We start from the raw sequence: 259,031 nt of genomic DNA on the forward strand, positions 1-259,031 counted from the left end.
CTTAGCACAGTGACTGACAAAGAAAATAGGCCAGGTGCCGGTGGCTCACGCCTGTAATCCTAGCTCCTCAGGAGGCTAAGATCTGAGAATCACGGTTCAAAGCCAGCTCAGGCAGGAAACTCTGTGAGATTATCTCCAGTTTACCACTAGAAAACCAGAAGTGGCACTGTGGCTCAAGGTAGAGCACCTGCCTTGAGCTGAAGAGCTGAGGGACAGTGCCCAGGCCCAGAGTTCAAGCCTCATGACCAGGAAAAAAAAAAAAAAAAAAGAGGAGGCTGGGAATGTGGCTTAGTGGTAGAGTGCTTGCCTAGCAAGCATGAAGCCCTCAGTACCACATAAACAGAAAAAGCCCAAAGTAGCTCTGTGGTAGAGTGCTAACCTTGAGCAAAAGAAGCTCAGGGTCAGACCATGAGTTCAAGCAGTTCAAACTGGCAAGAAAAAAAAAAAGAACATAGAAAAAAGTATATTACCCTTTTTCTGCTGAAGAGTGAGATTGTAATTAAAACATGATTTTGGAATTTTAAGCTACTGGAATCTTCTATTCAATAACCTGTCCTGGTTTCTCTAGTGAATCATCCAAGGTATCAAAACAGTTCTTGGTTTAGCTAGGTGCTGGTGGCTCATAATCTTAAGCTACTCAGAAGGCTGAAATCTAAGGACTTTGGTCCAAAGCCAGCCCAAGCAGGAAAGTCAGTGAGACTCTTATCTCCAATGAGCCACTCCCAGAGTGGAGTGGTGGTTCAAAGTAGTAGAGCACTACCCTTGGGCGCAAAAAGCTTAGGGACAGTACCCAGGCCCCAAGATCAAGCTTCAGGACTGGCACATGTACACACATGCATATACACATGTGTATGCATCCATGCACACACACTGTTTCTGGGGTGTGGTTTGGATTTACTGCTTCTATTTAGGTTGTGTCTTCATGAGTCAGTGATGGTAATGGAAATGCTTTGCACAAGCTGTGAGGACCATGCATGGACGCGGGACTTAGAGCTGTGGATGTGTCTTCGCAGCCAGATTAGAGCAAGCTAGTTCAGGGAGGCACCTTGCGCTGGTTACAAACAAGGGCTCGGAGCTGCCCAGCTGGTCTTGATTAAAACATCTGAATGCTGGATAACCTTAGCCTGCTGACTTAACCTCATAAATCTTAGTTTTCAACTTTGTAAATGGGGAGTAATTAAGGTGCTTATTCCTGGAGCTTGTTGAGCCAATTAAAGGAAATAATCAATGAAAGATACACCGCTCATGCTCAGCCCATGAGAAGCTCTCAATTAATTTTACTGCAATATCTATTCCAAATATTTTTTCTAAGGGATTCCTGTTCTGAAAAGAAAGTTCTAGATTTGGGAAAACCTCTTTCCTAGAGCTAACTTGTTCTGATCACCACCCTTCCCTGAGAACTTCCCACACCTTAGTCTCAGTCCTTCATGGTAACAATCCACCAGAAGCACATGGAAATTACATGAAATAAATGCACAGTAGCATTTTATTTACCACTAGGATGATTAAAAAGATGTCACATGTATAACAAATATTTCTTGGCTTTCCCCATTTCTTTGCATTATCAGTCAGGGAAATTAACAGAATGACATTCAGTTATCATTTTATATTACTTCCTTACTGAAAATTGTTCAGTGGCTTACTTCTGTCTATTGACCAGTTTCACCTGGAGCCTAGAAAAGATCAATTCAACTTACTGGTGCATCAAATTTGGTACCTAATTTTCAGCTATGTTAACCACGTGTCTACAAAAGAAAAATAGTATGTTGGGAAGATCATCAGATATATTTGACTTTATATTTGGCCCTGAGAATTTAGAGTACCATGCTTGTCATGTTATATAACATATTTATGAGTCATTTTCTGAGAAAATTCCTTTTTTTATTTTCAATCTAATAATGAAGATATATACATTCTGGATATTATAAGAAAGTTTTTTTAAAGTATTAACACATATTTACAAATATGTTGAAAGGAAGGCAGGCTCAAAATGATAGGGAGATGTTGGAAGAGAAGAAAGACGTGCACGCGCGTGCGTGTGCGTGTGTGTGTGTGTGCGCGCGCGCGCGCGCGCATGCGCTACTCTCAGATCAAGCAATTAATTTCCTGGCTGATAAGGCTGTATTTTTTTTTGTGGGTCGTGGGGCCTTAACTCTGGGCCTGGGCACTGTCTTTCAGTTCTTCAGCTCAAGGCTAGCACTCTACCACTGTGGTTAGCACTATTTCTGGCTTTTTCTGCTTATGTGATACTGAGGAATCGAACCCAGGGTCTCTTGCATGCAAGGCAAGCACTCTACCACTGAGTCACCTTCCCAGTCCCTGTTTTGTTTCTTATTTTTTGGAGGTATTATTGTTTTTAAAGCTGGAGGAGTTATGCATGGTTGCTCATAAGCTCAGGTTTTCTTCCAAGCAACCACTGCTACAACAGGTTCAAACTGTATAGAGCCAGGGCAGAGCAACAGCCACTCAATATTGAGAAACAGGATCCTTAAAGTATATGATACAAGAGGGCTTTGTTGTTGTTTTGTTTTGTTTTCTTTTTTATAGTGTACCATTTGCAGTTATTTCTTTTGTCTTTCGTTTTTTTTTCTCCTCTAATTTATTCCCTATGGTCACTGTTTCTAATTTCCGTGCCCTATGTCTTGTATATAAGCTTATCTGATTTGGGGAAGCGAAGGGGAATCACAGAAATGGCAGGACAAAGGGCAAACCAATGCAATAGTGCTACTCACTAGACACTGTGCTGGAAATGAACTTTACAACTTGAGGGGGATGGGGAGTGAAAGTGGGAGGCAACAACGGAGGAGGTAACACCGTAGAAAAAGAAATGTACTCATAGCCTTACTTATGTAACATAACCCCTTTGCATATCATCCTTACAATAAAATAAAATTTTAAGAAAAAACACGTCTTCCGGACCCATCTGCCTCTTCCCAGACACAGGTGGTAACATCTGAAGACAGGCATCTTTGATTGTGGGGATCAGGGCAGTTGTTTTGGGGTAGAAACCAGGGGTACTGCTCACCACTGCCAGGGCACAGCCTGACAACCAAGGAGGAGCTGCTTCAAATGTCAGAAGTAATGGAAGGCACCATCTAATAGGGTTTCCCTATTGCTTTGGAATTTTCACTGCAGCCCAAGGTGGGGCCAGGCGGTCCTTTGTAAAGAGGAGCTACTAGATATGTCCACCAAGAACTTGTGATAGTAGATGAGGTGGATGACTAGAATCTCCAGAAGGGACAAAGCCCAAGGACATGGCCCCTCAAGACAAGGGGGCCCTGCAGCTAGAGGCTGTAGCATGGCAAACATGAGTTCCTGAGAGCATTCGCCCACCACACCTGGTTCTCTGTGCTACAAGATTTTCATGGGGCATCATGAACAATTTGCCACCTCTCCCCTTCTTTGAAGGCCTAATTCCCTAGTGGATAGAAGAAAGGAAGACCGCCAAAGAGAAAAGAAGGGAAAGAAGGCAGAAGAAAAGTCATAGATTTGACCACTCACTTTGGGCGGGACTGGATCTTTTTAATGACCAAAAGGTGCTGTATTGAGGTTCTCCCTAGGTACTGATAACAGTAAAGAATGGAAATATCATAGAACTGGTTTGAAGGCCGTGGCTGAATGACAGTCTTGGAATGCTTCAGCAAACTGGGGTCCCAAGCAGTCCTCTCCTTGGCTTTGCCTTCTTTGACCACCAGCATGGTGACACCATTCCCATTCCCCAATCCTCCATCACCATCATCCCCAAAGCATCAGCTCCAATGACTGCTTTTGCCTTTAAGATAAGCCCAGATAGCTAGGTCAAGGTAGAGCCAAGGTAGCTAGGTCCCCTTTATCGCTTTCTTCACATGTTTCCAGCACAGTCACATCAGCCAGCAGAGCTATTTCCCAAATGACCTGCTATCTGTGTTTGCTCAGCCCTCCTTCTCTGTCTGGCATCTTCATTAGCGGCAATCTAGTCAGGTTCTACTCATCCTTTGAGGCTATCCGTATTGCCACAGCTCTATGGAACTGTTCCTGATCTTTCCATTCCTGTTCCTGATCTTTCCATTCCTGATCTGTCCATTCCATTTTCTCATTATCTTGTGGCTCCATTTGAACACATGGGTGAGTTACAGCCATAACTAGTTACATATTCTATCAACTGAATTGTAAAGTCCTTGAGAACAGAGATCATGTTTGACACAACTGCTTCCACAAGGACTCTGAGAGTGCCTAGCCCAACGTTGGGCATTCAGTAAATATTTAGAACAGTTAATATGGCTGATCTCATCCTCAACAGTCGGAAGCCCACAGCAAGCCCAGGAGCTCCACTGTGGAACCAAGAGCCAGAAAAACCAGACTATTAACAGAAGATCAAAGGTTTCCCCTTGCCTGCTAAATTACTTTTCATGAGTATGACAGGCCGCCACTGAAGAAGTAAAAGCATGTTCTTTGTCTTCAGGGAGTTTATACATTTTTTTAAAAAAATGCACAAGGATGAAGAACAACAGAAAGCTTAATAAAAGCTAATGACACTTCAGTTTATAAAGCGCACCAAAAAATCTGGGATTATAATCTGGACTTGAGGGAGTAGGTGGGGAGATGTGGTTCTCTATTCCCTTGCTTTTGATGGACACATGGTCTTTGTACATATTTATAAGGCACCCATTCCAAAGATGAAGAAACAAAGACTGTGGAGATCCCATGCTGGTTCCAGAACACACATGGGGGTCAGTATGAGGACTCGGCTACTCTCCAAGCAGCTGCAGAACAAGTCCCCCAGAAGGCAGAGACCTCTGCCTTTCTGTTCTATGCCCCAGGAAGCCTTGCCACCCAACAAACTGTTCTATACCAGCAGCAAATAGAAAATAATAGGGAAGTGTGTTTTGTTTTTTAAAATCATCATGGAACTTGAACAAACCAAGCAGCCAACATTTCCTTCAGGAGTTCCCCCTGCATTACCCCCCTCCCCCACCGGATGTTTTCTTTGGCTAGTTCTCTTTTAGGTTTTGTCTAAAGAGCTAGTGTAGAGGCCACCTAAGGAAAAAAATGATCACCGGGTTCTATATTAAAAACACATTAAATGACAACAACTAGAATAGCTCCCATGCCATCCAAATTCACATATCATTCCAATCTACCCAGACTCACCGTTTGCCAGGTCCTGGGCTTCTGCTTTTACATTCTCAGCTTTCTTTCCTACATTATTTCACATAGTCGCAGCTGAATGGGATTTGACTGTTTTCAAAAATCAAATGCCCCCCCCCCTTCACGGGGGATAATTTGCCACCACCTCTGTAATTTAAACTGGTAAGGGTCTGTGGGGGTCTTCCCTCCTCCCTTCCCCCAATGATCTCAAGGCTCTAAGCAATAAACCAATCATGCCATTCTGCCAGGAGAAAGAGTTGGGCCCCTTATAGGATTAATTTAGGGCGTTCCTGGGAGGAGAGAAGTGGGGAGTGCAAAGGAAAGCTCAAACCCTCTTTTTTCCCCTTAGGAAGCAAGGAAGGCCAAGCTGGGGAAAGGGTCTCTGCTAGCTTGTGGAGTAGAGTTGGAGACCCAAGCTCCCCAGCCAGGAAAGAACAGTTTTCACCCTCCCCCTTGGAAAACTCCATGGAAATGTCTCCCGTGACGGTTTTGGAGCACACAGCCATCTCTGACCACAGACCACAGAGGAACTGGCCCAGGGCCCAGGTTCCCCAGGGGAGGCTCCTCGGGTTGTGCAGCTGTGGAAGGGATGTTTGCAACCCGCCTACCTTCAGCTGGACCCTTAGGACGGGAAGATTGTTAGACACGGGCGCCCTCTGCTGCCAGCTTCGATCATCACACTCCCTTTCCTAGGGGAAAAAGCCATCTTGCAGAAGCCTGGGAGGTAACACCCAACCCTGGCCAGATATTCCTGAAAAGAAAACCACACTATGAATGTGTATCTTAAACTCTAGGGAAATGGACTCCAAAGAGGAACCACCCTAGCGTGTGTGTGTGTGGGGGGGAGTGTGGAGACGTGTGGAGATTGCTTAGAAATAAAGGTCTAGGTTGGGAAAGAATGGTCTCATGATGAAGGGGTCACAGACATGTGCCTGGTCAACGCTACATTCATAGACAAACTAAGGCCACGCAGGGCCACTCCCTACAAGGCCAGTGCCCACTAAATTACAGTACTTCCCAATGCAGCCCTGACAATCAGGGCTACCTCTGTTTCAGAAGTAGGCTTTAGGATATTTTTTTTGAGGGCAGTTGAATGTCAGTTTTCAATAATAGGATTCTATGGTTGGGAAATGTCCGGTTGTCTTTGCTTTTCCCTGCAAAGAGGAGGAGTGGCTTATGTAGCTCAGCATAGAAAAGTGTGAGCTCAGCCCTTGCCGAGTTTGGGAAGCCAGATGCAGACATTCCAAGCAGGCTGAAGTCAGTCCCAGTGCACAGGGGAGGCAGCACTCACATCAGGTGCTAGTGCGAAGAGCAGAAGCTGGGGTGAGGGGGGTCCAGGGTCCCCCCACTGACATGCAGTGGCCAGGTTTGGGTAGGCTCCTTGGACCTCACTGAATCAATAATGTCTTTAGAAATGTCTGTTCAGGACAGTTCATGGAAGCAGGGGACACTTGAGCTCCAGGCATTGGTTCTAGAGAAAACAGATCCTATTTCTTCAAAAGCCTAGAATCTGAAGGCTAAACCACCCAGTTTAAACCAAGTGCCTGCTATGAGTTTAGTGCTGATAAATGATGCATTTATAAACAATTGAGTTTATCATCTTCAGTGAACAGCAAAAAACATCCAAGAAACACCTCTTTATTATTCCTTTTCTTTGCTATTTCAGATTTAAATCTCTCCACTTCTTATATTTTTCCTAGAAAGTTCCAAAGATGTACCCTCTGTATCTCTACAGATAATAACCACAGAAATGATATATCATTACTTTCTATGTGTTTAATTTTTTTAAATTTTTGTCAGTCATGGGGCTTGAACTCTGGGCCTGGGCACTGTCCCTCAGCTCTTCAGCTCAAGGCACTGAGCCACAGTGGCACTTCTAGTTTTCTGGTGGGTACCTGGCAATAAGAGTCTCACAGACTTACCTGCCCTGGCTGGCTTTGAACCATGATCCTCAGATCTCAGCCTCCTGAGTAGCTAGGATTACAGGCGTGAGCTACTGGCACTCGGCTAATTTAAAAACTAATTTTAATTGCTTCCTTATTTATTTTACTCAGCTCTAGGCTTTTGAGAGCCATCAGTGAAATTCATGTAACCCTAGCCCAATCTTATTTATTGCTATGCAGTATTCCAGTTACACATAGGTGGCTTACAATTATTTGCCTCATAGGCATTCTTGCTGATCTCCTTCTTTTCCTATAGGGGCGCTCTCACTCTCTCACTGGTTCATATACTCAGAAGTAGGGCTTGCCTGTCACATAATCACACACTCAATTTCAATACTTCCACACTCCCTTCCAGGTTGATTACACCTGTACATACTCCACCACCAATGCAAGTGCCATTTCTGCACATCCCTTTTAGTCCTTTGTGTTGTCTGAGTGTTGGACTTTATCAGTGAGCTGCATATATATGACTTCTTTTCCACCCTTCAACTTCATATATGGAATTTCTAACTCCTGGGTGGTAGTTTAGGAGGTGGGGGTTGGGGGTATCGAGGTGATTAGTGGCCTTGGAAGACCTCTGTATTCATGAATGGACTTAGTGTTCTTATAAAAGAGACTTCACAGAGATTCCCCAGCCCTTCAGCAATATTGGGAGACAACAAGATGATAATCAGTGAGCCAGGATACGGACCCTTGTCAGACACCAAAGCTGCTAGTGCTTTGATCTTGGACTTCCAGCCTCCCAAACCATGAAAATGAACTTCTGTTATATGTAAACCACCAAGTGTGCATATTCTGGTACAACAGCCAGAACAAACTGAGATGCTAACCGTCTTTGGTTCACTTTTTCTATGGTGTTTCTTGACCTTTTCTTATGAATTGGCAGGGATATAATAAACATTTTATACACTACACCTTTGGAAACTATAGATGTTATGAGTAATTTCTCCCAATCGAATGCTACCTATTATCTTAAGCAAAATCTCCCATTTTAATGTGGCCAAATCCATCCATACCTCACTTTGTGGAATCTTGGAGGCATCTTTGTTATTCCCACAGCCCACAATCATTTCCTCATTAACATAGCCACAGTCCCAAGGAGCCTAGAGGTGATAAAAAGTCTGTTTGGTAAGACAGCGTGGGCTGGAGAATATAAGAGGCCATCCTACCTCCTTTCTTCCCTGGGTTAAAGATATCCAGGTCCTGCTGGGAGCTGGTGGCTCATGCCTATAATCCTAGCTACTCAGGAGATCTGGAGATCATGGTTCAAAGCCAACCCAGGCAGGAAAGTCCGTGAGACTCTTATCTCCAATTAACCACCAGAAAACCAGAAATGGCGCTGTGGCTCAAGTGGTAGAATGTGCTAGCCTTGAGCTAAAGAGTTGAGAGACAGTGCCCAGGCCCAGAGTTCAAGCCCCATGACAATATATATCCAGGTCCTGTTCAGGTTGACTGACTCACCCATGCCTTTCCAGGTGGAGGAGCTGGAGAATGGAGGCTTTGGTGGCAGGAATGGTCCTATTAGAGCCTCCTCCCAGGGCTCCTGGAAGCACCTTGTTCACTGAACTTCAGCCCATGCAGGGCCTCACAGCTGCCCTGGCCTTTACTCATCACCTTGGCCATGGGGGAACCATGGCAGAGTGACTAGCCCTTCTTCCAGTCTCACCAGCCAGCCCAGCCCATCTCCACCCTGAGGAGGAGTGAGATGTCAAATCAGAGAGAAGCCGAAGGGTTTCATGACTATTATCTCCAGCAGACAAGTAAAAGTCCTTTGTGTTTGTGCTGAAATGAGAATAAAGGCTAGGAAAGAAAATTACAACTCTTTATCAGCAGCACTTAATTATACAAAGGGATATCCTTGCCATTGTTCCAGGCATGTATATAATGTACTCAATCAAATTTACCTTCTCTATTACTCTTTTTTAGCTCCTTCCTTCCTACTCTTTTAACAGCACTTGGGGGGGGTTATTATGCTATTTTCACACACATATATAATGTACTTCAGTTACATTCACCCCATATCAGCCAGTTTGTTCCTCCCTTTCCCATAGTCCCCCTTTTAAGGTTATGCCAAGATTTTCTTAGGTTTAAACATAGCAAAAACAGGAGATGTTTATCCTTCCTTCTTTTCTTCCTTCCTTCTCTTTCTTCCTCCTATCCTCCTTCCCTCCTTCCATTTCTTCCTTCCTTCCTGGAAGTTTTAGCAAAGATATGTTTCAGTATGACAGGATAAAATAAGGAGAGATGGAAAAAGGAGAACTATGTCCTGCTCCCATGCAGGAAATGGGAGTTAAAGACTCTGATATTTATCTTTCTGAGCTTGGCTTATATCAGTCATCCTGAGGATCTCTTGTCCCATCCATTTTCTTGCAAACCACATAGTTTCATTCTCCTTTATGACCAAATAGTAGTCCCTTGTATAGATATACTACATTTTTAAATCCATTCATCAACTGATGGGCACTACCATTGCTTGGCTCTTGTGAATAGTTCTGCAATAAGCATGGATGTGCAAATATTTCCAGTAGTTGTTTTCATTCAATAATTTCAATAGCTTCTTTCGACAAGAGCAACATCTTAGGTTGGGAACTTGCTCATAGTATCAAGAAATGGAGCCAGACATTAAACCCAGTCTCTTAAGCCTAGATCTTATTTCTCCTCTGGCACCAAACACTGTGAGTACTTCTGCTCTCTCCTTCACAACTCAAAGACCCACAGGATACTGCTGCTTCAGTGCATACTGCTTACATCTGCTTGCGCCAACCGCTAAGTTCCTATGGGTCCACAGAACACAGAAACCTGTCAAAGCTGCATTGAGAGGCAGTGAAATAAGTGCTTTCCAAGTATGCCCTGAGACACTCAGCCTCATTGCCATACTCTCTCAGCCTCTGCTCTGAAAGGAGCAGAGTAGTAGAGATTCAATTTAGGAAAGCTTAGGAAAGACAAGAGCGAACTACCTTACAACACTGAAAAACCCAAAGGCAGAGAGCCAGTTCCAGGGACAGCAGGGCCAGAGGCTCAGACAGTGCCTGCAGAAAAACTCTTGCTACCTCCTGGGGCTGCCCTTGTGTCTGTCAGAAACATTCCTGGCAAACTTGCCCCCAGATGACTACCATGAGGGCTAAGTTGGCACCTTGACAAGCTATTCACCCCCACCCAATAGAAGACCTCCCCTCTCTTCCCATGTCCCCGCAGAAATCCTGGAGCAGGTATTCCCAAGCTCTAATTGATTGAAACAGGACCCCAAGATACTGTAAACCACAGTAGCTCTGAATTGATCACATGGGCTGAGACCTGGAAGGAATGGTTTCCTGAAAGGAAAACTGAGCTGAGGTCACCTGAACAGACAGGAATGGATCTGGAAGACAAAACAAAACAACGCAAAAAAAAAGCACAAACCCAAGATGTCAATGAAGTTGGTAAGTTGAGCATTCGGTCACGCATGTACATTTTCTCCCTCACACCACAGCCCTCCAGGTGACCTGTGCTGGCACACACATGGCAGGCCGGGCAGCAGGCCCAGCCCTGCCTTACACATCACCTCATTTCATCCTCACGGAATTTTCTGGGAGAGGGAGACTGCTATGATCCCATTTTAATGGTGAGGGCATGAAAGCTCGGAGAAGTTGTTTAACTTAATTAGCTGTTTAATTTAATTCAAGGTCAGATAGCTAGTCACGGCCAGAAAGCCAAACTCAAACTAAAAAATGCCTACACTTAAATCACATACTTGTAACCACTGTTCTTTATTAGAAAGACGATAGCTAATCCCAGGAAAGAAAGAGTGCCTTTGTGCTGCAGATAATACAGTATAAGTCCTTTGCTCTCTCTCTCTCCCCCAGCCCCACTGTTGGAGAAGCCCACTCTTTTATTGCTTCTGATTTCTTTCTTGAAATTCCTCTTCACGCACAGACGTGTCTTGCTTTTTGAAGCCAGCTGACCACCCACTCACCGTGATGAGGAGACAGCTATTTTCAGAGTTTGTCCACAGCCGGAGATGCTGTGGACATTATTTGTTGTTCAGCTAATGAAGGATCTGATATTCTCCTCCAAGTTTGCCCGATTCCAAAACTGGCCAAACCACTTTCGTTCAAACTTTCCAAGCAATTTCATCCCTGGGGTGGAAACAGAGCATGGAATGATTTGGAGCAAAAGGACAATTTTTGGACAATTATAAGTGAGTGAAAACAGGAGGTTATAATGAAAGTTGTCTTTCAGCCCTTAACTTTAGCATTTTGTAAGCAAGAGTTCTGTCTCTCAGGTTTTGGTGGTGGGAACGTAATGCCGGGCGGTTGTCTGGAATGGCTTCTAGATGCTCCCTAATTAGAAACAGCCACGCTGACTCAGGGGCCCAGTGGTTGGATTCCAGATCACCACTTCACACAAGAAAAGGGGGTGGGAGGAACGCTGGAAGTGTGTAAAAGTAAAAAGTGAACAAAATATTTCAGAGGTGTTGTTTAAAGCAACTCGTATTGTGACTCCTTTCAAAATTGCGTTGTTGGATGGCTCCTATTAATTCCTATATGAAGAATGATCTGGAAGAAAAGGTAAAATTTTTTTAAAGTAATAAGGAGAAGACCAAATCTCTTATTTAGAGCATGTGGTCAATGGAAGGAGACAGTGTGGTTTAGTCGTAAGTCAGGTGACACAAGTAGGAAGTTAATTTGTCTGCAAATACTGTATTTGGAAACGTGGTCCAGGATGAGATCTGTCATCTTTCAATTTCCTCAATGAGGGTTAAATGCTGGAAAACACCCAGCCATGGTCTGTGACTTAGACACAGGCTTCCTGGAGACAGATAAATGCTTTCAGGGTGTTCCTTTCTCGTCAGTGATTTCTCACTATAGGCACACATGTACACTGAATGGAATTGTGTGGGCAGTGTGCTGCTATGGAATATAGCAGAGGCAAGAGCAGAAGGCATTGGCGGAAATAGGAAAGGCACCCACAGCGCTGACCGGGGCTGGACTCGATGGACAAGGACAGCATTTCCACTCTGCATTCAACTGTCACATCAACTGCGGAACATACAGCTGCCTCCAGAGCAGATGAAGCCAGGTGGCAGGTGGGGTTCAGACTCCTGGGGTTCAGACTCCTGGTCTTCTTTATTCATGGAGCTCATCTTGAGAGGGCTTGGGATACCATTTGACACCTCAGTCTGATCGCTAGGGGCTGAAGCTACTGCTCAGATCAAAGCGGAAGCATCTGGCCTGGGGCTGTCCCATATCTTAAACACAGGCTCTAAACACCAAGAAGCATTGTGATGGAAGGATGGAGTTGTGGAGCTGGGGGCTCCATACATGAATCCCAGTGCCTCAGCCACACTCTCGTTCCTGCACCTATGGAGCTCACTGCCAGACACACCCATTCACAGAAGAGGCCAGAAAGACCAGCCACTGACCTTAGACAAAGGCTCTAAAGCTCAACATTAGGTAGGTCTTTGGAGACGTTCAAGAAACTCAGGCTACCAAGCATCTAGTCTATCAATGTAGGCAAGATAAAGACCCTGTGAAAATCTATGCCAAGCTCCAGTACAATAAAAGCATAAAGGATGATTCCATTTCTGAACAAAATAAAAAGATCTTTATGTGGTGTGTATAAGTGTGTAGCAAAAAGATGACACACAATGTTAACCCAGAGGACAAGGCTCAAGTGTAATATTACAGTTTGTGTCGGGTAAAAGTTATATATTACCTCTGAAATTCTTTAATCGGTATTGTCACCTTGTGTGTGTGTGTGTGTGTGTGTGTGTGTGTGTGTGTGTGTGTGTGTGTGTGTGTGAACAGTCATGGTCACTTAATACTAGTACCTTCTGAGAACTCCATCCTTGGGCCTTTTGGTTGTGGTGACACCACAGAGTATAGTTACACATGCCTGGTGTGATGGCTGGCCACACATCAAGAATGCGGTATGTAACCAGTTGTTCCTAGGGCCATGATGAACAAAATAACACTGCATTAAACCAAGCACAAGAGAACATGATACACTCAAGAGACACAGTAAACACATAGTAATATTAGGCTGCTGACAACATAATGTGCATACTGTTTTACAGTAAATGTTTTTAAGTAGATGGACTATATACTAAAATATCAATAAGCTGGATGACTGTGGCTCATGCCAGTAATCCTAGCTACTTAGGAAGCTGAGATCTGAGGATTTTTTGGTTGGAAGCCAACCTAGGCAGAGAAGTCTTTCTAATTTACCACCAAAATGCCAGAAGTGGAGGTATGACTCAAGTGGTGAAGTACTAGCCTTGCGCAAACAAGCCAAGTGAGAAATGAGGCCCTGAGTTCAAGCTCCACTATAGCTCCCCACACACAAATTAATAAATGAGTACAGTATAGTAAACCAGTAGCATGGTGATCTATTATCAAGTATTATGGCTGGCATAACTGCTTTACAATACTTTCATGTGCTAGTCTGAACAGTCACTATAGCTGTCACACCAGCACCCATACAATGATGTGCTAATGCATCACTCCGCAATACTGCCTGGCTATGAAGTCACTTGGCAATGGGAATTTTCTGTTCTGTTGTAATCTTATAGGATCATCATTGTGCACGTCGTCCATTGTGGCCTGAAACTTCCACATGCAACTCATTACTACATAAATAATACTTGTTTATTTTCCAGCATCCTCGTGAGGACAAGGACTATTTGGTGGTTGTCAAGTACTAGGGCTACTATTTTGTTTGCCATTATTTTTTTTCTGCAAAATCTAAAATGAAAAATGTCTGGCACAGAGTAAGTGTCCAATAAATGTTTGTTGATTAAATGAATGAATTATTTATGAAATGAAAAATCAGAAAGATGTATGTGAGCCAAACCAAGGACTTCAGTCTCTGGAGCAGAGCTAAGTACTTATTATATGAATTTAAATGAAATAGTTTAATGCATAAGAGTTGATGCCTACTCTTAAATATTTTATAATCCAGACATCCACACTTCAAAACACACTATGAAAGATGTTAGGAAGAGATATTGCAGCCAGGCATGGCAGTTTACACCTGTAATCCCAGCTTCTTCAAACACATAGAGATAGGAGGACTATGGTCTGAGACAGGCCCAGGTAAAAAAAAGCATGAGACTCTATCTGAACAATAACTACAGCAAAAATGAGCTGGCAATATGGAAAATGATACGAATGCTTGCCTAGCAAGCACAAGGCCCCGAGCTCAATCCCTAATACTGCAAAAAAAGAAAGAAGGAAAGGAAGGAAGAAAGAGAGAGAGGGGACGGAGGGAGGAGGGAAAGAAAAGGAAAATGAAAAAAAAAAAAAAAGACATAAGCAAAGGCTGAAGTAGCCCAGAAAAGGAAACCTTTAGTTTCCACAATAGGTAATCAGGGCTGGCTTCTTGGAGAAAGTGGGGCTTGAATAATTCTTCAAAGATGATGTGTTGATGCTTGGGGCTGTCATGGACAAATCACCACCATCTTGGTGACTGATAGCAACGGAGATGTCTTATAATTCTGGAAGCCAGACATCCCCAGGTGTTGGCAGGGCTGTGCTAGTGTCCTACAACAAAACCCAGGGGACAATCCATTCCTTACCTCTTAGAAGAACATCTGGAGGCTGCCAACAATCCTGGGCTTGGCCCATCACTCCAGACTCTGCCTCTAATGTCATAGGCCTCCTCAGTGTATATCTGTCCCTGCTCCTGCTCTCTTTTGTGCAGATACAGTAAGGGCATTTGATCCCACAATGGTCATCCAGGGTCAGCTTCTCCTCTTTGGATCTCTATCTTAGCCACCTCATTTGCCATGTAAAATCATATTCACAGGCTCTAGGGATTTGGAAATGAATAGTACTTACAGGAGCATTTCTTTCTAGCACAGTGGGAGAGGATTATGATGTGTGGAGAAGTGACCAGTGCTCTAGGTGAAGAGAAGAATATATGCTGTGCAGTAGGGTGAGGGAAATTCTGCCTATATGAAAGGACTGATGGACAGTTCCTTTGGTGTAAAGTGAGATTCTTAAAACTGAGAAATGGAAGCTGGATGCTGGTAGTTCACGCCCATAATCCTAGCTATTCAGGAGGCTGAGATCTGAGGATCAGGGTTCAAAACCTGTTGCAGCAGAAGTGTCTTCAAGACTCTCTCTCCCATTAGTTACCAAAATGCCAGAAGCGAGGGGGTGGCTCAAGAGGTAGAATGACAGGTGTACACCATAAACAAAAGCCAAGTGAGTGCTCAGTGCCCAGAGTTTAAGTCTTATACAGGCACCAAGAAAAAAGACACCAAGTTCTAATACATGCTACAACATAGATGAACCTTGCCAATGTTATGTTAAGTGAAAAGTCAGATAAATTAGGACTCCACATGTACGAAACATCTAGCATAGGACAACTCACAGAATCACAACGTAGGTGAGAGGTTACTAAGACTGGGGAAAGTGGAAAATGAGGAGTTAAACTTCTGTTTGGAGAGATCAAGTTTTGGAAATGGATGGGGGGGGGTGACATAGCCTTGTGGCTATAGTTAGTGCTACTAGATTAAACATGGAAATATTCTATATATACATATAGGTATATATGCACGTGTGTATGAGTATATTTACTGTAATAAAAAAAAGAAAGGAGGAAGCCAAGTGCTGGTGGCTCACATCTGTAATCTTAGCTACTCAGGAGTCTGAGATCTGAGGATCAAGGTTTAAAGCCAGCTTGGGCAGACAAACCTGAGTGACTCTTACCTCTTCTTATGTCCCATTCCCAAGGGATGGTCTGTGGCCAATAGCTAGCTGATACCTGAACTTTTTTGCTTCAACTTGCAACCACACCATATGAGTATCCCAGCTCCAGAACTTCCCACATGCCTGGCAGAGGCCTCCATTCCTACCACACGTGGGTCAATATCTCTTTGCTGGCTCATCCTATCTTCTTTCCTTCCTCACAGGTCTGTCTTCCAAGAGCAGTTCTGGGTAAACTTTGTGCAACAACTTTTTCTGTTCAAAGTCTGTCTCCAGGGAACTCCATCTGCAATAGAAAAATTTGAAATTTCATCTCTCCCTCTCTCTCCCTCTCTTTTAAATTTAGGAGTGACGGTTGTTTGTTTTTAAGTTTAAACACTAACTTAGGAAGATCATCTTGATCCATATTATCAGGATGTTTAGGGCTGAGTTTTGCACCAGATTGCAGGCACATTTTTTTAATGTTTAGTCTCTTGGTACAACCGCTCCTCTCCTATTTCTCTCCTTTATCCCAACAGCTTCAATATCTGCCTCTTAGCTTCCTTCTTTCTCTTAGTGGTTTAGTGGATAATTCTCTCATTTAGTTTTATTTTGCAATTGTTTTTTGAAAGCTAGAAAGATTTAGAAAGTAGGTAAATGAGACGGTAAAAGGGGTTACAGTTACCTGAGCAAGGTAAAAACATAGCTTCTTCAATGCTTCTCAGATCCTTTCCCCAAGGCTGTGGCCATGGTTTGTGGCATGAGGTCTGCATGCACATTTGGACATCCCTGACCTTGTGCAGCTCAGAGCAGGAGATAGCTGCAGGAGGACCACCATGCCATTGCGAGGAGCAATGATAGCCCATACCTGGGTGTTATGTTCCTTGGGGCCCTACAGAGAATGATGGCCCTGCAGCCACCTCCCCAGATACTGCTTGGGATTCACAGAGCTCAGTGTGGAGCAAGCGAGGTCTTTCATTTGAACAGCCCCACACTGAAGACAAAAATGAGTTTCAGCTTTGATGGCCTTAATTAGATGGCTAATTTGCTTCATGTTTCCATGAGACTCCTAGAAACCGGAATGTGCTTACCAACCAGAGCGGCTGCATGCCCTGCCCTCTGCCGTGGAGTCTGTCACTAGAGCCAGGCAAGGACCCAGCAGCCTGGGACCCAGCACACCAACCAAGAGGCCGCCCTGGGTTCTGCCAAGAAGCTGGTGGAAAGCTGTCAGCCTCTGCCAATTCCCTGGCACCGTTGCAGTTTCTCAACCAACCAAGCCCAAGGCTAATGCCACAGATGTCAGCATCTGAAGGGTCCAGAGGATCTAGAGCAACAAGAGGCAGCTTTGGAGGCAGGCTGGCTTGTTCTTTGTGGCCAAAAAGTGTTGCCTGGTTGCGTGGCCTGCAATAGTGGGGAGCATGAGGATCATCTGGGCGAAGACATTTCTTGGCCTGAGAGAGAGACACAGACAGAGAGAGACAGAACTTATAAAGATGGCATCAGTCAAAGGGTAGGCATGGAGTCCCTCAGAATCCTCTGCCCCCTGGCACCCCTGACTTGAGTGGCCACTGGAGTCCTGGCAGAGAGGCCTTTCGTGCACTTCTCCAGAAAGCTAAGCTGGAACCCAGGAATGGCTAAAACTCCTTGGTGAAAGCAGAGCAGGGATGTGCTCTGATCGCTGTGTCAAGAGGAGGCAGTCCGAGCATGACCTATCTTAGTGACGCCCAGGTTGCTTGTGCTTCAGCTCCCGTCAAGAGCTGAAGGCCGCCTATCCCCCGGATCAGAACCTCTGAGGTCAAGGGACACTCAGCTTTTTAAAGCTCCCCAGGTGATACTAATGTGCAAACAGCACTGAAATCCAAAAGTGCTTATTTGATATCTGGGAGGTAGGCCCAGAAAGGTGACTCATCAAGACTGGCCCAGCCAAGCTGGAACCCAACTCTTCCAAGAGCCAGTCCAATCTGACACCTCTCAGAATGACTGTTGGGCTTCCCTGGGCTTGGCTGCCCATCCTATCGTCCCTCCCGACCTCTCTCAGTCACACACCCTCTAATCTTCCACATGTCCCTGGTATGCCTGATCTCCAACCTGCTTTTTAAGGAAAAAGTATGAATATCTCTCTGACTTTTCCCCTTAAATCATAAAACCTATGATGCCATAGACCTCCATAAATAAAAAACCAAGCTACCACAGTTCCTGAACAGGGGTGGTGAGCCCCACAGGGTCTGAAGGAACATGAACATCAAAAGCAGAAGTCCTGTAGCTGAGGAGGTGGGAGGGAAGGGATGGTAGGGGAAAAACAAAGGAGGAGGCAACAGTGCTGGATAAGAAATGTACTCATTCCCTTGCTCATGTAATTGTAACCCCCTTGTAAAGTATTTTCACAATAAAAAACTTACGTTAAAAAAAGCAAAAGTCATCATAATGTAGTAGAGAGGAGAGGAAATCTACTCTGGAATGAATCAGGCAAGTCAGCTTTGAAGTTGTTTTGTTTTTGGTCCCCAATGTCTGAATCTTGACCTTGCTGAACCTGTCTTCTTTCTTACCCATCAGCATTTGCAGGAGTAATCACACAGGTCAATGGATGGAAGAGCACATGCCTTCCTACTGTCTGTAGGATGTTATAGATCTGCTGTCATCGGGATAGGCTACATTTGCTGATATAACAATCCCAATGTGTGAAATAAGGCTTTATTCTCCCCTACACTACGTACTCAATGAGAAAATAGAAGGAGGGATGTTGTTAATAATAGATATTCTGAAGAATCTTGTATGGCCATCTCAACATTAAGCTTTAGGTTTGCAGTAACAGGAAGGAAAGTGGACCCAAATAATCATATGCTACTTCTAAAATATTCTCCCCAACAGGTAACATTGTATTTGCATTTCACTGGCCAGAGGAAGTCACAGAAATACATGTCACTTTGAGGGAAGGTATTCAGAAGAGAATCAGATACTAGTCATGCATGTGGCTTTATCATCCATGTGGCAGAAAAGATGCTACTACATGAAAACTAGAGCCCAGATTCTCATTCCCCACATTATAGCTCCTCAAGGACACCTATGCATTGCATGGACTATTCTGTCTTCTGAGTCATTTGCTTCTCTTCTGGGCAAACACTGAAAAGACACATTTTTTCCATGGGTTACAGAAATGTCTGAGCAAATACAATGCAATTGCACTGTCAAACCTTCCAGTTCAGGAACTGCTCCTTTGTCAGGGCTCATAACTCCTGTCATATTTCTCAGTGGCTTATGCTTATCAGAAATAGTACTTCCTCTGTAAACAATGGAATTTGAGATATGACTTACAGAAGATATATTACTCTTCATTACATGCTTTGGACTGGGGGTGGGGGAAGTGTAAGTTTGCATCCTGAATCCCTGTGTGTTCATTAGCAAAGAACTCCTCCTTCAGTCAACCTCCTCTGAACATATTTTCACAATTTCTGCTAGGAGAACCCTGAATTTTGGGGGTATCTTAGCTCTGTCTCAGCTGCTCAAAACTCTTGTCTATTATAATTAAATCAAAGAACTAGGTAGGAAGAGAAGGAGATCAGCAACTACACCCCTCCTGTATTGCATAAAACTCTTAGGAATCAAAAACATACTCAGAAGTTCTTTTGATAGCTAGATGTATATCTATATCTATATCTATCTATTTATCTATCTCTATATATCTATAACTATAGAGATAGAAGATATAGATTATATATATTTATATAAGTATAAATATAGGTATCGATATAGATGTAGATAGATATAGATATATATTATACTATGTATAATTACATTCATACCATTTTTTTGCCAGGCTCATACTATTCATACCATATAAGCCATGTTGTGTTCTAGACTTTGGGATTAGGCAATGAGTAAAATTATTCTTGATCTCATGGAGTTGATGTTCTAGGGAAGGAATAGAAAAGCAAAGGAACCCATAGAAAGGAAATTCTGTTGCTTTTTTTTTGGGGGGGTGTCCGGTCGTGGGGCCTGAACTCTGGGCCTGGGCACTGTCCCTCAGCTCTTCAGCTCAAGTGGTAGGCTAGTGCTCTACCACTTGAGCCACAGCGCCACTTCCAGCTTTTTCTTTTTGCTTATGTGTTACTAAGGAATCGAACCCAGGGCCTCAGGCATGCAAGGCAAGCGCTCTACCACTGAGCCACCTTCCCAGCCCCTAGAAAGGAAATTCTATACATGATGAGGAACAAATACAAGGTAAGGGAGGAAAGGAGGCCCTGTGCTGGGGAAGGAAGCTTACCATTTTAGATATAGTGGTCAGGAGAGACTTTTCTGAGCAGAGCCACACTTGTGTGTGTGTGTGTGTGTGTGTGTGTGTGTGTGTGTGTGTGTGTGTGTGTGTGTGTGTTCGCATGCGCACATGCACACACAAGCAATGCCCACAGAAGGACAGTTTATAACTCCATTACGTCTTGTGCAGTTTGATTGGTACATACTTTGGGATGTTGAGGTCAGAATGTCACACTGACAGAGGTAACAGCCAGGAGTAAAAGCTTTTTCTGAGCCTCCTGTTTTTCTTACCTTCTGCTAAGGCAGGAAGTAGTGGCTGATCCTGAGTACTTGGTGAGGGAGCAGAGGGGAGGGAGTGGATTAAAAACCACGTTAAAATTAGCCTGCTTAGCTCTATAAGGGGTAAAAATCTCTGTAAGAAGTGGCTAGTTCTTTTAACTTTATTTGTTGTAGCAATCTCCATGTGTTCTTATAATGTTTGATTCTTCAAACAAGAATATTATACTAGATTTATTTAGTCATTTTTTCTGGTGCCTGAGCTTGAACTCAGAGCTATGTGTGCTCACTGTTGTGGGCTTTCCTGTCTGGGCTGACTTTGAACTGCAGTACTCCAGATTTCAGCCTCCTAAGTAGTTAGATTACAGGTGTGAGCCACTACTGTAGTGTGATCTCAGGATTTCACTTTTGCTTGGCTTGTTTCCTCTGCTGGTTCTCTACCACTTGGGCGGCACCTCCAGCCCTACGCTTTGTTTTTAAGTTTATATCTACCTCGCTGATATATCTTGTAGAAGTAATTATGTGCTATCAGTGAAAGCAATGTGATAATAAAAGATCCTCTCCCTTTTAGGAATACCTTGTGGGAACACTGAGGATAGTAAGTGGGGAGCTCTGGATCACTTGCAGAAAGAAAGAGCAGCCCTGAAGAGGAATAAGAGTTCAGAAAACAAACCTGTTTTGCCCATGTCTTCCTCTGCTCACTGCGCACCATCACCCTGGTAAATGTTTTTCTTGGCATTCCAGGGTAGTAGGTCACATTAGAGCCTTTTCTTTCAAATATTCTTCTGACATCAAAGTGGGAAGGGATGTAAGGGAAAAAGAAATAAATTGGGGAGGATTCTGCCTGTTTCATAACTGCTTTCATGTCCAGGATACGCAGGAATGCTGGGGTGGGCACAGACTCTGTTTCCTCCCCCAGTTTACGGAAGGGTGGTGGGTGGGAGTGTGGTGTCCAAAGGCAGAGAACGATCTGGACAGATAGCAGGGCAGTGTTCTGCACAAAAGCAAGAGTCAAGGGCAAGATTTTTCAAGTTGACATAGTGTGGTGGATAACACAGGGCTTAGATGGAGCAATAAAACATAGACCCTGGCGGGAGGAGACTGACAAGATGGGCAGGACACCAAGAGACAGGAACGAGGGCTCCTTTGCTGATGCATGAGTTTGGAGAGGATTCATTTTTTCCTGATGTCCAGGCTTCCTTACCTAACATCTCTGCATATGCCCTGCTTCTTACCTCTCAGGTCTTCAAGTGTAGTTTATCCTACATCCATGCAGCAACGAGTGAACTAAAGAATCCAAAGCAGTTTTTATGTTCCTAATTTGTCCCTCAAACATCAGTTAAGAATCTGATGGAAGAGTAAGCATGGGCCTGTGAGAGAGAGTGCAAAAAGGCTTAGGTAGTACAGTGTTTGGATGCACCAGAAATGTTCAGAGAGGAAGCATGTGCAGGGGACACCCTTGGAGGAAGCTCCACAGGAATCCAGCTGAGACTAGGCAGAGGAAGGAATTCTTAGCAGAGGAAGGTATTCATGGTGGGGTGAACAGCTAGGTGATACTAGCTGTCTTTTTACTGGATAAGCCTGAGATGACCCAGGGCACACAGGGTCAAATAAATTGGACTTTTAGGATTTTCCCCTAATGCTTCCGTTTATTTTCTCACATGAATTGTTAATGTTCTTCACAGTATGACTTGGCAGTATGCCTCCAAAATCTTCATGATAAGCTAATTGCTTTGTCTAGCATTTCTTGCATTGATGTAATCTCGGGGCTGACCAATGCTAGTGACCAAGTTGTGTGTACCAGGCATGCCCAAAGCTATGTATGTATGCTATTCTATTTTGTTCTCACAACTAAGATGATATTATTATCATCATGAATATGTGTGAGAACAGTGAGACCTAGAAAAATTTAGTAAAGTTGACTAAAAATTATATTCAACAAGTGTTATAGTCAGGATTTCAATCCAGCGATCAAGAGTTTATCGCCCTCTTCAGAGATGTGTATAATGACTTATACATAAAGATTGATCAAGCCAGAGGTGGTTCATTAATGTGAAATATTATGAAGACATAAAAATGATGCTGAAAGTCACTTTAATGTCATGGTAATTATTTAAATTAGGCTAAGTAAAAATAAGTGTTATTAACCTGGTAACTCACATCTGTAATCCTAGGTACTCAGGAGACTGCTATCTGGGGAACATGGTACAAAGCCAGCTGGGGAAGAAATGTCTGTGAGACTCTTATTTCCAGTTAACTAGCAAAAAATCAGAAGTGGAGATGTGGCTCAAGGGGTAGAGCACTAGCCTTGAGAAGAAAGAGCCAAGCAAGAGCACAGGCTCTGGATACAAGCCCCAGTGTGTGCACATGCACGCACGCACGTGTGTGCGCACAAATGTGCGTGCGCACACACACACACACACAGTTATAACATATTGCATATGATGTAAGCCCAATTTTATGAAAAAAATATGACAGTGGATGAGTGCTAACATAATTAAATGTATTTATAATGTGTTAATATTAGGATTGTGGGTATTTTTCTTACTAATGTATCCTATAGTTTCAAAATTACCTTTTAAAATTTCCCTGTAATCCTAGATACTCTGAATATTGTGATTGGAAGCCAATCTGGGCAGGAAAAGACCATGAGACTCTTACCTCTAATTAACCACCAAAAAGCCACAAGTAGAGCTGTGGCTTAAGTGGTAGAGCTCTAGCCTTTAGCAAAAAGCAAACAAAAACCCCTCAGGGATAGTGCACAGGACCTGAGTTCAAGCCCTAGTAGTGGCAGAGAGGTGGGGGTGGGGGGGAGGAAGAAGAAGAAGAAGAAAAAGGAGGAGGAAGAGGAGAAGGAAAAGGAACAGGAGGAGGAGGAAGAGGGGGAGGGGGAGTAAGAGGAGGAGGAGGGCCGGGCGCTGGTGGCTCACGCCTGTAATCCTAGCTACTCAGGAGGCTGAGATCTGAGGATCACGGTTCAAAGCTAGCCCGGGCAGGAGAGACTGTGAGACTCCTATCTCCAATAAAACCACCAGAAAACCGGAAGTGGCGCTGTAGCTCAAGTGGTAGAGCGCTCGCCTTGAGCTGAAGAGCTAAGGGACAACACCCAGGCCCAGAGTTCAAGCCCCACGACCGACAAAAAAAAAAAAAAAAAAAAAAAGAAAAAGAGGAGGAGGAGGAGGTGGAGGAGGAAATTGATTTTTTTAACTAAGAAAACAACAACAAATTTCATGCCAGGGTATGGTGCTTCATACCTGTAATTCTAGCTACTTAGGAGGCTGAAATCTGAGGATCTCAGTTCCAAACCATCTGGAGCAGAAAAGTCCCTTAAGATTCTAATTTCCAATTAACCAGGAAAAAAAAATCATTAAGTGAAGAGTGTGTGATGTCCTGAGTTCAAGCCCCAGTACTGGTACACACGCTCATGTGCACACACACACACACCTCATAAAACAACTTGCTTTTTATTATGAAAATTCATATCTTGTTAGAAAATTTGGAAACTACTGTGAAGTAGAAGTAAGGAAATCGTTACCCTAATTCTACTTGTCAGCTAACCTGGGGAATAACTACCAACAATCTTGGCATCTTTTCTTTTAGTCTTTGATTTGTGCATCATCTGTTTAATAGTTTATTCAATAAAGTTGTGCTCAGGTTTACATGGGATCTCTGTTGCTTCAGTGACAATTAGGAGCAAGAAATCGTTTCTTGTTAATTGTCTTTGTAAATTGACTGGGAAGTAGTCTGTGAAGGCCGATGAGCGTTCCTCTCTCATTATTAGGTTTGCAGCCTGTAGTTCAGTGCCTGGCCCATTATAAATGCTCAATAAATACTTGTTGAATGACTAAGTGTATGGGGGAAGGGAGGGAGCGGCTCTGAAGTTTTGTGTCATCTGAGCACAAGTTTCGTATTGGAGTAGGGCTGGAGAGCAGGCCACTGAGACTTGGCAGGCAAGATGGGGGGCCATGGGGGAGGACCTTAATGCTCACAGTTAGAAATTGAGATTTGACATATGAGGCCCATGGGACTCTGGGGTCTTCCAAGGGAGGAGGGGATGTGACAAGATCAAAACTGTGGAACGGAAACTCGATTCTGGCAGCAGAGCCGGTGGATAGGGGATGGGGAGGAGGGGGGGCTGGGGGAAGGGAGGTTGCAGCCCTCAGGGATGAGGCCAAAGGCTGCGAGGTGGAGAGAGGGCCCTAGCTAGTTCCAGCCAAAAGACTTGGGCTAATCCTTGCCTGGGGAAGCTGGACTGGGGCTGGGAATGAACACAGCCAGGGGAAGAGGTACCTCTGAGCTCGGCTTCCAGGGACAGCGCTGGCCAAGAGAGGCAAAGGAGAGCGTGAAGGCGAAGACAATGGACGGGGAGGGGGAGGCGCCGCAGGGTGCCAGCCGTCCCGGGGAACCGAGTTGCAGCATCCCCCCTTCCCCCATCGCTCTTGGCTTCTCGGTTGCCTGGGTGTACAGAGGAACAAATTTGTGGTGTGGAAGGATTCCAAGCCAGTCATCGATCATCCACCATGAATACTCACCCGGCACTCAGCACACACTTCGGCAGCCTCACCCTGTCCAAGGGAGACTTCTGGCCACCGCCCAGGGATCTGCCCAAGGTGACTTGCCAGATTCTCCCTTGAACTTTGCTCTCTTCCTTTGCTCTCTTTTCAGTTTCTTCTTGATTCAGAAAAAGCAACAACAACCAGTTCTCGGCTCCCTCCCTTCCCAGGCCCCCGTCCTGCCTTGTGGTTTGGCAGCCAGAGTGCCTAGGCAGTCCCAGAGAAGATTATCTAACGCAGCGTGCTCTGGGCTGCGTGTCCGGCCGGCCAGGCGTGGTCTGCCGCCAGGGCCCTGCGCCTGCGGGCCAGGCCCGGCTTGCTGGGGCTGCGGGAGCGCGGAGGAGCCTTCCTGGGTGCAAACCCACCTCTGGATTGTGGAGCCTCAGTTTCCTCATCTGTAGCATGTGAGCTTCCAAGCCTGTCTTTACTTTTTTTCTTTTCCTTTCTTTTTTGTCGGCCGTGGGGCCTGAACTCTGGGCCTGGGCGCTGTCCCTCAGCTCTTCAGCTCAAGGATAGCGCTCTACCACTTGAGCCACAGCACCACTTCTGGCTTTTTCTGCTTATGTGGTGCTGAGGAATGGAACCCAGGGCCTCAGGCATGCAGGGCAAACATTCTACCACTGAGCCACCTTCCCAGCCCCGCAAGCCCTTCTTCTATACTTGTTTGTTATCTGACTTGTATACAGAAGCACTTAAATGCTTAATAAATACAGTATTTAATGTTCATGAAGTATTCACATTTATATTAGCAGTACTAATTTTTAGCCTACTAATTTGTATTAGCATACTCGGGTATTTCCTTTAAAGATAATCTAGGAAACACAACTAGTGGTTTGCTTTTTCATGTTTAAAATGCTAGGCAATTGAAATAAGGGACTTGGCAAGACTTCTTCCACTTGAGCCATGCACCCTAATCATTTCGCTTTTGGATTTTTTTTTTCAGATACAGTCTTATATTTTTGCCATCCCCCACCACAGCAATCTTCCTGCCTCTTTCTCCTAAATACCTGGGATTATAAGCATGTCTCATCACTGGGATTACCCTGAGAATGGCCTTGATTGTTCCTACATCTTAAAATGCTTTTATGATGGCATGATGCCCAATGCAGCAGGGTTTATCTACTGAAAATAAAATAAAATTATAATATTACGTTTTAAAAAGTAATATATACAGCATGATGGGGGAGAGGCCATCAAAAGTAGAAAATTCCAAGGAAAGGGATTCACAACCAACTTCTGAAGGCACAGGCACAGTTCAAGGATGCTGGGACCACTTCCTTAGAGCGCCTCCTTCTGTGCAGCTTTGGAATGACTGGGAAACACTGCTGACTAGGGGGCAATTCAGATGCATTGTCCTGTGCTCCCACAGTACCTGTGTCTAGAAGCTTCCATTGCACTGTCCTACTTTCTTGGCTGTTCCTCTCCAAAACTCCTCATTTCACAGTCAATAATGGCTTAATTGCAACAGCTTAGGCAACCTTGCAGCTCATTGGTCAGCACCATTCAGGGGCATAAAAAGGGATGGATGGATGACCACTGGACTACTGATGGCCAGGTGAACACAACCAGAGGCTACTGTGGGGGAAGGGGTTTTCTGAAGGTCAAAGTGGCCGGTGGTTGAGGTAAGAGGGTATTTTATCTCAATAGTTAGCTCTCCTTCCTTCTGTCCCAACACATAGGATGGCTGGGAAATCCCAGCACCTTAAGTACTACCAAGGTGAGAATTTGCTAGTGCAAAGGAAGCAAGTGTCAAGAATACTAACAGTATTAACAGTTACCTTGGGATGGACTTACCTTGTGATGGATTTGGCTGACTTCATTTTGGAAGGTGATTAACATATGAGAATTGGTGAAATATGGTTTCAATTCCTCTGCCTTGGGACTGATGGCAGTCACCCATGACAGCTCTAAAGGGAGCTTGGGGACTCCATCAGATGATTACAGCCCAAGGGATCAAGCATAACGGCAGAACACAAAAGCCCCATCGATACTTCATGTAACTGGGAAATCCACTGGGATCCAACTCCCACAGCTGGATTTTCTTATCTTTAAAAGCAAAACTACCATGTTTGGCCTTTGCCAAATAGGTACTTATAAAATTTCCCATAGGGAGCTTGCAGAAAGAACAAGCCAGGTTTTTGATCTGTGGGTTTCAACCCTCCAGATAATTGACAGCTAGGCAGAAAGGAGCAAGATGGTGTCACCTCCCTCTCTGGTAGTCAGTTCTGAAGATAGACATGTCCATAGTTGAGACAGGGATCTTTAGAGGGAGCTAGCCTATTTGTTCAATAGAAACATCAATTTTCAAGTAACATGAACTTGGAACGAGCTATTAAAATATTTTAAATTTTGAAACACATAGGGAATCAGTTCCTGTCAAACCTCAAATTGATACATTTCTCTTGTATTAAAATATTTTCTGATGGTAATATATATATATATATAAAGTAAATAGAGAAGAAAAATAATTCACTTAAGTCACACTACCAAAAGTTTAACCATTGTTAACTTTGTGTGACCTCCATCATACGCAAGTGTTGGAAGGACAAGCAGCCTCATGAAGTCTAAATACTAGATTTCGTCTGTGCTTTTTAAGGACTGGGATAATTTGAGTGTCCACAGTGGAGTGAGTGAGGCAGATTCTGTCTCTGGCCTCATCTGGGCCATCTGCAAAGGTAAAGCAGGCTTGAGGGCAACAGCCATTTGTCGTAAGAAGCCACAGTTACATCTTACATTCTGTTCCTTAAGGGGACTGGCGTTTGAAAAGGGGTGATAACCCCTTGAAAACACTGACATGCACATATGGGAATCCTGTGCATATGGGTGTACATGGGGATCAAGAGACAGCTGGTCCTCTCAGTACCCATGACTGGACTTATCTTCACTGCTGGGCAGAGATTCTGGGAAGATGAGCTGGAAATCTCGGCTGGTGATTGGAGATGGAACTCACTCCAGAACCCTGTAAAACACCTAGGCTTAGCTGGGTCTAGGCAAATGTGAAAGATAAGTTCCTATGACAGAAATATTCCCCAAGTGGATGTGTTTTAGGCATAGGGTCTTCCCCAGGACTGAAGTATTGCTGAAATGTGTGGCCAGTGTGACAGGTTTGTCTTCTGTGGCTGCTTTGGAGATGCACTACCCATGAAAGAACAATGGAGACCACTTAGTAAATGGGAATGATGGCAGAGAGCTGCTTGAAAAGCTACTCACTGACACCGGGAGGAAAACCATCAGTCTTGGTTAGGAATGTATCGCATGCCAAGCGTGGACTAGACACAAAGGAGTTTGTTTAGGGCTTGATTAGGACATTTCCCCCAGCAGTTGCAGCCTTTGTATCCCTCCTGCTGTTCAATGTGAATGATTCGGAAAGAACCATGGTGACCTGCAAAGAGTTCACTTGTTCCACTCATGGTCCCTGGTTGACTGCTGATGGATTTTTTATGTCTGAGTGGATGGAAGAGGCTCATTTACACCTGAAACATGCAGATCATCTGCCCTGTCTTGTCTCAGCTCTGCCCACAGACACAGACTTGGTGTATGTCTCCTGCTTGAAGACTGGGTATCAGTTGGTGCTAGGTGAATGCAGAGGGTCTATCGCATTTGGAACCAAAGACCAGGTAGAAATGTTCCCATTTGAAATTTACCTGCCCATTGAACACAATAAAAAAAATGCAATTTTATAAGTGAGCACAAAGTCACGGAAAGATTGATTAAACTCTTTGGCATTTTAGAGATGCCCTTGGCACAGAGTTAAGTGTGCCAGAGTTGTAACTCAAAGCTTGAAGCAGCTTCTACAATAACATAGGTTATCCACAAATGTAGGCCAGATAATGAGTTTGTGAAAACTCAAACAGGAACTTTTATGGTACAGGGCTAGCTTAGAGCTGTCCTGTATTACTGAATTGTTCCCAATAGAACCCTGATGTTATCAGTGGTCCCAGGGAGCCCCCACATCGAAAGCTCTGTGTTGGATTATTTAATTTCTCTTTCCTCTTGGTCACCTCTGTCTTTTCCTGTCATCTCCTTTGGTCAACAGTCTACTCATCTAAGTTACCATTTCTACCTCTCTGGCCATGGCTCTCTTGTTCTCAGTCTTCTACACTTTCCTCATTGTTGTATTCTCTGTGCGTCAGTGTCTTAAATAATAATGTCATATAGCTGATAATATTGTTATGCGGATTCTATAAGTAAGCCATGTTGGAGTAGGACCTGTCATACAGTAGGTCCTCATTGAATACTAGTCGCTCATGCTATTGCTATAACTATTGATATCATTTTATTCTTATATTTCCCCCCTTGTTCTTTGTGACCTCAATACTGGCACTTCTATTCTTATAGACATTAGGAAGTCAGTCACACTTTTTCTTTTTTGGTTAGCAAAATAACAGACTCTCAGCAAATTTCCTGCTTTTGGCTATTTTTGGCTATTTTCATTGCTGCTGAGACCTAAAGGACTCTTTGATTACTTCTGGTTTGTGGCTTTTCTTGGCACTGGAATTGAATGAAATTGAATTGTGATATTGAGTGCCTGAGTACCAGCTAAGAAGCGTACCCCTGAATTTGAAAGTAATGAAACTGTAGTCCATTAAAAATTGTGATTATCTGGCCTTCCCAGCCATTTGCTTTTTGTCTTATTTCCAATCCATCTGCATTAGTGAGGTATTTTGTATATATTAAGGATATTGAGTTTGTAAGCATGTATATTCCCATCTTTGTTTGTGTTAGTAAGAATAGAACAAGAATGTTTGCAATTGTAATGAAATTATGACCATGAACTTTGTTGAGAGTCAATGGCCATGCTGAGTGGGAAGACGTCATTTGGAGGCTGTTTGCTTCTTGCATCTTGCCTTTGATGCAAGTCACTGCCCCGCAGAGAGCAGGTGTTTGCCTCTTACTGTGAGGCAAAAGTTCTCTCTATCAGAGGATCCTTCATGCATTTACTCACCTCTTTGCTATTTATTCCGTTTTGCACTTACTGATGAGCTACTATGGGCATCTTGGCAGTTATAACAACCAAATGGACTTTGTGTTCTAGCAGAGAAAATAAAACCAACCTTTAAATGGCCAAAGAATAAATTTGATGGAAGCTAAAGCATGAAGAAAATACTGGGTGAGAAGAAAGAGAATGAATGGAGGTAAAGTGTTCTGGCTTCTTTAGGAAGGCACTAGAACGTCTTTCATAAGGCAGTAATGGAATGAAACTCAAAGAAGTAAAGGCATGAGACGCAATGGTGTCCAAGGGAAATGAGACAGACTGAAGGGAAGTGAGAGCAATGGAGATCGGTGGCACACATCTGTGGTCTAAGCAAAGTCTGAGGATGGCAGTTTGAGGCCAGTTCAGGAAAAGTTAGCTGGAGATCCCATTTGGAAAAGCAAAAACAAAAGGACTGGGGGCATGGATCAGGTGGTAAAGCACTTGCATGAGCCCCTGTGTTCAATCTCCAGAACCATCAAGAAAGAAAGAACATACTAAAGAAAGGAAGAAAACACACCCACATTTTTTTAAAATAAGAGCAGGGTAGGCGCTGGATTTGGAGCTTGGATTTGGAATAGTGAATGTTCCACATGAAATTAAACAATGTGTTTATATTCTGAAGAGCTTACCTTTAAAACAGTCCCAGACCAAACCTGGCACTGGTGGCTTACACCTTTAATCTTAGTTACTTAGAAGGCTGAGATCTGAGGATCAGGGTTTAAAGCTAGCCAGGGCAGAAAAGTACCTGTGAGACTATCTCCAATTAACCACTTTAAAACTGGAAGTACAGCTGTGGTTCAAAGTAGCAGAGCTCTAGCCTTGAACAAAGGAGTCCAGAGACAGTGCCCAGGCCCTGAGTTCAAGCCCCACAACTGACCAAACTCCCCCCGCCCTCCAAAAAAAAAAACCAGTCCCAGACAGGGAAGAAGGTTGTGTTTTGTTTGTTAACTCCAACTGGGTTAAGGTGGCTGCTTGGTGTTCATGTGGAGCAGCAATCTGTTGAGCTATTCAGGAGCAGGAGTGAGAGAGAGCAAAAGAGAGAGAGAGAGAGAGAGAGAGAGGAGGGAAGGGAGGGAGAAATTAGGAGGAGAGAGGAAGAAGGAGTAAAAGAGAGCATGAGAATGCACACGAAAGCTGTAGGACAAAATAATTTATATGGAGATTTCCAAAAGTCGTTATGCTTGCTGACCCAGGAACAAGAATCTGGGAGAGAAGACTCTGCAGTTTTTCCTTAGCTCTGTGTCCACTCACTTTGATTCAGCTTCCTACATACCCACACTGTCTGCTTTGACAGCTAGAAAAAAGTAGGGTACTTGAGAACTACAATCATTCCCTTCAAGTTTCTTGGGAACGGGACTAAAACATAGAAATTGAGTCACATTGTTTATTAGAAACCAAAATAAATTATTGAATCAGGAATCTATACTTAAGTCATCCAGGGCTGGATTGTGTATACCCAGACACACACCATTGTCCTAAGCTTCCAATAGATCTGACAATGGTCGACCAGTTGGCTATTCTGCTCCAGCGCCCTCCAGCCTAACATGTGTTGGGAGAGTGGGCCTCGATGGTTTCTTCAGTGTAGGTTCTGTGTCTTTCTGTAATACTATGAAGTATTTGTTCCATGTGAATAGCCCCCATCCTTACCCCATCCATCAAATTCATACAATCACTTCCCTGGCAGCTCTTGAGAAACCAAAGTTTGATATCCTTCCAAGAGAATGATGACTGATGTGGGGTCATGCAGTTCAGGACCCATATGGAAAAAGCTGAATAAAAAAAAAGTCAAAAAGAAGAGACAGGCAAAGATGTCTGTTTAACCTCACAGGAGTATGGTCTGAGCATGGGAAGATTTAGGTAAAGCTGCTGCTCACACACTTGGACATCTTGGCAAGAGCGGCCTCATGTCTTTGCAGGTATTGGCCACCAGGGGGCACTCAAGAGCACACTGGTGTCCCAGTGTCCTGATAATCTTGGTCCATGGCATTTGGGGAGAGAAAAGACAAAGACTTCATTAACAGGAATTCCAGTAAAATTATTTAGGATTGTCTGCCCAGGTTGTGTTTCCTTCCTGTCACACCATTCAGGAAACACAGTCAGGGGGAGGACAGGGAAGAGAAGGCTGGCAGAGACTGAGGAGCTGCATGGCTTGGTTTAGACACATCCTCTCCTTGCTCCTCAGTCTCTGCCAGCCTTCTCTTCCCTGTCCTCCCCCTGACTGCACTGTCCAAATCTGCCATGGAATATTTTTCACCAGGTTCAGCTGCCAGGAAGGTAACTTCTGTGCCCACGTCTTCATGTTCAGATCCTCAGAGTTAAGAGATACCTGCCTGACCAGAAACATTTTCAAAAAGGTCTGTAAGTCTCACTCCTACTCAACAGGCCATCATTTTTTCTGGTGTCCTTTGCCTGGTCCAACAAGAGTTGGCAGGCGGAATAAAGAAGAATGTGTGCTAGGGAGGGAGAAAACCAGCGGGTCAATAGTGTTCACCATCCCACAGTGCATTCATGAAGCTTGAGTGACCTGGTCAGAGGCCTCAAGAGTGTGGTACCCATTCATCAGCTCCATTCATGTGTAGATGTGCACTAAGCATCTGTAGACTGAGCTGTCAGAGGGCCTGTGAGCTATTAATCCTAATTAAAATCTCCTTCATTTTAGATCTGAGAAGTTCTCTAGGAGTTATTTATTCCGCTAGGAAACAGAAGCTTTCCTGGTGACTTGGACAGAGACAGTTGAATTACTGGGACAGAATGCTGTAAAACAAGGTAACTGATAATGTAGGGAATCCTGGTCCCACAATATGGATCTCAGGTGTTCCTCAAAGGCACCCGTGACATAGGTTTGGCTCCCAGCTTGGTGCTATTGGGGGGTCACGGAGACTTAGACAGGTAAGAACTTAAGTCATTGGAGACATGTCTGGTAAGGAGATGGCTAGAGAGGGAGACTCTCCTCAAAGGGAACTCTTTCCTTTAACAGTCTTTCATTTCTGGTCATGAAGTGAACAGTTTTGCCCCACAATCTGTTCCTAACATGATGGCCTGCCCCTCCCCCACAAGGCCAATGCAAAGAAGTCAGTTGGTCAAGGACAGAAACTTCCAAAATTCCTAGCCAAAATACACCTTTTCTCACTATGAATTGATTTATCTAACCTGACCAACACAATGATGTCCCTACCAATGCAGCAATTGTGGGAGGTCCTCCCACCTCTTAGGGCTGGGAGGACAAAGGAAGGAGGTTGGAATGGTGAAGATTACAGGCTTGGAAGTGAAGTCTTGGGACCCAGATCTCTGGACAAAGAGGAAGCCATCTGGTATGAGTGTCTCTGATATGGGTATATGGAGCTTGCTCTGCTCACATGGATTCAGTTGCTGTCAGGGGAATGGGTCATTAATTCTAAGGTGAAGAACATGCCCGGATATTGCTCAGAGCAATAGGTAGAAGTAAGATGGTCCAAAGAAGCAAACTTCTAGGAAAAGGGAAATCCCTTTGTCCACCCTGATGTTGCAGATCCTACCACAGAGTTACATTGTAAAGTAGGGGTGTGGTTTGCAGAATGCAGGCATAGAATTATAAGGCAGACTACAGAAGAACAAGTCAGAGATGGAAGCGTAACAACTGGTACTGTGTGCTTGGCTTGAACAGCAGAAAGGAGTTCAGGAGTAGACAAGAAGAAGGTCTCAACCAGTAGCTTTTCCTTTCCTTTTGTTTTTAAAAATGCTATCGCTTTAAGAATAACAGAATAAGATGGCTTTGTTCTTCATCAAACTGGAGAAAGCTGGGGGGGGGGGAGGAGGCTGCAAAGCACTCAGGTCTGCAGGCAGCCCTCCAAAGCAGGAAGGCCACCAGAAAACTACAAACAGGACAGCGGCTGCCCTCTTGTGGACACCTGTGGTTCTACAGGGTGGTTATGCCCTGCCACAGGCAGGTGATGGTTGGCCTATTCATGTGCCCTTCTTGAACTCCTGGAAGGACCAGAAGAGAAAGGTCAGTTTGGTCCTCAGGCAGATGATGGAGCTCTTAGAGCTGGTTCATGGCCTGAAGAAGCCATGGCCCTTCCTGCAAAAAAAAGAATGAAATTCTCATTGCTGAATCCTATTTGGCCAGTTACAGACACCTAAAGCAGAGAAGAGAATCCATCTCATAACCTTGGAATAGCCTATGGAACAGAGTTTGGCTTTTTTATTTTTCTGTAAAGGACCAGTCATTAGATATTTTAGGCTCTTGGCTGCATAATTCCATCTACTCTGCTCTGTAGATCAATGGCAGCTCTAGACTGTAGATAAATAGAATATGATTATTTTTTGTACTACAAATGCTAACATTTACATTTTAAATAATTCTCACATGTCATGAAGTATTATCTTTTGATTTTTAAACATCGTGAGTGTGCAGGGTGTTCAGAAAGAGGCTACAGGCTGGAGTGGCCTAGAGCTGTGGTTGAATGACCCTGACTGACAGCTGTTCTTAGGTAAGCCCATGGTGATTGGCAACCATAAGACAGCTTCTCTGCTTCCCTGCCAAGCCCTGTGAATTGCACATGCACACACAGAATCTGGCTCTCTAGAGTCTGTGGAAGCTCCTGGCACTAAGTTTTACCTTTTTCTCTCACTGTTCAGAGAACCTGTGTTAACCAATTTGAGGTGGAAACAAATCTGAGTTTCATCAATAGTAGGGAAATAGATATAATTCCTCACTGATGAGAGAAATCCCTCCTAGAAGTCTTTAAGGTGCACCCGCTCTGCAATACCCTAAAAATAAGACCAGTTTAATTTTTTTACGTGACTTTTTATTGTGCACAATTTCTGAGGAACGCAATTAGCTTTTAAAAACAAGCTGCGTTGAATGTGTGGTCCTACGTGTCTCATAGACAGACCTGCAAGCTGGTAATTTAAATGGAGAGGATGAATATGAGGAGTTTGAAGGTTTTAACATATATGTATGTATGATTTTATTGTTATTGTTAAGGTTTTGTACAGAGGGGCTATCATTTCAGAAGGCAGGTAATGAGTATATTTCTTCTTTTTTTTGACAATACCACCCCTTCATTTTCCCTGCTGTCTAACTGGAAGATGGTGTTATCTTTTGGTTTATAAAGGGGGGATGTAAAGGGCTTATACTTACGCTTGCTCAGAGGTGGATAATAAACGGCAGAGTAGGGGGCATACCTCGGAACCCAGAACCAGGTACATATTATATTGGAGAGAATGGGGCTGAGAAGCACCCCTCTTTACTCCCCGATTTTGTACCCTATCTCTCTTGGCCTTTCACTTCCTCTTTCCCAGTCTGACACCAGGGCCTGACTCTCTCCAGGCTGAGGACACAAAGCTGTTAGGACAGAGACCTATGTAGTTTTTTTTTTTTTAGGGAAATCTGCAAATACTGTGTCATACCTGCTGACCAGCCTCTGAAGTGGGTCAACAACCAAGCCAAACCAAACAGAAGAGGTACCAATGGCCTGAGGGTCGACTGACAAAGAGAAGGAAGACTGCAGGCTGCAGGTATAGGACCTGCACCCAAGCACAGAGCTACATCTGGGAAGCGGCAGCAGAGTGGCCCTGGTGAGGGTAGAGTGCTGAGTGATTGGACAATAGGAGAGAGGAGACGGGAGATGAGGCTAAAATGTTATTTGGGGTTAGTTGTACAGAAAAAAAAAGTATTGGACACAGGGATTTATTGGTCCCTGGCTTGGATGTCTGCACCACCTGGGATCAGCTTATTGGTCCACCTGGAATCAGCTTTTCATGACTACCCCTTTCTTCTGTTTTGCGATCTGTCTATCCAAGGAAGGACAGGAGGCAAAGGCCGGGCCCTTTCATTAATGCCCTGTGGTGTAAGGAGGTAAGAAGTATCTTTCTTTGATACCCGGGGAAGCAGATGCGGCCTGGGCCTGGGAAGAAGGATGAACTGTGGAAGTAACTCTGATAGTGGTGCTCTCCCCCCACACCCAGATGTTCAAGGAGTCTCTGGCTGAACTCTGGGCCACACCCATCCCTGTTCCTGGCAAGCGCAGGAGGCACAATGTTTTCACTACCCAGCCTGTACCCATACTGGTCCAGCCCCCTGGAGAGGGGCTGGGCTGCCCGGTGTGGGTCGGGCACTTGCAGGTGGGCACCCCGTTGCTTGCCGCCCGGGGCTTCAGGGAGGGTTGATCACTGGAACTTGGCAGTTGTACACAGGGCAGAGCAGTTCTCAGCTCACATTCAGGGTGGACCTCACTCCACTTGCATATGAAATCAATGAGATAATGGATGTGAAAACATTTGGAAATGTCACCAAGCTTCTTAACTGCACCCACTGGATCTTTGCATCTTCTTACTCCTGTGATCCCACATCTGACACTGTCCTGCCATTCCTAGCCGGGTTTCATGGTGCCTTTTCCTTCTTCCTCTGCTCCTAACTAAGCTGTCTCATATGCAATGCCTCAATTTTGCTTCTAATGTTCTTGTTGTGAATTTCTTTTAAAACAGGGCCAGTGTATGTAGCCCAGCTAGCAATGAACTAGAGATTCCTCTGTCTCAGCCTCTCAAATGCTGGGATTATACGTATGTCACAAAGTTCTCAAACGCTAGGTGGTCTAACTTATACTAGAGTAAGTTTATCTCTTCTACTTCTTCCTTTGACATCATCAGTCTCTGACACTATACTCATGGTTCTTTTTACTTTTATTTTTCCAACCTAAAATTTCCAATTGCTTTTTCTTGTCTCCAGAACAATAAACTCCATTGTCTGGTTGTTGTACTTCCTTATGTCTGTAGCCATCCTGTAGCTCACTCAACCATTCCATCTGCCTGGACATTTTACCTCTACCACACTTCTGACCATTTTCCTCTTTGAAATTTAAGGTTCCAAAAGGTTATAGATAAATTATTGATGCTAAAAAGGGAGAAATGAAATCATGTAGTGTGGTGTGTGTGTGTGTGTGTGTGTGTGTGTGTGTGTGTGTGTGTGTGTGTGTGTGTGTGTGTGTGTGTGTGTGTGTGTGTGTGTGTGTGTGTGTGTGTGTATGCTGTTCTTGGGGCTTGAACTCATGGCCTGAGTTTAAGCTTTTATGTTCAAGTGCTCTACCACTTGAGCCACAGCTCCACTTCTGGATTTTTGTTGGTTAACTGGAGATAAAAGTCTCAGGGAATTTCCTGCCTGAGCTGGCTTTAGACCATGTTCCTCAGATCTCAGTCTCTTGAGTAGCTAGGAATACAGGCACGAGCCAATGGCTAAATCATATTTTTTTATATGATATTGAGGTTTGAACTTAGAACCTTGCATTTACTAGGCAGGTGCTCTACCACTTGAGCCACACACCCCCAGCCCTGAAATGGAATTACATTTCAGATGCAGCAAAGAATGAAGGTTTTAAATGCTATTAATATGCTCAGGAAAAAAATATACAGGTTTTACAAGGTCCTATGTGGGGACTGGGGTGGAGGCCTGAGTAGGACTCAGTTTATATCCATGCAGGCCCAGAAATCTAGAGCTATGAGAAAAAGGGGTACTTTCCCCCCTTCCTTTCTTCTTTTCTCTTTCCTTCCTTCTTTACTACCTCCCTTCCTCTTTCCCCCCATCTCTCTCTCTCTCTCTCACACACACACACATAAACATACACAGGCCCAGAAATCTAGAACTGTGGGGCTAAGGGTCTTCCCCCACCCCTCATTGTTTTGTGCTAGTAGCATGGCTTGAACTCAGGGCCTTATACTTTGCTTAGCTTTTGTGCTCAAGGCTAGTGCTCTACCCTGTGTACCATACCTCCATGTCTACCTTTTTGTTGGCTAATGGGAGATTAAAGTCTTTTGGATTTGTTTTCCTCAGTTGGCTTCAATCTGAGATCTTCAGATCTCAACCTCTTGAGTTGCTAGAATTACAGGCATGAACGATCAGCCCCTGGTTGGGGACTCTTCTTCTTTTTTTTTTTTAATTTGTTCATTCAAATTCAGTTACAGCTCCAATATCTGTAGACTATTTCCCTTTTTTTTTAAATGTAATTACCAGGAAGCTCAGAGGCAAATTTGATACTGTGGCTGAGTACCTTGCTTAGTTAAAATATTCTCTATCACAGGGACCAATTATGTGCACAGAACTATGTTAGATAAAAAATTGTTTAACTCCTAGTTCCCATCCTCAGAAAGAACTCAGTTATATCTTCATTATCCACTTAAATCTATTCTTCATTTTGTAGTTCTGTGGATTTGTTGCATATATTGTTAGCTTTATGCTTACTAAAATTCTTCTTAAAAAGAGATGAGATGTAGTCAGTATGTCAATTAAAAATATTTGAATGCTGTTAATGAGGTCATAGATGGAATGTCCATTATTGCAAAATGTATTTGTGTTCTTTTATTACAGACTATCTCCTGAAGGCTACTAGATATGGTCATTATGTTACAGGGCTTTATTTTATTTTATTTGTGTTTCACCTTGTAAACATACAGTGACATTTAACCTTGATCAGTATTCAAATGTCACTCTCAGGTTATGATTAGTGGTGTGGGGGAGAAGGCGGTGATTTGCATTTCTGCTCCTAGAATGTAACTTTAATTAAAAAATTCAATATCGGTAGTATTTATCTCAAATCCTATTTGGAAACCAGATGAGATGTATTGTCTATATAAATGAACCACTGAGTAGCATAGCCATCAGAGGAATGTGAGTATGTGTTCACAGGAAGGGTCTCCATGATCCCCCGCAGAGCAGAACCTCTAGTCTCAAGGCAAAAAGGAAGAGAAATAAGGAAAGGGCTGAGCTCCATAAATTGCTTCAAGCTCCATAAATTGCGTGCACCCAATGACCTAAAGACCTCCCGGTAGGCCCCAATTTTTTTTAAAAACTTATAATTTTATTGTTATTATAAAGGTGTTGTACAGAGGGGTTACCATTTCATAAGTCAGATAATGAGTATTTCTTTTTTTTCTTGGACAATGTCACACCCTCCTTTGCTTTCCACAAGTTTTCCCCCCCTTCTATCCCTTCGGACAGATTACATAGGTCATTTTCCACATAGTGTCTACTGAATAGCATGATTGAATTTGTTTACCCTCCCTCCAGGCCCTATCTTTTAAAGGTTCTACCAATAATGACTGTAAGCAAAATCTTCACCCCATGAGTCTTGGGGGGATATTATAGATTCAAACTACAGCAGCTGCTTTACCCCATCAGTGGACACCTCAGCTACTCAAAAGGCTTTAGCCAGGAAGCCACAGCTACGCCACTGGACTTTGTGTCCGGGGATACTGCCTCATCCACTTGGCACATTCACTTTGCAGTAACTGAGGTGTGGCAGGTACGTCAGGCCCTGGAGCTAACAGACCTTAACTGTTCCAGATCTTTCCTCAATGAATCAGGGCCTGGGGATGTCATTCTTTGTGTTTCTCCTTTTTCTGCAGTTATTTCCAGATTTCTGGTGTGAAGATTCAGGTGTGGAAGCCAAAGGCAGTGTCTGTCATTCAGAAGTAATGAGTTCATGTAGGATGGCAGGATACCTGAACTATGGGAATTCCTTATAAGAACATGGGGTGTTTTATTTAAAAAAAATAATACGAATAATAAAATCTCAGGTTACTAATGGAAATTAGAGCCAGACAAGATACCACCTTACTTAGTGCCAGTGACTATTTTCATTTCAGTTTAGTTTAATTCAAGATACATTCTCTTATGTCCAACTGCTGGGTACGAGGACTACAAATTTAAATAGCACATGATCCTGGAGGAGCTACTGCCCCATCGGATAATATAATGACGATGGTCTCAGTCAAAATGCCTTAAATTCTTACTATGTCCTGTCACTGTTTTAGGAATTTTGTATGCCATTCCATTAACTGCCCCCTCCCCTCCACACTACTGCAAGTTTCCTCAATTACTAAATTTGGGAAATTGAAGCTCATCAAGATTAAGAAACTTGCCTAAGACCATTGCAAGTGACAGAATCAAGGACTAGTTCCTGGTCAGCTTGACCCCAGGGCCCATCCTCTTAACCTCCTGCAGTGTCTCCAGCACTGGCCCTCCCAGTCTCAGTGATACACATAGTGACAACTGCTGCTGTTAGACACATGGACTCTGAATGCTGGCATCGTTCCTGTTTGCACACTGGAGGCCAGCAAAGCCAGAGTGATCTCCTTTAATATCTATACCCTCCTTTTCGTGGGAAGGTTAGAGGGAAGTATGGAAGGCATGTGAATATTAAGTTGACCAGATTAAGAGATATTTCATATCCAACATCTCTATTAACTGCCACCACAACTCTCCAGGGATATCTTCTCCCTTTCCTTGTACAGATAAGGAGACTGAAACATGGAGAAGTTAAATAATTTGAGGTTAAAAAGCTTACCAGTAGCAGGCTGGTGTTTGACCTCAGGCCTCTCTGCTTCCAAAGCCCACTTCTGCGCTTTCTAGTGTACCACATTCTACTACAGTAGACACGTTGTCAAAGCATTCTCTATTTGAAGGGAACAGATAAATGTTCAGCAGATCTCTTTGGTGTGTGAGGCGTTGCGCTGCTCACAGGAGAATTGTAGGAGACTCTGATCTGGGTGCTTTTCTTAAAGCACTCATGGTCCAGCAGGAAGAGAGAGTGGGAATGTAGATCATTCTATTATAAGTTTCCTGAACAATGGCGCTTTAAATGGCACCTTTGTGTTGCTTTTTTTTTTTTTTTTTTTTTTTTTTTTTTTTTTTTTTTGCATAGGGCTGTTCCTTGCTGTTCTGGAAGAAGAATCTCATGAATGTTAGGAAAGTATTTCACATTTTCTTTGCCTGGTTTCCTTCCTATTCCAGAGGCTGATTTAGGATATTCCCTTTTCATCTCAAAGTTTTGAGGCAGCTGTTCCTCCAGCTCCATTAACAGACCTGAATGTTAGCACAAGACCTAGGGATTCATGGGAAAGTAATGAGAGGTGAGGGGAGAGCACAGTTCAAGGGTGTCCTCCTTCCCCTCCCCAGGCTCTGGCTGCCCCCCATTACAGCATTGCTGTCTCTGTCTAGGCAGCAATGTTTCTGTTTCTTTTCCTCTTCCTTGAAATGCACATTGACATTTTTTAACAAATAACACAATTTTCCCTTTGTGTTTCCCTTAATAAAATACAGAAATGAGAGCAAGAAAAGGAAAGTAAAAAAATATGTTCCTGTCATCTTCACTCTATAGTAGGACATCTGTCTCCCCCCCCCCCCGTGCCCCTCCTCCCTCTCAATGAACATTGGTCTCTGACTCCTCCAACATCATTCCTCTCTCCAAAGCTAAGCCACAAAGATTCACCAGTCTGGTACTTTTATTTCTTTATTTCTTACCTTAAATGGGTAACTCTACAGCCAATCTACAAGTCTCAGCTCATCTACAATTCACTGTCTGAAGACAGATTATTGCAAAGTACCACAATAGGATGAGGAGAAAATCCCATGTGAAGAAGTACCCTCAGGTTACAAGGTCCCTGCACAGAGAGCCTGGTGAATAGTCCTTCACTGCTCCTTGTCTCCAGTGAGAGCTGCTTCCAGATCACCCTGGAAAGGGTGGGATTTAGAATGTCTCCCAGAGGCTCAGGTGTTGATTGCTCAGTTGCTCAGACCACAGTGCTCAGACCACCAGAGTTAAATCTCATCAGTGGCTTGACGGTTAATGAATGGGCATAGCTTAATGGGAGTTTAGAAGCATGATCTAATTAGAGGAAGTAGGTCACTAAGGCCTGATGTAGAAGCATCCTCTCCTCCTCTTCCTCCTTATCCTATCCTTCTCTAGCCTCCCTTCTGTTACCATGAGGTGAGCAGCTTTGCTCAGTATATCATGGTATGATATACTGTCTTACCATAGGCCCAGAAATAGTAAGGGTCAGCAACCATATATGGAAGCCTTTGCAACTGTGAGCCAACACAAACCTTTCGCTTTTTCTATTGTTTTTCCTCAGGTATTTTGTTATAGCAACAGCTGCCTCCCTGCCCCCCCCCAAAAAAACCAACCCTCAAACAGACCCTACATTTCTTCCTAAGGGCACATTGCTAGGCCAAGACAGAATCCCTGGGTCTCTTGGAATCTGCCTGAAGTGGCAATATTCCCTGTGTTTAAGATGCTGCCCATGCCTTAGAAGGGATAATTGTAGGTTTCACACTAAGATCCAAACACCAATTGTACAGTAACTCCAACTTTATGATGATACAATGTGGCAAAGATATGCCATACTAGTACTCTGTAATACAGAAAAGGACTCATGAGGTTTTTCTATGAGACTCGGCTTAGCTAGAAAGAGGACAAGACAGTGAGGGCAGCTCTGCCTTCATCTGAAGGTGTTTGGGAGCAGGTTTTCACTTTCTGAATCACTAGCCCCAGATGAATCCAGGCCTGCCTTGAGGGCAGGTCTATGTAAACAAATTGTGACCCACCACAAAACCAAACCATTGGACCAGATGAGCTTACCCATCACCTCCAACTCTGAAAGTATAAATTTTGTGTGTGTGTCCTTTCTGAAGCCTGTCTACCTCCCACAATTTCTCAGAAAGTATTTTTTATTTTTTACTGTCAAGGTAATGTACAAACAGGTTACAGTTACATAAGGTACTAAGTACGTTTTTGTCAAACTTGGTACCCATTCCTTCATTTTTCTCCCACTTTCCCTCCCTCCATCAGAAAATATTTTTAAAGGCAAATATAGCCTATCTTTCATAAAGGCTTCTGATAGTGGCTCTGTGGCATCTTGTTCTCTCATTAAAAAGGCAAACATCACTATTGGAACTTAAAATGGGAAGTCAGAAGGTGTGATCAGAATGTTCTCCCTGTCCATCCACCATCCATCCAAGTCTGTGAGGTAGCTACAATTGAATTGATGCAGTCCTGGGGTAGGAGGGAGATACATGATTCCCAATTCATAGGGAGAAGCCAAATGTTCAATCAAGATGTTGTACCTTTATTGGTCAACATACAAAACTTAGATCCATCAGTGAAGACTATACCTAGCCAGCTGCTGGTCAGCATACTCCAAGGATCTGCTGGTGCTATTAGACCCACTGTTATGTTGATTTTCACAATGCTTAGGCTCAGGGGACCTTGCAGACTGAATAGCACAACAGCCCTTTTACTCCAAAGAGGAAGATGTGTGTGTGTGTGTGTGTGTGTGTGTGTGTGTGTGTGTGTGTGTGTGTGTGTGTGTGTGCTGGTCCTGGGGCTTGAACTCAGGGCCTAGTTACTGTCCCTGAGCTTTTGTGCTCAAAACTAGAAAGTCTACCTTTTGAGCCACACTTCCACTTTTGCCTTTTTGGTGGTTAATAGGAGATAAGTGTCTGATGGACTTTCTTGCCCCAGCTGGCTTTGAACCTCAATTCTCAGATCTCAGCCTTCTGAATACCTAGATTACAGGTTTGAGCCACCATGGATGGTGCCTGGATAAACAGGAGGTTTTGATTCCTGGGAACAGGGCCTTCAGCACTTCCTCTCTCTCCTGAGAGGTCCACTCACCCTTGGCCAAATGAATTCTACTGCCAATCACTTCTCTGTGCCTGATTCTGCACTAAGATGGTAGGGCTTGTCATAGTCCTTACCCTTAAGTTCCCAAGCCTGATGGGAGAAGACAGTCCCAACACAAACTTGTGTAATCTATATTAATCAAGCTGCCTTCCACATGCAAAAACTGTTGGGAAGAGTCTGGTCTCAGATCACTCAGATCAAATGAGACTCTATTAATTTTTGAAGTATACACACACACATCTGCTAGGTAAATATATTTCTTATGTTCAAGGCTTTTAGTGAAACTAAAAGTCTGTTGGCCACTTAAAAGTATTCCTTATGGTTGGATTTTCTCTGCTCATTCTTTTGCTCTCTGTCAAACTTCTATTTTTTTCCCCATCCTGTCTATCTGGGGGGTGGCAGAGAAGACAAAGGCCAGGCCTTGGGAGATATGCCACTAGCACCTGAGTAACATCAGAAAAATCTCCCACATGTCCTACGCCTCACAGATTCATCTGGAACAATGGATAAAACTATTTGCTCTGCCTGCCTGCCTCACAGGTTTGTTGTAAAGATCAAGCAAAATCACACATGTGAAACTATCCTGAAAAGAATAAAGCAGCATTCAAATCTACGGCATTAAACGATGCTCTTCTCCCCTTACTTTTCTCAAGTTGTGCTCTGAGTTTGTGCCTATTGGTGGAAAGCACTTATAATGGTAGGAGGGAGTCATTGCTCCCAAAGCACACTGGAGCAATTTGCTGCCCGTGTGTTTTCTTTAAAATTAGGACGTAGTCCTGTCCTTAGAAAAATGGAAAACCCTTGCTTCAGGAAATCTCCTCGGCCTGGATTCACCTGGCCAGCAGGCCTGCCAGTTCCGACTCAATGTTCAGAGTTCAGTGTAGTTACCGAGAAGGTCCCAGGGAATTGAATTGGGCCTTTTTAGAGTATTCAGATGTCAGCATGATACGCAGCCCGTTTCCTTCACTAGTAATAAGGAGCCAATAATTGTAAAGATTGAATGAGTTAACTTGTATAACCAAAGCTGGCACAGAGTTAGTCAGTGCTATGATCGATTTATCGAACCACCTGGGGTCAGGCACTTCTTGGAATTCAGAGTTCTGTGAACCCCGTTCCTGCTCCTGGAGAGACAGAAGCTGGCATTATCAGCTCAAGTTAGGAGAGTACTGGGAGTTAGCATTTCACTCCCCCCTCCGGTCCCTGCGCTTCCCCCCCCCCCCAACTTCTTCCCCTTAGCTAAATTTCTCCTCATTGCTATTGTCAGTTTACGGTCTAGGGATGGGATCCTACCTAGTCTCTCTGGAGAGTCTGATTCAAGATGCTGCCGTGGGTCTTGTTAGAGCCGCACATCCCATCAGTGAACTGGCTACGTTCGGGGCGAAACGGTGAACAGGTTTTGGAACCTAAAGGAAGTTGGGACGTTGCAGGAACCCTTGAGTGATGAGGGAAGGTCTGAGTCATTAGAGCTGCGGGGATTTGGGGTGGGGAGGTGGGATGCGCATAATTACCGACGCTGCCCAGGTGAAGACTGGCGCGGAGTGACCGCTTGCAGTCGGGAGTAGAGAGCGACCCCGTTTGCAGCCAGCCCCGCGGCGCGCGGTCCAGGCGGCGGGCGCGCAGATCTCCGCGAACTCTCAGGCGCGGCTCCCCAAGGTACCAGCTCCACTCGGCCGGGAGGAAAGTTCGTGTGCCCCGGAGGTCACAGCAGCAGAGGGGCGCACCAGGCGGCGGCCACGAGGTGGGCTGAGCAGCCACACTGGGAAACCCAGCACCTCGGCCCCGCCACGGGACGCGCTCCCAGTCCCCCGCCCTGCGCACCCCACCCCCTTCGCTCTGCGGCGCACGCAGCCCTGCGGCCCCTGTCAGAAACCGCGGGATCCGCCTCGGAGAAGCAGAGCCGACTTGCACCCAGGACCCCAGGCCTCTGTCTTCCCGAACTGCCAGCCTCGGAGTTGCATCCGGCCTTCCCCTCTCCCCGCACAGCAAAGCGGGCTGGCCGGACGTCCCGAGCAGGCCACGTCCCGGCCCGGCCCCTGCGCGCTGAGGAGTGGAACCGGGGGGCCGGCGTTCACTCCTGCTCTCTCCCCAGCGCGCCAGAATCGGGGCTTCTGCTGGGGTTTGCAGCCGCGGGGGTGACGCCTTCCTCCGCCGGAGCTTCCCGCGGCAGCCCGCAACTTCCCTCTGCTCCGGAGCCGGGGAGCTGGCTCGCCCATCAGGTAAGGAAGGCTGCGGGCTCCTAAGCTCCGGCTCGGGCGGGCGTGTTTTTTTGAAAGTTGATTTGAAATGCATCCAAGAGTGAGCCGGGCCAGTCGCGGCTCCTCCCCGAGGCGACTTCTTTGCTCCTGCAGACATTCCCGGCCCTGGCCGACCCGCGCGAGGACCTCCCCGCGCGCCCCGCACGCCCACTCCCGCGCGCCCCCCGGCAGCGCGCGCGCCAGCACGACGGAAGCGGGCGGGACGTCCCTCCGCTTCATTACTCTGCCTCTTTCCCAGCCCAGGCAGGTGAGGGGCCGTGACACGGGGTGACCGGGACCTCGGGGTATGTCCTGGTGTGCTTGGGCCCAGACAGGCGGGGAAGAGCACCCCCTCTTGTTTTAAAATTGTTTTTATTGCTGTCGTACCCAGTAGCTGAGTCCCAGATGAGACATCCCCAGGGCCCACATTACTACAGGTTGGGCGGAGTCGATCTCAGGATGGGAAACTTGCGGACAGGCAGGGTGGGGGTGGCGGGGGGAGGAGGGAGGCCTAGGTACTTAACGCGTTGACTTCAAGTGAAATCAGATCAGTCAGAGCAGTGCGCTGTGTGACTCGTCTCTCCCCTCCCGCCCCGTGTTTCTCTAGGCGGGACTCGATCCTCCCGGTTCATTCGGGTCACCCTGGACACTTCCTTCGTCCTTTCCCAGGAGTGAGGCCCCCGGAGAGCGCCGAGTCCCTTCGGACACGGAAGTCAGGCGCATCCTTCCCTCTCCTCTACAGGTCCTCCTGGCTCGGTCCGAACATGCTGGACGGCCTGAAGATGGAGGAGAACTTCCAAAGCGCCATCGAAACCTCAGCCTCCTTCTCCTCGTTGCTGGGTGAGTGATGAGGCCCTGTGCCCTGGGGCGCACTCCAGGCCCAGACAGCTCTGGAAACCCTGACAGCGACCGGGGAGCTAGCCTCCCGCGCCCCGTGCACCGCACTCCTAGTCTGTCGGTGTCCGTCAGTCCTCTTGAGTCGTCCCTGTCTAGACAAAACCAGTAAGCCTCCCTCAGGCTTCACAAGCCGGGCATCGAATTCCCTAAAGCCGCGAGGGGCGGGCAAGCGTGTTCGCCGGCGCTTGAGTGGCAAGTGATTAAAAACTACCCAGGGCTGGATTTTTTAATCACGGAGCTGATCGACGGCTCATAAATGCCACCCGTTTCTCTGCGGCCTCAGCGCAAGTACCCGAGGCCTGGAGCACCCAAGTTCGAGGCGGTTTCTTGCCCCCACCAACTCTAACCCCCTTTCCAGTCTTGGGCAAGGCCGAGGGACTTCTTTTTCCGGGCGGGTGGGCAGCGCAACGCGGGGATTAGGCAGCCCTGCGGGGCACTCGCCCAGGCTTTAATTAACTGAAGCCGGATCCTGGGTTCCGCGGGTCCTTTCCACCCAGGACCTTCTCGCCCAAGCGGAGCAACGCCGAGTCCACAGACCCCAAGAATACAGGTCTTTCTGAAAATCAGTGTAGACATTCTTGTTAGAGATCTTACCCACTTTACTCTTAGTCCTTTTCAGATTTGAATAAAAGGTGTGCTGCTTTCTTTTCTTTCTTTCTTTCTTTCTTTCTTTCTTTCTTTCTTTCTTTCTTTCTTTCTTTCTTTCTTTCTTTCTCCCTCTCTCTTTTTTCTTTCTTTGAGAAACTTTTCGTTTTGTCATCTAAGCCCCTCTCCCCTTTACTTCCCTTGAAACCGCTACAGCGGATTGAAGGCAAGGGATGAGACGCTTGCACTGGAGTAACCAAATCCAGAGAAAAATTCCCACCCCCCATCCCCCAAACGAAATCACGCACTCTGTGCTCGGCTTTTCAGCCTCGGTTCCTAGAGTGTCCAGACACCCCCACCCCCCCCACCCCCCGTCCAGCTTCCGAAGAGTAGGCGGGCCAGAGCCCGCACTGCACCGGCTGATAGCGGGTTCGGACTGAAGTCTACAAGGCTGGCGTAGCGTTTTGCCCTGTGTGCGGCCCGGCCTACATCCGCTCAAACGCCTGGAGGCATGGTCTGGGATACCGACCAACCCAGAAAACAAACAGAACTTTAAAATTGAGAACCATCTCGCTGCTTTACCCAGCCCTTCCAGCCTCTTTCCTAAAACGATTCAGGGGAAACAGAGTATCGCAGGGACACGGACGAGGGCCAGTCCTTTGGGACACCGCGCTCAAGCGTGTGATCGTGGGAACGAGGACTTCTTTAAATAGTTATGAAATGTGCCAACAAAGGCAACCAGGCGTCATCCATGAAAAAAAATGGACGCTTAGATCTGCAAACTAAAGGGGCAAAAAAAAAAAATACATAAAGGCCCAAGGGTAGGATGGAGCGGGTTCCCCGAGGTTGGTGAGTAGTTCGGGGAGATCTTTCTCCGCGCACCGCTATTGGGGGCGCGTACCCAGGCCTTAGCATCGAGTACCCAGTGCTCAGTGTCTCCTTGGCGCTGCGATTTTAAATTCCGTCTGTTTTGACACTTCTTAATTATGAAAAGCCCATCTGCGATTTGCACGCAAGCCAAAAGATAGTTTGGGTTCATTGGTTTAACCAATACTGCGTTTGCCCAGGGTGAGACTTTACCCATGGGACTTTTTAGGAAAAGAGAAAATTTCAAGTTTCCCTCTTAAAAAAATGAAAACAAAACAGTATGATTGTGTTTTATCAAAGAAAAACGCAGACCTGGTTTTTGCTCGTTCTGTTTTTAAACGTTTTTTCGTTCGTTTTAAACAGCGTTTTGCTGCGTAATTGGAACGTAATAAACTCAGAAACGCCCTTTTATTTGCAACCTTAATTTTACAGAATGTAAATCCGCTTGCGCTCATACTTCACTATATTTGATAACAAAATGCCACCCGATGATTTCTGCCTCCTCCTCTAGAATTTAAATTTCCCTATACAGTCCCTGTTTATGAGAAAACGTCACCACTTATTTCTGTCACTTGGTTTGATTCCCCCTCCCCCTCCCCTCAGGACTGATGATGGCTGGTGTCAGGGTGCTTCTTCCTGGGGTGGAGGGTCCCCTGGAAATCGATGGGTGTGGAGCGATCGCAAGCGGGTTTGACAGGGTTGACCTGCGCCAGCGGCTCACTGGCGTCTGTCTGTTGCGGCTGCAGGCAGAACAGTGAGCGCAAAGTCTGTCTGCGAGGGCTGTCAGCGGGTCATCTCCGACCGGTTCCTACTTCGGCTCAACGACAGCTTCTGGCACGAACAGTGTGTGCAATGTGCTTCCTGCAAGGAGCCCCTGGAGACCACCTGCTTCTACCGGGACAAAAAGCTCTACTGCAAGTATGACTACGAGAAGTAAGTGGCCGCGCTGCTGGTGCGCTCCCTTGCCCCCCGCGCGCACTGGCCTCGGTGTGCTCTGGGGACTTTTCTTCCTTCATCCGCATCCTCTTCTGGAAGGCGTAGAAGGTACCCACCCGGAAGCCCACGGACTCTGGTTCACCCGGGGGTGGGTCTTCCGCACTTTCCCCAGGCGGTCGGCTTCTGCGCCTTTGCGCACTACCACAACCAGAAGCGCGCGGGAAATTATTTCTTTCTTGATTTCGTCCCCAGTTTTAGTCTTCCCAGTCCCCTTCCCTAAACCTGGCCATTCCCAGGGACCACTCTCTGTGGGCCTGTGACGTCCTCCGAGCTTGGTGCCTGTCCTCTGGGCTGTCAGTGACCACTGGGCTGTCAGTGACCGATGTGGCTTTTTTGGTTCCCATACAATTTTACCCAGGTGTGTTGAGCATTTCTCGTGCGCGTGCATGGGCTATGAGGTTGGATGGAGCCACGGTTTATGTTTCCTGCTTGGGTTTGTACACTGGCGACAGATTGGGCTTGGAAATGGAACTGCTGCTGCTCCAAGTTGGCACACAGTGTATGGCCTTTTCTCTTCCAGTATGCTTGGCTTTTGATAAGCCCTCCAGTGAAGGAGTTAGGGGGCCAGAAATTGGGGCCTGACTTGAAAGCCGTCCTTTCGTTCCTTTCCTAAAGATATCCTCACTTAAGTCTAGTCTTGAGTATGCTTTTTGCTACACAGCAGGTTCGATTCTCTTCCTGTCAGCCCGAATGTTCTGTTTTCTGGGAGAGTTGGGCGGCAAGTATTTAAGCGACTGGTTTATTTTGAAGCTAGATTTCTGTAATTCCCAAGTGAATGTGAGTTTTCCTTATTTTTGCTGGGCTGGGCAGACCTGGAGGAGCTCAGGGAAGTAAGGAGAATCAATTACTTTCCCTCAGGAAAGTGGCTAACTTAGGAGCATTAGCTTCACAGTACTGTGGAGGGTTTGGGGAGAGAAAAGTGGTACAAAAGAGTGCTCTGTCTCTGTACATTAAAACTGGTATTTATATTGACTGTGTGGGTGTATGCATCTGAGAATGCTGCATTGGTCATTGGTGAATAAAGTGGACAGCACTATTTGAAGCTAATCCAAAAAGGGGTTGATGTGCCTAAAAATGTAGTTTCCATGATGTTTTTAAAACAAAATGAAAGGGGACGTACTGGAGAGGACTAAGCACCACACTAAGAAATGCCAGCGATATCTTGGTGGTCATGTTGTCTGAGCTGACAAGCTGTGGATAAACGGACCAAATGATTAGACTTAGTAAACACACACACAACACACACACACACACACACACACACACACACACACACACACACACACACTGCTAGTCCATGTTTCCTTATCTTAGAACAGGACACATATTTGTTGTTTTAAAAAATAAATTTTCACAACCTTATGCATACTCAGTTTTAGATGAGTTGACCAATACAGAACTATACCAAAAAATGAACATCCTGACCATTGCAGGAAATGACCCTTATGATTAACATTTGGAAACATGTTTGTCTCTGTTCTGGGTTTTTGTTTATGGCCACAAATGTCTGAGTAAAAAGTAACAATTTTTAGGAAATTAAGCAGATTTGGTCTACACAATTTTAAGTATTACCTTGAGTTAAATGGTCTGGTTGATTGCTTGTCCTCATCCTCCCCTCCTCCTGCTCTCTTTCTTGATTTTGGTATTGTATGGATCCAATCTTTATCTTTCTGTTTATAGATTACTGAAATGTCCACATCCTTCAGGCACAACACTAGCACATTTCAAAAGTATTGGAGCTTAAGAGAGGATTTGGGTTGTGAATTTCTATTCTGTTTGTTAAAAAAAAAAATCAGGAATCAAAGAAGGCTTAAGGGTCAACACAGCTGTCTGGCCAGTCAAATCTTCTTTAAGGAAGTCAGGCTGTGTCAAGAGGAGAAGAAACAGTTGTTGTAAAGTACTTAACACCACAATGTGCCTTCCATTTCAGCCCTCCAGGTTTGGTGGGGTTTGGGCTTATTAGCTGGTGAGGGTCAGTTCTCCCCTCACAAAGCTATTTCTGCAAAGAGAAAATTGCAGGGATCAACTTGCCAGCTGTTGGCCAGAACCAAGGAGATTTTGCAGAGGAGGGGTGTGTGTGAGCTGTATGTATTGTTCAGAGAGGTGTTGGTAGAACCATGAAGGTTTTTAATTTAAAAATATCTATTGAAACACAGATATTTACAATCAATATGCTGTGCTCTTTAGTTTCTAGTGTGTTCTCAGTATTGGTCAGCTCAAGGGTTGCATTTTAGATTCATGTATTCTTTTTTTTTTCTCCCCAAATCCTCTGTTCCACATTTCAAACATACTCTTAGAACAAAGCATATACATATATATATATATATATATATATACCATATATATATATATATATATATATATCTGAAACTCTTGATGCTATTATTCTGTAGAATACTTATGGTAGGAGAAAGTGAATTGATGATTTAAAAAAGTAGGCTTAAGGACAATTTCTTTATTCAAGACACTGGACAAAGTAAGGGAAAAAATGGCCAGAAGAATCTCCCAGCCTGCCTTCAGGAGGCTTATAGCCTAAAACTTTCCATCTGTAATCCTTACTATCAAGAATTCCTTGAAAACTTGCACACCTGAAGTGCAGGACTAGATATTGATCAGAAACTGTTTGGAATGACCAGATATTTATCACTCAGGATAGAACTCTTATTTGGAGAGTTGTACTGAAAGAATTAGAGAACACTTTCTATTATATTAGTAAACATGACTTTGCTTTTTCCTTGCTTTTTTGGGTGGAGTTGTGGTCCCTTAAAAATTGAGATGCAGAGAAGGTAAATTGTGGAACATTTCATAAGGGAATGTTCAGGCAGTACTTTTTCTTCAAAAGTCATGAAGTTCAAATGTTGTTTCCACATGCCTAAGTACAATGCAACAGTAACACACATTCATGAAGTTGGGGTTGTCCTGCTTATTTAGCCACTTGTATGCATCCATGGCTGATGGGGAGATTTTTGTCTTTGAATTATTAGCTGTGAATACCTTGGGTCAGGCAGCCCCTTAAAAGGTGAAAATACCATTCTGTCCAATAGTGGTTACACTTTCCTTGAGTCAAACACCAACTTTTTTTTTTAAACCAAATTGTTAAACCAAAAATTTCTAATTAAAAAAACTGAAATGACGATGTTTATTTAGGTACAGCCATTGATTTGAAATGTCAGGATATTTTACTCTTTGTCCCTAATACTTTGACACCTCGAGGAATACTTGATCTTCTGACTTCCCCCAAAAAGAAATAAGCGACTAAGGTCCGGATGTAAATACTGATTTATGAACATTCCAAAATGAGCAATTTTGTAGCTCAGGAGATGTCCTCAAATAAAAGTAACTAGTTAGACATTGATCAAGCTGTGTTCTGTGATATCAAACATTAGGGATACCTAATGTGTAGATTTTTATAGACTGGATCCAATTGTCTTCAAGGGTCCTGAAAGCTAGCAGACAGCCCACATATTTTCCAGCCTAGAAGATTTCTATTTATATAACTGTTGTTGCTGATTTAACTGAGTCCTCTATGATCTGGTTAGTTTGGAGTTTTCCCTGAATTTGTTCCAAACAAATGCTGTAGTTGGACTTCAGTCAGAGACAGAAGAGACTGCTGAATAACGGGAATGTGGTAATACAATAGATAATTAAGCCTTCTGGAAGGGATCCCACATTTAAATCAAGTTTATATTGTTTCTTTCATGTGCCTGGCGGCTTGTTGGGTCAGGAGGGGCCCTCTCCCTTCACATATGAAGTTTATCATTATCCCTGGGATTGTTCTAGACACCCTAGGAGCAGTGTGGGATAGTTCTGCTGTCATCAGGACTGTTCTCACAGCATCATAACTCCCCACATGTCAGCAAATCGCAGGCCTTGGGAATCCTTCTCTCAGAGGGTCAGTTGGTGTTCTCTTCCCTTCTTTTTGGAGCAGACTGATTTCTAAGGAAAGGGACTGAAATGGGGGAAAGTGGATATGATCACACTTAAAGAGATTTTTTTTTTGTATCTTTCTTTTGATCTGCTGATTGGCAGCCCTGAGACAAGAAAACGACTTAGGTAATGCTGTCTATTAGGACCAGTAATGAACTAATTCTGCATTTTATCAAGGGTAGTATAGGAGGAGGTGGTGGTGGTGGTGGTGGTGGTGGTGGTGGTGGTGTGTGTGTGTGTGTAGGAGGGGTTAGTTTGATTTTATACTGTGACATTACTTGGGCATGCAGTTCCTCATAAAAGGAGCCCCTAGATGAAATTAGAGGCAATTGTTAGATTTTTTTTCTCTCTACTTTAACTTTTGTTGGCCCCAATCCTGGCACAATAAAATTTAAGAAATATAAAAATCAAACACAGCTAGGTAATAAATTGATGTCTGCGTTAAATTACAGGGGCTTAGCCTGAAATTAGCAGTCTAAGGGCTGTGGCTATGTTTACCCAGGCGGACTTATCTTATTTATTTATTTTTCTGTTTTAATTTTCAAGGGTGGTTGAAAACATTCCCTGCTCAGAGGTGTTTTCTCTTTGTATAAGTATCCAACCTTGGACATGACTTTCTTGGAATCTAGGAGTTTTTGAAAAATAGATAGCAGGAGTTGATGCCAGTAGTATTTTGGGAATTAGAATACTAGATATGAACATTGCCCTAAGAACAGAGAAAGGTTATGGGGTTATTTTGGTCTTTAACTAATTGGGACATAATTTAAAGAGTTAACTTACCTAGTCTGGTTTTAGGTTCTGAACAATCCTAGTGCTTGTCTTTTCTAACTGGCTAGAAAATAGCTTTTGATATTCTGATTTCAGAGACAAGAACTATCTGGTTAGGTTGTTATTTATCTTGTATTAATGAAAAGACGGTTACTAATTTCAGAGAGGTCTTTTCACTGTTTAAATTATGAGAAAGTTTTTGAGGATAATGAGCAGGAACTATTTCTCTAGTAAGTACAACTTTGATTATTAAATCATTAGCCAATTATCTTCATTTTCATCACCATCATCATCATCATCATCAGCCAATGAAATTACTTGGGTTTTAAAACTTAGAATATATAAGACTTTAAACTATTCATTACAGGACCAGAAATTGCAAAGCATCTTAGAGTAAATGTGTATTAATAAAATGTGGTTGTTGAATGTTACCAATGCCAAAATAGCTGATGACAAAGTACAGTTGTACAATACTGGGAAATAAATTATGGAAGAAATTATGGAAGAATAGCTACAGGAGAAAGATTTAAAAATCATTTCTGCCTAAGCTATAAAATCTTAGTTGTATTTTACTGATGTTTGCTTTTTATTATTTTTCAATAAACTCTTTGGGATCTAGATTTTTAAATTCTCTTTCACATCTTTAGAGAGGGGTTCTGAGACAAGCCACTTCAGGGTGAGATGAAGAGACTAAGGCACCCTGGGGGGTGGGGAGAGTCTCTCTTACTCCTTCTACAGAGCAGAAAGGTTTCTTTGTGTGAAGGGTGTCTTATACCATCATGCCTGCAACTTTTCCTTGGGAACAACTGATGTGTTTTTCTGAAGTTAATTGGGGACTTAGAACAGTGTGGTTGCCAGGTACATTTGCAGATTTGGTTTGGGGAAGTTGGTAATTTTGTAGGAAAGATTCTGGAACAAATATCACAAGGGATGGAGAAAAGATCCCCTTGTGTCCCTTCCAGTGGTATATTTTCCGTTCATCATGGAAAGATAATCTGTCCTGGGGCTCCTTAGGTTTTACATTTTCTCCTTAGTCTCTTAACTGGCATGACATGGGCATTTAGTGTATTTATCACAATTAAAATTAGTCATGTTATCTCTGGCCGCTGCTGACTGCAGCTTTGTGTCTCTTTGTTATATCTTAAATGAAACCTAAATCAACCATCTTGCAAGCATCTTCCAAATGTCAGATTGTTATTTTAGTAAAGCACAATGATCCGTCTCTATATTTTTAACCAAGGTGAAATTAATAAAATCACCATGGCCCTGGCATTAATTAGCAGGAGGATTAGAGCAGTAGCGGCTAAAAAGGAGGTGTAAACACTGTAATCTTGCTACATGTTTGTTTTCACACTACTGAAAATAAATAAAATGAGACTTAGGAAAAGGATTAAGTTTCTTTTGGCATTAGATAGCAGATGCTATTGGAATGCAGCAGAAGTACTGAAGTATTAATGAAGATATTATATAAGGAATAAAAACAAACCTCTGTCTCTTTGCTACCTTATAGGAATAACTTGGTCTCCTCACTAGTAGTAGCCCCTGTCTGCATAGTTAAAAAAGGATTTTAAAAAAAATCTCCCCTTGTGCTGTTCTTATCAGTGGTGAGTAAGGCCCACCAAATCATCTGTAGAGCTTGTCACCTGGCTGGCATGCACAGATAACCTAGAATTTAACATCGTTAGGCTCTCCATTATTGCATCCAAAATGTCATAACAACTAAAAATACAAAGTAGACTGTGCTTTTCCTAGTCCTGCAACTGAAGTCACACGGAAGTCTCTTCTAGCCTTTCAAGATTCCAGTTTGGGGATACTATTTTTGGATAACAGCAAATATGTCTGGCTCTCCTGACTCCCTAGGCCTCCAGGCTTCCTCTACACTATTAGATAAGTGTGTTGTCATATAACAGATGAGTCCTGATAGGTGTCTGGCCATTATGGATTGGAATGTGTTTGTTTGACCTTCCTAATAAACTCTGTCCATATAAAAAATGGACTCTATGCTGTATTGGACTTCACATCTAGCCCTATCCTACTCTGCCTTCCCCCAATCCCCTTTTCCCCATGGAACTCTATTAAATAACGTGACTCGTATGCATCTTATCGACTGCCTCTTCTTCATCCTTGGTTATTCTTGTGATCTGTTAGTATGGTCTCCATTTCCATACATGGAGGGACCTTTTGGATACACAAAATAATAGTTCTGCCACATGACCATCAAATTGTGGTGTGGGGCCCAGCTCAATGGTTGGCAAAGGACATTAGTCGCAGAGTTGCATGATTCTGTGATCATTACTCTTTGGTGACTGTTATTGGACCTTTGGAAACCTCTGAGTATGCTGGCACCCTGGTAGAGGCAGGGTTATATCTTACTACTAAAAGGGGATGTCTTTTGGTGCACCAGAGAAATACCTGAGTCTGGTGCTGTCACAAGTCCATGGGAAGAAGGAGGTGTGTGGTGAGTATTCTGACAGGCTATTATATAATTGCCTTACCCACTCTCACCCTTTGCGGCTTCCCTGGATATAGCATTTCTCCATCCTGGAAGGACCCATCTCGTATCTCTTGAGTGCCAGTTCTGCTGCAGGAGGGACTAGTGCCCTTTGGAGCAATATCCTGTCTACATTCCTCTCTACCCCTGCAGTTACATGCAGCTACTCCTTGACTCACAACTGGATTGACTCCTCCCTATCAAGCCTCAGGAGTCTTTAAAAGGATTTTTCAAAACAAAACAAAACAAAACACCCCCTCCTGAACTCCAGATTAGCCTCTTAAGCTCATTAAAGTTCCTTTAAATACCAAAATGTTGGGCTCCTGGGGACTATCCCCCCAAACCATATTTTCATTCTTAACATTGTTGTCATTCACTGTGCAGCAGATTAGGCCCAATCCCTCTGGACCCAAGAAGCAGCCCCCCACCTCCTCTCTGCAGGAGGGTCCCAATATGTCTTTGTTTCAGCATCTAGGATAGCCTGAGGCTGAGTAGGAGCTGATGCCAGCTTGGGCTAGGCCTGTCAGCTTCAGAGTAGAGAAGTGGACATCTCTCCTCAGGATGGGGCCCAGAGTGGAGAAAGGTGTAGCTTTTGCAGTTGCTCTGGAGCTCTACAGCTATTGAATCTCAGTCACTGGACAGAACTAGGAATGGGCTTGGATTTATAGAACTCAGGATGGCTTTGGGGGCCCTTTTATCTGGGATGGGCAACAACACCGGAGCTCAATGTTAGTGTGTGCCTGGTCCATCCCTGATCAGAGGTGGATTATGCCGGTTCTCCTCTCCCTTATTTCATGGCATCTACCTCCTCTTTGAGCCTTCCTCCCCTAATGCTGGCTCTTGGGGAGAGTTTTCTGGTTTTGACAGTGGAACAAATCCTTTTTAACATAACCATCTAGAGTTCCCTCCCCTGCTGCTGGCCTCCCCTCTACTTTCTCCTCCTGGTGCTCTTCCTCATGTGGTCTCAGGAGGTCTCTTTGTGCATGTGTCCCCTATAATGACAGCTTCCATCTTCCCAGGGATTCAGACACAGCTCTTCAGTGCCAGGAGACCCTTTCCCTGCCTCTCTGGCTGGAAGTTGTGCTCCATTGCATCACTGGCTTTCTAATTCATTGTTGGATCTCAGCTGAGCTATGCCTTCTTACTTGTCTTGTGCTCTAAACCCATCTTGTGACCTTTTGCATTCCAAGTTGTTCAGTGCCCAGACTAGAGCCTCATTCTGAATAGCTGTCAGATTGGAGAAAATGTTGTGATATAATTCACCCTGGTGTGTGTGGGGGTATGTGCATGGCAAGGAGCTGTTCTTCTGAAGAGACTTCTTAATTGGAAGGGTATTCAGTCAAAAGAATGATCATCTTATTGTCAAATTTTAAAACCCTAGAATAGGTAGAGGGGATAATTTTGGGGTCTTCTTTGATTGCCTGTATGTGAGGTTAGCTGTGAGTTTTCACCTACTCCCTTTCTTACAGGTTTTAATTTCTTTGTGTTTAATTATTGGTTAGGGTCTTTTATTTCAGAAATCTATAGCCATAGGTGCAAGAGGATGGACAGATGAGTATGAATGGTTTGGGCATTAAATGACTCTGTATAACTGAAAAAGATAGTTTGAAACATGTGTCTTCTTGTCAAGGGATATGTAAATGACAATGTTCTTATCAATACAAAGGAGAAAACACTGATATGATATGATATGATATGATATGATAGCATAAGGGTTTTGTAAGATAGCAAGCATAAAAAGCCTAAGTAAAAATAAAGAAGATAAATGAATTAAAAACTAAATGGGAAATGTGGGGTACTAGAGAGGATTGGGTTTTATTTTACTGTTTTTTCCCCTTAAATATGAGCAAAAGCCTAAATGCATTCTTGGGAGTATGTAATCCATAGACACATAGACTCAGGGGTCAATGTGTATATGGTCAAATTTTTGCTGTGCTGCTTATTAGCTGTGTTTGCTTGGGTAGGTTCTCTTCTTATTTCGTATCTGTTTTTTCTCCTTTGGAAAGGGGATAATCATAATTGCAACCTGCTTGGGTCATTTTGGGTTGGTATTGTAAAACTTGTAGATCCAGTAAGACTGACAGAAAATGCCACATTAGTTATTATGAAAAAAAAACAGCAAAGGAGAAGTTTATGGTTTTCTTCTCTGCATTTGATAGCAGAGGAAATTGAGGCTCAGAGAATTTAAGAACTTGCCCAAGGTCATGCTGCTAGTAAAGAATGAAGCTGAAATACTCTCCTCAGCCCCTGACCACTGGTTCAATGGCCATTCCACTAAATCACACCATCTGCTGCTTGAATTTTGGTGTTCACACCCCAGTGAGATCACAATTCTCAGTTTATCCTGTTGAACAAGCTCTTGGAAAACAAGTCCCCACCTGCTGGATTCTTGAGCTATCAGGCAGCCTTCCCAAGGGCAGCTGTTCCGTTGTAAAGGAAATTTTGTAGGATTTGGGAATTGCCTAAGTGTTTGTATGTGTGTAAAAGCTGCTGGTATAAACTCATCACTCCTCATCAAACTTGCCCATCCCATTCTCTCCAATCATTCCATCTGTGCTAGCCCCATTGTTCATCTTCCTGTGCCTTACCTGTCTACCCCTCCCCCAAGAATAGTAAGAGACAAACAGCATATATTTGCCTTCCCTTCATCTTCTCAGGCTTTGTTATCAGGGACTCTTATCCTGTGAGCTGGACTTCACATTTGGCAACAGACTGTTAAAAGATCAGATCCAGAGCCTTCCAGACATAGCTTCCATTGGGACCGGCAGCAGCTGTCCATCTATTGCTTGGTTAACTCCCTTTCCAAGTTTCCTTCTGAACTGTGCTGTATTTGCAAACAAGTCCCAGCCTCAACTAGAGAAGATTCCCCTGGGTTCCATGTGAGGCTGTTTTCCAGAACTGACGACACTTTCCCCTTCTCTCTTACAGGATGGCACTTGGCCTGGCTGGATTGAAATGGTTCTAGAACCTTTTCTCTCTCCTCCCTCTCTCTTTCTCTCTCTCTTCCTCTCTCTCTCTAGTTAAATATTTTGTATTGTAATCTTTTCTCATCATTGCAAACATGTTGCCCTTTTAAAACTAGTCTACTTTTAGAGAGATGAAGTGTATGAAGTGTATTTCAGAATGTAATCTGGTTCAACTTTTGTTTAATACAACTAGAGATTTCAGGTAACACATGGACAGTTGGAATGCATTTTACTTAGTTGATATAGATTTCTCAAATTTAGTATTAAATTGACCCTTAACAATGGGCTCATTAATTGTCATCAATTTTAATCAACAAATAGACATGAAATTCTTATATATGTCAGATGTTTAAAAAAATGAATGAAACAAAGCATTGCTGGATGTATTAGCGATCTAAGATTCTGTTCTGAAATTCCAAGTTTTAGATGCTTAAAAAAGCAAAACTGTTCAAAGAGAGGCAGGGACAGAGGGACAGAGAAACATCTTATGCAGGCATTTTGCTATTGGGGTCACTTAGATCATAAACTATGAGGGAAGGTTTTTTTTTTTGTCAGTTGTGGGGCTTGAACTCAGGACCTGGGCACTGTCTCTGAGCTTTTTTTTTGGGGGGGTCCGGTCGTGGGGCCTGAACTCTGGGCCTGGACGCTGTCCCTCAGCTCTTCAGCTCAAGGCTAGCATTCTACCACTTGAGCCACAGCACCACTTCTGGTTTTTTTCTTTTTGCTTATGTGGTGCTGAGGAATCGAACCCAGGGCCTCATGCATGCAAGGCAAGCGCTCTACCTCTGAGCCACCTTCCCAGCCCCTCTCTGAGCTCTTTTGCTCAAGGATAGTGCTCTACCACTTTGAGCTACAGTGCCACTTCCAGTTTTCTGGTGGTTGATCGAAGATAAGAGTATTCCTGACTTTCCTTCCTGGGCAGGCTTTGAACCTCAGTCCTCAAATCTCAGCCTCCTAAGTAGATAGGCTTATGAACCATTGGTGCACAGCTGTTTTGTTTTTAATTTCAAGCATTTTGCACAGTGTGTGATCCAAGAGGCACCCAGTAAAGACTTGTTAAATAAATTCAGAAATGGCTTGCTTGGAGTTGTTGAAGAACATCATCTAATGGGTGACAGATTAGCTGGATCTTGGAGAATGGATGGGAATGTAGGCAGGGGAGAGACTTTCAAGTAGATAAAGAAAAATGTACAATGGAGTCTTGGAAAGGAAGTGTGGTGGCCCCTGGGGCCACTTGTCACAGAAATGGTGGTGTTCATGGCACGGTAGTCTGGTTGTGGACTACAGTGTAATGCCAACCAGTGAGGTACACGTTGTATACCATGTGGACTTCAATCACATCCTGTTTATTACTGTAGAACCATCAGGGGTTTCTCAGCAATGGAAGAATATGACCATTGTTTCTCATAGTCGCAATTCTGGTAGCAAACTGGGGCACCAATGGGAGCCTGGGTAAAGGCTAAGCAGAGGCAGTAATCAGACAGTTGCTACTATAGGCTTTGGGAGATTATAATAAAGATGTGAATTAAGATGGAGACATTGGGACTAGAGAGACTAGAAATGATCTAGAAAATATTCCTGACATAAGTTGAACTTAATGACTTTGGGGAGAGGGAGGATTTGAAGATGATCTAGCAGGGGTAGGGTGACAGTCTTAGCAAGCTATACCTCATACAGGAATTCAAGAAATGGAGCAGAAATTTGGGACAAGCAGAGCTAGAAAATGAGAATAAATGTGCACGTGCTGAGTTCACTGGCGAGATGCTCAGGGGGACTGTCCAGGAGGTAGCTGTGAAAGAACATCTGGGAACTAACCTGGATTCAACTCTTTAGGCTACATTATTACAAAAAATATGTAAAGGAGAGAATACCCAAGGTGTTAGTAATACACTGAGAAGATGGTCAAGGATGGAGCTTTGGGAGAGCATTAGCATTCAAAGCCAGGAAAAAACAAATGTTACAGAATGACAGAAGCATGAGAAGACACAAGGGGAGTGGGGCTCTGGAAACATGTTGAGGGGGGCGGGAATTTTCAAGATTGGCAGCTTCATTGCCTTTGGAATTGTAAGGCAACCATTGGCAATCTTATAAAGACTAGTTTTATTAAAGGTACAGGGAGTTGGGACAGGATTCTATCATGAAAAATAGGTCAAGATAAGAGGGAGTGATGGTGGCCAATTTGGAAGGATGAAGATAGATAGCATTTGGGGTGGAGACAGGGAAAAAGGGAAAGTATTTTAGGATTCGGTCATTTGTGTCTACCTGATGGTTAGAGCGAGTTTAGCTAGGAAAAGGGAGGAGGTTGAAGATCGAGTATAGGTGTACACCTACTCAACAGGGAAGTCATTTAGGAAAGGACACAGAGTCTGATCTAGCTTTAATCTTTCCCAACCATTTATTGCCCTTGTTCTCTTGTGGCTATTGTAGCTCCTCAGTCTTTCCTAAGGCCACTCCGGTTCATGTCCTGGGAATGGGAGCAGTAAGGACCCAGCCTGTTTTGTTTCCATCTTCAGATAGTCTGTCTGTGTAACAGCACCTTGTCTGTCTTCTCTCATTTCTGCTCCTAATCCATGCAGAAATCTATGTATTCAAAGGTATACCAATGTGTGGACAATTTCTCAGGACAAGTCTTAGACCAGGCCAGGAACTACTAGTCAACCATGTTTCACTAAAGAGACCATCCACACTGAAGAGTGTTTTCTCTGGCGCTTGAAATATCTCTTAAGACAAAGGAGTTCAAGATTTGGATATCATCCTCTTGTTGGTTACAAAATGGTGGCTGAATCTCTCACTATCTACTGTTTTATAGTTTGGTCAATTTGCTTGTTGTGGTAATCTTCCTTTGGTTGCTATCACAAAGTATTTGAAACTGGGAACTCTATAGAAAAAGAGGTTTATTGAGATAATAGTAATAGAGATTGAAAGTGCACAGTCGGTTGATTCCCCGTTGGTGTCTGGTGATGGCAGTACAGTGGTGGAAACCTGTGCAGAAGATCATATACTGAGATGAAGCCAGAGGGATTCAGAGGCCAGGCTTGCTCTCTTGATTACACCTTGCTTTTGTGGGAATTAACTACCTCCCTCCCCCACAAGAACCAAATTCATTGCTTCCAGGGGAAGTGCCCACATGCCTTAATTGCCTCCCACTAGATCTTACTTCTTAAGGGTCCAACCATTCTAAACATCCCTTTACTGAGGACCAAGCTGCAGCATTCCCTTTGGGGATCACATGCCAACCAGATGTAAATGATGACAGTTTGTTCATAAGCTTACTTTCTCAGACTGAGGGGTTGGGCGGGGGGTAGAGTGACATTGTAGACGACAGTGTGTTTTCAGAATCCTTGGGGCTTTAATCCTGTCTTTGTCCCTTTGTGGGCTGGGTTGGCCTGGGCAAATCACTTAGCCTCTTTGAGCTCATTCCATTTGCCAAAGTGCTTGAGCACTCTGAGGTGTGGAGTGTGATCACGAACGGTGTGACTTGTGCAGTGCAGTCGTACATGGTAGATAGAAGTTCTTCCTTATGTCTAGGCAGTAGATTTCATTATTATGTAGGGAAGTAGAGGAGACAAGGTTATAAGGGGCCAGACCTCTTAGCTCAGAAAGGAATTAAACTGAACTTGGTGTTGCCAAAGAAGCTGAATATTTTCCAATGGCTCTGCCTCTGTGGCCAGTAAATTCAGTGGAAAATATATTAGTGATGGGTTATTTGATATCATAGACATCCAGCTGATTCATGGAATGAACTTTTCTACTTGTCAACTGGTAGTTAGGGCTTAGTTTAGTAGTGCTAGAAGGGGCATTTGGGCGGAGAACTGTAATACAAATTGTAATACTTAGTGATGTATTATTTTCCAATTTCCCTGTTGACAGTTAAAGAGCAAGGGCCAAATGGAATGCACTCTTTTAAATGGCAACACGGACTCAGTGGGATTGTTGGAAAGCCATTAGTAGCCAAACCTAGTTAATATCAGCTCAGGTAAATGCTCTCCACCACTGGCTCCTTTCCCCAACTCAATTATTAAAGGATTAAAAGACTTCCCCAATGAACTCCCTTAAAAATTTAATGACATTCAGTCTTGCAGAGGTCAAACTATTATGGTGAAGTGATTTCAGCTTTGCCCTGACCTTGCTGGTTAATCAGAGACGAAAGAGGTTCTGAAGCTCATATTACCTGTAATAGGGTCAGACTATCAATAAAACCACTTGCTGTGGAATCCAGGGAACTCAGGTTCTTGATTTTACCAGGTCGTGCAAACTTCTAGTAGAAAAATAGAGGGGAGGGTATGTCTTACTTCAAGCCTTTTAATCAGTGTGTGTCGGTCTAGATGGTACTCTGTCGTCCTTAGAACTGGAAGGTTCTGTGTCCAGATCTTGCTTTGATGTTGTAGCTGTATGTAAGAGTCACTCAGACCTTAGCAGTCACTTCAAGGCTCCTTGGATATGCAGCATGTATTTCAGTTGTTTCATTGCATAAGCATATACAAATGTGGTCACGAACTTGGGGCTCTCTGTTCTCTGGCGTGACAGAGGATGTTTATGTGAGATCAGTAAGGAAAAAAGCTGGGATGCAACCTGTGGCTAGGGAACCAAGTCAACTCCTCTTGGTTTCCATGGGAACCAACCCAGGTTCTTAGATCCACCAGCTCCAAGGGATTAGTAACTGAGCCAGTCACTCTCAAACAAGTCAAGGACAAGTAAGTCTCAAGTCTCAAGGACAGCTGTGCACACTGGTGCTCTGCAAATCTAAGTGAGTAGTGGAAAGACGCAGTGAAGGATGAGGGTGTTATGGCACACCAACCGGTACCATCTTTCTAGACTGGTGTCCACAGATAAGCATGAGCCATTATTCCCAGCTTTAATTTTGAAATAGGGTCTCACTAAGTCTTTTTTATTTCCCCTCATGGTTTAGCCTTGAAGCTAGATCCTCCTACTCTGTATTGATTCTTACTCCTGTGCTCTCCATTTCCCTGTAACATCTATGTAGTTCTTCTGTCCCCAGACCACCAATTACCTCCAGCATATGACTTAGCTTCCTTCGCTAGCATGTCAGTATATTGTCTCTATTGACAAACTCCGTGAGTGCAGGACCATTGTTGGGTTCATGTTGGGCTATTGGTATTAGTGCAAGGCCTTGAAGAACTGAGTAGAGGAGGAATGGAAAACAAGCTCTGTAGGATGATTCCAGGATGTTTCATGTGAGTCCGTTGTATGGCAATGGCCATGCTGCTGTGTTGGCATGAATGCAGCAAGGCTACAGGGGACACTGAGACTCTTTGGGCAGTGGGCAAGATGATAGTTTACTTGTCATTTGTATTATTTATTCTTTGTAGAACTTCCATAGAAGCCACAGAAAGGAGGGGAAAAAGTGAAGTGAAAAATCGCTCATTGCTAATAGGTACTCTCTGTGGAAGTGTATTTTAAATTTGGGTTTTGCTTTAGCAAAACCCAAGTGTTATGTGTTTGTGTATATATGTGTGTGTCCATCTGGAAAGAGAGGATACATAGATTTTTTTTTATTAGAACTCAGGAGTTGCTTGTGATCCCCACATGGTTAAGAAGTAGTGATCTGGAAGATGCAGAACACATGAAATATGAGGCAAATCCTTACATGGAGATAATAACATTGTGAGATTAAAAGGCAGGAAGACTCACCAACAGCCCTTGTCTGTTACTTCCCCCCTCCCTTCCCATTCACACATGGGTTCATATTCCAACTCTGACAAAATTCAAATAATCTAGCTTCTTATTTCTAAAGGTCAGGAACTATCTCTTTACATAGCTTTGTAGGGATTATAGGATATCTGTGTTTATAAAGTACCTAGTGAAGATCATCAACAAATGGTAGCTAACTATTATTATTTTTGTGCTGGTACTAGTGCTTGAACTTGGCCTGGGTGTTGTCCTTTAGTTTTTTTTGCTCAGTGTTGGCTGGTACGCTATCACTTGAGCCATAGCTACTTTTCTAGTCTTTTGGTGGTGAACTGGAGATAAAGGTCTTACAAATTTTTCTGTTCGGGCTGATTTTGAATCATGATTCTCAGATCTGACTCCTGAATAGTGAGGATTACAGGTGTGAGCCACTGGTGCAAAAATGGTAGCTAATTATGCTAAGTATTTATTTACTAATGTTTAGCAATATTAGCCTATTGCAGACTATTGCCCACATGGGGGACATTATTCTCTTGGCAATGGTTTGTTTCTTTCATTACATTGAAACCTCAGCAGTATGAAATTCTCAGTGGATATACCTAATATTTTAAAAGGATATATAAGCAGGTAGATTGCTTTGTAAAGTAACACCACACAATCAAATTCAAGATAGAAAAATCAAGAGATACTTGGTTTGAGAGCCAGGAACTTTAACACAGATGGAATTTACTCATTTTGGTTGGTTTATAGGAACTGACAAACCTCAGCTATAATCATGCAGTATTTATCTCTTACATGGATCTTAAACTGAAAGTTAATAAGCAGATTTGTTAAGTGGGCTTATGTTTCCTCTTGTTAACTAAATTGTAATCACTTGTTGATAACTGAAGGTTGAAATAAGTTGTACTGTCTTGGTTGTAGCTGTTGGGAAGAAATGGAGCATTTAAGTTTCACAAATGTGTAAACTTTCTAGGTGGGTTACAGAAGATCCTCAGTCTCCATGGGGATATAGTTCAAGGAGACTGCCGATAGGGAAAACCCATGAGTGCTCAGGCTGCATAGAGTTCAGTGCTCTAGAATTACTCAAATTTACCCATGTCACATGTACAGGAGGTCTGAGCAGCCATAAGGTGCACATGAAGCAGGCTGTCAAACACCAGCTCTCATTTCAGGCTCTTTATCTTGCACACTGTAGATATTTGATTCATTTTGTTTCACATAATGCCACCCAACCTCTGTCAGGCATGCCACCTTTCAACAAGTTGAAAAATTTCACTTTGTCACTTTAGTTGAGTATATTTGATGCTCTTTTGGGCTTGGTGGGGGGATTACTATAACACTTACCTTGCTTTGGAGTACACCGCTTGCTTGGGGAAGCGTAGCTCACAAAACTAAGGGCAGGAAAACACTGAGTCGATCACACAATGATTTAAACGCAATTGATGATAACTCAGGACTGACTGAGGGGTTCCCCATCAGCGGAGACACGAGCTCATACCTGCAATTCTAGCGACTCAGGAAACTGAGATCTGAGGCTCAAGGTTTGAAGTCAGCCTGGGCAGAAAAGCCCATGAGTCTCCTATCTCTAGCTAATTATTTACCGAAAAGGTAGAAGCAGTTCTGTGGTTCAAGTGGTAGAATATTAGCTTTGAGGACAGCACCCAGGCCCTGAGTTGAAAAACCTGGTAGTGCCCAAAAGATTCATAAAGACTGTGAAATTTCTCTGGATTCTTTGTTATTTAAATTAATTAGCTCATTAATTAGTTTATTTATTTTGTTTGTTAAAGCTATGTGTAATGAAGCCATAAGACAGGTTTATTGGAAAGATCTTGTCTCTCTCAGAAGGCACACATAGGGTAAGTTCTTTCATCAAAACCACAGAGTGGCTCACTTGGCACTATGTTAGATATGAACTATACAACTTATGTGAGAGGAGGGCTGGGGCAGGGCAGAGTGGGGGAGCGGAGAGAAAATGAGGGAAGAGGCCACACTGTTCAAAAAGAAAACTCCTCATCATCTGACTTACATAACTGTAACCCCTCTGTAATCACCTTTACAATAAAAATAGTAAATAAATTAAAAAAATTAAACAATTTCAATAAAATGCAACCTGTGCCCTAAAAAACAGAAAAAGATCACAGTGTGGGTCTAATTAGTCCATTTAGATAATTTGGTGAATGGATGTACACCCTGATTTTTGTTTCTATATTTTTTTTTTTATGCCAGTCCTGGGCTTGAATTCAGGGTCTGGGTCCTATCTCTGAGCTTCTTTTGCTTGAAGTGAGTGCTGTACTACTTGAGCCACAACACAACCTCTGGCTTTTTCTGAATAGTTTGTTGGAGGTAAGAGTCTCACAGTCTTACCTGCCTTATGCTGGTGTCGAACTGTGGTCCTTAGATCTCAGTTTCCCGAATAGCTAGGATTACAAGTGTAAGCTACCAATGCCAGCTGCATCCCAATTTTTAAATGTTCCAGTCAAATCATTCATTATGTATTTTCTCTTCTAGGAGAGAGTCCAAAGTCTTTTTAAAGTATTGACTACAGTTCTCTAAGTTGTTCTAGGATTCACTTTGAACGTACAATGCAAATTAGGAGCGATCTTTATTGAGTGCCTAAAAGAAAGAAAAGTCAAATTTTGGATACACAATGTAAATTTTTGTTCATAATTCACATCCAGTTTTCTGTCTTCTCGGTTCAGAATCCACAGTAGTTTTCAAAAAAAAGCTTCCGTCCAGATGGGAACATCTAAGTAGTAAAATCTCTCAACCAAAGAATGGAGTGCCAGTGATTCAGTCCAGGTAAAAAAACTCACAACCTGTGGAAGGAATTGGCCTTGGGGTGTGCTGTAGGATGGGATTGCCTTCTTGGCCAGGCACAGAGGCAATGCTGGACCTCCTAGGACCAGCCTGCCCTGTGTAGTCTGTGGCCCCCAGACCCAGTGGCCAATACTGGGCATGCCTGGAGGGGGTTATGCTCCTTTCAGAAGATCAAGAGAAGACCTGGCTGCAACACTGCCTTGTCTTAGACATGCTGGGTACTAGGAAAGAAGAGGGAACTTCTCTTTTCAAGACCAGGACAGCTTCAGCATAAACGGATTTAACTTAAGCATCCCTGCTGTGCTCAGCTTTCCCCATAGCTAGTCATGCAATCTCATGTTTTTTGGGTCTTGATTAATGACAGGTTTTTGGAACTGAGATCTGTGTTTGTTTCCTGGACCTATTATTTATCAATTATGTGATTGTGTGTGTGTGTGTGCTCACGCGTGTGCACTCATGCACATTTACATAATCATTTCTGGCTTTAAGAACTATGAAATTTTGTTTTGGTAGTGATGGTGCGTAAAAATAAAGCATGTAGCTGGGCGTGGTAATGTAGTTCTGAAATTCCAGTTCTGAAATTCCAGGAGGCAGAAACAGTAGAATTGGAATTCTTCACCAGTCTGGCCCCAAAACATGCTAGGTATTATAGTACATACCTATAATTCCAGATAAGAGGATTGTGATCTGAGATCCTCCTGGGTAAACTGAAAAACCACTAAAGGCAAAAGGACAAGGGATGTGACTTGGGTGGGTACAGTGATTTCTTAACAAGTGTAAAGCCCTGATTTCAATCCCCAGTAGTTAAAAAAAATATTTTTTAAAAGAGAAAAACTAGAGCCGGGAGCTGGTGGCTCACACCTGTAATCCTAGCTACTCAGGAGGTTGAGATCTGAGGATCACGGTTCAAGTCAGCCTGGGCAAAGAAAGTCCGTGAGACTCTTATCTCCAATAAATCACTAGAAAACCAGAAGTGGCGCTGTGGCTCAAGCCGTAGAGTGCTCGCCTTGAGCTGAAGAGCTGAGGGACAGCGCCCAAGCCTAGAGTTCAAGCCCCACAACCGACCCCTCCCCCCCCCCCAAAAAAAAAAAAGAGAAAAACTAGAACAGATAATTATTGTAACGGAGAAAATTTATTTTGCATTTGATTTTATGAAGAAGAGATGGATACTTCCTGAAAATGAAAGGAGGATCACAATGAGAAACCAGTGCTAGGACTGAGTCTAACAGTAGAAGTACAAATAGAGAAGAGAGGGCAATCCAGGCAGGGAGGAGAAAAGAAGGCCTGAGGGTCTGAGGAAACTGGTTCATGGAGTCATCACTGTGGTTTTTTACTAGAGATAGGAATTGAGCCTCAAAGAGAGGAGAGTTGATGGTCCCAGTGTCTCATGGTTTTGAAGTGGTGAGGGTGGGAATCAGGCCAGGCTTTTTAGTGGCAAGCTAGTGCTCTCTGTACTGTGTCACAGCTGCTTTGTCTCTCAGGCAAAGCCCCAGAGAAGCTGTCTATTCCAGTCAATAGGCTATGTGGAAAGGTCATGCCAGTCCTTTCCAAAAAAAAGAAAATGCAAGCAGTTCAGGGACAGCTCTGGTGTTGATCAGATAGGTTTAAGTCACTCTTCAACACAGTGACCCCCAAACTCCATATGATTATTTGACAGGATGAATGTTGAGTAAGAAACAAAATAATCAGTGATGACTTAGAAAATAGCCTTTCTAAAGTTTCTTCTGGGTTTAGGCACATACAGATTTCACCATTAATTAGTGTGATTATAGCCTGAGTGTAAAAATATTTATATATTATATTATGTATGTAGCTATGTGTACATACTCATCTCCACATGGAATCACTGGATTTTAGAGATGTAGGGAATGTCATATATTATATATACATATAGTATACCATTAAAAAATGAGAAATATACTACTTGATTTCTACTCTTTAATTTTGGAAGTACAGGTAGTACGGAACTGAAGTCTTGCTTTAAAAATCCATTGTAACAACCTCTATTTTAAGTTTCTAGTCTGTTAACATTTAATGTAATCATTGATATAGCCGGACTTAGGTCTACCGTTTTGCTATCTTTTTTTCTGTTTGTATACTTTGTTTTTGATTCTGTTTCTCCTTTTATACCTTCTCTTCATTAATGGATTTTTAACTTACTGTCTTTTTTTTTCTTTTTTTACTATACCTCTTTATAGAGTGTTGCATTATTTTTAGTAACTGTTCCCACGATTACAATATATATTAATTACTTGTGTATATCTAGCATTCATGTCTTACCACACATAAGACTGAATACTTCATTCTTACTGAACGTATTTATCTTTTTATCCTTGAGCATGCTTATTATTGATGCTTTGAAATCCAACATGGAGGGGATTGGGAGGAGAGGGAAAGAGGGAGAACAATGAGGGAGGGGTTAGCAAGTTAGACAAGAAATGTACTCACTACTTTACTTATGTAACTGTAACCCCTCTGTACATCACCTAGACAATAAAATTAAAAAAAAAATCTAACGTAGGTCATTTTCGGGTTGACCTTGGTTGCTAACCTTTTCTCTTGAGTATGGATCTCATTAATGATTACTGATTAGATCTTGGGAATAATGCAGTATGAATAACATGAATTTGCATATTCCTGAAAAGACTATTTGGATTTTATCCTTTTAAAGTTCCAATGGTTAGTTAACGTTCCTTAACTCATCTGCAGACTGCCTTCCTGTGGTGGGCTGCTCGAATCTCAGTCCATTCCTTTGGTTCTTAATTGGGCAGCTTGGAGTTTACCCAGCGTGTGTGTGGCTCAGCAGTCAGCTAGATATACCCAGGATTTGGGGCAAAGTTTATACCCATGATTTGGGGCCTCGCCTCTCTGGGTCTTTCCCCTCACTTTCTAGGTGTTGTAGTGTCCAAATTCTGTCCTCTTGTTTCTTCCAGTCACTAAGGCTTTCATCTCAGTTTCTTGGTTCATGAGATTAAAGGCTGTGAAAATGGAAAATCACAAATTCTAATCCTATCTTCCATCACTATCATCTTTCCTTTAGGCATCTGTCCACAATGTTCACATAGCTGTATTTTGTCTGGAGTTATAGTTATCTGGGAGAGAGAGGGCTGGTCTCATACAGGCTTAGTCAGCCACTACTGGGGAAACTGTTTCTAAGGTTCACTCAGAAACTGGGAGAGCTTCTTACTAACCTCTTAAGCCCCAGATCTTCATCTGTGAAATAGGGATAATATCTACCTTATTGAGATGGTTGGGAAATGAATTATAGGTAGAATTTAGAATTGTTTCTGGCACGGAGTAATTGTCTTCCATTAGCTGTTGTTACTAGAACTATGAGTTCTATATTCTCATTTTGCATATTTGGATGTTACTAAAACCCTAGTCCCTAGTGAGACCATCAGAAACTCTTTACATGTATGAAACAAATCAGTTGGTGTTGGAGATAGCCAGGCCCATTAGTAACCTTTCTGGTTGTTTCATGTGTTATAACTCTGTAAAGTAGTTTGTGTACCATGGTTTTTGATTTCTTGGGAGATGGATGAGAGGGCAATTTGTCAGGTTTTACTAGTAGCTGATTTTTTTCTTTTTGAAATTCTTTTATTTCCTGCTCCTTTTACAATCCTTTATTCACTTGCCTCATGATAAAGCTTTTATTTGTGTGGTAGGGAAGGGGAGGCACTTGGGTTTTTTTTCCCCTGCATGTGGGCACTTTGTTCAGTTTTCCTTTCCAGTGTAGGGACAAATGTTTAATTGCACTCTCTTCATACCCAAGCCTTGGTGGGTGCCCTTGGCTGAATAGCTTTTGGGGGTTGTTGTCATGTGTTATCTCCTGCTTACAGATTGTTAGTCCATGTTCTGTTGCTGAAACAAACTTGATGAAGCAGAGTTTTACTTAGCTTACAGTTTTGAATGTTGATCACTATGTGTGGTTGGCAGCTTCTGCTTGGCTCTGAGGAGCGCCTTGTGACTGATGGCATCATGGTAGAAGAACATGGGTGGGAGGGAATGATTACACAACAAGAAAGCCAGAGGGTGCAGAAGTCAGGCAGAGTCTTTTCTAATAACCCACACTTGCAGGAACTATATGAGGTCCCAGGAGAACTACATTAAAGATTTTCAGAAGGCAGCACCCCCAATGACCAAATTACCTTGCATTATATCCTCCTCTTAAAGGTTCCATCATTTTTTTTATGGGAGCCAAGCTTCCAACACAGAAGCCATTGAAGGGGGACAAACCACATTTTCATCATAGCAGACACCAAGTATTTCAATATTTTGCATAACAGCTCTGGATGACCCACTAGTGCTCAGCTCTGTGTTCTCTCTCAATAGAGAAGCAGGCTTTTCCCGGATGTAACTTGGTGTAGTCATGAACATTATTTTGTATTTTGAGATCTGTGCCCCCAGAGATAAAAATACCTTCTTTCTTGACAATTTGATGATCTCTGGAAGCCTTACTCTTTGCATGTAGAATAAGATCCTTAGCTAAGATTGGAGACTCAAGACAGTGAGGGACTAGGACATGTTGTTCAGGAGGAAACCCAGAGCTCACTGGAAAGCTGTGATTGTCTCATGTTTTATTCTAGTTGTGTTTCTGTGAGTATGACTGAGTTGAATGGGGATGGATGGTTCCCTTGATCCACTTCTCTGAGTCCCATTTACACTGCTGTTGCCTCTAGCAGGATAGCAGCTGTCATGGGCACAGGTGTACGGGTGCCAAGGTAGCCCCACTGAGCGAATCACTTACTTGGATTTTTGCCAGTATTCTGGGCAGGTACCAGGAAGGACTTGCAGGTGTATAGAAGAACTGCAATAGAATAACTGGAGCTTGCTTCTCAGACCTGTAGGACTTGTGTTGGTCATGCTTGTACCTCCGGGTTCTCTTTCCCCATGTGGATGTAGCACTGGGAGACAACGTTCATGCCCAGGGACAAAATGAGAAGTGTGAACATCCCTGTGACCTGCCTCAGTCACAGGCCAAGAGACTTGCTGGAGCTAGGCTGCGATCTAAATGAGTGGACACCGTCCTCAGCATGAGCACATACTTGGCCCATAAGCAGCTGATCAAAATATAGAGGTTTCTGTGGGGAAACGGAGAAAGAGCTAAATAAGGATGCAGCGTGGTGCTTTTGTGAGTTTTTTCTTTCTCCCGGTTTGTCTTAGTTTTTCTTCCTTCCGTCTCCTTTCTGCTCTCATCACTCTCCCCTCCCCCCTTCCCCTGTTCCAACCCTAGAGACAGCATGCAGCTACGCACTGCCCCAGTTTACCTCTTAGATGGAAGGAAATATTTTCCCATTAGTGTTCCTTGTTGGACTCTGTAAGAAGAGGTGGGGACTAGGGCAGCTTTAGTCTCTCTCTACCTCTGAGAATTCCCCAGGAAAGGCCTCTTGGTGAGAAGGATTTACAATTGAGACAATGCTGCTTTCACAGCTCTTAATTACACTTGACTCCTTCTGAAGCCTCCTGCTGGCAGTAGCTACCTTGTTGAAAAGGGACTGGATATGGGCGGAGAGTGTGTGAGACTCTCCCTCCCCAGCTGGACAGTGTGTCCAGACCCTGATTAACTCCACAGTCTGGTCTCACTAAGAAGGAAGTTCTTAGCTACAGAACTTCATGTCTGATAGAGTTTTTCTTGTGGGTTCTGTGTTCTGATTTGGGGTTCAGGACTTGAATTTTAGTAGCCCAGCCCTTGCCTCTTGGTGGTTCTATATAGTAGGGGCCAACAGGATCATGGCCCAGCTGCTTGTTGTCAGGGTTAGGATGACCTAGGGAAGACTCTGGGAGTCCATATCTGCAGCAGTAGCCCCTAGAAATACTACCTAGGGCTATGGTTGGTTCTGCAATATGTGCTATGGTAAAGTTAGGTTGGACTGGATCTCCTCTCCTTTTGCCACACCTCTGTGGACCTTTCCTTTCCTCTCTCCTCCATGCTTTTCCTTCTTGTAAACAGAAGTTCCCCATGTTTCAGCAGGCTCTCCGAGGAGAGTGACTTTTGTATGCCAAATCTACCAAGACCATCTTGTTTTCTCAGCTGCCCATTGAGGAACACTGAAGGTAACTGAGTTGACCAGCTAGTGTATTGACTACTCTGTGTAATATAGTAAAATTAGCAGCATCCTGGACTTCATCTACTTCACCTGCTAGTCGTGACCTTAGTCATGACAACTGAAATTCATAGACATTGCTAGATCTCCTTGTTCCTGAATGGGGGAGGTGGGAGTGGGTGGGTAAAAAAATCCCTTCAGTTGAGACCTACTGGGGCTTAGTGACACTAATCACTAAGATAATAACTGCAAGAAAACTGGGCAGGTTTCAGGGATATAAGTGAGTTTTATACTTACAGTGTTGATAGCAAATGGATGAGGAGGAATGGGGGCAACTGGGGAAGAAAAAGATGCAGACACTTGTATATAGAAGCAGTGCTGGAGATCAAAAGGCCAGGACTTTCATCTCAGGGTTCTTTGACTACCTGGTTCAGCCAGATGACTTCATTGGGCCTCAGTTTCTCCATCTATTACATGGGAATTTGGCCTACATGGAACATGAAACTCTGCTGCCTTGTGATTCCTTCCTCCTTGTTTAATAGCATTGAAAAGTTCTAAAAGGCCAGTCTGCATAGACTGAGTGATCCTTTTAAAGGGAAAGCATGCAGGAGAGAGGAACATGCTTGCTGGGACTGTGGAAAGAGGTTATGGTTAATATCATCTTCAATTGTAGTATTCCTAGCTGATCTTGGAGAATGGAGAACCACCCCTTGCCTGGAGGATTCAGAAAATGCCCAGCCTCAGAAGCCATGGTATAGAAATGGATCTCCCTGCCAGTTCTAGCAGGTCCAAAATCCGAATATCTTCCCTCTCATCTCATCTGCCCATCCCTCTCCTCCCTCCTTTCAGTTTCTTTACTCATTATTCTACCCCCCCCCACCTCCTCCAGCCTATTGGAAAGAGCTGGGAGGCTGGTGATGGATTTGACTGAACAGTGTGTAATATAAAAGGGCAGAGCTGAGCCTGAAGGGACCGGGGGCTGCACAAGCTCCAATATTGCTTCCTCCAACAGGGCAGAGCTGGGGAGTCCCACTGGGATTACTCACACAATATTACTGCCACTGGTGAGGGTGGGGGGGAGGGGGAGGCAGACAGGCAGGGATGGGGGGTAGGGGAATCAAGGGGAGGGTCTTTAAGATAGCTGCAGATGAGGCCAAACATCAGAACAACAATAATAAGGACAACCTTTTAATAATAGTAAAAATAGCAATAATTGTGTTTTCCAGGTTTATTAACTTTGGGAAGTCTGGTTTATTAACTCTCCTGGCTTATTAACTTTGAGAAGTCTTTGCTTGCTGCTGCAGATGCCTGAGGCTTGCTGGTGTGTTTGAGTTTATCAGTCTCAGGCTCTCAAAGAGAAAGAGGGGCACCAGAGAGAGGGGAGGAGGAGGCACGGTGATATTTGAAGTAATTAGACTTTATTGAAATCAAATGCACAGGCAAGAAATGGTAATTAACTGGGGGTAGAGGATGCTCTGTTCTCGCCTATCCAAGGACTGTGGGGCTGTCACAGATAATCCTTGTCGTGGGGCACTGGATAGCTTGTGTAAAGGCAGTATTGGAAAGAATATATGTGTATTTTACATAGAGTTCTGAATCAAACAATACATGAAAGCAGGCAGAGCTGTTTACATCTAGTTTTCATTGCTGTAAAATACACAAGGCAGAAAAATTAAAAAAAAAAGAGTTAACTCCAAATTGTAGTTCCATCTCCAAACTAGTACAGATAATCCAAGTATGAATAAGAAGGAAAAAAAAGCCCCTCACTATACATGACTAGGGAGAGAGCTTTTGGTAAGAATTATAGTGAAGAGCAGGATCTTAAGGGTAAATTTTATTCTTTTTGAAACTGATTTCATGGTATTGGGATTAAGAATCTGGTATATGGAGTTGTTTTTAGTTCTTTTGGAGGCTATATAGTGGCCTTGCAAGGGTTTTTGATGGCTCTGGGGGGTACACTTAGAGGAAATGATTCTTTCATTATGATTCTGGTGTAGAAGGCACCTAAGTATTTCTCTTACATTAAACTTACTTAATATCTGCTATAGTTCAGTACAAAGACAAATTCTGGATTAAATGTGTGATGTTGGCAGCCCAAGAGTTCTGGTTTGGCTTTATCAAAACCTGGATGTAATATACCCTTTCAACCCTTTCCATCTCAGTTTCTTCCTTTGTTAAAAAAAAAGGAAATGGACAAATTGTGTCTTGATATAGGGTTTGATACAAAATTGGTATGGAGGATGAAATTTGGGTAACAGCTGTAGACCTTGTAGGGCTATAGGCTATTTTGTTATGGTAATTATTTATTGCTGTTTTATGACTAGAAGGCACTACCATTCTGCAGCTACATTCTCTTTTTTTTGTCCTTGCATCTCTGGTGGTTTTGTTTCACGTCTGCCCTCTCCGAGCTGGACGGTAAAGAGCTGCTCTGTCAACATTGACACAGGGATTGCTCTGTGTCTGGATGTATTCAGTCAAGTAATTTCACTTGCAGCTTCTTTTGTCAGTGCTTTGAGACTCATGGCCAAAATGTACTGCGGACACGCAAAGGCTCTCCTGTATTATAGGGATTTACTTCTAATTAGGAGAAAATCTTAAAGTTGAGGATGGGGCCTCTCTCATCATAGAGATGCTCTGAGACTTCTGGAAGGAGGCTTTGACCAGAGCTTGGGGTTGAGATGTGCAGTCCAGGCCTTATAAAACTCTGCCCCAGGCAGACATTAGTTTTCTTTTTTGGCGGGTTCATTACCTTCTGTAAGTGGTCTGTTCGTGAAGGGCATAAGAAAACACCCCATCACCCCAACTATCCAACATCCATTGTACAAAATCTCCTGAATGCCTGCCATGTACTACCAGTGTCAGACTTTAACCAACAATTGCTGTGGTATTCATTTTGGGATGTTGATGTGATGTGGCTGCATGTAGGCTAGAAAATGGAGTGTGTGAAAGAAGTTCAGTCTGTCTTTGGAAGTAAGATGAAAAAAAGATATCAGTAAGTGCATTTAATGTGTACTTCCCATTCATTAAGGCTTTTTATCGGTTCCGCAGGTGTCTGATGTACTGCAGTTGGCCCTACAGGGTAATAAAAAAAAAAAAAACAGGTAAAGGCACAGATGGGAAAGCACTGAGAACAGTGGCTTCCATGTATGCAAAAGTGATGGAGTGTGAACTAAACGTGCCAGGGCTTGGCCTGTAGGAGCAAAGAAGTCTCTACAATGGGCTGAAAAGTCGATGAGGGAAGATCAGCTGAGTTCAGGCTAACAGGCAGGAGGAAGTTGTCAGAGACCAATGTTGTATTGGGGTTGTGGCAGCACAGAGGTGTCTTTCTTTGGCATCTAGTGTTTAACATTGTAAGGGCATGTCTTCTTCCTTCTCCTTCTCTTCCTTCACCTCCTTCACTTTCTTCTTTTTGTGTGTGCCAGTAGTGGGGCTTGAACTCAGGTTCTCTTGGTCTGTTTAGTTTTTCTTCTCAAGGTTGGTGCTCTACTACTTGAGCCACAGCTCCATTTGGGGCTTTTTTTGCTGGTTTATTGGGGATAAGAGACTCAGGGACTTTTCTACCTGGGCCCTCTTCAAACTTGGATCCTGAGTTCTCGGCCTCCTGAGTAGCTCCAATTACTTGAGCCACCAGTTCCAAGCCAGTGACATCTTCATACATACATAGAAAAATGGTAAGATCAAACCAGTTTTATGGGTAGATAATTGATACCTCTGAGAAAATAAGTGAGCTGACTGCCAGTTAGGTGCAGTGGTGCAGGTGGTAAGACCCTGGCATGCAGTATGTCTGTGGCATCTAAAGTCCCAAAGCCTAAGAACGCTGGTATTCCACAATTTTTATTTTATTTTTTAGGTCCAGTCGTGGGGCTTGTACTGTGGACCTGGGCGCTGTCCCTCAGCTCTTCCTAGTGCTCTGCCACTTGAGCCATAGTGTCACTTCTGGCTTTTTTCTTTTTTGCTTATGTGGTGCTGAGGAATCGAACCCAGGGCCTCAGGCATGCAAGGCAAGCGCTCTACCACTGAGCCACCTTCCCAGCCCAGGACACTGGTATTCACAGCAACACGGTTCCCCATGAGCTTAGTGCTTTGTAGTTTACAAAACATTCCACATATTTTACACGTTTTATTATTAGAAATGACCAGTAAGGTGGACTCACTCTTGTACAAGCTGAAGTTTTAATACGTATGTTTATTCATTGAATTTTGATAACCTGTTTTAATGAAGCTTGGAGAAGTTGATTTACCTAATGTAAGGTAATTCAGGAGTAATTCCTGGCTGGGGACTAAGGCTGGATCTTTTTAGTCTGGAGACATGTTCTGTGGTAGAGAAGTAAAGTAGGTATTCCAGGTGATAGGAACATGTTTAAAGGAAACAGGTTTGGAATGAACAAATTGTGTCAGGATCTAACAGTGTACTGGATCTGGAAATGATTAAAAATGAATTGACAAGTCAGGAAGGAGAAGGGTGAGAACAAGAGTTTTAAAGAATCTAAGTGGTAAAGAACCATGGTGGGTTCTTGTTTTTAATATTGTATATACATTTACCTGAATTAGGGAAGAAATGGAGAACAACAAAATGGTGAGACAAAGGACAAAGGCAACAGTAATACTTACAATATTTTGGAAATGAACTGTACAACAAAATGGTGAGACAAAGGACAAAGGCAACAGTAATACTTACAATATTTTGGAAATGAACTGTACAACTTGGAGGGGGATGGGAGGAGGGAACGTGGGAGAAAAGTGAGGGAGGGGGTGGCAAGTTCGATAAGAAGTATACTCGCTACTTTATGCATGTAACTGTAACCCCTCTGCAATCACCTTGACAATAAAATTTTTAAAAATGAAAAAAATTATTCAGGTAAAAGACATATAACATTGAAAGTCAGCCTTTTAACCATTTCAAAGTACAGAACGCAGTGGCCTTTGAAGCCTTAAGCTTCTAGTAGTTGTATCATGGACTGGCATTTTTTGTGTGGTTGGGGGTTTGAACTCAGGACTTGTGTGCTTTCATATTTTTAATGGTTGAATAATAGCCTGAGTAGGCATATGCTGCATTTCGTTATTTATCAGTTGATGGACATTTGACTTGTTTCCATCTTTATACTATTGTGAACAATGCTGTTAGGAACATTTTTATACAAATTTGATTTGAAACTTGTTTTCAGTTCTCTTGAGTATATAACTAGGGGTGGGGTTGATTGGTTATATTTAATCAATACTTAATTTTGGGCTGAGAGGGTACTTGGGATTGAGCTCAGAGCTCTATGCTTCCTAGATAAACAATTTACCAGTGGATCCATGCCATAGTTCTTTTCTTTTCTCTTTTCTTCCTTTTTTCTTTTTTTTGGGGGAGTGCTATTTTTCAGATAAAGTCTCATGTTTTTGCCTGATCTGGCCTCAGGCTGCAATCCTCTTACCTCTATCTCTCAAAAAGCTGGGATTACAGGCATGAATCTCCATGACTGGCCAGATTGACTTCTTGAGGAGCTTTTAGCTAGTTTTGTATAGCAGCCACACCATTGTTTATTCCCACTGGCAGGGTCTCTCCAGCCTCAGGGACACTTACTTTCCCTATTTGGATTAAAGTGTTTGTCTGGGTTTTGATTTGCATTTCTCTATTGATGTTGAACTTGTTTTCATATTCTTATACACATTTGTGTTGCAACCTTTGAGGAAAAGTCTATTCAAGTTTTTTGCCTCGTTTCTCTTCCTTATTACCTTTCTGTGATTGAATTGTGAGAATTATTTATATATTCTGGATATTAGAACCTTATTGGTTCTATGATTTATATATTTTCTCCCATTTTGCTTTTTGCTTCTGTCATGTGTGCGTGTGTACACACACACACATACACACACACACACACACACACACACACACACACACACACACACACACACACACACACACACACACACACACACACACGTGTGCCGGTACTGGGGCTGACCTCAGGACCTGAGCACTGTCTTTTAGCTTTTTCACTCAAGGCTTGAAGTCTACCACTCGAACCATACCTCCATTTTCAACTTTTTGTGATTTTAATTGGAAATGAGTCTCGTGAACTTTTCCTGCTTGGTCTGGCTTCAAACCATAATCCTCAGATCTCAGCTTCCTGAGTAACGATTTTACACATGAGCCACTGATGCCGGGCTGGGTCTATGCCTAGGCTAAGGTGGGCTGAGATCCTCTTACCTAATGCTTCTCTGTGTTGCACAGAGTAAAAGGATTCACAACACTTTACCCAACCCCTGTAGCTAGCATAACAGATGCATACCACCATGTGTAGCCATTAGTTGAGAGTCTAACTTTTTTTTTGTCGGTTGTGGTGCTTAAACTCTGGGTCTGGGTGCTGTCCCTCAGCTCAGAGCACCACTTCTGGCTTTTTCTACTTAGTGGTGCTGAGGAATCGAACCCAGGGCCTCATGCATGCAAGGCAAGCACTCTACCACTGAGCCACCATCTCAGCCTGAGAGTCTAACTTTAAATGCCACAAGAATTGTATTGCTACTTTCATGAAGTTTTTTTTTTTTTGGGTGGGTCTGGAGGTTGAACTCAGGACTTTTAGGTATGATGTTGCCCATAGGTTTAAGGTTGGCATTCTTCATTGTGTTAGGACTTACTGTATTACCATGCAGGAGTGTTGGCATGGGCGTATATGCAAGAAAGGGAGGGAAAAAGAAGAAATACAGGAGAAATGGGAAGAGAACAGGGAGAAGGATGTATGTGTGGGGGAGGGTGGACAAGAAGCGGGACAGGAGTGGGATCTCAGCTCAGAGATTTGAAGCTTCAAATAACAGGAAAACCCAATTAACCAGGTTTCATCAGAAAGAATGTTTTCCCCACACTACAGGAGTCTGGCTATAGGCATTACAGAGATAGTAGGTGGCTCCTTAGTGCCATCAAGAATCCAAGATCTTTTGTTACTTCTTCCTAGACCTAGCATGTAGGCCTCTTTCCATCTAGCCACCAGACTTCTGCTCAAACCTCATAATCATAGTCCAGGTGGGGAGAAGTAAAAAAAGTCAAGGGTAATAAGGTCCCAGAATTATACTAGCTGAGTTATGTTTTCATTAGAAAGCTTTTCTGGAAGGTACCCAGAGGCTTCCACTTCCATCTCAATGGGTCGAACCAGCAAACTCTTTTTTTTTTTTTTTTTTTTTTTTTGTCGGTCGTGGTGCTTGAACTCTGGGCCTGAGCGCTGTCCCTCAGCTCTTCAGCTCAAGGCGAGCACTCTACCACTTGAGCTACGGCGCCACTTCCGATTTTCTGGTAGTTTATTGGAGATAGGAGTCTCACGGTCTCTCCTGCCCGGGCTGGCTTTGAACCGTGATCCTCAGATCTCAGCCTCCTGAGTAGCTAGGATTACAGGCGTGAGCCACCAGCACCCGGCTGAACCAGCAAACTCTTAACCATGGACTATGGGGGTAGGAGAAGGATGTGTGTTCAACTTTGAGCAGCTACCATGACTTACAAACAAATGACTTGGAGACCCCAGAGAAGAGAAGTAATCTAACACCTTTCCAATGATCTGAACTCGAAGTCCACTTGTTTGGTTCTGAGTTCTCTTTGCTCACTGCCAGCCATGAGATGAACAAGTCATCCTTGTTCATGGAGTGAAATCTGTCTTAGCTCCTTGTCAGGCTTTTGTAAAGTGTGAGGAAATGAGATCCTGAAGATAAGCTTATTTTTATTCCTTTCTGTTTTCATTTTTGTAGGAGCACAATTTGTTTTTGGTTAATGAGTAAATGTCTCTTTCTGATTTTTATGGTGTTATGATTACATTATTTTTGCCTGAACAGAACCCTTAAGGTGAACAGGATGTCAAAGGAAGGTAGCAAGGTTGGCTGGTAGCTGGTAGCCATGCCTTTGAAAGGACTTGAAATAGAGTGCTGAGAGGAACAAGCCAGAAATTCACCTCCCTTTGTCTCCAACTAAGGATAAGAAAGGGACAGAACATGTAACAAAGTCATGTAGTACTCCTCCCCTCACACCCCCCCAGTGTTTGGCTTCCTTCTCTGCCTTAAGGAAAGAAAAGTGACTTGCTTCCAAGTCCTGAATCATGTTGCTTTTGTGGCAACTATTAATTGCTTCCTGAATTTATACAGCATAAATAAAATAGGTTGCCAGGCAGTGAATTACCCAGTGGATAAATGGTGGGTCATTAATGTAGCCTTGACCCTAAACCCAAAGGATGACGTGAGATCCGAGGAGCTCTCAAGAAATTTACCAGAACCTATTTCGGCTGGAGGCGATGTATTTTAAATCCCTCTGTAATGCAGTGAGGGGAATCAAATTAGATAATAGTTTGCAGAAATCTTCTGGGCCCACAGCCTTACTCAGAAGGATTTTGTCCTATATTAGCATGCTCTTACATTCCGGAGCTGTACCTGTGTGACAGAGGTACCCAGCAGGGCTTTATCTTTCCACCAAATAGCAAGAGCCTGAACTAACAAATGTGAAATCTGTTTTGTGTGGCATGCTCTGTGCCTCTGTATTTTTTTGTAGTAGTACTTTTTGTGTTAATACCTTACTTTGAGGCCCAAGATTCTAATAGCAAAGAAAGGGTAAATTCAGAATGAGAACTGTCCATCCTACCATCTCCTTTGTCAAAAGTATCATTGGAAGAGTTGTTGAAGAGTTGGAGTATTAGTTGTGTTTGTGGATTGTTGCATTGCTGTTGGCTTTGGGGAAAAAAGCTGAGAATTGGAACTATGTGGGGTTTCATTGCTCTGTTGTCTTCAGTCTGGACTGCATAAATTTAGAGCAGTGACCTCAGATGAAGAGAGCAATTACTGGCTGCAGGTTTGCTGTAACATGGCAGCAAAATATGGCATGTGGTGGTCCAGGACTCACACATGTATGAAGGACATCATACTTTCTTCTTGAGTCATTTACAGTGAACAATTCCATAAATAATCCTATCAGGCCACATTTCTTCCTCTCCAGTCCATCCTTCTGTCACTGCCCCTTCCTTTTACCCTCTTTCTCTCCCTCCTCCCCCTCTGTCCTTTTTTTCTCTCTACCTGTTTCTTCATCTCTCCCTTCCTTCCCTCCCTTATTCACACTGAACCGGGTCCTGAACATGACAGTACATATACTAGGATGGAAACGTTTGATTTGCTAAAGCCCAGTGCATGTTGGGACACAGGTGGGGAGAAGATGACACCATAGAATGACAGCTTCTGGGCTTAGATTTTGCTTAGAGTCCTCATTCCTTTCTCCCTTTTTCTCTTGTGCTATAAGCAAGACTGTGTTATCTCCATGGTCAGCTTCATGTGTGTAACTCGATGTTAGTTGGGGTCCCACCTGATGCACATACATACAAACAAGGGTACATTAATGATAAAGATTCCTTCCTGGCTCCCCCTCTCCACTCTTACCTCAGTACCTGCAAAGGCTCCCCTTCCCCTAACTGCTTCTGTGGTTCTCCCTTTCTCTCTTGCCCAGCCCCTCCTTATAGTATTTTCTACCTGAGGAGGTCACAGGACTTCCTGCCAAGGGTGCCTGCCATGAAGTCCACTAGTATGATGATACCAAGACTAAGTGAGTGATGCCAGTGTCACTGTGGCTGCTAGTCCCCAGTGACCAGAGTGCAGGCTCTGCATGAAGCTGGGTGTGGTGCTCTGTCTCCTCCCCTCAGCAGCCATACTGTGCTCTTTAATCTGCCTCACTCATCTCCCTACCAGCCCCAATCAGAAACCGCTCATGAGGCCAGAAGAGCAGATGATGTGTGACTCCTCCACTGCCTAGTGCCCGTCCACCTGCCTATCCTTCAGACCCATGTATATTCTCTCCTACACACATACACACATAGTTAAACATACGCAAGATGGAGTATCACCAAGGATGCCTCCTTTTATCAGAGAAATGTGATGCTCTCATGCCCACAGACTGTAGGTCAAGGTTATCTGTTTACTAAGAGCAGATTGTGTCTCTGAGCAGTACTACAGGAGGCCCACAGGAGCAGGCCCAGGTTTCTACTACTGGAGCAACAGGTGTCTAACTCTCCACCCCCTGACCTCCGTCAGTATCTGAAATACTACTCCAGTGAATAAGCTCTTTAGGTCTTTGAGCATTTCAGGTTGAGAACCCTTGGTATAGAGAAGGGCCCATCCTAAACCCTTTTTTAGCAGCATCTTGGTGAGCATCAACTCTGAGCTGGTGGGAGTGGAAGAATTGGGTGGGTCACTAGTAACAGAAGATGGGCCTTTTCAAAGCTTCCTTAATGGTTTTGAGGTGTCCTCCTCTGTCTAGGTGGTGCTCTCCACATTATCATCTGAATGTTAGGACTGAAAAGCTCCTCACTCTACACACTAACAAACAGTCATAAGGAAAGGCTTTGCTTGTTACAGTATTGGATAAAGGACCAAATACAACACAACTGGGGTAATTTTCACATTGCTGACTCCTTAGCTACAAGTAGTTTATTCTAACTGTCTTCCTTAATGCCATTTATAGCAGTTAGCATATAGTTCAAAGACAGTAGAGTATTCAAAGTACAAAGTTGGGCTTAAGATTTCTGAACTTCCTGTGCTGATGTTCCTGGAGTTTTCAAACAAGGTTGGAGTGAGTGGGTTGAGATGAAAGGAAGCAGATCTAGTCCTGATCACCTTTGGCTAGTGGGGATGCTGGGAGAGGAGATGTAGGAAAGGTGTATGTGGCTAGCCTAGAGAAAGTTATGGGAGAGTTGTGGTGTGGGTTGTGATGCTGCATCCTCTGAACATAACACTTTGGTTTACTAATACAGTTTTGTGTTGTTTTATTTTGTAGTGCTAGGATTGAACCTAGTGCCTTGTACATGTTAGGCAAGCACTCTTATTGAATTGAACTACAATCCCAGTTCCCCCTTTATTTCTTTTGAGATAACGTCTCTCTGTAAGTTCAGGCTAGCTTCAAACTCTTTATGTAACCTTGAATTTGGAATTTTCCCATCTCTGCCTCCCCATATTATAGGCAGGCACCACCAAATTCAGCACTAATATGGAGAGAGGTAGAGAAAAGAATGGAAAGAAAAGATAAGGAAAGGGAACAGGACCTGGTTAAAGCAGAATTGACTGACAAGACAGACAAGGACAGTCAAGAGAGACAAAGAAGAAGCTCCAGACGGTCCTTCCCTTGCAAGGTATTGCTCCTAATAGGGGGATGGTGACAGATAAACAAACCACATAGCCAGTCTTCCTAGAGCCTTTGAGGAAGTTGACATTCTGGGTTCTACTTGGGGATGAGATTGGGTAGTGTGCACAGTCAGTGTTCCTAACTGATGTCCAGTGGACACCATCAACTCTTAGCTGCTACCTGTACCCTTAGTGACTTTGTTAATAAATAGAGACATATATTGGGCTACTAAAGGAATAGAATGCTGCTATTTTTTTTTTCTATCGCGAGAAGGAAAACTCTGGAGCATGGAAGACTTGTAGGTCTGGAGAAAAGTGAGAGACAAGAAAAAAATAAGAGGAATCTAGAGTGAGGTGTAAAAAAGAAAGAATATATATATATATATATATATATATATATATATATATAGAGAGAGAGAGAGAGAGAGAGAGAGAGAGAGAGAGAGAGAGAGAGAGAGAGAGAGAGAGAGAGAGAGAGAAAGGGTTTTTTTTTGGTAAGGGAAAAGATAGACGAAATGAAATGAATAAAAAGAGAAGCTAAGTCTCAAAGAAGGAAAAAGATCAACAAGTTGAAGGGCCAAAGCCAGGAAGGGACCAGTCTCTCAGTGGGGCACCCTGCTCCTCTGTCAGAATTTTAAGAGAGTATGACTTAGGAAAATGGTGCCATAGAACTCAAGTTATCCTACCTACCCTGAAACTACCCAGTTATAAAAGCAGAGTGGCTCAAGCCATTGTGGATCATCCTGGGAAATGAGGTTCCTAGAAGCTAGTAGCCATGTCATGCTCCTGTTTTGTCCTGGAGAAGTCTGAAAGTTGGACTGTGTTCTCTGCTCCCCACAAAGGCATCTCCCACTCAGATGCTGAGATGACAGCTATTTCTCAAGGAGGTGTCAGATTGCGGAGATGTTTGCTGCCTGGCCCCTCTCTTGTTTTCTCCTAATATTCTTTCATATGGCTATGGGGTAAGGTCTGGCCCCTGCTCTCTCCATCATTAGCACCTCTTCCTTCATTCCTGCAGCTACTCAGTTTAGCCCTGACTTCTGCCAGTAGCTTGGAGATAGTAACCAAGGGTGCTGCTTAATTCATCCTCAGAGACTAGCAGGATGATCTTGAGATTTTCCTAACACATTCCTTCCAGCTTCTTTCAGAATAGGTGAGGCTTTGATGTACATGCCTGTAAGACCCAGTGCTTGCTTGTCCAGTGGTTTCTCTTTGTTTGGCCAGTAAGAGGCACTGAAAGCTGAGGGAGGAGAATGAGGGTAGATATTTATTCACCTGGCTTCTTCTCTATGTGGTCTCTAAGTGTTGGTTTTGTCCTCTCACTAGAAGCCTTAGTTGCTGTCCTGTGTCTTTGTGTAGATGCTCTGGGCTCTGGTGACTGCTTCCTTCCTTCCTTGGCCCTTGTGGGCCTAGTGGTAGAAGCAGTCCCCTGAAGTTCCTAGTCCTGAGGACCAGTCCATTCTTTGTTACTTTACTTACATTTTGCCCGTACCTTAAAAAGCTTAGATATTATATAATTCCAATAATAATGACAACTGCCAGACAGACAGACAGACAGACAGACAAACAGATAGATAGATAGATGTCATTCACTTCTGAGTGGTTCATGACACTGGCTTGTTCTGAATGAAAATATCATAGTGGGCTGGGGCAGAAACAGAAGAGGTGAGTCTTCAGAGTTGAGTATCTGCATATTTATGATGTAAAATAGGTAGGCCATGAAACTGAGTATTAGGGTCAGCTTCTTGGTTTAATATTCTACCAACCCCCTCTTAAAATCCTTAATAATTTTATGTAACTATAAATTATAATCCTAGCTGGGTGTTGGTGGTTTAAGCCCTGTAATCCTAGCTAGTAGGAGGCTGAAATCTGAGGATTGCCATTCAAAGCCAGCCTAGGCAGAAAAGTCCTTGAGATCCTTACTCCAATTAATCACCCCCCCCCTCAAAATGCCAGAAGTGAATCTGTAGGTCGAGTGACAGAGCACTAATCTCAAACTGAAAAAGCTCAAGGACAGTGCCCACGCCCTCAGTTCAAGCACAGGAATGGAAAAAATAAAATAAAATTATCATTCGTATTTTGAACAAGGGGCTCTGTGTCTTTACTTTGCTATGGGGCTCTGCATTTATAATTTCAGGCAGATTCTGCTGGAACAAACTCTATGAGCTGTGGGTTCTGTATTGTTTCCAGTTAGCACAGGCTGAGCTGAGTGTGACAAACTTAGCCAGTAATGGGATGTAATGTTGACTAGAATGCTACTTCAGGAAAATCTTTTCCCCCCTCATCTTCAGCCTGCTTGTGAGCTACATGCTATTTCAACTATAGTAAGTTGCTCCTTCCAAAAAGTCTAATATAATTTCCTGTTATTTATTGCCACCAAAACCCAGCCCAAACATTAGTGGCTTGAAACAACCACAGCCACTTGTTTGCTAATGAAGCTACACTTTGGGCAGAGCTCAGCAAGCTTGGGCTTATTGTTCAATATAGTATCAGTGTGTGTGTGGGGTTCTATGAGAGAAGGAGGCTCGGTGTCCATGATGGCCCATTCACATAGCTGGGAGATTGGTCCTGGCCCTTTACCACAGCCATTAGTGGAGGATGGGAGGAGGGGACACATAATTGTTCCCTCTTCATGTGAATTTCTACACATGGAGGGTTGCTTGTGCTTCCTAACAGTATGGAGGCTAGATTCTATGTGTGGATGTTCTCAGAGACACAAGGTGGAAGCTGTTAGTCTATTTTATGCCTGGTCTGAAAAACAAGTACAGTGTTACTTCCACTGTCCCGGCCCTTTCCTTCCCTTCCCTTGCCTTCCCTTCCCTTCCCTTCCCTTCCCTTCCCTTCCCTTCCCTTCCCTTCCCTTCCCTTCCCTTCCCTTCCCTTGCCTTCCCTTGCCTTCCCTTGCCTTCCCTTCCCTGCCCTTCCCTCCCCATGGGAGAAGAACATACAAAAGAAACAAAAAAAATCACATAGTACATTATAAGTACATTAAAAAACAATAGCAAGAAAGATAAAACCACGTGTGGCCCTATCTTGGGGTTCATTTCGCTTAGCATCATAAAAGAAAGCAAATTCTGTTGATTCAAATGATTAGTTATTAGGATTCCATCACCTCTGTGGATAAGATTCTTAAGATAAATCTTAAACTCCTTGGATTTCGAGCTAAAGGAGGTAGAAAAATCAGGATAGAAGCAGAACCCCAGTTTTGGGAATGTTGTGGTAGGTACTGTCATAGTGACAGCTGTTTTCTGTAAAGTTCTTTTGTTGTCCTGGGAATGATCACATCAGCCCAAGGTTGTTATACGAGTCATAATTAAATGCACTGTACTTTCTCAAGGCTAACTCCACACAGCGTCCCTCCAGTGCAAATATGTGAACACTTGTGGGTAAATAGAGAACTGGCTTGGAATACCTGCATTTACTTTCCAATGCACCCCTCAGTGAGCTACCCCTCACACATTCATTCTCTGGCCTGACACAAATACCTGTACATCTCCCCCAATCTTTGCAAAGAAAAGAAAGACCAAAAATATAGGGGCAGGGAGAAGGCAAGAGGGGAGAAAGAAGGCAGCATTTGTACCTCAACTCTATTGGGTATTAAGATTCCTGTATTAAATTCTCACTCTGCTTGAAGACCAAATTGCTTTGGTTACCATTTGGAAAATGCAATGATGTCCAGCTATGCAGGGTAATTCCCTTATTTTGACAGTTCATTCTATCTTGGGTGTCCTATACCTTTGGATTGAGTCAGTCCTAACTTTATAATGTTGTATCTGGTGACATTCTGTTAAGAATGCAAGGAGGCCCAGATGTAGCTCAGTGATAGACTGCTTATCTACTATGTATGAGGCCCTGGCTTTATCCCCAGCTCTGGGGAAAGCAATCTAAGACAACAAGGAGAATGGGAAAAGAAGATATTTCTTATTTTCTTATCCTTCTTATTTTATACTTTGATGTCATATCATCCCATCCAGGAAGAGAGCTTGAGAGGAAGGAATAGAAAAGGGGGTGGAAAGAGATTGAATGTGGGTCAGAGGGGAGGTATCATTGTTATCCATTACTGAAACCAATACACATTCATATTGTACAAAGCTAGGAAGAGTTCGGATAGGTTGTCAAGTACCCTGGCTTTCAAGGAACTATAAGACCACCACTGTGGGGGACAAGAATTCAGAGAGCTCTGAAGTGTGAAATGAAGTAGAGTTACTAATCTTGAGTTACAAGATTCAAACTGTGCCTGTCATTTGTTAGCATTTGAGAACCAGGTAATGTTTTGTGCTCCCAAGGTGTCTTCATCCACCTTTATTATGGGGATTGAACTCAGGGCCTGGATATGTTGTCCCTTAGCTTTTTTTGCTCAAGGTTAGCACTCTACCTTTTGATCTACTCTACTTCTGGCTTTTTGCAGGTTAGCAATAAGAGTCTCACAGATATTTTTACTTGGGCTGGCTTTGAGCTCACAACTTTCAGATCTCAGCCTCTTGAGTAGCTAGGATTACAGAAATTAGCCACTGGTGCTGGCTTATTGTTTTTTTTTAAGTGGGGAGAATGTTGTATCACAAGGTGGTTGTGAATGTCTAGAAAATGGCATGGAGCAAATGACTGAGTTAAGTGGTTAAGCATCTCTCCCATTTTTGTTTTCTTCAAAACACGTCTTTACCCTGGGACTTAGCATGGTAATTTCTTTTCTAGAGGTCATAGGTCATAAAGGCTGTGATTGTCTGGCACAGACTTCGAACTTGAGGCATAGAGGTGATGGTTTTCTTGTGTTGTTAGGCACATGGAGGATTTACTGTTCTTTTTGATCACCCAGCAATAATGGTCCTTAGTGTTCAGCAGCTATTGAGAACCATGGGGACTGTAGATGAATCCAAGCATACACATCAAGCTGAACCTGCAGGGAAAGTTTGGGCAGAACTCATCTGGAGGTGGAGGGGCAAGGCTTCTTCCAGGAAAAGGGGAAGAAGATACTCCACAGACAGCAGCTGCTGTTGCTGGATCAGAGGCAGAAGGCCTTGGGAAGGTCACAGGGTGCCCTTGCATCTTCCATCTCCCATCTCTGGCAGGAGGTAACAAATGAGCTGACAGTCTGCCCTGTAGCCCTTCCCCCCTCTCCCCAAGACTTCCTTGGTTTTGCCATTGGGAGCTCTTGCTAGGCAGAGGTGCCTTCACTGCCAGGTTTTTGTTATTAAAGTTGATCCCATGTATCAGAAAATGGAAAGCAAGCCTTGGAAATCAGCATCCAAGTGGGATTCCAGGCTAGCTGTGGAGGAGCTTGTGCCAAGGGCTGGGGGTGGGGAGTGTGCGCAAGCTCCTCGCTCAGCATCCAGGAGCGAGCCCTCAGCATCATTCACTCTGTCAGGGCACCTCGGTGGTAATCACTTCCAAATGGTGGTGGGTGGGAAGGGGGCTCCCCTCCAATCACCCAAGGAATGTCTGGACTCAAGGCGGAAAGGGAGGTTTTCCATAAGTATCTCCCCTTTCCAAGGGGACCAATAACAGAATACAAGATACCCAGGAGCCTCTGTTAGCATCATCTATAATAATATCTATGTCAACAAGACGTAGTGGGACTGACAGTAATCAGGGTGGTGTCAGGTCCCATTGGCTGACCCAGGAGGTACTTTCAGGATACCCAAATGATGTATATCACCTCTCCAGGTGTTTTCTGAGGTAGAAACTGAGAGAGTGTGCACATGGGCTCAAATTCTGCTCTGAATTGATGGACAGGCAGAGTGAATCACTTCCTTATACACACAAGCGGCCCAAGCTGCCAGACACAGTGTAGGAGAATAAAAATGATCAGACCAGGGACCAATCTAACACCATCTCTCACTTGTGCAATTTTTACCAAGTCAGCAAACTCTTCCAAGTGACAAGTCTTAGCTGCAGAATAGGGCTTATAATGTCTTATTTTCAGAATTATTATTAAGTCTAAGTGATATTACTTTATATTTAAGCAATCAGTACAGTTTTTAAAAATTGTATTGAAAGAGCTTAAGTAGCCAGGCAAGCTGATTCAAACCTGTAATTCTAATCTCTTGGGAGGTAGAGATTGGAGGGTTGTTGATTCAGGCCATCTCAACCAATTGCAGCATGTGATGGCATATGCCTACTAGCCCCAGAGACAGGGAAAGCACAAACAAGTAGGTCATGCTGGGCATAAACTGAGGTCAGCTGGACATATAGTGAGCACCTATCTCTTTTTTGTATATTTCTTAAATAAGTTTTTTATTGTGAAAATACTGTACAGAGGGGTTACAATCACATGAGCAAGAAAATGAGTACATTTCTTATCAAGCATTGTTGCCTCCTTCGTTTTCCTCCTACCATCCCTTCCCTCCCATCTCTACAACTACAATCCCTTCACCCCCTGCCCCCACCTAAATTGTAAAGTTTGTTTTTCAATGTAGCGTCTTGTACATCTCATTGTACACTGATTCCACCTGTATCCCTATTTAAACAATTTGTTTTTTTCCTTCCGCACCCCAAATTATATCAACATCAAATACAGTGAAAACGTGTTATACCATGGGGGAGGACATACAGAGCAACAAAAAATCACGTGGTACCTTATAAATACATTAGAAACAATAGCAAGAAAGAAAAAAAACTACTTGTGTCCTTATCTTGGGGTTCATTTTCCTTATCATCTTATCTGACCATTTCTGCTTGTCTCAGACATATACTAGTTATTGCAAATAAGGGAAACCATGGGACCTATGTTTCTTTGCTCCTGGCTTGCTCCACTTAATATAATTTTTTCCAAATCTTTCCATTTCCTCACAATTGGGGCAATTCTTTCTGATGGAGGAATAGAATTCCATTGTGTATATATACCACATTTTCTCGATCATTCACCTACTGAGGGGCATCTGAGTTGGTTCCCATATCTTAGCTATGGTAAATAATGCTGCAATAAACATAGTTGTGCTGGTAGCTTTAGTATGGTCTTGTTTGTGATCATTGGGTAAATGCCCAAAAGTGGGATTGCTGGGTCATAGGGGAGCTCTATGTGGAGTCTTTTGAGGAACCTCCATACTGCTTTCCAAAGTGGTTGAACAAGTTTACACTCCCACCAACAATGCGGTAAGGTTCCCTTCTGTCCACGTCCCCTCCAGCATCTGCTGTTATTAAAGTTCTTGATTATGGCCATTCTAACTGGGGTGAGGTGGTTGTTTTGATTTGCATTTCTTTTATGGCTAGAGAGGTTGAGCATTTCTTCATGTGTCTATTGGCCATTCTTATTTCCTCTTAAGAGAATTTTCTCTTTAAGTCTTTAGCCCACTTATTTATTGGTCGGTTGTTTCTTTGAAGATTTGTTATTAAGGGATTTAAATTTTAGAGTTCCAAGTATATTTTAGATATGAGACCCTTGTCCATTGTATGGCTAGTGAAGATCTTCTCCCAGTCTGTGGGCTTTCTATTGATTTTGCTAGTAATGTCCTTTGCCATGCAGAAGCTCTGCAACTTCATGCAATCCCATTTGTCCAACGTTTCTTTGATTTGTTGTGTTTCTGGTCTCTATTAAGAAAATTTCGGCCTGTGCCAAGGAGACTTAGGGTTTCTCCTATTCTTTCCTGTAATGTTTTCAAGGTGTCTGCTTTGACTCCGAGGTCTATGACCCATTTGGAGTTGATTCTGGTGCAGGTTGATATATAAGGATCTAGCTTTAATTTTCTACAAGTGATTAGCCAATTTTGCCAGCACCATTTACTGAAGAGACTGTCTTCCATTCTATTTTTTTAGTGAGCACCTATCTCTAAGGCTAACCAATGCTGAAAGCAGTTAGTGCTGTGGCTGAAGTAGTATAGCACTTGCTTTGCAAGCATGAGGACCTAAATTCAAGAGGTGGGGGAGGAGGAAGGGAGATATACTTGGGTATCTTCACTTGGTCTTCTTGATGGCTTTTAGCTACTACCAAATACTTTTGCAGAATGACACATAAACATCAAATTTAAGCTTATATTGGGATTTTTGGAATTTAGATTTTACCTGTCTCTTAGTGCAACTCTTATTGTTTCCAATTGGGGATAAGGAACCTGAGTCTGGCAAAATGGTGTGATTGGTCACATGACTCATATATAGAGGGTTTTGACCCCATCCTCAGCATTCTGATTCTCCTCCTTGCTGTCTGGTTCTCAGAGGGCTTATTCTCTATTCCTTTGGATCTCGAGTGTGCAGCAACAGGTCATGTACTACCCTCATGTACCATGGCTGCATTGATAGCAGTGATGCATCTGCTAATAATTTTTTTTTTTTACAAAATTGTTATTTTTTCCTAAATAGCTATGGGAGAGTAGCATTTGCAATCATGGCTAGTGGCTTTTACAGCCTTTGTGTTAAAAGTCAATAAATTTTAAATGTATGGTTGCCCAGAAACTATTTTTGTTTAAATCCTGAATCCCATTTCCAGTTCAAATACAGATATTTGAATGAGGGTTGAGTTAACTCCTTTCTCCTTCCCCCTGTGGGTTTCTTTTGGTGGGACTTTTCTGGAGGTATGTGCTGAATGCCTGGATCCTGCTGACCTAGATTAAGGTGGCTGTCTGCATGTAGGTTTGTGTGGATCATTTGCTAGGTCTTGAAATCTGGATGTTATAGGTGAATCTGTGGACATCACGTGCACACATGTAACACATATAATAGCACACACACATCTATGGAGCATGCACAGTGTTTCTTCCATGAGGTCTTGAAGTCTGGATGTTATAGGTGAATCTGTGGATATTGTGTGCACACATGCAGCACACATAACAGCATACACACATCTATGGGGCATGCACAGAGTTTCTTCCATGCAGCATGATCTTGGGCACAGGCCCATTTGTAGCCAGTCACTCAAGTTGTACTGTGGCCTTGGGCTTGCTCAAATCAGCCCATTCTCCTTCACCTAGCATCTTAGCAATCTAGATTTACTGTGGGATGTCACACCACAGGACACTTTGATGTATTTGGTTGGTAGATACTTTTAAGAACCATGTCTTTTTGGAACTGGATTTGGTAAAGTTTGGGTGGACAGAGTTCAGGAAGGCTAATGATATAAAATAAATTGACTTTTTTCCACACAGGAGTTTTTCTCTTTCTTTGTCTCTTGCTTTCTCTTCTCTTTCTTCTCTCTTTCTTCCCACCTCCAGAGCTGTGCTCTGGCAGTCCTTCCTGTGTTGATCAGCAGAATGAGTTTCCTGCCATTTGTTTCGCTGTCATTTCTGGAACATGAAGGGAAGTTTGGCTTGCTTTGCCCATACCGCCTGATTCCCTTGCATGAAGCCACAGGGAGTTCTCATTACCAACGTCCATATGCACAGACACAGCATCTGTCTTCTGCCCGAGAGGACAGGCAGAGTAGCTGCCAGCAAGCTCAGGGCTGAACCTTGTCTCCTGCTGACCACTTCACTCTGAGTGCTGCCTGGGCAGGGGGAGGAGGAAGCTAGCATGGCAGTAAGGGCTGGAGTGGAAAAAAAAAGCCTATTGGTGGTAAGGAGTCGGGCAGAATCATCCATATCACCAGCCAGCTCATCTCTGAATGTGTGTTACTGTTGGTAGGTTTCAGCACCCCTCTACATTTGGGAAGATGCCATCACTCTGATGTAGGTGAATGGAGAAAAACAAGAGGATAGTGTTTGCTTTTAGCAGAGTGTATTGGTTAGCTTTGCCACAGGAATGCTGTGTAACAAAGCATTCTAAAACACAGGGGCCTAAAAACCTAGCATGTTTTCTTATTCATGGGTCTCTGCATTGGCAGATGCAACTCTAGTTCAGGATCACCTGGAGTTGGCTCCAGGCTTCATCTGAATTCAGGTCCATTGTCTTGGAGAATGAGAGAAGCTAAACCCTGCACTCACATATAAATTTTGCGACCTTAACAAATCACATGTAAATCCCAATGTCAGTGGAGGAGAGACATGTACATCAAAGGGAAAAGGATGGAAGGCAGTGAATGTTTAATGATTAAGTACAACTCTAAGTTACCCATCTGAAAATCTCATGAACCCAAGTTCTGAAGACTGACTGAGCAAGTGGAAGAAGATGCTTGAAGGAGTAAAGGATGTCTGATGGATGGGTATGAGTTTAGGAATCCTGGTGCAGGCAGGCCTTGAGAGTGAGGAGAAAATGGGCTTTCTCTGTGTATAACTCTGGGTGAGACTGCTGTTCTGATTTTTCTTTGCTGTGGCAAAGTTGGCTAGCCTCTGCCTACAGATACGTCATAAGGAACATTTATATAGAAATTCCCCTTCCCAGTAGATTCTTGTCTCAGACTGAATGGAGAAACTTATTTTCAAGGGGGGTGGGCTTGGTCTAGTAGGCCCTCCCAGACTTAAGTTTAGAGGTTTTTTTGGTCATATTTTCCTTCATTAGTTTTCTAAAACATTACAGCCAAAATTGTCCATCCTTTTCTTTTCCCCTACTGTTCTTGGCTGAGTTATGAATTTCTAGTAGAGGGGATCTGTCTCCAGGGCTCTGTCACTGCTGGGTGCCAATGAATTGTTGTTGATCAGAGCCCATTACTCAGACATTGTGCTGTTCAGCTAAGTCCCCCTTCCTAGGACCAATCCAACCATGTTTGTCTTACCTTCCTTTACCTGGATTTCCTTTTACAAACACATCCTAGGTACTAGGTGCTTGGATTCTCTCCCCACCCCTCTCCTGTCCCATTTTACTGAAGGACATAGAAACAGTATAGTGATCAATATAATGCAAGGTGTACAGATGATAACTAGAGCCTGAGATTACAACCAGCCTGCTGGTAAATAAGCAAAACAGGTAGATGGCCAGTATCCAGAAGGAGGTAATACCAGAGCAGAGCTGGCAAATACTGATGAGAGGACTTTTCAGGCTGGTGGGGAAGCATGAACAAAGACATCTGGGAGGAAATGTTGTCATGTTTCTGATTATAGCAATGGAGACAGGCCAGGTGGAGAAGGCCAGCAGGAGCAGATCATAGAGATGCTTGCATGTCATGGAGGAGCTTGGATCTGGGGATCTTTGGAAAGTCTGAAGCAGAGGAATGACACAGTAATATGCACTGTATTCATGTAAGAGCATTAACCATGTACAGTTAATTCTTAATTATCTAGGTTGAAGGTGTAGAAATGAGGTATAGAGCCAATAACAAACAATAATTTTCAGATGAGTCCTTTATGCTTCTGATTACCAAATTTAGAGAAGATACATGTTGAGTGAATCTCTGAACAGGAAATGCATTATTATTATTATTATTACTATATCATCCTCATCATTATCATCATGATGTTTGTTTTGGGGATATGTAGGCTAGCCACAAACTCAAGATCTTCTGGTGTGGGCCTCTCAAATGCTGGAATGACAGGCCTAAAACACCATGATTAACCTAGGAACTGTATTGTTTTATAAAGTAATTGAGAGAACTCTTGTGGTTATTGAGTTCCTTTTACTTTCTGAGCCTGCACTATAATCTTGGAAGGCAATGCCATTTTGGAAGGCAGAGGCTAAACTTTATATGACATTTGCCCTTAGCCCAGCATGTACCCTGCACTTCCTGATTGCATAAGGTGGGTTTCTATTGTTCACATTTTACAGATGAGGAAACTGAGGTATGGAAAGATTAAATAAGAAGTGTCCCAGTCTGACTCTCCTAGTAAAGAGTAGAGGCTGGCTTTCCCAACTCCATTCTCAGTACCTCCAGAATGAATTTCAGCCAGTATGTGAAACAGTGATACCCCCCCTCCCCGGGCCCAGGGTCTATGCGCTTGGGATCAAAGGTGTGATATGCTTTAGATTTTAAGAAAGCAACCTGTTGACAGGGATGATCCCACCTCTAAATTAGACATACCACATCCCATGTATAAGATAAAGGAAAGCTGTGTGCTCTATGGCTACTGCCTTAAAGCCCATCCCAAGCTCCACAGCTTGGGCCAAGGTTATTTTCAAATGATAATTCATAGGGCAGAGAGCTCTTAAAGGTCCACAGGGATTGCAAATGCAGGAAGTGGCTTCTTGTCTTGTCTTAGTCCTACCTTGGCCCCTTACATTCCTGTGCAATACCTACTTCCAATCATGCTCTGGCTCCTCAGGGCCCAGAGGGCTGGAGGTCTGAGTGAAGAATGGCCGCCTGCTGGCCTAGGCAACGTCTGCAAGGAACAAGTCATTGGGCTGCTGAAGCCAAGTCCGTGATCAGCTCCATCCCAGGAGGGCCAGCAGTTTGTGGTTTCTTGGCCACTCTTCCAGCTGAGGAATGTGCTTCCCTCTTTCCATCTGTCTTGCACTTTTGTAAATTTTCACAAGGATCCATGAACAACCCAAAGCACCAGAATGGGTACAAGCTTAGCCAACCATTAAAGCATCCCCAGCTCCTCTCCCCTACCCCCCAGCACGTTTGGAATAAGTTAGATGCCACCTGTGAGCCATAAAGGAAGTGATCACCTTTGTGGATGAAACCAGCAGGGATGACATGGCTGATGGAAAGTTTTGATTTTTGTTTTCTTTATCCTCTCCTTTGATACCAGGAGCTGCCAGGTCCGGATTTACCTTCACATTCGGGAGCTTCTTAGAGTTCTCTGTTTCATGTCATAATTTTGGCACAGAAGGAATGTTCTCAGTAGCTTAACAGTCCTGGTTTGAGACCAAGATGCATGGATGGAAATTATACATTTTCCTTTTCTTTAAAGCTCTTAAGTCTCCAGAGTTTTATTGTGATTATTAGTACGATACCCCTTCAAAGAAGACTTGAGACAATTTACAGTAAGAACAAAGAAACAATAACATGATTAAAGCCAGAATAAAATAATGAGAGTAACATAATCAGGGCAGTGTCCAACAAGAAATGTTCTTAAAAACACAAGTGCCGGCCACTGGTGTCTCTTGCTTGTAACCCTAGCTACTTAGGAGTCTGAGGATCTCAGTTTGAAGCCAGTCTGGGCAGAAAAGTCTGGGGGATTCTCATATTAACCATCCAAAAGCTGAAAGTGGAGATATGGCTCAAATGGTGGAACACTGGCCTTGAGCAAAAAAGTAGGAGAACAGTATCCAGGCTCTGAGTTCAAATACCAGTAAGGGCATCAAAAACAAAACAAAACAAAAACAAAAACTCATACAAGCTAAGATATTGAAACACATGAAGTCAAACTCAGCATTCTAGAATTCAGGGGGAAAGCCATCATACTGACTTATAGGGAGTTCAATTTAGAGCACCTTCATATGTATCTGACTGCCCTTTACATTTTTCACTAAGAAGGGAGAGTCATAGTGATGATTTTCTCAAAGTCTTTGGGCAACTTCTCCAAAATTCAGTGATGCCACTGTGTCTGTCATCTTCACCATGGTCAGGTAAAGTGGAAAACAGATAATTTTTTAAAGGGAGGGGCAGAAAATCCTGAGGACACAGACCTAGAATGTCATTATTAAGGGCAAACAGTGGGGGGACAGGTTTAGACAGCTGCATCATTAGGACACCATGGAACTTTCTCTTCTTTCTTTCATAGTGTAGAGGGAGAGAAAATGTGAAGGATAGAAGAGGACCCAGTTCTGTGTTGTCCCAGCTGTTTGAATATCTGTCTGTATATGTGTTTTAGTAAAGTATAGACCTTGGAGTTCCTCTCTGTGTCACATGACATGGGATATATATTTGTCTATGTCCCCCTTTGCACTGCAGTGTTCTGTGATTGGAACCCTCTCTCCTAACTTCACTAAGAGTCTGAACTTAAGTGGAACCAAGTAAGCTAAGTCATCTCACAAAGATGTGGCTCCCCTTGAAAAAGTATAAGTGGCTTTCCAGGGATTAAATAATTTGGCAATGGCTGGAAAAAGAAACAAGAAAGGAAAACCTGATTTCATCTTTTGCTGTGTGTGTGAGGATGTCTCTTCTGTGTTGACTATCTTATCGAAGTTTTCTGCCTAAGAGTACATATTGGAACCTGGCTGTCATTTTTGACACTTCAGAGGCGTATTTAGCAAAGTGTTCTCACTTTTTTTTTAATGTGTTGTTCCCTCAGGCTGGATGGGTATCTGTGTCAACAGGGAATATTGTGCTTCTTAGGATGCCATTCATGTGCTATGTAGCAGCACATTTTCGAACCCTTTTTGTCCACTATCCATGTATATTCTAAGTTAACTTTAGGTCTTATAGAAGTCATAGTGTGTTTTAGAATTATGCTGGCAAGAGATCGGGTGTCAGGGGAGGGTATTATCTTGGACTCAGGCTAGATTTGGGGTAAGCAACATGCTGTGTTGGGGTGGGGAGTGGCTTGTTCAGTCATGCATTGCCAGGTGGAGTGCCAGGCAGGTGGGTATAACACCCAATCGGAACAGAGCCATAGAGAGTTCACTTGTTAAAAGAGAAAGGGATATTAAAAAGGACCATCAGGGCTTTCTACAGATGGCACGATGCAGCTGCTCCATGGCTTCTCACCAGGTTTGCAATTGCATTAAGCCGGTCCTGCACATTGGTGCTTTTGAGTCAGCACCATGTGCATTTTCACAGTGGGTAGAGAGGAGAATTTTACTGTGATTTCACATAAAGGAAAGCAGATATCTGGGCTCTGTTTCATCATATACCAAGTGTACTGCCATCCGTCTTTATATTCTCTTGTCCATGGGTACTACGAAGTGTGTCTCCAGTTTATCTCTGAGAGTTCAGTCTCTCTGCAATGTACCCGGGTCCACAGGCATCGTGGGAATCATGGATGAGGACAAGGAGGTGGGGTGAGAAGAGGATGGGAGAGTTGTGGGCATTTCTACAATATTATATACAAGTGCTCTGCAAATAAAATGCAAATTAAAACCGAGCACTCTAGCACTGAGCAAAGGTGATGCAAATTTGCTTTTAATTTCTCTTCTGTGCATTTGCAAGCACGGTCAGAGCATCCAGAGATCTGATATGGGGCATACAGGAAGCAGGGAACGTCAAGGAGAGGCTAAGGCTGTTTTGTGGTCTATTATGAACTTGACCCTTGGGTCTTCCTGCTTGCTGTATGCATAGCGTGCTGCTCTCCAGAGAATAGCTGGAGTGAATCATTTCATGCTGAAGTTTTCTCTGCACTTAGAAACAAAGAATCTTGAAGAAAGAAGGATACTTAACCTGGGTCAGCTTAAGGTTTTGGTGGGGAAGAAGGATGAGTTAGGTACTGTCTTGTAATTCTGCTGAGGAGACTTTGGAAACAGTCCAAGAGAACATTAACCATGAGAAAGTCAGTCAAAGAAGGTGGAAAGTTAAGTAGATGTATGCCCCAGACCCAAGATAATGGAAAACTTTTGGCAACCCTGGACCCAAAATGATTCTGTGAGAGCTCAGAATCAGCTGAGAATTGTGTGAGGGCTCCAAGGATTCTAGTGGTGAGGGTGTCCTGGCTTGGAAGTAGAAAATGACTATGTGGCTGACCCTTCTCAACAGGTTTGAGGGAGGACTTTCCTGACCCAATAGCCTTTGTTCCACAGATGCTTCTTTGCTAGCTAGTCCTAAGTATGCAAACCTACAATCTAATAGTCATGCTATATCAAGGCTTACATTTTCTTTCCTGGGGGGTAGGTCAGAGGGGAAAAGAAAGGTCCAGGAAGCGCCAGTTGCTAGCATGTGCAAGTTGCTAATGGCGGGCTTCCTAAAAGAAGACTTTTCTGTTTCTTTTTTTGAGTGAGTTTCATGGTTGCCCTGTTGTCAGTCATACATGCAGGAGTTTCAAGAGAGAAATATGTTTTTAACATCCTGAAACTGAATTATTAAATGGGGATTAACTTGTTGTTGACTTTTCTTCATGGATGATTTGCAGTATAAACTGGGTTTAAGGCATCTTTTACTAAACCTTCTGGATTTTACTAGATCGCTTTGGATGAGCCATTCATTAAAGATTTCATGCTGATGTTATTTGTTTAGGCTTTGATGCCCTTTTTCTGTTTTCCCTCCCCTTTTATTCAATAATGATATCTTTCAGGCAGAAAATACCTTCCGACCCATGGTATTAAGGGCTTTCTATGATAGAGAACATGGCCTTGTGGCTAGCATATTTAGGCAGAAATCAGGAAACAGATTCACTCCCTTTCTACCAAGTAGCCAGGAGGTTGGGCCTGGCTGTAGGAATGGAGTAGGTGTTGCAGTCTTTGTTCTGAGAAATGCTGCTTATTGAAGCCACTCAGGTTCATTGATCAGAGAACTTACATTTTACACTTACACAGCCAGAGAGACATGATGGCTTAAATCCATACTGACTTGTAAATGTCCACAATCACATCTTGCCAGAGAACCAAGGAAGGATGGGACATTTCAAGCTGATTTATAGATACCAGAAAGACATTGGCTTTATTCAGCCATGATGAGAAGCATATTGACCTTGGACAAATTATTTAGCCTCTTGAGTTTCTTTTTTTTAATCTAGAAAATTGAAAAAGATAAAATGGCTCTTGGCATTGTTATAATGGAAAGTGATTCTTATGAAAGAGCTTAGCATGTAATAGATGGCTAGTATTCTTTCTACATCAGGACACACTTTGTATAGAAATCACACAGTAATATCACTGTACCACTAATATATGCTAACAAAATAAAAAAAACATAATGTTAATATTATTTCCATCTGTTAGTCTTATAGAATAAGCTCACAAGACCATCATTTTTGGATACTGTAGCCTGGCCTTTGAGCAATATGATGATGATAAAGGGCAAATTTGTAATTGTTGGTTATTTTGATTGTGTCTAGAAGCTATAGTCCTTTCTATGGGCCCTAGAGGGTCTATTTCAAGGGGAAATCAAATCTTATGTAGACCCATAACAGAAGGTGCTGCCTTTTCTCCTTCCTTCCTTCCTTCCTTCCTTCCTTCCTTCCTTCCTTCCTTCCTTCCTTCCTTCCTTCCTTCTCCCCCTCCCTCCCCCCTCCCTCCCTTCTTTCCTCCTTCCTTCCTTCCATTTTTGCCAGTCCTGGGACTTGAACTCAGGGCCTGGGCACTGTCCCTGAGCTTCTTTTGTTCAAGACTAGCACTCTACCACTTGACCCGTAGCACCACTTCGGGATTTTTCTGTTTATGTGGTACTGAGGAATCAAACCCAGACTTCATGCATGCTAGGTAAGCACTCTACCACTAAGCCACATTCCCAACCCCCCCTTCCTTCCTTCCTTCCTTCCTTCTTTTCTTCCTTCCTTCCTTCCTTCCTTCCTTCCTTCCTTCCTTCCTTCCTTCCTTCCTTCCTCCCTCCCTCCCTCCCTCCTTCCTTCCTTCCTTCCTTCCTCCTCCTCCTCCTCCTCCTCTTTTCTTCTTCTGAAACTGATTAAGGTGATGCAACAGAAAACAGTTCACACAGCCCAACTGCCAAAGTGGCACACGAAATGTCAGTCCCAGCCCTTGGCCCCCATGTTCATTATTTTTGTGTTTATCCCCCTCCCCCACTTCCCTTCCCCCCCCTGCCCCATATATCTCAATCTTTGGAGCCTGGCCTGCAGCACTATGGATGTCCTACTCTCCACTGGAGAGCATGGGGTTGATGTGCCAAGTTCCTCCCCTTCTTGCCTGGACCCCAAGCCTTTCCATTCTGTTGGAACATCCCAATCATTTCAGTCTTCAGGTAATGCAGATTCCCACTCTTCCACAACTGGCTGCATAAAAGTCCCGCTAGAGAGAAGCACACCTGCTCTGAGTCCAGATGTGTGAGGCACAGGCACGCCATTCTCAGGTGAGTAGGAAGAACACCAACACCAAGGAGACACTCTCAGGAGAATTTCAGGTTTCAACTCTTATTTCTACTGCTTCAAGATGGACATTGCATTGGTGTATTTCATGAATCTGCTTTTTTGGGGCCTAAAAATAAGTGCCATGATAGATTCTAATTAAGCAGACATTGGACATGCCCTGTTACACAGAAGATGCAGTGGGCTGGGTTTTGTTATCCTATCTTAAAGAAGAGGAAGCAGGCTCTGAGAATCTAATGCTTTGCCTGAGTTCCCAGGTACAGAGCATTTATGCCAACCCTGAGGCTCCATATAGACTTCAAGGCTTTAGAGGCTTTTAGCCTGCTTCTTGGATTACTCTGGAGATGGCTTGGGAAAGGGTAATGTGGGATGTCTCCCTGGAGGTCACATAAGGGCTCCAAGTTGGGTTCTTGAACCTCTTAACCATTCTTTTTATTTCTGCCCGTGTCAGCTCATCTAGATGGTTGCCATCTCTATCCAGAGTGGAGAAACTATAAGATTTTTGCCTTCCATCTTGCATTGCAACATTGTTTATTCTGCTCCTTAATTGTAAATTGGAGCCCTCTAAGGACTTTATTTCAGACAACTTTAGCCTCATGGAAAGTCCTACTTTTAGCCTGGAATCTGCCTTCTGAGATGAAGGCTACAGCATTCCAGCCTTAGGAAGCTTTATTGATGTACCACTTTTTCTTTCTGGACCAAATATATCAAAACCTGTAAGGCTGTAGCATAAACATCTTTTTAAAACAACTCTCTTAGGAGCGAGCATGGTGAATATTTTGATTTGAAGGAAAGAGAACCTCTATTTCCGCAAGGACTGAAGTGGGAAGGGTCTACATGAGCAGAGGTTAGAGATGGGAAGCTCATTCATTCAAGACCTAATGTGCTTCAAACCACTGTGCTGGATACTGTGCTCTAGAGACATATGCACCCACCTTCTCAATAGTCTTGATAGTTCAGCTTCAACCAGGGAACCTACCTATGATTTGAAGATCTGTCCACTAAATCCCTAAGGAGATTGTACCAACTGCAGATTTAGTAATTTTGTCTAAAATGTATCTATCAGACCCTCCTGTTAAATTAAGCAAAATGAGTCATCTTCCTTCCTTGAGCCCCCTCTCCCCCACAATAATAGAAAGGAAGTGGATGTCCTTCAAAACAAAATCAGATACATTGCTTGTAACACTAGCCAGTCCAGGAAGCCCTGTTTTTTGAACTGTTTACACATTGGGGCAGCAAAGAGGTGAGTGGGAGGGATAATTGAAGATGGTCTCAGTGGGAGACTCAGTAAACTTGAGGTGGGCCAGGCATCTCTTGCTCATATTAGTCTGGAGGCAAAGTATTCTAAGGGAAGTGCAGGGAACAAATAGTTCATTTCTAGTGAAGAGTAAAATGTCTCACAGCTGAGTTGTTACTTGGAATTAGCTTTCTAAGTACAGGTCCTCTCTTATACCTCCTCATGGCACATTGAACACTTTGTAAGGTATGCTGGTACTTCCTGGAGGTAGCAAAATAGCATGTCCCCTGAGAGACCCTGTCCCACTGTTCAAGCCAGGAGTTGTGCCTATGTACTTATGTATGCTTTCCCCAAGTTTCCTCAATGGATTTATTGCCTTTTTTTCCATTTTATTTTATTTTGTGAACATACTATACAGAGGGGCTACAATTACATGGGCAGGATAATGCGTACATTTCTTATCAAGAATTGCAGCCTCCTCCTTGGATTGAACTCATGGCCTGAGTGCTGTCCCTTAGTTTTTTTCACCCAAGGTTGATACTCCACCACTTGACCCACAGCTCTACGTTTGGCTGTTTTGCTAGTTAGAGATAGGGGTCTTATGGAATTGTCTGGGCTGGTTTTGAACTGGGATCCTCAGATCTTGGTCCACTGAGGAGCTAGGATTATAAGCATGAACCACCAATCCCCAGCTTGATTTATTGCTTTTTGTCATGAAAAGTCAGACCAGGCCCCTTCTTTTATAGGAAGACTTGCTACAGTGGAGACTTGCACTTTTGATAAAACACCTTCTCTACATACCACTGTCTTACCTTATCTTCTGAAGACAGCAAGGAGTGTTGTCTAAGGATGAATAGATTTGATGAGGGGAAGAGTTGGGAAAAACCCAGCAAGTTGTATCTATCAGTTTCTATTCATGTCTATATTTTGTGCAGTGCTGTGAAACTATCCGTTCTCTAAAGGTTACAATTGTTTCCAGCAAACCATAGTTAGTGAGTGAAGAACTATGTTGAGAAAGGCACCCTAAACCTAGCTACAAATTCCAGGCGGCACATCTGTTTGATTTGTTCCTAACAGCCACATGCACTTTGTATTAATCTCATGGGGAAGGTAGTTTTCTTTTCAGCATGTGGCAGAAATCAGACACTCAGAAGTACTTCTCCTTGAACAGCAGGAATAACTTTACTTTTCTGTTCATGGGTAAGCCTCAACACCTTATCTATTGAGGTATAAATGTGCCTATACTTTTATGTAAAAGTATGTGGAATCCACCCATATGCATGGATCATGGATTTTGATGTTAAGTGACTTTACTTGGATGTCTGTTTTCTTGGAATAGCTGGGAGGTTATATCTGGAGCTGAGAAGAATATAAAATTATTTATTTATCTATCTATTTATTTATTTATTTTTGTGGTACTGGGGCTTGAGTTCCAGACTTCAACACTTGGTTGAAGCTATACTTCTAGTCAAAAAAATGAAGCATTAAGTCTTTCAAGGCAATGCAGTCAGGTTCTCTTTAAAAATAATTGTATCTGATTATAAAAGGACTGCTCCTTTATTATAGCAAAAGAGATATACCAAAAAGTTATAAAGAAGTAACAAAAAATGTTTGGTTGCTAGCCTTCCACATTTTTCTTTTTTCTGTTCATATATTGTTCTGGGAATTAGAATGTACATCTTAATTTTTATAGTCTCTGCCTTTGACAATTTATCATGAACATTTCCCTGTGTCATTAAAAGTTCTTTCATGGTGTTCAATGGTGTGTGTGTGTGTGTGTGTGTGTGTGTGTGTGTGTGTGTGTGTGTGTGTGTGTGTGTGTGTGTGTGTGTGTGTGTGTGTGTGTGTGGTGTGATGTCAGTACTGGTACTTAAATTCAGGACCTGGAACATTCCTGCTCAGGCTGGCTTCAACTTGTGATTCTTAGATCTCAGCTTCCCTAGTAATGAGGATTATAGGCATCAGCCACCAGTGCCAGGTTCCAATATCACTTGAACTAGCTTCATAGTATTAAGTTTAATCAATTGATTATACTCTACAGGTAATGGGCATTGCTGCTCTCTTACCCTTTTTTTTTAATTAAATTTTATCTTATTGTAATGATGTTGTACAGGGAGGTTACAGTTAAGGTAATGAGTACATTTCTTGTTGAGCATTGTTACCCCCTCCTTTGTTTTTCTTCTACTATCCCTTCCTTCCCTACCTCCTCCACTCCTCCCTCGCCCAAGTTGTAAATGTCATTTCCAGCATAGTGTCTTGTGAGTATCCTTGTTACAATGGGTCATCCTGTGTCCTTGTTTCAGCATTTTGCTATTCTCCTTCCCCTCCCCAAATTAGACAAATGTATATACAAGAGGCAGGGTACCAAAATCAAATACAGTGACAGCAGGGGATATATAGGGGGAAGAACATACAAAAGAAACACACAAATACACAGTACATTAAAAACAACAACAACAAAGAAAAACCTCTTGTGTCCATATCTTGGGGTTCATTTTGCTTAGTATCATCTTATATGGTCATTACATAGCTTTTGAGATTTTCTGCTCAACTGATAAGATTATCCTAGACATATAGTAATTATTGCAAATAAGGGAAGCCATGGGACCTATATTTCTTTGGGTCTGGCTTACACATAGAGTTCCCATATGACCCAGCAATCTCACTTCTGGGCATTTACCCCAGTGATCACAAACAAGGCCATAACTAAAGCTACCAGCACAACTATGCTTATCTCAGCATTATTCACAATAGTTGAGATATGGAACCAACCCAGATGCCCCTCAGTAGATGAATGGACCAAGAAAATGTGGTATATATGCAATAGAATTCTATGCCTCCATCAGAAAGAATGACACCACCTCCTTTGTTAGGAAATGTGCTCTTATTCTTTAGGGATTTAGAGCTAAAGCTCATAAATGACTTAAGATTGACATTGATACAACCTTTGTAAGTACATGCAAACCTTAATGTGCATTTGAGTTTTATGAAGAAAAGTTTTTTAAGCAGATAAAGGGTTGTTGAAGCATAAAAATGACTAAGAAATTTGCTTAAGTCTCTAGAATAGAAAGTGCTTAGTTTCAATGATATGCACACTTTTGAGGCTTTTGATCATATGGCCAGATTGCCTTACCATGGAGCGGTGGCAGTTTATATTACCATCCAGAATAGTTATTGGTACTTATGTTCTTGTCCCCAGTCAAGTTTGTCTCACCACAACCAACTCTGGCCATTTCCTCATTTGAAATTTGTCACGAAACGTGTCCCTTGTTAGTTCCTGTACTTACTTGCTGCATTCCCTTGCACAAGGTGTGTTAGCTCTTTATACCTTGGTTTCTTCATTGCAGCATCAGGAATCTAATAATGATAGTACCCACCCCCTTTACAGGCCTCTAGTAAAAACCAATGAGAAGCCTCTTGTGTGAGACTTAGCTTAGTATCTGGCATATGAGTGCTAGAGCTGGAGTGCTACTTCCCCATAAATTCATACACTGAGATCTTAACCTCAGTGGGCTCTCATTAGGGATGGGACCTTCATACACGTAAAGACAAGAGACAGAGATTTAGAATGTTACGGCCACAAGCTGAGGAACACTGGTATTGGCAGCCACCAGAAGGTGGAGAGACAGAGACCAGATTTCTTCTCGGAGCCTCTAGAGGGAGCAGAGACCTAGTAACTCCTTAATTCTAGCCTAGAGAAACCTCACCTGACCTCTAGATTGGCAAGAGAGCAAACATTTTTATTTTTTTTTTTCACCTGTGAATTGGAGGTAATTTGGTATAGTTTTCCATACGTAAGAAGTGAGTAGATAGTTATTAAACTTTGACAAAATGACAGGGGGAAGTTAGAAGCAGATGCTGAGGTGTCTATTTAACCGATACAGAAATGGAAGGCTTGATATGGCTTACTGATTGGGGCCTGAGTCTGTCTCTTACCTCAGCTTCCTTTCCAGTAGCCTGGTGATTTTAAATCCCCCAATCTCCCCAACTTAGAACTTAGAATAATTAAGCTGGAATCTCTAGCCACTAGGCCCTGTGCTTTATTATTAAGAAGTTCCTCATAGGAATTTCTTGGTGAGAACACAGTAAAATATGCAGGCATTTCATCAGAATTGAGGGGGATGTCACTTCAGTTTGAGTCTCAGGGTTGTACAAAAAAAGGTCAGCTAGTTGAAAAAGTGAAATTCTCATTATACTATATAATAAGATTTTTATAGATTGTATGTTGAAGTAATTTCGATTACCATCTCTTAGATGGAGAATACATTCACATTCTCTATTGAAAGTAAAATAAATGACTTGAAAAAAATTCTCAGCCAGGATAGACACATCCCTGAGGAGTCTGGTTCTAGAAGCTGCCCAATCCTCCCTGGTGACTGTAGTCTGAGAGGAGTTAGATTCAAAGTATTCCCATAAAATTCAGATGGCCTTCAGTGGGAACACTCTGGTTTTTTAGAGGTAAAATAAATCCCAGCAACCTTGCATGACTTGGAGTGTCCAAGACTGGACTGCATATCTAGGTCTTCTGTGCAATCCATGTGGCTCATTGGACATGTTGGTAGCGATAAGGGATTATGTATATGAATCCTATTCATGTGAATTCATTGTCAGTCCCGAGATTTTCAACACTTGGAAACATGGATATTTTATATTTTGTATTTATATTATTCTCTTTCTGTAATATGTATATATTATATTTGTGATGAGAGAAGAAGTAAGATTCAAGGCTAGGAGCCACAGTGACTCACATGTCTTGGGGAGAGGGTTTATTCTTCATCCCCAGAACCTCAGCCTCTGGGAATATCAGACTCTTGCCCACAGCGAATCCAGCTATTCCAGCCAGCTAGAAGAAAAAGCAATTTTTTTCTTATGGGATGGGAAAAAACCCACAAAGGGATTTAAGCTTCCAACACTAACACTCGCTCCTCCTGTAGTGGTACACTTGACTCTAGGGCTAGGCTTGGGTGACAAGTGGCCTAAACACTTTATAGAGTGCTGATGCCAGCCAATCAAGGATTCCTCCTTTGGAGAGGGCCAGCTCTGTCTGCAGTGCCATATTGCTTGTGTGACTCTCAGGGCCAGTGTCTTCTCATTCTTGGTCAACAGATCAAAGCACTGCAGTTGAGCACACACTTCAGTGGCTTAGGTCACTGGTTTCTAAGGTGAATCAACAGTACTCTTCCCCACTGCCAACTCCAGATGGACATAGAACCATAACTTCATCAGTGTGACCACAAGAGAGTAACTGAAGGGGACCCATAACTTCATTAATATAACTAGAAAAGATTAGCTGAAGATGTAGAACAAAGAAGCCAGAATCTCCACTGTGGTGGTTTATAAGACACCCTATCCCCTGCCTCCAAGCAGAGGCCTGAGGTCTATTTGTTCTGTTCACTTGGCCCAGCTGCTAGCCGCAGTGATTGACTCTGTCAATTGGATATCACCTGGTGATTTTTATGGCGTTGAATCCAAAGGAAATTTGAGGAGGAGAGCACTTCCTCTATTTTAATTAGAATTCTGAAGTCTGTTTACCTCAAGTCCAACTGCACCTCTACACAGATGTAGCAGCCTGGCTGCTGGAGCAGCAGTAAGTCACTGAATTTTAAATATCTGGAGAGGGTTATTGGAAGAGCTGGGTCATGATAGCTGCTGCTGCCACCTGAGTGGTGTGTGTGTGTGTGTGTGTGTGTGTGTGTGTGTGTGTGTGTGTGTGTGTGTGTGTGTGTGTGTGTGTGTGTGTGTGTGTGTGTGTGTGTGTGTGTGTGTGTGTGTGTGTGTGTGTGTGTGTGTGTGTGTGTGCGCGCGCGCGCGCGAGTTTGTGTGTGTATGTATGTGTGCACGTGCAGGCGCACGCACACACACACAGTATGCTTCATACAGATGTTTGCACGGTCCCAAGGGAACATATATTTTCTGTTGTAATAAAGGAAAACACAGTCCTCAGCTGTAACCTAGGAGACATGGGATCCCAGCAGAATTGGAATCTTTAACCACCATCATGCGGCTAGCACGGGAGAGGTCTCCCAGTGTTGTCCTGTCATTCCCAGTAGTAGCAACCTGGGTTGAGGAGACAGCTGCCTGCTGTTCGCTCACACATAAATCCCAGGGAGAAATAAGAGCTAAGTGGTTGTTACCAAAGGGGTGATACGTTTGACTTCCATGGCCAGTCACAGCATTTCTGGCTCTTGGCAGACCAGATCACATTTTTCTCACCCTAAGAGACCTTTCTGCCCCAAATCTCCGTATGTATTTTGGAACTAGAAGACTAGAAGTAGTTTTAGGATCATTCTTCTCCATGTCCCCAATGCTTGTCAATTCTCCATCCAAGCGGAGAGCTGTTCATCCCAGTGACTCCATGGGGTAGGCATAAATAGTATTATCTCTGTTTAGTAACGTGGCACTACAACATGTTTGTGTCAGGGGAAGTGACAGTGGTTTGCAGCCTAGTGGGTTTAGAGGTGATTTAAGCTCCCTCATCTGGATTTGTTTAACACACTTCAGTTCTATTATTTGGTTTTCATATAGGAAGTTAATGAATAACTCAATCTGTCTCTACAGCTATATAACCAAACAAGAGACTCTGGCTGAGAGGCTCACCCTTAAGGACAGATGTACCTTCATTTACACAATAGTAACATTCCTAGGAAATTGTCTATAAATCAGAGGTTTGAAATCAAATAGTGTTTAGGAGAACATAGTAGTCAGTTGGTTTGCTTTGTTGTGGCTGCTGTTGATTTCTTTTTAAGCAAAGCCAAGATGTATTTTGGCTTGAATAAGATTTATTCCCCCTTTCCCCCAGATGATGTTTTTGAGAGATACTAGCATAGGGGATTCCCCATCAAGACCCTCCCATAAGCTAGGAAGGGCTCAAGGGTGTGGCTCTTGTGGTGTGTGTTGAATGGAGCAAGACTGCCAGATCCTGGTATGTTGGAGAGAGAAGACCTAGGCAGAGGGACCCATCTTGACCCTTCCAGCTGAATAACTGGACCATAACAGTGCCCTGTACCACAAAGGAGCAAAAGAATTCACAGTTATAATGTACCTGGGGGCCACAATTAGACCCACTTTTCCCATTTCTTGTCACCCTCTCCCTCTTGGCAAATCACTTGAGCCTCTTTCTTTCAAGAGAAATGCAATCCATGTTCCAACTTCCTGGACAAGGAGGAGAATAAGAGAGCCACTCCTTTAAATCCCTTAAATGATTATCTCAGTGTGAAGATGATTTCTAAAATATCTTCTGCCCCCAGAACCATTGGCAGGGGTTGTTGAATGAACTGATCAGTGGCTTGCCGATGGCAGTCATGTGTGTCACTGGCCTGGTGTGTGGAGTTGAGGTAACTGAGACTGATGGAGTGCATATCTGAAAGAGAGTCAAAGAGTTGGCAAGGTAGACTCACCCTGGCACTCCATTGGCTTTTGTCTTTCTGGTGGAATTTCTGCAATCTATCAAAACCCTTTCTTCCCAGATTCAGGCCTACCCAGAAGTAAGGAAGGAAGCTGATAGTTCAAAGTGTCTGCCTTAGAGGTGTGTTTCATGTAAGTGATCTTGTTTGATCCAAGAAGCTGGAATCATGGAGTATGTTTTCTGATAAATTAAGGAAAAGGGGTTTTTAAGCACTTTCAACATACCACAAATGTGAAAACAGTGGAGAGAAATCAGCCCAGCTTCCTGGACTCTTTCCCTCTGTATGGTGACTATTCTGTGTTGGAAACAGGATTTGCTTCCTGTTGGGAGCTCAGACTTCCAAAGTGGATGTGTTGGACTCTATTCCCTCACTAACCTAAGTGATGTTAATAATTTTACTAATTAAGCTAGAAGACTCTGTGTAAGTCAACTTGAGGGAACAGTATCACATGGCTTGTAATGATGGGATACCTTATGTTTCTAGCCCATCCTCCTCACTCATACTCAACAACTAAGTCACCTTTCTAATAGAGAGGCATCATTGGGCAGATAAAGGCATTTGGAAAAGAAGCTTACATGTACAGGCTTCCCTTAGAAACCCGTTACTGTATTTAACAGCTCATCCCAGCTGGGAATGATTCCCTACATCTAGCCTAAGCCCCAATGTACTCCTTTTCATTTGATCATTGGTGGAGACGGTGAACAGCTGGTCCTCACAAGCTCTGTAATCACCTTCCCTGAGGAGGCCTAGACCCCTGTGCTCGGCTTAAAGATGGAAGGCTTCTCATCCTCTGTGGAGGAGGGATGTGCTGAGGGTGGATGGGGAAGGATAAGACAGAGAGCAGCTTTTAGGCCAGGTTTGCAGCATCTCTGAGCTGTTCCTGATTTCTTTGAAAACCGTCCCTGACAGAGTGGGTGCCATGGGAAGCATGATAGAATCACAGTAGTTAGAACTGGGGTGGGGTGGGGAGATTGTGCTCGGCACGATTCAACTCTCTCATTTTATAGATGTTCATCTTTCTCAGACTTCTCCAATGTGGATGGGTAACAGGTATAGAGCTCTTAAAGACTCTTTCAACCTAAGGGCTTTCTGTGGTTATATGTTGAACTGTAACCATGATGTAGAGATGGGGATTCTTTTATTTCCTCCCTGGATTTTTAGGTGCAGTTTTGGAGTTCCTTATGCCTGTTTCAGAATATGTAAACCAGACCTAACTATGAAATCTCTTCTTGAGCACAGTAGATGTATATAGCTAAGGCACATACATAACATTCTTCCAAACATTAAATATTTTCCATCAGAACCTGGCGATTTTCACCCATTTTACAGCTGGACAGACTGAGGTGCTCGATCTGTGCCCGAGGCAGCCGCACGTGGTGATGTTCCTTTGGCTTAGCTTCTGGGTGTCATGTGATTGCAGGCTGGGCAGAGATCTGAAAACCTCCAGCCATGTTTTCACAGGGGAACACCACACAGGGAGCTGACTTCCCGGGAGATGCTCAGGCGGGTGCTTGGCGGCGAAGGCTTTGTAAATGGGAGGACTTCCATGTTGGCAAACCCTGTTTGTGTGCAGCAGCAGCAGACACTCCCATAAATCTTGCTGAAAACAAATGCTTTAACTGGAGGAGGAAAGTTTAAAAGGCCCTGAGGGCATACTCTAATCACTGCTCACTAATATCAGCCAGCTCAGATTTAGAATGTGGCTGTTCCCAGCGGAGGGGGCCTGGGTAAGCAGCATGTTAAGCCCCGCTGGCTGTAATTAACTCTGACCTCGTGAAGCCTGCTGGCCTCCCTCAGTCTTAATATTAGGTTTGACTCCCAAAATGAGGCTTCATGTTTGTTGTGAGAATGCGTTCTTCAAAATTTGTCTTTGGCCTCAGCCCTCTTTATCTTCCAGACACACACACACACACACACACACACACACACACACACACACACACACACACACACACACACACACACACACACACACACACACACACACACACACACACACACACACACACACACACACACACACACACACACACACACAGAGAAGAAAGATAATTAAGTGGTATAAAATGAGATCAATGATCAGATAGACTTTTGCAGTCATTGAAAGTCTCCTTATCAATAATGTTAATAATAGCTACACTTGCAACTCACCTTTTAACAGTGTTAAATGCAAATGTGCATTTGTGTGTTTACTCACTCTTCACTACAGCCCTGTCAGGTCCACAGGGCTGGTAATTGTCATGTATCAGATGAGAAGAGGCTGGTAATGTAGCTTAGTAGTAGAGTGCTTGCCTTGCATGCATGAAGCCTTGAGTCTGATTCCTCAGTACCACATAAATAGAAAAAGCCGGAAGTGGTATTGTGGCTCAAGTAGTAGAGTGCTAGCCTGGAGCAAATAAAGGTCAGAGACAGTGCCCAGGCCCTGAGTTAAAGCCCCAGGACTGGCAAAAAAACCTCCAAAAGAACAACAAGAAACCCCACAGATGAGAGCAGTACTGAGAGTAGTCCACCTTCATCCCCTGTGTAATAAATGACTGAGCTTCAGTTTGAAATTTAGGTTTTCTGACCTCAGCTCTTTGTTTCTTCAATAACCCTATTTGAATAGATCAGGAGAGAGCTTGTAGCAAAGAAGGTTACAGAGAGAAGAACTAAAAATCTACTTTCTGCACATTGAAGTAATAATTACAATGATCCTACAGTTTCTTTCTTCTACTTCCTGGCAACAAAGGGAATAGTAGATAAAGTTTTGTTCACCATTGTGAATAATTGGAATGATGCTTTTCCTTCTTAATGTTTGTGGATGTGACTGTTTGTATGTATCATTAATTAGAAGAATCTTCCACCTGAAAAATGTTTTGAAAAATTTCCCCATATGGGCTCTGTTCTAATCACTCAGACATGGTTTTCCTGATGATGGAGATACATTAGAGTTAGAGGAAACAAACTAGGAAGAATAAGGGAATGAGGAAAGCAGTGCCACTTAGGTTTATGTAGTAAGAAGATCAGATGGGTTCTGTAGGTTGGAGAGGGAGGACTCAGCAGATACCTGTTGGGGTTAAGAGCCAAATGCTAGCGGCTGGGTGGAGAGAAGGAGGGGCGCATCGAGGGAGAAAGGGAATGTTCTGGGTAGGAAATAGGGCCAGTGGAAAGTCAAGCATGGCAACAAGCTTGCCGTATTTGAGGCCCAGAGAAAATTGGGCCATCTGGAGTTCAATGGGAGAGAGAGGAGAGTAGTATGGTTTGGGGTTAGGGGGAGAAGCAAAGATCAAATTGGAGATTTTTAAAAGTGAATCATGATGGTGATTCTGGCTTTTATCCTAAACCCATTGAGATACCACTGGAGGGTTTTCTGTAGGGAAGTGAGGCTGGTTTACATTTTTAAAAGAGCATTGCTGCTGGGTACCCTTAGGAAGGCAAGAGATGGAGGTGGCAGTGGAGGTCCTGAGAAATGGAAGGCTTATGGATATGATTTAGAGGACTGGTGAGGACTTGGGGGGGAGGAGAGGCAGATGGAGACCCCACTAACTGGCTTATGACTAATGTGAGGGGTTGGTGGAAGGCATTCAAAAATCCATGGCTATGACAAGATTGTGTTTGCATGTGGAGATCTATTATGAATGAATGGACATAAGGCTTAGGGACTTACCAAGCTGTAGATGGTATTGAACACCATTGGGTTGAATGTTACCTGGGCAGTGCAGAAAGGGGGCAGGAGCAGGGGTGTGGGCCCAGATTCAATTTACCACAAGGAGGAGAAGTGACAGGACTGTTATGGGGGCTGAATATAGCAGTATGCTATTGTCTTCTATCCGTGGCCTGAGATGCCTCTGCTCCTAACCGCAGTCAGCCATTACAGATGAAAGCCACTGATCACAAGGGGCCTAAGTGATAGACTGATTTATCAGAGAACAGCAATTGCTGTACTGAAGGAAAAATTCCTTAAGTCACATGGGTAATATGACTTACTGATTGGTTAGCAGGTAACTTACTGGACATTTACTATTGGTTAGACATTATACTAAGCAATGCAACTTTATTTCTACAGGTGTATATGTGCAAGTACTCACACACACATAAGCACATGTAGCTAAGTGGGTGTTCTTATTAAACAGTCAGTGTTTATATATAAATGTCCCCAATTGATTTCCCACGTAACCATTTCAGCCATCCTATGTAAAGCTTGTTTTCCTCATGGCCTATAGTCAGCCTGAAGCCTTTCCTTTCATGCTTATCTCCACAATCCTAGAAGCTCATCAGTCTCCAGAGAATGGAGCTGGATGCTATGGCCAGTCTCTGTGTTTACCGTGTTTTCTGGCCTTTGTGTTTGCTATGGCCACCACTTACATCTACCACACCCAAACTAATAAATACTTAGCTCACAAGTCTGGGCAGACTTCAGCTGCTGATCCTGAGGGAGACCCTGGTCCATGCTTTGGGTGTTGGCTGTGCATTCTCAACTGACACTTTCAGTATAGAGAAGGATTAGGGCAGCCACATGCAGCAACCTTCAAGATTGTAGAGAGCCTGACACTTCTGAGAGCTGGATAGCTTGCATTTTGGTATATTTTTCTTTATAGACACTTCTTGTTCCACTTGTTCTTAAATAGAAGCTCCAAAAGGAGTAACTATTAAACTCTTTTTATGGGGGAGAGAAGGTCCCTTAAAGAGAATCTTGCTTGGAGTCACAGAATTAGCACATGGGTGTTATTGAGACTTCTGTCATTAGGGTTCATTCATAGTGTCAGAGAATGGATTGGTGTTTACTTCTGTAGGAGATGTATTAATCTCATTAAATTTGCAGACTGTGTTTATGTATGGACCAGAATGTAGTTTCAAGATCCTGTTACAAAGGGATCATCTAATGCACAGATTCTGGAAACTTGAGGCAGTGTACTACTATGGGGAGATAAAAAAAGAAAAAAAAGAATGAACTCTCTATTCAGAAACAACATTTAAGCTGGGCACTGGTGGCTCCTGCCTGTAATCCTAACTACTGAGGAGGCTGCCATCTGAGGATCATGGTTTGAAGCCAGCCTGGGCCCGAAAGTCTGTGAGACTTAACTTCAACTCCAGTTGAATTAAAGAGAAAGCCTGAAGTGGCACTGTTGCTCAAGCTAGCCATGAGCCAAAGGAGCTCAGGGACACTACCCAGACCCAAGAGTTCAAGCCTTAGGACTGGCAAAAAAAAAAAAGAACATCAAATAATGTAGATGTATAAGGCTACTCACATTCCTGTTGCAATTTCTACATAGCCTTATAAATTCTGCCACAGAAAACCAGACCAAACCACAAAAGTTACCCATCTGGCTTTCTGTGTGGGTACATAGATACTAATAGTACTAGGTAATTCTAACCATGATTAAAAAACAGTACTAATCGTAAGCACAATTAAAAATAACATAAAATGTTACCCCCCCCCCCAAAAAAAGAAAAAACTGAACAGAAGTTGAACTTTCAGGATTATCTTAAACACCATTTACTACAGCAGTGGCTGAATGTGGGAGGTGTCCATTGAGGCAAGTGTTGGAACCTGGAGGTAAGGTCCTGAGCTCACACTCGTGCATCATTAACTCACAGGAGAGGACAGGCCTCAGATGATGGCTCACCAGGGTAGGTGCTTTGGGATAGGGGGGACCAGTTGTTTTTAAGGGTAAAGATCAAATTTTACAGCACCACCATTTACCTTGGTTGCTAAGCCCCCCTGAGCTTGAGGTGAGGAATTCTGATTGGCAGAATCTGTAGGAATTCAGACAAGAGGAACCGCACGGAAAAACGGGAAGCTTAGGATGGGGACTCTGGCTGCAGAGCAACTGGGCTCTTCAATAAGCTCGAATCTGCTGAGAATACATTTTACGAACATGCAGCTAAGTTGGCTGCCTTTGTTTGGGGGTTTGTTAAGCATTATCTAAAGAATGCCATGGTTCAGCCTGCTCGGTGTGAAGCCTAATTCTTCCCCTTTCTGGAGCCACGGCCTGGTGTGTTCAATTTTTCTCTCTCCATAGGGCTGCAGGCTCTCTGGTACTCCAGCCAAAAAAACACTCATATTTTAGCAAGCTTAGTCCCAGTCCGGTTGCCAGGCAGTAAAACGAGCACTTGCCTGCCCCAGGGAGAGGGAGACTGTGAGATGGAAAGGGGTCATGTAAACCACTTGCCTGAGCCCTCCCCCCAAATCTTTACTTGGAGATCTGTGGAGCAATTGATATGTTTATTGATGTGGAGAGATGCTGTCACGTAGGCCCCAACCATGGTCATTTGTCAGAACTAATACTGTAAGTTATTTTTCAGTATTTTTATTACCTGTTATTAAAGTTTGTCCTAAGCCATTTCTATAGGTTCATAAATATATACTCATTTTATGGTATTGTTCGGAGTAGACGTAATTGGCCTTTCTAACTGAAGGGGAAACTGAGGCAGAACAGCTTCTTACCTTGAGAGAGCAGATAAGTTGAGCATCAGCACCATCTTATCTCTGGAGGGAGGACACATCAGAAGTGGTGTTAATACCAGCTTTTCTCTCATCTTTCAAATCCCCTTGTGGTGGAAAAGCCTGTAAGAGAAACAGAGTGTGCAGTTTAGTTCTGGAAATGCTTAACTGTGACTGTAATTATGAATAAGGGCCTGAACCGGGCACTTGAGGGCTTCTTGTAACGCGCAGCTGGAGCAGGAAACAAGCCCAGGGCCAGCGTTGGCCGCAGTGATGGTTTCTGGGGACCAGGCCTCTTCCCACTGGATGGAGTCTCCACCCGTTATTTCTCACAAACCACAGAGTCGCTGTCAGGGGATAACAGATTTCAGTCTCCACTGGACACATCTAGTGAGTTTATAACCCTAAGTTGAAAGGCCCTTAATTCTGTCCTGGAACTCGTTGACAAATGAAAATGTATTGTACTCTCACAGGATATACAGCTGGGGGTGGAAGTTTTAACTCCTAAGCACTCAAGTGGATATCCCAGGAAAGGCCCTAACATTAACACCAAGACCATCCTGCCTTCTTTGATGTTGGGTAGCTCTTACCTGTGCCCTCTAGGTGAGGTTCCTTCAGGGTAATGATTGACTCCTCTGCTTCTGGTTGCAATGGGACACCCACCTGTCCTTCTTCACAACCTTCAGGGACCTCAGCACTTGGTGCATGGTACCTGGTGTAATGCCACATTTAGGAGAGTCTGCTTGGCTGGTGGCCTTTCTCGAGGGAGAGGCAGGCTTTACCATGCTGTGCTCCAGTCCCTACTGTCCCTTGGATACAGAAGCTGAGGGTATGAAGCCAGTCCTCCCAGAAGTTGCTCCTCAAACCAGGAAGTTGTCCCAAAGCAGGGGACTTGGACGGTGTCTGAAACTTATGGAACAACTGGGATTTGGGGGAGAGAATGCAGCAGGCAAGGAGAAAGGAAAAATCTAGTGTTTGATTAAGGGCATGGTATCATACAGGTGCCAGGAAGGGAGAGAATGTGAGGAAGTATTCCAAAGGGAAACAGCTGGTCAAGAGAGTGAGCTTGGATTGCAGTAAGAATCCATTCTTGTGCAGTGTAGCTATTGAGTACTTCCTGTGTTCCAGGCACAGGCCTAGCTCCTGAGTGTACAGAATATGTGAGGCAGAGCCATGGATGAGATGTGGATGAGCAAGATGCTTTCAAGGTAGCCCATGTGTATAAGCCTGTGGGCTTCATAAAGAATATGAAATAAACTAGGACATCAAGGGATTTTTAGGAACAGGGACTCAAGTCAGGTGGCCTGAATTTGAACACCAACGGGGCTCTATTACTAACTAGCTCTGTGGCCTGGGGCAAATCTTCTTGGATATTTGTATTACCACCTTTAAGTGGAGGTTACAAATGGTTTATATCTCCTAAGAAAAGGATTAAATGAGCTGACATGTTATTTAGCTCTCAGGATAGAGACTAGCACTTAGAGTTGACATTATTAGCTAATTGTTTTTACTCCCAGAAATTTACATAAACATACACAAAGGCATACTTATACCTGGACAAGGGAGAGGGGAACTCAGGGATCAACCACAGATACTATCGTAAGACTACCACATTTCTTCCTCCTTCTCTCCTCCTTTCTTTCTCCCTCTCTTCCTCTCTTCTCTCCTGCTCTCCCTCTCTCTCCTTTCCTTCCTCTCCTTCCTTTCCTCTCCTTCTCTCCCTTTCCTTCCCTCCGTCCTTCCCTCCCTTCTTCCTTTCTTCCTCTGTGCTCTCCACTTGAGCCACACCTCTACTAATGGTTTTTTTTGCTGGTTAATTGGAGATATGAATCTCACAAACTCTTCTGATTATGCTGGCTTCAAACCATGATTCTCAGATCTCAGAGTAGTTAGGAGTACAAGAGTAATCCACCAGTGCTTTATTTGAGGTTGGATTCTAACCAGGTCTCTACCTTCCTTCTTTGTTACTGCAGCAGGAGGTATCTTAGTGGGTATAAGGTATTGGGAGTTAGGATCATACCTGCTTGTAGCCACAATGAGTGGAGAGTTGGGGATTCCAGGGATCTGAGGTTAGTAGGAAGCTAACAGAGCCTGCTGAGAAGGACTTGCGGTGGCAGCCAGGTTGCTATCTGACTATCCCTGATCTTAACTATGCCTGCCCATGGTGGGAGGAAATGTGTGGGGAGGAGATGCAGTGACAGACAGTGTCACAGGCCAGGATGCTTTTGTTTGGGGCCCCTGAACAGTCTCCAGACACCCGTACATGCCTGGAATTCCCCATCCCCGGGGAGATGGTTTGGCAGAGATGCCTACTTTTAGTTGGCACTCCTGGTAGCGAACTCTGGTGGGTGGAGAAGGGGAGGTGGGAAGATGCCAAGACAACTTCATCGAGTGGACATGCCACCCACAGTCTTCCTGACCCCCTCCTCCTCCTGTCACCAGGATCTTTCCACTCAGGTTTACTCTCCGTTTGCAATCCTACCAACCCCAGCCAACTTGCCACACCCTCCCCACCGGCTCTTCCCACCAAGAGCCCCTACAGACCCCCCTCCCTTGTCATTCACGGTCCCTGCTGCAAGTGATCAAATGTAACCTCTTGTGCAGTACCCTCCCCCGCCCTCCATCACATTGCTGATAATCACGATGCAGCTACAGCCTGCCTTACACTTAGCTGGCTACAGACTGCAGAGTCCAAATCTTGGGCTCAACCCACTCTTACTCTTTTTTTACCTCACTTTCGATTTACTCTCCAAAGCCTTCTTTCTCCTTTAAGTTGGAATTACCAATGATCACAATAGCATTATAGAATTACTTAGCTAATTTCTGCGTATGTTATAAAATGTGTTCATATTTGCTATCTTACTAATACTACCCTTTTATTTTGAGTCTTGTGGTGTAGCCCAATCTGGCCTCAAACTTAGGGTCCTCCTGCCTCAGCCTCTTGCGTGCTGTGATGTCCCACGACATCTGGCTTTTCCTTCTTTGTTAATTCAGGAGATGTAAACTTTTTTTTGAAACTATTCTCAAGAGATGATGAATTTATTTAAACCCAGGAAGAATCTCATAAGTTTGTAAATTTTTTTTCTTGGCAAATACTGAGTGACGACATTGCCATAATGTCAGGGTGATTATGTCTCCATGGTTTGGGGTCCTGTGTTTACCATGGGGTAGAGAATAAAGTGGCAGAGCTGCTGCCTCCTCCTCCTCAAGTTAAGAAATGGGAATCGCTGTCAGTTACTGAGGCCGCACGTGCCCGTCCTTCATGGGACTCACAGAGGCATGATTGTTTGCTAAAGATTGGAAGGGGAAGGGTAGAGGGCAGCTGGTTCTTGGGTTGTGCTGTCTGGCTGGAATCTTTTTATGTCCAAAGAACTCTTCACATTAAGGGTGAAATCTCAGCGGGGTCTCAGCACCAGAAAAGGAGGAGCTTGTCACAGTATTTAGATGGATTGCCAGGAAAAGGCAGAGAGGCTATTTCAAAAGATATTTTGACCTGGGAATATTATGTTTGGCAAGGAAAATCAGAAGAGGCATTGCCAAGGACTGGTCAGGGAGGCTTGTAGACAAGGATGATCTTTTCCTTCTCTCTCGAATGCCATTCCTCAAGTCCCTTCTACCTTCCTCCTCCTCCTCCTCCTCCTCCTCCTCCTCCTCCTCCTCCTCCTCCTCCTCCTCCTCCTCCTCCTCCTCCTCCTCCTCCTCTTCGTCCTCCCTTTCTCTTCCTCTTCTTCCTTCTCTTCTTCCTCCTCCTAGGTGTATGTTCCATCACTCAAACTCTGGCTTCCCTTTGTGAGAACAGTATTTTGTGACTCCCAAATAGTCATGAGTGTCTTCTTGTCTAACTCCAGTCTGTTTACTCTGAGGGTTGGCTTGTGTTTTGACTTACAAGAAGGCAGGTGCACGCACACACACACACACACACACACACACACACACACACACACACACACACACAGAGAGAGTCACCATGAATGTTTAGAAACTAGAGTAACAGGAGCATTGTCATTCCAGTCACCTTTCCAGCATGCTGTATCTTTTTTTGTTCCACTTGCCTTCTGATGTCCCATCCATCCTTCCTTCCACTGTCCACTTCCCTCCCATCCCAAGAGCAGTTGACAGAGCTACCCAAGTTGCAGTTCTGTGGTCCCTGGAGAAAGATTACTTGGCATTTGATGTCAGGACTTGTTGTATAAGGGAGTTGGGATGCATATGGCATTGTGATACTGGCTGTGGTGGCAGAGACTCAGCAGGGCTATTGGGGAGGGAAGGTATGAGAAGCTACTGGAAGTTACCCGGAAGCAAGTAAACCTCTGTCACGCCAGTCAGATTTAATGTGACATCCTTTGGCATTTTTATTGGGGTTGTTTCTCACAAATGTTAATGAGCAGTTACACAGGGCACCCAGAAAATCCTAGACAGCTTCTTATTGGGGGTATTTTTCACACTTGATAATGAGTAACAGCCATTAGTGTATTAATCAGTGAAGTCAAACAGTGACTGGAGAGAGCCAGATACAAATTCCTTGCCCAGTAGAGGCCCAGACTAGGACTTAGGGATACTGGTGCTTCAGTGTACAGAAGAGTTGAGTTTTGCAGCAATTTTAGGTATTGGATGGCTGTGTCTGACTGGTACAAACTTTCATTTATTCAAAACCATAGATTCCTTCTGTCATTAAATCTAGAGGTTCTACAAATCCTGTATTTAAGTTAAAAGTGAAAAAACACTAAAATAATCTTCACTCCACCGAAATGAAATCATGATAGAACTCATAACCCTAAATAGGAAATAGGAACTGCTCTTAGTTACCGAGGACCTACTATGTGCTAGCCATTGCACTTTATGTGTGTGCACATGCACTTACAGAAAGATAGAGGATAGACAGGTAGGTAGATATAAATAAATTACATTGAATCCTCTCAACAACCTAGTGAGTGCTGTCATTTCCATTTAACAGAAGGGGAAACTGAGGCTCCAAGAGGTCAAGTAACCCACTGTTGCCTGTGAATGAAGTCCTGCTTGGGTTTCACCTCTCAGGGATTCTCATTTTTGGCCTCTATGGTGTGTGACATCCGTGACCACCATGGCAACAATGCCATAAAGTTCTGAGAGACCCAGCAGCCCTGAGGCTGTGTCTGGAGACTGCGACCCACAGCTCTTTATGAGGGTTGCAGCCATCCATCAGCCCTGCTGCCACTTCTGAGTTCTGTAGTAAATACTCACCCAGGAGCTCAGTGCAGGAGGTGGGGAAGCTGAGGGCAGTTTGGTCATTCCTTAGCTCCTAGGGGGTGTTGGCAGGAAGTCCCCGCTTCTTTGCCCACACTCCTAACCCCATATTACTTCAATTTTTTTAAAAATTCAACCTGACCAATGTTCGTTAAGTACCCACCACTGTGTTCTGCAGATACCGAAATGAGTGTAGTCCTTTTAGAGATAATAATATATCAAAAGTTACAAATATACAATCACATTTATAAGTTTATGGCATAAACCAATTTAGATGGGTAAAATACTCCTAGAACACTGAGCTGAAAGCATGAATATGTGTGTAGCAGAGGTGGTGTGGAAATGGAGAAGATGGCCAAGGATGGATGTAACAGGTGGAGAAGAGAGAAAAATCACTGTAGAACCTGGGCAGGTATGCACTGTCAGACCCCAGGATGAGTTTCCATGGCTAAGTGGCTCCATGTACCCAACTTACTTAGTGCAAAGTGTGCATAATTGTTGATGAGAGATAAGTGACTTTACCTATCGTCTTAAAGAACATGGCTCAGTGGCTCACACTTGGGAGCCACTTGGGAGCTACTTGGGAGGCAGAGGTCTGAAGGATTGTGGTTTGAGATACCAGCCAGTGCAAAAAGGTTTTGAGACAGACATTGTATCAATCAACAAGTTGGGCATGGTGCCTGGAGCTCGCTTGCATTTTCAGCTGCATAGGAAGCAAAAGTAGGAGGCTTTCAGTTCAGGCTAGCTTGATCAAAAACACAAAGTCCTGTCCCCAAAACAACTAAAGCAAAAAGGGCTGGAAGGGCTGGCTCTAGTAGATCAGGTGGTAGAAAAACTGCTTAACAAGTTCTCCAGTATTTTTTTAAAGAGCATTGTAAGGGTTTAGTGAATGTGGCCCAGTGCTTGTGGTCTCTCTCTCTCTTTCTCTCTCCTTTTTGTTGGTCAGGAGGCTTGAATTGTGGGCCTGGGAACTGTCCCTGAGTTCCTTTTGCTCAAGGCTAGCATTCTACCACTTGAATCACAGATCCACTTCCAGATTTTTCTGTCATTAGTTGGAGATAAGAGTCTTAAGGGCTTTCTTGCCTGGGCTGGTTTTGAATGGTGATCCTCAGGTCTCAGCCTTCTGAGTAGCTAGGATTACAGGCGTGAGACATTGGCGCCTGGCACTTGTGGTCTTTTATCCTCCTCTGGCATTATGTTATGGCAGCTCTTGGTGATCTTATTGATGATCTCTTGGTGATGCATTTCTGTGGTACCTGATATGTGAATGACACTATTAGATGTCATCTCATACCTCATCTTGAACTCTTGCTTAACTTCTATATGACCACTTTGTTTTTTTGCATTATTTATGCTTGTAATTTCCAGCCAGAGGTGTCACTTTTTTTTAAGAAGGGGATGATGTTCTTTTGTTACTGTTAGCATGGAGTGACAATGCAATACATGCTTCATAAGTTGTTTTTATGAATAAGATAGTCTAAAACCAAGTGTCAGAATGTATTTGGTGGGAGTGATGTTCCTATCCCAAAGCAACACAAGAGAATTAGTCATTATCAGGTAAGACGGTGAGAAAGGCGTCATGGGAGAGCCAACAATTCTGATTTGACTTTCTTGGTAGATGATCCTCTATTCAAATTGACTGTATACTGGAATCAGCTGGCTAAATGAGCTTTGTGTGGATGTATCCTGAGTATCTGGGGAAAGACTGTTAGGATGTGCCCACTGGGTGGTGTTTGGTTCCTGTGAAGCTGACTAAGCAAGCCCACCTCTGTCGATCTCACCTTTTACTCACCCTGGAGTGAGGCAATGATGAGTCATTCATTTAGTGACCTGCTGTCCTCACCCCTCCCTCCTCTATGCTCAGAGAATTCTCTGCCAGTCACATTCAACTCATTTGACTTGCCTGGATAGTGAGCGCAAGGAACGTCTCTCGAGGCTTCTTGGGGCTGCCCCTTCCTGAGCCAAGATCCTGAATGCCAAGGCTCCTCCTAGTTCATGTTTCCAGCTCTGTTGGTGCAAATTCAAACCACAAAATGCTTCTCTCAGGATGAGTAGGAATGTGGGTGCATTGCATAGGCTGAGCCCTGGAAACTTCTATTTCCTCTTCCTGCTGCCAGGGAGGTGCTTGTGAATGCCTCTCTGAGCCACAGAAAAGTGTTCACAGGAGATGAACTGTCCACACTGCTGGTGAACTTCCCCCATTCTAAGCTGGGGGCACTGCAGGCCCTTCCTCCTGAGCCACAGTGTGCATGACTATGGCTTGTAGATCCTGTGTAGACCTCTAGGAAACCAGCATAACTGTTCTGCGTCCCCAGAGGCTGCCAAGCTTCTCTGTCAGTTCTTGCCAGACAGTGGAACACAGCCAGCCTCTCCTCTGGTCCCTCCTCATCCTTTTCCTCCTGTCATCATTTCTTCCCCATGGTGGTCCCCTCTCTGAGAGAGGCATTGCTCCTAGGGGATACACTTGTCCGAGTCAATGGAAATAGGCTGAAAGGGAGGGTGGATGAGCCAGGGTCCTTTCCACGACTCGGCTGCACCCTTGCCTTGGCCCTGCTGCTTCCAATGAGCAAACGAGGGTAGTTGATGCTTCAGTCACCGGTGTAACCAGATCTCTGTGGGCTAGTGAAAAATGGAGCTCTCTTCAGCAACAACTGTTTGCAATTAACTTTAACATATGGTGGAATTTGTTTTTGTGTCCATAAAGCATGATAGGCAGGGAGGATCTGGCAGGGAATGGACCCTGCTTGTCACGCCCCAGCTTGGCTGGTGGGAGGGAATCTTTCTACTCAATGTGGAACACTGAGATTCTTGGTGAGTTGAATGGTTGTAGATGATTCAGTCAGGGCCTGAGATCTCACTCTGACAGCCTGATTCTGCCAGACGTTTCTCCCTCCCCAGCAGCAAAAGGAAAGCTTTTATGAGGGTGGCCTTAACTGCTCTTTCTTCTCAACCTTGGCCATTCATTTCCATTTCTGTGCTGTTGGGGTTCTGTGCCTTTTATTGAGGGCTGCCCAGTGGGAACTGTATATCATGATGTGTCATATCAACAGAAGTCACAGGTCAGCTCTGAGACCAAATCATAGGTGAATGGGATGAGTTAGGGAGTATTGGGCTGCAAGTAACTGGGGCTTAAATGCCGTAGGTGAGCTCTGCTCATCAAGCCTGCAGTCTGGAGGCAAGTGTAACTGTGTTTGCTTGGCAGTACACAGGGTCATCGGGGATAAGAGCTATTTTCAGTTCCTACTTCTATCCTCAGGATGTTGCTGATGTCATCCAGATTGTACCCTGTGCCTGCAGATAGCTTTCCATCTTCCCTTGACAGAGTCCAAGACTGAAGGAGCTGAGGCTATAGATTTCTTCATTGTTTGCCTGATCTTAGGAAGTAAAATCCACCTCGAACTTCCCTTGGTTCTCCTTATATCTCTTCAGCCACAATGGGTCTCCATGCCCTCCGTGGGACCAGTCATTTACAAAGGGGACAGAAGTCTCCCTGGCTTGGGTCATCCATGGGAAGGGAGCATTGCCCAACATAGTGAGTATTCTCAGTGAAGGAGAAGCAGTGAACAGGGAAAGGCTGTGGGGAGGCAGCCAGCAATGATGCTGAAAGAAAGAAGGCATGCTGGGAAGCGGGGCTGGGCTGGCAGCACGGTGGCCCATCTTCCTCTGCGCTCCTCTCACGCCTCTTCTGTGTGCTGGCCCAAACGGTGTCCTTTCATCAGCATTCTTCCCTTCTGTAGTGCCTCTGCTCACTAGTGTGGCATGTCTGAGAACCTCCTCCATCTCACTCAAAACATCATACCCACCAGGAAGCTCAGGCGTCCTGTGTTACCTCCTGTCCCTGGCTGGTGTGTACACTGGCCATCCTGCCTCCTGGTCATGCCATTTTCACCCAGTTTCTACTTATTTGTGTCAGTGTAAATTCTCAGGTATACATTCTCTTGGGTTAGAACTAGCTTGTGTGTTGGGTCTCAGAGGCTAGGCTCTCTTTGTAGAAGTGGGGGGCAACCTCTTTAGTAAAACATTTCAGCATGGTTCATAATCTCACTTAGCTCTGTCTCTTAGGAGCTTGGGTTTGGTAATGACGGTAGGGTTACCTTGGACTCAGCATGGAGCTTACATGTAGTTTACAAAGTCCCATCCTACTATCTGACTGGCAGAATCCTCAGAGGCAAGCTGGGCAATGATGTAATGGCAGACGTACTTCGATTCTTGACACCTTTGTAAGTCTGTTTTCTCATGTGTAAAATGAGAATGAATTTTGAGCAGATGAGGGGCACGATCTGGTCTAGTTCTTTGTGGGATAAGCAGGTTGTGTATCACAAAGGAAGGAAGGAGTAAAGGAGAAAGAAGAAAAGGAGGAAGGAGGAGAGAAGGAGAAAGCTAGTGGACCTATCAGGAGGCTGTTGTGGTCATTTGGGGCTGATGCGGAGCAGCAGTGAGATGAGAAGCAGCAAGTTTGACTGCAGCATGGGAGTGGCTTGCTGACCAAGGGGATCTGAGATGTGGGGAGAGAAGCAGGAAAGATTCCGGAGACTTGTCTTGAACAACAGGAGAGATCTAGGTGTCATTGGGCACATCGCAGGAGAGGCTGTGGTTGGAGCAGATCTGAGCCAGGAGGAAATGAGAGGGATACCCGCAGCCTCTATGTCTGATTTTATTAAGTTAGAGATCATGAAATATCACACTGTACCCCACATGTATATGTACAGTTATGTGTTTAATAAAAAAAACACAAATGCTTAAAGAATTGGAAATAGCAATGCTGATCAGAATATTACACATTGTATTCATGTATCAAATTATCACACGGTACAACATAAATCTATATAATTAAAAGAATGACTTAACCAAACCTGAGGCTAAGCGTGGTGACACATGTTTATGATCCCAGGTACTTATAAGGCAGAATAGGAAGATAGCTTCAAGGCCAGCTTAGAAAAAGTTTAAGGAGACCCTATATTAAAAATAAGTCACTAGGAAGTGGCGCTGTAGCTCAAGTGGTAGAGCGCTCGCCTTGAGCTGAAGAGCTGAGGGACAGCACCCAGGCCCAGAGTTCAAGCCCCACGGCTGACAAAAAAAAAAGTCACTAATATGGTGACTCACACTTATAATACTAGCTACTTGGGACGCAGAAGTAGGAATATCATGTTGAGAGACAGGCCCAGGCAAAAGTGCAAGCCTTTATCTAAAATGTAAAACTAAAAGCAAAATTATCTCAGAGTTGTGGCATAGTGATAGAGTGCTAGCCTAGCAAATATGAGGCCCCAAGTTCAATCCCTAGCACTGCCTCCCTGCTGAAAGAAAGAAAGGAAGAGAGAGAGAGAGAGAGAGAGAGAGAGAGAGAGAGAGAGAGAGAGAGAGAGAGAGAGAGAGAGAGAGAGAGAAAGAGAGCAGGAAAGAAAAAGGAAGGAAGGAAGAAAATATAAAAAAGAAAAACGAAATCTAAGTGATGGTATTCGTTATCACGTTCAATTTAGAATACAAGGTAGGGTAGAAATAGAAATGTGAAAGTCAATTCAGCATATGCATGATATTTAAAGTAATAGTTCTGGGTAAGACAACCAAAGGGTAATCATGGCCTTTATTAGAGAGCTGTATTAGAAAGGATGGGACTGGATTTGCCTTAAAGTAGAGGAAGTGGGGAATAGCAAACAAAAGTAATTTCTCAAAGTGTCTTTTCTACAAATGTTACCAGACACAAGAAGTAGGTGGTGAAGGAACGAAATAGATCAATAGAAAGGCATTTTTGTCCAAAATGGGAAGACCCGCCCAATATATGTTATCCACATTGGAAAGAGGGAGAACACAGGATAGTTTTGAGTAAGCATGAACTTACCAAGCCTAGTGGCTGAGCGGAGGAGTTGGCCCTAGATAGGAGGGCAAACAGGACGGTTCTGCAAACAGGACTTTTAGCAAGCCAGAATGAAGAACTTGGAGGGGGTTGCATTTCCTATTACCATCCATCCTGATAACTTTGGATTAGCTAGTGATAGCTGTTATTTTTCTCACTAAAAGGAAGTAAAGAATTAGGAGGTTGATGGTTGGTTCAGTTGTTAAAGATATTTTTCAAGGATTCACCTTTCTCTGCATTGGTAGGTTTCATTCTCTAAGTACCAGTATGGCTGGGTTGACTCTGGGTATTGGGTATTGCTCTTATTTTCAGTCAGTCATTGAGTTTGAACTCAGGGCCTGGGCACTGTCCCTGAGCTTTTTTGCTCAAAGCTAGAGCTCTACCACTTTTTCCACAGATCCACTTCTGGGTTTCTTGTAGTTAATTGAAGATAAGAGTCTTTGCTGCCCAGGCTGGTTTTGAACAGCAATCCTCAGATCTCAGCCTACCAAGTAGCTAGGATTACAGGCGTGAGCCACCAGCAACTGGCTTGGGTCTTGCATTTTAATTCTTGTCAGAAGTAGGAGAAATTTATTAATTGTACTCATCAGCTGAGTCTGTCTCATTTTATCAGAAACAACAGTGTTTTCAGAACTTACTACCTTTTTAAAGGAGTCTCCATACAGTATTCTGTAGTGGGGTCACCGTTTAATGTTCCCACTAACAATTTCTTCACATCCTTGCCAATACTTGCTCTTATTCTCTCTTTTTGATTGTAGTCACCCTTGTAGGTGTGGTAGCTTCCAGTTTTTACTGGGAAGCAAGTTGGGTAGTAGGAAGAGAACTGAAGAGTAAGAAAAACTAAGCAACTGGAGTAAAAGAGAACAAACATGGAGAAACAAGCATTGTGTCATTTGTACAGGGTTTTTCTGATCATATGTGGTTCTCAAGAAAACTGAAGTCAGTAAAATTAAAATGAAAAGAACTGTGAAAAAGAAAAAAAAACAACTAAAGTCCAGCCAGGAAGTCGAAGGCCACACAGTAGAGAAGGAGGCTTTACCTATTGTGGGCTCCAGGCTGTTGGATTTGGGGAGTGCATGTGAAGTTAGAAGCCCAGCTGTGGTGTTGCTTTTGCCTTCCATACGATAAGGACAAGGTAGCAGGTAACAGAGTTCTCACTCATCAGAGCTGAGATGTTACTCAAGTCCGCACCTACTTTGAGGTCCTTGAACTAAAGGCATTCTGGAAATTCAGTCAACCCAGAGGTGCTCGGCTCTCACATGGAAAGGGAAAGATAGGTGCTCAGAGCTCCAATGGACTTTCAGGCCATGGTGGGAGGTTTTAATCAGGTTAGCAGTGGGTATTTTCCTTTCCCTTAGGTGTTTTCCATTCTGTGAGAATGGGCGTGATATGTGAGGGAGGAAGATCGTAGTTCTTGAGGTTGGGGTACTGCCCCATATTCAACAGTGCACTAGATTTACTTAGGAATACATCCATTGGACTTCAGAATTAATCTAGTCCTAATACTGTGCTGTTGCTACCAGTTGATTCTATGAGGGGGGTCTTGGGTTGTGACAATATGACTTTTCTTCTTCTTTTTTGCTTCTTGACATATAGCACAATAGTAATAATGAATGAGGAGTGATAGTGACCTGAGTGAATAGGATTCATAGAGAGCTCATGGTTGCCCCCTGCTGAGATCCCAAGACCTTCCCATCAAAACATCATCAATAATAAATACCCTGTCCCTCCTAGAGAAACATACGCACACACACACAATCACACACACACACACACACACACACACACACATACACACACACACACACACACACACACACACACACACACACACACACACACTTTCACAGATCCCCAGGAAACATACATTCTTTGCAAGAGTATATGTTGTATTGGCCATAGGCCATGCAGCCAAGCCAAAAAATTGTGGAACAATAGGAATCTGTGCCCAGAATATCAGCTAAAAATACCTCCCTCCTCATCTCTCTTGTTTGCTGGGTATGTTAAGAGTGTCCCACGAGGCTAATGAGGATCAAGAGAAAGAAAAGCTGGCATTTTCAAAGGAAATCAAACCTTTAGCTCCTTAAAAAGAAAATATTTTTCCATATGCCTGTTTTATGTCTGACCGTTTTTGCATGTTTGTGTGACAATATGGAAAGTCTATACTCTTAAGTTGTGCCACCTTGGCTTGTGTTACTGGAATCCACACTTTGACCACAGTCTCTTGCTCTAGAGCCCAATTCATAGGCAGAGTTTTAAAGTTTTGGCAAAGAAGCAAAGGTGGAGGGAAGAGTAATCTTCCAAGAAAGGAACACTGACTGTCCTGCCCTGTGTTCACGTATTCAGCTTCTTAAAGTTTGTTGGATCCATTCCCATCCCTAGTTGGACCATATTTTAGCTGCTTTTGTTTCTCTGTCACTGATTGAACCTAAAGCCCTGGCTTTAGTTCTTTTGGTTAGTGTAGCTTTCTTTGTGGTCCAGCTCACTGCTTCTCATTGGTCCTTGCCTTTCGCCCCACCATTTGTAAGATGAGGTATGAAGTCAAATGATTTCTGGGAGCTTGGACAGCTAGAGTAGCAAGGTAGGGATATAGGTGCCTTAAGTGCAGGGCCACACAATAGTGGGTGACCTTGATAAGTCATCTGAGGGCTGAAATGATATGCCACAAATATTTGCCAGATATATTCAGCATTAACCAAATAGCAACTGATGGCTCAGGCCAACCATCTCTCCATGGAGCTGCTGACTTCCTGAACATATGTTGGGTGTTAGGCAATGGGTGTTACTGAGCAGTAGGTGGCTGGTATCAATATTTGCTGTGGGCTAGGGTAGATCATAGCCATAGTGGTCTGAATGAGATGCACCTTGTCTCCTCTCAAGTGTTTGGCCTCTTCTATTTGTTTGTTGGTCTCTTCCCCAATAACATTATAGCTTATGGAAGTTCGATTTAATTAATTCTAACAACGACGAACAAAGCCTTGTGATAACATAGAAAGTTCTCTTTCTGCCTCACTTGACTATCATAAAATATACCACCTTATACAAATATTTTCATGAGCAGATGTGTTAAACTGATTTCAGTAATGAGTATAGCTGCTACTGTGTGTCAGATACTTCAAACATACTGTCTTATTTCACCTCTGAAATAGAAGATAGACATGATCTCATTTTATAGATAAAGAAGCTGAGGCTCCAAGAGAGTCTGTAACTAGTCAAATTCATAAAAGGTATGACCAAGATTTGCATCCAGGTTATATGAGAGACTGGTTTTCCTACAGTCTTGATGACTGGAGCAGAATTCTTGTGATTCCAGGGAAAGATAAAAATCAGCCATTGCTGCCAGCAACCTTTGTGATAGGTAGAGAACCCTGTGTGTTGCCCTGTGCTCTTTCCTAGCATCTGGGGCCATGGGTATCACAGCCTTCCTCTCCCCCACTACTTCATCCCATTGTATGGTCCTCCATGTAACTCCTGAGGAGCTGCAGAGACAGAAACTCTGATTGGCTCAGCCTGCCACTTACTGAGTCTTTTTTTTTTAATTACTGCAGAATCATGAGCTGTCTCCTGTAGAAGATCTTGCCACTTCTATTGTCCCTGCAGACTTTCCCACCGCGCCCACAGCCACGTGCTCAGTTGCTTATTGTGGTGGTGTTGGCTCAGCCTCAAGGACAGAGACCTTGGAGCCAGCTGACAAGGTTGCTTGTGTCACTACTTCTAAGGCCACAAGCCATGCTTTTGGTTCCCAAAACTTTTGAATACTTCCCTCTCACCATCTCCCCTTCAGTTTAGCCACATGGTCTCCCAGACTCTCAGCAGCAGATTTTCCAGCAGACAGTTTTGGCTTATGGCCAACCCCTGTCTCTGCCTGGGATGACCTCCGGTTACCAAGTCAACATGGCGCTTAATGAATGCTGCTATGCTGCCCCCTGGTGGAGAGGGTGGAAACTGGGAAGAGATTCCTGCCTTCTGGTTCAAGAATACTCACAACCCTGTCTACTTTCTAAACCAAAGGGTTCACATACCTGATCAAAACTAGATTCGGGGCTGGGAAGGTGGCTCAGTGGTAGAGTGCTTGCCTTGCATGCATGAGGCCCTGGGTTTGATTCCTCAGCACCACATAAGCAAAAAGCCAGAAGTGGCGCTGTGGCTCAAGTGGTAGAGCTGAGGGACAGCGCCCCGGCCCAGAGTTCAGACCCCATGACCCCCACAACTGGACACCCCCCCCCCAAAAAAAAAGACTACAGGACTCTAGTCCAAGGTTCATTTAGGTCTTGTTTTTTTTTTTTTTCCAAATGTAGTTCTGGGTCAGGAACTTTTTGGAGGGTTATAACCTGTGCTCCCATTATATTCTTGCCTGTGCCTCAAGAGTCTTGAAGCCCTTGCACTGGAATAGCTGTGAGTTGAATGAGGTTGCCATGATTTGTAGCATTCTTGTATGTGAGGGAAGTTGTGTCACCTGCCTGGAGGGTGGAGTTGGGGACAGTAGGTGTCTATGTCTGATGTATTAAGTGGGGCAGAGGATGAGGGAGGAGGCCAAGGGAATTCATGGGTAAAAACATCAGATGTATGGTACCAAGAAAATTAAGTCCCAGTTTCCTTCCTGGTTTATAGAACAAGAGGGTCATTAGCCATATTACAACTTTTGATTGGCTGTGTTAGCCAGGGTTCACCAGCAGAAACAAACAAATAAGGTAGAGATATAGGAGAGGGGATTTATTAGGAAAATGGGCTCATGTGATGGTGGAGGCCAGGAGGTCTTGTGATTTGCCATCTGTGAGCTGGAAAACCAGGGAAACCAATAATGTACTTGTCAGTCCAAAGACGAAGTCCTGAGAACTGGCAGAACTCCTGCAGTCTCAAGCTAAGAGCCTTGGATGGTATTTACCCCTATTGGATGAAGGTGATTTCTTCTTTACTCGTCTCCTGGCTCAGATTCTATTCTCTTCTGGAAACACTTTCACAGAGATGTATAGAAACAATGCATTGCCAGCGACTCAGGCATTTCTAATCTAGTCAAGTCTACACCTAAAATTAACCATCACGGGTAAATCCAGATAAATTCTGTGTGATAGGCAGCCTGCAAGTTCCACTTTTTTCTTGAAGCCCATTTCTCTCTTCTGTTCCATTTTTCAGCTTAAAAAATCCATCATCATTATCACTGTCATCACCACCATTGGGATAGTTACTTTTTATGGAGGATTTATTATGTATCAAGAACTATGTTTATTGGTTTAGTTAAGTGCCATTGAGACTAGAAGGTAGGTCCTTTCACTATTCCTGTTGTATAGATGGTCTACTCAAAGCCTCATACTTAGTAAGTGGGAGAATTGGATTTTAACTGATTTGATTCCACATGGTCGTCTCCTTGTAGCTGTGATTTCTACAACATAGTCTTTCTCTAGCTGAACTTCCTTGTGTCCTTGTCAATGCAAACCCTTCCTCATTGGCCTGAATTTCTGATTATACCTTGAAAACTCAGTGATTGCAGTTCTAACAAAAACAATCTCATTTCCCATCTCTGTGGAGTCAGAGTAGACTCTCATGTGATGGTGCTGGGTCGATAACTCTTCATTCCTAACCTTGATCAAAAGAGGACAGGCCTCTTTCAGTAATGCTTTAGGTGCTTTACGGTGTTTGAGATGAGGAGTCAAAAGGGATCAACTTCGTTTTTAACTCTTGAGTCTGCAAGAACCTCCTGTAAAACCTAGGATCTACCCAGAGTCCTCCCATGAACTGAGGCTGCCATTTCAGCAGCTTGATCCTTCTGTTTCTCCTATGAGGACAGTGCTGGAGAGGATGTGGGAGAGAAATGAGAAAAGGAGTCATGAGTTGCCCACCCCAGAGTCTCTCCACTTCCTGTGGAGATAAGGCATCACCAGCCTGGCTGAAGTGAAAAAAGGTGATGTCCTCTTTGAGTTCATACAATAGTTCCCTGCCCCTTCTCCTCCACTCACTTAATGCCATAATGAATTGAAGGATCATCACAATTCCTGATGATGATTAGACATTCCATAAAGTTTGAATCCCCTTTTTCTGGTCCACTGCTTTCCTTTTTGCAATAATGTAATTTGGGAGGGCTGAAGTAGGTTCTAGTAATGAGGTGTTTGGAATGGTGGGGTGATTGTCCCAAGATCAGACACTAACACCATACCATCTAGCTTCTTAATGTGGCATCATACTACTACTAGGAATCTTGCAATACTGTGGTACACCCTTGCTTCTCAAGTTCTGTGCCTTGCTGTGGGTTACCTTACACTTGCTTCCTGGTAGTGCTCAAGTGTCAGTCCTTTGCACCTATCAGCTCTTGAGACATTGTCTCCTGTGTAGTAAGGTTTCCCAACACATAAAAATGTAGAGTTAAGAAATTACTTAGCTCTGTAGTTTCAAACGCATTTTAGGAGCAAACTACTATCTTCCAGAAGACACCTTTTCTGGAAATTTAGAATCCGTTGTGTGCATCTTTATATCTCTACATCTCTGTATCTACCTGTCTATCTAATATTTTGGCGATAAGATGTAGTCATCTTTGTGTGAATGACATAGTATAAGAAAGGATTTTGCCTGTAGAATCAGTATATCAAGGCAGTGCCCTGCTGAAACACTATCTGGAGACCTGGATTTAGAGACAGGCAGTATCTTGTTGCAAGATGGGGAATGATGGAGTAGAGACAGGTTTTTCTTCATTCTTGATACAATACTGGTCTAGGACAGTACCTTACATTAAGAAATGCAAGACAAGAAATCAAAGGTCCAGGAAAATGGGTGTCTTTTCTTAGGCCCCCCCAGTAAAGACAGAATCTTTGGGTCCAGGTCTTCTCACTCTTTGGCTTGTGCCCTTTTCCTGAATCAGGTCACATGTCCTTTGTTTCTTTGCTTTCCTAGTGGCATCTGGGGTAGGGCCTGGCAGTGCCATACACACAGTGCTTGACTTGGATGATTGAGCTATGGTAGGGAGAGGATGCCAGGCCTATGGTTTGGTCTCAGGAGCATGCTCTGTCTCACTGTTAGCACAACCAGCAGTATATCTCCTGGGTTAATTTTTCTGGGTAATGTTATGCTCTGGAGATGAAGCCATGCCCATGCGAGTGCTTGGGGGACTCACAAGAAGGTTCACATTCATGAGGAAGAAGGGAATTCTTGGGGATTATGTCTCAGGAAACTCTTGAGCACTGAGAACCACTTTGGGGAGAGAATAAAAATCTACAAGCATCAAAAGACAGGTAGGGCCAAGTAGATGCTTTAGGACATGTTCTCATTTAACCATTACAGACCCAGGAATATAGGTACCAGGGCTGCCTTAAACATCTGAGCAAGCTGAGGCTGCAAGACATGGCTTGTGAGCCCCAAATCTCTGTGTACTGTCTCACTAAGATTGACAGCCATACACCAAAGTTTGTGGCTGTACAAGAAGTAGAAGCTGGGTACTTGGTGGAATTCTAGCCAGCTCCTTCCTGCCTGGCATGACATGTGGGACAGACAGCAGGAGTAGGGAAGAGAAGAGAAAGTGAAGAAAAAACTTTTGTGACCACTAGTCTAATCCGAGTGGATAAGGTCTCTCCTTTGTGCTCTTCTGTGCTATTCCACTCACACCTGCTGCTTGCTGGAGAATGTGGCTCGCTAAGTATAGGGATCCCTTTCAGACAGAAGGGCATTAGTTGGGGAAGGACAGTACTGAGGGCTTAGTCTCTGGGACAGGCACTGCACTAGATGCTTTTCCAGGATTCTCATTCTACTGGTAAGGGGATGGGATGGTAAGGGAAGAGGAGGTAAAGGACCATCCCAAGGCACATTCGGTGTAAGAGAATTTATGATGCTTAGAAGAGCTGGGCAATATGATGTCTGCCTAGATGATCTGGCAGTTCCAGAAGCCTTGACCAGCTTTCCTGGGCACAGCAATCTGCCAGGCTCTGAACCTAGAGCGAAACCTCATTAGCATTCAGAGGGGGAAGTAACCATGGGGGACACATCCACAGCATTAGGAAGAGACAGACTGTGTTTTAATTATGACCTAGACTTCTGAACAAATCCTTTTCTCTGCTTGTCTGAGCCTTAGAGAAAACAACTTGTGGGAGGTGTGCAATCTGCAGCTGGGTCCACAGTGGCACTCAGTACAGCTGTGTACACATCTGGTACCCAGGTGGTGGACTATATGCTCTTTTTCTCCTTGAATTGCTCTGGGGTTCTAAGAGCCAAGTTAGTAAGGTGAGGAAGACCAGGTTTGGACCCAGCGCAGAAACCTAAGGAGACTGGAAAGCAAAAAGCACCACTCTCTTCTGGTCTGTGATCCTCAGTGACCATGAACAGGACAATATCGGAGCCCAGACAACTGTGGGAACTTCCCCTGGCTGCTCCTGATCAACATGGCAGGTCTTGGTTGTTGAGCTCACTCCAGCCCTTCCTTCTTCTACTTGGGGCACACTTCTGGAGTAGGGGATGAAATAAAATGGGAAGAAAAGGAGGAGGAGGAGGAGATTAACAGGGTAGACATTAGAAAGACCAAAGTACACATACTACCACCTGCCACTGCAGAGTCTCAAGTGCTTGTTGACTCCTTGTGAGCACTTGCCTTGAGTCTATTTAACAGTCCATTCCAGGGGACAAGGAGGAGAAGTGGGCTCGGGGACAAAGAGCTTTTGACCAGTTCCTGGAAAAGCTGCGATTCGTTTGCTCAGGTTGGCAAACAGTGGCTGGGGTACTTGGGACTCAGGGATGTGCTGGGTAGATTTTTTGTAAAATGGATGTCGTCCAGCAAGGAGGGAGGGAGTAAAGGCAAAGATTTGAGAGACTAGAGTTAGTGTAGAAGTTCGGGAAAGAGAAAATCCACACTGAGTAGCTGGAAAAAGGACAGAGAAGGGTCTGTTGGTACCTTTCATTCTGGTTTAGGGGCTCTAGTATAGCTTGTTGGTAGTGAAATGGCCTATAACAGCCATTTGGACTGTCCCCCAACTTTGCCCCCTTTCTGAGGTTGAGGGCAGATGGGGGGTGTATTAAGATAGGTGTTTCTAAGGTGCTCCTGATGGTCAACAATAGAGGGGATATGTATAGTGATTCAAAGCATAGGTTGAAAATCAGATAGCACACCCACTTCCAATCTTTCAGACTGGCCTCTGTCCTGGGAGGAAGCTGTTTGTGGGCAGCTGGTTGGTTTACAGATGACTTCATTTCCTTCTCTAAGCCTGAACTTGAATGCCTCTCTCTTTTTTGCCCCCATCTCTGTGTATATGTCTCTTTGTGAGCATCTCATTAGCTTCCTCTTCACTCCACCATCTCAAAATGCTTCCCTTTTCCAGGAAGCTGCCAAGATAAACATATTGTGCATAAATATTGACTTTGAATCAAACTGGTACCATTTCATGGTTGAGAAGTGATTAAATATCATAGTTCCCATATATACTACTGCTATATGTTATTTTATATTTATGGGACATTGCTTTGAATTGTGCTTATATTCTGTTTCCTAACGACAAATCCCTAAGGGTAGGTATGAGCTATTTGTTCTTTTATGTTTGTTTGTTTCTTTAATGTTCTTTCATAAGTATGTGAGGGTGGGTGGATGGGAATGAATTTTGTCTTGTATTCTCATATGCTTACATTGATGCCTGACACATAACAGATAATATATACTTGACTACAAGAATGCCAGTGGGGTGATAGATACTTTTTTAGTCTCCATAGTAAGACACAGAGTGGATGGTGTGCTACAAGGTACACAATGGATGTGTCTGTATAAATGAAAGAAGAATAAATAAGTGTATGAGTGAGTTTTTGAGGTGAGCTTGGCCCAATTTAGGCCATCACAGTAGTTGGCCTGTGGTAGGAAAATGTTTCTTGATACTCATAGTTGCTTAGATCTGTAAAAGTGGGCCTTACTAGCTGACCACGCTGGTACCTGCTCCCTAAATATACTTTGGGTTAGTGTATTTCTTCCTTTTTTGGGGGGGGGGCCCAGTCGTGGGGCCTGAACTCTGAGCCTGGGTGCTGTCCCTCAGCTCTTCAGCTCAAGGCTAGCACTCTACCACTTGAGCCACAGCGTCACTTCCGGTTTTTTTCTTTTTGCTTATGTGGTGCTGAGGAATCGAACCCAGGGCCTCAAGCATGCAAGGCAAGCGCTCTACCACTGAGCCAACTTCCCAGCCCCATATTTCTTCCTTTTAAAGAGGGGAATAGTGTATAGCTTTATGTCCTTGCTCTGGCCAGTCTATTCCTCCTTGCTATTCTCTCCCTTACACCATCTGACCTTTCCACTTCTATTATCTCTGGTATGTGGAGAGAATCAGAAAGTGATTTTGAGTGAGTTCACACACACACACACACACACACACACACACACACACACACACACACACACATTGTACTGCTACTTTTAAAAAGGAAACTTCTATTTATTTAAGAGACTGTAAAATGAATTTATAGTTCAGGAATCCCAGAGATATTTGAAGGCATATTTATTATATTCAGGCATGTGTTTGAGTTTTTACAAAAGAAGTTATTGTGTCATCAGGCTATTAAAAACAAAAACATTGTCTTTGTAACTTTTAGTTTTGCCACAGGCCATCCTGGACTTTATTGATTGGGTGTGACTAGGAGGAGATTAAACAACCTGAGTTCCAGCATCTTTGTCCTGAGTCTGGACAATCCTTTTGCTGTTGAGCTGAGAGGAGACTCAGACTCAAGCCTGACCTTCCTCACAGTGTCCTCCCTTTCTCTGCTCCTGCCAGGCTCTTTGCTGTCAAATGTGGAGGCTGCTTTGAGGTCATCGCACCCAATGAGTTTGTTATGCGTGCTCAGAAGAGTGTCTACCACCTGAGCTGCTTCTGCTGCTGTGTTTGTGAGCGACAGCTTCAAAAGGGTGATGAATTTGTCCTGAAGGAAGGGCAGCTGCTCTGCAAAGGGGATTATGAAAAGGAACGGGAGCTTCTCAGCCTGGTGAGCCCAGCAGCTTCTGACTCGGGTGAGTACCAGGAGGTGGGCAGCACCGTAGTGGAATGGTAGAGCAGAGTGGTCATCTGTATGGCTTTGTTCTCTGGAGGGCCAGCTGCCTAGGCAGCTTTTACTCCATGAGAAGTTGATTGTATTTCAGGAACTTTGTTTTAAAGTTCAGAGTCATCTGTTAACAGTCAGCTATTTCCATGCTGCTGCTGCATAACAAACCACCCCGAATTCCAGGGCATCCTTCAGATGAGTTTAGCTTCAGGCTTAGACCAGGTCCAGGTTTCTTCTGTGTGATTTCTTCTAGAGTACTGGGCATAATCTCCTGGTAGTGGCAGAATAAAAGAAGGAATATTTTATCACACAAGCACATTGTACGTTTTGTTTGCTAATAATCCCATGATAAAAATGGATTACAAAGTCTCAGGTTTGGGAAAAATACTCCACTCAGCACAGAGTCTTGCCACATTGTACACGATGTGTCACTATGGAATACTATTAAAGGGAGGATGAATTGGAATCAGTAATTGAGTCTGTGATGATCACTGAATTTCTCCAAGGCTTTGTGGGTCACATAAAGGGGTAAAATGCATTTGTCCCTTTTCCCCCTCGTATACCCAGCCCTCACCTCACACTGACTGGAGAAGAAGGAAGAAAGAAATAGAGGATGTTTGAATTTTTTTAAGTGAATATGCTGATATTGGGGCTGGAATCCAGGAGTTTTTTTAGCCTTTTCATTCAAGGTTAGCATTCTGCTGCTTGAGCAACAGTTCAGACTTCTGGCTTTTTGGTGGTGAATTGGAGATGAATCTCATAGCCTGGGCATGGCTTCGAAGCATGATTGATCTTCAGATCTCAGCCTGCTGAATAGCTGGGATTACAGATGTAGGTCACTAGAACCTGGCTCTTGGTTTGAAAATTGTACAGAACAGACTTTGTAGGGTCTAAGAAATGAATAAACATAGGAATGTCATTCCAGAGTATTAGTTCCCACAGGACAGTGTTTGTCTTTACCCATGAATCTTTTGAGATCCAGTAAGGTGATATTCATGTAATTTTGCTTTTTGTTGTTGTTGTTGTTGTTGTTGTTGGTATTTTGGTTTGGTATTTGCGATTGCAATTCCAACTCCCCAGCTTGTGTTTTGGCTTTTGGTAACCTCACTCTGGGATCCTAGGCTCTTCCATCTCTGTGCTTCAGCTGCTGTCAGTGTCTGTCACTCCTGGCCAAATGAAGGGAATCTTCACTCCTAGTCTTGCCCTCTAACTCTTCCATCTTCCTAGCATGTTCTGTATGCTCTAGACTCCACTGCACCAGGGAAGACCTTGAGGCCCTGTGCTGGATGAGCTTACCCCTCCACTTCTCCCATTTGATTGTTGTTGCTTGCAATTGTTTGCCTTTCTTGCCAGGAACTAAGCTCCTTGAGAGACAGTATGTGTTTTCTTTATCTCTTTATCTCCTCTGGCACCTAATGTAGGCATGGACCATAGAGGTTTACATAGACTTTTTGTTACAGAATAAATAAACCCATGGAACAGTGCTTAAGTGCCAGAGGGTTGGAGATCAGCAGCTGGGGTGCCTTGTCCTAGCTGCAACATGTATCTCTGAGACCTGAAAAATGTGTCTGAACTCTAAGCCTCCATTTCCACAATTGCAAAATGGTGACAGTCATATTGACCTAAATGGGTTCTTCTTTGTGGAATAAATGAAATAATCATACCCAAAGCCTAGTGTTCAGCTAAGAGCTGCTGGTTGTATCTTCCCTGTAGTGAGAGTTTTTGCAGTTTCATTTTTTACTTTTTGTTTGACTCCTTGCTGATTCTTGCTCGACTGTGCTTATAGCTTTTAAGGGAGCTCTCACCCTGGTCAACTCTTACTGGGATTTGTGGTCTCAAGTTTTCCTAGATTTTTTTTAATTTGAGGAAAATTTGTCTTTGTCTGGAGCACAGGCTCTGACATATTCAAGTATTTCCTGAGGGTAGTTAGGCCCATGGAGCATCCTGGTGTCTAGTTGGTATAAGGCCAGCTCACCCTGTGGTTTCCCATCAGGTGTCATGTAGTACCTTCCCATCCATAGCCCCTCCTCTCTGCAGAGCAATGCAAAAGCTTCAGATTTTCCAAAGTCTCTCTGCATGGTGGACAGAACACCAGTGTGACTTTACAAAGATAGGCATGCCCAGAGGGACATAACATTCTCTCCCATGTGGAAATAAACACTATAGTCTAGCCTTTCCTTATATACAGCCAGTTGTATGGGTATTGATCACTCAGTGACCTAGTTGCCCTGTTTTATAAAAGTTTACAGATTTTAAGTTAAAATCTGAATGGGACATTGTTCCCTCCCCCCCCCCCCTCGCCACATGCAAGGCAAAAAGAAGATATTGGATCTTAGCACACTATTAGTAGAATTATACTGTTCAGAGCAAGGGAACTGTGCTAGGTCTTTTCTGAACACATTTTCAGCAGTATGTTTGGTTGTGAACATTTCCCTTTGAGGCTTATATTGATAAACTGGAGCTTTCCAGATCATTGATTTGTGTAGCATTCAGCATGCATAACTTGAATGTGAGCTCTGTACCAGCCATAGAGTCACAATATGACTAACAAGAATGGGAAAGGGGTAGGGAGATTGCAAATTGTGTCTAATGAAGAAATTGTAGCTGTGTAGGCTAGGAAAGCAAAGACTGAATGAGGATATACCAGTTGCCTTTAAATAGTCAGAACAGACCAGCATTTTGTCTTATTTCACAGAGAGAAATAGAATTCATTCACTCAGTTACCTAACAAAACCTTGGATACTTGCATTGTAAATAGAAAAGTACTAGGAAGTAGTTTTCAACTCAACAAAGGGAATGTTGGAATGTCATTTTAATGGTTAGATCCAACAAAGAGTAAACTTACCCAAGGAAAAGACCTTCCATGTGTTGAGATTAATATCGGAAGGTAAGAAGGAGGGTGGTTCCAGGAGGATTCCTGTTGTCTCTGCTCTAAAACTCCATGGTTCATTTTTGGGTTTTTTTTTGGGGGGGGGTCCGGTCGTGGGGCCTGAACTCTGGGCCTGGGTGCTGTCCCTCAGCTCTTCAGCTCAAGGATAGCGCTCTACCACTTGAGCCACAGCACCACTTCTGGCTTTTTTCTTTTTTTACTTATGTGGTGCTGAGGAGCCTCATGCATGCAAGGCAAGCGCTCTACCACTGAGCCACTTTCTCAGCCCCTCCATGGTTCATTTTTGCAACCTTATATGTAATGACATTAACATCTCAACCTGAATTAAAATTGTATTACTCATTTGTCACATATATAAATGCTGCCTCTCTTGCATTATAAATGGTTTGTGTGCTTGCCTCACTAATGATCAGAAAAACTTACAAGGAACAGAGTTGGGCTTTAAATCCTTTGTTTCCTTAACATAGGTTCTTAATATGATACTAAGAGAAGAGTAAGTGATCAAGAAGTGGATAATGGGTGGAATTAAGTCCTGAAGGAAAGACATTTACCTCTGACTAGGGCTTTATAGAAAGCAGACAAGTAACTATAGCATACATCCCAGCATAAATGTAATTGTTCCTTTGGTTTCTGTCTGGAGTGCCCTACACATTGTAGCTGCTTGATAAATATCTGTTGACTGGATTGCTGACTGCCATCATCTATAATATTATCAGTGACTTAGATGAAGACCCAGAAGGCAGATGACATAAACTGGACAGGGCGTACTAGTTCAGCAGCTAATAATCTCCCTAATCAGGATGGTTCTGGTAAACAAACAGAGCAGAACATTGGTGAGCTGAAATGTAACTAAACATCAGGCTCCCAAATTCAACTATGGTTATATGAAATGAGGCCTGTTGCATGGAATTACACGTAGGGTTGTTAAGTGATGCTAAAAGCAGTGGGATTCAGAAAGACCTATCTTGAATTAAGAGAGCTATAATGTTCATAATTTATCACTCTAATACCATTTTGTATAAATCAGAACATATTTAGGATACTTGGGGTAATTTTATGTGACACATTTTAGGAGATCATTGGCTAGCCTGATAAAGATCCCTTAGGAGAGTTATTAGTTATCTTGTTAAGTGATTTAAAAACCTAAGAGGCTCAGAATAGTTTCGTAAAACTAAGGCTTGAGAGTCACATCCCAGGTTGCAGCTGCAGTACAGATGTGAAACATTCAGATTCAACATAGCATAGAACTATGTTTATATGTTTATATGACAGGGTGGTGAGCCTTCAGGGAAGTTTATCCCTTAACATTGTAACTACCTAATGGTAATACGTTGCTTATAGATTTTAGAGCCCATGGCTTTATGATGCTGACTGAGATGACTTAAAGGAAAGTATGGGTAAGTTCATAGCTACTTAGAATTCTAACCTTAGGGAGTCTTTTGCTACAGAAAACTTTGATCTAATGTGGTTCCGCCTCTTCTGTTTGGGTCCCTGCCTTGTCAGTGGCCTTGAAAAACAACCTCACAAGCAGATGGATAAAATTTGTAGTCAGAAGAAGATCCTGTAACATTTAGGTCTTGAGTTCTTCTTCCAGAAGAACCATGGGCTCTCAGATGGGGTAGGTTTCTTGGGTCTTGTCCACACTCACCACCAACCCCTGCTTGAATATCTTAGCCACAGAGGCTAAAGAGATACAGGATCACAAGTCAAAGAACCTTTCCTCTCTACTCAGTATAATAGTGACTCTAGACATGGCAGTTTTTCTCTATGTACTCATCAGTTCTCTAGCAGATACTAGCCAGAAGTCCTGAAATTCAGTCCTGAACTGCACCTACTTTTGGAGAGTATCAGATTCCACTGGGCTAATGGTTTGTTTAAACAAGAGAAATCCCTACCCTTTTGCTTTGGATGCTAGTTGCAAGTTAGAAGATGTCCCTATACTTCCAACCAATTAGGGTCAGAAATTGGAGTTCCCAGGAGGCTCTGCTCAGATTCAACTAATTGGTCAAAGTAGCTAAGAACTTTCCACCTAGGTTCAGATTTTTTTCTATATATTTTTTTTTATTGTAAAAATACTGTAGAGAGGGGTTACAGTTACTTGAGTAGGGTAATGAGTACATTTCCTATTGAGCATTTGTTACCTTCTCCTTTGTTTTTCCCCTACCATCCCTTTCCTCCCCAACTCCCCCCTCATAAAGTTCATTTTCAACATAGTGTCTTGTACATCTAGGTTCAGAATTTTATTACTGAGAATATTTCAAAGACTACCAACGAACAGTGGACAAAGAGATACACAGGCTGAGGTTTATGAAAAGGGGTAGAAACATCTATGTCTTGATATGACACCTTCCAGTTGTCTGGAAGCTACCAGGATCTTCTTTTGAATTTCTGTAAGACCTTATTACAGTGGAATGGCTGATCATATCATTGGCCATTCTGAATCCATTCAACCTTCAGACCCTTTCCGTTCCCTGAGTTGGAGGTGGGACTGAAAGTCTCAAAAATCGAATCTTGCTTTGGTCTAGCTTTGGCCAGCCCCTATCCTAGAAATGTCTGGAAGCACCCACACACCAACTGTCTTTTTGCATACAAAAGATATTCTTACCACTACAAAAGAAGCCCTTTTGTTTTGGCCAGGAAATTGGACAAAGACCCCATTTATATTTCACAGGTTTGTAGGAACTCTTTTTTTTTTTTTTTTTGGGGTCCGGTCGTGGGGCCTGAACTCTGGGCCTGGGCACTGTCCCTCAGCTCTTCAGCTCAAGGCTAGTGCTCTACCACTTGAGCCACAGCGCCACTTCCGGCTTTTTTCTTTTTGCTTATGTGGTGCTGAGGAATCGAACCCAGGGCCTTGAGCATGCAAGGCAAGCGCTCTACCACTGAGCCACCTTCCCAGCCCCTGTAGGAACTCTTGACCTCACATTTTGTAGTACGTTGTTGGTTGTATTAGGTCTCAACACCTATCCTAGCCCATGTGTAACCTCAAATTATGTTCTTGGCCTTCCTTCAGCAACTTACAAAATAAGGCAGAGACTGCTTTCCTCCATCTCAAAATGAATTGGAGACAGAAATCCTTGTTAAGATCTATGAGACTTTTTTTTTTTTGGTTGGTCCTGGGTCTTGAATTCTGGGTCTGGATGCTGTCCCTGAGCTCTTCAGCTCAAGGCTTGTGCTCTACCACTTGAACTGGAGCGCCACTTCCAGTTTTCTAGTGGCTTACTGAGATAAAGAGTTTCTTAGACGTTCCTGTCCAGGCTGGTTTTGAACTACAATCCTCAGATCTCAGCCTCCTGAGTAGCTAGGATTACAGGCATGAGCCACCAGCGCCCGGCTTAGATCTACGAGACTCTTAACTCTTCCTTTTTTCCTTTCTAGTGCTTTTCCATTCTTCCAATTAGCCCTTATAGGAGACATATACTATCTATGAAAATACTACAATCTCTTAAAATGTGGCATCAATATGAAGCTAACATTTTCTGTCTGTGGGATCAATAGTAGTGTTATGGATAGCTTATTCTATCAGATCCATGGACAGTGTGTACCTAATTTACCACTGTATCCTCAGGGACTACTAGCATAGACCTGGACACTGAAATGTTAGGTAAAGTCTGTTAAAGGATGAATAAGCTCACAAAGCTCTAGCATCATGAACGCTGTCAGGGCTTTGGAAACAGGTGGTTTCATTAGCTGTTTTGACCCAGGAGTGGAAGCAGGAGCTTGTAGACAGGCTAGAGGCATGGCTGGTTCATGTAGAATTTTCTCTTAAAATCAGAGGTTATCTATGTGTCTCATGCAGCAGTTCAAAACATGTTTCCTTAAATATAAAAATTAAGGGTGTATGTGTGAGTTGTATGTGTGTGTGTGTTTGTGAGTGCGTGTGTGAGTGCTCTAGTCTTGGGGCTTGAACTCAGGGCCTGGATGCTATCCTTGAGCTTTTATGCTCAAGGCTAGTGCTCTATTACTTGAGCCACAGATTGATTTCCAGCTTTTTGGTGATTAATTGAAGATGAGTCTCGTAGACTTTGCTGCCCTGGCTTGGCTTTGAACCATAATCCTTAGATCTCCATCTCCTGAGTAGCTTTGGCATCCGGCAATACTTAAGTTTTGAAATAAAAATTTAAATTTACACACAATGGGATTTCTCAGGGAAATGGATAGACCTGGAATGAATTGTGTTAAGTGAGGTTAGCTAAGCTTAGAGAGACCAGTTGGTATTTGTTTTCTCTCCTATGCAAAGCTAGATCTAAAATATACTAGGACATGATAAATCATACAGGACGATAGACTTTCACACACAGTGAGACTAAAGGAGATAATTTTAGGGGAAGAACACAAACATACAATGCCTCTGTGCCTCTGATAATGTAAAAAATATTTATCTAAATGAATTCTAGGAAATGGAAAAAAATTAAATTTATGAAGCACTTGAAAAATAGGACAGAAGTTCTCACATATCCTTCATCTAGCTTCCTCTAATGCTAACATTGTATGTGGCCATAGGACCTTTATCAAATTAAGAAGGTAACATTGCATAGCATTATATATAAACTATAATAGCCCTACTCAATTTCATGAGATTTTTCCATCAATATTTCTTTTTGTCAGTCGTGAGGCTTGAACTCAGGGCCCAGGTGCTATCCCTGAGCTTTTTTGTTGGAGGCTAGCACTCTACCACTTTGAGCCACAGTGCCACTTCGAGTTTTCCAATGGGTTAATTGGAGATAGGAGTTTCATGGACTTTCCTGCCAAGGCTAGCTTTGAACCTCGATCCTCAGATCTCAGTCTTTTAAGTAGTTAGGATTACAGGCTTCAGCCATCAGCACCTGGCTTTCATTGTTTTTACCCTTCCAAGATCCAATCCAGATAAAATGTTGTATTTATTTAGTTAGTTACTTACATGCTGGTCCTGAAACTTGAAATCAGGGCCTGGGGACTGTCCCTGATTGTTTTTGCTCAGATCTAGCACTCTCCGACTTGATCCACAGCTCTATTTCCAGTTTTTTTTTTTTTTTTTTTTTGTAATTTATTGGAAATAAGAGTCTCAAGGACTTTTCTGACCAGGCTGGTTTTGAACTGAGCCTCACATTTCAGCCCCCTGATTAGCTAGGCTTACCCCAGCTATTTTGGATTATTTTAAAGTGTGATTGTCTATTTTCATTTTTTGATTACTAAAAATGGCTATGATCCAAGTTTCAGTTTTCGTTTGTCATCCCAACATGTTTTTTAAATTTTATTTTTTGTTTTTTTCTTGCATTTTATTTTCAATTTTACTGTAAAGGTGATATACAGAGGGGTTACAATTGCACAAGTAAGGTAATGAGTAAATTTCTTTTCCATCAGTGTTAACCTCTCCCTTGTTTTCTCCCTCTTTCCCTCTGTCCTCCCTCCCCTCCTTCCCAAGTTGTAAAATTCATTTCCAACCTTTTGGCTAGTGAGTATCATTGTTGACTTGGTTCACCGTTTGTCCCACCATTTCTATGATTAACATCTTATTTTCTTTTAGCACCTCTAGCCACAGGATCAGATTTTATTTTTGTTGTTGTTGTTGCTTATTTTGGGGTTTTGTTTCAACCTGGCTTCTGCTTACTGGGGAATCTGGACTTCAGTGAGGGTCTTGATGTGCTTCTCCTACTTGTGCATCAACTGGACCATCACAGGGCCTGGCATGCAATAGGCACTCAGTAATGTGTGCATCTATATAAACAAATTAACTTTCTCCTGATCATGTTAAACTCAAGTCTTTGGTAAATAAGGACAAATCTTTAGTATTTTTTCCCCACTGGAGTTAGGAAGAAGATTTCTTGCACCCACTGGAGTTTTGAGTCCTTTGTTCTTATTTTTCTTGGGATAATATGGGATGTTGTCACTTTCTAGGGCCCAGAAGTTTGAGAATTACTGCTACAAAGGTGATTACTCACACACTGTTTCCTAGGGTTTGCAATTGATGTGCATTCCTGAAATTTTAAGCCTGTAAATATATTTTAATTATATGTACTATGTCAGGTGCTATGAATTAGACAAAAGACACAAATGTATCACCTGTGGCCCTGAAGATTTTGGTACAGTGTCTGCATAGAGAGACATAAGAAGAATGCTATCTCTTCTTATTGTGGCTGTTATTATCAAAGTGACAGGAAGAGCGCACATGTTTATATCATGTCTAACACAAGGGGCTTCAAGGACATTTTCTGGTTTATTAATCTGGCATCTCTGGATGATAGGCAAGAGGCAGTAATAATCATTGGGTCTTTCGGGTTATTTTCAAAATCAACAGTTATATCTCTTGTTAGTATCACAGCCATAAAATTCACTACCAGAATTATTTGTTGCCCTCTGTCTGGGTTCGGCACTTCAGCTCTGTACTGAAGTTTGGTCTTTTACTGCATTTATTTTGTCTTTGTAAAATAGATGGTGAAATAAAAGACACAGGATACTCAAGTCAGGGATAAGCCAGAATAAGAACTTAAGTCTACCAATTATGAAGTCAGGACATTTGATACTGAAGCAGAGGTGATCAACCCTTGCTGTAATTATGAGTTGGGTTGAGGCTGTCTTTGGCATTCATAGGCCGTCTGCAGATTCAGACAATATATGATCTCTCTTCTACTGAATGTTATTTAATTTTGGAACTATGTGCACCCTTAATGGTTTTGACGAAAACAAATTACAGAAATCACAATTTAAAATGAGCACGATGGTTTCACAGTACATTTCACTCTCAGTAGTGCTTATGCATTTTCATATCTCCTGTACAACCTTCATAAGAAAAGAAACTGGCCAAAAGAGCAATTCATCCTTGTCATTTTTTTTTCATGATAGCGAGGATGACAACATTCATAATACTGAACTGAGGAGATCATTATCTTAAGTGATTTTCGTGAATTAGTGAATTCAATCTTATATCATGATGATGAAGAAAGCAGTCCTAGTAGTATTCTAGTTCTATAGATGAAGATAAACATGGAGAAGGTAGGAATGTGTCCCCAAGGCACTACAGTTAGTCATTGGAAAAGCAAGAGTTGAAACCAGGCTGTCTGATTCCAGCACCTGCATCACTAAGCACTTTCCTCTGTGGCCTAGTCACTAGAAATGTGTCTGTATATTGACATGGGCCTTCATATTTTCTTCTCACATTTCAAGAAGCTCCATGGGTAGCCCTGGCAGTGTTTCAGGTGCTCAGTGGGACCTCCTCACTGAGAGAACCCCATGGAAGAATCTTGCTCACGTATAGTTAGAGCAACAAAAAGGAAGTGATCCGAACTGAGTTTCACTCCCTTCCAGCACCAGTCACAAATACACATTCTGTTCTAACATCTAGCTTCTCAATCATCACTGTCCTGTACTTCTTATGGCCCCCTCCTACAAAGCAGGAATAATAGACTTGGGAGGGTCCAAAACTATGGTATATGAATATAGGAAGCCTTTTCAAAGTGGTTGTGAGGGAGGGACCATTATTATTATTGTGGTCATCTTCTTCTCCTCCTCTTCCTCCTCTTCCTCCCCTCTGCTCCTCCTCCTCCTCCTCCCATCTCCTCCTCCTCCTTTTTGGTTTGATTTTGTTTGGTTTTTACAATTACTCAACATATGTCTGGTTTTGCTCCTGTGTAGCTTATCTGATAGTAGGAACACAATAAAAAATGGACCTTTATTAGTTTTTACCCAGATGAGAGGTATTAGCTGCACAAACTGCACCCCTTATTAATTAAATAAATCAAAGCCTAACAGTGGAGTTAAATCCACACAGAGCAAAACCTCCAGTAGGCTCCTTCTACAAGTGGACCTGTGGTGTCCTGCCTTGTGTCCTAGACCTAACTCAGCAAAATGAACTCAGATTTGCCTTCCTTTGGCAGTGATGACATAGACTTTGTCCACCTTTACATAGAATCTTTTTTGGCTATGGTGACAGGGCTTAGCACAATGAGTAGAGAATTTAGCATGATAGTCTCTGTACAGGCAGAGGCTACTTTATGAGTCAGTCCTCTCATTATCTGTGGTGAATACTCCAGGCTCCTTTCCATCCTGTTACCTATCCGGGAAGAAGGTACAGGGAGGATGTTGGTTTTTCTTGCCTTGACATTACAGCCACACCCATCCACTCCCATGTCCAGCCAAAGGATTTGAAGGTAGATCTGACGACACTTTCCATAGTTCACTGAGCAAACTGGAAATCACTTACAATATTTCCTTTCCTGTGACCAAGGAAAACCACCAGAGTTCCATTTATTAGGGATTGCTGGCAAGACTAGATATGACATCTTGAGTACTTTGGTATTTGTGTTATATAAGCATATGGAAAGCACCCTGAGATCTTCTGCCATGAACCTGGCTCTGACTTTTCTTTCTCTAAGACTTACTGGTATAAAGAAACTTATATGTCTTGTCATCTTTTTAGAAGCATATGAAAAACAGGGTAATTTAAGAATCGTCTGAAGCTGGGTACCAGTGGCTCCCACCTGTAATCCTAGCTACTCAGGAGGCTGAGATCTGAGGATGGTTATTCAAAGCCAGCCAGAGTGGAGAGTGTGAGACTTTTATATGCAGTTAACCATAAAAAAATAAGCCATCAGCACAGAAATGGAGGGAAGAAGGGTGAACAAATGCATTCATGGTACTTAGTAGACACTGTGGAAAGTGATCTATGCAACTTGGAAGAACTGGGAGGGGAAACTGGGAAAAAGAAAGGGAAGGGGTAATATTGTCAAAAAAAGAGAAATGTACTCATTACCTGACTCATTACCTGTTCAACACCTTAATAATAGCAATAAAATTATATTTTAAAAAGTAAGCTATAAAAATGAGAGGTATTTAGTAATAGAGTATCAGCCTTGCGCACACTAGCATGTGGCCCTGAGATTAAGCCTTAGGTTTGGCATTAAAAAGAAAATTGAATTAGCAGTGGCCCAAATCCAGATTTGCATGCTGGCAGCCAGGGGCAGGGGCATGCTTGGACCCTTGTTTTTAGGATGGCCATGGAATTGAGTGAATTGAGTGTTGTATGCATTTGTGTGTGAGGTGGGCTCAGGTGATTGTTCTAGGTAAAATGTCCATGCCTCCCTTTGGAATCTATGAGGACAGAAAAGCTGTGACATCTGTATTTCCTCCAGGAACTTTCTGAATGCTTCATCAGGCAAGGACTGAGCTTGGGATATGAAGCATATAGAAGTATATGCTCCATATAGGTGGCTCAGTGGTAGAGTGCTTGCCTTGCATGCATGAGGCCCTGGGTTCGATTCCTCAGCACCACATAAGCAGAAAAAAAAACCAGAAGTGGTGCTGTGGCTCATGTGGTAGAGCACTAACCTTGAGCTGAAGAGCTGAGGCACAGCACCCAGGCCCAGAGTTCAGGCCCCACGACCGGACCCCCCCACCCCCCAAAAAAAGAAGTATTTGAAAATTGGACTGCTGAGCATTTTTTTTAAGCGCAGAATATGTAACAGGCCTATGAAAGTGCTGGAGTAACTGCTCTTGTGAAATGTGCTTTCAAATGGAGAAAGACACTAGATAGATAACACTATAGGGTGCTCTTTAAAGTAGTCACCCCCTAAAAATTACTCTTCAGACACACACACACACACACACACACACAATTTTAAGTGTTAGATTCCTGTGATAAGGGCCTTAGGAGATTTTAGTCTGTCTGGGCTTCAGCCCATGATCGTGCAGTTTGGAGAGCTCCTTAGGAGAGCTTAACATGCAGAGCAGCCAGGATTGGGGACCACTGGCCCAGGTGGTGGGACTCAGGATGGAGTTGTAGAGCTTTGATCAGCTGTTCTTCCCTGTTGAGGAGTTTGGTGCGGGGCCAGGGCAATTCTGGAGTATGACAGAAGGCAGTATTTCCCCTGGAGTGAGCAGGTGTAGTTAGGGTTGTGAGATGTAACAAACAAAAATCCAGGGTATGTGCGGTGATATATGAAGTTTGGTTAAACAGGGAATAATGTTTTTAATCAGTCTTTTCAGTGTGATATAAAAATTGTTTATCAGAAATTCTAATTCAACTGTGTGGCTTGTATTTTCCACGGCAGCTCTGGATACAGGAAGGATGTGGCAAAGCTGGTTGATGCCAGAGCCTGCAAAGGTGTGTGGATGATGTTGCATCGATCGATCGATCGATTGATGATTGACATGGAGAAAATAATGTAATTCTGTCCCAAGACATCTGTGTGCCCGCATCTCTTGTGTACAAGGCTTGGCTTCAACCAAGCAGCACAAGGAGCTTTTCCTTTCCTGGACCCTGAGTGGGAATCTCCCGTTACCTTGGCAACTCCCTCCCGCCGCTGCTCACAACAGTTTGAATTACACCCCTGCCAGGCAATCACCCTTCTGCTTACTTTTCTTCCCAGCTCTCATTTTCCCTGGAGCAGCAGCACTTGGACTGAAGGCCGCCTAGGTGCGGTTCTTGTTCCAGGTAAACTACCAGGATCTGGGGAGCTCCAGGATGCGTTGCAAGAGAGCGCAAGGAACTGGGGGCTCCCCATTCCCCGCGCGCAGTGGGCGCCCCCTTACCCACCAGCCCACCCCCGCCTCCGCTCTTCAAAGACCCTTTAGAAATGTGAGAGGCCGGGCGGACGCTGAAACACACACGGACGGCAGTTTTATGAGAAAATGCAGATAAAGAGCCCGGCGGTAGGGCCATATGTTCCCCATAATCTCCAAAGCCGTCACTTCAATTAGAGCCTCCCCTGAGTTCTAATGCCCAATCCTGAGTAAACAAGCCGCTCTGAAAGAAGACCTCGGTTTCCAATTAAAAGTGTACTAACATTTCTCCTTCCCTTAATTCCCGCGGAGCAAAGCCCCCGCGCGCGGGCGGAGGCCCGGTCGGGTCGCGGTGAGGTCGTCTGCGGCCCCGCGCTGCCCCGCGCTGCTGCGCGTTCCCAGGTGACGTCAGGCGGGCCCGGGATTAGTGCCCACCCCACGCTCCCGCGCCGCGCCGCGCCGCAGAGTTAATTAAAAGTAATGCCACGGTAAATCCGCCGGCTCTGGGCTGGCGGAGCCGCGCCTTCGGGCTCGCCTGCGAGTGAGCAAGAGGGGGTTTTCCAAAGCAGGTGCGCGCTGTGTGTGTGTGTGTGTGTGTGTGTGTGTGTGTGTGTGTGTGTGTGTGTGTGTGTGTGTGTGTGCGTGCGCGCGCGCGCGCGCGCTCAATATAAAGGATCATGCCAACATTTTGGAGACAGATTACCAACCTCTTACTCTCAGGTTTTGCACCTTTATTCCTACAGGCACACTTGACACCTAACTCCCAGGGCCAAGTTCTGCGTTGGTTTTAGCCACCAGGTCTCCTGAATGGTAACCGTACCACAGATAGAATTTTCTACCTTGTCTTCCCTCCGGGCCCCACTCTTTTTCTTCCGGCCCCAACCTTGAGACTTGTAAGGACATAAATAAATGGGGGCCAGATGTGAGGTTATTTAAATATCAGGAAAGCAATTTAGCACCTCCTGGCATTTCCCTAAGCGCTCTTTAGTGGGCTGAATTGGAACGTAGCGGGCCCTTCAGCCTCTGCATTAGGGCATTCATTCTAAAACCTTGGTTTCTATGGATGTTTTCTGTTCGGCCAGCACTGGTTGAAAGGTGCCTGGTTTCAGATGGGAGTGTGATTGATAGATTAACTTTCTGGCCTACTCTCTCTACCATGAAAGAATGAAAGAATTGAAGCCATTATATGAAAAATTCCAGAAACATCAATAAGCAGAAAATCCTCACTAGATCATTCAAATGCAAATGGTTCCCCTCCTTTCATGAAATATCTGCCCAAGTAATTACTTTAGTTTTTAGTGTGGCCTTGGCGGTGAAGACTTCAGAGAATTAGTCTCACTAAGTCCACCACTGTTTGTTTATTCCTTACTCTCTGATTGATGCTAACTAAATTAAATTGAGGCCTGTTCAACAAACATTTGCGGTACTATCTGTCCGACACTGGGCTAGACACTAGCAGTTGGTTACCAGAGGCAGAGAAAATGCCTCTGGGTGGCAGGCACTAGCCTCCTCAGAGGGGAAGAAACTTCTGTTAGAAGATGATTACAATAAAATACACACAAATGGTATGCTACAGGTACATCGTGCTGTGGACCCTACTGATGGGAGCAGTAATTCTCCAGGCGTATTTGTATTCACCCAGAAGATGGTTTGGGAAATGGTTTACAAAGGGTATGACATTGTCACTTGGACTTGACCGTTGGTCATTGGCAGGTGATGCATGGTAAATGAATGTGCTGTTAGGAAAGCGGGTGCTGTGTAGCATGACTGTTTCCTGTAGGGGAGGAAGGGCTGGAGCATAGGGCTCCTTGGGGATGCTCAGACCCTAATATAGATGAATGGTAAGGTTAATACTCAAACATGAAGTGTTCTGAGCAGCTTATTTGAATACATTCTTAAGGCTTTGAGAAGTCCAGTCCAAAGTTTGTGAACAGGGTTATGGGGCTTAGTCCATTCTTTTAAAAGAGAACTGAGGTCTGGAGTTTGGAGGATGTTGTTAGGCAGGCAAGATGGGAAGGAGGCTGTTGTGTGAGAGATGCCAGACAGAATTCATCTATTTTCATACTCATCCAATTCTCGGTGAATGCTGTATGTCAGGCATGGGAGTGAGTGTTGCTAAGGGTACAATGCTGAACAAAACCTGATGCACATCTGCCATCCAGGAATTTAAATTCTAGAGATTATGGGACTAGTATTACATAAAGGAAGTTGAGGGTGGTGACTTGAAGATTCCTAAATTGTATTACTAGTGACCTCACAAGAAGAAAGTTCAGGGGAAAGGGGCAGATGAATGAAGAGCAGAGGAGGGGGAGAACGCAGTCAGGAATGCAGTATATATCCTATAAAATTACGCAGAATGAGAGGAGGCATGGATAGGAGAAGGATGGGTAAAAATGTTGAAAGGAGTGACAATGATCAAGATGCACTGTATTCATAAACTGCTTTGTTCAGTGGCAACTCCTTTGTACAACCACTCAAAGATAATAAAAGAAAACTGAAAAGGAAAGGAAAAGCACAGGAAAGAGGGCTTTGGATAGTGAATTTGGATGGGCATGCTGTTTGAAGGGTTTAATGGTCCAAGTGAATGTAGACAGTTAGTGGGGAGTGGGCACATGGATCTAGGGTTCAAACAAAAGGTCAAACCTGGATTTGACATAACAGAAGCAGAGAGTCTAAAACCAGTTAATTTTTCACTGATGTGTTCACTGACTCTGCTGTTTGGGATGGCATGGCCATTGGAAATGGGCAGACATACACAATAACAGTACACCAAATATCAGTAGAGCAATGGTTCTCATAACATATCCTAGAACCAGAAGGTCAGCATTTTCTAGAATCTTGTTTAAAATCTTGTTTAAAATATTTAGCTTTCCCCATGTAATTGTAACCCCTCTGTATAGTATGTTCTCAAATAAAATAAAATAAAATTAAATAAAATTAAATAAAATTAAAAAAATAAAATAAAATAAAAAAAAGAAATTTCCAAACAAAAAAAAATATATTTAGCTTTCTGGGTTGGGGGTCAGAAGTCTGTTGGCTGGAAAGTTTCAGTTTAGAGCCCATCAAATATAGGGCATAAAGACTGTAAGCACAAGCTGACGATACCTGCATATCTTAGTGAGTGTTGTCTGCAGATCTATCCACTGCAATGCTATCTCTGGGTAGCTGTGAGTTATTCTGTCTGACTACTAGGGAGCACATAGGCTCAAATGTTTATTGACCCCTGAACTATTAGGAAAGTGATCTTTAACCCTTTCTCCTTTTTCTTTTTTGGTATATAAATCTCCTGCGATGCTGCCTTTCTCCCTCTCCCACACTGTCACTGATTACATCTTCTGTCTGTCCACATTTTTGCTGCATCCCAGCCCCACACAGCATGAGAATACATGTAAGAGAACTCAGGTATATGGCTTGGACGAGTTGCTAAAATCACTTTCCCTCGAAGTACGTGGTATAATAGTGTGTGCACACAGATACACACTCAGGCCCACATATTCCACATGACCCTCCTTATTCCCATGACCTCCAGTGTCATTCAGTCTGCACTTGAGTCACATCATCTCTGTGACCAGCTCCCTGGCAACAGAGACAATATGAAATATATAAGAAATAGTCCAAATGGACTTCAGTATAATGAGTAATAACTTATTGTCTGTGAATAAACTGGCAACAATTTGATGTGTGTGGACGCGATTTGGTGAAATAGGAGAGTGTAGGAAGGCAGAGCATCAGCGAACACATTGTTTTAAAACAAAAGCTTTGGGGTTGTGGATATCTGTGTTAAATTTCCAGTTCCTCCACCCTCATAGCTGCTGACCTTGAGTAAGTGTTGCAAGCTTCCCTTTCTATCCTGTTAAAGTAGACCATTGTGAGCCTTGGAGAAGAGATGTGTATTGTGGTTCCTAGTTCTAAGTAACTGCTCAACAAAGGGCACTCATTATTATCTACATCTATTCCGGGTTTCTGCTGGTTCTTTCAGCAATCCCATTCTACACTGGCAAAAGAGTGAGGAAATCCAAGAAGTGGCAACCCGCCAAGGACATCTTCCTGACCCACCAAAGTGCTCTTTTCATATGGTTAGGGAGCTGCACATTTGGTTGCTTGACAGGGACACAAGAAGCCACAGCTGGCATCACCTAATCTAGCAGCTGGGGTGTGACCAGGGGGATTTGGGGTTCTTTAAAGAAGGACAAAGGATACCAGGCACAGCCGCTGAAAAGCGGAACATGCCAAGGGGAATGTGACATTGATTCTAGCACTTTCTCCAAGAATTGGTTTATACCTGCATGCACAGGTAATCAGTTTAGTCTCTTCTTGAACAATCAGCTACACCTGGGAAACACTTCTGCTTTGGAGAAAGTGGGTTCGCCCCTCTAACTAAACCCGGAAAAGATGGCAGAAGCGTCCTCTGAAAAATACCTTGGGAAGTGTTCACTCTCCACCACACTTTCCTCTGGTAGTGTCTCCTAGCACTCCAGAAGATTGCAAACCTACTCTATATTGTATGTACAGGGGACCCACAAAGACCTGGCTTTTCCCTTCGATAGGTTGGTAGAACAAGGTACTGGCACATTCTCATGCTTTTCTGGGTATTGAAGAAAAGAATGGAAAAATACCTTCCTCTCTTTGAACCTTAAGTCTCTGAGCCTGGATGCCAGATCTACCAATAAGAAGGAGTCATGGGGAGGGGGTGGAGATTTTACCCAAGGTGTAGGGTTTCCCTGAGCTGTTCAACACCTCTCTCTGGGGCGTCTTGTTGCTCTAGCACAGAGGTGTATCTGTCTCCAGCCTTCCCCACTCTTTGGGGACTTTGAAGACTGGTTTTACTGAACCCAACTTCTCACCCCCCACCCCCGTTTTCTTAGACCCTAGGCTCAGTGGGGCAACATTTGTTAACAGAGGGAACTGCCTTAAAAACACTTCTTTTTCAGATGCAATGAACCATACTCAGCTCAGCCACCATGGTGCCCTAAATGCTTTTGCATAGATGTAGCATTTGTGGCAGGATACAGCTTTCCACTTTGCATCTCTGGCCCTCATCTACTAACAACTGGAAACGTCCATTGTGTATATAAACCACATTGTATTAATCCACTCATCTGTTATAGAGCATCTGGCTGTTTCTATAACTTGGCTATTATGAATAATGCAGCAGTGGACATGGATATCCAAGTGTCTTTTCCTTATCTTGATTTGTAATGATTGGGGTAGATGCCCAAGAATGGTATGTGTGGGTCATAGGGAAGTTTAATTTTTTTGAAGAACCTTCAGATTTCCTTCCAGAATCGTTGTTCTAGTTTACATTTCCACCAACAATGCCAGCATCTGTTGTTTGAATTCTTAATGGTGACTAATCTAGCTGGGGTGAGATGAAATCTTAAAGATGCTTTGATTTGCATTTTCTTTATGGCCAGGGATGTTGAGCATTTCCTCCTGTATCTATTTGCTGAATTTTTTAATTTAAATTTTTATTGTAAAGGTAATATACAGAGGGGTTTCAGCTACATAAGTCAGGCAATATGTACATTTCATTTTGAACAGTGTTAACCCCTCCCTCATTTTCTCCCACTTTTTTCCCTCCTGACTCCCCCTATTTGCCATTCTTACTTCTTCTTGCTCTGAGAAGTCTCTTAAGTTCCGTTGCCTATTTATTGATTGGCTTAGGAGTTTTTTGAGCTCCTTGTATATTTTGGATATTAGGCCTTTGTTGAATGATTGTTTGTGAAGACTTTTCCACATCTGTTAACTTTTTCTAGTTTAGTAACTATGTCCTTATCTGTGCAGAAACCTTTTATTTTGATGCAACCCCATTTGTCAAATCTCTCTCCTAATTGCTATGCTCCTCGGACTCTTCTCAAAAACTTCCTACCTATGCCTATAAGTTCTAATGTTTCTCCTATTCCATCTTGCAGTAGTTTCAAAGTTTCAGGTCTGACATTTAGGTCTTCGATCCACTTTGAGTTGAGATGAGTGCATGGTGACAAACAGGGATCCAATTTTAGTTTTCTATATATGGATGTCCAGTTTTCCCAAAACCAATGATTGAAAAGGCTATCTTTTTTCTACCTTATATCTTTGGATTCCTTATCAATATCAAATAACTTCGGTGTATGGCTTTATTTCTGGATCTTCTAGTCTATTCCTTTGATCTTTGGGCCTGTTTTTGTCCTAGTACCAACCTGTTTTTGTTATAGCTTTGTAGTAGAGCTTGAGGTCTGGGATTGTGATAATACCAGCATTGCTTTTTTTGGGGGGGTGTCCAATCGTGGGGCCTGAATTCTGGGCCTGGGCGCTGTCCCTCAGCTCTTCAGCTCAAGGCTAGTGCTCTACCACTTGAGCCACAGCACCACTTCTGGCTTTTTTCTTTTTGCTTATGTGGTGCTGAGGAATCAAACTCAGGGCCTCAGGCATGCAAGGCAAGCGCTCTACCACTGAGCCACCTTCCCAGCCTTGCTTTTTTTTTTGTCTACAATTGGTTTGATTAGTTGAGGTCTTCTGTTGTTCCATGTGAATTTTTGAATTGTTTACTCTAGCTCATTAATGAACATCATTGAGATTTTGATGGGGATTACATTAAATTTGTAGATGGCCTTTGGCAGTATGTATAATGGCTATTAATTTAAACAGCCTATCTGGCTTAAGAGGACTTGAGTATCTGAAGCCATGTCTTGCCTTTGTTTTTTATTCTAAAATACTACTTTTGGTTCCATTTTTAACATATATAAAAGTGGAAATGACCTAGCATAATCATAAAATACTACAGCAAAAGTTTAGTCAGCTACATTGTTTTCTTCCCTGGTGGTCCATAAAATAAAGACATAGTTTTACAATTAAAGCCAGCCTATTTTTGATGAAACATTTCTAGGACAGATTACAGAGATCATTTCAATTTTTTCTATTCCTAGAAGTTATGTGGGATGTAGTTAAAGCATGTGTTTTTAACTGCTTGGGCTGTATGTGACATAGAAGTTCAGCTGTTGGACAAATTGGAGGGAGTTTTTACAAGCAGAAATGACATTCTGTCCATTGTTCATTTTATCTCTCCTGTCTGGAGTAAGATTTTTGTTTTTAAGTTCTTACTGGCCTTTTAGCCTTTTGTCTTTGGCCTCTGGGATCTGGCCATGGTGCTGATTGCCCCTAGAACTCTAGTCCTCACTTCCAGCAGGTCCAGGACTTGAAGTGTGTATCCGGGGGTAAATGTTTGCATCCGTAATGTAATTTCTTCTTATGTATAAGCTTAGCAAACTAGCTGCAAGGAAGATAAAAGAAGTTAGGGAGTGAATAACTTGGTTTCCAGAATGGCTCGTGAAACGCAGGCCTGGAAATCCTGGGCAAATGCAGGGACAGTCTCACCACACCTGTGCACTCCTTTGTCACTCTCAGTAATTAAGTTGGCAAAGGCCATCCTGGTGGGGAAGAGCAACTGTCAACATTTAAAAAAGAGTTTAGTTCAGAGAATTGATGATGCTCTGCAGCTGAGATTTTTTTTGAGATTATTGAGATGCAAACAGATTGGGATGGCGAGACAATGTACAAATTAGCATCAAAGGGACAGAGCAGAGGGACAGACTGGGCAGGCGAGATAGCTGCTGGTGCCGAAGCTGAAGCGTCCACGGCTTGTCAGGTGTGAGCTGGCAGGATGTGAAGACGTGAAGATTCAGCAGCTGCCAGGGTCATAGCACCTGAGGCAGAAGGAGGTCAAGGAAACACCTTGGTTTCTGTAGCTCCTCTGACTTCCCATTTCTCTTTTCCAGTGACTAGCTAATGCCTCTCATGCTACTTAAATTAAATCTAAACACCCTGTCACAGCTTCGGTTAAACCTGTCATGATCTGGCACGTGCCTCTTACCTCATCTCATACTATTTTCCTCTTTATGGACTATGACCTAGCCTGGGACATGACCTCTGCCTGGGGGCATTCTGCCCTAAGTTGACCAATCAATTTGCTTGCTCTTTTCACCTTCAAATGCCACTGTTTCATCAGGATCTTAATCCATGAGATTGCTAAATACTCCATTTGAAATAGCATCCTTCACCATCACAGACATCATTGTCCTATAGCCGCATCAGTGCCCTATAGCCATTTAAATCTGACTTATATTCTAAAATGATTTGGCTCATTACTTATTGAATATGTCCTTCCCCCTCAAAAAAGGTGACTCCTACTTGAAATAAGGGAGTTGTATGTATTATTCACTACTGTACTGTCAGGACCTGAACCCAAGGCTTCAGCATTATGGGTCATCAGTAAATGTTCACTGCAGGTATGAACTGAAATTCCCTTTAAAGGGTATAATTATAATACCCAGATAATTATAAGCTGCTAATGAATGATTCTTTCCTTAATTATGGCTACAGTTTTTCTCTCCTCTTTTTTTAACAATTGTTTCCCTCCTGTCTCTTCCTTCTTCTTTCTCCTCCTCTTCCTCTTCCTCTTCCACCTCAACCCTTTCTCCTCCTCTTTCCTTCTACTTCTTCTTCTTTCCCTCATCCTCCTTCTCCTCTCTTTCTCTCTCTCCTTTCATTTTGTCATTTTTAACAAAGTCTCACTATGTGTCCCATGCTAGTTTGTCAATATGTAGTCTAGGCTGCTCTTGAATTTATGATCATTTTGCCTCAGTCTCCTCCATGATTGGATTATAGGTGTATGCTACCATAACTGGCATTTCTCTCATACTGATACCACTTCAAAACTGTAGTACACTGGTGGTTTGAATTTCGACGCTTACTGTGTACCCAGTATTGGAAGCTGAGAGATTTGGAAAAAATTAACTTGCTTCCAAAAGAATCAGCTTCAAATCCAGGTCTCTGCAATGCTTCTGGCCTTCTCTTAACAGTTCATGCTGCTGACTCTGTATTATAGGAAATGGAAACAAGGCACTTCTGAGTCAGCACAGCTTACTCTTCTTTACTGTCAATGCCCCAGCTTTCTCTTGTGTGCTAGAATACTCTTGCTTTTGCCTCCTTTGTGTTATATTTATTTGTTATACATATCCTACTGTCTACAGATCTTCTTGCAGAAGCCTGCACCACCTCCCATGATCACATTAGATCTCTCTTTATTGGAGGCTCCAGAATCTTATACTTTATCAAAACATGTCTCCTCCAGTTTTGTAAAAGCCTGCTCACCTGTCATCTTCTCCACTTCACTGTGTTCTCTGGGACTCTTTCTTTTGGATGGGTGTGTTAGGCATAAAATAAATGAATAGGTGGATAAGAGGATCCTGTAACCAAAGGAGGAGGCTGCAATGCTTGGTAAGAAATGTATGCATTATCCTGCCCATGTAATTGTAACCCCTCTGTACAGTATGTTCACAAATAAAATTAAATTAAATAAAAAAAGAGGATCCTGTATCCTTTGTATATGAAAAATATTTATCCTTGAAGATAAAATTTCTATAAAATGAAGAATTTTTTCAGTGGGAAAGTCTAATTCAGCAGATGGAAGTGTAGTCTATATACAGCTTCTAAAGTACAGGTCTATTACACAGAGCAGGTATGTGATAGAAAAAAATTTACGCAGACTTAACCACCTGATAGCAATGTGAAGCCACAGCTGCTGTTAAGAGTCTATCAGCTACCTACATTTTCCACATTTCAAGTTGCTTCTCCTTGGTCAGGCTTTCTGATAATCTCTTGCTCCAGCTCTCACCTGTATCAGCAAAGATGAAACAGCTGAACCTCCAGTGGAGGACATTTTTAAAGTTTGATCTAAGACACCACAAAACAGGCACATTGGGTAACTTTGATATTTTGTGAGAGATGCACAGCTCTGAAATCATCAGGGTCTGGCAAACAGAAGGGCTGCTCAGCACTTCACTTCAGCCCTGAAAGAGGTGATAATGAAAGGGAGGTGAGAAGGGGGATGAAGAGAAACTTGAACATGAGGTGGATACAGATGCCTTTCAAGGGCTTGCTACTCTCCTACTAGCTTGTATACCCGTGGAGCTGGTGTTTAGTAGCCACTGCATTGACAGAGGAGGGAGAAGTACTTGTGCTTGGCAGAGTATTTGAGGCAATGCTTACCAATCTCAGCCCTGTTCATATCAACCTTAGGTCACTGCTCTATACCATATTTACCTTTTCCTCCAGTCATTCTCATTATTTTAAGGTAGAAAACAGGGTTGTTTTTTTTAAAAAAAAACATAGTTTAAATTCTCCTTAATTATCAAATCTAGCACGAATCATTGAGGATTTGAAATAATTGGAAAGGGATAAAAAACTCAGCCGGGATGAAAATACAAAGGTGTTGAGATTCCAACACTACAAAAAAATAGAAGGGGTTATCATTGCTCATTACTTCTTCAGAGGATCTTGCAAATGGCCTTCTGTGCATATTCAGAAGGTGCATATTCAGAAGGAAGAGGAAGGAATATTCTGTTCTGCATCAGTGATTTTCAAGCATGGTTCCTGGATCAGTATCATTATCATCTCCTGGGAAACCATTAAGGCTAGGAAGGCTCAGACCCCATCCCAGACCCATCAAAAGGGAAGTTCTGTGGGATGTCCCAGCAATCTGCTCAGCTTTCAGACACTGCTTCTGAGGTGTAGTTAATTTGGCAGCGGCTATTCTAGCTAGTTTTTAAGGTTCAGAGTAGCAGTAATTTTCCTCCTACTCTGATTTCTATGGTAAACTGTGCCTTACAAATAATAACAGGATTGAGAAGAAGATTGTTTAGTGGTAGAAAGTCAAGGCTAGCTAAGACTGGTGATGTAGTGATGTGCTGTTTGCGAAGATTTCACCAAAGGGCTATCTTGGGACACCCAATTTCACTCAAGGATAACAACAACAGTTTCTAAAGTTTGTTGCACACTATACTGGATTTAAACTACATTTAGAGAGAAGTCTCCTGTGAAGCATATTTATGCTTTCCTTACCTAATCTTGTATTCATGTCCATTAAGAATTATAGCTATCAAAATCTCTAGACAGCACTGAAGGTTTCCTAGCCTCATGCTTCTGCCTTTCTAGAAAGCTGTCGTTGAAGACTACATGTCTTAGTCCACACCACAAGTTGTGCCATTGTACCTACTCTGGAGTGTTCCCCTCCCTTTCTGCTTGGTTCTCTTTCCTTTTCTTCAGTTTCCTCTAGCCATCATTATCATAGTTACGGAATTCGTTGTCATGGCCTTTTCTCCTGTGCTTACTGCAACATAGTTTATGGGTACTAGTGAAACAGTGGATGATTGGTGGGATCAATAACAAGGAAAGAGATATTTAGGTTGTAGTTCGAGTGAAATAAATGTCATCTAAGCTAAGTCATAGCAATAGTCATAGCAATAGCTAAGTCATAATAATGACCTGCTCTGTCTTTGTCTTATGGAATAGACTGGAATATAAAGACACCAAAGTTGGCTGAATATTGGTGGTTTCTGTTTCTGCTCACCTTACCAAACCAGCAGAGTGCCTGATCAGAACCACAGTATTTTGGCCAGGGGTTCAAGAAATCTGGTCAGTTGTGGTTATCCAAGCAACTTCGTGTGTGTGTGTGTGTGTGCGCGCGCGCGCGCACGCACCCACGCACGCACGCACGCACGCACACACACACACACACACACACACACACACACACACACACACCAGTCCTGGGGCTTTAACTCAGGACTTGGGCACTGACCCTAAGCTGTTTTGCTCAAGGCTAATACTCTACCACTTGAGCCACAGTTTCACTTGCAGCTTTTTTGTGGATCATTGGAGAAAAGAGTCTTAAGGACTTTACTGCCTGTCTGGGCTGGCTTTTGAAAGGCAATTCTGAGATCTCAGCCACCTTGAGAGCAGCTAGGATTACAGGCATGACTCATGCACATTTGTCTATGTTTGCTTTGAGTACAATGGGGTTGGTGTGGCGGAATCTTCGGACACTGGGACTGTAGGTATTTGTAGTATGTGACAGTTTGAAGCATATACCTTGCTTACTGTGTATATATATATATATATATATATATGTATATATATGTATACATATATACATATGCATATATATACATATATATGTATATATGTTTTATGTATACCATATATAATTATGTTTTACTTTTAATCAGATATGAAGGAAAAAGATGTAAACTTTCAGAGGGAAAGACTCAGTATATGTGTGTGTATATGCATATGTGTGTTTGTGTGTAGGAAAAGAGAGACAGGAGCAGTGTTAGTGTAGCCCTACTCAAATGTGAAAAGACCTGAAACCGTTGCAAATCATTAGTCATCATTCCACCACTCTGGACCAATACCATTCTGTTTCCCTACAAACCTCCCAAGCACAAGGTCTCCCTTCATGAGCAACCAGCCAGCTGAGGAAGGCAGAAGGAAAGACATCCAGCTGTGGCCAGCTGCCAGAATTGAGGAGTGGAGAGGCACAGCCCCAGTGGGGCCTGCTTGGCTGCCTAGCAGGATGCCCTGGCGCTGACCTGCCTGGCCCCTCCCCTACCTGGCACAGAAGCCCCATCCACAGGGGACATCGCAAAACAAAGGTGTCTTTCTTGGAACCTTTTACCTGTAACCTCACTCAGGAGTGCAACTTGGCTTTTGTCTGTTCTGTTCTGCTCTTGATACGCTTAGTGCACTATGACTGGAGATCGTCCCTGAACTTGGCCCTGCAGAGGTTTGCAGAGGCTGGGCAGGTAGTGTGCAGAGGGAGGGGGAGGAAGGAGGGAGGGGGAGGAGGGAGAGAGGGGAAAAAGCAGGACCAGGGTGGGGCAGAAGGTAGAGGATTTGAATAAGTTCTGTCCTTTTGGGACTGAAAAGAATGGTTTTTCCAGCCTCTCCTTCCAGCCCTTTCTTTCTGCACTCTTTAATAAAAGCAGCAGGGCCTGAAATTGTGCAGCACCTGACATTTTGCAAGCACCAAATATCCATGGATCTTTGGCGGGGAGGGGGTGGTGTGGAGGCAGGCAGGTGAGGAGTAGAATAAAAGAGTGTCCCAGCTGTGTGCCCTTCAGCAAGAGATCACCACCGCCGTCACCACACTTTTCCACACATCCCACCCTCAGTTTAGTCATCTATTAAAAAGGATGAGGATAGCTGGGCACTGGTGGTTCATGCATGTAAATCCTAGCTACTCAGGCAGCTGAAATCTCACAATTGCCTTTTAAAGCCAGAGAGGCTGGTAGAAAAGTCCCTGACTCTTATCTCCAGTTAACCCTCCAAAGCTGGAAGCTGAGGTGTTGTTCAAGTGGTACACTGGTGGCCTACAGCAAAAAACCTCAGGAACAGCATCCAGGCCCAAAGTTCAAGTGCCAGAACTAGCACACAAACAGGGTTGAGGATATATTTATGTATTTCCTGCCTTGTACAATGGTAGCAGAAGCAGTTTTTAAAAAGAAGCAATTGTAAAATGATACATTTCAAGTATTAGGTAAGCATATAAGAATCTTTAAATCATCTTGGAGATGATTCTCAGGGTGTGAGAAGTTTTATCCCTAATTGTACAGTTTACTAACAAAAATGTTGTGGCCTGTTACTTCTGTCACTCCGTATGCTCTTCTAACATAGAGAATGAACATTCAGTGTCTGTCTCCCCCCCCCCAACACACAAAACACACACACACACACACACACACACACACACACACACACACACACACACACACACACACACACACACACACACACACACACACACACACACACACACACACACACACACACACACACACACACACACACACACACACACACACACACACACACACACACACCCCACTACACTACACTTTGGCCAGAAAATTCATGTCATTTACTTATGCCTGATTTACTGGTTAGAAAGCTAGGTTCCTTTCTCCCTACAGGGGTGTCTCTGAGAAGGGGTTTGAGACTATAAATAAACCTCACTTGAAACATAGCCCTGCCATCTGGGTCCTTTGTGTGCTGGGGCAGGCTCTTGAAGTTCCCAGAGGCAATGTTTATGCCTTAGCTGGGGGGAGAGTATAAGACCTTCTATGCTGTGCAGCAAAGATGAATTGAGATGAAATTTGTACTGGTCCATGAAACATAGACATCTTATTTTTCTTCCTCAGAGTCTTTGTCTACTGCTTGGACTGAAGAAACTTTCTCAGGATCACCCTCACACTAGCACAGCAATTCAAGGCCTGATACTTGTGCCTTCTCTGGTCTGCCATGTTCTGTGCTCACACTTTTCCCATGTAGCTCCAGCCACAGAGCCCCATGTCCATCATGCAAGCCTCATTATTACCAATCACAACAGCACTGGAACATCAGGACCCTGCCAATGGACAGGTGGCCTCTCCATACTGAGTTCCTCTCTCCCCCAGAGGTGCACCCTCTGCTGGAGACCCTAATGACCTTCTGTTCATCTCTGTACATATTCTCATCTGTCTTCCAGTCCCAAGTAGGATGATCCCTTCTGTGGAATACCTACTTGACTTTCCGAACCCATGCCTCCCTTACCTCTTCATTCACTGCCTCTCTGGCTAATCGACACTTCTAAATGCTCAATATTTTTATTTCTAGTTTTTACCATATGTACTTAACCAGATACTATTTTACATTCTTTTGGTCTCTTGCATTTTAACCTCCCCAACTTATTTTTCTTTTTCTTAAGAACAAGAGGTTATTCTTACACTTCTTATTCATCTTCACAGTGCCTTGGACAAAGCTGGGTGCTCTATGGCAGGTTAGGAGGGTTTATTTGAGGAACTTTCCCTTATCTGGCTGTCAGACCTCTGGTCTCTCAGCATCCCATTTCCTCTCAACTCTTTTTTTTAAAAATGCTGCTAGTAAGGCTTGAACTCACGGTCTCTGGCTGTTACTTGGCTTATATTTTTTGCTCAAGGGTAATACTATACCACTTGAGCCATACCTCTACTTCTGGCTTTTTGAAGATGAATTGGAGATAAGACTCATAGACTCTTCTGCTTGGGCTGTCTTCCAACCTCTGTCCTCAGATCTCAACCTCCTGAGTAGCTAGTAGTATGAGTGTAAGCTACCAGTGCCTGGCGGCCCTCTGTACTTTTTTTTAATCTGGCGAATTGTTCATCTTTTGTGTTTCATTTTCAGTACAGGTGACACCCACACTGCACTGTGTATTCTTCACCAGTTTCCTCCCTCCACTGGGGCTTGGGTCCCTCTCATCTACCCCAGCTCTCAGCTTTCCATTGTGCAGAGCCTCACAATAGTGTGGGTACGAGCCCTCACCAAATGGTGACCAAGTGCGTCATTAAATTAGCAAGTTCCTGCTCACATCTTCTACTGGAGTTGTATTTAGTCTGAGTTGGGATCTTCTTGAAAAACAATATGGAAGATGGATTCAAAACAGTAGCTGCACAGACTTTGTTTTCCCAAAGACCCATACTGCTGTCTCTTGCATTTTGAAACGCCCCTCTCAGTTCACCCTACCCAGAGGTGACCACCTCTGTTCACAGGAAGAATGGAATTCCAACCCGATAGTTCAGGGCAGCAACTGAAATATCTTCCTGTATTTCCTGGCTTCATAAATCCCTCCCTTATTTCTTTCCCTCCTCCCTTCACCCTCAACAAACCCCAGACCCTTCCTCTACTCCCTTGGCCTGAAAGACATTTATGAGGCTCATCACTGGGGAAGCATCTGAGACTATCCCTGCTTCTCTCTCTCCCCTCACATGAGGGTCTTTCAATCCTTTCCCTTGCCCTCACCTCCTGAGCCAAGCTTAGATATCTCATGCCCCTGTTTATGGGCCCTTGGGATTTGTCCAACAACCTGCAATGAATCTAACGACCCCACAGGTAGTGCAGCTCCATCTCCCAGCCATAAAGCATGGCTGGGTCTTTCATCTGCGATTGCTTATGTCATAAGCCAGTGGGAGGAACAGAAGTGTGGGAGCCACAGCCTTGAACTATTCCAGACTTTCCCCCCTCTTTTTTTTTTACAAGAAAGGGGAAAGAAAGGCCTTGAGAAACATGCTCAAACTTTATGCCAAGCCGATTCATTTCATTCTGGTAGGTTGTGCGAGGAGACTTGATCTCTGGACTTCCCCACTAGCAGTCAGATTTATGCTGTGCTTGTGTCTAAATGGCCTCCAGGGATGCTGACATTTGTTGTCGGCGAGCAGCACGTGGAGTGGTGTTTCTTTCATCTCTGCTGAGGGGTGTCAGCTTAAATTATGAGGGATTGCTCCAGCCTGCATCTGGGTGTGGGAGTCTCTGGCAAGGGAGAGGGGCCGCCCCTCTGCTCTGCTTCTCTGCTGTTTGAAGCTTTTCCTTCGTAATTCTGCTCCTCGGTGTTCCTCCTGGCTCTGGGAAAAATCTCCTGACTCTGTTAGACTTTTCCTTGCCTTTGGGCAAATTGACAAGTATATATTTCAAATGCTGCATCCCTCTTCCTTCCCCTCCCCTCCCATCCCCTCTTCTCCCCTTTCCTCTCTCCCTTTCTTTTCTTTTTCTTCTCTATCCCTCTCTTTTCTCTCTCTCGCTCCCTGCCACCCTCTCCCTCCTCTTTCTCTCTTTTCTTTCTCTCTCTCTTCCTCTCTCTTGCCAGTACCGAGGCTTGAACTGAGGGCCTGGTGTTCTTAGTACTATACCACTTGAGCCACAGCTCTACTTTTGAGTTTTGGGTGGTTAATTAGGGATAAGAGTCTCCTGGGCTTTCCTGCCTGGGCTAGCCTTGAACGGCAATCCTTAGAGCTCAGCCTTCTGAATGGCTGGGTGTATAGTGGCAAGCCAGCAGTATCCAGCCGACACTGCATGTTTGCATGGAGAAGTTGGAACTCTAATCCAGCAGGTCTTCCTTGCTGAAAGAGCATACTGGGGCGTCATTGAACATCCAAGGAGCAGCTTTGGAATTACCCAAAGAAAGTCAAAAGATAATGTTATGCCCCTGACATATCCATATCCATATGTCGATTCAGCGGCTGGAGCCCGGTGATAGATAGCCATGTCAGTTCCTGTTGGCAGCTATGTGGTGACATGTGTCTCTGTACTTCGTGACTTGCCAAGGTGCTGCTCTTTCCTTCCATCTTTGGCTTCTCTCTTACCCAGACCTGCCTAGGACACCTGAGAAGAGTAGAAGCATTTCTTGTTAAACATGTGTGTTGTTGACCATGGAAGAGAACACATTAGATCATGCAAGCCATTGATTCCACCATGTATCCCATGAGCAGCACTTTCTGTTCCTAGAATCAGAACTCCCAAAATCGGAACATGTAAGTTTTGATGGAGAACAGGATTATGAGGTCTAGGGCCAGGAGTCAGCACACTTTGGCATGAGGCCAAATCTAGCCTCCTGCCTGCTTAGGAAATGCAGCTTGATTGGAGCACACCTATTCCATTCATATCACCTGGGGCTACCCTCTGCCCTCTAGGATGGAAGACATAAGGAAATGCAAAAGAAAACACAGAGCCTATGAAGATGAAAAATGTTATTCTCTGTAATTCTACAGAGAAGTTCTATTCCAGAGCATAAGGTACTTCAGGGAAGACAAAATGAGGGACCTGAAGAAAGAATAAAGGTGATTGTAGGTAGCAGAAAGGAGGAATCAGGGGAAAATGAACCATACAAGTGACAGGAACACTATAGAGACAAACCAGTATGACTATTGCTCCCCCCCTCCTCCTCCTCCACCACTACCACCTCCTCCTCCTCCTCCTCCTCCTCCTCCTCCTCCTCCTCCTCCTCCTCCTCCTCCTCCTCCTCCTCCTCCTCCTCCGCCTCCTCCTCCTCCGCCTCCTCCTCCTCCTCCTCCTCCTCCTTCTCCTTCTCCTCATCCTGTTTTCTTCCCTGTCTTCTGTATAGGGGTGACAGAGAAAGAATAAGCAGTTCCCTGTAGGGCTGTCTAGCCTTGGAGATGGTTCTCTTCCCCTTCTCCTTGTTGGGGTAACAGCTCTTTGGAAACGTGCAGGTGTCCTAGGGAAGGCTGGGTATCGTGACAGCAATGGGAGGATCCCCCAGGCCCTGTCTGGGAACATACTCCAGCAATCACACCCTCTCCGGAACCAGCCCCACTCCCACACTTGCTTTCCACTGACTTGGTCTGTTGTTGAGAATCCATGTCTGCAGAAAAAGAGATAAATGAACACTGGTAACACAAAATCTTAGCACAGACCTCTGATCAATAGGAGACTATTACTGACTGACAGTATGTGTCTTGGATCAAGAATAGTTTTTAGGATGAAATGATGGCCATCATTTATTTGTTCAACACCTATCACAACCTAAACAATGCTTAAACCCTGTACATCTATCAGCTCATTTTAATTCTGACAACACAATTACTTTTCCTCATGAGTATCTGAGGATGAGTCTTTATGAGTACATTCAGAATCTAGCACAGTAACCAGTAGGGCCAGAATTCAAGCATAAGTGTAGATGAGTCCAAAAGCCCATGCTTGTAGACACAATGCCTCTTTTCCTGGATAGTGTCAGCCTATGGGCCACTCTTATTTTTTATTTTAATTTTTCCAGTCCTGGAGCTTGAACTCAGGGCCTGGACACTGTCCCTGAGCTTAATTTGCTGAATGCTAGCACTCTACCACTTGAGCCTCGGTGCCACTTCCAGCTTTAATGTTTATGTGGTTCTAAGGAATCGAACCCAGGGCTTCATGCATGCTGGGCAAGCACTCTACCACTAAGCCACATTCCCAGCCCTGGGCCACTATTATTATTTTAGGCTTTACATTTTCATTAGTTACCTTATCTAACTTATTAAGCATTTACACGAAACTGTATTTGGTACAACAGTGACAGTAAAAGAATCTTTGGACTGGGGGGATGGGAGGGGTAAGATGGGAAGGGGAAACAAAGGAGGAGGCAACAATGCTTGGTAAGAAATGTACTCATTACCTTGTCCATGTAATTGTTAACCCCTCTGTATCGTATTTTCACAATAACATAAAAGAATCTTTGGACTCCATAAGACATGCAAATATTATTTTGTTGACCACAGTGATAGAACTTGAGATGTTTGAAGGTAACATAGTTTCATTTTAAGATGTGTTGTGTTCAAGTTGTCCTGCTCCTCATTTTTTTTGTTTTTTGTTTTTTTTAAATTGTGAAAATACCGTACAGAGGGGTTACAATTACATGGGCAAGATAATGAGTACATTTCTTATCAAGCATTGTAGCCTCCTCCTTTGTTTCCCCTTCCCATCCCTTCCCATCCACCCCCCCCCCCACCTCCCCGCCAAAGTTGTAAAGTTCTTTTTTGACACTGTCTTGTACATCTCATTGTTGTAATGGGTCCATCTGTATCCCTATTTAAACAATTTGTTTTTTCCCTTCCCCTCCACAAAGTATACCAACAGTGAAAACAGAGGTTATACTGTGGGGGAGGGACATACAAAGCAACAAAGAAATCATCTTTTAAATATGTTAGAAACAATCGCAAGAAAGAAAAACCATTTGAATACTTATCTTGGGGTTCATTTCGCCTAACATCAACTTATCTGACCTTTTCTGCTTGTCCTGCTTCTCATTTTTAAGGCTGGCCTTCAGCCCTGGCCCCTTTGGAGTCACCTGCCTTGCTAATCTGCATGAAGCTTGGGTAGGATGTCTGCCTGGTAACACCAGAGAAGTGTCTTCTTCACCTGACTGCAGAAACTCCTTGGCTGAAACATGGAGGCCGGGAGAATTTCTAAGCCATGGAAGAGTAGGATGAAGGGTGAATCTGTCCTATCTTTTGTCCTCTCCTTATTTCCCTGAGGTTCTTCATTGTTTGCTTCCTCCTTTCAGTTTTTGCTTCTCCTTCTGGGTTGTCTGGGACCTCCCCTTTCTGTGAAGTTAGAATTACAGGTGTGACCTACCTACTTGATACCAAAGGCTTTAGTGAACAACTTAGAACAGAATCTCTCTTACATAGTCTTTTCCTAAACCTTAGCTGCACTTTTTAAGGATTGAAGTCTCTGTATCTGAGTGCCCAGGAAAGAATGTGATGGATGTTCAAAGCTTGATTTTCCTTACAGATCCCTGTATTCCTCACTGCTTACAGAATGGAATTATTCCACAAAGCCTTGTAGTTACTTTAGTAGGGAGTTGCTTATTTTATAGGTACACATGTTTGAGGCATTGCTGGTCTTAGCTGGTCACTTGGTGTTAGTCATCTGTGCTTTTAAGTAATCCAGTGCTTTCCTTCCATGCCATTTTGAACAATAATGTTTTTGTCTCCTGTGGCAGCTAGAATTCCTGACACAGTGTCTAGGAAGTGGCGTGTGACTTCTCCAGATATATTTTGGAAAAACATAATTTAGGAAATCATATTAATAACTTACACATACTAAGCACTTATCATGTGCTGGGCAGCATTCAGATGCCTTCCAGGGATGGGGACCATCCTGCCTTTGGGCTGTATAAAGTCCACAAAATCATTTGGTACATGATAGACACATGTGCTTTGCAGATGCTTCTTTTCAGCTGCCCCTGGATGTCTGAATTGAGGATCATTTTTATGGCCCTTGAATAATGTTGTAATTATCCAAATGGCCCTTGGCTGAAAACAAATTCTCTGCCTCTGATCTTTACAACAGCCCCTTAAAGCCTCTTACGTCACAGTTTTGAACCTGAAGAAATTTTGGGTCATAGAAAGATGTCTAACTTGCTACACTGGGAGATTCAGAGACAGGACATCACTCTGGTAAACTCCTGAGGTGTCATAGTGGACTTTCTGCTTCCTGCCTTGGGGTTCAGAAGAGCTTTGCTTAGCCTCTTCCTAAAAGTTATCAAAACCATACCTCACAGCTTATTCTACTCACATGCCAAGCCATCCTCCTGGGAGTGTGGCATCCAAGAGTCTTGTTACTTAATAATATACAACTCCAAGAAGTAACTGAAGGACTCACCACATTGTTTTCTATTTTGTCTAGGCAAAAGCGATGATGAAGAAAGTCTTTGCAAGTCATCCCATGGGGCAGGAAAAGGAGCCACTGAGGATGGCAAGGATCACAAGCGCCCTAAACGTCCCAGAACCATCTTGACAACTCAGCAGAGGAGAGCATTCAAGGCCTCATTTGAGGTTTCTTCCAAGCCCTGCAGAAAGGTATTAGGGGAAAGCGGCAGAAAAGGAAGAGCGCTCCATTCTCCTGTGTGTACCTGGATGACTGGGCAGCTGGGGTCCAAGATGTGGGGAAGGAAAATCAAGACAATGAATGAAAGAGAACAGAAGCTCTATTGCAGACTACAGGGACAGTTAAGCTATGGCTCTGGGACTAATATAATCACTTCATGCCTTTTTATAAGTATACCAAGTCCAAAAGACTCTGGTTCACATCTTTTATTTTATTTTATGGCAAGCAATAGGATTACATGGCAAGCCAAGTCGACTCCTCTCCTCCTCCTTGTGTTAGTATCAGCTGTAGTACTCTTTTTTATGAGAGGAGGGGATAGAGTTTGATATGGTGATGGGGACTCATTCATATAGTAGTCCATCTTGCTGTTAATTGGTGTTCCACTGTGTGCATAGGCCATGGCTTATTTGTTCCTTCATCTATGGAGGAATACAGTGTTTACTTTGGGGCTGATACAAGTGGGACTGCTGTGAATATGTGTGCAAAACACTCAGTGTCATTGATACTTATAAACCAACATGTCGAATGGTAACCCCTTTGTACAACTACATAAAGATAAGAAGTTAAATATTATCTACCCCCTCCCAAGAAAACCCTCTCAGTGTTTTGATAGTTTATTTATTTTTAAATCTCAGAATCCAAAGGAAAAAGCAGGAGAGGGGGCACTTAATGTGTGTTGAACGGTTAATACATTTGGCCACACTCTGACATGAGAAAAAGATTAAACTTCGAAACTTTTTCTTCCCTGTCATTGGCTATGCTCCAAGTGAAGTACTGCTAGAAAGTGAGAGGCCCTCAAAATAGGTGTGCAGAGACCAACCATTCCAGGACAAACTCTTAGCCTCCATAGAGTCTCATGTTGATACTTGTGTGCCGATGAAGATACGTGAGTGCACACACAACGGAAGCACCAGCGAGCGAGCTGTGGTGATGTTAAGGAAGGATTACTGGGAGATGTGAGGGAGGTCTCTTCTGTCTGGGGAATCTGCAAGGCTTTGTAGAGCAGGTGGTTTCTGAGCTGGGCCCCTAAGGCAGGGATAGGGTTTCAGCAGGTGCAGGGGTCCCCTTTGTGTCCTTCTGTTGTAGCTGGCTTAGCAGAAGGATGTTTCTTGGATATCTAGTCTATTCTTTCTTCTTCTCTTAAGCCTTACCCAAAGTAGCAGGGTCAAGATGAAGTATTTTCTAAGTCCTCAATTTGCAGGACTTACATGTTTATTTAAGGGGTTCTTTCCAGCCTATCATCTCTGGACACTTATCAAGAAGGTTTGCATCTCTCAGTTCTGCTCTAGAAATCGGTGTTTCCTGGTCTTACCCTTTCTCACAGTTTTTCCAGTCTCTTGCTGTGGCCCAGATAGCTGGAAGATATTTAAACACATTCCTTTATCACCTGCATCCCTACCATCCTTGTCTCCAGGTGCACCCAATGTGTGCTCCTGCATCAGTGTTGTCTCCTGGGCCCTACCAGGTTGCAGATGGCTCTTGTTTTATGTCTTGTTCTCTCTGAGTAAGGCTCACTCAGGACAACAGTAAATAGGAACCTTTGAACAACATCCAAAGTCCCTTAGAGTTAGGGAGAGAAAACCAAAAGTTTTAGGTCAATGAATTTAAGCAAGAGAAGAAAACTGTTTGTTTTTGCAAAGTTATTTTCATTTTACTTCTCTTTAAATAAGTTAAATATATGAGCAATGCCTACAGCTAAAATGCAATAGAGTCTTACCATGTCTCAGAATCATGTGAAGGCCTAATTTCAGAATAAGAAAAAGCCAGAAACACTTCCTGGGAATGTGCATTTATATTGAGTGTTCCCTGCTTTTACCTGGTGAAGTACACCCCCTCTGCCTGCAGAAAAGCATGTGCTTCTGTCCTGGTTTATACTGAACGTGAATCAGGAGCTCAGAAGCTAACCTCTGCAGCCAGCCCGCTGGCCTCCTTGCTGGGACCTTGTCTATGTACTGCACAGGAGATGTTCTGCCTCCTACCCTGAGATGCTAGTAATGCTCAATTCTTTTCAAGGTGAGGGAGACGCTGGCTGCAGAAACCGGGCTGAGTGTCCGTGTCGTCCAGGTGTGGTTCCAGAACCAGAGAGCTAAGGTAATCTGCTTTTCACTTGTGTCTGATGTTGTGATGCTGGCTTTCTGAAGTAGCAGCAGTAGGGCATTTCATTTGCTGCCAAGCAAAGTTTTGTTTTCTTTCCTGAATTCCTGAACAAAGTAGCTTCTCTCTCTCTCTCTCTCTCTCTCTCTCTCTCTCTCTCTCTCTCTCTCTCTCTCTCTCTCTCTCTCTCTCTCTCTCTCTCCTCCACCAATGTCTACTTCCGTCTCTCTCTTCTCCATCTCTCTCCCCATTTCTCTGTCTCTCAGCAGTATTGGGGTTTAAACTCAGAGCCCCACACTTGTTAGGCAGGCATTCTACCACTTTAGCCCTGCCTCTAGCTCTTTTTCCTTTATTTTTTTTTTACAATTTTAAATTAATAATACATTTTTTTCTCCCAATTTGTTCATTAAAATATACTGAAAAGCACTGTGGCTCTCTCCTACTCACAGAACAATAACTATCATTTGCTTGGAGTTGCTGAATTCTTCCTCAGCTTGTTTTACCAGATACTTTGGTTAATTTTAGGATACAGTCTGATTTTTTCATGGCCTGCATCACAATACTCTTATTTATGCCTCTTGCTGTAATTGAGACAACAGGTTCATGGCACCATGCTCATCTTCCAAGTAGTTTTCTTGATTAAAAATTATGTTGTCCATGATTATTGAAGATATAGTGTCCCTGAAAAAGGAAAGAGAAAAAGGGTTTTCTCTTTTCTTTTTTCCCCCCAAAGTGGCTTCTGTATTCTTAGTGGCCATGACTGTGAATCTGACTGCCATCTATATGAATAAATGTCTTTCTGTGTCTTTCAGTAAAACTGTATTCTTTGGGGAAACAGGTAGGGATTGAGAGAGGGTCTCTTCCTACTTCAGCTTCATGAGGTCTGGGATTATAGGTGTGCATCATGTCTAGCTTAATACCATATTATTTAATTTTGCTTATTAATTTTATTCTTTAATTGTTATTTATTCTAAATTGTAAAGTTCTTTGAAAATTTCAAAGAAACACCCCCAAACACCCATGACTGATGGGCAGGATAAATACCTCTACTCCCATTTTCCAGCATCTGCCTCTCACCAGCACAGACAGCCCCAATCACCAGTGTCCTCAAACCTATAAAGGCTCGAGTGCTCCCATTATGGGTTTCATTTGAGAGTTTTCACTCATTTATCCTCCTATCCCTAAAAATGTATGTGGCATGGTCTGTTTTGCCAAGATCCTGGCCATTAGTGGGTGGTAACTTGCTCTCTCCTTACCTGATGATGACTGGTTAAGTTAGTATTTCCATCACTGAATCCTCAGAACAGGGCTGTTGTATTTTTTTCATTAGAAGAGGATGCCATGATGCAGTAAGTTTGAGAAGCTCCCATAATCATAGATTCACTAAGCAGAAGTACACATTTAAAACTCTGAGAAATCTTGCAATAAAGAAATTGATTAAAAAAAATCACATTCCCCTGCTTTCTCAAAGTACGTGTTAACATCCTGTGGAATCCCAGTGTTCCCCAGAACACAGTTTGATATACAAGTGGGATAAGTATTTGCTTTGGTACTAAGCTTCTTACCCAGAGGCATGAATCTCTCTGGAGGGCCAGTAGATGTGGAGTGAAGGGCATTTTCTTGGAACATCCTCAATCCCACCTCATCAGCCGCCATCATTCCACATCTATCCTGGCTGCAAAGCCCACACCCAGGTACTTCTGATTGTCTTACACGAAACTGGTGAAGGATTAGCAGTGACTGGTTCTTGCAGAGAGGAATGTTCTTTGAAGACAGGCTTTGCATTGCTTCTCTGCCAGCTGCATTTGACTTGAGGCACTACTTCACAAGGCTCCTGGACTGTGAAAAAACTGGAGAAACACTTCCTCGACTTTACAAATAGCATCTCTCACCAGAGGGCCCTGGCCCCTCTGTTTCTCTCTCACTGAGTGAACCTCTGCAGGCTCCTGACTAATCCTGTGTTTCTTATCTTCCCAGATGAAGAAGCTGGCCAGGCGGCAGCAGCAACAGCAGCAAGACCAGCAGAACACCCAGAGGCTGAGTTCTGGTAAGCTGGTGGCTCTTTCAGGCAAAACCCTTTGGTGTCTAAGCCTCTCCAACCAGAGGCCTCCAACTGCCCAGCATTTTGAGTGAAGGCCAACCCACACACCCACTTGAGAGAGATTAGTTTTAGATGAGGACTGAAGAAGCATGGAGGACTTGCAAGAGTGTTGAGGACAAGTGAAGTGGTCATTGGAGGTGATGTTAGCCTTGTGCATATCCCCCTTGCTTAGATCCTGCCAGTGTCAGGGGGATGTGCCAGGATCATGTACAAAGTCAAAGCCATGTCCAGTTTCCCCTCTCATCCAGTTCTCCTCCTTCTCATCAAATCCAGTCATCTCACCTCTTGGCTTCCTGTTATTGTGACAAAATACCTTAGAGAATCAACTTGAAAGGTTTAGTTTTGGCTTATGGTTTCAGTAGCTTTCTGTCCATTGGTTGCTTGGCCCTGCTGAAAGGCAGAACATCATGACAGAGCATGCAATGGAGGATGCTGCTCGTCTTCTTGCGTCCAGGAAGTGAAAGAAAAGAGGAAGACGCGAAGGTCCCAATATCTCTTTTCAGGAGCACACATCCAGTGACCTAATTTCCTCCTCCAAAGGTTCACCAACTCCCAATAATGCCACAGGCTTTACCATATGAGCTTTGGGGGTAATATTTTAAGATCCAAACTGTAGAACCCTTCTCCCTCCAAAATGATGTAAAATAATGAAGGCAACGAGTGTTAGATGATAATTCCATCCTTTTTCAAACACAGTTCACAAAGAGTCTTCACACAGGTTGCTGACTTGCTTTTGTCATAAGCACTTTTCTGAGGTGAAGAGAATGCTAGTCCCCCATTTTACAGATGCACAAAGGTGCTCTGCAAGTTCAAATGGGTTCCACACGGGTAAGGGATGGAGGTGAGATTAGAAAGCATCTCTGTAATTCTTTGTCCACTAGACTGAGCTGCCTAAGTCAACCTTACTTGATGTTTCCTCGTCTTTCTCCTCTTTCGTCTTCTTCTTCCAGAGCTGGTAGGAGGGTTGGGAACAAGAATTATCAGAGGCCATGAAGCTCAAAGAAAATATCAGCAGTCTCACTACATTTAAAAACATGATCATTCTTTCTTTTAATGTTTTTATCTTTAGTTATAATTTTCTGTATCATGCAGAATTCAAGATTAATAATGGCACAGGCAGATAAGATAAAGTCTCTAGAGTTTCTGTAGTTTTGCCGCATAAGGATACATTCTTTCTTTCTTTCTTTTGCCAGTACTGGGTCTGGTCCCTGTCCCTGAGCTTCTTTTGTTCAAGGCTAGAATTCTACCACTTCCAGCTTCTTCTGTGTATGTGGTACTGAGGAATCGAACCCAAGGCTTCATGCTAGGCAAGCCCTGTACCACTAAGCCACATTCCCAGCCCCAAAGACATATTCTTTAGGCCAAATCATTCAAAGACACATTGGAAAGCATTTGAAAGAGTTCAGTTATAATTTGGGTTTAAAAAATTCAACTGGGGGGCTGGGAAGGTGGCTCAGTGGTAGAGTGCTTGCTTTGCATGCCTGAGGCCCTGGGTTCAATTCCTCAGCACCACATAAGCAAAAAGAAAAAAGCTGGAAGTGGCACTGTGGCTCAAGTGGTAGAGCGCTAGCCTTGAGCTGAAGAGCTGAGGGACAGTGCCCAGGCCCAGAGTTCAGGCCCCACAACCGGACCCAAAAAAAAAAAATTCAACTGGGACAGGATTTGACAGCTAAGAGAGCATAGTTATAATCAAAATAGTCACAAAGAACATGATCATTCTTAAAGGTATATATATATATATATATATATATATATATATATATATATATATATATATATATATCCATATCCACCAACACAGCCATTCCTGAATGTAAGGGTTCCTTTAAGGATTTATATCTTTTTTTGTTGTTGTTGGTCATGGGGTCTGAACTCTGGATCTGGGCGCAGACCCTCAGCTCTTCAGCTCAAGGCTAGCACTCTACTACTTGAGCCACAGCGCCACTTCTGGCTTTTTCTGTTTATGTGGTGCTGAGGAATTGAACCCAGGGCCTCATACATGCAAGACAAGCACTCTACCACTGAGCTACCTTCCCAGCCCCTAAGGGTTTATATCTTTTTTTTTAAATTTAATTTAATTTTATTTGTGAACATACTGTACAGAGGAGTTACAATTACATGGGCAGGATAATGCGTACATTTCTTACCAAGCATTGCAGCCTCCTCCTTTGTTTACCCTTCACATCCCTTCCCAGCCTCCCCCCTCCCCCCCAATCCCAATCCTTCCCCCCCCCCCCCGCACCAACGTTGTAAAGCTCGTTTTGGACATGACAACTTGTACTTCTCATTGTTGCAACAGGTCCACCTGTATCCTTAAACAACTTAAGAGCAGATCTTCTCACACTTTAATGTGCATATAAATTGCCTGCAATCTTGATAAAATGTAGATTCTGACCCATAGGGAAAGTCCATGTAGACTCCAAGAAGTCTATTTTAACAAAATGTTACTTAAAATAAAAAATCCCATTGCCAATGCAATGTAATGCTGTCTTGTCTTTCCATGGACTGAATTGTGCTGTCACATGGCTAGCCTTGATCCAGAATTTGATTCTTGCAACCTAAGAGTTTCTTTAGCTTCTTACCCTTTAAACTTAGGGCTACTTTTCTATGAGAGAGAAAACTGATAACAAGATCACAGTATTGGAAAAGATGAACAGCAAGCTGGTCAAGAGATTTGAATTTTGTTTTAAACTCTTATTTTATTTTGGACTAACTTTTCTATCTCTTTGTAGCTGAGACCATACATCTCTGTAGGTTGAGGTAATCAGACCTGTGACCTCTGTCTCTGGGGGCCCCTGTAATTTTTAAAGAGAGTCACAGATAGGAGGGGGGCTTTAGTTAGAGCATACATAGTTGTCTGTCTAGACTAACAAGCTCATAGGGAGAAGAATTGTTTCAAGGCATTGTGGGAACACAAACTCTTAGTGCCTTGGACTTTGTTTAAAGGATTCTCAAGGCACATCCTATCATAGACTTAGTAAACAGTAGTAATTGACTCTTCTTCTCATGAACTTCTGTACACAAGTGCAGCTAGGTATAGTCAAAATACACACGACTTCACAGCATCTTCATATTAGCCCTGGGAGACCAGTTGTTTCAATAGCCTAACTTGGCCAATGGGCTCATAGGAGGTTATTACTGAAAGGATCTTTAGGTTCATCTACTCAATTGTTGCCAAACTGGTGCCAAAACCCCTTATTTACATGGGAGACTCTCAGATGATGGCCTTTCATAGGTGTAGGCTTGGAATCACTGATGTCACTTGGTCATCTGTTATTGTAAGTGAGGAAACTAGAGCCTAGCAAGGGAAATGGTTCTCAGCACCTGTGTTCATACCCGTTTGTGGGCCAGCCAGCACGGAATAAGTCTGATGGAGAATATGGCTTCCAAAGCTAGGTCACATAAGGTGTGGTGTTTGTGCTTTGTACTCACTTGGGTCACTTGTTCTGGTTATCAGGCTGGCATGCCATGAGGACACTTCAGCACTTAAGAGAGGGCTATGTAGTGGAGCAACAGTAGTAGTAAAGGTTGTGAAGTCTGGTGGGGTGCTAAGCTGCAAGTGAAGAATTGACCTGCTTCCTTCTTTGCCCCACAGCCCAGACAAATGGTGGCAGCAGTGCTGGGATGGAAGGGATCATGAACCCCTACACAGCTCTGCCCACCCCACAGCAGCTGCTGGCCATCGAGCAGAGTGTCTACAGTTCGGATCCCTTCCGACAAGGGCTCACCCCACCCCAGATGCCTGGAGATCACATGCACCCTTATGGTGAGAGGAACTCAAGCCCCAACTTGCTTGGCTGGGTTTCTCATTCCTTCCCCAAACACATTTACAATGAAACTTCAAAACAGAGTACATGTCCCACAAGATGCTGCTTGGATGGTTACCCATTGGTTACAGAAGAAAGATTCATGCACATTCATCAGTGATGCTTCCATTGCCTTTTATTTTTAGTCCTACCTAGTGACCCTCCCTTACTACACTCTCCTTTCCACTTAACCCAGTGTTAATGACAGATTAGCCTTGGAGACTAGTGGGCAGAGGTGAGCTCTGGAGCAGAAGGCTAACGTCTGGCCTTAGGATACAACTCAGCGTATATCTTTTCTCATTACTTTTAGTACTGCTATTGTTACTATTATTACCATTAAAGTGGTAGTATTATTAGTGGTAGTACTGAGATTTGGGCTCAAGGCCTTGTGGTAGCTGTGAAAGCACTTTACCACTTTTTATTGTTATTTTTATTGTTATTATAAAGCTGGTGTACAGAGGGGTTACAGTTTCTTCAGAAAGAGTGTATTTCTTTTGGATAATGTCACCCCTATCTTCTCTGCTGCCACTATTTAATGCTCCTGCCACCATTTGATTCTGCTTTTTTTGGGAGGGGGTGGTGTCTCCTATTTTGCCCAGGTTTAGAGTCAGATTATGTCCCTCCTATCTCTGCCTCCTACTAGTTGACTTGCAGGCCTTTTTAAAGGTTTTTTTATTATAAAAATAGTGTACAGAGGGGTTACAGTTACATGAGTAAGGTAAGACGTACATTTCCTATCAAGCATTGCTACCTCCTCCTTTGTTTTTCCCCTACCATCCCTTCCTTTCCCACCTCACCCAACTCCCCTTTCCCTCCCCAAGTTGTAAAGTTCGTTTTCAACATAGTGTCTTACACATCTCATTGTTGCAATGGGTCAATCAGTATCCTTGTTTCAACATTTTGTTATTTCCCTTCCCCTCCCCAAAGCATCGCCTTTTGAGAAGGAGTCTTGATAGCTTTTTGCCTGGGTTATAGGAACTATGCCTTTACACAGAGAAAATCCATTGAGAATGTTATGCACTGTTTTAATCTATGACATAATCTGTAATGAATTACCCTGATAAACTAATAATTAAAGTTTTGTCTAGCAACTTTTTAAAATATTAATACTACAGACATAAAAGGTCACACAAATTTTGTCAACATTCCCCCTTAATTAGAATAGTACATTAACAACCCTGAATGCCATCCATTTTGCAAATGCTTTTGGGGGGGACAAAACAATTCAGGGCCTTTGTTGGCCCATCTTACGCACATACATATCCATAGATGTGTGTATGTGCACTGTTCACTAATGGCCATACTACATCCATTTTGCTTCTTTAGTAGACATCTGTAACACTTGGACCAGTCTTCACTTCATGGCTATGGGAAACCAGGGCACATGGGTTTTATGCACATTCTTACTTGTTCAGAGTTTCAGGGGTCTTATTACATGAAGACCCTGTGACATGTCCTTTAGAAAAATGAACAATTAATACCCCATGACCAATTTTATAAGCTCTAGTTTCCAGCTTTTCAGTGACTAGGAATACAGATGAAGCAGGCCCTTCCTCAGGCTCTGGCGCAGAGATCCTGAGGATAGGCACCTGGCCTTCCTCTCCTCTGTCCTACAAATCTGGGGAGACAAAAGGCACTCAATAAAACTTACTGTTTGAAAAGACAAGTGTCTATCCCTGGGTGGTATCGTTAGCCTCACTTGAAGAAGCTGTGTTTTTAAGTTTGGCTGGATTTCCCAGCACTGAAATGACTCACTTTTTGAAGAACCTCATGCCTGTGTTTCATCTCCATTTCAGGTGCAGAGCCCCTTTTCCATGACTTGGATAGTGACGACACTTCCCTCAGTAACCTGGGTGACTGTTTCCTAGCAACCTCAGAAGCTGGTCCCCTGCAGTCCAGAGTGGGAAACCCTATTGACCACCTGTACTCCATGCAGAATTCTTATTTCACCTCTTGAGTCTTCCCCTAGGGTTTGCTGGTTAGCCTCCATATGGAACAACCATATTATATGAGGGGTCACTGGCTTTAGGATGGGGAGGCCAGAGAATAGATGGGTTGGGGAGGGAGTTTTGTTGGGGATGCTGTTGTAAATTGACACGGTGTAGCTCAGCATTTCCAAAGACTGAATACATTATGGATTGCATAGTTTAATGTTTTTAATAGGAGTGTTAGCTTTAGATTTGAAGATGTGTTTATCATTAAGGACAGGGACTTTTAATATAAGCATTCTCATGAAAACTAGATACTTAGAGACTCCTAACAACTTCCCACCATTTTGGGGAAGCACTTGTCAAGAGGTGCATACATCTATCCATCCACACACCATAGGAAGACAGACAGACAGACAGATAGATGTGTGTGTGTGCGCGCGCGTGCGAGTGTATAATCCTTCATACTTTATCATCAAAGTTTATTCTTAATTATAACAGACACCAACTGTACAGCAAAAGTAACTTTATTTTCAGTGTGAACTATATTTAAGGAAATGCTTGATGCACTTAAGTTATAAAACGAGATAATTTACTTTTATAAACTTTATTTTTAGTTTGAAAAGATTTGTCAGCAGGACAGAGGGGCTGTTCCAACTGTCCCTACAGTGTTGAGTGTTTGAGTTTATTCTGTTTCTTAGAGTGTCATTGTGATCTGGAAAGCAGCTCTGTAGCTGGCAGTATTTGCTAGTGGACTTGTACTCTTGTTCTCGTTGAGGTTGAATCACTGGGCTTGCTTGAGTGGGACAGAATAATCCCTAACCAGGATCTTAGAAAATACAAAATCTAGACTCTTGCAGTTTCTGTTCAGTTCTCACACAGGATGATTGGGCAGCATCTGGAAAGATGGTTCTGCTCTTGAGCTCCTGCATCTGGTGTGGGGCTGATCACATGTTCCTACCTCCCTAGGGGACACTGAGGCTTCATTCCCCATAACACATGATCCGGACTGAGGTGGTAATTGTTTAAAGTTACAGCCAAACCATCCACGTGGTAAAGGAGGATACCTGGGAATGCAGAATAGGAGGCTGCCACACCTGAGCCCTGTGGGCAGCTCTGCCAGTCAGAGTCCCTCTGCCAAGCCTACACAGGTGGACAACAGCAGCTCATAGTGGGCCAGAGTCCTTCAAAGGGGAAAGGTTTGGGGTTTGGGCTGAGGGCGCAGAAGAAGGCATGGCATGGTAGTGTTTTAGAACAGAGGTTGACAAAGTAGTGCCTGCAGATCTGGTGTTTTCAAAGATTTTAAAGCATTCTTAAAAGAAAGATGTTGGGACAGACTAAATACTTTTAGACAAAAAGTGTGAAATATTTGCTATTTCGATTTGGCTCTTTACTGGAAAAAATGTTGAGAGTCTATCTCTAAACAGCCTTGTGAAGCTCAGAGGGAGAGGAGAGCTGGCAGAGAACTGGGGCTCCTTCTTCCAGTTCACCCTACTGGAGGTGAACATAGAAGACCCCAGAGCCACCGAAGACAAGGAGAGTGCCACACTCTGGTTTCTAACTGTGGTGCTAGGATGGGATCTTTCTGTGCCAGAAACCTCCTGGGAAACTAGAAAAAGTCAGGGGAAAAGACAGAAGATAACTTAGACTCCTTTTAAAGGGACTGTGTGGCAGGCTTGGCCTCACTCCTGGAGTTGTCATTGGAGCCAATGTACACAGCCACATGTTTTCTTTATGCTCTGCCAGTCCAAAGGAAAAAAGTCCCCTTTTGGTAGAGTCTGTGTTGTGTGATTTTTGTGTACTCTTGCTTATAATGTATGCAAACCAGGAAGACCCCCAAAGCAGTCTGATGAGTGAGAACAAAGCAGATTTTGGTGGGGAGGCTCTGTAAGTGTCTGTGGTACAGACACGTTGGAGAATGTAGCAGATACTGTGTGAGTGAAAACAAATAGAGACCTTTAATTCCACTCTTCAATGGCATACCAAGGTGAAATTAAAAAAAAACAAAAAAAAAAAAAACAAAACCACAAATGAGCTGTTGTTTATTCTGGGGCAGAATGCTGGGCAATACACCAGGAGAACATGGGAATTTGAAATCCAGAGCCTTGGGGACAGGCTTAAGGTGTAATTCTAAATGAGGGAAAAGAGGGAATACTGCAAAATCTAAGAAAGGGGTGTTCAGTCTCTTGCCCAAGTGGACAAAAATCCCAGTCTTACTGAAATCTACACAGCAGCCAGCACTGAGAACATTCTACTTTCACCATAAAGCTCACTCATGTCAGGGACGTTTGTACTATGTGTTGTGTGAACATTTGCTTGGGAATCAAGTCAGTCATCAAACAGGAAGAAGATTTCTCATAAAGGACTGACAGCAAATACTTAGAATGGGAGAGCAGAGAAGCAGATAATGGATTGCTAATAGCGTCTCCCAAAACTTGCAATGATTTAAAGAGTGATAGATGAAAAGATGGGCAATTTTTATGTGATTTTAAGAAAGAAGTACAGAAACAGTGTGAATGAGAAGCCAGGAGACATGAAAGATAACATTGTTCCATGTCTGTTTTCTTACTCATCTGCCATTGTTCAGACCCTCTCACCCTTTATTCATCTACCCCTTGCTGGAGGCTGGTTTGGCCTCTTGCTGATGGTTTGGAAGAGGAGAGGTGAATTACAAGGCCATGGTGGTGGGGGAGGATCCCACTACAGAAGCCTATATTTCAGACTGGCCTCCTTTGGGCTGGATATGGCTCCCAGCTTCAATATCCATCAAGATCCAAGGAGTGAGACATTTCCCCCTGTTTTCACTCATCTTTCAAAATCAGCATTTTGAAGAAACATCCGTGTTTGCCTTTCTTAAGAAGCCTATAGCCAGGTGCCAGTGGCTCATGCCTATAATCCTAGCTATTCAGGAGGCTGAGATCTTGAGGATCACAGTTCAAAGCCAGCCCAAGCAAGAAAAGTCCTTGAGACTCTTATCTCTAATAAACCACTAGAAAATCAGAAGTGGCATTGTGGCTCAAGCGGTAGAGTGCTCGCCTTGAGCTAAAGAGCTCAGGGACAGCGCCTAAGCCCAGAGTTCAAGCCCCACAACCGACTGAAAAAAAATAAAAGGAGCCTGCAAAGCTGGGATGGGTAGCTATATCAGGTAGGGGCTGGTGAATGCTGCCATGTCCTCAAATAGACTCCAGATTTCATAACAGTCCAAACACAGTGGAAATGTGCGTATTTGTTCATGTAGATGACCCAAGAGAGAGGTATCTTCAAAGACATCTTTTCTTCCAGTCACAATGAAGGTTTTACTCATTTGTCTGAATCTTTTAGTAGGATCTGAATATATCTTTTTTTCTTTCCAACTCTAATAAGACATGTAGATCTTAACTCCAGCTTCTTCTCTATGGAGGAGCTGCACTCTACTGAGCTGATGGCATGTGGTAGCTACAGGGATGACATTTGTCTCTGCCTCATAGGAGGGGAATGAAGGCAGGCAGAGGCATGAGATGTACAAAGAAGTTAGTTCTGCCTCTGACATATGGAAAGGGCAGGTGTGTATTAGCTGTTGTCCTGTGAGTCAGACCTACTTTCAGGACTTGGTCATTGATGACTAGCTTGGAAATCTTAGAAGTCTGAGACTCCAAAGAAGTCTTTCAAGAAGTCTCAGAGCATCTTTTAAAGAAAATGGAGATAACATTGGTTCCTCTGAGCTGAACAGGTGCACCCACCCTCATTTCTTACCATCAGTTTGTTGAACCTCAAGGTGGGTCTCACTCATCTGACCAGCTATGTGGGGGAGTGACTTATGTCATGTTTGGTTTAAGGCATGAAAACAAAATTCCAATTAGAAAAATACTTTATGATCTTTCACCCCCAGAAGTGATCATGACACAGGAGAATTCTCCAACTATCGCATCACTTTCTTTTCATGACCTATGTCCAGGAAAAGATGTGAGGGTTGGTATCAGAACAGAGAGCCTGGAGCCCAGGGCACAGCTTTTACTGCCTGGGAGAAAATGGAGTTGGTGTGACATCAACCAAAAGTGGAAAGAAGATGGAATTAATCTCTTCAGTTTTCAAACTAAATTTTTAACCAAGTTGTAAATGAAACCAAAGTCATTTTTTCTAAGTCAATCCAAACTAGAAAGAAAATGGTATTAGTGCAATGAAACTGTACTACCAAGAGTCACAGTTGAATCAGAATAAAATTAATAAACTGTTTTCTTGAATCCCTTTGATTTACCATGGCATACTATGTTCAGTGATAGGAAGAAGAGAGCTATCATTGGGCTCAAAGGAAGACCTGAAGCCTTCATGATAACAATATAGTCTTTCTCTCTCTCTGAATGAAAAGGAAAGCTCAAAGTTATTACCTTAAGGTTTGTGCCACATAGGAAGTTTCCTAGTTCCCTAAACATGACCATGAGCAAGGTTCTCAGCTTTCATGCCTTCATCTATGAAATAGAGCCAGTAACTGGTCTGTCGGCCATGTTGGTCATTGTGAACACCAAAGAAATAAGAATAAGCACTACAGACTCTACTGTGCTATACAAACTGGAAGGCAACTCAGCGTATGATCCCAGGGGACATGCACAGACAAGTTCCTTGAACATAGTATATGAATGATGCTCAGCTTGGTCAGATGACCACAGCATAGAAAGAATGCTCAGGTCAGAGTGTGCATTTTTTGTTGTGGTTGGTGGTGGGCCTGAACTCTGAATGTGGGTGCTGTCCCTCAGCTCTTCAGCTCAAGGCTAGCACTCTACCACTTGAGCCACAGCATCACTTCCAGCTTTTTTCTGCTTATGTGGTGCTGAGGAATCGAACCCAGGGCCTCATGCATGCAAGGCAAACACTCTACCATTGAGCCACCTTCCCAACCCCTGCTATTTGTGCTTTGAAGGGGTGAGTAGAGCCTGCCCCTAATCTATAGTGAGGACATGTCTAGGTAGTTTTACGTCTGACTGATTCATTTGCCCCTTTAGCAACTTACTCATTTATTTACTCCTTTCATTTTATCAACAAGTTGGAATGTATTAGGTTTTGAGATGGGTAATAGAAGAATTGGGTAGAAATAGATAGTGACTCTGCCCAATTAGAGATTGCAACTTAATAGGGGAAATAACCATTAATCTAAATACTACTAGCACTTGCACTGCCTTAAGAGTCACAAAGGAGGAGACTGTCTAGTTTCTGTGATTAAATGGATCTGATAAACTAAGTTTCTCTAAAGGGAGATCATTGGTCTGCTCTGAAGATGCATTTTATAGTATCTTATACTGCCAAATATCTTCAAATCAAAGGAATGGGCCACTGTCCTTCAATCAAGTAAGCACTGACGTGGGCTTTCAATGCTTTCTCGTCACACTGCATTCATTCATCTATTTCTGATAATATCTGATAGCAAGTTAGGTTCAGAACTGAGTTAATTTCTGGCTCTGAGTCTGACTTTTAAATTCCAAGGTACAGAGCAGTCTTAGGATCACATGCAAGCCCAGACACTGTAAGTGGTTTGAAGAAGTCACGGTATCTATCCTGCACGCAAGGAGCTTATATTCTAGTTGAAGGTAAAGAGACACACAAGTGGATTTAACGTATATGCCTACACCTGCCAAGTATCTGACTACTGGTACAGATGAAGTGTCTAAGAGAGTTTAGAAAACAAATTGATTATTGGGACAAGGAAATGACAAAAGAGTCTTGCCAAGAAGGTGGGGGGGGTGGGAGTCTCAGCCTTCAAAGGCAGGTAGAATTTAGATGGTTGGAGAAGAGGAAGAAGGCATTTGCAAGAAAAGCCCTAGACAGAAGGCAGGGCACCAGGCACCCACATGGGTGAAGGCATGGGGAGTAAATGTGAGGTTCTGAGTGAGGCTGGTGGTGAGACTTGGGGACAGGAACTCATTGCCAAATCACCCTAATTCAGATCAAAGACACTCTACCTCAAGGTGTGGCTAGGGCTGCTAGCCATCCCATGTAAACAACACTCTTCTTAGCTGGCAAAGCTGACCTGGAATAAATCCTGCATTTCTCAGTCTTCATTACAGCATTTCTAACCATGAGATAAGCCCAAGTGTCACATGACTTTCTTTAAAAGGCAGTTGGTGTGTGCCTATGGTGACGCGGCAGGTGGAGGAGGCCCAGGTTCCTGAGGACTCCCAGAGCCCTGTCACTGCTACAGCTATGTCTTGACCTACATGAATATGAGAAATAAACATCTTTCTTTTTTTAAAAACACTGTTGTTTGGACTTTTTTTTGATTCAAGGCCAAACCTAATCTTAACTAATACATGATGACAAATCCAGATAAGAAATCTAAGCATTAAAAAAAATCTACTAAGGTAAAGTATAAAAGACCCAGAGACAATATGTGGTCAAGGATGAGAAGAGACAAGAGAGGAGGAGGAATGGCTACTTTGATTCTAGAATCTATAGATGGTTTGAAGACCCCAAACTTTAGAGTTCCCTCCCTTAAAGAAAAGGCAGCTAGGAGCTGGGAAGGTGGCTCAGTGGTAGAGCGCTAGCCTTGAGCTGAAGAGCTGAGGAACAGCACCCAGGCCCATATATATATATATATATATATATATATATATATATATATATATATATATACACTCACACACGTATATATGTATATATATATATATATATATATATATATAATTCCATATTGGTTATAGTCACCTATATATATAGGTGACTATAACCAATATGGAATTTAATTAGATTGTCCAGATTCCCAAAGGAGAGTGAGCAGTGTTAGGAAATAGTGCATCCATCCAACCCATTCTAGCCCTTACTGGACCTGAAAAATAAAAATGTTTTATTTGCAAACACTTCCTTGTATACATGCTTGCATACACGTGTACAAATATGCTTACTCACAAGGATGTACAGAAATTACAGTCCCAAGGCTAGCCAGTTATTTACCCTTAACCTTAACTCTGAATTACTATTTGGGCCAAAATAAAGTCTTGGTTATATGTATATGTGTTGGGGATTCAGGAAAGTGGAGGTTATAGAGGATCAAATGCACCTTTTAAGTCCTATAAGAGGAAGATGCTTCTTTCTGCCATCCATAATTTGGAGGCGAAGCTATTTTTTAAAGGATGTAAGGAAACCAAAGCATCAGACCTGCCCCTTCTCCTTTGGACATGCCAAAAAAATCTATCCAATAGTATCTGAAGGAGACTGTCATGGGGGGAGATCAGGTAGAATCAAATTTATCACAAAGCATACATTATATGGATAGCAAGCTATTTATTGATCTTAGTGAAGAGCCCACTGGATATTAAATTTAGCTTAGTAAATATCTTTGAAATGTCTGGCACATGCCAGCACAATGCCAGGGACTAGAGGGAGAAAGAAAGGTGGACATGGAGGAAATAACTAATCACCTTACATCTGTGCTTAGTCTGCATTCCCTGGTCAAGGACATCCAGGGGTAGTTTCCATTAAGCAGTTGGATGTATCCTAATTTTGTTCTTCATCTTAGGACACAAAGTGAATAACAAAAATGTAGACAGTAGGTAATGAAATATAGCTGATACTTAATGTAGGCTGATGGTCCGAGATATCCTGATTGAACACTTTGTCAAGATTCTCTTTGAATAACGGTTAACAAATATGACCAAGTCCTTGTTTTCTTATTCTGTTAGCACTTCCTTGCTGACAAGGCATTGGATTAAAAGGTGATAGTAAATAATGAGAGAAAGAGTGCAAGAAAAGTTCGAGAATTCTACTAGTGGTGTGCTTACTTAGTAAAAGATAAGTAAAAATGAATACATTTTTGTAACCACTAAGCATCTTGTTTGCATATTTCAGACTAATGCTACAACTTCCTATTTGGTGACCCAGTGTTTGCATTTGTATTTTTTCTTTTAATATTTTTAAATTATATATATTTTATTGTAAAGATACTATACAGAGGGGTTACAGTTACATGAGTAAGGTAATGAGTACAGTTCTTTTTTTTCCTGTTATTTTTTTAATTTTATTTGTGAACATATTGTACAGAGGGGTTACAATTACATGGGCAGGATAATGCGTACATTTCTTACCAAGCATTGCAGCCTCTTCCTTTGTTTACTCTTCACATCCCTTCCCAGCCTCCCCCCTCCCCCATCCTCCCCCCCCACCGACGTTGTAAAGCTTGTTTTCGACATGACAACTTATGAGTACAGTTCTTCTTAAGCATTGTTACCCCCTCCTTTGTTTTTCCCCAGCCATCCCTTCCCTCCTCACCTCCCCAACTCCTCCCTCGCCTCCCAGTTGTAAATTTGTTTTCAACATAGTGTCTTGTACATCTCATTGTTACAATGGGTCAACCTGTATCCTTGTTTCAAGATTTTATTTCCCTTCCCCTTCCCAAATTAGAAAAATGTATATACAAGATGCAGGACACTGGGATCAAATACACTGACAACAGGGGTGATACCATGGGGGAAGAACATAGAAAAGAAACAAAAAAATCACATAGTACATTAAAAAACAGCAATGACAAAGATAAAACCTCCTGTGTCCTTTTCTTGGGATTCATTTTACTTAGCATTATTTTATATCGTCATTTGTACATAGCTTTTGACCTTTTTTGCTTGTCTAATAAGATTATCCTAGATAAGCAGTATGGAGGTTCCTCAAAAGACTACACATAGAGCTCCCCTATGTCCCAACAACCCCATTTTTGGGCCAAAGAGTCACAAACAAGGCCATACCAAAGATATTTGCATTTGTTTTTTATGGCCCAAATTGCTCAAATGTTCAGTGTACAACACTGTAGCCACAATCCACCCGATGCCACTGAGAACTTGCCATATGGCTAGTGATACATGTTGAATTGAAACCCACTTGTACTGCCATTTTTACCCCTTTAAACATGATCACTGGAAAATTTAAAATTCTGTTGGTGTTGCTATCATATTCTTTTAAGAGAGCATAAACCTGGACCACAGCCTAGTTCACCCTCTGACTTTCAACTCAGCAGAGAGTGCTAAGAGGAGAGCTCCAAGTCGACTCTGCTCTGCTCTGCCTGGTCCAGTGCCCAGAGCCCCTTCACCTACTGCAAGCCACAGGCCTTTGCCGGCCTTTGCAAACTACAGTCATGAGCGTCAGGTCACTCAGAGCCAGCCCTTTCCCTCTCCTGATAATATCACAAGCAGCTCTCCTTCTGAAAGGCAATCTCTCACCAAATCTCAGACTGTTCATCATGCAATATGAGGACAAGGAGGGGTTGTTGATGGAATGTTCTAGTACCCACAAGAAGGTCAGTTCTAATCCAGCCTTTCTCTACTCCTCACCTTCCTCCATCAGGCCAAACCTCTCTTCTCTCAGCAAACCCCCTTTTCTGGAAGGGTCCCTCATCTCTGCACGCCTCTAGCCTACTGCCATCTTAGAGTTCTCACCAGCAGGCCTGGGCTAATGGCAGGCACAGCACCAGCTCACCTCACCAGGTTGAATCCCAAACACATGCCTGACATCTCACAATGGCTGGTTCAAACCCACTTCCAAGCTCCACTTGATTTGTCAAAATAATCCTTTTAGACAAGAGGAAGATGGGTTGTGGAAAGGTTTATCCAGGATTCCCTTTGGGTTTTTGGCAGCACCAGGGCACTCTACCACTTGAGCCATGATTCTAGCTCTTTTTGCCTAAGTCTTTCAGGTAGGGTCTCATGCCTTTGCCTGGGGCCAGCCTCAGACTTTCCTCCTGCTAGCTTTGCCTTCCATTTAATTGGGATTATGGATGTGCACCATCATATCCAAGCTTGGTCCCTAACTTTTGCAGGGGCTAGCCTCAACCCATGATCTTCCCCATCTTTGCCTCCCAAGTAGCTAGGATTAAAGGCATGGGCCATTGCATCTGGTCAGTGTTCCCTATGTTAAAGTCACCCCCCATGTTATCAGCTTTTCAGGCTTTAGCTCTCCCCTTGTCCCTTTGTCTAATCCATGATCATATCCAGTGACTTGTGCCACCAAAGCATTCCTAAAACTACTATTAAAAAAAATCTATCCCCATTGTCCTATTCTATACCATTGCTTTGCATGAAGAACAAGTAGAATCTTTGCCACCGCATCCCATGCACCACCGGATATTGCCCTTCTATGCCTCAAGTCAATGTAGTAGGTTTGTGCTAAGGGATCCAGAATGTATGGGAGGAGAATAAATGGCTAGTCAGTGGCAGAATCACAACAAAGTGGGTTTCCCAACCCATGTGCTGAAATGGGACAGATACCAGCTGGTGGACAGGAGGCCTCTATGCCCGGGACCTGTTGTCAGCTGGAGTGGCCCCACTGTGACAAGTGTTTCTTCTACCAGTGAAGTACAGAGAGGGCTGACCCAATTTTTCTGCCTTATGAATGGAAAGACATGAGCCAGGAGAGGATTCTTTGGTGCCCAGGTACTAGCAACTCACCTGCTTGCACCTTGCAGCTAGGCTCAGACTGCATGACATTCCTCCATACCCAATCTGATGGACAGGGGACAGGTGGGAGGGAATGGACAGGAGATACGAGTCAGCCAGTGCACAGCACAGGTGGAGGCCTTTCTCTTAAGGTGAAGAATAGGTTTGGATTGCAGGTGATCCCCTTAACCTCCAGGGCCCTCTCAGTTTCGTGACCTGAGCCACTCCTGACCCGGCTCTGCCCCCTGAAGCGGGACAATTAATCTTCACCCCTTCACAGTCGTCATTCACACTCATTCAGCAGCATAGGACCTGTGCTGCTCTCAGGAGGCAGACGAAGCTTATTGTCAACACCCTTTCTCCATCCTTATCTCTGATTGCTGGAGAGAGAGATGCTGCCATTTACAGGGTTTCAGGCAGTGTCCAGCAGGAGGGGGAGGGGATTGTAGCCTTGGGGACCAGTGATCCAGAAACCTGTTTACAGGGAGGTCTAAGACCTTAGGCCAAAACATCTGAATAACAACTAACATTTGTGTAGACCAGCCACTTTTTTCAAGAGTATTGCCCTTGATTCCCAGTGTTAGGGGCCCACTCCATCCAATACCAGAGGAAATGGGTTCCCAGCACTTAGTTAATTTGACAAAAGTTATTAAACTTGCATCTGTTGAAATTGGTTTGTTTGTTGTTGTTTATTTGGTTTTGGTGCTGGTTTGGGGGCTTGAACTCAGGGCCTGGCCACTGTCCCTGAGTTGTTCTTTCTTTTTTGTTTTTGCATGGGGCTAGTGCTCTATTACTTAAGCCACAGCTCCACTTCTGGCTTTTGGTAGTTAATTGGAGGTAAGAGTGTCATGGACTTTCCTGTTTGGGATGGCTTCGAACAGCAATCCTCAGATCCCAGTCTCCTGAGTAGCTGGGATTATAGGTATGAGATACTAATGCCAAACTTATTGAAATCATTTTAAGAAGAGGGACAGGAGAACAGAGAGAAAAAGAATGAGTTTTATCAGGGTACATTGTATGCATGTATGGAAATGTCACAATGAAATCCCCTTGTGCAATATATGCTGCTAAAAATGACAAAAGCAACAACAAAAACTCAGTGCTTTGACTGAGTCACAGAACAGAATGGGGATGTAAAGGTCCCAAATTTAATACAAAGCCTGTATCATTATGTATGTCTTCTTTCTCTCCTTCCCTCCCTCCTTTCCAACTCTCCCTCCCTTCACCCCTCCCTTCTTCTGTCTTTCCTGCATTCCTTTTTAATTTAATGATGGTCTCTAACGTAGAATGGTTTTATTTATGATTTTTCAACCTTACAACGCTGCATACACTTTGAGTAGAACCCGACTTTGAATTTTGATGTTTTTCTGCTGGGAATAGGTGCTCCAACACTCTCCTGAGTGTCTGGGTGAGTGGCAGCTGTGAGGGGCAGGACAGCAGCCTATTTTCAACTCACAATGGATTTATCAAGACATAGATCCATTGTAAACTGAAGGACATCTGTATATGTCAGGCACCAAGCACTGTATGTGCGGAGCCGTCCCTCTCATGGAGTTTTGCCAGGTAAAACTTTTGCATGCTGGAGCAAACCTTCAGTTTCCTTAGACATCTTAGTTCTTCTGTAGCTTTTAACTTCATACATAGAATATTTTCCATTTAGTCACTTCTTTGTGATCTAAATTAATTGAGGCCAATAGGCAGTAAATTAAGCACAGACCATGTTATGCCATTAACAATTTACTTTAAAATAATTCTACATGGACAGTGTAATACTACCCTGTGTGTGTGTGTGTGTGTGTGTGTGTGTGTGTGTGTGTGTGTGTGCACGTGTGTGTGCGTGTGTGTGTGTGTGTGTGTGCGTGTGTGTGCATGTGTGTGTGTGTGTGCGTGTGTGTGTGTGTGTGTATCTGTGTTTTCTCCTAAGACTTTTTTGCCCCTTGACAATGATTGTCTCAAGATTCACCCCTAGAGTGACACATCGCTGTAGCTTATTCATACTATTGAGGAATATTACACTATAAAAATAAAGCACATTTCTTATGGGCGAATGCAGGGAGGGCTGCAATGTATAAAGAGAAAGGGCCTTGGAGAATGAGTGTGCCCCTGAGGGGGATAAAGCAGATGGAATGTGGGGCTTGTAGTCAGACCAGGATCAACATTGGCAGGGATGATAAGCTTCAGACATGGTTTCTCACTCAAGGTTGATAGCACTGTTGTGAAAATTCATCTAACAAGTTCTTTCAGAGTACAGGCATCATCTACAGGGTAATGCCTAATTTAAGAGAAGAAGAAACGAACTCACATGTACCGATTCCTTTCTCTGAAGAGTTGTTGTACCCCTTTATGAACTCACACATACCTCGACTGCTCAAACACGAAGAGCAGCAGATGAGAAGGTGACTAGCTGTTTGGCCCAGCCAAATGTATTACAGGCACTATTTTAGGGTTCGTCCTCAATTGTTTTCTCTGTTCACTCATGTTATGAATTCTTTTTGACTGAGAGAATCTAGGCACTGTTAGTACAAAGTGGGATAGTGACTTTCTCTAGAAAGTCACAAATAACCAATAAGAAGATTTGCTTTGAAGCGTGACATGTGTTCCACAGGACCAACACAAAAGACAGGAGAGGAAAGTGTTCCATTTTAGCAGATAGGAAAATGACAGTAGGATTAGCATATCAAATCACTAGTATTGCATTTCTTTCCTGTTGGTGCTATAACGAACAACCACAAAGTTAGTGACTTAAAATCAATCACATAAGGCAGTTTTTTCCTTTCAGTTTCATGGTCAGAAGTCTGGGGAGCCTCATAGGACTCAAACAAGTATGCTCACAGGGCTGGCTCCTTCTTGAGGCTGCTCCTATGTCATCTGACCTACAAAGGTTGCCATTATTCCTGGCTCACTACATCACTGTTGCCCCTTCTGATATCACCTCTCTTGCTGCTGTAGCTAGACCCTCCTCTTATAAGGACACCCGTATATATTTAGGTTCCACCTAGATAACTCAGGATAAGATCTGTGTCTCAAGATCCTTAACTTATTCAAAGTCCCTTTTGCCCTATTCAGTAACATACACAGACTCTAAGCATTGTGACATGTGTATCGGGGGGCTATGCAACCTCTTGCCTCAGTGCATTGTCTTCTGGCCGTGACTAGGTATCATGACATCACCCCTGCACCTTGTTCACTATATACAAGAGAAGTGTAGATCAAAGAGGAAAAGTGTCTTGTTCATTGTCACGTCACTGTCAGGAATCTTGAAGCAGAGTCTGGAGTCCATCTTCCATAACTACAGCAAGCTGAATCTGGTCTACATCCTCCAAAACTTCCAGAATGACAGCCAGGACCCCTCCCCTCACTAGATCCAATGTGTGACTGGAACAGTGCTCCGATGTCACTGGTTCTCAGAACTAAGGGAAAATGACAGGTTCCTGGGCCCAATGACTTTCATCAGATTAGGAAAGAAATTATGAGTAGTTCTATTCCAAGTTCTTACATTAGATTTTTCCACATGCCTATGGTCCTAGATGACTGAATCACAGCTGAAGTAGAACATAAGCTGGGCATGGTGATTCACAGCTGTAATCCCACCCATGGGCAGGTGGATGCAGGAGGATCACGGGTTTATGGCCAGCCTGGACTGTATGGTGAGATTCTGTCTCAAAACAAGCAAAACAAAAGAAACAAGAAAGAGATTTAGAACATGGTTTGCATAGGACATCAACTTTCTAAGGGCTGTTATTTCTCAAAGAAAAGGAGATTATTTCCAAAAGCTAGTTAACAGAGATTGATAAAATTTTGGAATAAGATAATGAAGGGTGGACTTTTTGTTCAGTTCTGTGCAGCTTATGTCACTATGTAATAGTTTTGGAGCATTTAAGATAGGAAACTGAGATAAATTATGCACAGGCATTAATATGTACCTGCATCTCACTCAAGACAAATAGTAGGTCAAAATGTGAAAAGGATGGGTAGGAACTCTCAAAAATGGGTTGATCCTTGTTCAAAGCCAACCAGGGAAAGAAAGTCTATGGACTCTATTGCCAGTGAACCACAAGAAGCTGGAAGTGGAACTGTGGCTCAGGTAGTAGAGTGCTAGCCTTGGCCTTGAGCAAAAAAGCTAAGGCACAGTGCCCAGACCCCAAGTTTAAGCTCCATTACTGGCACACACACACACACACACACACACACACACACACACACACACACACACACACACACACAGAGCACACTGGTGGTTTTTTAAAAATTGTACTTAGTACTTAAAACACCTGGATAAAAAGCTCAAAAGCCAGACGTTTTGACACTGCACAGAAAAGCCTTGAGAAGCAGTATGCCATCAAACCGATAAATGTGTATTTTTTTCCATTAGTAGATGTAGGTCTGAAACAAATCCACAGTTCTTGCCTCATTGTGAGTTAAAGCATCTGTTATGTTAAGTTGGTATGCCCAGCTCAGTACAGCTGATAAGAGTTTGGATTCCAGCTGAGCTCATATTAATACTCTTCTTTCTTGATGGGGCCAGAATCCCCACCTTCCCATTCCAGTGTACTGTGCCCTGGGCCTCTGGGTCTCATTGATAGACAGTTGTGAGGGCTTCACCCCCTGCCCCATCTGCTATGCTGCTGGGATCCAGCCAAGCCCCTCCCACATGGAGCACACTCTGCCACAGCACTGTGCCAGCATCTCATGATGGAGAATGATGTGCCCAGCATGACCCTCTGCTCAGGTGCTGACATGTATGACATTCCTTCCCACCTCTGGGCCACTCTACAGATGTGCTGCCTCCATTTGAAGTGCCCTCCTATGCTCTTGTACTTCATGAACCAGCTGCCTGCTCTAAGTTTCATGATGTTGCTGTACACCTACCCACCACGCAACCACCCACTACATCATGACCCACCACACAATAACCCACCACCCAACAATCTACCCTGAAAACTCCACTATGCAATGACCTACCTATCACAAACCACCTACCATGCAACCATCCACCACGTGATGACCCACTACACAACAACCCACCATGCAAGCTTCACCACACAATGACCTACCACAAACCACCCACCACACGATGACCCACTACACAACAAACCTCCATGCAACCATCTACCATGTAATCACCCACCACACAAGGACAACCACACAATCGCCCACCATACAATGACCTACCACACAATTATCCACCATGAAACCACCTACCATGCAATCATCTACCACATAAGAAGCCTTCCCTTTCTCCAGCATCAGGCAACTGTGATCTGTATAAAGTTTCTACCTCTGCCGGTCAAAAAAAGACTCTTCCATTTCAAAAACCAAAAACCTTATTTCTGATTTCCAAGTGATATCCCACAATGGCCAATTCCAAGCTATCAAAGTTTAACAACTAGTTTTCACATTTCCTGAATATTTATCAATGGACTCTGCAGAGTATGTCACTGATTTATTTCCCTGGCAGAGCTAATCACTACTATTTTAAAAAATCACCCACACTGATTATTATTCTTGGTGGGGTATACCGTGGGTTTTCAAACACTAGCCTAGTTTTCTGCTAGAGGGCAGAACATAGTATAAAGCACATATACTCTGAATTGGATACCTTGCACTCTTAGCCCTGCCTTGGTGCTTGCCTGCTCATTACTCATCTTTCTGCTTGCTTTCTAATCTACAAAGTGGGCTCATTAGGTTTTTATTGCTATTTTCAGTAGTTGGAGTATGGCGTGTCTCCTGCAAAATTCATGCTGAAATTTGATTACCACTGTGAAAACATTGTGAGATACAGCCTTTAAAAGTCATGGCTCAAGTGGGAGAGAGCTTGGCTAGCAAGTGCAAGGCATGGATTTCAAACCCCAGTATTGTACTAAAAGAAGGAGGTAGAGGAGAGGAGGAAGAGAAGACAAGAGATTATTAGACTGTTAGAATAATTGCTTATAGCCTTTCTCAGATGGCTGGGGTAGTTAGCATGAGGGTGAGACATTATAAAGCAGGACCACACTTTGTGTTTTGTCTCCCCCACACACGTGCACCTGCCCTTCCCCTTTCTTACCAAGTTTTGACACAAGACCCTTGCTGGATATGGCTATCCAATATGATGCTTTTAGCCTTCAGAACCAGGGGCTGAACAAATTTCTTTCTTTTTCAAATACAAATTACCTAGCCTTGGCTATTCTGTTACAGTAGCAGAAACTGACCAAGACACTCTACCACAAATCAGCATAAATGACACACATTTCTTTGCTTGTGGCTCTGTAGGTGGAAAATCTGAGCACAATAAAAATGGGTTCTGGGACTCAGGAGACTGAAATCAAGGTGTTTGCCATTCTGTGTGCTCATATTGAGGCTTAACTAAGGCAAATCTGCTTCTGACTCACACCCATGGTTGTCAGAGTCCGGTTTCTTAGGCTGTAGGCTGAACTTGCTTGCCTTCTTGCTTCCTACTGGTTGGTGTTGCTCTTTGTACCTAGCCCCTTTTCATGGTCCCCTACTGCCTCCTCCATTATCTAAGCGGGCCAGGCATATCTCCCTTCCATTAAGTCCTTCTCACCCCCTTTAATCTCTTCAGGAAGAGTCCAGTCCCTAGTAAAGTCTCATCTGGTTAAGTTAGGTTCACCAGGACAATCTTCAGATCAATTGATTAGTGTCTTAAATTATATCTGTGAAATCTCCTTGGCATATGACATAGCACAATCCCTGAAGTGACATTTCATCTAATTCATGGGTACTGCTCAGATTCAGCAGAAGGTCATTATCCACAGGTGAGAGATATCCAGGTTTCTTAGAATTCTGCCTCCCAAAATACAGCTAATAATAGTATCGACCCCAAAAGGTTGTGAATTATGTATGAAATGAATTCAGAATAGTTTTTGGTGCATAGTAAATGCTCAGTAAATGTTAGCCAAAGATATTACTAAATGAGAGATAGGGTTTTTTTTTCAGTGAATAGTTCTTGGATTATTTATCTTGGCTCCAGAGCCAGATACCCTTGGGAACCCAAGAGGTATTTGTTAAATCAATGAATGAATCTCACTCACACAAATATATATAACACAATGTCTCTTCAATATTAGCAGATTCAGATGCCATCTAGTCCAGTGTCCTTATTTTAAGTATCATAAAATAAAAGTCTAATTTGACAGTGACAGCCATTGATTAGGGGAAGAACATTCACTAGGTAACAAACCTTATGTTTCTTGGTCAAGTATCATTATGTGCTGCATTCTACACATATTGTCATGCAGTTGACATTGACCTCTAATTGTTTCTTGTTTATTTTACCCGGCAAATCTCTCAGTTGCCTAGGATATGGAGGATGGTTGAACCTTTAGCTTATCTCCTTACAGCACCTAGCTAGCTAGCTCTGGGCCCAGGATGAGTGGACTGAGTTATACTAAGTCATGACATTATGTTCTGTTTATCATTCAACTGTATGACCAATTAGGATGCCAGAGATATTATCAGCAAGATGCTTGTGTAATGATTCTGAAGGAAGCTGATTTTAGAAATAGTCAAACCCGGGCTGGGAAGGTCACTCAGTGGTAGAACGCTTGCTTTGTATACATGAGGCCCAGGGTTCGATTCCGCAGCACCGCATAAGCAGAAAAAAAAGCCGGAAGTGGTACTATGGCTCAAGTGGTAGAGCACTAGCCTTGAGCTGAAGAGCTGAGGGACAGCACCCAGGCCCAGAGTTCAGGCCCCACAACTGGACCCCCCCAAAAAAAAGAAATAGTCAAGCCCTTAAGCACGTTTCACTCTGGCGTTTTCCATGTTTTATTGATGTACAAGTTCTAAAGAACTATTCTTAGAGAATATTGGCTATGCACATGTCCCTTCTAGCATCAAACTCTTCCATGATTCATTGCATTCCATCACTCTTATCATTTGGTGGGGATATTGAGATGGTGTCTAGCTATGCAGTTCAGATTGGGCTTGAATTTGTGATCTTCATGCCTCAGCCTCCTCAGGGTTGGGTTAACAGGTGTGATCAGCCATATTTGTTTTTATTATCATTTAAAAAGCTATTATAATTATTTTTGCATGTGAGATCTTTTTTTCCCCACTGACATATAAGGTCCTGGAGTTTTGTTCTTGCCAAATTCCAGCCCCTGGATATAACACAGTGCCTGGTATAGCATAGCTACTGAATAAATACTTTTTTATTATATTTTATTTTATTGTCAGTCTTGGGGCTTGAACTCTGGGCCTGGGCACTGTCCCTGAGCTCTTCAGCTCAAGGAGAGTGCTCTACTACTTGAGCCACAGTGCCACTTCTGGTTTTCTGGTGTTAGTTGGAGATAAGAGTCTCATGGACTTTCCTGACTGGCTGGCTTTGAACTGCGATCCTCAGAGCTCAGCCTCCTGAGTATCTAGGATTACAGGTGTAAGCCACTGGCACCCTTCCCTCAATAAATACTTTTGAGTAGGAAAATGAAGTGGACTTGGATTCTGCTTCTCAGAATCACCCAGAATAGTTTTTAATTGTTTTGTGTAGTGGATATACAGAGGGGTAATAGTTACATGAATCTAGTACAATCCGTACAATTCTTTTTGAGCCATTTTCCCCTTCTGTCTCTCTCTCCCATTTCTCCCTGAATATTAACATATGGGTGGCTTCTCCCTTGAGAGAGCACTAGTGTATCAAGGAAAAGCTATTCTGTAGGTTAGAAGATTCTCTCAGATTCCTTCTAATGGCAACTGAGGCCCAGGGAAGAGGAGCAGCCTAATTAGGTTCCGCATTTATTGTTTGGGCTGGAACCTCAAATCTGTTGATGGTCAGACCATGGCTCTTTTAACTACACTCTCCCTGAAGAAGTATCATTAAATTCATTTCTCTTCCAGGTAATGGCTAATGTTTTAAGTGATTACCTTGGTCCAAAAATCTTTTATCAGGTAGAAGCATGAAACCTGATAGAACAGCCACCGACTGTAAGGAAGCACACAAAGTATCTAAATGGATATGCAGATCAGATTTCAGTATTAAAAATATAATGTCATTAGTCATCTAAATTCCTTCCCTGTAATGGAATTTAATTATGATTACCCTCACCGGAAGCTGAATTTCCAGGAATTAAAAGAGAATATTTCAGGCATCTGACCTCTCTGATGAGTAAATGAACACAAGAAAGAAAAGAGGAAGATCTGTCTTTGTCTCTGCCTTTCTCGGACACATGCATTCACACTCAGGGTTAAGGGCTGGGAGAGAGAGAGAACTGAATCTGGATGCATCCAACTTAGGTTTCCCTGTCTCTCTCTACTGGTACCAGCTAGGGGCACTGGCGCAGGTCATTGCCTTGAGTCTCAGTGGTCACTTTGAAGAAGATCATGTTACTGTTTTCCTGTATCTGCTGCAACTGGCAAATGAGATCCCACACTCCTACATGGCACTCAGTCTCAGACTTCAGCACACACCAGATTCCCTTGGACAAACACTTGGACTGTAGAGATCCCAGGGTCCAAGAGTCTTCATGGAGATTGTATCCCAGCCAAAAACCATGCTTTTAGAGAAATGTTCTAAAATTGCAGGATTTCTACTTAACTTTGGTGAATTGGCCCCCAGAAGCATTTACATTTTCTAATCAAGCTCAGATGTATTGTAACTTCACTGAGGATATTGTTATGGAAGAGAAGATGAAGACTAAGGGAAAGAAAAAAAAGATCGCCCAAGTAGAAAAATAAACAACTTCCAGTCTGTATAGCTGTGTAAATCTCATGGGGCTCACTGCGTGCACTCGCTCATCAGGCCCAGATGGAGACAGAAGGGAGAAGAAGAGGATTTGGTGGACTTCAAAGCCTTGACTCTTCATTGAAGAGTTTCCATGAACTCACATGTATATGCATTTACAGACATGGGGATGAAGAAGAAGAAGAAGCAACAGAGGAAATTGAATGAAAAAGAAAAAGAATTATTAGAGGGAGGCAAATAGACAATGCAGAGAAGAATAGAAGTAATGGCATGTCTGCAGTGAGGAGGTTCACAGGATTGCTAATATTTACCAAGGATACTACTTGAGGCTAGAGCAATAACACATAGAAAGATTAAGGGGGTGGACATTAACAGTAGGACTTGCAATCCTCTGCAGACAGCTGCTGTCTCCTCTGACTCAGTTATAAATTCTGAGATGAGGAGTGCATGGCCACAGTCAATGCACAATATGGTCAGGTTCAAACTTAGGCTGCCAGAATGTATTCTAATAGAGGAGATAGACTGAGCCAAACGAATGCATACTTTGTGTCATTGTGGAATTTGGAATGGGTAAAGTGGGCCTCCATTACACCTTCAGAAAATTAAAAACAAAAGAACCAATCAGTAATGGAATATGTGATGCTTTTTGCATGGCTTTGGTGTACTGCAGGGCAAAGCATACGTCATCACTCCATCTAGATTAGACCTTTTTCCAGGGGCAGGATGATTCTAAGCTACATCCTGAACTTTAAAGATGTATTCTCATGAGGTCTCATGATGAATTCTCCCGTTGAAAGCAGGCTGACCCCAGGCTACTGTTTTCTGATTAATGACCCATTTGTTCCCTTCCATTCCTGTGTTCCCACAGTGAGCAGAATCTTCCTTCCTGTTCTGAGTAGCCCCAGGGCGAGCCACTGAGTGAACACTACACCTGTTGCAGCCACCTGAAGTTCTTTTGTATGGCTAGTTATCCAGCAGTCAAGGAGGCCCGTGTTATCAGGAAAGCATCCATGACCTGTACAAGTTTCCTTCATTCAGTCCAACAACCTTTGCAAGCCCTTTGAGGTCTGGGGTCAATGCTTTCCACAAATGGTGTTCATACTCCTTGAGGAGTCACTCTATGGGAGAGAGCATTGTATCCTCAGTCACCTAATAGGAGAAAGTATCCTCCTTCTTCTGGTTAAATCTGGTGTCCAAAGGATCAGTCTGGGTGAGAGGAGGGTGTCTTCATCTTTATTTGGCCTCCAGGGGATTGCAGTGGGGACCCTTTCTCCTATTTCATGTATTCATTATTGAAGAAATAGTTGCGAAACACTAGTTGTTTGCCAGTTACCACACTGCGTACTTCTAGCCTCAAGAGCTCCCAGCTAGTGGAGGAGACAGACAGAACAAGCCATCAATCAAAGGTGTGAGTTATCCAATGTGTAATCTTGTTAAAGGCGAAGAAGGACAGGATGCTAAATAAAGCAAGTTTATTCAGACTAGAGTGTGTATGAGAGAGAACTTCCTGGAGGAATTCTGTGGGCTATGTTGTGCAGAAGGTGCCCAAGCTAAGATAGATACTATGATATCTGAGTCTTCATGATGAGAAACCAGAATGTGAGAAGGCTGGGGGAGGGGCACAGTTGGCCCATAGACATCATAGAGAAATCTCCAGGGGCTAGGTAGCAAGAATGGGGGTGAAGGATTGTTGAAGGCATAAGGAGAAGGATTTTATCGGCCTTGTTTAAAATTTAATTATTACCCTGAGTGCAGTCCCTGGTCACTGAGGTACTTGCTCAATTCCTTGCTCCAATTGCATAACCACAAAAGTCACCTCCATTGCCACTTCATCACCAAACCCATGATGCACATGGGAACTGTATGTTGACTTTCTGGAACCTTCCATTCCATCACACTGTTATCCCAATAGCCCCAGGAACCTATGCGGGCATTCTGTATCTCCTAGCCCCTTTTACAGATGTTCAAACTGGAATTTAGTAAGGTTAACAGATTTGACTCCTATTATACAGGTCATCAGTATAAAGACAGGACATAAATGCAGGCAGCCTGGGCCTGCAGTGCCCAGGTGTGCCATGCAAATCCAAGTTACCCCAGTCTGGAGGGGCTAAAAGTGGTCTGGCTGAGGAAATGTATTTGAAGCAGTGTATTGATGAAGAATGAAATCTCCATGAACTGTCCTAGCCAGAGATGAACCAGCAACCTTTAGTCATAAGAAAACTATAAAATCTGATATAGACCATACATTGCAGGGAAAGGAATTCCTACAGCCAAGGGGCACAGTGCAGTCACGCAGTCATGCAGTCACGGGAAGACACAGCCACGACTTCTGTCCCCAGTGGTAGAAATGTAAATCTCTCCTCAGAGAGAACAGGGAGTACAAGCTGCTTTTCAGCCAGAGTTCTGCATTCTAACCCAAGTAGGAAAAGTGGCTTAAGGCTCTGAAGGGAAATCAAACCCAAAGCACAGTAGGGCTTCCCAAACCAAGGCTGTGTGATTCCTCCCTTTGTAAAATGTCTCTGCCCCAGCCAGCCCAGCACCCTAGGAGAATGGAGCCCTGATCCTGTTCTACCATCCCAGTTTTACCAAACAACACAGTACACTCACTGCGGTTTAAAAAAAAAAATTCTATTTTATGGTAAAGGTGATATACAGAGGGATTACAGTTACATAAGTACAGTAATGAGTATATTTCTTGTCCAACAGGATTACCCCTCCCTCATTTTCTCCTGCTTCCCCCAACTCTCCTCCCTGCAAAGTTGTAAAGTTCATTTCCAACATAGTGTTTTGTGAGTTTTGTGCACTGTGTCACCCTTTGTCCTTTGTCTCACTATTTTATGATTCTCCTTCCCTTCCCCAAATCAGATAAATGTATATATATACATATACATATATATATATATATATGATACAAGGCATCAAAATAAAAAAATAGTGACAACAATGGATAAACCAAAGGAAAAACAAGAAACAAAAAAAAGTAACTTCTCACAGTACATAAAAAAACCAACAACTCTTGTTGCACATCTTGGAATTCATTTCGATTAGCATCATTTTATATGGTTATAGGTTCATAGCTACTGAGCTATTGTGATCCTCTGCTAGGACTATCCTAGACATATACTAATTATTATAAATGAGGGAAACCATGGAACTTACTGTGTTTTAATCTGAATACTTTCAGAATTCACTTGTTTTTCTCCAGATGTTTTCTGGAGTCCACAGAAAGGTGGACTTCTTTAAGGATAGAATTCCATTATTCTCCTTTTTTTTTCTTTTGCTCAGTGACTACTGTAGAGCTTACTGATGAGAACTATTAAATAGATAGATGTTATTGATTTCAGAAAGGCATGGGGAAGATGTGAGGATGGAGGGGAAAAGAAAGGGACAGAAAGAATAGAAATTGCCTAGCTAGCTATTTACATCGATGCTATCTATTATAAATGAAAATTAGGAACTCTCTAAATGATCAACAGTAAAGGAGAAGTTTAAACACATTATGGCTCTCCTACTATTGAAAAATATTTTTATAACAAATGAAAATTATTGTAAAGCTTATGAAGAAACATGAGGGTAGAGGGCAGGAATACAATGTATTGATATCTATTGATCAAATGAAATAAATTGTATCTAGTCTAAGATTTTGGCTATAGAGAGGAAATAGATAGCTTGTAAAGAACATATAAAACCTTCTCAGTCTGATGCCTATGGCTCATGCCTATAATCCTAGCTATTCAAGAAGGCTGAGATCTGAGGATCACGATTCAAATCCAGCTAGGGGAGAACAGTCCTCGTGAGACTCTCATCTCTAATCAACCACTCAAAAAGTGGAAGTGGAGCTGTGACACACAGTAGTAGAACTTTAACCTTGAGCAAAAGAGCTCAGGGACAGCACCCAGGTCCTGAGTTCTAGCCCACAACCAACCCCTGCTCCAAACCCAAACAGTCATGGCTGGTTCCACCCTCCTGAACATAATCTTGTTATATTAGTTCTTCAAGCAGAGGGCAGAAGGTAGTGAGCTGGTTAGGGTGCCCAGATAAGCTCCCCAGAGGTCTACTAGCTTCAATTCTTACCCCATCACGGCCTCCAGGCTTGGCACAGAAAGTATGACCTTAGCATGGTGTGAGGACCGTTTTCTTCAGAATGTGCCCCAAGAGATCGGAAGACAATCTGGAGTGGGAGTGGGATGGGTAAGAAAATCCACACAGCTGGTGAAGTGAGTCTCCAGCCTTGCCATATGCACAATGCCCTGTGAAACGTTTACAAAACACATCAACGTTTATCCAGACCATACAGGGTCTGATTCAGTAGGTGCTAGGAATGGGGCTGATACTCTAAAGGGTCCAAGATGCTCTGACAGGTGATTCTGATGTCTGTAAAAATATGGGTCTTGATGGATGGCAGACTGTGTGAGAGAAGAAAGTATATCGGTAAGGGATATGAAGGTTCCAGCTTTCAATCTGAGACGCTTCTCCTTAACTGCTAAACTACAGTAAGTTATACACGTCTTTTGTCCTATACTTCCTTGTTTCCAAAAGGAGAATTTAAAATATTTTATTGGGCCTTTAGACTCATTAAAAGAAATAATGCCTTGAAAATAATGAATAGATTACACAATATATGCGCAATAATTATTTCTTAATATTCCTATCTCTAAGACTCAGTTTTTTTGTCTTTCAATAGGGATTTAAAGAAGCTAGTAGGGCTGGATGCTAGTGGCTCATGCCTGTAATCCTAGATATTCAGGAGGCCGAGGTTTAAGGATCATGGTTCAAAGCCAGCCCAGGCAGGGAAGTCCATGAGACTCTTATCTCTGGTTAACCACTAAAAAACCAGAAGTAGAGCTTTGCTTCAAGTGCCAGAGCACTAGCCTGTAGCAAAGGAGATTAAGGACAGCACCCAGGCCCTGAGTTTAACTTCCACAACCATTCTCTTTTGTCTAGCCTAACATGCTTGCCAGTAAGTCATAATTTAACAAATATTTACAAAAATCAATGTTACCAGGCCCTTTACATACTCACTACTCTTGATACAGGTAGTTTTGTTATTGTCATTTTACTGAGGAGAGCTCAAAACACAGCTGGCTGGAGTAGCCAAGCCAAGATGGTCACTTTGGTATCCGGTTGCCTGCTTTCCTAGGCTGAACTCTTCATTGCCTACCTGGCCTGTCTCATTTTACTCCAAGCAATGCTGGGCTCCCTGGTACTGGCATTTGTCAGTAGTGTCCATCAGACCTTGTCTCAGGAACTTCGTCAATCATAGGATTGTTTTAGCACAATTTTTAAAAGCTTTGGAATTGAAATTTTAACCTTTTGTACCCTTGTAGCTTTATTGCTTATTTTCTCTTGACTTGAGCTAAGGTCTACACTGTCCAATGTAAAGCCCTTAGGCTGTGTATCTATCTGTCTGAAAGGGTTGTTGAAACCCATCTTAAAAGAGTTCAAGGTCTGGGGTGAGGGAGAGACAGAGGATCTGTTTCATATTGAAGCCACTGTGTTTTGAGCACCTACCATGTGTACCACAGTTGTTTGCTACTTGTAATCATCACACCAATTTCACCCAGTAGGGTCTATCAGAGGTGAGGACCCCAAGGCTTGGAAAGGTCAAGAGACTTATCCAAAGCTACACGGCTGGTTTGTGCTCGGGTGCAAATAAACATCTAAGGTGACATGGTATCAAAAGCTGCAATGTCTCCTGTAAAAGACACTAATTTCCCCCCATGCTGGCTATCAAGCTTCCAATCAGGCTTCGTGGTTTGGCCACAAGGTCTGCTGCTCCTTCTGCTTTATAGTGCACTCAGTGTTCTGGTGAGCCCTGAAGCCCGAAGCTGAGGAGGAATACATAGTCCGTCCCATCCAATGTCAACTCCAAGGCCGATCCAAACCCTTACAGAAGCCTATACAGGGTTTTGGAGCTTGAAGTCAGGAAAGAAAATGTGCCGATGACTGCAATGTTAATAAGGAACGCGCCTCACTATGAAGGTGTCCTTCACAATGGCTTGTCTGTTCCCGGTCGGCGGCCTGGGGGTCCTGTTTCAGCTCTGGGTCTGGCCACCCTGGCTCAGCCGCTGCTTACCGCGTGGAGCAGGCCAGGCTCGTCTGATAACATCACCTGGACATAGAGCTGCTTTTGTGTACATTCAGGGCTCTGGTTACCTGGGGCAGGCAGGATGCAGGCTCTGGTGCCCAAGGCCAGGAGGGAGTCAGTGAGTAAGGAAAAACAAGCATGAAAGGGGAGTGTTTTGGAAACCCCAAAGGAAGCTTTCTTCTCCCCGGTATCCTCAAGGTGCTTCCCAAGGAGGCTGCTTGATTGTGTGTGTGTTCCTTCTTATAGCTGGAGGGGCGCCAGCCTGCTAGTTCAGACACTTCTCCGTCCTAGGGGGCTTTTTCTGTGTGAAAAGTCAGAGGCAAACTGTCTTCCAAACCAGGTTTGGGTTGCCTGCAACTTCTTCATCTGGAGCCAAAAGCTGTGAATTTGCCTGGGAGCACAGATCCGATGGGTCTCCAGGTTTGCACCTCAGAGAAACACAGGCTGACAAAGCTTGTGACCAGTCTTGGCTTCTGCCCATTGCCTGTGCTAGACACTGAGTTGGATTGGCTGCTTCTTTAGGGAAGAGCTGAAGTCCTTTCTGGAAAGGAATGGATTCTTGGGGTTTGCATCTTTCAAGTGCTCTGCTGTGGTCCTTCCTGGCTACACTTATCCCGGTTGCCTATATATTCTAGTGTGGTCCATCTGCCCCAACCCAAGTCCTCCACAGTCCCTTCTTCAACATTCCCTTCTGCACTCAGAGCCCACAACTTTGAAGTCTAAGAAGAAAGTCAAAGCTAATATGATAAGTGCTGCTGTGGTGCTATAGTAGTGTCCTGAGACCACAAACTCAGTGACCTAAGATAATGGAAATATATTCATCTATAGGTCCAGGTGACAGAAGCTTGAAATTGGGATGTTGGCAGGGAGGACCTAAGGGAAGACTTCTAGATCAGGCTCCTTTTTTGTCTTTTCCAGCTTCTGGCAGTTTGGGGGGCATTCCTTGGCCCTTGGCTGCATCTTTCTCTTCTTTTCTTCTCTCAGTGTATGGTCCTGGCCCTCTAAATATGTTTGTCTTCTTTTCTCATGTACTAGGACATGGGCATGAGTTTACATATTTGAGAGTTAGAATATGGACATATGTTTTGAAGTGTTATGAGCCAAGCCAGTAGAAGGGTTAAAAGCAGACAGCATCCTGATATAGTATTGGCACCATACCATATTTGTGGGTTTTATAGGTTTTTGTTTTGTTTTCTGGGTCTTTTTTTTATTGTGAAAATACTGTACAGAGGGGTTACAATTACATGGGCAAGATAATGAGTACATTTCTTATCAAGCATTGTAGCCTCCTCCTTTGTTTCCCCTTCCCATCCCATCTTGGAGGGGGGAGGATTGGGTGGGAGGACGGGGGGAGGATGGGATGTTTTCTGGGTCTTCAACTCAAAGCCTGGGTGCTGTTTCTGACCTTCTTCCAGGCCAACACTATCATTTGAACCACAGCTCCACTTATGGCTATTTTGGTACTTCATTGGAGATAAGCGTCTCATGGAATTTCCTGCCTGAGCTGGCTTTGAACCACAATCTTCGGATCTCAGCATCCTGAGTAGCTAAGACCACAGGTATGAGCCATATATGCCCAGCTATTTATATGTTTAAAAATTGAAACCTCACTTTAAATTGGTAATGTAGCTACCACACATAATATATAAAATTAGGGGAAATGATTGCTCAGAATCTTTGTCAAACTCAGTTGCAAAATGGGGTTGATGCCTAACTTGCCTGACTCACAGTTTTAATGTCACCAAGTAAATGGTGGCAGTAGTGTTGGTCACAGGGACAACTCAAGGACAGAGGCAAAAGAAAGGCAATTATCTTCCTACCTCCCTGTCCTTCTTCTCCCAAGAATGTTACATGGTGGAGATTATGGACATTGTCTAGCAGAAGTTTTTGCTATTTTCATTGGTTTATTTCTTTCCAGTCATACCAAGTGCCTTGCCTTGTAAGTACCAAGCAAGGAGATAAACCTCAGATGTCCCAATAATAAAATAAAAAAAATAATGTGTTACCTGAACCAAGATGAGAACAAATCAGTGGTATTTCTCCCCCTACCCTCCACCCTGCCCTGAGTTTCTGTGTAAGAAATATTGTTATCCTCTATGGAGATGGAAGGGGCTGATGATGGAGCTGTCCCCGGGGCCCCTTGAATTAGAAACTTGCTGGAACAAAGAAGGTTCCTTTGCAGCTGGGATGTGGGAAAATCCCTGCCAATAGACAGGTAGATATATTGGTCCTAGAAGGTGTGGGAGGAGAAGGAGATGTTCTTTCCTCTGATGCTCACAACTGGGCCTTAGCTGGATGGTCCCTTAAGGTTTCCTTAAGACTACAGCATTTGTGCAGACCCCTTAGCTCTTTTGGAAGTGTTCATGGAATGGAACCCAAAACATCAGAGAAGTTACGTGTGTGTGTGTGTGTGTGTGTGTGTGTGTGTGTGTGTGTAGCAAGAGAGGGGGGTGAACACAAGTGCATATCTGTGTGTTGGGAGGAGAAATCAGGGTGGGCAAATGTTTTCAGAGTAGGCTAGTGGTTTTTATTGGGCCTTCTGTCTATCTTATCTTTGCCAGGATCACTTTTTTTTCCCTTAAGCAGCTCTATTCCTTGGGCTTTTTGGAAATTAAGGTTTTATTTTACTTTTCTACTCCCCCAGGTTGCCAGGCCCTGTAACCCTCAGCCAGCGGAGGCGGCCATTACCCCGTCCCTCTCACCGCTTCAAAGCTGCACACCAGCAGAGGTGCTTTCCTTCTGGATACAAGAATTATTCTTCATAGGAACGGGCTGTTTAGTTGGGTTTCAGAGATTTTTAAAGACAAACAACAAACAAGAGAAGGCTGTGGACAAAGGCTCAAATAAGTGCCCACAAGAAAATATGAAGAACCAGTGCTTTTTGACCCAGATAGGGGAACTGAGGGCGTGATCTTATACTTGGTGGGTGAAGTGGAAATAATGGTGGTCCAGGCTTAGTTCCAGCCCACTGTCTTCCATGATCCTTGGTTTCGTTATTTATTTATATCTTATTGTGTGTGTGTGTGTGTGTGTGTGTGTGTGTGTGTGTGTGTGTGTGTGTGTGTGCTGGTACTATGGCAATTAGGTCAATGACTCAGGGTCTGGCCCTGAGCTTTTATGCTCAAGGCTGGTATGTTGCCCTTGAACCATATCTCCACTTGCAGCTTTTTGGTGGCTAATTGGAGAAAAGAGTCTCACAAACTTTCTTGCCTGAGCTGGCTTTGAACCACGACCTTCAGAGCTCGGCCTCCTGAGTAGTTAGGATTACAGGTGTGAGCCTCTGGTGCCCAAAGCTCTCCTTGTTTTTAAGGTCTATTATCATGCTCATTGCTCTCTCTGTGACTTTAAACATGTGTTTATTTTCTTTTCAAAGTAGAAGCAGAGAAAACTTTTGCAAAATCTTCTATTCCATAGACATGTCATAGGCAGTGCTTGAAAGGTCTGAGTCAAAATGAGGTTCAGTGTTGTGACATGGGATATTGTATTAGAAACTAGACAAAACTCTTATCCCATATTGGGTCAAGAAACCTGGCACCTTGGACTTGCTTTTCTCATCTCAAATGAGCACAGTGGTGTCTCTGATTAAGCTTGCTGGGGGAATTAAATGAGATACACATTTACAGTTAGGATTTATTGTACCAACTTGGATGCCAGCCTAAATGCTTTTCGTGGGTTTCCTCACTTAATCTCATGCATTATAGGTTTTATGGACAAGGGGACAGTTTACAACGAGAACAAATGGTAGAAGCAGAAGCTTACCTCCTCCTTGATCTCAAACCTGAATTCATTACCACTAACCTTTTCCTTCTAGGAATCTGTCAGAAACATACATAACATGGCTTTGTTAGGTATCTAACAGATACAAAATACTTTTGAGTGCTGCTGTGAAGGATGTTTCTAGAGAAGGTTGGCACTTGGGTAAACAAAGTGAGTGGGAAGAATCTGTCCTCCATGTCTCTCTGATTGGTGGGGAACTGTCCAATCAAATGGGACCCAGGGTGAGCAGGGAAACAGGAGGAAGCCTTCATTTGACTCTTCCTTTCACATGGGGTATGTTTCTCCTGCTGTTGTCTCTGGACATCAGTTTTTGGCTTTGGAATGTGTGCAAATTGTTCCCTGGAGACTGTACCAGTAACCTTCCTGGTCTGCAGCTTCCTGTTGGTGTTCGGACTTTTGGCCTCTGTGTTTAGATGACACAATTCTCTGATATTCATTCTGTCTCTGTCTCTTTACCTTTCTCTCTCTCTGCCTTTCCTCCCCCCTCTCTCTCACACACACACCTTCTCTCTCTTTTCTGCTTCTGTAGAGAACCTTGACTACTAATACAATATATCATGTGTATGTTTTAAAATGTTATATGTTCTTGTTAAATGTATAGGGTATGTTTTACAGTCAGGAGAATGTACTGAAAGGTCGGGAAAAATATTTGGAGGAGGGAGGGATCATTTGAGTCGAATGCTGTTGATAAGTCTGGTATTATAACGAATGAGGACTGAGGACGTGGCCCACGAACTGATTCTAGAGTGAGAGGGCAAAGGAGCCACCAAGAGTTGCTCCGATGTGAATTGTACTTGATGGTTATGACCCAGTATTATTATTGAATTTAATGACTGAAGGTTCTAGATTTGGACATCACGAACTTGCTGGATCCTCTGTCATTTTAACTGGCCCATGTTTATCTTGAAGCACTTCTTTCTTTATTTCTTTTTCTCTCTTTATTTCCTTCCTTGTTTCTTTTTTATTTTCCTTTCCTTCTCCCTTCTTTCCTTCTCTCTCTTTTTTATTTTCCCCTCTCTCTCTTTCTCTTGCCAGTACTGGGGCATGAGCTTAAGGTTTATACTCACTCAGTTTTCTTGTTCATAGATGGCACTTAATCAATTAAGCCACACCTCCAGACAGTTTTTTTTTTTTGCTGGCCAATTGGAGATAGAGTTTAGAGACCCTTCTGCCCAAGTCTGGCTTTAAACCTTGATTCTCTAGGTCTCAGCATTCTGAGTAGCTAGGATTACAGGTATGAGCTATTGGTGTCTAGCAAATCATTTTCAGATGTACATTTTCATATTTTTCTCTACCTGATCCCCTGAATATGTTGGGCGTTTTATATGAGGGCACTTTCCAAACTTACTTGTATTTTAGAATATGAATTGCTTCTGTTTTAAGATTCCTCCATGTATTCTTTAGTAGTATTGTCTACTTTATCCTTTCATAACAAGAATCTGCATATTATTTTCTCAAAATAGAAGTTATCTGTTTCTGAATGTCACACTTATTGAAAGTGTGTCAAGCTGACACCGGTGGCTCACGCCTATAATCCTAGCTTCTCAGGAAGCTGAGATCTGAGGATCCTGGTTCAAAGCTAGCCTGGTCAGGAAAGTCCAGGAGACTCTTATCTCCAATTATCTATCTCAGATTAGATAGCTAGATACCCAAATCAAAACATCAGAAAGAATGACATCGCCCCATTTGTTAGGAAATGGAAAGACTTGGAAAAATTTATTAAGTGAAGTAAGCCAGGCCCAAAGAAACATAGGTTTCCCTTATTTGCAATAACTAGTATATGTCTGGGACAAGTAGAAAAGGTCAAAAGCTATGTACCTATGACCAGATAAGATGAAGTTAAGCAAAATGAACCCCAAGATAGGGACACAAGTGGTTGTATCTTTCTTGCTATTGTTAGGTACTATGTGATTTTTTTTTGTTTCTTTGTACGTTCCTCCCCCATGGTATAACCCCTGTTTTCATTACATAATTTGGTATTCACAGTATAATTTGGGGAGGGGAAGGGAAAAAACAAAATGTTTAAATAGAGATACAGGTTGACCCATTGTAACAATGAGATGTACAAGACACTATGTTGAAAATGAACTTTACAATTTAGTGGGAGGAGGGGGTAGGGAGGGGAGCTACTGTAGTTGTGGAGATGGGAGGGAAGAGATGGGAGGGGGAAAACAAAGGAGGAGGCAACAATGTTTGATAAGAAATGTACTCATCACCTTGCTCATGTAACTGTAACCCCTTGGTACAGTATTTTCACAATAGAAAACTTATTAAAAATAAAAATAAATGAAATCCTTTAAAATAGACAAAATATCTAAAGCAAACACATCTGCGTCTGCCTTTCTCTTCCTGATGGTCTCAATGTTCCTGTTAAGCCAGATGCCTTCCCCTCTCCACAGCTGTAAGTTCACCACCCAGCTGCCCTTTACTCATGGAACTTGTTTTTCCAAACCCACAACCAGACTTCGTCCTCATTAGATGCTGTCACGGGCTCTTGTTAGTTACAGCGGCACTGCAAACATGTGCACTGACATCAGTTTAAAGGATCTCAATGCCCTCTTGTACCCATGAGGCCACAAATGCTTCAGATTCACCTTGCATCTTGGTAGAGACCGCCAGTCTAAAAATGATCAAGATTGCTACATTCAGTGAAGGTTGTGTTTGAGCTTCCGCAGGGCAGGAATCGCATCCTATCTTTGTATTTCCAGGGGCCCGTATGATCTCTGACATATAGGAAACTTCAGTCAATACTGCTGTGAGTATTCTTCATACCACACTTGACCATGCTTTTTTTTCCTCCACCAGACTCCGTGTTTAGGTCAAATTATCATGTCACATCCATACATTGTCAGCCTGGTAGAACAGAGACAAGTGGTAAAGGCAGCATATCTGGTATTCAGCAGAACAAATGAGAAAGTCTCTTAGAAGGCAGGTGCAAGGAAGCAAATTAATAGCTAAACATGACCAGTCAGGATAAGAGCGTATGCTGCAGTAACAACCCACTATCTATCTATCATTTACTTCTTCCCCTTCTCTGCTTGCACTTTTCATGGTCTCTGCAGGGAGCTGAAAAAATGTATTTCTCCATATCCTGGCAGCATTTTACATAGACGCTTCCCACCTGAAAACAACTAAAATTGTTAATAGATTAAAATGAATAGATGATAGGTCCAAGCAAGACTAGAATTGAAACATTGTCAACTGACCTATAGAAAAAGAATCCCGGCGTGAGAAGAAGACATTTCCCTCCTGTGTGCTGTGGCTGGCATTGAGGACAAGGCTCTGCCTTGCCCCTCAGCTGTGGGTCTGCCCTCCTGAGCTGTACAGCTGTCCCTGTGGTCTTAGAAGACACTTGCTCCAAGGGCAAAGGGTAACAGTAAACAATAGTTTTGAGTTTCTTAGTTTCTCTAAGATGAGAAAAACTGGGGAATTGTAGTCAGAATCACCTGCAAAGGAGAAGGTTATGGGAAATCATGAGATTAGCAGCTACTGAAAGATGGGTTAATGGAAGGACAAATGGACTTTACATAAAATGTTCAAGTATGGTGTCTAATATTGGAAAAGTGGTGAATTCCAGTGCTCTTTTTGTCCTTTTGCCCAAAGGTGGAGTAAGGACCATGATATGGAAATTGTAGAAAAGAAGACAGAATCTCAATTGGAGAGTGCGTTTTCTAATGAGTACACTGTTCAAGTATGCCTTGGGAAGTGCTCTTTGGAGAACGTGCTCATCCATATGCTCAGCGAATGTTGGAACATCATTTAAGAGTCAGGTGTTGTGCTGAGAGTTAGAATACAGCTGAGTGATGGTGGTTCACACCTGTAAATCTAGCTACTCAGGAGGCTGAGATCGAGGATCAGAGTTCAAAGCCAGTCAGGAGAGGAAAGATTGTGAGACTCTTATCTCCAATGAACTACCAAAAAGACAGAAGTGTAGGCCTGGTTTAAGTGGTAGAGAGCCAGCCTTGAAAGAAAAAGTTAAAGAGCAGTGCCCAGGTCCTGAATTTCAAGTTCTAACATTGGCCTGTGAGTGCGCGTGCACGTGCACACACACACACACACACACACACACACAGAAAGAGGATACAAAGATGAATAAAACCCAAGGACTGATAGGGAGATGCAGGTGGATGTAAAGAGATAAACCCAGGGCAATATGCTATGATGCCATGAGAGCAAAGTGCTGAGAGACCACAAAAGACAGAGTAACCGATCTGCCTGGGTCAATTGGGAGAAGCCTTATAGCGTAGATGACAACTGATATGGATCTTGAAGGATGAGCAGAAGTCTGCCATTCAGTGTTGCAGAGTTCCTTATCACTGGAAGCATTCAGACAGACACAGAATGGCCACCTGTCAAAGTTATGGCAGAAGGACTGCTAGGAAGGCAAGACACCGGCCACTTCAGTGACCTCTATAGTCTTTCCAACCCCAAGATCGTAGAACAGAGGCATAGTAATGGGATGTGATTGTGCCAGCATATATGTTACCATCTGTCAACACGCTATTCCCAATGCTTTGACTCACGGGGGAAGAGGAGGCCGCTGTCAACCCAAAGCGTGTTTAAGTTGGGATCAGGAAGGGGATAATTTATCTTCTCTTTGCCCTTAAGGTGAGTATCTCTTTACATGTCTCAACTGAGTAGATGGAACTGGGAAGGGGAGAGACTTGAGAAATCACTGTGAGCTGGGCCTGGGAGAGAAGCCTGTGTCTCCTCTGTATTTGGGAGGGTCGGGTGGAAGGGCGTCTTTGTTGTCCAGGTGGGCACAGATTGCTCCTGGCTGTTTGAAACAGCTGCACCTCCTTCCTTTGCTGTGGCCCTGCTTGCCTGAGCCAAGGCAGCCATCTGAGGTTGTCTGTCTGCCAGGCCACAGGGCCGAGAGTGCCTTTCTGCCAAGAAAGCAATGGAGACAAAGGAGAAATACCCAGGGAGAAAAAGCCAGCCAGCGTCTCTCGGCTATCACAGCTGAGCGTCTGGGCTGGAGAATACGTGAATTGTTTGCATTCTTGACTCTGCTCAGGTGAGTGCAGGTGCACCCAGGTGAAACCCCCCCTCTTTCTTCCTCACCTGTGGGGCTGAGCGCTTCCACTGACAGGCAGGCAGGCAGGCAGACAGACTTGCTATTGTCGCCCTGCATTGGGGTGGTATATCAAATGCTCCTTAAGAAGGGCTCAGGGCTTGAGGCTCTTGGTTCTCCTAAATACAGACTTATGGGAAAGGAATGAAGAAATGAAGAAATCCAAAAAAATAATGTAGGCTATTCTCTTTGGAGTGCACTGGGGGAGGGGAGAATAGATCATTTGGACAATGGAGACTAGCGACTAACTTGATCACTTCTCACCATCAGTCGAAGGTAGAAGGAAAGCACCAGCCTGCAAAACACAAACCTTGGCTTTCACACTCGTTAAACTCTGGAACTAGTTAACACATCAAGTTTCTTCTGGGATGTCTGTCAAGAAGGATTAGCAGCAGGTTGATGGATGTGGGTTGAGGCTGCAGTGAACTTGTAATATCCACTCTGCTCAGGAGAGCTGGCTCAGCGTCCCCTGCTGACCCCTACAGGCTCCTTCTAGTCAGTGGGAAATGCAACCTGATGCCACTGACTGAGCCCCCCTGACTATGGGATTCTAAAGGGACCCAGTGGGCCTTTTCTGTAAACTGGTGAAGCCCTCATATTAACTAAATTCATGTCTCTGCTGAATTTTGTCCAAAGAAACACAGGAAGGGGCAAATCAAAGACAATGAGACTGGTTATTTGCTGGGTATGCTGGGAATGGCCTAAAAGAATTATGGAGGGTAAAAGAAGGATGCTTCTTCAAAAAAAAATCTTTTTGTACTATTTTGACTTTTGGAACCATGTGAACATTTTACTACTGGAAGAATTGAAGTCAATAAAACTGAGGGAAACAGGAAATGAAAAGCAAACAGAAACAATTGGCTCTATTTGCATTTCATAAGGGAAATGTAATCATACTGGAGGAAATGAAGCCAATCTAAGTAATTCCTGAATGCAGTGATTTTTTCTATATATATTTCCATCTATAACAAACAAGAATTATAAAATAGTACACTCAGTAAGTAGTTTGTTTTTCATGCTGGTGTGGGTGAGCAGTTCTGATAGTACTTCAGTGAATGTCTCAAGTAATAATTATATGTGGATAGGAAGGAGGTTTCTTTCTAGGAGAAGGAAGGCAAATATCCAGGAAAGGGTTAGAGAGAATGAAAGTACCACTGAACAGTCATTCTTTCCTTATATGTACGTTAGATTCATATAATGTATAAAGACATGTGAACTGTCATAGGACAATAAACATGTCTATGTGGCTGTCAATCATGATTAGAAAGCCTTTCAAAGTGATGGTATCTGTTCACTCAGAGGGCCCCAAAACAGCAGTGAGCAAGATCATAATCTCTGGAGACCATTTTGCACTAAAAGTCCCTGATCAGGGTGCTTTAGAGAAATGAAGAGTTACAGGGCAGAAAAGGTACAAGACAAGAAGGGACATGGAGCAACATGTAGAAAGTAAGGAAGTGCTACAAACACAGAGAACAAGAATAAAGTCCTGGGGCTGGGAAGATGGCTCAGTGGTAGAGTGCTTGCCTTGCATGCCTGAGGCCCTGGGTTCGATTCTTCAGCACCACATAAGCAAAAAGAAAAAAGCCGGAAGTGGCACTGTGGCTCAAGTGGTAGAGTGCTAGCCTTGAGCTGAAGAGCTGAGGGACAGCGCCCAGGCCCAGAGTTCAGGTCCCATGACTGGACCCCCTCCTCAAAAAAAGAATAAAGTCCTCAGATGAAGGTATCTTGAAATAAGGAAGATAGAGGTTGAAGTTGTCTCCACCATCCAAATCTGGGAAAAGGTTCCAACAAAGCTGGAGGGCAGAGATGGGTGGAATCTAGGCTATGGGACATGAACCATTGGCTCAGACTGTTACATTTGTGTGTCAATGTATACAGCATTCTGCTTCATTCATGAGCCCGCATGCATGAGGGTACCTGTATGTCTATTTTCTCTACTAAAACTCCATCTTTCACTGACATACAATACGTCCTGCTGCTTGAATTCAAATATTCTTCCAATCCACTAAATTCAGAGAGGACTGAGACCTTATTTAGCTAAGAAAGAAAATTTCCCCAAACTATGACCAATCTCACAAGAGAATGGGAGAGTTCACACTGAATCTACCATTAGGTTTCCTTTCCACAGAACTCTGCTTCTTCATGCTAAAAGTACATGAGGATCTCTCCTAGCCTCAAGACTACCATCTGCTTCCTGTTTTCAGAAGTTTGGAGTGCCCTCTGGTGGACATTTTCTGGAACTGCAGAGCTTAAGAGGCTTTTGCTCAAGGCTAGCACTCTACTACTTGAGCCGAAGTGCCACTTTTACCTTTTTCTGTTTATGTGGTACTGAGGAATTGAACCCAGGTCTTCATGCATGCTAGGCAAGCACTCTACCACTAAGCCACATTCCCAGCCCTAATAGAACTTTTTATTGTGACAGGAAAGTCCTACATCTGAGCCGTGCAATATGTTAGCCATTGCCTACTGAACATTGGAAGTATAGCTTGTGAGACTGTGAAGAAGTGAATAGTTGTGTGTGCTCACACACATGTGTGCACCAGTATTGGATCTTAAACTCAGAACCAGTCTTGCTTGACTTTTTCTCTCGAGACTGGCATTCTACCACTTAAACCATACCTTCTGTGATTTTTTGGTGACCAATTGGAGATAAGAGTCTTGTGGATTTTTATGCTCCTGCTGGCTTTGAACAGTGACACTCAGATCTCAACCTCCTGAGTCGCTAGGATTACAGGTGTGAGCCACTAGCACCCAGCAAGAAGTGAACACATTTTTAGTGAGGTATAATTTAGATAAGTTTAGCCATTTAAAGTTGTGCAAGGTTACAAAGGGGGGTGGTATTTCGTATACTCATATTCATGTAACTAGTATCCCTACCATGTTCCAAAATATTTTTTTCACCTCCAGAGGAAATCTGAAGCTATTGTGTAGTTTCTCATTTCCATTCTCTCCTTTATTCTCTGGGTATACCACTCTGTCTGTCCCTCTGAGATGTCTGTTCTGGAGAGTTCATATCATTGGAATCATACAATATGTGAACTTAAGTGCCAAGCTTTCATTTAGCAAAATGATTTTGAGTGTCATCCACATCATATATATCTGTACTTTATTTCTCTTTATGACTGCATCATATTTCATTTTATTCATTTTGTCTATCTATCCATTTTGTCTATCTATCCATGTTGTCTATCCATTCAGTTGTGGTTGGATAGTGCTATTACGAATATTTGTATACAAGAATATATTCAAGCTCCCATCTATTGTCTATTACTTTGATTACATATCTTGGGGTGGACTTGTAGATCATATGATAATTGTGATTGGCTTTGTGAGGAACCATAGAATTCTTTTCCAAGGAAGTAAGTTTAAATTTTTATATCATTTTAGTTTATTTAATACAATTGCTACAAGATGTTGTGATATTGTATCATGACCTAATGACTCAGGTCCCTTGATTCTTTCTGAGTAATAGAGTAATGTACTAAAAATTGTCAAGGCAATGTTTAAAATGTATATTCTCACAGAGGAGAGCTAAAAATCTGCTATGATAATTTCACCTTTTCTCCTGCATCATAAAAAATTCACAGTTCAAAGAAAATCAGAGTTAAAAAGTAGCCCAAGAGGACATTCATCTCTGTCCTCACATTTTAAAATTTAATTTTATTGTCAAGATGATATACAGAGGGTTACAGTTACATATGTAAAGTAGTGAGAACATTTTTTGTCAGGCATTGTTACTCACCCCTCATTTTTCTGCCACTTTTAACATTTTGTAGATGAAAATATGTTAAGTGAAGTAAGTCAGGCCCAGAGAGACAGAAGAAGCGTGCTTTTCTTTTTCGTGGAAGCTAGATTTAGTTTATAAACTTATAAATAAATAAATACATCGAGTGGAATGCAAGTGCAAACAAATGTATTAGCTGAAATATGATGGACTCAAGGGAGAACTCAAATGGTGTAATTCCTTAGAAAGTCAAAGTCAAAGTTCAGCAAAATAAAACACCAGGAAGTGAGTACTTGAAAGGGATGGGGTCAAGGGGGAAGAGGTAGACAAATGAAGAGGAGAAGAGGTGGGAAAATGTCATCAAGAATTTACTGTGTGGAAGTGGCGCTGTGGCTCAAGTGGTAGAGCACTAGCCTTGAGCTGAAGAGCTGAGGGACAGTGCCCAGGCCCAGAGTTCAAGCCCTACGACTGACAAAAAAAAAGAATTTACTGTGTATCCTACAAAATGACGGAGGAAGTGGGAAGGGATCTTTTGTATGACTACTAAAGATAATTCATAAAAATAGACAAAGAAAGTGAAAAGTAGAGGAATAGTGTTTTCTTTATTCTGGATGGGCTGCAAAGATGCTAGGTTGCACTTAGCCACCAGGTGGCATCATAGAGCACAGGGTAATCAGACGAAAAGGAGGCTTGAGAGGTATTAGACTATCATAGTGGCTAGAGGAAAAGGAGAGCTGCCCCTGGCCTGCTCAGGTTTAGATCAAGATTTTGCTGTGTCCTAAGATAAATCCTGTTGGTGCTACCTCTAGATAGATCCAGAACCTACTCAGTTTTCACTACCTATAACACATAGGTTATAGACTGCTGCATAAAACTGGGTTTGAACCACCAACCTTCCTTTGCCAGTGCCCCTCCATCTGCTTTGCTATCTCCAATGTGCTCTAGGCTGGCAGCCAGATCAGTTCCCCAGATCCCTCGTTGGGGCTTCTGTGTGCTTTGGCTTCTCCAGCCTTGTCTGTCACTGTCTCGTCTGTTCTCTCCAGGAACAGCCGCCTCCCTGTCCTAATCACTTTGCGCTTGTTTCTCTCTTTGCCTAAGATACTCCTTCCAAAGATGTTTGAATGATTCTCTCCTGCCTGTCATCCGGGTCTCTGTTCAAATTCTACCTTACCAGCCTCGGAGCATCTGTAGCCCTCAGAATCCCTCCATTGCTACTCTCCTCTCTGTCTTTGCCCTTTGTTGTCCAGGCTGTTCTCAAACATATCCTACTGTTTAAGCTTCCCCAAGAACCTGGGATTACAGGCATGTGTCACCACACCAGTCATAGCTTTGCAAAACATGTGAGCTTCCTGAGGTTGAGGCTTTGTGTCTTTTGCTCTTTGTTGTGCCTGTAGTAGTGCATAAAGTACAAAGAAAAATAGGAAGGAAGGAAAGGAAGAGAAGGAAGGAGAGAGGAAGGGAGGAGGGAGAGGCAAGGAGAACACAGTAAGCCTTTCTAGAGCCACCGTTTTAGGGGTAAGTGTTGAAGTCACTGTTTGAGGTGGAGCTTGGATATATTGTGAAGTAGATGGTAATAGTCTCATCAATGTTTAAGATAGAACATTAATCTTCAAGGAAAGGTCTTGTGAGGAGAGCTGGCTCAGTTTACATTGCCAGCAACATCGCAAGTGCCCTCTGTCTTCTGCTCTCTGGCTGCTTTGATGGAATAATGGCCTGAGATGATTACTCTTTGGTGAGGCTGAGATTCTCATGCTTTTCATGCTTAGATGCGTGCAGCCTACTGCCAGTGATTTTATCTGATTAGTGCGGTTTTCATAGTGTCTACTCATTCTTAAACCTGAACTCCTCTCACCTCTCAAGAGCAATCAAGTTCATCAGTCCCACACTGATACAGGATTTTGTAGGGGATGGGGATGCGCTAATAATCAACTGGAAAGAAAATATGTTGTGGACAGTGATGACTCATAACTGCCATCTTAGCTACTTGGGAGGCTCAGGATGGCAGGATTGTAGTTTGAGGTCAGTCCAGGCAGGAAAAGTTCAGGAGACTCCTTCTCAACCCACAGCTGGGCACAGTGGCACATACCTGTCATCCAAGCTACATGATGTTGGGATGGGGGGAGGGAGGAAGGGTGGGAGGAGCTGAGATTGGGAGGATTGTGGTTTCAAGCCAGCCTGGGCAGAAACGTTTGGGTGGATTCATCTTCATGGAGGAAGTTGGATGTAGTAGCATGCATGTGTGCCCCAAGTTATAATGAGAAGCCTGAAGTAGGAGGCTTGTAACTCAAGTGTACACCTGGGCCCGAGGGGAGACCTTACCTCAACAAAAAGTAGCTGGGGAAACCATGGCTGGCAGCTTGGCTTTGTCATATTAGGCCCACTTAACAAGTGGGAGACCCTGAGTTCAAACCCCAGTTCCCCCACTAACATCCCCCCAAATAAATAAATAAATACCCATGTCAAGTGAAATGCATTCCCATTGTTTTTAAGTATGGTATGGACACACTTTGCTTTTATGTTTCTAAAGATGAGTGTGTTATATTCCGTAAGACCCTATCAAGGTCTTTTGGCGTTTGAACCCACCTTGACCCAGTGATCACCCACAGATTTGTCACCTCTCCATTGCTAAGGTGGCTGTCCGAGGAAGCACACAGTGTCCCCGAGCGATGCCTACAGCAGCAGGCCCGGGTCCCCTGTGCCCGGGGCTGGTAATTAGACTTAATCATAAGGTTTGGTTCAGGGATTGGATAGTCAAAAGTAGTCTGGAGAGTTCAAAAATTCATCTTGTGGCTGCCTTCCTGTTCTTCATTCCTGGACCGGCTTTCTCAAGTTACTCTCCTTTTGACCAAATAAAGTCATAATCACAGGGAAGGGACTTGAGCAAAACATCTGCAGGGGGAACAAGCAAAGCCATTCACCTGCATAATCAAAGGGGCTCCTAAATTACACAGGGCGCGGTGGTGACCCGACATCCAACCATGGGGCAGCCATACTGGATATTCCCCCATTAATAAGATGGAACTGATTGACAGGAAAAAATACTGCTCGTGGAGCCCCGTCGCTCCCAATTCAACTCAACTCCTAGTCCCAAGCCCTCTCTTAGGTGGACGTACTCTGAGGCTGGGTTGGGGGGAGGGCAGTGGCAAGAGATCAAAGGATGGGTGCAAATGGACAAAATTGCAATCTACCCCCAAGCCGGAATCATCCTGTGATGGAGCTGATTGTTCATTTTTTTCCCTTCCTTCCTTCCTTCCTTCCTTCCTTCCTTCCTTCCTTCCTTCCTTCCTTCCTTCCTTCCTTCCTTCCTTCCTTCCTTCCTTCCTTCCTTCATTCCTTCCTTCCTTCCTTCCTTTCCTTCCCTCCCTCCCTCCCTCCCTCCCTCCCTCCCTCCCTCCCTCCCTTCCTCCCTCCCTTCCTTCCTTCCTTCCTTCCCTCCCTCCCTTCTTCCCTCCCTCCCTCCCTCCCTCCCTCCCTCCCTCCCTTCCTTCCTTCCTTCCTTCCTTCCTTCCACAGAAATGAGCTGTGCAAATAGATTGTTCATTGGGCATTAAAACCTTAGTTACTTTGAAAACACATTAATCTTCCTTTTACTTATTTGTAGAATGGTCCTAGGCTGGCTTTTATAGCAAGATACCTTTTCTTTTGGAGCTAACTTTTAAAGCTCATTCTGTTTCCCCCTAGTAGTATCGTATTAATATACCTCAGAGCCAGGACTACAGCACTTCTGAGTTCTAGGTGCATCTCTGGCTCATGGCCCTATGCACCCAGCGAGCTCAGCTTGTTCCCAAACCAGGGGTGCAACTAGCTATGGCATGGTGAGCTTGGGCCTTGGGGGATCCTGACAATCTGGGAGGGTGCCACTGTGCCAATGAGGGGCTTTGGGTAGCCATCAAGCCACAGCAAGGACCACGCACCTATTCTTTTTCCTGAATAGGGAATATGTATCCCTGATCAGAGAACCAGGAACACATCAGAGTTATACATAGTGTGAGCAATGATCAAGGATATATTCTCTCTGCAGTTTCCTGCTGGCTGCTAGGTGTGCAGTGGTTGGGGGACACCCAACATGGTCATGCCAGGCCACCTGTAGTGTGCTTCTCATAGGACTCCACAGAACTCTTTGTAGTCTCTTCTAAATGTCCTTCCACCAATTCCCCCTTGTTAGTCTTTTCTATCCTTTCCCTTCTTTCTTCTCTCCTCTCCCCTCTCTTCTCCGTTTCTTCCTTCCTTTGTTCCCCCTTCCTTAATCCACTCACCACAAGATCGGTGGAGCGCAGGCGGTGGATTCATCTTGCATGACTATAGAAAACAGCCACAGATCTTCTCTAGAGGTTGTCAACCCCGTTTCTAGTCTCAGTTTGAGAAGCCCAGCTTTTGGACATTTTCTCTTCGTGTCCCAAGGGGAGCCAATTGCAACCTTTCCTGGTCCTTGTTTTTGTTGTCCAGAGTGCCAGCCCAACATTTGGTTCTTGTGTTATAGCCTGATTCCCTGGTATCTCTATCCTAGACAGGGAAAGCTTAATGGGCAAGGAACGATCTTACTGACTGATCTTTGAGCCTGCGACTGACCTGTTCTTAGTCTACAGTACCTGCTCTGAAAGTGTGGGTTAGACACATGAATGAATATAGTGCATGACTGGTTTCCTGTGGCCTGAAGAGCAACATCAGAGCTCTGTGAGCTGGCTTTCAGCATTTGGTCTGTTCTGGCTCTGCTCCATGTGGTTCAAACTTTCTGGTCCAGTCAAGAGAAGCTATTGCTCACCCCATGGACACACTGCGTACACTCTTACCTTCTCTCCCTCTCCGTCCCTCTATTTCCCCCTCCTTTCTTCCTGTTGCAATATCTCTTTCTCCTCTTCAGTGATAAAATACCTGCTCACTTGTTCATTGCACATTTCCATTCACTCTTGGGGAGAGAGTCCCAACAGACTTGGAAATATTCGAGGGCTCTGAGTCATTCATGCCTCATACCACCTCTTAGCATGGTTTTGGAGTTGCTAGTTGGTAGTAATCAACTACTTGAGAGACTTTCTTATCTCTTGGAAGCCTCCTGAAGGCTGATATGATGCCACATGCCACAAGGCCAGCATGTTATAGGGCGCATGCTCAGTGCACAGAGGAAGGGAGGCTCAGCACAGGATGTCTATGAGCAACCAAGTCATTGGCAAACGGAAAGTGAATTTTCTTCTTCCATCCTGAATATCTGAGGGAAGCCAGTGGCATATGCAGCATACTGAAGGGAAAGTGAGGAAGATGACCTAGCCCCAGAGAGGAACGGTGGAGGGCCTCCCCATCTTCCACCAGGGCCAATGTCTGTCTCCAAAGGAACGTGGGATTAGAATTCCATCATCTGTTTCCCTCACCTAGCTGTGGATGGATGGGCTCTGCCCCTTTGTCCTCACGGACATTTCTTCAATCTCAGCAACCTGCCTTTCCACGCAGCAGCAGAGATCTCCTCAGGACATGGAGAGTGGATCTTACTCTGCCCTAAAAAAATATTATTGTTTAAAGCAAAGTAAAACTATGTTTCTGCCAATTTTTTTCTTTCAACTATGTATTTCACCAATTCTTGATGATACCCAAAGGTATCTTTACCTCTTTTTTTTGTTGTTAAAATTACAAATCCACTCTTTTTAATATTTCCCAGATGCTCTGTTTAGGAAGAAAATAATTCAGGGGGCTTATTTGATAGCAGCTGGCTGTATCAGGCCCCTTTTTGTTTGAGAGAGAGCTTAAGTTTTATTAAGCCATCGGGCTACAATCTGTCACTCTTCTTTGAATCCTCAGCTCTGTGCATAACATGTGACTGTGTTGCACTGACCTGAGCTCAAGGGCACTTCACTTAAAATAGTGGGGTTCAAGTCAGGCTGATCTTTACCCTAAAGGTCACCTGCAAGTGCAGGTCCCAGGATACTGCTTGGGGAGCATCTGTACTGGTCAGAAGAGGCCAGTGATCTGATCAGCAAGTGGGTGGGATGTGAGGATCACTGCTGGACCATCTTAGTAGTTGAACTCATTCAGTGGGCCTTCCTTTTACATTAAGAGATGTAAGAGCTCAACTCAATGTTTGTCTGAATCTCTCCTGCTAGAATGTGGCATTTGTGCATTGTGTGTAAACCGGCACGGTAGCAGCTGGGCTCACTTTCAGTCTCTGATGTTCTTTCGGCAGGAGAGGGAGCTACCTGTCTGTCAGCACTCATGCCCTGCTCTTTAGTTGCTGCCCTTGATTTGCACTTAGCTGCCCTGTCCCAAGCATCCAAAGGATAAGAAGAATAATAAAGACACCACTTCATGCAAGTAAACCCTCCTCTGGCCCCCTGTGCTATGCGTGGCATGCCCGTAACCTCGCCCAGCCACCCAAGCCTCTGTTCTGCTGAGATTCACCTGCGGCCAGGTAGACAGTAAGGGATTGTTCAGAGCAAAACACTGTGCAATCAGTTGAAGATAACCGAGGCCCAGGGGTCAGGCGGGCTGCCTGGAGCATCTTTCATCTTTGACTTATATTGGTAGGGCGTGAAGTGTGGCATCGGCTTGGCCCGCCTGGCGGTCAATGGCTGCCTTGTTCTGGTCTGCATTTATCTGCCATCTCTCTCTGATGTCACAGGTTTCATTTGGATAGCTGACTTCAAAGGTGCTTTTCAAATTTTTTTAATTTTTCTATTTCAGGGATAATAGCCCAGCTTTTCAAAAGCATTTTGCTCTGCAATCAAATCAAATATGCTTAAATGGACTGGGCCCAGTTATCCCAGCCCAGACCCTGAGGTTCCCTGGAGGTTGCCAAAAACCTAGTGCCAGTTCTGACAGCGGCACAAAGGGAAGCTGTGTTTTTCTGTCCTCCTCAATTGTAGTCTTCTTGTCTCAAACCCATCCTTGTGCTGAGACTTAAAACACAAAGAAGATCTCTCAGCATGCCCTGCTTCCTGTGCAAACTAAGTCAAAAGAAGACCTTCCCCGTGGGTCTGAAGTTCTACCCCGAGTAACTGAGCAGTGGAGTCAAGTAACGGGCTCATTGAGTTTTCTCATGGATTGACTTTCAGGTCCATAAAAACTGAAGTTGAGCTCTGGACCTCCTGTGATGATGGTTTAGACTTTAAGTCTCAATCTGCTACACAGATTACAGGAATTACCTACTACTCTGTGGTCTGTCCTTTTCTTTCTTTCTATTACTACCTTAATGGAGAATGCTATGTTGTGGTTAATAGGTCCATTTGGTGGCCTGTTCAGGTGTGTGTGTGTGTGTGTGTGTGTGTGTGTGTGTGTGTGTGTGTGCGTGTGTGTGTGTGTGTGTGTGTGTGTGTGTGTGTGTGTGTGTGTGTGTATGTGCACGTGCCTATCAGTCCTGGGGCTTGAACTCAGGGCCTGGGTGCTATCCCTGAGCTTTTCTGTTCAAGGCTCAACCACTTGAGCCACAGCTCCACTTCCAGCTTTTCTGTGATAAATTGGAGATAAGGGTCTCATGGACTTTTCTGTCCTGGCTGTGTGAACTGTGATCTTCAGATCTCAGCCTCCTGAGTAGTTAGGGACAGCGTGAGCCACTGGTGCCCAGCTGGATCAGATTTTTAGGAAGGCTGAATGCTGATAAAGTCTTGAGTGTTTACATTAGAGAGGTATATTTCTAGTGAATAATGACTAATATTTTTTATTATGTGCTGGTCCTGGGGCTTGAATTCAGGGCCGCAGCTTTTCCTTAGATGTTTTGCTCCAGGCTAGCATTCTACCACTTGAGCCACAGCTCTACTTCTGACTTTTTGCTGCTTAATTGGAGATAAGATTCTCAAGGACTTTTCTGCTTAGGTTGGTTTCAAACTAAGATCTTCAGATCTCAGCCTCCTGAGTAGCTAGGATTATAAGTGAGAGCCACCAGTGCCAAGCTGATAATGGCTAATCCTAATTGGAATATACTGCTTTCTAGATATCAAAATAAGCATTTCATAGGCTTTATCTCATTTAATTTTCACCCAGTTGTTATGCCATTATTAGACGGCAGGTTTTTTGACATCACCATATTTTGAAGGCTAGAAAATTAAGGCTCAAAGGGCCGGGGATTCAAGCTCAGGTCATTTGCCTCCAGAGCCAAAGTCTGAGCCACAGTGTTTTGGTATTTGCCAGTGATATAAATAAAATAATTACAGAGAAGACAAAGTGGAGGCACTACGTTTTTTTTTTAACCAGAAAATATTTCTTTCTGGATGTCAGAGAATGGATTGAGAGGACCCATCCCTTTCTGGCTTTGAATCCTCTCCTGCAGCTCAGGGTCTGTCTTCTCCAATTTACTCAGTGGGCTAGGAACACATTCCATTGCTTCTCTAGGTGATAGGTCTGAGAAGTACAAAGCCATGTCTGGAGAGCAGGGAACAAGCTCAACTTCACAAGCTCCACGTTTTCAGCACTGGACTAATTGAGTGCAGGGCAGAGTTAGATATATACCTTATACCACAGGAATACAATTTCAGCAATTGGGAAAAATTGGTGGGAAAATTCACAGGATAGGAAAAATTCCACATACGGAGATCAAGAGATGATTTATCTACACAGATGTCCAGAGAAATAGACATACTAGTTCTCCATGAAATGAATCTGTAAGTTCAGATATAAAAGAAGCGAAGAAAGAGGTAAGTGCATAGAGCCATGCTGGGCAGTGCAGATCTCGGCTGGGAGGACAATTTACAAGTAACCAAAAGGGGTCAGATGACAAAAAGATTAGCTTTTTTTGTCTGTTTATAGTTCAGGTGTGTGGCAAGAGAAAAAGGGAGGAAAGACCCAACATCTACAGGGTTATCACTCTGCTGAAGTTCAATATTGAAATCGTACTTGAGATCATCAAGTAAGCAGGACTTCCCAGTACATATTTTGCATCTTTTTTTTAACTCAGAGGGACTATACATCTATCATGGCTAGCCTTAGGGGTTTAAGGCCTAGAGAGGGGAGAGGAAAAGGAGGAGAAACTTGTGCTCTAGACCTGTAAGTCTCTTGGAAGATAATGGTCTGCTTCCAGGGCAGCAGAGAATATGCACCCAAGCTAGCTATAAAGACCCTCAGTAACTTTGGAGAGTCTTTGAATCCTGAGATTAGTAGTCTTGGGAATCTGACTTGTGTACACTTGGACATGCAGCTCAGCATGATTATGGTAAGAATAAGTGAGATCAAGAAAGCACCACAGATATTTAATAAGACGTTTGACACATTCGCATGGTTTGAGGCTGGGCTTGCTATGATGCTGGATAAGTATTCCAATCCACATGGTACCAAAAGATAAAAATATGATAAAACCAACAACTGCCCCAGTGCAGAATAAAGGTAGATAGGCACACCATACAAAAAAGAAAAAGGCTTGTGACAAGATCCTGGGATGTCATATAGCCTGAGGAGTTAACTAAACACTTTGCCTGCATAAATAAAAACATGAAGTTTAGAATTTGGAAAGTAGGAAACCAATGTATTTTATTAATGATTTTCTTCTACAAATACTTTCAAACATATCATCACATTCTTTATTCATGGATGGGCCATAAAGCTCAGGTTTTGCAGTTAAGACAAAGAATCCAAGGCAAAGAATCATCATTAATTTTCTCAAGATCCTATGTCCCGGAAGTAGAAATGTTCGAGTTCAGACTCAGGTCGGTTCCCTTTCAAAGCCTTCTCCTTTCCAGTGGCCCACAATGAAGCTCTGTTTGCACCACAGGGTCCGGCTGGGTGGCAAGAGCTGCTCTCCAGGACAGGTGTCAGTGATGGAGGGTATTTTTAGCAGCTGATTTCTCTCCATCACACTCTGGAATTGGCTCAGAGCACCAACTTTTCTTGGGTGACGGTGAAGGCAAAAATATAATGTCCTTACAAATGATGAGAGATATCTGGAAGCTGTTATGAAAAAAAGCAATAACTAGTAGTGAACTAAAGATGAAGGAGGTGGATTCTAAAAGTCTGAATGCCAAAGAAGGAAGCTGGTGTGTGTGTGGGGGGAGGAGGGGGGAGGGCATGTCTTTTGTGTATTCCAGACAGACCACAGCCAATGGGGGAAAGCTACAAGGATGGTAACTTCTGCTGTGCATTAGTTGTTACTGCTGCTATAACAAAGTGCCCAATGTTTGTGGCTTCAAGAACACAGATTCATTATCTTGCATTTCTACAGTTCAGAAGTCTGACATGTATTTCATTGGACTAAAGGTGTCACCGTCGCTATATCTCTTCTACTGGCATATACTTTCTTTGATTATCCAGCATCTAGAGGTTACCAGGTTATTCTGACCAACAATTTCCTTTGTCCAGAATAGTAATATTATATCTCTCTGACTACTTTGTATAGTCACATTACTCTTATACACAAACTAGACTCTCATTTAGAGTTTAGGTTATTACATTGGGCTCCCACACATAAAACCTATGACAAGATAATTAAACTATGCATCACATCTACAAACATACATTTACCAGGCATAGAAAAACATGCCAGGAGACCATTATTGCTCCTATCACACTTTCATGGTAAGGGTGGATTCCTGATAGAGTTGTCTTTATTATTCTTCAGCTATAAGGATTCTGTCACAAGCATATTGAATAAAGTCCCTCCAAAACTGTTGCCCGGATTTTCACAAAGTGACCTTACTTGAAAATGGGGTCTTTGCAAATATAACTAGTTTCAGTGAGGCTGGATTAGAGTTGGCCTTAAATCAAGGGATAGATGTTCTTGTAACACACGAGAGGCTCACAGAGTGAAGAAGGCCATGTAAAGACAGAAAAGAGTCTGGAGTGAGAAAGATACAAATTAGGGAACACCAAGGATTGTTGAAAGCCACAAGAAAAAAGGAGAAGCCAAGGACAGACTCTTTGAAGAGTCTTATAAGGAAGTTGGCTCTGTTGACACCTTGATTTCAGACTTCAGGCTCAAGGCATCAGAGAGAAACAGTTTTGTTTTAAATAACTGTAATTTGTTCTCGTAGGCTTAGGAATCGATAGCCCATGGGAAGAGTTAGAGCTCCTGGGAGCTCCTCCTTCAGCACACCTGTTATCTAGCTTTTTAACTCTGGTTCTTTTTAGCATGCAGTTTCCTGCGTCTCCTCCCTACCTTGGAGCTTTGGAGTCAGAGGTAAGAAATGGGCTCCTCTATAACTTAAATCTCACATTTGTAAAACATGGATAATAACCTTACCTATCTTATATAGGTAAACAAAATATCCATGGTAAGGAAAATTCTCAATGAGGTCTACCTACTCTGTGTGTGTGTGTGTGTGTGTGTGTGTGCATACCCACACACAAGTGTGTGCACATGGGTGCTCACATGTGTTGATACTGGGGCTTGAACTCACGGCCTTGCTTTGCTTTTCTATTCAAGGCTGCTGTGCTACCGCTTGAACCACATCTCCATTTCTGGCTTTTTGGCTGGTTAATTAGAGATGAGTCTCTGAGATTTGTCTGCCTCAAATCTAAGCTTCCTGAGTAGCTAGTATTATAAGCATGAGTTACTGGTGTCAAGCTTCTATTCATTCTTTCTATGATTGTTTATGGTACCTGTGGCATGGAATGGTAGTGATATGAGATTAATTATCTGAGATTATATTATATATAATATATACAATATATATTATATATTAATATCTGAGATATCTCAATGGACAATATAGACCAGAAACCACTTCATCATGAGGCTTATATTCCACTAAGGAACAGAACATAATGGGCAGCAGACATAATAAATATTCAATAAAACAGAAGAGCTATAGAAAAGATAAATCAAAATAAAGTTCATAGGAGTACATGTAGGGAATTAGACACTGGAACTTTAAAAACAGAGTGAGGGAAGGCCTCCTTGTGAAAGATGGTTGGGAAGGTGAGGTAGTTCTTCTTACAGAAATCTGCAGAAGAACATTTAAGGCAGAGAGAGCAGGAGGTGTACAGACCTCAAGACAGAGCTACTGTTGTAGAAGAGAAGTAGGAGAGAAGTAGAAAGAACTGAGATGGATCGCTGGAAGAGATAGGGCCATACAGAAAAAGGAAAGCAGAGTTATACAAGAATAATCAGAATGGAGACAATGTAAGGAATTGGTAGTATTTGAAAAGGTTGCTAGATAGCTTGATCATGTTAAATTCAAGCAGAACCTCTGGACTGTCTAGAAGAGAGCTTTGTAAAGTAATTGTTCAATAATTGTGGAAGATATGGTTCAATGCTTACATTCTATAGGGCTTTTTGTACCTATGCACCATATATGTATGGCCACCATGGCTCAGACATGGTGGGGATGACTTCTCTGCTGCTAATCATTACTTAATGGCAGCTACAAATTGTAGATTACGTAGCTTGCTTGCAAATGAAATACGCCCATCATCCTTAGGTTTCTTCCTTTGAAATACTGTGAAGAATACCTTACCCAAATGCATACAGTGGGAAAAACTTAAGATGTGAACTATTTAAGTGTGCCAGGCAAATTCTCTATTAGTTCCCTTTAACTATAGGGACATTCTGATACTTATCTCTTAAATTTCTCTATGCCCTTTGTTTCTCACTATTATTTTTATCTTAAGGTCTAATCCTGTCTTCTTTTCTTGCCTCCCAGCATCTGCTCTGGGCCACTGAGGGCCTTTTCATCTCAGAATCTCAGAGAGAGAATGAACTCCTGATCCCTTTAGCTCGTGGCTTAAACCTACTTTATAACCTCAAATATTTAAAACCAGAGGAATTGGCCAATTGCTCAACATTTTATTTCATCTTGAGCTTTCACAAAGCAGGCTTCTCTGATGACAGAGAAGGACTTATTTTCAAATCAGACCAGCCTGAACTCACCCTGAACTTGACAATGGTCTCCTAATCTGGCAATTCCTAAAATTGGAGCTCTCCTGGAGTCACCTATGAGAATGTGTATTACTACCACATTGAGGGCCACATCCCAAATCATGAAGTCAGAAACCTCCAGGAATTTGGTTGAGGAATCTGCATTTTCCAAAGTCTCCTTGTTCTTTGTGACAGGGGCATTCCAAGGACTTAGTGCATACAACACTTTGCTTTTTCCTTTTGGCACTACTGACATTTCTACTCAGGGCCTTGCACTTGCTAGGAAGATAATATACCAATTGAGCCATGCCTGTAGCCCTTTTAATTTTAGTTATTTTATATTTTAAACTACTTTTGTAGCATAAAGTAATTGTACAATAGGGCTTCACTATAATGTTTACATAGTTATATTTTATACTTTGATTAAATCCTGCCCCCATCCACATTATTTTTTCTTTTGGGGGAGGAGAGAAGCCAGTACTGTCTTTGAACTAAGGGCATTACCTTATGCTTTGGCTCCAGTTTTTCACTCACTGTTAGTGTTCTACCACTTAAGCCATGCCTCTAGTCTGGAATTTTGCTGATTAGTTGGACACAAGTCTCTTAGACTTTTCTGCCTGGCTGTCTTTGAACAGAGATCCTTAGGTCTCAGTCTCCTGGGTAGCTAGAATTATAGCCACCAACTTTTTCTTTCCTCTCTTTTTTAATAGTAGTTTAGTGGATGTCATTAAGTTATTTTCATAAATGCATATCTTATATAATATTCATCTTTATTACACTCTCCTTTCTTTCTCCACCTCCCTTTCTGTTTGGGTTCCTCTAAAAAAGCCAGTCATGTTTTTACAGACAAATTTCACATTTGGACTGTGATCCTCCTATTTTTGACTCCTGTGTAGCTGGGGTGACAGTTGGGGCCACACTCAACTTCCTGATTGACATGAGGATCTTGCTAATTTTTTGTCTTGGCTGGTCTTGAACACTGATCTTATCTCCACCACCTAGGGAGCTGGGTTTATATTGTGGGCTTCCTCTCCTGGCCCACATGGACTTCCTTCGAAGAAGGTGGAACCAATACCATCATAGTATCTCTACTGTTTTAAAAAGTCACCTCCAGAAAAGTTGTCCAGAGCACTCATGCAATTCATTCAATTAAAAAAAAATAAAGTGTTAAAGTTGTAAAGATTTGGAAAATTCTTTTAGGATAAATGGGAGTGGACATGCTCACTACTTATTTTGCTAACCATTTTTAGGTGAAGCAGTTTACTAGCCACTGATGGGGAAAAAATGAACCTAACCTTTTGGTATTCTGTAATGAGGGAGAGAGACATGCAGGCAATGCATTGTGGGAAGTGGCACAGGAATAGACTTGTGATTTGTAATGCAAAGGTAGGTTCCCAGGTAGATATTTCACAAAAGACACATGTGTTGCCTGTGTGAGGAAAAGTGTTCACAGGGGTTCATGTAATTTGCTCATGATGCTTTGTACTTACATCACCTTCAACCTTCAGGCTGGGATGAGTAAGCTTGAATGTTGTTCTTTTATGAAAATATCCTGTGAGTCTATATAATATCTATAGCTATGTGTGGGCAGGTGACAAAGTCAAAGAACTAGTAAATTGGAGATATAAAGAAGGTCTGAGAGAAGGAGAGCATTTGGGGATGAGAAATGATGTTCTATGTAAATAAAGTTTTGTGCTAAAAAGCTAACAATTGTTCCAAAATGGAAATGGAACGAGTGGGGAAGGGCAAAACCAGAATACTAAAATCATGTCCCAAAGAGATTATGATAGGGTTTACAGTGAAATACAATTATTTAAAAACTTAAACTTGTTCAACCACTTTGGAAAGTAGTATGGAGGTTCCTCAAAAGACTCCACATAGAGCTCCCTTATGACCCAGAAATCCCACTTTTGGGCATTTACCCAAATGTTTACAAACAAGACCACACTAAAGCTATCAGCACAACTATGTTTATTGCAGCATTATTTATCATAACTAAGATATGGAACCAACCCAGGTGCCCCTCAGTAGATGAATGGATCAAGAAAATGTGGTATATATACACAATGGAATTCTATGCCTCCATCAGAAAGAATGATATTGCCCCATTTGTTAGGAAATGGAAAGGCTTGGAAAAAATTATATTAAGTGAAATAAGCCAGACCCAAAGAAACATGGGTCCCATGGTTTCCCTTAATTGCAATAACTAGTATATGTCTGAGACAAGCAGAAACGGTCAGATAAGTTGATGTTAGGTGAAATGAACCCCAAGATAAGTATTCAAATGTTTTTTTCTTTCATGCAATTGTTTCTAACATATTTATAAGATGATTTCTTTGTTGCTTTGTATGTCCCTTCCCCATGGTATACCCCCTGCTTTCACTGTATTTGATGTTGGTATAATTTGTGGAGGGAAAGGAAAAAAACAAATCGTTTAAATAGGGATACAGGTGGACCCATTGCAACAATGAGATGTACAAGTCGTTATGTTACAAAAAGAACTTTACAACTTTGGTGGGAGTAGGGGGATTGGAGCAGGGAGATGGGAAGGGATGGGGAGGGGAAACAAAGGAGGAGGCAACAGTGCTTGATAAGAAATGTACTCACTATCTTGCCCATGTAATTATAACCCTTCTATACGGTATTTTCACAATTTAAAAAATGTGTCTTAATAATAAATCAATCACAGATTCTCCAGAAACTTCTCCTAAGTTCCCAGAAAGTTTGGCACAAAAAAGTCCATTGCTCATCTCCTTTTTAGGTGAACACACTTTCTCCTGCTTCTTTGAATAACGGTTACCAATTTCTTTCACTTCAAACAAATTCTCTGAATACCTGTATCAAACCATAGCTTTCAGGAAGCTCCTGAGATGTGCGGACGCAGAAAGCTACACAGAGCAGAGGAGCCTTCTAACCTGTGGTTCCTTGGGCCGAAGCAACTGGAATCCTTAGCAGAAATGTGACATTTTTCCTTGCAGTTTATAAGATGTGATTCCAGTTCTTTACTCTGGGATTCATAGCACTCATTCCATACATCAGAGCTAACATTCTGCATAACTTTGCAATGTAGGTGCCCACAGCTTCATATAGTGTGAAGCAATTTCCTACGTGTAACTTTATTTCAGCTGTGTTAAGGTACTAATGACTCTGCACTTTCTGCTTCTTGCACTTCATAGAATTTTTGTGTAGGGCAGGCAAAAGTGACCCTGAAGACGTTTAATGATGAAATTAATAACAGTGCTTTGCCTGGTGTGTGTGTGTGTGTGTGTGTGTGTGTGTGTGTGTGTGTGTGTGTGTGTGTGTGTGTGTGTGTTCACTGTGACTATATACATGGACCAGTATCTGAGGCTGCCGTATGTACTCAGCTGTTTCTTTATACTTCCAGAGCTTTTATTTCCTCTCATCCTTACAACTTCTTAAAGAAAACAGAAGCAGTTTATGTTTTATTCAAGTCTCGCAGCTAGTAACATGAGAGGGGGAGCCTGAATTTCAAGCAGAGCTTTCAACTCCAAATCTAACTCTCTCTAATATACAGAATCCACACACTTAATGGTGCATTCTTTGTGAGCGATCAGCCTGCAGTGCTTCTAAAGTAGAGCTATTGTTTTTACCCACTTGCCACTTTCAGAATTTTCCTTCCATAGTATGGAATGCAAACAGGGTGCCCTGTTATTTTCTCCTTAAAGGCTCTGTATTGGTTCTGGGTAGACACCCACCTGGCTATTCATTAGTGCCCTAACATGCCAGTTTGCAAGTGCCACCATTAATGCTGCTGCATCTCCCTGTATGGTCACTATTGGCAAAGCCTCCTTGCTGGCGTGTAGAATGACTTTGTAAATTGCTTCTGTATATACAGAAGTCTTGTCTTGCCTACCACTAAGAAAAGGGATTTGAATTGCAATAGAAATGGACTTTGGGATAAAGCAGAAAATGACAAGAGAAGGACTCTAAGTCCATCATGGTAGCTATTGTCATTTACAGTAATGATTTACATGGATTAACTCTGATAGCTTCAAAGGTACAGGGGTTGAGATAATTTTATGAAATATCACCCTGAGGTCAGAGAATAAATGTCATAGGCACTTAGAAAAGCAAGTTGAAAAGGTGAGAGGCATGGAGTCCTGCCCCAGGGTGACCGAGGGTTTTCCCAGCGCACACTGACAATGGTTGGCCCCGTTTGTCCTCATCTGTGGGGTGGGGCAGGGGCATACATTCCCTGGAGCCCTGTGGTTATTAATGTGGCACCAGCTGCTCCGACTTTATTGCTGTCAGTCACGGTGTTTGCCTCTGCCAGTCTGCTGAGATGTGGCTCCCGTGGTCACGGTGTATGGTGACCAAGCCCTCCCTGACTGCAGGCTCTCTGCCCTTTCTACCTTCCGACCAGCGCGGAGACTTGGGTTACCAAGTTTTCCCTTCTTCAGGGACAACTAATGTTAGACAGCGCCACCTGCTGAGCAGAGGCGGGATATTTGAAAATCGGCGTGTTGTGAATTAGCCCCTAGCCAGTTCCCTACCCATCTGCTTCCTAGCCCAGGTGTAAGTTTCAATTCTTGGCGTAGCTACTAATGAAGGGCACGCGACAATCCAAATGTACTTAACAATCTGAACTGTACGCTTAAAAATGGTTAAGGTTGTATGTTACACGTTTACCACAATAACAAAATCCATAGAACTCTATGAGGGATTTTTATTTTATTTGATCACTAGAAATAAATAAATGAGCTGCCTATAATCCTAGCTACTCAGGACGCTGAGATCTAAGGATTGTGGGTCAAAGCCAGCCTGGGCAGGAAAGTCTGTGAAAGCTGGGGGACAGTGCCCAGGCCCTGAGTTCAAGACCTAACTTATAAGCACAATACAAAAACAAACAAGTAAGTAAAAAAAAAAAAAATCTGAGGACATTCAAGGTAAACACCTTCCTAAAACTCTTTCCATTTCTTTCATGAATCTTCAAGTTGATAACCAGAGAATTCAAGGCACTCATTTAAAGAAATGGCAGGGTATTAATTAGATATGACTCCATATTCAGATACTCAAGTTCTGGTCCCTAACTATTCTAGCCAGCTGTGCTGAGCACTTGATCTTTCTGAGCTGACCTATTAACTCATCTATTAAAAGAAAAAGATTTTTTTTAACTCCAAGGGTAAAAATTCAAGTATTACCTTATTTCTCAAAATGACAGGGATGCCTGAGCAGGTCCTTTCTTTAGTCCAGCTTTTATTTAATAAGGAGAGAACACAAAGGGAAAGTACATGTGTCAGTTTTCAAGATGAGAATTTTTAATGCTTTAGTGAGTTGTGTGAAAGCATTTTATAAACGTTTAACCAGTATTTTATGAAAGGAAATAGAGCAGAAGATGTTTGACTATGTTTCACATCAGTGTTGCTTTGCGCAATGTTTCTTTGTATTGTTTCTATGAATTGTCCCCATCTTCTAGTATTTCTAGTTTGTATATCTTTTGTAGAACAAAGCAGGTCATGATTCTTCATTTTGAGAACCCATTCCCCCAAACCATATTTAATGACTGTGGGTGTCATTGTTTGAGATATTGCATGTTGTATCACAGAGTGTCTGGTTGGCATCACCTCTCACAAATCAAACGTATTTGAAGGCCTGGCAACCTGGTCTGGAAAGGACTAAACAGAGAGCCTAATCATTGATATTAGATTTTCTAGACTCTGAAGCTTGTTCCAACCAACAATGCCTATGCGCTCATTTGTTATCTTCTTCAACATTCTATTCAGTGACTGTACAATTGTCTATGAGAGACTTTATATGTGTAAAATGCTTGCCAAAATGCAATTAATTTGGGGGAGGGGTGTTCTCATTCTTCCCTGAGAGTCTGTTGAGGAAGGCATTTTAAGATTCCCAGAGGGGTTTCACAAATCCCCAGTATTTCTTACTAGAAGTGGAACACTATCTTAACAATGGGATAAAATCATCCTAATAATTGAGGGACCAATGGCTTCCAATAAATGAAACATTTATAATCCCCAAGTCTCAATCCTTTGGAACTAAATTAGTCAAGTTAGGTTAAATGCGATAGCAAAGCAACACCAAAACTCAAATATATACATATATATATATACATACACATATACATGCATGCATATTTGTGTATCATTTTGCAGCCTGACTAGGGAGCACTATAGAGCTGTGATGAATACACTCCAGATTCCTTCTACTTTGGACCTTGATAAAGCTATGCAAGCTTTACTTTAGTACTGGCCATAACCAAGCATAGTCAACAACATATTTTCTTGAAGTAATTTTAGTTCAGTTAATTGTGGAACTTGGATAATGAAGTCAGTGTCATAATGGTAGGCAGCATAGAAGAGAATGATCTATGCCTATAAGAAAGACCAATTAAATTTCAAACCAATCTTTTTTATGGAACTTGCATCACATTATACATTGGACTCGTGGTGACTTTAAAAGTCAGACTTGGGAATGAAAAAAATATCAGCAGTTTTCAGTACCACCGAAGAATACAAAATGATACACTCAATAGTTACATGAACTAGGATCACAAGAGAAGTGTATTTTAAGGTGGATAGAGATATTCATTAAAACTTTCTTTGACTAGGAAGAAAACACCTTGTGGAAACCATCTAACTTTCTTTGTTCTAAGTCTCTTTCATTCCTGATTGTGTTTACTCAGCAAAATCTGCTGCTGGATTACTCCGTAATCAATGCCTGGATCTACCCTCCATCACCATTCCTTGCATTAAACTTACTTTTTTGCCAGACCAGGGGCTTGGACTAAGGGTCTGTCCCTGAACTTCTTTTGCTAGCACTCTAACACTTGAGCCACAGTCTCACTTCCAGCTTTTTCTGTTTATGTGGTATTGAGGAATCAAACCCAGGGCTTCATGCATGCAGGGCAAGCGCTCTACCACTAAGCCAAGTTTCCAGCCTACATAAAACTTACAGACTGATGCCCACAGTGTCTTTCATGGATTGGAAGACTGGAATAATCAAGTCTACATGATAGTTCTATGAGGTTGATAAGGGTCTACTCTCTAATTTTCTGTTCCAACATTCCTGGAAAGTGACTTATACCCTCATGGTCTAGGATAGTCCCCAGTGTAGCATTCATTGACAGAGGATGAAGAGCTCAATAAATTTATGGCTTAAATATGCCTGGATATATTTTACAGGATTTTCCACTTGAACTGACTTATCTAGATTACAACCAACTATCAATTCAACGTACTTGATAAAAAAAGAGCTTTTAGTTTAGTTTCCCATGGTTCTGGATAGACAATAGGAAGGATATACTCTTTAAATTGAATTAAACATTCCTTTTATGGACGGGGAAGGGTTGAGAAATTGGCATTTTGTTTACTCAATCTTGTATACATGGCAGTTTAGTTAGTATCCAGTCTATGTTACTATGACAAAGAGATCTCAAAATGCAGTAGCTTAAATATGATTACTATTATTTTTTATGTAATAGTGTGGCTATCTTGGGGCTAGTGGGTCTTCTCTGTCCTTTTAAAAGGTGTGACTCATTTGTGGGCAAAGGTGTTTTTCTCCAGTAATGAACTCTGTAATCTAATGGGAAGAATTAAAAAAAAATAGTGGGGCAACATGTCCAGAGGTGGCGTCCCACAACTCTTCTCAACTTCTGTTGGTCAGAACTTAATCATAGTTCCACACCCAGCTGTTGAAGAAAAAGAGAGCAAATGTTGTCTACTGACTGGCATCTCTCACAGCTATTTTTGGCTAGTGAGTTTAATTGACTCTAAATAACCTGTTGGGATTTAGTTTTTGCAACAAATGTGAAACTGAGGGGAACTGGATGAATGAATAGTGGGAAATGATGGGCAAGTAAAGCCATTGGCTCTGATTGCTAAGTAGTTTTTCCCAGAGGCAATTAACCCACTGTGAGGATCAAGAACCAAATCAGGTGCATCCTGCAGGACTTCTATGTCATATGGACTTAGCACTTCAGTCATTCACTTAGGTTTCTATTTTTCCATAGTTGTGTAGTTATATCCAAATACTTCTTAAAAAAGAGTTGAATCTCAATTATTAGTCATCATAATTATCAAACCAACTTTTACTGAATATTAGATTTTGGAGAACAAGGAACTTGTTCTGCTCCTGTGAAATATACCAGTGACGCTCCTTTATGCTCTCCCTCTCTTTCCCTGCCTTCCTTCTTTCCATTCTTCCTTCCCTTCTTCCAAATCCTTCCTCCCTTACTTCCTTCTTTCTTTTCTTTCTTTCATTCCCCAGGCAGATTTACTGAGATACAATTAACATAGCACAACGTTTATCTTTAAAGCACAAAGGTCTATTGCTTTTAGTGTATTCAGAATTGCACAACCATCATTATAATCAATTCTAGATCAATTAATCACCCACCCCAAACCTCATTCTATTAACAGTGACCCCCTCAGGTCCCTCTCCTCTCATGGCTCAAAATGCTAATTTATTTTCTGGATATTTGACTCAATGTGTGCATGTGTGACAGATTTCTATCATTTACTATGTTTTCAAGAATCATGATGGTTGGTATATTTTGTTTTGTTCCTTCTTATAGTCAAATGATATTTCTTCTGTGTATGTTGGTATATCCATCTGTTCATCAGTAGTTAGACATTTGAGATGTTCCATGCTTGGCTATTTTTTTTTATCACTACTGGGGCTTGAACTCAGAGCCTTGGGCTTGTTAGGCAAGCTATCTACCAAGGGAACTTTGTCTCTCGCACCAGATTGGGCTATTACAAATAATGTTACTATCAGCATTTATGTACAAGTTTTTGTGTGGAAATAGGCTTTCATGTCTTTTACATTCATACCTAGCATTTTAAATGCTCAATCACATGGCAATGGTTTTACTTGTCAGATTATTTTACTATTTTATAATCCCACTAATCATATGTGAGGTTTTGTTTCTCTACAAGCTTGTCAGTAGGAGTTATCTATCCATTTTATTCCAACCATTCTAGTGGCCATGATGAGATGTCTCACTGAAGTTTTGATTTGCATTTTTCTGATAGTGATGTGGACGTCTTCTCATGGAATTACTGATCATTTGTACATTTTCATAGGAGAAATGTCTCTCTTTGGAGAAATATCTGCTTACGACCTCTATCTATTTTAACATCGAGTTATTTATCTTTTTATTATTGAGTTGGCAGATATTTTTATATATGGACAAGATCCCTAGTCAGTTAAATGATTTGAAAATATTATTCCTTGTATTTAGGGGACACTGCAATTATATTCTCAATTCTATAACTGTCCTGTTTTTATTTTATTTTTTATGATGCCAACGACAAGCTTCTTATCTTCAAATACTTTTTCAGGCAATGGCATTGCATAAGGACAAATAGGACAAATTTTATTGCAAACAACTTAAAAAAATCTTTCCAGTAGAAGAGTAGGGATGCATGGCCTTGTGTGAGTCCGCTTGGATGTGGAATCACTGGTTTGGCCCATCAAGTGAATCAAATAGTCCATGGAAAATAAAAGAAGAAAGAAAAGGCCAATGTGGCTGGATCTTCCTTTTTAAAGAAGGTTTAAAGAATGTTTGACGCAATCAACAGCATATTTAGTAATAAAACATTGTTTAAGAATCTCTCTGTCCTTCATTCAACTGACTGATCACCTAAGTTCATACTTTTTGGTTAGAATAATAAAAGCACATCAGCTTGGAACCAAGAAATCCCTTCAGTTTATATACAAGGTAGTAAAAGAACTTATCTAAAGATTCCCGCTGCCTGGTAGACCTGCGGACCAGAAATGCCATCCCTTAAAATCTAGGCCAATTTTCGTTCTGCTACATAACTCTATTATTGCCCTGCTGCTTTCCCTTCCTGGTTGCCTGTTGAATACTGCCACTTGCCTTTCTGTAAAGCAAGATTGAAAAGTGAGAATTCCTAAACAGCATTTCATGTCTGAGTTGAAGCAAAGTGGATCGGGTGTTGGCGCCCAGGGTTAGGAGAGCTGGGCATGTAGATGCAGGCTATTTTTCTTCTCATTTAGCAGACAGAACCTGGCCTCCCTGGTTGCAAAGGGCTTCCGTGTGCAGAATCTGTCAGTGAGGCATTTTGGCTGAGGGTGGCTCTAGCACAAGGACAGATGACAGGACGGCAGGCAGTCTGTCCCCTTCTAGGGAATAAGGCAAGGATTCCCTTAACACAATGTGACAACTAATCTCTCTATAGCATCTGACTAAGAGGTTTTAATTACTACTGTGAGGTACACACATGATTTCTCTATACACACCAACAGCCGGGGCTTCCGTGTGATTCTTTAATCCTTTGTAGAATGTCAATCAGCATAGTGAGTTGATTCTACATCTTTCTTTTGTTCTGCTATCTCCACCTCTACCTCATCCCCCCTCCCTTCATTTATTCTGGGTATGTATGAACATGCTTATTGATGTTGTGCTTTGAACATAAGGCTGGATTCTCCAGCTCTCCTTCCCCTCATTCTGTCAGCCTGCTGGGCACGGAAGGAGGTGTTTTTGTAGCTTCTCTGCCATTCACATGAAGACCCCTTTGGGGGAGCTGGGAAGGAATGGCATCAGGCAGGAATGACAGCAAACACAAGAATGAGCTTAGTGAGGTGGCAGACCCAGGATCACAGCTTTTACCAGCAACGAACTAAACTGGGTCTCATTTCTGAACTTGTGTTGCCCAAACTCCAACAATGGGTACCATTTGCCATGTAAACATAAATCAACATCTTCACTCTACAATGACAAATGTCTGATGATTTGGAGACATGAGGATATTTGATTGAGAGGAATTGCATATATTTGAATATGATCTGGTTGAGAAAATATTTGAAATATCCATTTATAAATGCTCCAACCTCTAGGCAAAATAACATTGCAAAAGATGTTGAGAAGATTTTTAGAAAACACAACCAGGTATGGCTGGAGCGCTAAGGTCTTCCACAGTGAAGTATTTTTCAGAAGTTCACATTTATTTGGAATTCTTGTGTGATTTAGAGAGAAAGAGTATGAATTAAGGAGAAGGAAGTAGACATAATCATGTGTCTATGACCACAGTGAGGTCAGCACTCACTGCTCTTTTCAGATTCTGGTAATTCCTGCCTTACTGGAGGCAAATTCTCTTCAAAGTCTCCATCATCTCCCCCTTTCAGTTTTTGATTCTCCCTAGCCACAGATGGCATTTCACCTGCCACTGAAGATTCTGAGGGAAAGGAAACTGTCACCCTCATTCCCTACTTTAGAATCCGTCCCTCTAGGTAAGATTGTTCACTGTTGGGACAGGCAATTCAATACATTATTTTTTCCTCTGTTGAATCCTCTAAGTCTCTAGCATGTAGCCCTTATTCCCTACTGTGCTGGCCTTTTCCTTCAGCAGGCTTTGCTTTAGCTTAGGAGGAATAATGACCTGTCCTCTCAAACGGCGTGGCCACTTCATGCTAACCAGATCTGGCTTTACCTGTATTTTTGTCAGTATTGGGGAGTGGAAACTGAGAGCCTCACACTTGAAAGGCAGGTGCTCTCCCACTTGAGCTATACCCTCAGTCCTTTGGCTTTTAGTTTGTTTTTCAGTTTTGGTCTCATAGCTTTGCTACAGAAAAGGCCTTAACTGTGTTCTTCAGTCTCCGTGACCCTCCGCTTCTCCATGCATCGGTTGGATGACCGCATTGGAGCTCTGGAAGGGACCTTCCCTTTAGCTGCCCAGTGGCTCCATGGTTATACTTTTAGTGTCTATATATTAAGGCTTCAAACTTGCTAACCTTTTTAGGACAAGAATGATAACCTAGTCACCTAAGAACATCCTATATAAATACTTGTTCAATGAAAGAATGGATAAAGTAAAATCTATTGCTGCAGTTGGTCTTTCTTATTTTCCTCTCAAACTTGACACAGAAAAGGGCAGCTGCACACTGTTCATTTAACAATGACTTTACTACTTCTTTGTTTCAGAGTAAAAGAACAGTGGCTTTCCCATCTGTCTCTGCTCAATTGACTTTTGTGTGTGTGTGTAGGAGTGCGTGTGGGTGTGTGCATGTGCATATGGATTTTTCCCTGAATAAACTGTAAAGATCAGTAATAATTCATGTGAGTGTGTGCTTCAACTTTCCTTTTTCTGCTACCAGAGCTATGTGATTCTTGTCTTAAAAGAGAAGTGTAGGGGCTGGGAAGGTGGCTCAGTGAGAGAGTGCTAGCCTTGAGCTGAAGAGCTGAGGGATAGCGCCCAGGCCCAGAGTTCAGGCCCCACAACCGGACCCCCCCCCCGCAAAAAAAAAGAGAAGTGTAGGGCTTCTTTTGTACCCTTTGATTACAGAGATCTCAGGCTGGTTGGCAGCATGGAGTATGTGATTACCCATGTGATGTGCTTTCAGAAATACCAGTGGGGCTGCCATCTGCCTACCTTTTGTTATGAAATAGTTCTTCTGTTGCTTTTAGAAAGCTTTAAATCTTCAAGAGTAGCCTGGTAAAATGGCACACCTCAAAGTCTCCAGGATGACCATATAAGATGATAGCATGTATCCCTAGTGTGTTCAGCAAAACCCAGGTTCTAGAATATGCTAATAGATGTAGTATAAAACATCGATGTCTGTGCTGTGATTAGTTCACCAGCTTTACAATAAGTAAAGCCACACATAGTTTCCTGTGTGCAGGACTCCTCAGAACCTTGCATGGACTAATGTGAATGGGCTAATAGTGAATCCTCAAAGGAGAATGAGGAGGTCACATTTTCAAGCTTTTTATAACAATAGAACTAGAACTAGAACCTTCACAGCATTTATTGTTTCTTCTTATTAAATTATGTATCATGCATCCTAAGGGGTTAGATTTTTCTCTGACCATATTTTAGGAAATGCTGCTGTAGGAGGATGGACTATAGAAGCTAGCTGAATACAAGAACTCAGAGAGGCCAGGAAGACCAAGATGAAAGAAAAGACCAAGCTGCCTCCGGCAGCTCAGCAAAGTTTGGACAGCTTTGCCCCAGCCTCCACCATCACCTTCTCTTTCTTTCAGCTTTGTGTGATTTCCTAGCAGGTCCAGAAAAGGTCACTTGCCTACTCAATGACCTTGAACAGTGCTACCATCCCACCAACACACCTGTTGAATGCTAGGCTCTGCATGTGGAATGGGGAGCCATGAGAATTCTGTCCCAAAGATGTAAGAAGGTCATATGTCTATCAGGTGCCCAAGTGATCACTTAACATTAAATTAAAGGAAATTAGGCTGCTCTGGTAGGTGGCTATCAGTGGTAAGAAAGGAATGATTAGAAATCAGTGCCCATTTTCAGGGTTAGAAACGTAAATAATTGGATCTGGGTACTGGTGGCTCATGCCAGTTAATTCTAGCTACTCAGGAAGCTGAGTATCCTACTCTGAGGATTGCATTTTGAAGCCAGCCCAGGAAGGAAAGTCCCTGAGACTCTTTTTTTTAAAAATTTTTTTGGATCCGGTTGTGGGGCCTGAACTCTGGGCCTGGGCGCTGTCCCTCAGCTCTTCAGCTCAAGACTAGCCCTCTACCACTTGAGCCACAGCACCACTTCTGGCTTTTTTCTTTTTGCTTATGTGGTGCTGAGGAATTGAACTCAGGGCTTCAGGCATGCAAGGCAAACACTCTACCACTGAGCCACCTTCGCAGCCCCACCCCTGAGACTCTTATCTTCAATTAGCAGCAGAAAGCTGGAAGTAGAGCTGTGCCTCAAGTGGTACATAACCAACCTTGAGTAGATAAAACTAAGGGAGGGTTACTGAATTCAAGTCCCAATAACCAACCCCAAACACAAAACCAAACAACTCAACTCAAATCATTTGTTATTTCCCTTGGCATATCTAAAAGCTTCTTGACTCTTTCTGGATTCAAAGACCTTTACAGGTTGTCCAAAGAAAAACCACCACGATGCAGCTAGATGATACCTTCTTGCAAGATTGTTTGGGCTTTGGAGAAGGATATGAAGGAAAGCCACTGTGGGAGACAGGTGGGAAGAAGAGAAGTAGCAGGATCTGCTGCAGCTCAAAGAAGTCCAGGACAGAGGCTGCCCATCACAGTCCCTAAGAGAAGAAGAGCACATGAAAGCTGCAGGCACCCACCAGAGCAAGCCCATCCTTGCTCCTTGGCTAGCATTTTCCTTCTCTCACAGCCCCATCCCACCCTGTCCTCCTCTCATCCACTTCCCCTATATCTCTGCTAGTTCTCTCCATCCTGCTCAGCCTGTCCTCTAACTAGTGTTCCTCTTCCCACTGCTCTGCCTGGGATATCCCAGACTTCAGTCTCCATGCCCCTGCTGGACTGAGACTTCCACCTGCACACCGTCCAGACCAGTCTCTCTCTAGCTCATCCCACACTGGAGGTTGAAATTCTGAGTGTTAACTCAAAAAATTAAATCCCCCAACAACAAATCCTCAAAGAAACAACTGCCCAATAAATAAGTGGGCTAAAGACTTAAAGAGAAACTTCTCTGAAGAGGAAAGAAGGATGACCAATAGACACATGAAGAAATGCTCAACCTCCCTAGCCATAAAAAAAAATGCAAATCAAAACAACAGTAAGATACTTCCTCACCCCAGTAAGAATGGCTATAATCAAGAACTCTAATAACAACAGATGCTGGAGGGGATGTGAACAGAAGGGAACCTTAGTGCATTGTTGTTGGGAGCGTAAACTTGTTCAACCACTTTGGAAAGTAGTATGGAGGTTCCTCAAAAGACTCCACATAGAGCTCCCTTATGACCCAGAAATCCCACTTTTGGGCATTTACCCAAATGATCACAAGCAAGACCATACTAAAGCTACCAGCACAACTGTTTATTGCAGCATTATTTACAATAGCTAAGATATGGAACCAACCCAGATGCCCCTCAGTAGATGAATGGATCAAGAAAATGTGGTATATATAAACAATGGAATTCTATGCCTCCATCAGAAAGAATGACATTGCCCCATTTGTTAGGAAATGGAAAGGCTTGGAAAAAATTATATTAAGTGAAGTAGGCCAAGCCCAAAGAAACATAGGTCCCATGGTTTCCCTTAATTGCAATATCTAGTATATGTCTGAGTCAAGCAGAAAAGGTCAGATAAGGTGATGTTAGGCGAAATGAACCCTAAGATATGTATTCAATTTTTTTTCTTTCAGGTGATTGTTTCTAACGCATTTATAAAATTATTTCTTTGTTGCTTTGTATGTCCCTCCCCCCCACAGTATAACCCCTGCTTTCACTGTATTTGATGTCAGTATAATTTGTGGAGGGGAAGGGGAAAAACAAGTCGTTTAAATAAGGATACAGGTGGACCTGTTGCAATAATTAGAAGTACAAATCATTATGTTGAAAATGAACTTTACAACTTTGGGGGGGGCGGGGAGGATTGGGTGGGGGGGGGCGGGGGGAGGATGGGAAGGGGAAACAAAGGAGGAGGCTACAATGCTTGATAAGAAATGTACTCATTATCTTGCCCATGTAATGGTAACCCCTCTGTACAGTATTTTCACAATAAAAAAATAAATAAAAATTAAAAAAAAAGAAATTCTGAGTGTTGAAATTCTACTCCATTTCCTGTATGCATTCCATTTGTCACAGGTGCTACTCATCCAGGATCAGGGCGCCTCTGGCTGTTACTTTCCTTGATGCCTTGTGCAGGCCTTCCTGGGGCAGAAACGCAGCTTCCAAAGGAAGGAGCACTTTCGCTGCCCATCCAGGTGTGGAGGTGGAGCCCCTTGCAGGGTCCAGACACTGGCCATCTGAGCCAGTGAGCAACAGCCTCTACTTCCCCAACAGGAAAAGAGCCCCTGTGCTCCGCTGTGGGGCTGGAAGGCAGGGCAGAGAGTAGTTCCCTCCTGTCTCGAGAGGATGTCAGAAGGGTTTGGACCCTAGGGATGATGCCAAGTTCTTGTTTTCTCACCGTTAGCTCCTTGTTTCAAGGGCTGGAGGGCCAAGGATGAGAGGACAAAGTGTTGGTCCTAGTGGTTAGAGAAGGAGAGGGGTGGGGACCATCAGCAGGTGCACCAGGAGGTGGAGCTGGGCTCAGTTCAAGTCCTCATCTGCCAGGGTGGCAGCCCAGCAGGGGACTAATGAGAGGAGAGGTGTGAGGCAGGAGCTTCAGCTACCCAGGCAATTACTGCTGCTCAAAGTGCTGACAGCACGTGGTCAGCTGCTGGGAAGCTGGCAGGGTGGCTGCCTCTACCAGGCCAGCAAAGCCCCTACCTCCTAATGAGGTTATTACTGCCCCACTGGCTGATGGGACCCCAGCCATTCTGTCTCCCCTCCTGTGGGCCCAGGGTGCCCTGCAGTTCTCAAGGAGGAGGGCAGCCTATACCAGGGAAGGGAGGAAATGCCCACATGTGCCCAGCTGACAGATTCCATGTTTGGCCTCTGCTGGTTCCAGGCTGAGGGGAGTGGAGCAGGTGATTGCTGGGCTGTCCTTCTCCCTCAGCATTCGCTTGTGCTTCCTAGGTTGAAGCTTGTGGAGTCCCTTACAGGAACTCAGTGACTCCTGACAATGCCTGAGCTTCCCTCAATGCTTAACTCAAGGGTGCCTTGCCTGGGAGACTTCCCTTGGGCCCTGACCCTGATATTGTGTTCCCATCCCTGACACCTAGGTCGTAATGCATTTTCCTTCTCCCTTTTGTGTTTCTCCTGGTGGATTCAGGGTGAACTCTTCTCTAGCTCGCGGCTTATCTCAGGGTCTGTTCCAGAATGGAAGCTTACAAAAGTTGGGGAGGGGGAGGTGAATGAAGCCAATAAACCAATCACTGGAGTTGGTCACATCAGGATGCAGTGAAGCTCAGGAATCTGTCCCAACTTCCCAAGGGGTTAGACTGCTCAGCTCATCGTCTGGAGGCTCAGGAAATAGGGAGGTCCCTCCCCTCTGCTCCCACCACCTTCCAGGCAGATGCAGCTCGAATTTGCTAGACAATCACCATCAGGATGGAGTTCAGGACACTTCTGATGCAGGGTGGGGAGTGGAGAGGGGACCGGTCCTTGAGCAGGACCTTTAGAAGACTGTTTCTTTTGAATGTTTTGCTGGTACCAGGCTTTCCTTCACTCCTGCAACCTTTCTCCCTCTGTCAGTGACAGAGTTCTTTGGGGGAACTAGACCTCCCGAATGCTCGTGGAACTTCCGTCCTTCTTTGTATGTCAACGTCCTGGCGGTGGCCAGGATGAGATCCAGAAGGAAGAGCAGGAGGCCCAAAGCTGCCCCATCCTGCCCAGGTCTTGGAACAGAGTCTCTGGCTGGCAGGAAGCAACCTCTCTCTCCCCAGCCCAGCAACCTGCCCTGGCAAAAAAGCCCCTTAGAGAGCTCCACCTCTCCAAACAGCTGGCCTGTGTGTCACAGCCAATTAGGCTTCGGAGGGATCGAGAGAGAAAGGAGTGACATCGCATACTGACCCCCGCTGTCCCGGGGCAGATGTGGAGGCCAGCGCGTGTCTCATGCACAGCCACGCTGCTAATTAATCACCTCGGCCATGGAGTCGTGACAGCGCTTTGCGCACCGCAAGGCGCCTGCGGAGAGAGCTGCAGGCGGGGGCTCTTTGCCACAGGCCGCCCCTCTCTCTGCTGGCCTGCAGGCCCGCTATGGGCACGTTGTTCTCATCGAAGCTGTTGGGGTTTAAAAAGAGGCATGGAAAAGGCAGAGGAAACTAAAAACAAACGGACAAATTCCACATAGCTGCAAGTAAGAGCTAGCAAGGTGGGCGCAGAGTGGGGACCAGACAGGACTCAACTCTGGATGTGTATGGATGGCTAGTGTGGTGTGCATAGATTCGCATGGGAAAGGACGGAGCCAGTTGGCACTGGAAGGAATCTAGTCTTATTTCTACTTCCATCCATTTCTCTGTTTCCCCCTTTCCCCCGCCCGTGTACTGTTGCTTCTTCAGTCATGTAGAGGAAGGTCAGGACCTGAGCTAAATGGCTATTTGCCGATCTTTGGAGGCCTGACTTAATCTGGGACCTGATTTGGACTTTACTGACTCCAGTCATGTCTGCAGTGAACTCCCATGCATGATGGATTTCCCCAGGCATAGCACCCCACACACTGATTCCAATCAATGGATCACCACGATCTGGCAAGGTCACACATCTGTACCAGTCCAGTTCCCAGCACAGTGTGGTGTGACAAATTCTTACCTACAGTATCTGTGTGATGATGCATGCATGACTCACAATTCCTTACCTTCCAGGCATGGGTGGTCTGCTGGGGAGATAGGGTAACTTGTCAAATATTGGAGGTATTGTTCAGTAGGGTACCAGGGGAGGGGAGGGAGGAGAGAGGAGGAAAGGTACCCTCAGCCTCAGTGACAAGCACACATGTTGTAATCTTGTATGCTTTTGTGGAAATGTTGTGAGTTCCATTCTGCTTCTGTTAAAGAACATTAATTGGTGAAACAGTCAAGTCCATCAGTCTGTGATTTAATAATGTTTTAATTCTTTCCAGCTTCCAGATAAAGCTTGCCCCGAGCCACTCACAAACTAACTTCAGGCAGGACTTCAGGCCAACGGGTAAAGCTCAACATTGGAGTCGGGGGTGTGCACGCAAGATGCAGGTCATGAACACTTTGCTCTGACATGGACACTTAGCATCCATTGACATCTGTCAAATCATGTCCATATTCTTCGTGTGGGGGAGGGAAGCTTTAAGGATCTGGCCTCAACAACCCTGACTTTATCACTTGCCCTCTCGCCTCAAATACAAGGCAACTTTGGGTGCTCTTCTCTCTGCGTTCATTCAGTTAGTAAATGTTGAACCTCCCAAAGTTGTCTTTGCTCAGACTGCCTTTTCATAAGAGGGCCTAAAGTCAGACAGAAAGCCCCCCCACCTCCCACCCCCAGTCCTGTGGGATGCACTGTCAGGGGCAGTTAACCCCAGTGATTCTGAGAAATATTCCTTTCCATGTATCAACTGGTTGAGTGGATGAAAGACTCCAGACATGAGCAAGCAAGGAAACTTTCAAATTGTTTTGCGCAACCTCTGTTTAAATAACAGATAATTTTATTTGATGATTTGATCTCTTATAAAGGCATTCATTTAGCAATGTCTCTGAAACAATTAAAAATGCTTGGAAAAAATACTTTGGCAATAATATTTCTATCTCTCCATGAAGTTCCTAGGATACCTCAAAAGCATTTCTGGTTTCAGTGAAAGATCTGAAAAAGATGTAGCATACATTTTTAAGTGGTGAAGCAAAGATTAATAAATCCTACTTTACCTATGTCAAAAACTGGAATGTGTAGCTTAAGCTTTGTGGGGAAAAAAGTATTAAAAGAAGAAAATCACGCATCAGGAGTGGCTACTCAACACATAAGCTGGCCAAACAAAGTGTGGCGGAGACCTCCAGTTGGCTCCATGCACACTGGTATTGTGAAGACAAGAAAACAGCCATCTACCCCATTCCAAAGACATTTGGCCTTGAGATAGTTGTGTGCTATAACTTTTGCTGTGTATTCGCTAAGGCTAGTGATTGTACTAGAAAAGATATGCCTGATAAACAAAGGCAGGAGTTGAATTCAATTGTACTCTTAACTCGTGTGACTTTAAGTTGAACTGATCTTTAGATATCAGCCTCCTGGGTAGCTAAGATCACAGGTGTGAACCTCCAGCACACAGTTTTATGTTGATTTTTGATACTTGTTTTTCTCATATGCTATACCTGTTTTTCTACTTTTTGACATTTATAACTTAAAACTTTGGTGAATAATAGATGGCTGAACATTTCTTCTTTCAAAATTAGTTTCCTATTACTTGGTCCATTACATATTTTCTTCTTTCTATTGAAAACTGTTTTTTGTTTCTCTCCTTTTGCTTGATGCCCAGGGCTGAGCAAGGACCATTGGGAATGGAGAAAAATGTTTTAAAACATTCTGTTTTCTTGTTATGGATATACATGTGAATATAGAGTTTAAGTGTGTTTATGGATATACATATGTGTATGTTTATGCATGTCTATATGAGACAGTGCATATGGAAGTGTGTGTGTGCATGTGCACACACCTAGGATGAGTATGTCTGCATGTGTCTGCATATGTGGTAGATTGTGTGCATGTTTTTGTAGAAGTATGTATAAATATAGATGACGTGTAACAATGAATGTGTGAGTATTAAGTACCTGGGTGTTCACATACGTAGGAGGATGATGTGTGGATATATGTGTAAATGTGTATGGGAGCAAGTATGAGTATAATGGGTATCACTGGCATGTGACATGTGAATGTGTTGTGTGCACACATGCGTGAATCACCATGCTGCATGTAAGTATGAATGTGTTTCTGTGTTTTTATATGTTGGGCTGTTCGTTCATGTGCTGTATGTCTTTGAAGCCAGGCTTCTACTCATGAGAGAGAAAGACAGGACATCTAAGTGAAAAGTTGAAAGGACAATTAGTCAACTTGCTCCTGTCCTAATGATTCTCTATTTCTTTCTTTCTTTCTTTCTTTCTTTCTTTCTTTCTTTCTTTCTTTCTTTCTTTCTTTCTTTCTTTCTTTCTTTCTTTCTTTCTTTCTTTCTTTCTTTCTTTCTTTCTTTCTTTCTTTCTTTCTTTCTTTCTTTCTTTCTTTCTTCCTTCCTTTCTTTCTTTCTTTGAAAAATAGAATTGATCTGGAAATAAAGGAAGATGAAATTGGGTTGAAAAATAAAAAGAAAGCATTCCTAGAGAACAAAACCCGAGCAGGGATAATGAAGAGCCCTGGATACTGCCATGGAGCAAACTCAGCTAACTAGCTGCTTTAGCAGCTCTGCTCGGCTTTCAGCAAAACGCACTGGACCTTCAACACTTCACTCCAGCCTTTGGCTAGCTTCTTCTTCCTCTTTTTTTTTTTTTTTTTTTTTTTTGGCGGTGGAAGGTTTCCTATTCAAAAGGCAAAGTCTCCATCTTGTGGTTAAATGCAAACTTGCAGCTCCTCAGAAGCATTTAAAAAACAAGTTAACACACCAGCCAAGAGCCCAAGACCTCCAAGCAAACCTGCCAGACAGTACATGCCTGGTTCTGAGTCACAAAGGACTTCTCTTTCTGCAGCCCCTGCCTTGCGAACCTCTTCTGCCTCTTTTCAAAGGCTCCTCGCTTTCCCACTATCCCAACCACCCAAGCTGGCAAAATACCAATTACTCATTGGCATATTTCCCTTCATGTTTCTTTTTTAATTTTCCCTAATAAGACTGTGTGACCACATTACAAAAGAGAAAAAGAACCTAAGATAAGTTGTCAGATGTCTGATTTATGGATTTTCATTAAAAAAGAAAGATGAGAGCGGAGTTTTCCCTGAAAGCATGAGAGAGAATATAAGGAGTCACTTCTGCGGCAGAAACTTGGAGAAATTTGCCAACATGGACACCCCTGCAGGTAGGATGGCAGGCTGCAGGTGGGAGTGGTCTCCAGTGAGGACGTAGTAAAGGTGACAGGCAGGCAGGCCATGAGTTTCATCTGCTGGTCCGTGGGCATTTTTGTGTTTTTGGTTTTGTTGTTGTATACCAACCATACCAAGAGAACCCTGGCTTTTATCCCAGGAGATGTAGCGAAATAAAACCTCTTATAAAGGAGTTGCAGGGTATGCCCCGTGGAATAGAAGACTGCCCCCATTTGAGATGAATTTATGAGAATGTAGTAGGGACTATAATGTTGAAGTACTTTTAATAGTACCTGAAAGCTGCTCAATAAATATTAGCCAGTATTACTATCTAGAAGGTTGTGAGGGTTTTTTTTTCCCCTTTATGATTTCTCTCTGTAGCCCAGGCTAACCTGGACCTTGCCATCCTCCCGTGCAATCACACCCAGAAATGGAAGGTCTTTCTTAATGTCAGTGCAGTTTTTCATACCCTACTAGAAACTAGCATTATCTTTGTTTTCCAGACAGAAAAATAAAGCTTTGGGGAGTCAACGACTCTAATTTTACTCTAGTTAGCCTAGAGTACCACTGTCAGTTTGTCTGGCTCCAAAAATTAGGTTTTCAAACAATAGGCCAAACTATTTTTAGGAAAATAAGCCAGATGCTAATGGCTCATGCCTATAAACAAAGATGCTTGAAAGACTGAGACCAAGAAGATCTCAGTTCCAGGCTAGCCTGGGCAGGAAAAAAATCCCCAAGATTCCATCTCTAGTGGCAATTGATTGAGGGCTATGTGTAAGTGTTCCAATCACAGCTCATAGGTTCTGACAGAAAGTCTACTAAGAGCTTCTAGAAGCTCTTTTTGTTCTAATAGATAATGAGAGCTGCTCTCTCCTTCTTTAGACTACAGTTGTGTGTATGGGGGCATGTATGGAGCATCAGCAGGTATCTTGTGTTATGAAGACGGACATCCTTAACACATGGAATATGGTTGTGTGACCTTAGAGAAAGAGCTTAAATCCCTCTGGAACAGGATTTCCTCCTGTGAGAGGACACTGCCATTAGACACAGTGACTCTCTGGCTGATGGATAACACCAAGTCATGGTGTGGTATAATGACAGAGTTGGAGCAGTCTGTGTTCCAAGGTCTCTTCATTTGGGGATGATATTCAACTTTACATGGAGCAATTTGGTGAGAATGGCTTAATTAAATTTGGGCTTTCCCCCCCCACTGGTCCTGGGGCTTGAACTCAGGGCCTGAATGCTGTCTCTGAGTCCCTTTGTGCTCAAGGTGAGCCCTTTACCACTTGAGCCACAGTGCCACTTCGGATCTTTTTTCTGAGTAGTTTATTGGAGATAAGAGTCTCTCAGGTGTTCTTGCCCGGGCTGCCTTTGAATCACAATCCTCAGATCTCAGCATCCTGAGTAACTAGGATTACAGGTGCTAGCCACTGGTGCTGGGCTATTTGGGCATATGAAGCCTTGAGGTGAAGAATGTAGGCTCCTGCAGCAGCCAGTGCACAAGTGATTTCAACTCTGCTGCTTTGCCACCTGCAGGACTTGCAGGACTCCTCTGGCTGCTACTTCAGCCTTTTGCACCTGTAGACTTGTTCCTGCAATGTTAGGGGGAAGAAAAGACAAGCACAAATTAAAAAAGCCACTCAGGAAGCAGGTAAGATGATCTTGATTCCACACATTTTAGCTGGGGCTAAAAAAATACAAGACTGGTTCTGAAAAAATAAAAACCAAACAAATAAATCCACAAAGGTCTGAGGATGTGACTCAAGTGGCAGAGCGCTTGAGCCCTCGGCCCTGACTTCAACCCTGAGTACTGACAAAACAAACAAGCAAAACATAATCAATAATAAGATAAAGTAAATAGCGGATGTTTCCCAGTAAATGGACAGCACTGCTTCATGACCAACTGTAAGGGAGGCTGGGATGCACACTGCCATTCCAAGGAGAAGTGAGTGTTGGGGAGGAAGGGCGAGGCAGTGAGGAAGGTAGGCAGAAACATTGTCCAGAAGTGGCAATGACCTGGCCAGGCACTCTTGCTGAAATGGACACAGCTTCTTCCAGGAGAGCAGGAAGGAGCCACAAGTCAGCCTCATACGACCCACCAGGCTTGAGCCGTATTTGAATAAAGCAATATCACCACTCTCATCCCTCAGCACCACGAAAAAGATCGTCCATTGTGAAGTCCAGAAGGAAGAACAGCGTGTTTCAAAGGCTTTGGGCTGTGGTTGTTGCTGTTCTTTTCATTCCCTTCCCTGCTCTGGAAGCCCCAGTGGTCTCCACCTTGACTGCATGCTATTATTACCTGGAGTGCTTCGGCAATGCCTGATGCCAAGCTCTCCCTCAAGACCAATTTGATTGGGATCTTTGGAGATGGGACCTAGGTCTCCGTACTTTTACAATCTCCCTGGTAATGCTTCGGTGCAGGCAAGGCTGAGTATCCCTGCACAAGAGTGACAGTTTGTAATCCTGGCCACACACCAGAATCATCTGGGGGGCTTTAAAAAAATGCTGATGCCAAGAGGTACTCCCAGAGAGTCTGGCTTAATTGGATTGGGATGGGGCCTAGACAGGGATAGTTTTTAAGGGTCCCCAGGTAGTTCTAATGTGCA

General features: G+C 43.2%; 1 protein-coding gene across 1 annotated transcript; it reads left to right on the forward strand.

The window, feature by feature from the left end:
• The first annotated feature begins 46,221 nt into the window (after nucleotides 1–46,221).
• On the forward strand, nucleotides 46,222–183,670 carry Lmx1a (LIM homeobox transcription factor 1 alpha). Its single transcript, XM_070034056.1, has 8 exons — nucleotides 46,222–46,304; nucleotides 48,560–48,746; nucleotides 139,097–139,329; nucleotides 173,512–173,684; nucleotides 175,726–175,803; nucleotides 177,784–177,853; nucleotides 181,503–181,673; nucleotides 183,510–183,670. Exons 1-8 carry the CDS (start codon nucleotides 46,229–46,231, stop codon nucleotides 183,668–183,670), a joined length of 1,149 nt encoding a protein of 382 aa, XP_069890157.1. The 5' UTR covers nucleotides 46,222–46,228.
• The last annotated feature ends 75,361 nt before the right edge of the window (nucleotides 183,671–259,031 follow it).

This window comes from Dipodomys merriami, unplaced genomic scaffold, assembly GCF_024711535.1.
Source record: "Dipodomys merriami isolate MVZ:Mamm:240054 unplaced genomic scaffold, mDipMer1.0.p SCAF_24, whole genome shotgun sequence".
In the NCBI taxonomy this organism is placed as follows: Eukaryota; Metazoa; Chordata; class Mammalia; order Rodentia; family Heteromyidae; genus Dipodomys; species Dipodomys merriami.

What these genes read in the sequence shown, in the direction of transcription:
- Lmx1a (XM_070034056.1), top strand. Translation starts at nt 46,229, where the DNA reads ATGCTGGACGGCCTGAAGATGGAGGAGAACTTCCAAAGCGCCATCGAA. An exon ending in CTCCTTCTCCTCGTTGCTGG is followed by an intron (nt 46,305 to 48,559) that starts GTGAGTGATGAG and finishes TTGCGGCTGCAG; the next exon opens with GCAGAACAGTGAGCGCAAAG. An exon ending in AGATCACATGCACCCTTATG is followed by an intron (nt 181,674 to 183,509) that starts GTGAGAGGAACT and finishes TCTCCATTTCAG; the next exon opens with GTGCAGAGCCCCTTTTCCAT.